General features: G+C 40.9%; 6 protein-coding genes and 1 long non-coding RNA gene across 7 annotated transcripts; 6 read left to right on the top strand and 1 right to left on the bottom strand.

Moving 5' to 3' along the window:
* Positions 1-2,462: 2,462 nt before the first annotated feature.
* Positions 2,463-3,383, top strand: LOC115800626 (olfactory receptor 5F1-like). The gene has a single exon (XM_030758107.1). The coding sequence runs from the start codon at positions 2,463-2,465 to the stop codon at positions 3,381-3,383; it is 921 nt and encodes a 306-aa protein (XP_030613967.1).
* Positions 3,384-4,820: 1,437 nt separating this feature from the next.
* LOC115801007 (uncharacterized) lies at positions 4,821-19,966 on the bottom strand. The gene is made up of 3 exons (XR_004021707.1): positions 19,942-19,966; positions 19,573-19,707; positions 4,821-5,071 (listed from the first exon to the last, which is right to left on the bottom strand). It is a non-coding gene; the product is annotated as an uncharacterized LOC115801007 (long non-coding RNA).
* LOC115801006 (olfactory receptor 5F1-like) lies at positions 16,663-17,607 on the top strand. The gene has a single exon (XM_030758687.1). It carries the CDS (start codon positions 16,681-16,683, stop codon positions 17,605-17,607), a length of 927 nt encoding a protein of 308 aa, XP_030614547.1. The 5' UTR covers positions 16,663-16,680.
* Positions 19,967-24,208: 4,242 nt separating the features above from the next.
* LOC115801047 (olfactory receptor 1D2-like) lies at positions 24,209-25,129 on the top strand. Its single transcript, XM_030758747.1, has one exon. It carries the CDS (start codon positions 24,209-24,211, stop codon positions 25,127-25,129), a length of 921 nt encoding a protein of 306 aa, XP_030614607.1.
* A 3,121-nt stretch (positions 25,130-28,250) lies between these two features.
* On the top strand, positions 28,251-29,177 carry LOC115801063 (olfactory receptor 1D2-like). Its single transcript, XM_030758766.1, has one exon. The coding sequence runs from the start codon at positions 28,251-28,253 to the stop codon at positions 29,175-29,177; it is 927 nt and encodes a 308-aa protein (XP_030614626.1).
* Positions 29,178-46,764: 17,587 nt separating this feature from the next.
* Positions 46,765-47,688, top strand: LOC115800322 (olfactory receptor 2AT4-like). Its single transcript, XM_030757601.1, has one exon. It carries the CDS (start codon positions 46,765-46,767, stop codon positions 47,686-47,688), a length of 924 nt encoding a protein of 307 aa, XP_030613461.1.
* A 5,628-nt stretch (positions 47,689-53,316) lies between these two features.
* adarb1b (adenosine deaminase RNA specific B1b) lies at positions 53,317-191,604 on the top strand. Its single transcript, XM_030757600.1, has 12 exons — positions 53,317-53,532; positions 110,980-111,016; positions 141,681-141,714; positions 165,591-165,665; positions 168,678-169,603; positions 171,636-171,750; positions 174,373-174,541; positions 174,707-174,858; positions 177,224-177,392; positions 182,175-182,356; positions 184,331-184,509; positions 188,611-191,604. The coding sequence occupies exons 4-12, from the start codon at positions 165,638-165,640 to the stop codon at positions 188,785-188,787; spliced, it is 2,097 nt and encodes a 698-aa protein (XP_030613460.1). The 5' UTR covers positions 53,317-53,532; positions 110,980-111,016; positions 141,681-141,714; positions 165,591-165,637; the 3' UTR covers positions 188,788-191,604.
* The last annotated feature ends 13,396 nt before the right edge of the window (positions 191,605-205,000 follow it).

Below are 205,000 nucleotides of genomic sequence, written 5' to 3'. Positions count from 1 at the left end.
GCCAGGCTAAAACAAAAAACAAAAAAATAGTGAGCTGTGTTACCACCATGGAGGTTGTACGATTTTGCGGTGAACCACTGTCTCAGCTGATTTTAAACATGCCAAGCCTTGATCTGTCTGATGAGCCACAGGTGCACCTCATGGCCAGCCTCTGAAGGGTGGCTGCCATCTCCCTTAGAGATAGCATGAGGAGTGCAGTCATTTGGGAGGGGTTCAAAGTAGAGCTGCTGCTCCTCCAAATCGAAAGGAGCCAGCTGAGGTTGTTTGGGCTAAGATTCCTCCTGGGCGTCTCTTGGGTGAGGTGTTCTGGGCATGTTTTACGGAGAGGAGGCCCTGGGGGAGACCCAGGAAATGCTGGAGAAATTATATCTCTCGGCCAGAACATACTCCCGCACATCACTTTGGCCACCAAAAAGATAGTCTAAGCAGGTTCAGCCAAAACAAAGCAGGGAGCAGCAGAGTACAAAAGAAAAGTTCAGGAGGCCACCCAGGCCAAGGGGCAAGACAACAGAGTCCAAACAGGAGGCTGCTTAGGCCACGGGGCTAGCCATAAGGGCTGAGGTCCATCATGGAGGTGAAGCAGATCAGGGGTCCAACAGGACAAAAGCACAACTGGAGGCCGGCCGTGGGGCCAGCGGTAGAAATGAATGATCTCGGGAGGCCGGCCACGGTGCCAGCGATCGAGACGAGGTAGATCAAGAGGCCGGCCGCAGGGCCAGTGGTGAAGAAAATCCAGATCCTTAACAGGTAACCAATTGGATGAGTCTGGTGGACTTACTGGCAGACTGGCTGGTGTCCAACAATCAAAAAAAAAAAGGGCAAAACCACTCAAAAAAGTAATTAAAACTAACTGAGTTAGAGAAAATAGTTAAAACAAAATAAAACGGAACTATAATATAAAATCCAAAGCAATGGACAGTGCAGCCCAGGTGGAGTAAGTGGAGATGAGTGTTGGGATGATTTTTGAAAGAACGATAGCAGCAAGAGTGAAAGACAAGGTTTACAAGTGAAACCTGCTAGAATATATGGTTTGGATATGGTGGCACACACAAAAAGGCAGGAGGAGGTGGCAGAGCTGATGATGGTCAGATTTTCATTGGGAATGAACAGGATGGGCTGGATTAGAAATGAATATACCACAAGGAAAGCTCCGATTGAGCAGGCTGGAGACAAAGATTGAGAGGCAAGGCTGAGATGGTTTTAACGTGCAGAGGAGGGATAGTGGATATATTGGACAAAGGATGTTGACTATAGGGGGCGCTAGTGAGTACCAAATGGACTAGACGTGCTTTCTCCAAGCTCCTCTCCTTACATTGAAATATTCGGTCAAAAACTTTATTTTGAGCAGTTTTTGTTGCCTTAAGTGCCTTTGTGTCGTTGTACAAAACTTCCAAGATGCCAAAATATCCAAAACTACCAACGCCGCTAAGGCATAGCATGATAAACAGCCAGAGAAGGATCCACCAGAGGTGGAGGCGCAGCTAACAACTCGCAACACTCTCTGACATGGCTGATAATGGAGATGACCTGTCAAACATCCTTCTGGCAATCCAACAAATGAACAAAACGATGACTGAACGATTTGACACGCTAGAGGCAACTCTGGCATCTACACAGACAACCATATAAAGCCTGGGAAATTGGATGAGTGAACTTGAAGATGCTAACGCTACCTTTGACCAACGACTCACAAATCTTGAGCGGACATACATGAAGGTGCGTTACGAAAACGAAGCGCTGCGCTCCAAGTTGACCGACCTCTAAGCTCCAGCAAGGAGGGTGAACATCAGAATTGTGGGCCTACCTGAGAAGATTGAGGGTGGACGACCAAAGCAGTTACTCAGATATGATATGATGAACAAACCCAAATCTTTTCTAAATATTTGGCAGCCATTTCTGGACCTACTTTCTCAGCAAGACCACTTGACACCGGACACATGATTTTACAACCTGCCATTGGTAAAACTGATGCACCAGTGCTTTGAATCAAAGACAAGCTCTTCTGTTTTTTGTTTTTTCTTTTATCTTTTTCTTATTTTTTTCTTTTATTGAGTCTTTTAGGTGTTTATTTGCTTGATTGCTTCCTTTTTGTGTTATTTCATGTTCATTTGTTGGTATTATTTTGGTTATGTGTATAAAATTGAAAAACCTAAATAAATTTTTTAAAAAGGATGTTGAATATAGAGCTTTCAAACAGGAGGAAAAGAGCAGAAGACCACAGAGAAGATTGATAGATGTAGTGAAGGAGATTATGACGAGGGTTGGCGTGAAACAGAGTGCTAAGGAAAGGTTGAGATGGAGGCAGGTGATGCTCGGTGACCTTTAATGAGTCTTCATTCCAGATCAGCGATTGGCTGGTTTGAAATCCCATGTTGCTGTAGTCTACACAAGATAGAGAAGAGAGGAGGAGAGAGACACAGACACAGTCAGGGACTGGGCAACACTTAAGTCTCTCAACCATTATGAACATTTCTGCAATATCAATGTTTTTTCTTTCAGGTTTCAATGAAACAGTGAACTACAGGTTTATTCTGTTCTTTCTCAGTTTGCTGTGTTACTGCATCATTTGCCTGGTGAATATTTCTCTAATTGTAACCATCATCTTGGACAGCAACCTCCATGAACCTATGTATATTCTGCTCTGTGCTTTTTGCATGAATGGATTTTATGGGACGACAGGTTTGTACCCCAAATTTCTCTGGGATCTCCTCTCTGATGTTCATGTTATCTCATATTACGGTTGCCTTATTCAGATTCAGATGGTTTACTCTTTTGCCTGTGGTGAACTGTCGATTCTTGCACTCATGGCATATGACAGGTATATGGCTATATGTCAACCACTTAAGTACCACTCTGTCATGTCAAAGCAAAGAGTCATTAGGTTAGTGTGTTTTTCTTGGTTAACAACTTTCTGCATTATGGCCATAAATACTTTTCTGACATCTAGATTGACGTTATGCAGCCCATATATTCCCAGACTCTTCTGTGTGAACTGGAGTATTGTGCAACTTGCTTGTTTTCCAGAACAAACTGCAATTAATGGCATAGTTGCAAACATTACAATAATTATTTATTTCCTTCATGGTGCTTTTATATTTTGGTCCTACATGTATATCATTAAAACATGTGTCAATTCTATTGAAAACAGAGCAAAGTTCACGCAAACATGTGTCCCACATCTAGTCTCATTATTTACTTTTGTTGTGACTATACTCTTGGATATTATAAATATGCGCCTTGGTTCAAAAGAGTTACCTCAAACCCTTCAAAACATTGTGTCAATAGAGTTTCTTGTGATACCTCCTATTATGAATCCTCTCATGTATGGTTTCAAACTGAGCAAAATTCGGAAACGAATTTGTGTTATTTTAAAAACTAAGTGACTTTTATTCAGTAAGCACACTCATTGTCTTAAAATCACAGACAGACCAGTTCTTTGATATGTACTGAAACAAAAGTCCAGGAAAAGGTTTCATTTTATAAATTTTAATGTGTTTTATTACAAGTTGTAGTCTGAAAAAGTGTGTAATAATGTAAGCAGATGTAAAGTTTTAATATTCATCTGCATATCTGAGGTGGTTTCCATTTCCAAAATATCTTGATTATCTTGTAATAACATAAATGTACATTCACAGCCTCTCTTCTCATTACTGTTTCATATGTTAACAGACTCCTGTTACTTTCGTTGAGATTTCACATGCGAAAAGGATCAAAAGACAAACTGCTTTAGATGTGGTAGAGCTATCAGAGTGCCATTCTACTTTAATATTATTATAAGCAGTTTTATCCACAATTCAGCATTATTTTCCTGCAAGGTTGTTGGCAAACTCATGTATAGCCAGGTGAAAGATTTTAGTTTATGTGTGTTCACTCTCACATTTATCTTTCTTAAAATTTTGTATTGTTTGTATTTAACAAATAATGACAAAAGACAGACTATTTCAGTTGTCACAAAATATAAATGTATTCTATACAACCAAAAGAATATAGCAAATTTTAACCACAGCTCAGCAATATTTCCTGGACATTTGAAGGCAAAGTCTTGTCTGTTTTGTTGAAAGATTTTATATTTTTCACTTCATCGCTGTTACTTTTTTTGTGTTCTCTGGCCTTTTTCTTGTTTGTATTTCACAGTTATTGACAAAAGAGCTTTTTTTTCACTCCTCTGTTCTTCGCTGTTGTCTTTGAGCAAAACCAGTAAACGATTTAATGACTTTGTTTTAGAGTTATTACATAAGTAAAATGATATTCATAAGTAAACGCCTTTATAATAGAGATACTGAAACACACTGTTTACCCCTTTGTAGAAATTAGTGTAAATGTTTGCTTGAAATCTCTAACCAAAACTATGAATCTATGCTTCCATTTTTAAGTTTCTTGGAAGCAATTAATCTGAGTGGCGCTATGAATGTGTGATGTTCATGTTATTCAACATACTATCTTTTCAGAAATGCCGCAACGTACTTAGTGATCCTGAATAAAATATCAAATTTGATATAATAAATTTCATATTAAGACAAAACAGAGAGCAATAGAGTCCAAAACAGGCCCGGGAACGGAACAAAATGTGAACAAAAAACATGGGGGCCAGAACAAAAGGCTTCAGCACAAGGCTGGAAAAGTCAAAATCCAAAAACACTGAGGATGAGGCAGAGCAGGGCTCAAAACAGTTCAGGAGGCGGCACGGCCCAAGGGCCCAAAAAACAAAGTCCAAATAGTTCAGGAGGCCCAAGCCAAGGGACCAGATCTAACGGCCAGGGGGTGAAACAGATCAGGGGGCGGACTGCGATCCCAGCGGCGATGATGAGGCAAGACAGGAGGCTAGCCACGGTGCCAGCAGTGCACATGACTCAGTGCAGGGGGCCTGCCACATGGCCAATGGCAAACACGATAAAGCAGTTGAGGGGGACAGCCGCGTGTCCAAGCGGTGGGGACTAGACAGAACAGGAGGCCAGCTATGATCCCAGCAGCGGCAACAGGGCAGAACAGGAGGCTGGCTGCAATGGAGGACGGCCGCATGCCCAGCAGTGAAGGGAGAGGAGGCCTTGAAGTTGGTGCTGGTGGTGACGACCTTCAGAAAGCATGGCAGAAATCAGATACCAGGTTATGCACTGCAAAAACTGACAAAGTCTCACAATCTTACATTCTGCCAAGCAGTATTTTTGATCTTGTTTTGAGAGTGATAATCAAGAGCTAACTATGTATGATTAACTTTTGTCTAAAGGCTAGATATTTTGTCTTATTTTTTTCCAGAAATCTTACCAAGTGTAATTGTCTTACTGCTCTGGCAGATTTTTTCACTTGAATATAGTCTGAATCTTTCCAAAGTAAGTGACATAATCTGCTCTCTTCTCGGGCTAGTCAACCTTCCCCAAGGCACAGCTATGGGTGCAGAGACAGTCCCCGCCACCCCCATCTGAAGAACAGGTTCGAGTTGAGCTTGGTACCCTTTCACCCAAAGAATAGAAATGGGTGCAGGGTGAATGTTGTAGGTTTTTGTTCCTGTTAAAAGGTTTTCCTTCCCACCATCATCAAATGCTTGCTGATAGGGGGTTGTTTTGACTGTTGGTTTTTTTGTAAAATTATTAATCCTTTTTCTTACATACAAAGTTTTGAATAGTCAGGCACCACCTTATCTTAAAGAACTCATACTACCATATCACCTCAGTGGAACACTTTGGTCTCAGGATGCTGGTTTACTTGTGGCTCGTAGGATACTTAAGAGTAGAATGGGAGGCGGAGCCTTCAGCTTTCAGGCCCCTCTTCTGCGGGACCAGCTCCCAATCTGGATTTGGGAGACATCCCAAATCCAAATTTAAATAAATTAATTAATTATACCTAATCCTCTGTTTTTAGGATTAGGTTTAAAACCTTCCTTTTTGATCATACTTATAGTTAGGGCTGGATCAGGTGACCTTGAACCCTCCCTTAATTATGCTGCAATAGCTAGGCTGCCGGGGAGCAAGCAAGTTGAACAATATTCCATGTTTTTTTTCCCCAGTGTTTTCTTTTTTTCCATTCACCTCTTTTCACTCCCTATGTGTTTAAACACCACTCTGTATTTAATAATTAGTTATTTTTTATCCTTTTTTCCTTTTTCTTACTGTTAAAGAGAGTTTTTCCTTCCTACCGTTGCTAAGGGCTTGCTCATAGGGGGTCATTTTGACTGTTAGATATTCCCTGCAATTATTGTATGGTTTTACTTAGTGGTAACCCCTAAACTAGATGGTTGATGCTGGAGGTGAATGGAGCCATGAAGCTGAGGAAGGAGTCCTATCATTCTTGGTTAGCTGGTGGGACTCTGGAGATAGCTGACAGGTAGAGGCCAACATGGTTCGGGTGGTGGCCAAAGCAAAAACTCTGATGTGGAAGGATTTTGGTGTGGCCATGAAAAAAGACTTTTGGATAGCTTTGAGGCAATTCTGGCAAACTGTCAGGGGATTCAGGAGGTGTTTAGTGTAGGAGGGCGCTGCTGACTTCAACTGAGGCTATAGTTGGGCGGTGGAAGGAATACTTCCAGGACCTCCTTAATTCAACTGAAACACCTTCTGTAGCAGAAGCAGAGTCTGGTTGATTGATACCAAGATGGCGCCGCGAATGGATGCCCTGGTACTTCGGTGCGCTCTGTTTTGTTTGTTTTTGTGCGTTATTTCTGTGTCTGGACACTCTTCTGGGTATTCTTACACCAGAGAAGAGCTTTTCAACATTAGGTCCACAACACCTTCGGATTTATTTCCTGTTTTTGTCGCATCTGCGGCGGATTTATTACACACTCTGGCCCAGAAAGTGAGACGCCGAAAGAGAGGGAAGCGCGCTGGCGTCCTTGTGAGGCTAAGGAGACGTGGATTACGCACAGCCTTACCTGGGATTTTCCTCTCCAACGTGCGTTCACTTAGGAACAAAATGGACGAACTGACACTGATGAGGAGCATGAATAGAGACTTTTCCATATCCTGTGTGTTATGCTTCACGGAGTCATGGCTGTGTGAGGAGATACCGGACTGCGCGCTCCAGTTGGAGGGATTTCATCTCCTCCGCGCAGACCGGCAAGCTGCGCTTTCCGGCAAGGCTACAGGTGGAGGAGTCTGCTTCTACATAAACAGTGGCTGGTGTACGGATGTGACAGAGATTGCTAAGCACTGCTCTCCCTCACTGGAATATCTTTTCATTCACTGTAAACCGTTCTACTCTCCGCGGGAGTTCGCTTCATTCATACTGGCTGCTGTTTACATCCCGCCGGACGCGGACGTGCACGAGGCCCAGTGCGCGCTCACAGAGCAGATTCTGTGCATGGAGCGGACATACCCGGACTCTCTTATCATCGTACTTGGGGACTTTAATAAAGCCAGCCTGAGACAGGAACTTCCCAAATATAAACAATATATCACATGTCCGACCAGAGAGGAGAAGACATTAGACCACTGCTACAGCACGATAAGCGGGGCTTATCACGCAGTGCCCCGCGCTGCACTCGGCCTCTCTGACCACGACATGATCCACCTGATCCCCGCGTACAGACAGAGGCTGAAGCTCTCAAAACCTGTGGTGAGGACAACAAAGCAGTGGACCCGTGAGGCTGTGGAGGAGCTCCGCACATGCTTCGAAACTACAGACTGGGACTCGATGAGGGCTGCCTGTGACAGTCTGGATGACTACACGGACACTGTAACCTCGTATATCCACTTCTGCGAGGACAGCATTGTGCCATCACGCACCAGGGTGAGTTATAACAGTGACAAACCCTGGTTTACTCCCAAACTGAAGCAGCTGTGGATAGAGAAGAGGGAGGCTTTTAAAAGTGGGGACAAAGACTGCTACAAAGAGGCCAAGTACAGGTTTAGCAAGGAAGTGGCCACTGCTAGATCACATCACTCTGAGAATATACAGCAGCAGATCTCAGAGAACGACGCGGCCTCTGTATGGAAAAGCTTTAGGCAGATTACCAACTACAAGCCTAAAACCCCCCACTCCACAGACGACCTACAAACTGCAAATAGACTGAACGAGTTCTATTGTCGTTTTGATGGTCAGTTCAGCAGCCTTCACACCTCCACCAGTCCCAACTACAATACAGCCAACACAAATATTCACCCCCCAACCTCCCCCACTCCCCACACCTCAGAGAAGCCCACATCATCAAGGACTCCCACCCCAGAGTCCCCCTCCTCCCCCACCCCCACAGTCTTTTGTATTCAGGAGGACCAGGTGCTAAAGCAGTTCAGGAGTGTCAAAGCTCGCAAAGCTCCAGGGCCAGATGGTGTCTCACCTGCCACACTGAGACACTGTGCTAACGAGCTTGCCCCATTGTTCACGAACATCTTCAACTCCTCACTGGAGGCTTGCCACGTGCCTGTCTGCTTTAAAACCGCTACCATTGTTCCTGTCCCCAAGAAGCCAAGGATCACTGGACTAAATGACTACAGACCTGTGGCACTGACTTCTGTGGTCATGAAGTCATTTGAGCGTCTGGTGCTGTCCCACCTCAAGTCCCTCACAGCCCCCCTTCTGGACCCCCTGCAGTTTGCCTACAGAGCCAACAGGTCTGTGGACGACGCCATCAACCTGACTCTGCACTTCATCCTACAGCATCTGGACTCCCAGGGAACCTACGCCAGGATCCTGTTTGTGGACTTCAGCTCTGCCTTCAACACCATCATCCCTGATCTCCTCCAAGACAAGCTGTCCCAGATGAACGTGCCAGATCCCATCTGCAGGTGGATCATTGACTTCCTGATGAACAGGAAGCAGCACGTGAGGCTGGGGAAGAATGTCTCGGACTCCCGGACCATCAGAACTGGCACTCCTCAGGGCTGTGTCCTCTCTCCTCTGCTCTTCTCCCTGTATACCAACTGCTGCACCTCTGACCACCAGTCTGTCAAGCTTATTAAGTTTGCAGACGACATGACTCTCATCGGACTCATCTCAGATGGGGACGAGTCGGCCTACAGGATGGAGGTCAAACGTCTGGTGTCCTGGTGCAGCCACAATAACCTGGTACTGAACGCCCAGAAGACAGTGGAGATTATAGTGGACTTTAGGAAGCACACAGCCCCTCTACCCTCCATCATCCTGACTGACACCCCCATCACCACAGTGGACTCTTTTCGCTTCCTGGGAACTACCATCACCCAGGACCTCAAGTGGGAGCCCACCATCACCTCTGTTGTCAAAAAGGCCCAGCAGAGGATGTACTTCCTGCGGCAGTTGAAGAAATTCAACTTGCCAGCAAGGACCATGGTGCAGTTCTATACTGCCATCATTGAGTCCATCCTCACCTCCTCCATCACTGTGTGGTACGCTGGAGCCACCACTAGGGACAAACAGAGACTACAGCGCGTTGTGCACTCTGCTGAGAAGGTGATTGGCTGTAACCTCCCATCTCTCCAGGACCTGTACACCTCCAGGACACTGGGGCGTGCAGGTCGGATCACAGCCGACCACTCTCACCCTGGGCACAGACTTTTTGACCCTCTCCCCTCAGGCAGGAGGCTACGGTCCATACGGACCAGAACCTCCCGCCATAAGAACAGTTTCTTCCCCTCTGCTGTTGGACTCATGAACAATTACCCTAAGACTGTTACCACCACCCTCCACAAACGCTGATGACCCTATGTCTATGCACCTGTCTGATTGCACTGATGTACATATTAGTGGAATATAGTCTATATTCTTTTATCTTTTAATTAGTCTCTGCACTGTATATTTTGTAATTTTGTAATATTGTGCTATAGTTATAGCTCTAATATCTCTGTATATTTGCAATTTGTATACTTGTATATTGTCTTATAGTTTTTATACTTATTTGTTTTTTTTCTGTAAGCACGAAGTACCACAGCAATTTCCTAATGCTGTGAACCTGTTCACCCATATGGCAATAAAACCTTCTGATTCTGATTCTGATTCTGATTCTGGGGATGAGGGGAACAACTTGACCATTACTGGGGGTGAGGTGGTTGTTGGAGTTATGGTATAAATTCCATTCTGTTTATTATAAATTATCATATCTTCTGTTTGTATATTTTCTATAAGTTGTTTTATGTGCATATGATACTGTTGTTTTTATGTTTGAAATGGGAACACGTGGTGGTATTTCTTACAAAGGAAGTTGTAGTTACCTGCAGGCTGCTCTCAGCCTGCAGAGAACACATATAGGATACGTGTCTCGTATACGCCATGTTACATGCGCACATGTCACAGTATGCTTACGACCATATATGGTAAGGAAAAAGCCAAGAATGTTGTTTATTACATGTTGTAAACTGTGTTTGATGTAACCCACGTGATCTTATTGTGAAAATCCGAATAAAAGCGCTGCGCAGGAAGCAGTTCGCCAGGACAGATAACTTCCGCTCAGCTGAGAGCTGAGTTCAAGGAACGGATCTCTCCTCCTTGCGCAAGTTCAAAAGAGTTGTGTGTTTGTTCTCTGAGTTTTTAAAATGATCTGAACCTATCAGTGGTTAAACAGCTTCTTGGTGGCAGGGCCCCTGGGGTGGACAAGATTGGCCCAGAGTTCCTGAAGGCTCTGGATGTTGTAGGGCTGTGTTGGTTGACTTGCCTCTGCAACATCGTATGGAGATTTGGGGTGGTGCAACTGGATTGGCAGACTGGAGTGGGTTGTCCCTAACTTAAAAAAAAAAAAGGTGGAGCAGAGAGCATGCTGGAACTACCAAGGGATCATGCTTCTCAGCCTCCGCAGAAAGGTCTTGCCAGGGTGCTGGAAAAGAGGGTCCATCTGCCAGTCGAACCTCATCCTGGTCACGGAACCCTGGACCAGCTCTTTATCCTCACGATGTCCTCTCGGATATTTGAGTGTGCATGGGAGTTTGCCCATCAAGTCTACATGTGTTTTGTGGACTTGAAGAAAGCATTCGACAGCATCCCTCAGGATATCCTGTGGTGGGTGCTGCCGGAGTATGGGGTGTCTGGCCCTTTGTGGTGGGCCATTCAGTCCCTGTACAATTGCAGCAAGATCTTGGTCTGTATAGCCGGCATTAATTCTGACTCATTTCTTATGTGTGTTGGACTCTACCAGAGCTGCCCTTTGTCACCAATTCTGTTCATAATTTTTATAGAGAATTTCTAGGCTTAGCAAAGTGTCAGAGGACTTCTGCCTTGGTGCCCTCAGAATCTCATCTCTGCTTTTTGCAGACGAAGCTTTCATCACCAATTAGTATAATTGCACTAATGTCTTAAAAAAATAAAGGCCTGGGTTACCCGTAATGTCCTGCTTCTAAATTCAGATAATATTGAAGTTATTGTATTTAGTCCTACAAATCTTAGAAACATGGTGTCTAACCAGATACTTAGTCTTGATGGCATTACCTTGGCCTCCAGGAACCCTGTGAGGAATCTTGGAGTCATTTTTGATCAGGATCTGTCCTTCAGTGCACATATTAAGAAAATATGTGCAACTTTTCTCTTCCATTCACCCAATATCTCTGGCTGTGCGGCAGAGGGGAAGCAGCTCAAAAGGTTGGCCACCGAGCCAGTGGCAAAGATTGACAAACTCTGGAGGACCCTTCTGGTGGCTGGAGACTGGTGTTATCAATTTGGACCCTCCAAGGGTTGACTTTGACAAAGAAGATAAGATCCCTAGGCAGAATGACAGTGTAGGGGACTTTTGGAGAGCTGACCAGAACACCAAGACACAGTCGAGTTTGGACCCTCTTTCTCAGGCTCTGGACACTCAGGTGGCTCAGGACTCTCAGGCTCTGGCAGGACCCATTACAAATCTCTGTGCCAACTATGGCTTGAACAGGCTGCAGAGACCTGGTGACAGAGACCTGCAGGTGAAGCAGTAGTCTTTGCCTAGAGCTTGTTGACACAGGAAGCTCCAGTTGCATAGGCTGGGGCTGCAGTGCAGGACGTGCAGCTGTTTCCTCCTTTAATTGAGTTGAATTGAACTGTCTGGTTGGTTGAATGAGACTTGTAGTAGAAAGTGCTTTGAGTGCTCAAATTGAGTAGGAAGCTGTACCAGTCCATTTACAATTACTCCCTCCTCACTAATCCTCTACAATTCACTAACAATTCACTAACTTTCCTCCTCTTTCCCATAATTTATTTTCTAATTTACACCACTCTGTATTTAATCATTAATTATATATTTCTTGCTGGCTTCCACAGCACGTCTTTTTTCGTGTCCCCCTCCCTTCACCACCAACCAGTTGCAGCAGATGGCTGCCCCTCCCCAAGCTGGGAGTTGTTCCTTCCCACTGTTGGCAAGTGCTTCCTCAAAGGGGGTCGTTTTCATTTTTAGGTTTTCTTTCTGTATTATTATATGGTCTTTACCTTACAATATAGAGCACCTTAAGGCAACAGTTTGTTGGGATTTGGTGCTCCATAAATAAAATTAAATTGGGAGGCAGAGCCTTCAGCATTCAATTTACTTTTAAATATCCTAGGAACCACATGTAAGCCAGCAGTCTGAGAGTGAAGTGCTTTGTTAAGGTGATATAGTACTCTAAGGTCTTTAAGATTAGATGGGCCTTTATTATCTTCAAGATGGCGCAAGTCTTCAAGATGGCGCCGGTGAGGTCAGCAGCCGTCGTACCTGCTCCTACGCTTTGTTTGTATATATTACGTTTAGCTCTAATTCTCGACTTTATAATTCCGCCTGCTCTGTGTCATATCACGTATGACAGACAGACTCTTTTTAATATCAGAATACAGCACTCTGGCTGTATTCTGACACCTTTTTCTCCCGACCCGGCTTGGCCCCAGGAGATACTGCGTTTCCAGTGGGCCAGCTCAAACAAAGGACGGCGCGGAGCACCCAGGTCACGGACAAAGCCCCGAGGGAAAAGAGCCGGCGTAAGAGAGAGACTGAGGCGCAGAGCGCACCAAACGCCACTGCCGAGCATCCTGTTGGCTAATGTCCAGTCACTGGATAACAAGCTGGACGAACTCAGGGCCAGGATACAGTTTCAGAGGGACATAAGGGACTACAACATCATCTGTCTCACGGAGACATGGCTGACCCCCCTCATACCGGACCACGCCGTACAGCCGTCGGAGTTCTTCAGTGTTCATCGCACGGACAGAACGAGTGAGTCTGGAAAATCAAGAGGAGGAGGTGTGTGCCTAATGATTAATAACAACTGGTGTGACAGTAGGAATGTTGTCCCTCTGAAACAATCATGTTCACCTAACCTGGAGCTCCTAACCCTGAAATGCCGCCCCCACTACCTGCCCCGCGAGTTCACTTCGGTCATCTTCAGCGCCGTCTATATTCCACCTCAGGCGGACACAAACACTGCACTATCCGAGCTACATGAGGCGATTTCCACCTATCAGGCTAACCAGCGTGATGCGGCTCTCATCGTAGCCTGGGACTTTAACAGTGCAAACTTGAAAAAGCTGATACCGGAGTTGATTCAACACATCGACTGCCCCACCAGAGGAGAGAGGACCCTAGACCACTGCTACTCTCCATTCAAAGAGGGCTACAAAGCAAAGCCTCTTCCGCCTTTTGGGAAGTCTGACCACACCGCTGTCCTTCTCATGCCGAAATACAAACAACGGCTCAGGCAGGAACCCCCTGCTGTGAGAGAAGTGACACGGTGGTCTGATCAAACAGAGGCTGCTCTGCAGGGTGCGTTGGATTCAACCGACTGGGACATGTTTCGCAGCAGCGCGGGCGGCGACATCGAGGAGTTTACGGAAACTGTTGTGGGATTTATTGGGAAAGTTGTTGATGACACTTCACTTAGGAGGACCATCAGGACTTTTCCCAACCAGAAGCCGTGGGTGGATAAATCTGTCCGCGACGCCCTGAGGTCCCGCACCGTTGCCTACAACTCCGGCCTCGCCTCTGGGAACATGGAGGACTACAAGGTTGCATCATACAACGTCCGCAGAGCGGTGAAAGAGGCTAAACATCGCTACGGCCGCAGACTGGAACAGAAACTACAACAGTCTGACTCCAGGGGACTGTGGCAGGGACTACGCACCATCACGGACTACAAAGCACCACACACACACCCGGTGAGTGCCGACGCTTCTCTGGCTGATGAACTCAACATCTTCTTTGCGCGCTTTGAGTCGGGAAGCCGACAGCCCGCTGCACTCCCGGCCGGAGGGGCGGAGACACTCACTGTGACGGAGCGCGACGTGAGGAGGGCGTTTAGACGTGTAAACACTAGGAAAGCGGCTGGACCAGACGGTATTAGTGGACGTGTCCTTAAGACCTGCGCTGACCAGCTGGCACCTGTGTTTACACTGATAGTCAACCTCTCACTGAAACTGTGTGTGATTCCCACCTGCTTTAAAAAGTCCATCATAGTCCCTGTCCCAAAGAAACCACACCCCAGCAGCCCCAATGACTTCAGGCCCATAGCGCTCACCTCTGTGGTGATGAAGTGTTTTGAGAGACTCATCAAGACATTCATCACCTCCTCACTGCCCACCACCCTCGACCCACTACAGTTTGCATACCGGCCAGACAGATCCACAGATGACGCCATATCCTTCCTCCTCCACAAGACCCTTTCACACATAGACACTGGTAAGGGGAACTATGTGAGAGTGCTGTTTGTAGATTACAGCTCAGCATTCAACACCATAGTTCCCTCCAGGCTGGTCTCTAAGCTGCTGGACCTGGGCCTGGGCCCATCCCTGTGCAGGTGGGTTCACAGCTTCCTGACCAGCAGACCACAGGTGGTACGAGTGGGTCACCTCACCTCATCCTCCCTCACCCTCAACACTGGATCCCCCCAAGGCTGTGTGCTCAGCCCTCTGCTGTACTCACTGTACACCCATGACTGCGAGGCCACGTCAGAGTCCAACGTCATCATCAAGTTTGCTGACGACACTGCTGTTGTGGGACTAATCTCTCACAATGAGGAGACAGCCTACAGGAGAGAGGTCTCCCGCCTGGAGAACTGGTGCCAGGAGAACCACCTCCTGCTCAACGTCAGCAAAACGAAGGAACTGATCGTGGACTTCAGCAGGAAGCAGCAGAGGGACTACTATCCACTTGTCATCAGTGGTGCTGAGGTGGAAAGAGTGGACACTTTCAAATGCCTGGGAGTGACCATCTCACAGGACCTGTCCTGGACTCATCACATAAACATCACTGTGAAGAAGGCCAGACAGCGTCTCTACCTCCTCAGGCGGCTGAGAGACTTCAAGCTCCCACTCAAGGTGCTCAGGAACTTTTACACCTGCACCATCGAGAGCATCATGCGTGGGAGCATCACCACCTGGATGGGAAACTGCACCAAGCAGGACTTCATGGCCCTAAAAAGGGTGGTTCGTTCAGCTGAACGGACCATCAGAACCACCCTCCCCAACCTGCAGGACATTTACACCAAGCAGTGCAGGCTGAGGGCCATGAAGATCCTAAAACAGCCCAGCCATCCCGGACACTCTCTCTTCTCCCTGCTCCCATCAGGCCGGCGTTACCGCTGCCTGAGGGCTAAGACTGAAAGGTTGAAGAAGAGTTTTTACCCACAAGCCATCCGTCTGCTCAACTCTGAGCCCTAACTGGACCATTATTGCACAATGTAAATATTATAATTTATAAAAGTGTGTATAGTGTAAAGTATATAGAGTATAGTGTATAGTGTGAATTACTTTTTTTTATTTTTATTCTTCTTATTTATATGTGTGTGTATATAAGGTTGCAGGTACAAAATACATTTCACTGTGCATTGTACTGTGTATAACTGTGCATGTGACAAATAAACACTATCTTAATCTTAATCTTAATCTTATTCAAGACCTTGTATGTGAGAAGAATAATTTTAAATTCAATTCTGGATTTAACAAGGAGCCAATGAAGAGAAGCCAATATGGGAGAAATACTCTTTCTAGGCCATGTCAGTACTCTCCCTGCATCATTTTGGATCAACTGAAAGTTTTTCAGTGAGCTTTTAGGACAACCTGATAGTGATGAATTACAATAGTCTACTGCTGGCAAATGTTTTTTATGATTTGGTGCTACATAAATACAAATGGATGGATGGATGGATGGATGGATGGATGGATGGATGGATGGATGGATGGATGGATGGATTTGCAAGATGGAATAGGATTGCTGGAGGGTGAATAAATGAAAATGCAATTCTTTTAACAGGAACAGACCAGCTCAGAACTGCAACTGAGGTGTTCTTCTGAGAGGGGAAAGCAGACCAGGGACTTGGAGGGCTACAGAAAGCCAACATTAAACCTTTATTTGCCATGACCCCACTGGACCATTAATGTCAAAAGTGCCACCATTCACAGACTTTCAGCAACAACTACCATATTTTTCAGCTTTCAGAAACCATTTGAATTTTTCTGATGGGGCAAACAGTCATGTAATTACAATAATTCAAAGTGCGTTTGATCAGAGGTTATCAAACATGCACAAATGCAGTGTTACTGTGGTGATTCCAGTCATTCATGGCAAATAAGGGCAGGTAAGAGGTGCATTAGAGGCAACTGTTTACTTCTTATTTTGCTACTTATTTATTACTTACGCAATTTTTTTCAGTAACCTTCAAATTTGTGTTGTGTTGTTGTATGTTGGGTACATGCAATATATAATCCTATGCGATTTTTCAAACCAATCTTCATTCCAGATCATTGATTGGCTGGTTTGAAATCCCAGCTCATATGTTGCTGCAGTCTAAACAAGATAGAGAAGAGAGGAGAAGAAGACCAGACACAGACAGACTACACTTAAGTCTCTCGACCATTATGAAAAACGTATCTGTTATAACAATGTTTTTTCTTTCAGGTTTCAATGAAACAGTGAACTACAGGTTTATTCTGTTCTTTCTCAGTTTACTGTGTTACTGCATCATTTGCCTGGTGAACATTTCTCTAATTGTGACCATCATCTTGGACAGCAACCTCCATGAACCTATGTATATTCTGCTCTGTGTTTTCTGCATGAATGGACTTTATGGGACAACAGGTTTGTACCCCAAATTTCTCTGGGATCTCCTCTCTGATGTTCGTGCTATCTCATATTATGGTTGCCTTATTCAGAGTCAGGTGGTTTATACTTTTGTCTGTGGTGAACTCTCAATTCTTGCAGTCATGGCATATGACAGGTATGTGGCGATATGTCAACCATTGAAGTACCACTCTGTCATGTCAAACCAAAGAGTCATTAGATTAGCCTTTTTTTCTTGGTTAACAACTTTCTGCATTATGGTGATAAATAATTTTCTGACATCTAGATTGATGTTATGCAGCCCATATATTTCCAGACTCTTCTGTGTGAACTGGAGTATTGTGCAACTTGCTTGTTTTCCAGAACAAACTGCAATCAATAGCATATTTGCAAACATTACAATAATTATTTATTTGCTCCATGGTGCTTTTATAATTTGGTCCTATATGTATATCATTAAAACATGTGTCAATTCTATAGAAAACAGAACAAAATTCATGCAAACATGTGTCCCACATCTAGTCTCATTATTTACTTTTGTTGTGACTATACTCTTGGATGTTATAAATATGCGACTTGGTTCAAAAGTGTTACCTCAAACCCTCCAAAACTTTCTGTCAATAGAGTTTTTTGTCATACCTCCTATTATGAATCCTCTCATGTATGGTTTCAAACTGACCAAAATTCGGAAACGAATTTGTGTTGTCATTTTAAAAATGAAGTGACTTTTGTTTTGTTTACTAAGGACACTCAGTATCTTAAAATCCCATACAGTTAAATATCAGACCAGTTCTTTGATATGCATTGAAAAAAAGTAAAGTTTCATTTTAGGCATAAATTCGGACAAGAATTTGTGTTATCTTTAAAACAAAGTGACTTTTTTATTATTTAGTAAGGCCACTTATTGTCTTTAAATCATGCAGTTAAATATCAGAGCACTAATGGTTTCGTTTTATAAATTTTAATTTGTGTTTTATTACAAGTAATTAAAGTAATTAATCAAATATATGGTTTAAATAATCCTCTACACATCTGTGGTGGTTTTCCATTTCTAAAATATCTTTGCACTAAATGTATTTTTGATGGTCTAGTAATAACACAAATGTACATTTACAGTCTCTCTTCTCATTACTGTTTCATATAATAACAGACACCTGTTCCTTTTTGTGGAGGCTGCACATGTGAAAAAGATCAAATGACAAACTGCTTTAGATGGAGCAGAGCTATCAGAGTGCCATTCTTCTTTAATATTATGCTGTCTTGAAAACTTTTAGCTCATGAGTGTTTACTTTGACTCTGGCGCTATTGACACAAAAGCTATTTTACTCCTCTATTGTCAACTTTGATTTAGAGCTATTACATACAGTAATCTAAGAAATCTAAGGTGAATTAAAACTGTAAATCTATGCTTCTATTTTGAGAGTTCCAGGAAGTAACTAATCTGAGTGGCAGTATGAATGTGTAATTTTTTTAAGCATACTAGTGTCTGAGAAATGCTACAAAATGTTTAAATGTTTGGATATTTAGGTAAAGTGGCCATATTTGGTAATTTACATGCACTTTATATATGATATCAGTCAGTCAGTTTAAGGAACATGTGGTTTTCATCCAGCCAAGATCATGCTACATCAATTTAACATTCGACCAATCAGCAGAGACCTGGAACATGTCAAAGTTCCTGTTTTCACGAATTGAAAATAAAGACGTCCATGTGGCTCGGCTTGCTGTACATTTATGATCAAAATATCAAAACTAACTATGGTATGTTGATAAACCCACACAATTTACTGTGCTAAGTGATGGCACGAGTTGCTTGTGAAGAACTTAGTGAAATGAGTGAAATTATGGCATGAAAAATGCAGGCACCGTATTTGATCAGATGCCCTGTTCATGCAAACATTAAGTATGATCATATTTGGATATATGCCAAACAAATCATACTTAGTGTATTTTTTATAGCACATAAAAATAATATAATTTTTCAGAGAGAAATTTAACCCATTTCTAGACATTTTAAAGATATAAATAGTGAAGATAAGTAATTTTTTTTGTCAGTTCATGACATTAAACTAGTTGTTTTATTGCTTGTGTATTCATTTTTAGCAAATGTCTGTTTAGATGGTTTATGGCAAGAGGAGGGAGACTGTGATCAAGCTAGTCCACCTTGCCATTAGTGATGATGATGAGAAGGAAGATGATCATGTAGTAGACCCACCCACCTAAAACCAGGACATCCCAGGCCCAAGTGGCATGAGAGCAGTGATGTTGTAATGGATCTGTTGTAATTTTCTAGAATACATGCTCCTTTCACCATATACTTGTTTTTCTTGTATATATATATATATATATATATATATATATATATATATATATATATATATATATACACTTCTTAGATTTTTTTAAACATGAAAATAAATTTTCTACATGAAAATGAAACATTTTGAAAAATGTAACAACATTAATTAAGTTTTGTTATGTCCCCAAATAACACTGTATGGTTGAAATTTTGGATTTCAAAGTAATTCAATGAGTGCCCTATAAAGGGATCAGCAAATTTCATGGCAAATACATATTCACACACTCTCTCACAGGTTCTCCATCTTTCTCTCTGTTTTACACACACACAAATTGTTGGTTTGTGCATCTGTGTTTTTTGTTTTTGAGTGCTGTTTGTTGTGTTTTCTTACAGGTGCAGCAGTTGATGATGCAGTGTTTTTCTGCTCACGGTCTGTCCTTTTATTCTTGTCTTTTCTGCTGTTTATCCCGTTTCTCTGTCATGGCTGCCGTAACAAACTGGACCCAGGCAGCAATCCAAGCAGATTCTAACAAAATAAAAAGGCTTATTTAGTAACGGAAACTCAATCAAATTAAACTCAAGCAGTCCCAAAGCACGAGTCTGACAAGCAAGGAAAGTCTGTGGAGAGAGGACAGGCAGCATTAGTGGGTTTGAAGAATTTATGGACAGACAGTACTATGCAGCTGGCTGACCTTACTTATGAATTTAGAGAATTAACTTCTGGGTGGTGGCTGTTGGAGACCAAGCTGGGCAGTGTTACCAGAACTGGGTGGTGGAGAGTGGGCAGGCAGGTGAACGTCATGGAGGTGGCTGGATGAAGCAAATGAGGTGATGGCTGAGAGGGACTGGCTCTGAAGCGTAGTGGTGAATATCCTTATAAGCTCAGGCATGTGTGTGGTGAGGAGTGGCGGACTAAATGGAAAGTGAAGGTCAGTAATTACTGGCAGCCAGGCTAAAACAAAAAACAAAAAAATAGTGAGCTGTGTTACCACCATGGAGGCTGTACAATTTTGCGGTGAACCACTGTCTCAGCCGATTTTAAACATGCCAAGCCTTGATCTGTCTGATGAGCCACAGGTGCACCGCATTGCCAGCCTCTGAAGGGTGGCTGCCATCTCCCTTAGAGATAGCATGAGGAGTGCAGTCATTTGGGAGGGGTTCAAAGTAGGGATGCGCCGATCCGATATTCAGTATCGGTATCGGGTCCGATACTGGCCTAAATTACTGGATCGGATATCGTAAAGAAAATAAAAAATGCAATCCGATCCGACCCACATTAGCTGCATTGCAGTTTTCGGTCGTCTTCTTCTTCTTGTGGGTCTGCGGTTGAACAAACCAGCTTAGAGCTGCATTACCGCCACCTACTGGAATGGAGTGGATCAGGAGTTAGAAAAAACCCTCAGATTCTATGAAGTTCTCCGTCGCTGCGACGGATTCCCTTTGACACTGAGTGGATCATCGCTGACATGTTTTTCCACGCCTCCACCGCTCTCTGCGTGTTTGTGTGTTGTGCTCGTTGTGCTGAGAATCAGCTGTTATTTCTTTCTCTACTTCAGCTCCCGGACATACTGCTAGCGAGCGCAGCTATTAGCACTGGTGACCGTCCGGTAGCGGAAGGACCTCTTCTCCGTCAAAATATTTTTTATACTTTAATCCCTGATTAGTGACTAAATATAGACCTGCAGTAGAAACGTATTTAGGAGAATGCTTGTGAATATAAAGTATTACAAGATTGCGCTCACGCAGCCCCTAGTTTTTCAACATAAACACTGATGATGCAACAGCAGCAGTCAGCTGATTTACGTCTGTCTCCACAAGCAAAAGAGGCGGAGCCGGTGAGCTCAGATGGAGTGGACTAAATGTTTTTCTAGTGTCCAAATGAAGCTTTTCCCTCTGTAACCTCCATTAAACCTTTACTGTGAAACAGCTGGAGGTCCTTCATCAACCACCTGATCAGTAATTGAAGAAAAGAGAACTTTGTAGCTGCTCCATCCACCCTGTTTGTTTCACACAGGGAAAAACTGCAGTACGGAAGTTAAAATATGCAGATGAACTGTTAATACGAAAAAAGTATTTCTTATCCAGTTACTCGGGTAATCGATGGAATAATCAATAAAATACTCGATTGCTAAAATAATCAATAGTTGCAGCCCTAATGAAATTTGCAACATACCATAAGCCAATGCATCACCTTCTCACATAGGAGCAACAGGATTCAGGTGATAGAGCAATTGTTGTAAGTAAGTAAAGTTTATTTTTATAGTGCTTTACACAGACAAAAAGTCACAAAGTGCTGTACAATAATTAAAACACAATGTCCAAAAAAACCCAAAAAACAGATAAAACACCATGTTAAAATGTAACATTACCATATTAAAAGAAAAAGAATAAAAATAAAGTCAACAGAAAGTCTGGTTAAACAGAAAAGTTTTCAGCTGTTTTTTAAAAGACTCCACAGAGTCAGCTAAATGGAGATGGAGTGGTAAACAGTTCCAGAGCTTTGGTGCCACTGCCTGAAAAGCTCTGCCCCCCGGTCCTTAGTCTTGTATGTGGGACAACTAAAAGATTTTGATTTTGTTGTGTGACAGACTGTTGACTTACCTAAAATTGGTCCAGGCATTTAAAAACAATTTTTAAAAATAATAATACAAAAAAGATCGGATTTGTATCGGTATCGGCGATAGCCAAATTTAAAATATCGGTATCGGACATAAAAAAGTGGTATCGTGCCATCCCTAGTTCAAAGTAGAGCTGCTGCTCCTCCAAATCGAAAGGAGCCAGCTGAGGTTGTTTGGGCTAAGATTCCTCCTGGGCGTCTCTTGGGTGAGGTGTTCTGGGCATATTTTATGGAGGGGAGGCCCTGGGGGAGACCCAGGAAATGCTGGAGAAATTATATCTCTCGGCCAGAACATACTCCCGCACATCACTTTGGCCACCAAAAAGATAGTCTAAGCAGGTTCGGCCAAAACAAAGCAGGGAGCAGCAGAGTACAAAAGAAAAGTTCAGGAGGCCACCCAGGCCAAGGGGCAAGACAACAGAGTCCAAACAGGAGGCTGCTTAGGCCACGGGGCTAGCCATAAGGGCTGAGGTCCATCATGGAGGTGAAGCAGATCGGGGGTCCAACAGGACAAAAGCACAACTGGAGGCCGGCCGTGGGGCCAGCGGTAGAAATGAATGATCTCGGGAGGCCGGCCACGGTGCCAGCGGTGGAGACGAGGTAGATCAAGAGGCTGGCCACATGGCCAGCAGTGGTGGTGGAGGAGCACTGAAAGCTGGCCGCAGGGCCAGTAGTGAAGAAAATCCGGATCCTTAACAGGTAACCAATTGGATGAGTCTGGTGGACTTACTGGCAGACTGGCTGGTGTCCAACAATCAAAAAAAAAGGGCAAAACCACTCAAAAAAGTAATTAAAACTAACTGAGTTAGAGAAAATAGTTAAAACAAAATAAAACGGAACTATAATATAAAATCCAAAGCAATGGACAGTGCAGCCCGGATGGAATAAGTGGAGACGAGTGTTGGGGTGATTTTTGAACGATAGCAGCAAGAGTGAAAGACAAGGTTTACACGTGAAACCTGCTAGAATATATGGTTTGGATATGGTGGCACACACAAAAAGGCAGGAGGAGGTGGCAGAGCTGATGATGGTCAGATTTTCATTGTGAATGAACAGGATGGGCTGGATTAGAAATGAATATACCACAAGGAAAGCTCCGATTGAGCAGGCTGGAGACAAAGATTGAGAGGCAAGGCTGAGATGGTTTTAACGTGCAGAGGAGGGATAGTGGATATATTGGACAAAGGATGTTGACTATAGGGGGCGCTAGTGAGTACCAAATGGACTAGACGTGCTTTCTCCAAGCTCCTCTCCTTACATTGAAATATTCGGTCAAAAACTTTATTTTGAGCAGTTTTTGTTGCCTTTGTGTCATCGTACAAAACTTCCAAGATGCCAAAAACATCCAAAACTACCAACGCCGCTAAGGCAGAGCATGGTAAACAGCCAGAGAAGGATCCACCAGAGGTGGAGGCACAGCTAACAACTCGCAACACTCTCTGACATGGCTGATAATGGAGATGACCTGTCAAACATCCTTCTGGCAATCCAACAAATGAACAAAACGATGACTGAATGATTTGACACGCTAGAGGCAACTCTGGCATCTACACAGACAACCATATAAAGCCTGGGAAATTGGATGAGTGAACTTGAAGATGCTAACGCTACCTTTGACCAACGACTCACAAATCTTGAGCAGGCATACACGAAGGTGCGTTACGAAAACGAAGTGCTGCGCTCCAAGTTGACCGACCTCTAAGCTCCAGAAAGGAGGGTGAACATCAGAATTGTGGGCCTACCTGAGAAGATGGAGGGTGGACGACCAAAGCAGTTACTCAGATATGATATGATGAACAAACCCAAATCTTTTCTAAATATTTGGCAGCCATTTCTGGACCTACTTTCTCAGCAAGACCACTTGACACCGGACACATGATTTTACAACCTGCCATTGGTAAAACTGATGCACCAGTGCTTTGAATCAAAGACAAGCTCTTCTGTTTTTTGTTTTTTCTTTTATCTTTTTCTTATTTTTTTCTTTTATTGAGTCTTTTAGGTGTTTATTTGCTTGATTGTTTCCTTTTTGTGTTATTCCATGTTCATTTGTTGGTATTATTTTGGTTATGTTTTTACATGTGTATAAAATTGAAAAACCTAAATAAATTTTTTAAAAAGGATGTTGAATATAGAGCTTTCAAACAGGAGGAAAAGAGCAGAAGACCACAGAGAAGATTGATAGATGTAGTGAAGGAGATTATGACGAGGGTTGGCGTGAAACAGAGTGCTAAGGAAAGGTTGAGATGGAGGCAGGTGATGCTCGGTGACCTTTAATGAGTCTTCATTCCAGATCAGCGATTGGCTGGTTTGAAATCCCATGTTGCTGTAGTCTACACAAGATAGAGAAGAGAGGAAAAGAGAGACACAGACACAGTCAGGGACTGGGCAACACTTAAGTCTCTCAACCATTATGAACATTTCTGTAATATCAATGTTTTTTCTTTCAGGTTTCAATGAAACAGTGAACTACAGGTTTATTCTGTTCTTTCTCAGTTTGCTGTGTTACTGCATCATTTGCCTGGTGAATATTTCTCTAATTGTGACCATCATCTTGGACAGCAACCTCCATGAACCTATGTATATTCTGCTCTGTGCTTTTTGCATGAATGGATTTTATGGGACGACAGGTTTCTATCCCAAATTTCTCTGGGATCTCCTCTCTGATGTTCGTGTTATCTCATATTACGGTTGCCTTATTCAGAGTCAGATGGTTTATTCTTTTGCCTGTGGTGAACTGTCAATTCTTGCAGTCATGGCATATGACAGGTATGTGGCTATATGTCAACCATTGAAGTACCACTCTGTCATGTCAAACCAAAGAGTCATTAAGTTAGTGTGTTTTTCTTGGTTAACAACTTTCTGCATTATAGCCATAAATCATTTTCTGACATCTAGATTGACGTTATGCAGCCCATATATTCCCAGACTCTTCTGCGTGAACTGGAGTATTGTGCAACTTGCTTGTTTTCCAGTCCAAACTACAATTAATGGTATAGTTGCAAACATTACAATAATTATTTATTTGCTCCATGGTGCATTTATAGTTTGGTCATATATTTATATCATTAAAACATGTGTCATTTCAATAGAAAATAGAGCAAAGTTCATGCAAACATGTGTTCCACATCTAGTCTCATTATTTACTTTTGTTGTGACTATACTCTTGGATATTATAAATATGCGCCTTGGTTCAAAAGAGTTACCTCAAACCCTTCAAAACATTGTGTCAATAGAGTTTTTTGTCATACCTCCTATTATGAATCCTCTCATTTATGGTTTCAAACTGACCAAAATTCGTAAAAAAATTTGTGTTATTTTAAAAATTAAGTGACTTTTGTGATATTAATTCAGGGAACTTATTGTCTTAAAATCATGTACAGTTAAATATCAGACTACTTCTTTGATATGCATTGAAAAAAGTAAAGTTTCATTTTATAGATAAAAACAAATTTATGTTTATTAGAAGTTGTAACCTGATATTGAATAATCTAAGCAGAGATAAAGTTTTAATATTCATCTGCATATCTGTGGTGGTTTCCATTTCTAAAATATCTTTGCACTACATGTATTTTTGATTATCTAGTAATAACATAAATGTACATTTACGGCCTCTCTTCTCATTACTGTTTCATATAACAAAAGACACCTGTTACTTTTTTCACTGCACATGTGAAAAGGTTCAATTGACAGACTGGTTTAGGTGGGGCAGAGCTATTAAGAGTGCCATTCTACTTTAATATTATGCTGTCTATAAAATGAATGTGCAACCACAAGTATGTGAAGCAGTTTTATCTATATTTCAGCATTATTTCCTGCAGGTTTGAAGGGAAATTCCTGTATGGCCAGGTGAAAAATTATATTTCATTTCATCCATGTTCACTTTGACTCTTATCTTTCTTCTCTGTTTTGTCCTCCTTACATTTAACATTTATTGACACACTAGAATTTTTTCATATTGCCACTAATCCTGTTTTTTTTTAAATTTCTGCTCAATCAAACATGCAAGTAATTTTGTTGTTTTTTTTTTATCAAAACACTCATACAATTTTTTGGCTTTTAAATTGCTTGATAGATTGCAAGTTGTTTGAAACTTTAGCTAATAGTCTTTCTAATAGTTAGAAACAGACCCGTCGCTATGGGCGGGCCCTAGAGGGCCGTGCCCGCCCACTGATACGCTTGGGCCCGCCCTGGCCCACCCACCCAAGCCATATCACTAATCAAGCTAATAATAGTGGTGCCCCCCCCGCTGGATTTCATAAACCCCCTTAAGACTGAGATCTGGCGACAGAAAGTTATGTTAGTCTTCAAATCAGAGTTTTTTAGATGGTGAAAATAAATATAAACCTACAAGTCTTGTCTCATTCCTTTTAGCTAGCTAGCTAGCTAGATAGATTATTCATCCTGAAAGAAATGATGGCATCCAGCAGCTTAGCACGCACAATATATAGAATCCAAACAATGAAGGTAGCTGTATAAATTATACAAACTATACTAAGAATACACACTAACAAACTATACTATTGTACGAACTATACTAAGCTGTAACAGGGGCTTAGTGGTCTGATGGCATGCAAGGTCAAAATAACCAGACTCTCTGACCTCTACAATAATGCGGAGCAGGTGTTCTTTTTCTATCAGCAATGCAGCGGGTTTATAAAAGAAACCTTTTACTTGAATAAAAAAAAGACAAACATTAACAAGAGTAGCCTTTAGAGAACTTATAGAGCTCTTCTTGTAAAAGCAAATATGTTTGGTACAACAATGCATTTGGATTATGATTCTGTTTGCGAAATCCAACAGACATAATAGGCAAAAAAAAAAAAAAAGAAAAGCAATGCAGCAGATTTTCTCAGCTGTCCGCAGGAGCACTTCCTTGGTTTGTCATCACATCCGCCAATAGCAGCACAGATGGTCCTGCACCAACGGGATGATGAGGGGAACAAAGGTGGCTGATAGCCTAACGCTGCCTCAAGTAGTGCTGTGTTATGTGTATATTCTATCCACGGGGGATATTTGGGGCCTGAGCATGCGATGCAGTGCAGGGCTACTTCCAGCTCTTAATTTGCATGTTCCAAACATGCAAACTAAGTTTGGTTTGCCACCATCCCCAAACCAGAGAGCAAGGCTTGGGGATGGTGGCTGAGGACAGCCTCACTGTGGAACCTTGGGCCTCACAAAATGATTTCCACACCTAAGAAGTGAATTGCGGGGCCCTGGTCCAAAACTGTACTTGTAGATATGCCATGTAGACTGATTAAACAGTAATTTGGCGGTCTCAAAAGCAAATGATATTTTATACAAGGGAATGAAATGCTATCACTTTCCTCTAGTGAGCCGCCTGACAGTTTGCCAGAATCACTTTGAGGCTGTCTGAACGTCTTTTTCCATTCTCTCACCAAATTCTTCCCACATTCAAGTTTTTTGCTTTGGCCACTGCCCAACCCACATTTCGCTTGGCCAGTCGGTACCTTGCCTCAAAGCGATTCTAGCAAACCATCAGGCGACTCAGGAGAGTAAAGCATTGCTCTACTCACATGATATATAGTGCGGGTGGAGCGCTGCTGACTTAAACTGAAGTTATGCTTGGGCGGTCAAAGGAGCATTTTGAGGACTTTCTCAATCCCACTGACACCCCTTCTGTAGTGGAACCAGAGGGGGACGACTCGCCCATCACTGGGGGTGAGGTCAATGATGTGGTTAAACAGCTCTTTGGTTCCTTCACCAGTTATGATCATAATTTTTGTGAACAGAATTTCTAGGTATAGCCAGGTAGCGGAATGTGTCCACCATGGTGGACTCAGAATTTCATCTCAGCTATTTGTGGATGATGCAGTCCTGTTCAATTCAATTCAGTTTAATTTTATTTTATTTATATAGCACAAAATCACAACAAACAGTGACCTCAAGGCGCGTTGTATTGTGGGTAAAGACCCTACAAGCTCTGTTGGCTTCATCAGGTGGTGGCCTCCACCTCCTCACCTCCTAGACAAAGTCTGGAGCAATGTGTGACTAGGGGTGGCCCAGCAAAGGCAATGGGAGGATGTGATCTGCAGCTGGCTGAGTTCTGGATATACTGCTAGTGCAGGCCATAAATACACAATAGGCATAAATATACAATCAAGTAAAATAATAACTAAGTAAAAATGAATTGAAGTCAATTACAGTACAACATTTTAAATCCCCTGTGATTATCCAAAGTATATATTTTAGGCACTGAAAATGTTTGGACATGGAAGCACTTTTTAAAAAAAAATTATTTATTTGAATTTTTTTGTGTTGTTTTATTGTATGTTTAGTTGACACAACACTCTAAATCACCAAAGTACCAAGTCTTCATTCCAGATCATTGATTGGCTGGTTTGAAATCCCAGCTCACATGTTGCTGTAGTCTACGCAAGATAGAGAAGAGAGGAGAAGAGAGAGCAGACACAGTCAGGGATCTCTCGACCATTATGAATAACGTCTCTATAACAACAATGTTTTTTCTTTCAGGTTTCAATGAAACAGTGAACCACAGGTTTATTCTGTTCTTTCTCAGTTTGCTGTGTTATTGCATTATTTGCCTGGTGAATATTTCTCTAATTATGACCATCATCTTGGACAGCAACCTCCATGAACCTATGTATATTCTGCTCTGTGCTTTTTCCATGAATGAACTTTATGCAACGACAGGTTTCTACCCCAAATTTCTCTGGGATCTCCTCGCTGATGTTCGTGTTATCTCATATTACGGTTGCCTTATTCAGGCTCAGGTAGTTTATTCTCTTGCCTGTGGTGAACTCTCAATCCTTGCAGTCATGGCATATGACAGGTATATGGCTATATGTCAACCTCTGAAGTACCACTCTATCATGTCAAAGCAAAGAGTCATTAAGTTAGTGTGTTTTTCTTGGTTGACAACTTTCTGGATTATGGCCATAAATCATTTTCTTACTTCTAGATTGACGTTATGCAGCCCATATATTTCCAGACTCTTCTGTGTGAACTGGAGTATTGTGCAACTTGCTTGTTTTCCTGCACAAACTACAATCAATAGCATAATTGCAAACATTACAGTATTTATTTATTTCCTCCATAGTGTTTTTATAGTTTGGTCCTATATGTATATCATTAAAACATGTGTCAATTCTATCGAAAACAGAGCAAAGTTCATGCAAACATGTGTCCCACATCTAGTCTCATTATTTACTTTTGCTGTGACTATACTCTTGGATGTTACAAATATGCGACTTGGTTCAAAAGAGTTACCTCAAACCCTTCAAAACATTGTGTCAATAGAGTTTCTTGTGATACCTCCTATTATGAATCCTCTCATTTATGGTTTCAAACTGACCAAAATTCGGAAACGAATTTGTGTTGTCATTTTAAAAATTAAGTGACTTTTGTTTTGTTTACTAAGGATACTCAGTGTCTTAAAATCACATATTAGACCAGTTCTTTGATATGCATTGAAAAAAGTCTAGTAAAATATTTCATAAATTCAAATTTGTGTTTTATTACAAGTTGTATTCTAAAAAAGTGTGTAAGAAGTTTTAATATTCATCTGCATATCTGCAGTGGTTTCCATTTCTAAAATATCTTTGCACTAAATGTATTTTCGATGGTCCAGTAATAACACAAATGTACATTTACACCCTCACTTCTCAATACTGTTTCATATAATAACAGACACCTATTGTTTTTTGTTTGTTTGTTTGTTTTGTGGCGAGAGCACATGTGAAAAGGTTCAGTTGACAGCTGGTTTAGATCAGAGTGCCATTCTACATTATGCTGTCTTATAAAACGAATACACAACCATTTGTTTGTGAAGCAGTTTTCTCCACAGTTCAGCGTTATTTCCTACAGGTTTGAAGGCAAACTCTTGTAGTTTACAGTAAGTAAAATGATATTTATAAGTAAATGACTTTATAATAGAGATACTGAAACACACTGTTTACCCCCTCAAGGGAATTAGTGTAAATGTCTGCCAGAAAGTTAAGGTGATCTAAAACTGTAAATCTATGCTTCTATTTTGAGGTTTTCAGGAAGTAACTAATCTGATTGGGGGCATGAATGTGTAATGTTTATGTTGCTCAGCATACTAGTTTCTGGGAAATGCTGCTGAAAAGCTTAAATGGTTGGATAAATGTCAAAAATGATATAATAAAAAAAGTTTTTAAATAATTGGATTCATACAAGTGAAGTCAAACAAATGAACATCATTTAATGCTGCTCTGTAGTCAATGGCTGTCTGGCGTACTTGACTCACAGTGTTGGGAATTTTTATCATTTATTAAATGTATTATTAAAGTATTAAAGTATATTAGTCATACACAGACTGGATTAATGAACACTGTACGCTTTAAGGTTACTGGGGTAAAGGTAAGGCCTGCTATATCTATAACTCATATATGCTTGAAGCCTTAGTGAAATGCAGGAGCATCTCTGGTTCTCATGAGTTTTGTCAGCTCATGTTGTATTTTAAGAAGTCATATGACAAGTTAGGCTCCAAAAGTGGAGCTCTGCAGACCTTTTTTTTTTTTTTTTTTTTTTTTAACATAGATCAGCAGGGGATAAATTCTAGCTAAATGGGGATTGTCAAAGAGGTGTTTTCATGACAGGGATTTTAAGTGAAAGAAGATCCTTCATTATGACACCTGTCAGAGCTGTTGTAAACCATTGAGGTACCCTGGTGATGTTTGTTTCTTTAGCCCATGTGGGATAAGAGTTGGCAGAGCCTCAACAGGTGATTGGTTGGGGTTCAAGTTTCAGGGGTTGAGACTTTATGTAAATTGTCTAATAAACAGCCTGCACCGGAACCTGCTCATCCCAGTGATTTTTTGCAAACTTTGGTTTTAATTGGGTTTGAATTTTCGGCCAATAGGAACATGGGGACCCCTAAAATTATGATCCAACAACAGACATCATCATCTCTAATCTGGTGATGTTCATCTGGACTTCACTGCATCTTCCATGGCTTTTGTGGGACCTGTTCACCGACTTTGCCAGTTGAGTATATTGCAACAAAAGTGCTGCGAGTTACTGCCACAGTTTTTAAGATTCACATTAAATTTGATTTAAATCACTTGAACATTTCTGGTCAGTTGTGCAAATCAGATGTGATTTTAAAGTGGTCTGGAGCACACCAGTGCATTTCACTGGAACTAATATGTCTTTTCTGGAACCAGTTCTGCCTTGGTGCCTTAAAAGAACTGGAGCACATTTCCATATGTCTAAGTGTTATCTAACAGTACACGGTAGAAGTTGGGCTTATTTCAGTGGGAAGAAAGTAATTGTGAATAGGATCTGTTTTTAAGCTCCAGAGATCTGTTAGCTAATGTCAGTGGTGGGGGTGTCAGATATGTATTGTATAGGATAATATCTTAATTAATGATGCACAAGCTGACGTTATCAAGTATGCTACTGACTGGGAAAAAACAACAATCAAAAAGCTTCAAATCCACGCGTTCACTACTTCATGCTTTAGGACTGCTGCGAGTGCACATTGAGAGTGCCCATACTGTGTGCTAGCAAAGCTGCCTAAACAATACACTTAAAGATGGAAATGTAAAATGAGTGAACACACTGCACCGGGGGAAGAAATTTAGACATCGCCAGCCTCGCAGTTTACCGCCATAGATTTAATTCCTATAAGCGAGGATCATCTTCACTCACAGCAAGAAGATCCAGGTTCGATTCTGTGTGGCGTTTGCATGTTCTCCCCGTGCTTGTGTGGGTTTATTCCGAGTACTCCGGTTTCCTCCCACAGTCCAAAGACATGCATGTTAGGTTGATCGGTCACTCTAAATTGCCCATAGGTGTGAATGTGTGGATGAGTGTGTGCTGGCCATGCTATGAACTGATGACCTTTGCTCACAATCAAATCTTAGAATTAGGAAGATGAAATGATGTTCTTTAAAAAAAGAAGAATCAATCTATGAAAAGGTTTGGGCCTCTTTATTTGTTTATATGAAGATTTCTATCCTATTTGGACTTCTAACCTGATTAGAATCAGAATGTTAGGGTCATACTATAGAGCCACTGCTGCAAGTGAAAGAGGAGTGGTTAAAATGGATAATGTGATCAACAGGCAGATCAGTGCAGTGCCAGCAGTAATGCTGCAGATGACCGTTGGGTAATATTTAAAACAATTGCAGTTATGAGGCTGAAAATCACTTTTCTTTCACTGGTCCCCTGGTCATTGCTCTCCCTTCTCCATTGTGAATGTTTTTCTTTTTAATGTTTTTATAGGCTAATTAGTATGTGCAAGTCTGTCATAAGGATTGCAGTCTGCACAGTTTGATTTATTTCTACTTAACTTTCACAGGAAAAGTTGTATCAGCTCAAGGCACTTCATATTGTAAGGTTATAAAGGTTACTTTATATTGCTTTTCTAAATCTCTGTACCCCTAAATTATCAAAAATTTTGTTTAAAATTGATGATCAAATTTTCCTACCTACTGCAAAATGGGAGCAAGGTATTTCCATTTACGCAGACCAAAATGTATGTACATAAATATGTTTAAACATCTTCAAAATAACTAAAAGCCCCAACTAATACAATACAAAACTACCATGACTCACAGCAGAGGACTCAAAAGCAGGACACTAGTCTTGTCAGAATTTATTCACAAGGAAAGTTAAAATCCCAAGTCTGAGGATGATCAATGGGCGGCTTGAGGCCGTCGGATGTCTGTGGGCATCTCACACACACATTCACAAAACACCAATTACAGAAGGGATTCCTAATACATAAGGCTGCACCAGAGCAGGGTTAATCCATGCATGAGAAAAGGTAGCAAAGTGAAAACAGAAGTCAACCACAGTACCTGGCTGATGCAACAATCAGTCAACGATTGAAGGCTTCCACCAGCTTATAAACCCACTGCATAAGTGCACATGAAAAAAAGGTGAGTAACAGAAACCTGTAACAGGTGAGCACTGGGCCAGCTGGTGGAATCACCAGGAACAACAGGACAATAAAGTTTTATTCTATTCTATTCTATTCTAAAATCTCTCCATGGAGCACATTATACAAGACAAAGTATATAATTTTCTTCTAGATCACATTAGTCTGGAGAGAATGTCTGTGTCAATTTGATTCTCTCTGGTCCCGACTGATCAATTCAGTTACTTAGTGGGAGTGGTCAGCTGTAGTCTCATCTCGACTTGGGACTGCAGGCATCTGATGGTTTCTTGGGGCTGGAGGGCTGTGGCTCCCATTTTGTGGTGTCTCTTGGTTGGTGATGGTGGGGACTGGGGTGTGGGGACCAGTGATGTCAGTCAGACTAGAGTAACCAGGGGTGAAAGTAGTTTTAAATTCTTGCCGGTATTATGACAAAAACACACACACACACACATCATATATATATATACACATATATATATGTGCCTAGATATATTTTTGTTGTTAAGGAACTGAGATGTTTGCACACAATGCACACTTTACACAACTGATGACCACCTCCATGCATTCTGGCTCTGTCCACCAATACAAAACTTCCGGACAGAAATAACCACCAAACTTTCTCTAACCTCAGTCCTCTTGGCATCCACTGTGTTTTAGAGCTGAATGCGTTCTCATGTAGCATAAATGAAATCTCCGGTCATAAGCAGTGTTTTTGAGCTGTGCTGTTGTTGAAATTGAGCAGAACAACATGAAACACAATTAGTTAATCTCTATTTGCTTTTAACTGAGATAGTTTGTAACAAGCAGACCGACATTAAACGTAGCGGTGAACGTTTTAACCTGTTAACTGGCCGAACCAAAATCACCTGAAAAAACTACGCCCTCTGGTTATTATTTTTTATTTTTTTAAGCTTTATTTATCGTCAAGGTGTCACAGTAACAGTAGTCATGAAAGAACAGTGTACAATAATAAACAAGGACATAAAATGAAAGAGGAATATAGTCATAAAATATAGAGATAGAAAACTGTCAAAACGGAACAGAAGGGGAAAAAAAAATAAATAAAAAATAAATAAAAAGAAATTACACAAATAAATGCGAGTTACAACAATAAGTTATAGTCTTTCCAAATACTTATTGTTTTTATAGCCTTTTTGTTAACTGAGTTTGAGATTGAGTCAAGATACAATTTTACATCTTGTCATGGCCGGGGAGGAAACGGACGAGGAAGGACAAACATGCAGGACTCCGGAGATGGGCATAACTCAAAGGCATTTATTAATGAAGGGAAAAAACAATACAAAAACCGTTCAGAAGGGAGACGAAGGGGAACCACAGGGAGCACAGGAACACACGGGCACACAACATCAACGACGCGACAACAGGCATAGAAAACGCAGGACTTAAATACACAGAAGGGCTGATGAGGGAAGAGGAAACAGGTGGGAACACAGGTGACACAGATAACTAAGACGAGACCAGAGGGAAGCAAAACTGAATACAACAGACAGGGGCTGGACGAATATCAAAATAAAACAGGAAGTATGACAAGGGAACAGAGACGCAAACCTGACACAGAATACAGAGAGACACGAGGGACTAGAAATAACTGAGGGCAACTCTAACAGATAACAAAACAACCTGAGAAAACGGAAACCATACCAAGAAAACATAAAACACTGGGCCACCGGCCCAGGACATGACAGTACCCCCCCCTCAAAGGCCGGCCCCCGACGGCCAAAACAAGAAAACAAAACCAGACCAGGGCGGGAGGCGGGGGGACCAGGAAGGAGGGCCTGAAACAAAAAACAAAAACCAGGCAGGGAGCAACAAGGAAGAAGGCCCAGGGACAAAACCAAAACACTGGGGAAACACAGGGGCAAGACCTAGAACACGAGGGCAAAAAGACAATAAGCAGAATAAACAGAATAAACAAAAGCAATGGCGCAAGGCTGGAGAGCTCCAAAGTCCAATACAAGGGTCAAAGTTCACGAACAGAGCAGGAGCCAAAACAAAACAAAAAACAGCAAACTGCAGGGGAGAAACAGGCCACAGTTCAGGGGAGTCAGTGGGAAATCCAAAAACAAAAAACACACAGTTCAGGAGGCCGCAGAGGCCAAGGGGCCACAAAGCAAAATCCCAACGAGGGAGGCCGACCGCGCTCCCAGCGGCGGCGGCGAAGAGGACGAGAAGGAATCACTGGAGGCCGACCGCGCTCCCAGCGGCGGCGGCGACGAGGACGAGAAGGAATCACTGGAGGCCGACCGCGCTCCCAGCGGCGGCGGCGACGAGGACGAGAAGGAATCACTGGAGGCCGACCGCGCACCCAGCGGCGGCGGCGACGACGAGGGGGAGTCACTGGAGGCCGACCGCGCTCCCAGCGGCGGCGGCGACGACGAGGAGGAGGAGTCACTGGAGGCCGACCGCGCTCCCAGCGGCGGCGGCGACGACGAGGAGGACGAGTCACTGGAGGCCGACCGCGCTCCCAGCGGCGGCGGCGACGGGGAGCAGGCACCGGAGGCTGACCGTGCTTCCAGCGGCGGCGGCGGAGACGCGGAGAAGACACTGGAGGCCGACCGCGCGCCCAGCGGCGGCGGAGAAGGGCGACCCCGGGCTCTGGTGGGGAACCCTCGGGTGACGTGGAGCGCTCGGACTGAGCAGAGACCCCCACCGGCTCGGACTGAGCGGGACCCCCTGGCTCGGAGCGCTCGGACTGAGCGGAGACGCCCATCGGCTCGGACTGAGCGGAACCCTCGTGCGCGGAGCGCTCGGACTGAGCGGAGACCCCCATCGGCTCGGACTGAGCGGGACCCTCTGGCGCGGAGCGCTCGGACTGAGCGGAGACCCCCATCGGCTCGGACTGAACGGGGCCTACATAGTGAGGCACCGGATGCGTAGGCTGGGACCGCGGAACAGGGCACACTGCTGCTTTATTGAGCAGCAGGGGCTGCTCGGGGAATAGCCGAGGTGCAGGGGACTGCGTGGAAGCAGGCCGGGAGACGACTGGCTGCGTGGAAGCAGGCCGGGAGACGACTGGCTGCGTGGAAGCAGGCCGGGAGACGACTGGCTGCGTGGAAGCAGGCCGGGAGACGACTGGCTGCGTGGAAGCAGGCCGGGAGACGACTGGCTGCGTGGAAGCAGGCCGGGAGACGACTGGCTGCGTGGAAGCAGGCCGGGAGACGACTGGCTGCGTGGAAGCAGGCCGGGAGACGACTGGCTGCGTGGAAGCAGGCCGGGAGACGACTGGCTGCGTGGAAGCAGGCCGGGAGACGACTGGCTGCGTGGAAGCAGGCCGGGAGACGACTGGCTGCGTGGAAGCAGGCCGGGAGCCAGCGAGAGCGGGCTGTGAGCTAGGGAGATCTGGCTGCGTGGACACAAACCGCGAGCGAGAGAGATCTGGCTGCGTGGAAACAGACCGAGAGCTAGGGAGATCTGGCTGCGTGGAAACAGACCGAGAGCTAGGGAGATCTGGCTGCGTGGAAACAGACCGAGAGCTAGCTGACACTGGGGCCTGGGAGGGAGCTGACACTACTGGAGCTACAGAAGGAGCAGGAGCTGAGGGAACTGGGACCAAAACCGAAGGAACTAAGACAGGGGCTGAGGGAACTGACTGAGAGGGCACTGAAACAGCTGACACTGGGGACCGAGGAAGAGTTACTGGAGCTGACTGAAGGCGAGGGAGAGCGACTGGAGCTAGAGCTGACTGAGACCCTGCTGCTGCAGCTAACACAGAAAACCGATGCGAAGGCTTGGACCTGGTTGCCCCCACCCGCGGAACAGGAACGGGTGCAGAGGTCAGCCCGTCCGTGGCTGCCCCCACCCGCGGAACAGGTACGGGTGCAGAGGTCAGCCCGTCCGTGGCTGCCCCCACCCGCGGAACAGGTACGGGTGCAGAGGTCAGCCCGTCCGTGGCTGCCCCCACCCGCGGAACAGGTACGGGTGCAGAGGTCAGCCCGTCCGTGGCTGCCCCCACCCGCGGAACAGGTACGGGTGCAGAGGTCAGCCCGTCCGTGGCTGCCCCCACCCGCGGAACAGGTACGGGTGCAGAGGTCAGCCCGTCCGTGGCTGCCCCCACCCGCGGAACAGGTACGGGTGCAGAGGTCAGCCCGTCCGTGGCTGCCCCCACCCGCGGAACAGGTACGGGTGCAGAGGTCAGCCCGTCCGTGGCTGCCCCCACCCGCGGAACAGGTACGGGTGCAGAGGTCAGCCCGTCCGTGGCTGCCCCCACCCGCGGAACAGGTACGGGTGCAGAGGTCAGCCCGTCCGTGGCTGCCCCCACCCGCGGAACAGGTACGGGTGCAGAGGTCAGCCCGTCCGTGGCTGCCCCCACCCGCGGAACAGGTACGGGTGCAGAGGTCAGCCCGTCCGTGGCTGCCCCCACCCGCGGAACAGGTACGGGTGCAGAGGTCAGCCCGTCCGTGGCTGCCCCCACCCGCGGAACAGGTACGGGTGCAGGGGGAGCTGGAGCCAAGGGAGCGGGAGCAGGGTGAGCAGAGGGAGCTGGAGCTAACTGAGGGGTCTGAGACTGCGACTGAGGAGGAGCTGGAGCTACAGCTGACTGGGAACACTGCGACTGAGGAGGAGCTGGAGCTACAGCTGACTGGGAACACTGCGACTGAGGAGGAGCTGGAGCTACAGCTGACTGGGAACACTGCGACTGAGGAGGAGCTGGAGCTACAGCTGACTGGGAACACTGCGACTGAGGAGGAGCTGACACTGGAGGAACTGACACTGGAGGAACTGACAGAGTGCTAGGGTGAACAGACATTGGGGAAACCGCCTGAAGGCTAGAGGGGCCTGAGTACGTCAAAACTGGCCGCGTGGAAGCAGGCCGGGAAACAGAAAGAGCAGACTGCGAGCTAGAGAGAGCAGGAGCTAAGGGCGTTAGAGCTGACTGCGAGCTAGGGGAGACTGACTGCGAGGAGACTGACTGCGAGGAGACTGACTGCGAGGAGACTGACTGCGAGGAGACTGACTGCGAGGAGACTGATTGCGAGCTAGGGAGAGGAGCTGACTGCGTGGAAGCAGCCTGAGGCACAGCTGACTGGGGAGACTGAGACTGAGCCACAGCTGACACCGGGCACTGAGAATGCGCTGACACTGGGGACTGAGAATGAGCTGACACTGGGGACTGCTGTAGGTGAAGGGTGGAGGTTAAGAAATCCTGCACTAACCCATGCAGAGAGCCAAATAACCAAGGGTAATCATCGACTAGCCCTTGCAGCTGGGCCGTAAGCTGTTGCTGTTCCTGCTCACATGGGTCAGCCAGAAGGTCCATAACCAGTGAATCCACCCAACAGATAATGGTCTGCTTAGCCACCTCAGGGAGGGGAAAGGCAGGGGGGTGACGGGAATAATTGTCCGCAGGCATAGTAGCGTTGAAGCCAGTGTTACTCACGGAAACGGAGGATTGGGTGTGAAGTGGTAAAGCGGTCCGCGGCGTTATACCGCTCGGGTCTCGGGGTGCCTTCCGCCGTTGCTGCCGGGAACTCCCTCTCCTCCGCGGCTGCCGAGGAAGGGAGGGATCAGCGAAAGGGGAGGCAGGTGAGTGACGATGACGGGGACTGTTCAAAGACGTCGGGCCCCCCAGCGCTAGACGAGTGCCGTCGAAAAAATTGGAGCCGGAGGGGGTTTTGTAATGGTCGCGTCGTTCTGTCATGGCCGGGGAGGAAACGGACGAGGAAGGACAAACATGCAGGACTCCGGAGATGGGCATAACTCAAAGGCATTTATTAATGAAGGGAAAAAAAACAATACAAAAACCGTTCAGAAGGGAGACGAAGGGGAACCACAGGGAGCACAGGAACACACGGGCACACAACATCAACGACGCGACAACAGGCGTAGAAAACGCAGGACTTAAATACACAGAAGGGCTGATGAGGGAAGAGGAAACAGGTGGGAACACAGGTGACACAGATAACTAAGACGAGACCAGAGGGAAGCAAAACTGAATACAACAGACAGGGGCTGGACGAATATCAAAATAAAACAGGAAGTATGACAAGGGAACAGAGACGCAAACCTGACACAGAATACAGAGAGACACGAGGGACTAGAAATAACTGAGGGCAACTCTAACAGATAACAAAACAACCTGAGAAAACGGAAACCATACCAAGAAAACATAAAACACTGGGCCACCGGCCCAGGACATGACACATCTGTTACGAAGAGGTCAAAAAGTGGTTTCCTGTGCATTATTTTACTTTTATGAATATGAAATTTAGCAAGCAACAATATTAGATTGATAAGGTATGTGGGAGAGGAATTTTTCGCCTTGAAATCTGTGATACCAAGCAAAACATTTTCAAAAAAAAGAAGGAAATCTGGTTGAATATAGTTGGATATCAGAGTGACAATGTCTTTCCAAAACTTCTTCGAGCATGTACAGTTCCAAAACAGATGAACAGAAGTTTCTGGGTAGAGCTTACAAAAAGAGCAGGAAATATCAATATCAGCTTTGTATTTCTGAAGAAAGTGCTTAGTTGGATAAAATTTATGAATTAATTTAAAAGAAACTTCTTTGATTTTATTAGTGAGAAAAAACTTGTGTGGGAGAGACCAAACGTTTTTCCAATTAACATTCTGCACAAAGGAGTTCCAATAAGATACACAAGATGGGGATGAAACCAGATTTTCTTGGAATAAAGAAAGGATTTTGGAATTAACAGCTTTTAACTGAGTTGAGAAACAGAGCTTACCGACAGCGGTCTGTTTAGGGTCAAGAGGGCTCATAGGCTGGATGGAAGAAAAGTCAACATCTCTGAACAACATAAGCAAGCCAGATGGGATAGCATCAAAAACAATACTATATTCTCTTGGAGTGACAGGAATCTTATACTGAGTAAGAAATTCCTCATAGCGATAAAGAAGGCCTTTATTATTAAATAGCTGATTAACTTGAATAATGCCATAATTAAACCACCTCTGAAAAAATAATGACCTGTTTTTGTATAGTATGTTAGAGTTGTTCCAGATGTAACATCTCTGTGGAGAAAAATTATGTTTATAAATATGGGACCAGGCTAAAAGTACCTGTTGGTGAAAACTGGATAGCTTAGTGGGTATTTTTGGAATACTATAATTACAGAGGAGAACAAACTCTAGGCCCCCTAAATGTGAAAAGACATGTTGTGAAATGAAGTTCCAAATGGAGTTTGGGTTTTTAAGATAATTTTTGATCCATTTTATTTTAAAGGTGTTATTAAAGGAGTCAAAATCAATAAAATTTAGACCGCCAAACATATCGCTGTTAAGGACAACAGATTTGCGTAAATAATGCGTTTTGTTTTTCTATAAAAAGCTGGAAAGCATTCTGTCAGCAGATTTACAAACTGATTTCTCAACATAAAGAGACTGGGCAGTAAAGGCTAGCCGGGATAATCCTTCTGCTTTAGTGAGCAGAACTCTACCTCTCAAGGACAGGTCCCTTTGTAGCCAACTATTAAAAATCTTTTTTGACTTTTCAAGAATGGGAATGAAATTGGTAATACTTCTGTTTTTACTATTCTTAGTGATACTGATACCCAGGTATGTTACATTATCTTTAACAGGGATGCCACAAATAGAGGAGTGTAAGCAGTTTTTCACTGACAACAGTTCACATTTATTAATATTAAGGGACAGGCCAGAGGCCTTAGTGAAGCTTTCAACTGTACTAATTGCCAGAGACACCTGTGACACATCCTTTAAAAATAAAGCTGTATCATCAGCCAGCTGGCTAATGAAAATAGTTTGACCTGCGATACTGATCCCCTGTATAGGACTGTTTCTGACATGAACATTTAGAAACTCAGCTGCTAACAGAAACAGATATACAGATAATGGGCATCCCTGCCGAACCCCTCTGTGGAGGCTAAACCTAGGAGAAGTACCATAAGGAAGTTTAATGCTGCTATTACCTTCTGCATACAAAGTCTGTACACATCTGGTGAAAAACTCACCAAAACCAAATCTTTTAAATGTAATGAGCATGAATTCGTGTTCTATGGTGTCAAATGCTTTGTGAAAGTCCAAAAAAAGAATTAAACTATTGTCCTGTATAAGTTCAGAATAATCCAGAATATCTAAAATTAGTCTAAGATTATTAGAGATGTGACGGTTTTTCATGAAACCAGACTGGCATTCATCAATGACAGAATCTATAACTAATTTAATTCTATTGGCTAAGATTATTGCTAAAACTTTGTAATCGTTGTTTAATAAAGAGATTGGGCGCCTATTGTCTAGGAGGAGGGGGTCTTTCCGTGGTTTAGGGACTAAAGTAATTACACCTTGACGCAATATAGGGGGTAACAGGCCTTTACGGATGCTCTCCATGAAAACTTCTAATAAGAATGGAGCTAGACTAACAGAGAATTTCCTATAGAATTCTGATGTAAGCCCATCTGAGCCTGGTGATTTGTTTAACTTTAACTGACCTAAAGCTTTGATAACTTCATTTAAAGTTATTGGTCTGTCACAGAATTCAGCATCATCTTCTACCAATTTTTTGTTACCAAAAAGAGAATCAAAGAAATTGGTTATTGACTGCTCACAGGATCTGGATGTGTAAAGATTGCTGTAAAATTCTGTGCAGAATTTAGCTATTTCTTTCGGGTCTTCTACAACTGAACCATTAATTCTTAACTGTCTTATAGAGTTATTTTTTGACTGCTGTCTCTCGAGTCTGAAAAAATATGCAGAGTTCTGCTCACCTTCCTCAAGCCATTGTCTACGTGATCTAACATACGCTCCCTCAGCTTTCCTTTTATATATCTCATCTAGCCTAAGCTGCAACTCATCAAGTTCAGCTTTTTCATTGGTATCCAGGGAATCAACAGCTTTTGAAGACAGAAAAGTGATTTTTTTAACTACTTCGTTCTCCTCTGAAGTTCTCTTTTTAGCTAAATCACTGGAGTATTTCCTGAGAAATTTTGAAATATCATATTTTAACAGTTCCCAGTTAAGAATGAAGGCATTTTCCTTTGAGGCTTTGTTCCAGAAATAAGGCTTTCTAATTTTAAGCAAACCTCTTTGTATTTAAGAATGCTGCTATAGAGTTTTTACCCACAAGCCATCCGTCTGCTCAACTCTGAGCCCTAACTGGACCATTATTGCACAATGTAAATATTATAATTTATAAAAGTGTGTATAGTGTATAGTATATAGAGTATAGTGTATAGTGTGAATTACTTTTTTTATTTTTATTCTTCTTATTTATATGTGTGTGTATATATGGTTGCAGGTACAAAATACATTTCACTGCATTGTACTGTGTATAACTGTGCATGTGACAAATAAACACTATCTTAATCTTAATCTTAATCTTAATCTTAATTAAGCTTCCAGTAAGAAGACCTAAAATGATTAGAGCCATGTGTTAAAGGAATACAGATACAAATGGCTTTAAGGTCAGATAGAGGTGAAGGGAGAATGTTTACAACCCCATTACATAACTCTTTAGAAATGAGCCAATAATCAATCCTTGATTGGCTTGAAAAAGATTTATTGGACCAAGTATATTCTTTTTGAAATGGATGGGTTTCCCTCCAGATGTCAATTAAACCATGTCTTTCAATGAAAAGGATTAGATAATTATCATGAGAGCTGTTGTCTTTTCTTGGAGGCCACCTATCATTAAGATTGCTCAGAACCATATTAAAATCTCCTCCAATCATAACATAAGAATTTGGATATTTAGGTAAATACTGTAATAAGCGGTCCTCAATTTTGTCTATAAGAACAGAGTTCTCCTGGCTATTATTGAAACCATAAATATTTACCAAAATTAGCATACGATTTGCTGTTTCCACCACAAGTATTGCATAGTGGCCCTCTTTATGACATTCTGAGATTATTACATTACCATTAAAACGGTTTTTGAGAATACACACACCAGCTGAGCGCTCAGTACCATGGGACATCCAGACATCTGATCCCCACTAAGACCTCCAGAAATTAGTATCTTGAGAAGTGGAATGGGTTTCTTGAAGAAAGCAAAAGTCTGTGTTTTGTTGTTTACAGTAAAGAAATATGGCTTTGCGTTTTAAATGATTTCTAAGACCTCTCGCATTTAAAGAAATAATGCCCTCTGGTTATTATTGGCTCTGGAAAACCAATATCATTGCCCGTTAGCTGGCCGTGTCCTGTCCTCCGGGATGTAGTGCATTTTATATGAAAGGCTAGACCCTCCCATTTTGATTGACACCTCATTCTGCCAATCATATTAAGAAATGGGTTTTCCAGAGCCAATAATAACCAGGGGGTATCACGTAGCTTTTCGGTTGATTTTGGTGCAGCCAGTTACATGATTGGCCGAACGAGGTGTCAATCAAAATAGGAGGATCTAGTCTGCCATATAAAGTGCACCGCATCCGTGCCGCTTACGGGACGAGGTTGTCCGTTGCCGAAATCCTCCATCTCTGAGGGGAGAGAAGGTAGAGACTTAAGGCTGCAGCATAGCACGAACAGTTCAGAAACAATTTGAAATGAGAGAAAAAAAAAAGCAATTTATTAATTGATTAAGTTGTGTTTTAGACTGCTTATTGCTAGCGGATCTATTCAGACCCAAAGTACAGCCGTGACCGGTTCTGAATGAGGGCTTTACAGCAGACAGCCGCTCCAACTTTTGCCGGTACTGCGCAGAATCTTTTAGTGGTAGGCAGTACCGGACTGTACCGGCTAACTTTCACCCCTGAGAGTAACACATTACTCTAGTCTGACTACTTTTTTCGTTAACGAGTAATCTAATGCGTTAATCAGATTACATTTACTCATCCAAGTCACTGTGCATTACTATTTCAGTCATTTTCCTTAGTAAAAACATATATTTTCTTCTTGGGTCTCGGGGAGTGGCGTCTGGCCGACAATTCAGTCCCGTTTTCAGCATGAGGACAACAATAGCACACAGCCACACAAATGTAACAATGGAGGGAGGAGCAAGATGCGTGTTTATTAGCTAGGAAACTAGGAAACTAAGATAAATAATGAAAACCAAAACAAACTAGGACACAACAAAATTCAGTGTAAACAGAACTATACACAAAATGCTGGGCACACACCCCAGGACCATGACGCTGTTTGTTTTTGTGTTTTTTTTGCAGGTGGAGTAGTTGATGACCAGAGTGTGTTTTTCTGCTTATGACCTGTCCTTTTATTCTTGCCTTTTCTCCTATTTTCCCCTGTTTTCTTTTTCTCTCTGTATCTTTTTTTTTTCTTTCTCTCTCTTCCTGCCTATCAGCTCTGGTATTGCTGTATTGCACATGTACTCCTGAGTAATAATAAAATAAAATCAAATAAAGCCTGTAGCTATAGAGAGTTTATAGAGGTCATCTTGGAAAAGCAAATGCTTTTGGCACAACAGTACATTCAGATCATGATTCTGATTGCAAAAGCTGCTGGAAAGGACGGGTTATTAAAAAATGTTGCTGAATTTCAAACATTATCTCCTATAATAATGAACTTGGAATGATCAGATTTAGTGAAAAAAAAGAGAAGACAGTTTCATAGAAAACGGAACATGACTGCTCCCTTTATTTCTTCATGATTATGTGGTTATTAACAGATATATAGCACTCCCTGCTGGCAAACTGAGTCAGTATTGACTAGACACAATATTGAAATTGTTTCAAGTCAATACTTGGCATTTCCTCTTTGTCTTCTTTGTTATTTATTTCATTTTAACATAAATCTTTGCTACATTAGCACATGTCAAAAAGTCTTTTTCAACTTTTCAAATGATTCTCATGCTTAAATGACTGCTCCCACCTCAATTTACGTCAACATTAACACAGTTTTACATGAAATAAAGTATATCTTTTGATCCGTCAGTATTGTTTCTTTTTTTTAATTATAGAATAAATTAGTTTATTTTTTTTAAAGAATCTTGACACAGTGTCCACATCATTTTTGTCCTATTTGTGCTCTGATGTTAATCTCCATCTAGTCATTCTGATAACTGGATATTTCAGTTGCATACTACATGATCTGGTTTAATCTCAGCAAGAGACCTTGCTGCTCGCTGAATCACTGTCTTCTTCTGATTCGAGTCTGTCCTTGTACGGTCCATTGAGGGTACTGACTAAAGAATAATATACTTGAATTCAAAGAGGCAAGACAATATATTCCCATCCCTGTTATACTACCCTGGATACCTTTTAGATGAAGAAGAGATTGAACTATTAGGAATTAAATTTTTTAAATCCTTACAGGGTCTCAGTTATTCTGTCTTGTTACAAAAGACAAACTGTTGAGTTTAGCAAGCGCCGGTATCTATTTTTAAATCACTCTTCAAAACTTTCTTTCTTTCTTTTCTGTTTTTTTCCCTCTACCATTTATTACGCCAGCCAAGGAACTGATGTTTATCGTAGCATTTGGATGCATTTTAATCTGATTGTAAACATAATAGCTCAAAATGTTATTAATGAATTCTGGCAAAATTTTGCAGGGGTGTAGAATGGGGTCATATTAGCAACATTTAGGAATTGATACTGGTATTTGGGGATTCTAAATATCAATTTTAGCTGTGTTCCGCTTGCGCTCCAGTCAGCTGCCTCCAGAGTCCCACAGGCCTACCAAGTCCAATAAGACTCCTTCTTCAGCTTGATGGCTCCCTTCACCACCAGTGACCACCATCTGGTTTGGGGATTACCACCATGACACGCACCAATCACCTTGCAGCCACAGCCATGAGCAGCAGCCTCAGCAATGGAGTTGTCCATTTGGACTCAGTTTCCTCAGCCTCCCTCAGAATGCTGTCAAAGTTCTGCTGGAGGTGGGAGCTGAAGATCTCACGGACTGGGGCCTCTCCAGCGCACCCTCACAATACGTTTAGATGCGCCAGGTCTGCCCACCATCCTCCCCCACCACCTAAACCAACTCACCACCGTGTGGTGATCAGTTGACAGCTCAGCTCCTCTCTTCACCTGAGTGTCCAGAACATACGGCTGCAGATCTGGTGATAAAATTACAAAATCCATCATCGACCTGTCACCTAGGGTGTCCTGGTGCCACATGGACTTATGGACATGCTTATGTTCGAACATGGTGTTTGTTATGGACAAACTGTGGTTTGCACAGAAGTCCAATAACAAAACATCATTCAGGTGCAGACCAGGCAGGCCATTCCTCCCAATCACACGCCTCCAGGTCTCACTGTCATTGTCCACGTGAGCATGGAAGTCTCCCAGTAGGATGATGGAGTCACTGGATGGAGAACCCTCAAGCACCCTGCTCAGCGACTCCAAGAAGGGTGGGTACTCTGAACTGTCATTTGGTGCAAACAGCAGTCAGGACCCATTCCCTGGCCCAAGGGTGCAGGGAAGCAACACTCTCGTCCACTGGTGAAAACTCACCAGTGGACGAGGGCAAGCCGAGGGGATGCAAGAACACCCACCCCACCTTTTTAAACTTATCAAAAATATTTAGTTTCAAACACTGCAACTTGCATTAAATTCTTAAAAAGAAACTTATAACCAACAGAAAAGTCAAATGAAAATGGTTTCTATAAGGAGATTTAAGCAATAACCAACCACCAGGGACAGATTTTCTTTAATTGGTGTAAACAATCAAATGGTATCATAAAGAAAACATATTGTTCAAGTGCTGAAAATATTTGGACATAAAAGGCCTGGGGGGGATTTGTTATATTTTATGTTTTATATTAGTACTCTAATATTCTAGGGTGTTTACCTTACAATATAAAGTGCCTTGAGGTGACTGTTGTGAATTGGTGCTATATGAGTAAAAGTGACTTGAAATGAATTGAATTACACTGCAACATACTAAATCCCCTGTGATTATGCAAGGCATTTATTTGAAGTACTGAACATGTCTGAACATGAAAGCGCTTTTTAAAAATTGTTTGATATTTATTTGAATTTTTCAAGTCCCTGTGAGATTTGTGTTGCTATGTTATATATTTAGTACATGCAACATATATAATCCCCTGTGATTTTCCAAAGCAGTGAGTCTACATTCCAGATCATTGATTGGCTGGTTTGAAATCCCAGCTCACATGTTACTGTAGTCTACACAAGATAGAGAAGAGGGGCCAGACACAGTCAGGGACTGACTACACTTAAGTCTCAACCATTATGAATAACATTTCTGCAATATCAATGTTTTTTCTATCAGGTTTCAATGAAACAGTGAACTACAGGTTTATTCTGTTTTTTCTCAGTTTTCTGTGTTACTGCATCATTTGCCTGGTGAATATTTCTCTAATTGTGACCATCATCTTGGACAGCAACCTCCATGAACCTATGTATATTCTGCTCTGTGCTTTTTGCATGAATGGACTTTATGGGACAACAGGTTTCTACCCCAGATTTCTCTGGGATCTCCTCTCTGATATTTGTGTTATCTCATATTACAGTTGCCTTATTCAGGCTCAGGTAGTTTATTCTTTTGCCTGTGGTGAACTGTCAATTCTTGCACTCATGGCATATGACAGGTATGTGGCTATATGTCAACCTCTGAAGTACCACTTTATTATGTCAAAGCAAAGAGTCATTAAGTTAGTGTGTTTTTCTTGGTTGACAACTTTCTGGATTATGGCCATAAATCATTTTCTGACATCTAGATTGATGTTATGCAGCCCATATATTTCCAGACTCTTCTGTTTGAACTGGAGTATTGTGCAACTTGCTTGTTTTCCAGCAGAAACTACAATTAATGGCATATTTGCGAACATTACAATAATTATTTATTTCCTCCATAGTGTTTTTATAGTTTGGTCCTATATGTATATCATTAAAACATGTGTCAATTCTATCGAAAACAGAGCAAAGTTCATGCAAACATGTGTCCCACATCTAGTCTCATTATTTACTTTTGCTGTGACTATACTCTTGGATGTCATAAGTATGCGACTTGGTTCAAAAGAGTTACCTCAAACCCTTCAAAACTTTGTGTCAATAGAGTTTCTTGTGATACCTCCTATTATGAATCCTCTTATGTATGGCTTCAAACTGACCAAAATTCGGAAAAGAATTCGTGTTATTTTAAAAATGAAGTGACTTTTGTGTTACTTGGTGAGGACACTCCATCACTCCATTCATTTTCTTCTACTTATGCACAGTTAAACATTGGAATATTTCCCATATTGAAAAAACGCTTATAAATTCAAATCTGTGTTTTATTCTAAGTTGTAGTCTGAAATGCTGTCTTATAAAATTAATACACAACCACAAACATGTGAAGCCATTTTCCATAATTCTGCATTATTTCCTGTAGTTTTGAAGGCACACTCCTATATGGACAGATATTATATGATCTTATATGAAAGATTTCAGTTCATCAGTGTTCACTCTGACTTTGACATTTCTTCTGTTTTGTCTTATTTAACAGTTATTTACACATTTGAAGAGTTTTTTCTTCATATTGAAATAGCCACTAAACCTGTTTTTTGTTTTTTTTTTACTTCTGCGCAGTCAAACGTGCAAGTGATTTTATTGTCTCCTTAACAAACACTCATACAGTTGCATGACTTTTAGATGATATAGCAAGTTTTAGCCACAGCTCATCGTTATGTCTTACAGGTTTGAAGGCAAACTATTGTCTGGTTGGTTGAAATGTTTTATATTTTTCACTTTATCGCTGTTCAAAGTTTTTTTATCTTTCTTCTCTGGCCTTTTTCTTGTTTGTATTTAACAGTTATTGACTCAAGAGCTTTTTTACTCTTCTATTGCCCACAGTTACTGCTACATATTTAAATTGATATTCATAAGTAAGTAACATTATAATAGAAATACTGAAACACACTGTTTACCACTTCAAGGAAACTGGTTTAAATCTGTGCCAGAAATCTAAGGTGAACATTGTGTCACGTCTGTGCTTTTATTTTGAAGTTTTCAGGAAGTAACTAATCTGAGTGACGGTATGAATGTGTAATGATTTTTTTGGTCATTTTTCTGAGAATTTAATTGATTAAATTACATAATAAAGCCAGCTATAAGTTTCACTTCGGTATACATCAGTACAGAAAAAACTGTGTAAAACCATTGAACACAGTTTTAACAATAATCATGGGTTAAAAAGTAATTGGACTCATACAATTCATACATAAAATTCATGGACTCATACAATTAGCCCCACCATACTCTGGTGGGGCTGTGTAGCTAGACTGCTCTTGCACAGCTCTGTATACATTCATGCTGCGGTTTCACACACACTTAAGCTGCTGTCATTTACACAGGTCACTGCTGTGGCACCACGGGTCTCAACCATCACTCCACATCCTAAACTGTAATGCTATTTTTATTATTTATTAGTGGTTAATAGTGTTTATGTTTTTATATATATATTTTTTTCTTTATATTATTGTTACATATATTTATAATTTTTTTTAATTACTTGAATGTAATAACTATTACATGGGCAACACTGGGACCTGAGAACAGAATTTCAATAAAGAATAAAGAATCCTTGAATCCCTTGAATCCTTGAACAAGGGAAGTCAAACAAATGAACATATTTCATTGCTCTGTAGTTGATTGTTGTCTGGTGTACTTGGCCCACAGACATCACCAGACTCTTCATCTCTAATCTGGTGACGCTCATCTGGCTTTTGTGGGATCTGTTTTCCTTTAGACCCCATAAGACCCCTTTAGTCCATTCCCCACAAACTTTGCCAGTCAACAATAATTACCATTCATTTTAAATCATTTGAGGATTTCAGGTCAGCTGTGTGAATCAGATGTGATTTTAATGTGGTCTGGTGCACACCACTGCATTTCCATCCATCCATTTTCTTCCGCTTATCCTTTTCAGGGTCACGGGGCGGCTGGAGCCTATCCCAGCTGCCATAGCAGGGCTAACACAGAGAGAGACAGACAGCCATTCACACATGGGCAATTTAGAATTACAAATTAACCTAACTAAACCTAAAACAATGAACCCAAATGAAAATCCTTATTTTACCCCTCTGTGTGTAAGATTAGCAGATGAACCATTTTCTGCAGCATGAATCTCTTTTCTGCAGCAATGTTGCATTTTACTGTCAAATTCTTTGATGTTCTTTGTAGACTTTTAGCACCACTGCATCATCATCATCATCATCATCATCATCATCTGATCAGAGGAGCCTGCACTCTTGTGCAGAAGACTCATACGACCCATCCCCATTTATGTGAGCGCGCACAGAGCCTGAAGCAGAGAGCCCGGCTTAACAGACAAAGGTGGTGACCAATTTTATGATAGAGCAATCCAGTTAAATGATATGATGTTCTTTAAAAAGAATTGAATCAGTCTATGAAAAGGTTTGAAACACTCCCCTACAACAGACTGAAATTTCATTTGCTGGTGCAGCATCAGCAGTAAGGCTGCAGATGACTTTTGGGTAATATTTAAAACAATTGCAGTTATGGAGCTGAAAATTGCTTTTCTTTCACTGCTCCCTTGGTCATTACACTCCCTTCTCCATTGTGGGAGCTTTTCTTCTTTTGAGTGCTTTTATATGCTAATTAGTAGGTGCAAGCCCCTCTTATGTAACATTCACAAGAAGAGTAATCTCAAGAGACTTTATATTATAAGATAAAGAACAAACAGTATCACATAGAAATCTCCTATGAGCAAACACTTGGTGGCATTCCAGCAGCACCAGGCCCAGGGATGGGGTGTGGCAGGAAAAACAGATATATATATATAGCCTTTATTTGTCCAGTTAAAAGTCTCACTGAGGTTAAAAAGAGACCTGGCCAGTCTACTACTTATGTGGTTTCCCACATTCTGTGCTCCAGTCATCAGCTGCATCAGTGAACACTGCATCTGCTTTCAATATGTCATTCACAGTGGCTGTAATTTAATGTGAGTGCTTTACCTCAGTGTGCCATCCTTGTGTAATTCTGCATTGCAGGTTGTTTGGAGTTTGGTGCTTTGTTTGCTTTATGTTAAATGCTCGCAAGTGGTTCAGGTGCTGTAACCTAATTTATTGTTAATGTTTTTGAAAGTTAGAGACTCTCTTTTCTCCCTGGAGACTGGCCAGGTGTTAGATTAATACTCCCCGCTAAAATAACATTTACCACACTGAAGGAGTTGCATTTAGTAGAAATTAAGTTTAGTTGTGCTATTCTCTGCTGTACCTCTGAGTTTCTATATGTATTTTTTTTTTTTTTTTTGCTATTTTGAATTTAAATTAAAAAAATATAAAGTTGGGGGCTTCTGACTAGAACTCCCTATTTTTGTTTTATTTCTTTGAGGCGAGTTGCATTCACCATCCCTTGTTTTCTTCAGTGTGAACGGAGCTTATTGTTTGAAATGCTGCCAGTTATAAACACTGGATCAGTAATATTCCTTGCCTTTTCTCCCAGTGAATTAGGTGTGAACACTTTGCTTGGCAAAGCCTGAGGCTGATGAGCTGTCAAAAGTCCTGTGTTACTTTTCTGGACATTATTTGATGGTCCTGGGCAATAGCTCTCAAAGCTTTCTGAAGGTCTTTCAAAGTTTTTCTTTGGACATCAGCTGCTTTTTCACTCGTTTTCAGTAGAGGTCCTTGTACCTGAACATTTTCAAAGAATTGTTTTTTGATTGTTAACACTGACCTATGAATCATTCAAACATTAAAAAAAGGCACCCAGCACGTAACACAGTGGTGTGTCTGCACATAACAGGCAGTTTAGCAAAGAACCAATTTTAAATGTACTTTGTTACTAGCAGCCTGTTTCAAAACACAACATACTTTGTTCCCATTTCGTTAGCTGAATCTATGAAAAATGCCAAAGATAACACAGTTTGACAAGCAAATTGTATTTTTGCACTAACAACAAGATTCTCAAAGAGCTATTAGCCAAAAACAGCATATCTTAAAGATTTTGAGGAAACTGGACAAGGGTCTCAGTGGAAGGGTGGCTGTCAGAAAGCTATTCTTAAGGAACAGAAACAGAGAGAAGAGGCTGAGGTATGCCACATTACAGAAGAACTGGACTAAAAATCAGTGGCAACGGGTCTTATGGAGTGATGAGTCCAAATTTGACATTTTTGGTTCAAATCCTTGTCAATATGTATGGAGGAGGTCAGGAGAGAGGTACAACAGAGTATCATATAGGAACAAACTCAAAAAACAGGGTTAAAGCTGCACTCAAACAACCACGAGGGATGAGGGAGGACACGACAATGAACTAAGGCAAACTAAGGGAATAAATACACAAGGTGATGAGGGCAAACAGGAGACACCTGGCAGTACAGCTGAACCAAACTGAAAAACCAAGACAAAGGGTGTAAAACTAAATATAAAGCACAAGAGACAAAAGACTAGCAAAGTAAAACAGGAAGTGACTAAAAACAAGAACCAAAACAATGACTTGATGCTGAGAACACAATGGAAAATAAACTCAGGGAATTAAGTATAATATACCAAAGAAAATGGAACCAAGACTGAGAATAAAATTATAAAGAGAAAAATAAGCTAAAACTCAAAATGGCCAGAACTCATAACAGACTAGGCAGAAAGATACAAAAGTAGAAATCTAAACCATAAGCAAACTAAGAAGCAAACTGAAGATATTTAACAATCTGTAAAATATGGTGGAGCCTCTGTCCTGGTTTGGGGCTACATTTCAGCCTATGGGGTTGGGGGTCTTGTCAAAATTGATGGAATTATGAATGCCGAAAAATACCATCAGATTTTGATCCACCATGCAATACAATCTGGAAAGATCTGATTGGTTTCAGCATCATTTTTCAGCATGACAGTGATCCCATTTAAAAACTCACCACTTGGAGGCAGTGTTTTACTAGTGGGTGTTATTGAGATGATTTTGGATGCAGGTTGGTGTTCTTTAACTACCTTCATTTTTAGCCCTACCACATGTACTCAAGAAGCTTTCTTTGCCTTTTGCAGGACAACATTGTAAATAAGAATGAGTACATGTGTTTTAATGGCTTGCTGGTAAAAAATATAGGTTACACTGCCTTGCTGCACCTTCTTGTGGTACAAAGTGGTATTACATAAAATGCAGTCCAGCCCTAGCGTTCAGCTTCACTTGCTATGCCTTCGACACCATACATAGACTTTTTGGGAAATCAAGTCAAAGCGGTTGCTTGTTCTCATTCTGTTGGTAGCTTTAGTTCATTTTGTAAGGTTATAAATTATTTTTAAAACACTTGAAATTATATGAAAAAGCTCCTTTCAAAGTGAACCTAAAAGTTGACCTTTTAAAATGGACTTTTTAAATATTCTGGCATTTCTTAGATAAATAACAGGAATATTGCCTAAATGCTTCAACACCTTCATTATTTATCTATTTATATTTCTTGTATTGTTTTAGATTTGGAAGGGGGGGGGGGTGATATTTTGAATTTGAAAACATGCAAAGAGTCCAAGAATAAAAATATGAATTTGGAAATTTGCACTATAAGTCCCATTTAAGTGCTTTATGTATACTAGGTGTCAGACTAAATCACTAAATTTTAAATGCCTTCAAAATCAGCAATTACTGAAAGCGACGTCTGTGACCGCCCTACATTATTAGTTTTCACCATGTTTACTCTAGATGGGTTTTGTGGGACTTCATATTTTATTTTGAAAACACCGAGCGGAAGCTAATTATGGTAAAGGTAACTTCACGGACCTCTGAGGGGGGTAGGACATCCCTGACCGACCTGCACCGACTCCGCACCGCTCAGCGGCAGTAATGCAGCATTTCCTTCCCCAGCCACGGCAAAACATGAAGCAGAAGAAGGAGGCCGACGGCAGGCTGTGAACACTGCAGTACATGCGACCGTACAACCGCTCTCAGCCTGTGCTCGTTTTTCTTCCACAGCGGCGACGACGCGGAGGAGAACGAGGCATCTGTGTTTGGGTTCGGAGTGGCGGACAAGATTTAAACGTATCCTGAATTCACAACTTTACGTTCAGGCCATCAGTAAGTAGCCCTTTACGTGCCATTTGGGGTCTGCAGTGGATGAAACATGCTAATGTGATTTGGGTTCCGGTTGTGTTTATATAATATTAGGCTGGTAATCCTCCGGAGCGGCGCAGACGTCAGGACTCACCGGTCAGAATTACATGAATAATTACCCTGAATATGCACCTTTTAAATAAACGTGTAAGCGTTTTAAATTCACCTTGCTGTCACGGCTGTTATCATGCCTCAGCTTTACCCTGTCAGCGGTGCCTGTGAAGGTCTGCTCAGGGGACTGCATCATGCACAATTAACAGTGATACCGTACTACAAAGCCTGTGCCTGCTGCAGCACGCTGAACTGTTACGTTATGCAGGTGTGTTTTTAAATTCGCTCCTGTCCAGAAGGAAAACATGCAATGCGATGTGCTCACAGCGCAAGGTGGAAGCGCTTCTTTTCAGCCTTGCTGCCTTGTAGAAGTCATTTATGAGTGAAAGTGTACTAACTGTATCAGAGGCGAAGCGTAACAAGGATTCAGGCCGGGAATTTGACTTAATCTGAGGCCACTGCCCCTCACCACCACCCCCCCCCCCCCACCCCCCCCCCAACAGACTAATGCACTTTGTACATTAGTCTGCTTTTGTCAGTTTTTTGTCAAATAATTTACTTAAAGTATGACTGAAGGAATGTGCAGAGAAGGTGTGTAACCATAAGTTATGAGAAGCCTGCAAATACAACGTTTGCACAATAATTAATCATATTATTGGTGTTATTAACCTGACATTAATAATTTATTTTTCTTAAATATCATGCATTTACACGTGACAATTTACTAGCCTTTTGTTTGTTTACTTTCAGTTTATGTGAGAGGAAAATGCCCAGATTACAAAAACAAAAAAACCTGAATCTGAATATTGCACATGGCTACAATGGCAAAACTCAGCAGGAGCACACCGGTCATAAATATGTGGTTGTACAAGGTCACAGACACAAAACAGTTGGCCATTTGCTCTTAAAAGTAGCTCAGAAATGCAAATTGTTATGTTACATTCAAGCAAAAGTATACAAAAATCTCCAAAACTGAACATAAGCTATAATAATTTAAATGTGAAAAAGACAGTTTCCACAGGACTCTGTGATTCAGTAGCTTGTAGAACCACCTTTAGCAGCAGTAACTTTTAAGTAATCCTTTTCTGTATGACTTTATCAGTCTCTCGCATCATTGTGGAGGAATTTTGGTCCGCTCTTCTTTACAGCGTTGCTTTAGTTCATGCGGTCATTCGTTTATGCACAGCTCTCTAAAGGTCCTGCCTCAGCATTTCAGTCGGTTTGAGGTCTGGACTTTGTCTGGGGCCATTGCAACACGTCGATCCCTTTCTTTCTCAGCCATAGATTTTTCTGATGTGTTTGGGATCGTTATGGTGTTTGACGACCCAGTTTGGGCCAAGCTTTATCTGTCGGACAGATGGCCTCACATTTGACTCTAGAATACTTCGGTATACAGAGGAGTTGATGGTCCACTCAGCAAGCTGCTCAGGGTCTGTGGCTGCAAAAGCACAAATCATGACCCCTCCACCACAATGCTTGTCAGTTGGTATGAGGTGTTTGGTTTTCACTAAATGTAGTGCTGTGCATTAAGACCACACATCTCCACTTTGGGCTCATCTGTCCAAAGGATGTTGTTCCAGAAATCTTGTTGTTTGTTCAGATGCAGCTTTGCAAACCTAAGCCGCACTGCCATGTGCTTTTTAGAGAGAACAGGCATCGCCCTGGCAACCGTTATAAATAAGCCACACTCATTCGATGTTTTTCTAATTTTACTGTCATGAACTTTAACATTTAACACGCTAACTGAGGCTTGTAGAGTCTGAAACATAGCTTTGTCTGACCTTGGATTGAATTTGCTGGGACATCCACTCATCTTCTGCTTTTACAGAGGTGCTCACATTTGGTGATTATCAGTTAATCAAGTCCATTTGATTAGCAGACCTCACTGCTTCTCACCCTCTTAATTGAAAGCAGTAAAGGGTGCACTTAGTTTTAACGTGACTGCACAGAGTCTTATGTAAACTTTCTTTTTCACACAGCTGCGTGCGTTTCTGCAGGTTTCAGCTGACTTCTTTGACTGACCTGTCCCTGCACTGCAACTCAAGCTGCATTTTCCTCTTTTATCGTCTCTCCTCCACCTATCCCTGTCTTCTTACTATGCATTCCATCAGGCCACTTAATTGTTATTGACAGAGGAGCAGTTAGACATGTGCCTTGCTGAGAGACACTGCACGAGTGCGCTGCGCACTTGATCGGCAGTGCATTAGCTGTTGCAAAAGTATGGTGGAGCATATACTCTTACAGGCTCGAGCACGAGAGTCACACCTGATGTGTCCATGAAACGTGAATTTAGAAGTCTTTTCATTACATTGTGATGACTACAGCAATGATACATGGCTGCCTCAGTGCCTTATGTGTGATTTTTTTTTTTTTTTTAATTTGCGCTCTTATGCTGCAGTTTGAGTTGTGTTATATACGTGACACTACTATTTAATGTCGATTAAAGCCAGATGGGTGATTAAAAGATTGCAGATTTTGATGTTATTATACCAGCATAAACTTTTATTTTCTATAAACATCGCTCTGCTGTTTGAAAGTAAGTTAGTCCTGCTGTTCTGTGAGTTTGCCTTTAAGGCATCATTTTCATGCACAGTTTAAGTGGACTCTGTTGTAACTGTCATCTGTCAGCAAAGGCAGAAGAGGCTACTCAGACATGTAGAGAGACAAGAGTACCCCTCAACAGTTGTTTGTGTACGTGCTTGTTTTCATATGTCACCACGGCAATCGAAGACAGTCTGGGTAGGTGTATGGTTTGCGGCCATGTTCATTCATATAAAACAAACATGTTTTCCATTCCTAAATGCATATTAGTGGTGTATTGTGAGATTTGTCTTGAATGACGCACAGTTTCCTTTTCAACAGTGCAGCACAAGTGGGATTATTTCAGAGAGCAGTAATGCAGTAGAAGCATGTTGCTGACAAACACTTGTTTTCAATTAAATGAACTACATGGCATCTGTTTGCAGCTCCGTGAGACGAGCAACTTTGCTGATTTGCTGAGTTAAAGTGAGTAAGTGAGGTTTTTGCAAAATCCGGCTGCAGTAGTCAGCTAAAACAGAACGCTGTCAGGGCAACCTTAGCAAATACTCACAGCTTTGCTATACTAAGCCTTACTCTATATTTTATTTAAAAAAAAAAAAAAAAGGGCTGCAGTATTGCTCCACTTGCTGAGGTGACAAGTTTTGAGTAAAAAAAAAACCAAAACAGCTTAGACCAGGCACTGAGGCTGTTGTATCAAACTGACCGCATGGCTAAGTGTGTGTGAGTGTTAGTTGTGCTGCAGGAAAACAGCATGTTGCTGTATGAGTGAACCCACGGAGCAGCAGCAGGAGAACGGAGGCTGCTGCTACTCACGCTAATAATTTGTCGCTGGCTGTCAGCGTGCTCTCCTTTCATGCTCCTGTAATGTAAACCCAGAGGCAACAGAAAGGGTACCCATCACCTTCACACAGCCCCGTGTGGACATAGCGAGCTTCTGTCAGCGATGCATATGTTCCCTGCCCTTTGAAGGCTTACGTGTGAGCCCTGATGAATGCACCAGTGCCCATCATTTGGATGAGGCTCGAAAAAAGAAAAGACAAAGCAGTTCCTCAGGAATTGCAGACTAATGGGCACTGACGAGAATACGCATTTGAAGAAAACCGCAGGGACCCAGTGCAGAGTTACTGAGAAAGTGCTGAATGCAGGCTTACATTCAAGCTGTTTTGGTGTTTTAGTTACTGCCACACTGTCAGGAATTCTGATGTTTGAAGACCAAATGAGCCAAACACCAAACTTGGCCAAATTGTCCCACTGCTTGAATAATGAGCGGCTATTTTGAAGCGAAGCATTTTAATACACGGGAATAGAAATAGAACTGCTCTGCATGCCTTCCTGAATATGTTTGCTTTCCCCAGCAGGACAGTGTTATTACTGCAAAAACACGTCTCACCCCAGATTTGTTGTAAGAATGGTGAGCAGGGACATCATCTGTTCTCCAGATAACTGTTGTAATTACAAAGGGGGTGGGGGTGGGGTTCATGGTGCGATTAAATATCGGTTCACATATTTTTGGTATAAAAGCATTTCGAAAGGTTTGAAATGAGCACATTTATCGATGGAGTGGAACGCTCCAGACTTCCCTGGTACTGCTTATCAGGCTTCTGGTAAACTATGCATCCTTTGTCCTGTGCACTTTTCCTGAAAAACACCAGGCATCCTGTTTTCTTCTGCCTCACTTAGTTATTGATTTAAGTAAACAGCAGCTACTATTTCGTGGTGTTGCGTCAGCCTGTCAGTCTTGTCAGCCTGTCAGTCTCTTGTGCAACACTTTTGCAGCCTCACCACCTTTGTCCTTCTCCTGTTTTGACCAAATATGAGGATAATTCTTCTTCACATTGTTAGTTTTAAGAGAAAGGCATGCACTTGAGGTGAGATTAAAGATGTTTACCTCTGAATGAAAGTTATGATATTATCATCCAACTATATTTACAGAGCTCCAAGTACTGCTGGGAAAGAACTATTCTGGACAAGCCACGGCTGGACATGGTGAAACTATTTAGATCCAGCTTAAACAAAGCAACTTTTTGGGGGAAAAAAAAAAAGGAATTTTTCAGGACTACAATCTGGAAAGTGGAACTGAGTGCAACAATTAAACTGTACTGTAATTATGGCATGCACACTTGCAGGATAGTCTGTGTAATAACTTCTTCACAGACATTCACTCGATACACTTCATAAACTTGAAAATGATAATAGTTTGCGTGCAGTATTGTACTCACATTTATATCCTGCTTTTTTAGGCTTACCAACCACTCATTACTGCTCTTAAATTTTTATCTTCTATGTTAAGTGCATTGAGTTTACATGCAAGGAAATGTGCTATATAAATACAATTGCCACTACTGTTGCCACTCAAAGTCACATAAAAGCGATAAAAGTTCAGATTTCTCTCTTTTTGTCTTCATCTTATTAAATTTATGTCTTCAAGGTGATCAGAGTTGAATTATTTGTAAAAAAAAAAAAAGAAAAACAAGTTTACAACCACATCTCCAAAATATGCTGGGAGACTGTTAAATGTAAATGCAAACTCTGTAATGCATTGAAAATGTATTAGTCTTTTTGCTGTGACATGTCATTATCAGACAGGGGCACTGGCCAGCACGGAAACTAAAGCAGTGTACTGCTTTGGGGTCAGCAGCAAAATTGATTTTAGTCTATTAAAAGAAATCAATAGAATAATGTGTTTAAACATGAAAGTCGCATGAAGATAAACCAGCAACTCCAGTTTTCTGTGAGGTAGACGTTACTGTTTGTGTTTTAGGTTTGGTATGAAAAGTGCGATTTCTTCCTTAAAATGTTGTTTGCACACTTCCAGCGGGGCAAGAGGAGCACTGTCAAGACTGGAACGACTTTACAGACGCGTTATGTAACGGAACTTCAGACCATACCAGTATAAATTATTTTATCTCATCCCGTGTCACTTAAGTAATAATAAGCAAGATTTCTATTGAATTTGTGTCTAATGTGGTTAAAAACTACCCGAGTTTTTAAGCCAGGTTGTCAGAAGCTTTACATAATAGGGTCATGGTGCGGTGCAGTGGTTCTTATTGTAAAACTATTTGACCAGCTGTCACGCACCCCGATGTTTCTCCTGTGTAGTAGGGCAGAAAATCAGTAATAATTCTACTCTGGTCATGTGTTGATCTGTTGTTGCTTTGTGTGAATTCTGCAGTGACAGTAATGTCTGTAGATGTGTGGGTGATTGAAAGGCTTTGTAAAGCGCTTTGTCCTCTTCGGCTTGAAAATCACAAGCATGAGCACAGCCCGTGTGCCATGCAGTCCATGTCAGTTTCACATCTTTGCTACAAAATAATGAGGCCACCGATGACCTTGCTGTTTCATGTTTCACTGCAGCTGTCAGAAATGCATTTGTTCCCCGCCCAGTTCAAATTAGAATTGGAATTGATTTTGACTTAATTGCACGCGAGGGGAGAGTTCGATCAATTAATCAGCCTGTGTAAAACATGCTTCTATTTGATAATGTCTGCTAAGGGCTGCTGTTCTATGAGGTTACGGCAGCAAAGAGACTCCTGAGAAGGTGCAATCTGGCTGATATTTGTATAAAAGTCTTCTCTAGACTGTTAGCTAGTTGTGGTTGTTGTTAATAATTTGAATTACAAACTGAAATACTGGAAATGACAGGTTCATGGGTATAAATTTATCTATGGTATGTTGCACAGATATAATGATGGTTTAACAATGCAGTCTTTAAGGCTTTCTGCTCTTGTTACACCATACAACTTCTAGCCCTAGCTACACTTAGGACCAGATACCGTTTTAAATTTTTACATAATAGCGCCAATGCATACGGATAGTTTTAGCACAAATGCCAAAAGCCTTTTTTGAAGCCTTGTTGGATTTGCAAAAACAACACATTTCATGTTCTGTCCTGCAATTTGTCACTACAAAGTGTAGGTTTTGCAGTTTTCCTTGATGTGCAAGGCACGCCACGCAAAGTGCACTTTGCATAAAAAAGAAAAACAAACCCGCAGGTGTAGATGCTTTCACCCGTGTCAGCCTGTAGTGTAATGCGCTTTCAGCATTTCTTGATCACTTGGGAATATGGGTCATTGTATGGTCTCTTTTTAGAACTAGTTCTTAGAACATGCTGACCCAACCACATTACAAATTAGATGCTTATAGTAGTTTCATATGGAAAGTCCTCTGTCATGGCAGAGAAAAGGAAGAAGAAGGTACACAAACACGTTGAAAAATGGGGATAATTGAACATATTTTCAGATCTCTCTATTGAGATGTTGATAATCTTGCATTATGTTGTACACATCAATAACACAATACTTAGTTAACAAATGATGAAAGGGAGTGAGAAAGAAGTAAAATGCATTGCTCCTCACGCTTCACACGACTGGCTAATTACACTGTAAAAAGAGTGAATGGAAAGTTTCACAAGGCACTCCTATCTGATTTTGGAATAATGTGCTGGGGCAGGGTATGGATGCTGGGTGAGGGACTGTTTTTTTTTTGTTTTTTCTTTTTCTGTTTTTTTTTTTAAATCCACCTTCAGGCCATGTCCACACTAGTGTGTTTTAAAATGCATAACTTCTACCACGTTTAGCATCCACACTGCTCTGGCATTTTAGAACTCCAAAAACTGGGATTTGGAAATGCTGATAACCTTGTTTTGAAAACTCCAGGGCCTTCTGGATGAATAGTCTCCAAGTGTTTCCAGAGAAATAGAGACTTTTGGAAGCAATGGCACACCTAGCAGTGTTTGCCTCCTGATTGGGGTAATATCAGCCACTCTGAATTTCCTTCCCTTGAGTCATCTCAATCCTGTCAAGTGTCGTGTTCCCAGAAGAGGAGTTCAGCCCTGACTGCTAATTTGAGTTAATTCAGCATACTGGAATACTACCATTGTACACCTTGTTGTCTATGCTAGCTGTAGAGTTAAATTATGATGATTGTCCTACTACTGCCTCCATGTCAGGAGCCAGGTCCTGTGCAAATGAATGTTCAGTTCAGACTGAGACATTTTCTGACCTGGTGCTAAAAACGTTAGTCTGGGCCTCAGCGATACACAGCTAGAAACTGGTTTGTGACCCTCTGGGAAAACTCTGTATTTCCCATCTGGCTGGTGAGTGGCTAATATGTGTCACTGGGTGAAACTGGTTGTAAGGATGGTATTATACCAAGACTCCTTGGGATCACTAGCAGATTGCCATGGTCTCCCATAGTTTGCATGGACGATGCCAGCTTGTCTGCAAACACTCACTAACCAACCACTGAGTGGTAGTGAAACTTGATAAAGTTTGATACAAACTGGAAATGGAGACCATTTGCCTTCAAAGTAAAAGTCAAATCTTCTGAAACTTATTGATTTTAGTGGTAAGGCACAGTTTTTACTTTGAAGACAAATGTTTTCTGTTTCTGGTTTGCATCGCACTCTTCATAGTTTTGCAGCTACAGTGTATCACAAAAGTGAGTACACCCCTCACATGTCTACATATATTTAAGTATATCTTTTCATGGGACACCACTGACAAAATGACACTTTGACACAATGAAAAGTAGTCTGTGTGCAGCTTATATAACAGTCTTCATGCAGCGCAACAATTCGTCTTTTAAGATCCTTAAAGGCAAGATCCTCAGAGAGTTCTTTGCCATGAGGTGCCATGTTGGAACTTTCAGTGACCAGTATGAGAGAGTGTGAGAGCTGTACTACAAAATTGAACACACCTGCTCCCTATGCACACCTGAGACCTAGTAACACTAACGAGTCACATGACATTTTGGAAGGGAAATGACAAGCAGTGCTCAATTTGGACATTTACGGGTGTAGTCTCTTAGGGGTGTACTTACTTTTGATGCCGCTGGTTTAGACATTAATGGCTGTATATTGAGTTATTTTTAGGGAAGAATAAATTTACACTGTTATATAAGCTGCACACAGACTACTTTTCATTGTGTCAAAGTGTCATTTTGTTAGTGTTGTCCCATGAAAAGATATACTTAAATATCTGCAGAAATGTGAGGGGTTTACTCACTTTTGTGATGCACTGTACATAGCGAGTAGTTGGCAAGTGTTTGTGGACAAGCCGGCATCTTCCATCCAAACTATAGGTGACCTCAGCTATCTGCTGCCGACCAAAGGAATAGCAAGGAGGTTTTTAGCATAGCACCATATATTTTTGTGACTAATTTCACCTAGCAACAGTAAGTAACCTCCTGCAGCTACTTGCCAATCAGTTGGGTAGTACACATTTTTCCCTAGTGACTGGTGGTTATCAGTGGATCACTGACCGGTCTTCAGGCCTGCATGACCGGGGCTCAACAATCCATGAAAGAAAACAGCATAGTCAATTATCAGTGGACTATCCACTTTATCTTGTTTTGAAAATTCAGTCCCTGCTTACCAGCCAGCTGTGGCCCTTATCATTTAAGGTAGAGCTTGAGCCACTTAATAAAAAACCTTTGCTGGATAGGAGGAGAAGAAGGCATAACTGGAAACAAAGAAATCAGAGTTTTTATTTTGGAAGTTTTTTTTTCCAGAAAGTCTCATTTTTTAAAATAACTGTTTACTTCTAACCCATTTTATTCTGATTTAACTTGATTTTGTATTTATTTATTTATTTTTTTGTATTTGCATGATGGCACCTACATGGCATAATAAAAGCATTTTCTATTATGCTTTTATTTATTTTACTCTATTTTGTTGTATAGTGCTTTGGGAATACTTGTCTGTGAAAGGCACGTTATAAATAAACTTTACTTACTTATTTCAAAGTCTTGCAACATTTCCTTCTGTGAATCTCTGAGCTTCTACACTGATATATCATTAAAATGGCAGTAAAAACTGATATGATTGTACACTCGTGTCTTGCACCTGGCAGCACTGGCTGCCACACCCGTGCTAGGTTACAAAATTTCAGGCGTGCATGACTGGTTGAAATGACACCAAAGTGCAGCTTACACCAGTGGATCACGTTTAGTGTGAGGCACAGGTGAGAATGGTGAGTATAATGGTCACATTGGTGTTTCCCTACATGCCTGCAGTCAGGTTTCTTTTGTGGCAGGCATCAGTGTTGTTTAGCTATTTAGTCTCCTGTTTGATGGTCAGACAGTTGTTAATGTCTTGAATTATTGCTGACGACAGTAGTACTTGTTCTGCTTTGGAGAGCTCTGGGCACTCTAACCAGAACCCACTGCAGGTAGAGAGCTACAGAGGCTGCAGAGCACAACAAGGACTACTGTCAATAGGATGAGGAACTTACTGGAGAGGCAACCTATTATTGTCCTTTCATGTTGTCCCAGAGAATGTGGTTTTATTACCCCTCAGTCTGAGTGGCTTGGGGTATTGTCGTCACCCCGCTGATCGGGCAGGCATCGGGAGCGTGGATGCCCAACTTTTTGAACACGATAAGTCAAGAGCGAGGCAATGTAGGATTTTCAATTGATACCATAGGTGCATCTACTGTACTAAAAATCTCAGATGAGTTGAATATCGGTGACAACACAATAACTTAAGAAAGAGGTCATGTAGGATTTATTTATTTATTTATTTTAAAACCATACCGTAGGTGTATTTACTCAGGAAGAAAATCATCTAGTCTTCTCATACTGATAGCTTTGCTCCATCTACTGACAATCTGACACTTTTGGAATTTAGCAACCTTTATGCAATTCATTCATTTTTTATTTTGCAGGTTTCCCAATGGTGCAGCATAATGTGTAACTACACCAGCGCCACTGTTTCAGGCTTTTGACATAATGACATTCAAAGCTTTTTCCCAATTTGCATTCAGTGAATTTTCATAACGGTAATAACCCTTCTGCTGTCATATCGCTGTAACTGTATGGATTTTCAGGCCAGGGCAAAGTGTCAAAAGATGTTCCACGCTTATTGTTTAAACATTATACAATAAGCGTGGAACATCTTTTAACCTAGTAAAAGATGACCTGGTAATTATGTGTTCTATAACTTGTACTTCCAGGGGATTCGTTCCACCTAAAGATTCTACTGTTAGGAGGCTGAGGGGTTGCACTGGCAGCTGACAGTATTTTTAATTTAAGTAAAGAAAATAAAGCACAGGTGCACCTCCTTTCACATGCATGCTCATACATACCCATTTGTCTCGATACAGTCCCATATACAGTGTAATACTGTGGAGGAAACACTGGTTCTTTTTCAATTTCAGTTCAACACTTTCAAAAAGTAAACGCATTTCTGGGGATGCCATAGACTCTTTTTTTCCTCCCTCCATGCCTTAATCCAGTATGGACCTACATCAAACTAGGCCAAGCAAATACAGAACTTGTGCCAAAGTAATCTTAGACATTTCAGTAGGAAACAGAAGCCTAAATGAAGGATTTGTTTGTGTCAGATTCTTGAGCCCAGGGATGATCATATTCAGGGAAATGGCAACAAGCTGTCATTTTGGAGAATGGCATAATAGTGATACTTGGTAGGGGGTTATGCAAGGATTTGTATACCTGAGACATAGTTTACTGGCCTGAAGGACACAGCATCAGTGCCGCTCCATCAGCCGTGTCACCACATTGTGAAGAAAGAAAGTCACAGGTTATTCATATAGCATTACATTAAACAAGACACTTGTGTATGCATGATATAAAATACTCTTTACTTTAGGGGAAACAATAACCTTTAAAGGTGAGGTGTTGGGATTTGTTGTGAGTGTGCACAGACAGCTACAGTTAAACACGAGGACAGTCTGCACCTTTTCAAAGGTGTTTTCTATCCTCTTTTTGCTGTCACTGGAGATGAGTCCTCAGTGAAAAAAGAAGAAAGGGCTAATGCACATGCCAGACATGATTAATATCAGAGCGTAAATGTGATATTACAGTCAGTGATGTACATGCACATGCATGTTAGCACTAAAAAAGGGGCAGCCCATGCAAGACCTCCGGGTTTCGTTAAGGGGATCACTCATCTGCAGAAATGCTACACAGGCTAGCTTACAGATTATTGACAGGTATTAGGTTCAGTAGTATTCATGTGAAATTTATTTTTGTTGTTTATCCTTTAATTTAAAAAAGGAATTGTCGAGTCAAGCTGAAAATAATTTTATGAGTTGAGCTGTTGCTTGTAGAAGTAGTTGTTTATAACAGAGATTATTTATCCATTTTTTTTGAGAACGGTGTTCCTGCAGGATTAACTTTGTTGGCTTAATGTTGTCCAGCACTGTGCCAGATTTCCTGCATGGGGCCATTTAAATGAGCAATAGATAGAACATTTCACATAAGCATAAAACTTACTTTTTCTTTTTTTTTGAGATCTACCTAATAATTTACTTAAAAATCTGGCTTTGAATGCCAGTTACAGACAGAAGATTACTAGGCTACAGTTTTCTGTATGAAAATTAAAGAGTTATTAATTTATTTTTCTTCCATTGGACCTTTCAGGTTAGCATGAGCATTTACATTTTGTTACAAAAGGGTCGCAGTTTGCACCACAGCCGTCATCCATCTGGATCATAACACACAGTGCTAGGTAATGACTTTAGCATCGCATACCAACAAAGTAGTGGAGTAGTTAAAACATGTGCATTATCCCTGATTTAAAAAACATGAAGGACTTGATTAATTTTGAAGAACTGCTATAACATCACAGATGCAACAATACCTCAGACAGGGGTGGGTCTTCTTTTCTTAGAATATGAATATGAGCTATGACCTAATACAGTCACTGAAACTTTTATGGCAAATGTAGTTACCCCTCATACACACGCACACTGTATCTGGAATCCCATAGTAAGAACTGTATCCTCAATATGTGAACTGTCGGTCAGCAGAGTAGTATGCGTCTTTATGGAAACAGTACGCTGCTCGTAGCGCCAGTTAGGGACAACTTTTTATGGAAGCCTGACTTCAAGTGCTCATAAATGAATGAATAAATATGTTACACCTGACAAAGTGAGAACTTTAAGCACTTAAACTGAAGTGTTATTGGCGTTTCATTTCATTTATTCTTCAAACTACTGCATTACATATTAATGCAGATATTAATGCTGTGGCAGAAAGATATATTTTAGCATCCTAAGTATTAATTTTCATTCAATTAGCAGAAGCTGCATTTCCAGATCGTAGCAGGCAGTTTGATAAATATGAAGCCACATGGGAGAAGACTTTTTTTTTTCTTCAAAATTAAGAAAGTTGTAATTCACTAGGTGATGTTTTTCATTTAGAATAATTATTTGATAATTTGTCATTTATCATAAGGTTGCCTTTCCTTTTGAAAGTTTTAATTCATCAGCAAGAGAACACATTAATAAATGAAGTATATGACACTGTAGGGAAACTGCTGTATTTCTCATTTATGGTTGCACTCATTCATAGGTGCATCTTCCCACTTTATCATCAACTTCGTGTGTGCAAATTTCATTAACTATTTGTAAAAGGATCAGATATGATTCATAATTAGGTAGGGATTATCCACAGACTCATACATTATGCTTCTATTTTTACTAAATCATAAATATTTGTTTATAGTATCAAATTAATCATTCTTTATTTTGTTACAAAGAAGCTTCGCTCTCCACAATCATTTGTTTTTTTTTTACAGCCTGACTCATTAATCTGGCTAATGTACTTAAGCGTTCCCAGCATCACTGTGAGCATAAAAAGAATGGAAAAAAGTCGCTGTTATTTTAAGTCATTACCATCAATAGCACTTTAGTAATTTGATGAATTAAAGTTAAAACTAATAAGGGCTAGCATGTGTGAAAGATGAAGCCTGACTTCTGTAAATTCAAGAGCTGCAGAGATTAGTTGGTGTTGATATTTAGTATATTCCCCTTTTCCTGTTTTGAACTTCTCAGAGGATTCTTTGATACACATGGTGCTTAACAAATTTATTAGACCACCTGTCATAAAAACAAGAAAACACAAAAACTGATTTAAATTAAAAAAAAAAAATCAAGTTTTTATACCCAAATTTGAGACAGTACACTGGATTTCTCAGGGAAGTTAGAAAATAGTCAAGGATACCATTGAACCAGTAAAATTATTTTTCTGTTAAGGAATGCAAGTAAATAACTGTAGTCTGGCATCTTAATCCAAAAAAAAAAAAAAAAAAGATAATAGGATGATTTACCTTTTATTTTCTTCTTTTTTTGTAAAATTGTAAATTTGAAAATTAATGGATAGGAATGATAATTATGTTTTAGCATTAAAAATATTCCAGCTGAAGAGCTTATTATATTATACTGGTGGATTAAGCATTACAGAAACATAAAAAATTATTTTGGACATTGTAAGTACTATTAATTTAGGGGAGCTATGGCATAAACCTTACATTTCGTGGTGGTCTATGGCTACATTCACACTGCAGCCTGAAGTGACCCAGTATTGATTTTTAATAATTTTTTTTTTGTGTGGTTGCTCACTTTTCCAAATATATGCACCTTGTATGTGATCTGTGTGTGAACTGCAAACGAACCTACAAGTGTCCCGCATGCGCAGTAGAGGACGCCACACGTAGCAAGCTTGCTCAGTGTTTGCAGAAGTTTCTGCGTAGCAGGACGCAGAATAGTGACGTTTGTCGAGTATCAATGACGTGCAGGTCGGATAAATGCGACCTGGCTGTACAGACACAGGTCACATTTGAAAAGATTGGATATGTATTGGATTTAGGACCACATATCCAAGTGGCCTGGGTCGCATTTGAAAAAAATCAGATCTTTGTTGTTCAGACTGTCATGAAAAGATCAGATACAGATCGCATAAAGGCAAAAAACTTCAGGCTGCAGTGTGAACGTAGCCTCATAAATTTGTCTTCTGTCTTTCGAGGTTATAGTTATGACAATAATAAAGCATGAACTTTTTGTGTTATAAGCAAATGGCATGTACCATAATGAGTTTTTCTTATAAGAAATATTTTATATTTTTATTTTTTATCATTGTCAGTCAGTCCGTGTGAACTTTTATCACATAGACATCTCTAGTGTACTAGGGGGAAAAAAACATGTTGCCATGATAAGTATAGTGTGTTACACTGTTTTTTTTCTGCACCATCTTGGGCAGGCTTTTAACATTTGCATGTAGGTTCACGTCATAGCAGTCCGCTGTGTGTGTATCACCCCAGAAAACATGGATTGTGTCATAATGTGGCTCTACGTGTATTCACCGTGGATTAGTCGAGGCCTATTAATAATGCATGCCACATGGAATAGCTGTGAAAACCCATATTTTTCTACATTTATAAGCGCCACTCTTCCCCTTGGACTTTCACTTTTATAAAAGGCAAAATCAGAGTAAATCCGCTGCCCACGGACAATGAATTCTTTAAACGTCTCTGCAGCTGGATAAGTGAATGAATGAGGTACCCCTCTCTTCCCTGTGCCTGTCCTTTTCATATTCATCAACCTTCTCCTTTTCCTTCTTGTTCTTCATATTCTGTGGGGCTCTGCAGAGCCCTTGGTGATATGTCTATATATAGAAAAAAGGAGGAGCATTATTAAGAAAAATGGAGTGCCTTTTAGTGCACTATCCCAGGGACCTTGCTTGAGTGCTCTGTTTTTGAAAGGGTTAATGATGCACACGTACAACCAGTGGATTGTTTTTGTCTGCGTTGGGCTGACTCAGGGTGACGAGACCTTGGCAGACTGAGACAGACTTCCTCGATTAACCACGGCACCTTCTGGCTAAATGCCCTTTGTGAAAGGACAGACTTTCTAGCATCTTGCTTGCTTCTTTGTTTAAGAACTGGGCAAAAAGTGAAGAATTTAGAGTGGAAATGTCTGTTGTCCCGTTCCTGCCCCCAAATGGCCAAACATATAAAGATATGGGCCAATCTTGTCATTGCATTGTAACGTCTGGGTTGTGTTCGGTGGTGAAGAGGAGGCGGCGGGCAGCCAAAAAAACGCACAAGCACACTGGCACTGAGAATTTCAGTATTGCCCTTTTAATAAATGTAATCTTCACAACCTTATGAAGCCCGGTTGAACGGCTGCTACATAAACACACATGAAAACGAGCAGTGTTCATACAACCTGTAACGGTACAAAAAATAAGGAAAAGGAAAAGGTCCGCCTCAAGCCAAAAATGTCCGTCTGCAAAACACATCTCCCGCGCTCTCTACTGAGGAGCGGTGGGTGCACACTGGTGACATCATCAACACAAAAAGACCAGACTGTCGTAAAGAGACATCACAATTACGACTGTTACATATTCCCCCCCGGTTAACAAAAGGCTGTCCTCAGCCGAACACAGCAAAGGCACAGTACATACTTAATGAGCCTCCATACATGGATAAGCCAGGATAAGATGTTGAAACCAAACAGGAAATCTACAGTGTAATATTGAAAAGCTGGCAAACATGACAGTTTCCAACAAGGTGAATGTCAACTTGGACAGATATTGCATAATAAAAATACACTTCGGATGTTCAGGACAATTACAAAATGAAGTTCCCTTTTTTTTTTTTTTTTTTTTTCCCCACAAAATTTTTTTCAAATTCTGGAACAGTCAACACAATATGTAAAAACTTATAAACATGAGCTGTATATTAACTCACATAACAGTCATGAAACACCAGTGAACAACAAGAAACACATAACAAATGCAAATAAGGTCACTTCAGGTCAAACCTGTCAGTATGAAAAGGGTTGGTCCACCTATTGACAGACCAATCAGTGGTGACTCTAGGAACACGCCTCGGTCTGAAGTTATAGGAAACCCCAGCAGCGTGCCCATTGTCAGCAGGAGGTGGACTGTTCACATCTGTTCTCAGGGCAGCGTCCGCGGTCTCATGAACAGAGTTTTGGTTCAACAAAGGAGGAACAGTATCGGCATAGTTGAAATCAGTCTCAGTTGGGATATCACCAGAGACCATAGCAGTGTTTGTATCAGCAACATCACAGTCACTAGGTTCTGGTTCCAAAAGAGCAGAGGGCAAGCTGCTGCCTGGCAAACTGCGAGTCAAACCTGCAGAACTCTTTTGTTTTGAGTGTTTGTCAGATAAAGCTGTGGCCCAGGTGTAAAATGGTTGCAGGTTTGCAACATGAAAAACTCCAGCTTTCTCTCCAGTGTCCACTTTTGTTAGACAGTAATTCACATCAGACATCCTCTTGGAGACACGGTAGGGACCTGTGTAAAGGGATGCCAGCTTTGCTGAAAAGTTGGATGCTGCATCTGATTTTGGGTGCGATTTCACTCTAACCAGGTCCCCAACTTCGTAAGAGACTGGGCGACGTCTTAGATCATAGTAATGCTTTCGCCGTTTATGACTCTCTGTGAGAACCATACGAGCATGCTCATGAGCCTCTTGAAGTGAAGCTCTCAGATTCTCCGAGTAGGATGTTTCAGGTTCGCCCACTCCTTCCCAGGAGGGTTGAGTGATGAGGTCCAAGGGAGTGTCCAACTCTCGTCCATAGAGCATCATAGACGGGCTCAGGCCTGTGCTCTCGTGAGGCGCAGTACGCAGGGCAAAACAAATTTGGGGAAGATATTTGTCCCAGGAAGTGTGTTTGTCGTCGACATATGCTCGGATGGCTGTTTTCAAGGTGCGGTTTACACGTTCAGTTGCATTCGTTTGAGGATGGTAGGCAGTTGTCAGTCTGTGTTCAGTTCCAAGTGTCGACAGAACATGCTCAAACAGGTCGCTGATGAAAGGTGTTCCCCTATCAGAAATAAGGTAGGAGGGAGAACCATGTCGGGCAAATATTTCAGTGATGAACTTATCAGCAGCGACTTGAGCTGTGGCTTCTCTCACAGCACTCACCTCAATCCATTTGGAGAAATAGTCCACAAAAACAAGAATATATGCATTTCCCCTTTGTGTGCGGGGTAGTGGGCCAACATAGTCCACACCTGTGTACTCCCATGGTCTTTGTGGTTGGATGGGAACCATAAGACCTGCTGTTTTCCTTTGGGTTGGCTTAGTGGCTTGACACAGACAGCATGAGATGACATACTTTTTCACATCGGTGGTCATGTTTGGCCAGAAGAACCTGAGACGCAGGCGTGCCAGAGTTTTTGCAATGCCCAGATGTCCTGCTGTAGGGTGATCATGGTAATACTTGAGCAGATAACCATGGAGCGCAGTGGGAGCAAAAAGTTTAATCTGCTTGAGTGGGTGAAGACCACATTTTGTTTTTGGGTCGAGGAAATATAGGAGTCCATCTTGTATAATGAACTTCTCAAGATCTTTATTATCTGTCTCACTTCGTTGGTCGCTCTCCAGATGACGAAGCAGTGCGCCTGTGACTGGGTCCTCTAGCTGTAGTTGGCGAACATGTAGACGGTCCGACACAATTACAGAAGGCAGAGCGCGAAGGTCCATACTTCCCATCACGGCATAGGGAGGGAGGATATCGATAGGCGCATCCACATCTGGGAGGGGATTACGTGAAAGGGCATCAGGCACCTTATTACGTTCTCTAGGTTTGTGGATGATGCTGAAATCAAAATCTTGAAGGCGAAGAGACCCTCTGGCAGGCTTGCCAGAGGGATTGGGGCGAGACATCAGCCACTTGAGGCTGCTGTGGTCAGTGTAAATAGTCACATGCAGACCTTCGACATAAGGCCGGAAATGCTCCAAGGCCCAGATGACAGCGAGGCACTCTTTTTCTGGAGTCGAGTAAGGTTTTTCTGATTTATGCAGAGCACGGCTAGCAAAAGCCACAGCAACATCTCTGTCATCCTCATCTTTCTGCATTAACGCTGCTCCGAGTCCAGCATCGCACGCATCCGTGTGGATGAAGAATGGACGTGTGAACTCTGGAAACTTGAGGATTGGTGCAGACGTTATGGAACGTTTTAGAAAGTCCACAGCTGTTTGGCACCTATCATTCCAGTTAAACTGCACATCCTTTTTAGTGAGGGCGAAGAGTGGCTCTGCGTGACGGGCATAATCTGGTACAAAGCGGCGGTAGTAACCCGTTAAACCAAGGAACTGTCGCACCTGCTTTGTTGTGGTTGGTACTTTAAACTCAGTCACAGCTCTCACCTTGTCAGGGTCAGGATGAATGCCAGATGGTGTGACACGATAGCCAAGGAAGGTAAGTTCTGTGAGACAAAATTGGCATTTGCTCAGTTTCAATGAGAGGCCAGCAGATTTGAGCCTACTAAGGACCTCCTCAAGGTCGATCAGATGTTGCTCAAAGGTTGGTGATGCGACAACAATGTCATCCAGATACACTGCACACGACTTATAAATCAGTCCGGCTAAAACATTGTTCATAAGCCGTTGAAAAGTCGCAGGGGCATTACACAGGCCAAAAGGAAGGACTCTGAACTGAAACAGGCCGCAATGCGTGATAAAGGCAGTCTTTGGTCTAGCCTCTTCAGCAATGGGGACCTGCCAGTAACCTCGAGCGAGGTCTAGTGTTGTGAGAAACTTCCCTTTGGCTAAAAAGTCCAATGATTCATCCACTCGTGGGAGTGGGTAAGAGTCTTTCACAGTTAACTGGTTTAGACCTCGGAAGTCAACACAGAACCGTGGTTCACGGGGGGGTCTGATCACAATGACCACAGGTGCTGCCCATGGTCCTGACGCAGGTTCGATGATGTTATCCTGTAACATTTTTTGTACTTGGTCTTCAATGATTTGCTTTTTAGCTGGGGAGGTGCGGTATGGTGGCAAGTTAATTGGTTTCGCATCCCCAGTGACAATGACATGTTCTGCCAAATCAGTGCGGCCAAGGTGACCGTCAAACAGATCACCGTAATTTTTTAGCAGTCTTAACAGCCCTTCCTTTTCCACAGAACTTAAGTTAGCGTCATCAACTTTTTCATGGAGTGAGAGCTGTGGAGTGTTCTGCAGAGTCATTGTTCCGCATTCAAGATCAGCTTCCACAAAGCCACTGTCACAGAGTTCATCGAGACATGGGGCATTATTGTCCATAATTACGGTTCTGGTTGGGACATGAATTGTTAGAGAAGTGCGAGTCATAAAGTCCATCCCGAGAATGAAGGGGGATGACAAGTTCTGCACTATTACAAACCTTTGATAGACTGACTTGCCCATAAATCCAATGGTCAACCAGGTTGTTCCTAATGGATTGCAGTTCGTGCCGTTAGCCAGTCTTATGGGTGGAGAATTCCACTGAGTCTTTAATGAGGTATTTTTGGACTTTTCAGCTACCAGGTCTGCCTTCACTGCTGAAAGCGATGCCCCTGTGTCTAGTGTGGCTTCCAGAGCTGCTCCTTTGAAGTTTACCTTAACTCTGAAAGGGGTGTTCCATGAAGATTGTGAAGATCCATCTTCGACGTGATTGAGCATAGGTGGTGAGACTGGGTTTGACATAGGTAGTGAGGGCGGAGTTATTGACTGGGGGGAGGGTTGGCCCTGTGAAACACTCTCCCCCCCCCGGAAGTTTCCCTGCCTCCGACCTGCTGGTTGTGTCTGTCTTGCTGTCCCAGCACCGTCTGGTTCTGGAGTCTGTGTTACCGGATGATAATCTGCAGGCGACACTTGAGGAAGCTCTCTGACGTGTCCGGGAGACTGTCGAGCTCCCTGAAATTCAGTGGAACAGTTAGGGCAGGTGCGGGATGTGACCCCTGGCATTGAACATTTAAAACAGTAGGGTCCACCAACATCTCTACTTTTCACCTGGACTCTTGGTGGCTGCAAAATGTTGGTGCCGAGAACAGAATGCAGCTCGTGGGCACGCAGCACTAGATCAATTACTGACCTGACAGGTGTCCCATACAATGCCACCCTGTATTTTTCCACTGCATGTTTACAGATGAGGTCAATTTGCTCCTGCTCAGGTGGTGGATTCCTCAATCTTCTGAACTCACTGAGCATGTGGGCTGCAAATGTTGGCAGAGGCTCTTCGGGGTGCTGGAAACGGTCCAAGATGCCTCTCATGATGTTCTCCTGGTTGTCAGCAGGCAAGAACACAGTTCTGAAAAATTCACAAAATTTGGCCCAAGTAGATACATGAGGACTGAGAACACTAAACCACTTCCTTGGTTCCTTAGCTAGAAAATGTGGTAGTTCCCTCAGGATCTGGGCATCTGTTAGGTCCAATGAGGTTTTATAAGCATTAACAGACTGTAGCCATTCTTCTGGGTGGAGACCACCATCATTAGTAAACACAGTGGGTTCTAATTTAGCCTGGTGCAATGCCGCAGCGAGGACTCTGGTTGTATTGATTAACTCCAGTGAATCTGACTGCGACTGAGACAGGGCCCTATCAGATTGAGTGGGGCCAGGTGCTGGGTTGGGATGCTCTTTTTTCCTGTTATGTTGGCTTTGAACAAATGGGGTGGATGAAGCCTGAGGAAAAGGGTGAGTAATCCGGGCGGCTGGAACTGTAGGGGCTGTTTTAGTGTGTTGAGTCCAGCTCTCCAAAATATTTCTCTGGAGATCCAAAGAGTCATGCAGGCATCGCTGAAGCATGTCCACCTCTGCTTCTAAACTTTGTACTTTATGTTCAAGGTTAGGGGAATTTTGTTTGGTAGCAATTTGACTTGGGAGCAACATAAAGTCTATACCATCACATATATCATTCAAGTCAGGGTGAGTAGCCATAATGCACACTTATCAGAACCCAAATCTGTATAATGTAAGTTGTACTGGAATGAACTTCACGTCTGGTCACACATAAAAACCTGAGGCACATAAGTTCTTAACCATAGCAATTATTTGTCTGGCCCCCCCCCTTTTTTTTTTTTTTTTTTTTTTGTTGAGGCACCAATTTAAGTGATGATTAACTGTAAAATAGACAGAAACTTATAACTTTGTATGGGCAGAAAATTTTCGAGTCAAACGATCTTAAAACAGCTTTCAACTAGGAACCGTCAAACCAGTGAAAACCAAGAAACCGTATTTAGAAACACTTTAACTGTCCTTATATTATTCCTCCAAAAAGAAAAAAACATCCCACTGCTGAGTCCAATGGATAGCTCACTTTTTTTTTTTTTTTTTTTCAATCCATTCACAGTCAAAAGTCAAGACTTCTTTTGTTCTCTCTTTATTTATTTTTTATACTCACGGCGTCGGTTCGGTATCTCTCAGAAGAACTGAAAGCCTCGCAGTCCTGATTCTGCACAGAGCTCAGTCCCGTGATAAAGTTCCGACGTGGAGAGACTAATCAGATGAAGCAGCTTGCAGCGTGTGCTCCGCCGATGAGGGGGTTTCCGGTGAGTTCGCTGTGCATGCGTGCATATTCAGGAACTATGGAAAGTTGGGTCCGTCTCACATCCAGGTAATGCAGGTCTGCTGTCATCCGACGATTTCACGGCGCAGGGCTTCAGCAGGGAACCAGATTATATCCCGAAAACGGCGCTGCAGCGGCTCCGCTCGTTGCAATGTAAACTCGTCGAGACTCTTTGATCCACCCGACGTCCGTGTCTGGGCCGGCCTGGCCTGTTCCCACGAAGTATGGCGGACGATCGCTGCACTTCGACTACCGTTCTGATGTATCAGGCATCTGCTGCTCGAAGATACTGCATTCAGAGGTCCAAGATAAGATGTTCGGGCGCCAATTTGTAACGTCTGGGTTGTGTTCGGTGGTGAAGAGGAGGCGGCGGGCAGCCAAAAAAACGCACAAGCACACTGGCACTGAGAATTTCAGTATTGCCCTTTTAATAAATGTAATCTTCACAACCTTATGAAGCCCGGTTGAACGGCTGCTACATAAACACACATGAAAACGAGCAGTGTTCACACAACCTGTAACGGTACAAAAAATAAGGAAAAAGGAAAAGGTCCGCCTCAAGCCAAAAATGTCCGTCTGCAAAACACATCTCCCGCGCTCTCTACTGAGGAGCGGTGGGTGCACACTGGTGACATCATCAACACAAAAAGACCAGACTGTCGTAAAGAGACATCACAATTACGACTGTTACAGCATGGATGCAACTTTGCAGTTTAGGTTCAAAACAGTTTTAACTGTGGCAGGAGGTATATCTGTGTTTATAGTAGTGAATATGATTTTTGAATATTTGATTTGTCATTCCCCCCTTTTATTTAATGGTGAGATCTAACATGCCCCTAGACACTGTATGCCAGCCCCCATTATACGCTGCTCAAAAAAATGCTAAAGGATACTTAAACGTCAACTCAGTTAAATTTTTAGAATATTGATCTGGTCATTTAAGTAGCAGAGAGGGTTGTTGATCAGTTTCAGCTGCTTTGATGTTTATGAAATTAACAGCAGGTTTACAGGAATGCGTATCCATGGACTGGTATTAGGTATTGGAATGAAATCCTTGACACTGGTGCAGGGGGTCCTGGGTTCCTCCTGGTCCACAACAATGCTCAGCCTCATGTGGCGAGAGTATGCAGGCAGTTCCTGGAGGATGAAGGAATTGATACCACTGACTGGCCCCCATGCTCTTCTGTTCTTAATCCAATAAAACACCCCTGGGATATCATGTTTCGGCCCATATGATGCCACCAGCTTGCACCTCAGACTGTCTGGGAGCTCAGTGATACCCTGGTGTAGATCTGGGAAGAGATCCCCTAGGACACCATCCGTCGTTTCATTAGAAGCATACCCCAATGTTGTCAGGATGCATACAAGCACGTGGGGGCCATACACACATTTGAACCATGTATATAGCAAGAATGCACTACTTGCTACCAGGTATAGGACCAACAAAGCATGGGGGTTGTTTTCCGAGTAGTTTTGAATAATCAGATATTTCCCAGTAAATATTGAATAGTGTTTCTGCTTAAAATGCCATCCCTCATATTTGTCATTATTTCAGTACACATGTAGGTCAGTGTACTTATTTATTTTTTTCGCAGTATGATTCAGCATGGCATTTGTTTAAGTCCTGGCTGGCTTTTCAAACTTATCTAAGGATTTAAATACTAAGAACAAAACACGAAAACAGTTGCATTAACTAATTGCAAAGAGACAGTTTAGCAGATGGCAGAGATGGGCTTTTTCTTTTTGTCTGCAGGTAAGAGGAAGGCTCTCACATTGGATCATTAAGAGGTGACAGAAGTGTCACTGTAATGCAAATGATGTGCGTCAGTTTTCTGACAGGACCCAGCAACAATGAATTCACTTTTTTTTTGTTTGTTTGTTATTTTAAATTTTATTTATTTTTTAATGAATTCATTAAAATTTCAAATTTACTTTTCGTATAAAAACATTAGAAGTGCGGTTAAATAATTGTTTTGTGTTTTCATGTTTAGAAACATTAGTCACCAACAACCATTGAGTGCAAGCATCACTTTCTGTCTTCTGTTTTTGCTTGTTCGGTGTGCACAATCTCTACTGTATTTGTTGTGAGCAAATAGCCATATCAATGTTTTAAAGAAAATGATTCTGTTATAATTATAGAACCCCTGAGCAAATTTAAAATGCATAAATATACAGTGTAGCAAGCTGTAAATGAATAGGATTCTATTATCACTGCTCCCCTGGTGGATACACAAGACATTACCACCAGGGTTCCTAACTACTGCTTCGGGGCATTGTACATGTCACAGGTGGGGGATCTCATTATGGTCAATGACCAGCTGAGGACCCACCAGGGATCAGCCAAGGATCCACCAGGGTCCCATCAAGATGGGCTGGCCACTTTAAGTGACTGTAAGTCACCAAGCTTTTTGACTGGGGATTCTGTTAGTGCAGTTGTTATGCCTGTTAGCCTGAATTAACTTCCTGGAGTGGTTACCCAAATTGCTGCCCAGTGGTGTTTGCCTGTAAGGACTTTAGTAACAATTATGACTAATACAGAAATTAAACTAATTAGACTCACATGTTAATGATTACACCATGACGAGAGCACTGTTTTCTTGGATTTTTGGTTTTGGGTTTTGCTTTGGTATTTATTAACGATCAGAAGGCAGCTTTTTTTTTTTTTTTTTTTTAGGTCGAGCAAACCGTCTCTTGGTGGCTCTTCTTGAAATCTGCAAGCCATGCTGATCTGTAGATCTGAATGTTGGTGTCTTTCTGCGGTCAGCTGTTTGTAGAACTGATAGAGATACTACAGTGGAGCTTAACGTGATTTAGAGGGAAGGGGGGGGTTGCTGGGAGCAGAGCATAGCAGGTGCTGCCAGTCCATGGGGGCATATTTGTGTACTCTGCTCACTCAGTGGGAACATTTTAATTTGATCCCTTTGTTTCTATAAAACAGGTCAGGATTTGTTCTGCCCCTGGGCAATTTGTGTCAGTGCTTGTAAAGAAACTGTTGAACTGATGCTGGAGTGGTGTGTTGTCAGAATCAGTCATCAAGCTGTGCTCTGTGAATTTGGTTAGGAGGTGTTGTAAGTTTTTGTTTTGAATTCATTTGCACCACATCACATTCTTTGGGGCAGTGTAAACACTCAAGAAATAACACTGCTTTGGGCTCCATGACATTAATCTAATGCACATTCTTTCATTCTGAGGATAGCAGTGACAGGTCTTTCAGTTGGTGGAAGTTTATTCAGCATGCAGCCTGTGCTTGCCACAGATAACGACAGTATTGTTTTTTTTTTCACAGTGGAAAATCTCCGCACGTCACAGTGGAATGTTCTCCATTCTGACTTTACATGCCTAAAGTTGCAAGTCAATTGCTCTCCCAAACCAGTTTTATTCCTAAATAGCACTTTATGGATCAATTCTGAAGAAAAAAATAGAAATTAAAGTTTGTGTCTAAGTAAAAGTAAGCAGATGGATTGACAGATCATGTTGGAATATGTCTTGTTTTCCTTTAAGAAATATTTTTGATTGTATAGACTGATCCATTTCTATTCCTCTCACTCCTTAGAGTGAGAGGTTTCCCTCTAATTAACGGTCCAGAGCAGTATCAGTGCTCGCAGACCATCTTTATACAAGAACTGTGACTCATGGGTGATTTTAAAGTCTTTACAACCAGCACATCCTGTACTGATTATGGATTTAGTTTTTGTTTTGGAGAGTCCTAGCAAAAACATTAAGGCAACTCTGCAAAAGCCTCTTTTCTCTCAGCATTTTCACTGTCACTTGCATAGCTCAGCTCTAACATATTCATGCTCTCCTCAGAAAAATGTCCTTTTTATTAACTGTCCTTTTTAATTTTCAGTTTTTCTTATTTTCATACTTCCCGTAACCCTCTGTGAATAATCAGCACACTGTGGAAGGTTAATTGGCTAAACAGACCCTTTTATATATTCTCTGTGTTAGCTGACCAGCGTATTACTTTGGTCTGCACTGAAATATCTGTCAAAACTTTATATTGGAATTCTTACTTAATTCTCACTGTAAAATTCAGAGATTTTGTCCCTATTGTTTACTGTTTTGTTCCTTTGCACATCTCCTGTGTAAAATCTGCAGAATGTGTGTGTAATCATTGTGAGAGTCTTTGTTTTTATAGTTTCTCTCAGTTTTGGTTGAGGCTGTGTGACTGTGACTTCTGCCTCACTGTCATTCATTCAGTTTGGTGCAGAACTGGCAAGAGCAGCTCTCCTGTTGCCTGTCAGTTTCACACTCAAAACATTCCCATTACCCACATGTAGCTGGTTGTTTTGGTGAAAATGCATGAAAAATATGGTACAAAATATGGTACCCAGTGCCTGAGTCATGCTTGTTGTCTAAAGGACTACTGCTATCATTCACACAATAATCTTTCTCTCTTTCCCCGGATGGCTAAAAATGCAGCTGAGGAGTGAGACTTGGGGATGTGGGGACTCACTGACTGTTGCTCACAGTAGCATGAACAGCACGGCGGAAATGTTGGTGTCAGAGTTGTGATCACGCTGAAGGAGAGGTGAAGAGTCCGGTGGGGCCATGACAGTCATAAAAATCCTTTTGAGAGAGAAATTTTGTGTAGTGCTTCCCATAGAACAAAATTTTATTTTTTGCATGTATGGGCAGAGAAATAGGTTCACCCATGTTTTATTATGTTAAATATAAATTTAATTCTGTTTATACTTTGTGACAATAAATGACAGCAATTGTGCTGTGGGTGGACTCCAACTGTTCGAGTCATGTTCCAGCTGATGATGGTAGTCCTTGTCGTGCAGTGCTGCCACAGTGAGTGTAGTTTTGTCATTTAGTGAAATGCAGCAGAGACAAAATCCCTTCTGAAGAGGCTGCTGGCTGATATCAAGGAAAGCCACAAGAGCGATCTTCTTAGCCCACCGTTATGGACAGCACCGCAGGTTTGTTCATTAGTAAGTCTGTCCTCGAATGTTCTCTTGGACAGATTCAAAAAAGTTCAAACAAGTTTCAGTATACCTGGCTGTTAATAGGATGGTGACTTACTTGCAGGTTTCCTGTTAACTTACACAAATACCAAAAAAATAAAAAGTATGTTGTTATCACATTTTTTAAAAAGTATTTTGAAGTTAAAAATACATTTTTGCTATGAAAAAAACATTAAGCCGGGACAAGGGGATGCGCAGTCGCAGTGTCGGCATAATCAACAAAACGTGAAGTCAAGTCCATTCTCAGCAAATTTCAGTAACCTCTCCCATGCATTTTAGAATGACAGAAGAGAGGAGAAAATCAAGCAGGTTTATCTTGCAAATTCAATCTAACTTCCTAAATGACAATAAACACTTGTAAAATGAGAAGTAATAACTGATTAGTAACTGAATTGAAGTGATTGCCAGCATTGATTTGACCTTGACCCTGTATGCCTTATGAATGAACTCACTTGAGCTTGATTTTTGGTTGTAATTTTTGAAAAAGGGGAGAAAAGAGGGATAAGGTTAAAAAAATGTATTTATTTTACTAGAATGTGGTTCAGTGATGGGATATGATATTAAATTATCAATCAGTGAACCACATGCAACTCTGTCAGCTCTCATTCAGGATTGTTTGATTTCCCACTAGGCCTTACTGTGAAATGAAGCAAAGGATGGAGGGCTGCCCTCACTATTTTTAGAGGCATGAGGCTCTCAGACACTCCCCAAGTTTGTCTGTCATAGTCTGCACACATCTGATGCTCTCCCCTCCTTCTATCAATGATTTACTGTTGGGTGGGTTGCCTCAGCTATATGTGCACATGAAAACTAAATGAGGACCATTAACACCAAAAGCAAGAGGATATTAAGTCTCTGGGTGGACAGTAGGTTAGAGCACTACCTGTGGAGGGAGATGTAAAGCATGCAGGTTGCTGTGAAGTCTACAGCATCTAAACCTAGTGAGTGGCAGGCAGGCTGGTTTACAGCCCACCAAGAAATGAGAAGTTGGTTTTAATATTAAAACCTTTAACTTTTCTTCAATTCATCAAGCAAGAGACTTTTCTTAAGTCATTTCTAAAGTAGATTAATTAAAATTTGCAAGAAATTTAAATGAAAATTACTTTTAAGAAAGCTAGGTTTCACAGGCTAGTAGGAACCCTGTACTTGCGACTAGGAAATATCGGTGGTTGCACCGATTTGCTGTCCGCGACCAATAACAAGTAGTTGGTGACCAGCGGGTCTCCCAGAGGTTGAGTGTGTAACACCCTGACCATTTTTGATTGCAAGATGATTGCACAGGTTATGTTTGTTTCAAATCTATAAGGTTCTGGCTGGAATCTGAATATAAGTTGTTAATGTGAATTTCTGTTTCATGTGAATTTCTGTGTGTGTGGACAGCAACAGATTTGCAATTGTTGCTGATTTATCACAATCGCTGTATTATCACAGATTGCTTGTATTTACCAACTTGACTCCATTCAGTCACAAACTCATAGCAGACTGTCTCCATCTTAGCTGCATGCATGTGCTAACTAGAGGCACAAACTGGGCTCACAGTCATTGTTTTGACTGACTTTTTGTCACAGAGAAGAAGGCCTCCGAGGAATCAGCTGAGTTAAATTTGTTAAGGGAAAAGCATACTTTTTTACAAGTGAAGGAAAACTTGTTGAAGAAAATACTGTTTTTAACATGATAATAAAATTTTAACTAGGGATTGCAGTTGTGTGTCACTACTAGATTCACAGCCAGCTGTGATGAAAGGTGAAAGGTACTACAGTGTAAGACCAGGGTGCCCTTGGAGTTGAGTAGTTTTGGGTGAAGGCCTGCTATGCTGTCATTTTAGCTCTGGCTCTCATCCCTTTGACTCCTTATCTTGGCAAGCGTCAGTAGGAAAATCATCACTTGCCGTCAGATGAGACCCTTTCACACTGAGAGACCCTTTCATATCTCACCGTGATGCTTGTTTATGGAAGCTGATCATTAAAAAAATCGGCATTTATTGTGAATCATTAGTGTTTTATTTTTTAGTTCAGAGGCTCGTCTTGTGCCACTTTGGCTTCTTCTTTCTGTCAGTTTTTCATCTGCGTGTTTGCGTAAGAGAAACCCCGCTGTGGGCCGATGCATGCACAGCAACAGACACACACACACACACCTCCCCCTTTTTATTCCCAGGGTTGAGAAGTTCTCTCTCAAGGCAACATGCTTTCTCACTCAGACTGAGTGGTGATGAAAGATGTGCCTAAATTAGGATGTCTTGCTTTAGCAGTGCAGGTGTAAGTTTTTAGCACCTCTTCCAAATCTTACACTTTTCAAACGTGCGCTGCACGGTGCTGAACTTTTCATTATCAGGTTTTCTTTTTCTCACAGAAAGAGTCTTGCACGTTCATCAACACCTTATATTGCAATATGTGATTAAACCTCCCAGTGTGTCCTTTGAGGACATTTTTACATAGCTTTTGTTTTTCTTAAGTGAAAATCTTTAAAAGTTTCCTCAAGAGTATTAGTGAGTATTAAATTAAACCCACCAGTTGAGAATGGAGTCAATGGAGTGCTTATTAATGTCACGCAATGGTAAAAAAAAAATGCTTCCCTTCAAGCCTGACAGCCATTGGATACTTAATAATTGTGTCTTTAATGTTAAAGTGGCTCTTAACTTTTACTTTTAACTCAGATGAATCTGGACAAATTAAAGCATATTAAAAACCAACTATCTGATAATATCACCTACTTCCATTGAACTCCAAGTCTAACAGTGCTTTTTTGCAGACAAAGTGAATTTACAAGGATGCCACTTGAGTGAAAGCTGTGTTGTAACCCAACCCGATGACCTAAATGGACAGAGTGGAGTGCTTTGAGGCGGTGACAATGACCTACACGCATGCCTAAGAAGTGCTGCCTTTAAATGGCAGTGTAAATGGTAGTGAAAGTCTGGGAACAACACTTTCAGTAACACTGGTTTGTTTGGGATTAGTGGGCCAGATGGCTGCTTCTCTGTGCACTTCCATTTAAATGTTTGCAGTTGGCTGATTTGTTTGTCTGAAGACTCTTACAATGAGTACAGTAGTAAAATAAACAAAGCATTACTCAAGTGAGCAATGGTCAAAGCCACAGCGGGCGATTGCGGTTACAAATATTACTGTGTTGCTTATAGAGCTTTGCGAGAAATGACAAAAGCGAGAGCAGAGAAAAGAATTAGAGCTAGGGAGTGTGTAGCCTTCAAACATGGCATGATTACACAAAGACCTCACTAATGAGAGATCCATGCTTCAGAGGGGAGTGCCTAGTTTTAAGGAAAAGGAATGTATGCCACTTGCTTTTTTTTAGAGGGGGGGGGGGGGTCTGTTTGTGATGCATTGAGCAGCTTTTGTTGCACCTGGTTTCCTTTCTTTGGTCAACACAAAGGTTTTTGTTTGGTTTTGATGACCAGCCATCACACAGTTCCTGTCCACAGTAATATGAGTGTCTGTAAACCTTTTAGAAATAAAGGCTTATTTTATCTTTCAAACTGAACCCATTGTTCAGTCATTACATTTTCCATTCTATTTGCAAATGGACTAAAAAAAAAAATCACAGCACAAATAAAAAACACAGTATTGTCTCAGAAAAAAATTGGCAGTTTTCTGGCCTTTTGTATGAAGTACGAATTAGAAGACTTTTAATGAGAATTTTTCAAAGATCCTGTATACACTGTCTTGCATTTGAGGATTTGATTCTCTATTTTGTCTTGGGTTGGGTTTTTGAGTGTTAGCTGAAAGGAGACGCAGAAATTATAATACATGACTTCATAAAGAGAATTTAAAAAATAATAATTTGCCAATTTAAAGTGAAGATGCTCAGTTCATTATGATAAGAACTATAAGTTGCAGCACTGCTAAGAATGATCAGCATGATGTGCTGTTTTTGAGTAGACAGGAAAAAGTAGGACCAGCCCCAAAATATTTGGTTAATGTTGAACCCCCCCCCTCCCCATATCAGTTCGTTCTAGTCTCCCTTTCCCATAAAAAGAAATTTAAAAGTATCCAAGTACTGATAATAATATAATCATTTAAATTATTCGAAAAAATGCCAAAAAGCCATGCTTTAGTTTTTCAGTGATTATGTGCAATTTATTTTGGAAACTGGGATTTAGCTTGTTGATAGGAGTAAAAAATTAAATAAAAAATAGAGCAGAACAATAAATGTTTTCATTGGGAGTTACACTCCTGCACACTTCTGAAATAGTTCAGATATTACAGGAGCAAGTTGGCTCTAAAATTCCCAGAGAGCTCATGTTATATAGTCTTAAGTGGGTATCAACAAAGTAATGACAGATGGATGACCTTCTTGAGTTGTATTATAGCCTAGATTCCAAGTCATACTCCTCCCCATGCTCATTTGCATCATTAGATGTTGTATTATGTGTTATTCTGTAAACTCTCTAACATCATTTCTGACCTGATGCTATGATCACGGATTGTTAGGTAAGACCTCTTAATCATCGAAAGCGTGTCACATTAAGACAGGCTGCTTCATTCACCAGCTCATAGAAAGGAGGTGTTTGTATCCCACAGAGGAGCTTTGCATCCTCACGATTTCCAGACTGCAGAGCAGAGTGCTGCAGACTCCAGTGGAATGTGTCAGCAGGCAGGCAGCACTAGTGGTTTTTGGAAGGAAGATGTAGCAGTCCTATTACTCACCTCTGTAGCAGGGATAGTGCTGTGTTGTGCCTCCCAGGGGTTCGGTTCAATCATTGGTGCACACTTTATTACCTTGTTCTGTGGAGGTGTGCGTGTGCATTTGCTGCAGAGTCCTTTGCTCTTAACTTCTGTATTGCACAGATTTATTTATTTTTTTGTTGTATTCCCAGAAGGGTTTATGCTGTTCAATATATAGTTTTTGTATCAACCTCTAAAAATTGCCTCTGTGTGTTTTAAATAAATATGTGCTCTTCCCACGGGTTGTATATGCATATCAGGCTTGATCCTTCTCTTCTTCTTCTTGGGCACCAGCGCTGTGATGATTATACTGCTGCACTTTCTTGCTGCATTGGCCACAGATGTTGTTATGACCCCAGTGGATAAAACAGGTTTTCCCTTAATTATTTGAGCAACATCTGGGTACAAGGCAGAGAGGCAGCAGAGGAGGACGTCTGTCCTGGAGGGCGGTCGTCCGTAATCGAACCGTAAATAAGACATGGCTCAGGGGATGTGGGAAGCTTGTGCAAGCAAGCGTGGGTTTGTATGTGGGCGAGAGGCCATTTCAATAGAGTGCTCAGCAGGGCAGGGGGAGGGGAAGAGGTGGAATCTGCCATATGGATGAGAGAGAAAGACAAAAGGAAAAATAGACGGGATGAGAGGAGGAAGGAGAAACGGAGGGAGACTCAGCGGCCTACGTCAACTCGCTTAATGCTCCCTGCTGGCCCCAGGGATGCTGACAGCACAGTTTTGTTGATTCATCCCCCTTCTCCAACTAGTTGCCCTGTCTTTCACAGTCAGTCTCTATTCCTATTGCCCTTGTACTGCTCTGTTTGTAACGCTCCAATCTGTCTCCTCGTCCTCTAGTATGACCTTGTGAAACTGGAGCCTTCCCTGTCATATCGTCAGGTCTGCTGATGCATATGCCTTGTGCCACAGAGCATCTTTGTCTTCACAGTCAAAACTGTGCATGTTATGTAATGTTCCCCACAGGGCAGGAGGTGAAGGGTAAAGGCAGTGTGCCACAGGGATGGGTTACAAAAAGCTGATGGATGGATGTGATTGCTGTAAGTAGGAAGTGTCCTTTCTTGTAGGCTGTGCTCCCACATTTAACACTGGAACTGCCTGGATTAATATATTCAAATGCTGCCACAGGCCCACTTGACACCCATGGACCTTAGTTGGGTTGTAGTCATCTTGGTTGACTGAAACTATACTTAGGTTTATACAAATGGATCTGACTGGGACTGAATGTGCCTGCTGTTATGCAATTGTTATCAGACCAAACATGTTGAAATAAAGTATTGTTTAAAAGTCTCAAACCGCATCTTATTACTTTATATTTTTCTTCCAGTGAACCAGACTTTCTTGCAGTTTTTTCCAGGTTGGCTGCTTTTTCAGACTAATCCTTGTACCTGACGAATATTCAGAGGAATATTTTTTTATTTTGTTAAGCCAGTTAACGCAGGCCTATGAATCATACAAGCAGAAAAAGACACATAACTCAAGAGATGAACCAGTTTTGTGTCTAAATGTAAAAGACAACTTAGCAAAGAACCCATTTTAAATGATGTTTTTAGGCACTTTACTAGCAGCCTGTCGCAAAAACACATTTCTGTTTTTTATTTCTTTAGTTGAATCTGTGAGAAATTCGAACGATAACACTGTTTGAGAGGCATTAAACAGGATTTTTGCACCAACAAAATGATTCACTTTGAGCCACGATGCAGATATGCCATGTGTCCTTAATAAAATTGAGGAACCTAGGCAAGTAGAGGATAAACAATAAGAAGTGGCAGGCCTAAAAAAACTTTCTACAGCAGATAAACAATATCTGAAATAAATATCCTTAAGACATAGGGAAACATCCATCAAAAACTTGACACAGGACCTGAGAGATCCATGTGGTCCTTCAGTTGATTTGATCCGTCTGCTGTTTGCAGCCTCATCAGAAATGGTCTCAGTGGAAGTGTGTCTGTCAAGAAGCCATTCCTAAGGAAGGGGAGAAGAGAGAAAAGGCTGACGTATGCTAAATTACACAAGGACTGGACTGAAAATGGGAGACAGCGGGTCTTATGGAGCAATGAGTGAGAATGCAAATTTGACATTTTTGGTTCAAATTCGTGGCTATGTATGGAGGAGGTCAGGAGAGAGGTATAACACTGAGTGTATACAGCCATCTGTAAAACATGGTGGAGGCTCTGTCATCGTTTGAGACTGCATTTCAGTCGGTGGTGTTGGGGATCTTGTCAAAATTGATGAAATTATGAACACAGAAAAGTATCCTCAGATTTTGATCTACCATTCAATACGGCAACTAGAAGCAACAGCTTCATTTTTCAGCATGACAATGATCCTGGACCTCACTATTATTGAGGCAGTGTGGGATCATCTTGACAGAAAACAGAACAAAAGGCAGCAACATCCAAAGAAGCACTTTGGAATGTCCTTCACGAAGCCTTGAGAACTATTCCTGAAGACTATTCAAAGAAATTCCAAGAAAACTGCCTGAGAGAGTTCAGGCTGTATTGAAGAATAAAAGTGGTCATGCCAAATATTGACTTTGAAGCTCATTAAATTTGTACAAACTGTTTTTGCTCTATATAATGTATTTCCATTGATGTTTAATTTAATTTAATTTTTTAAATCACTGCACTATTTTCTATCAAAACATTAAAAAAAAGAGGGGTGACTCAAGACTTTTGCACAGTACTGCATTAATAACACATAAATCATGTGTTCAGTTTTTGACTTCTGTTAATAAATAATTTTCCCTTCAAAATTCAAAAAGCAGAAATAAACAGAAACAGTACTTGTTTAATGCTCCTTTAATCTGCTTTAGTTCAAAGTAGCAAACGACAAAGCTCATCAGCAGTCAGGCAGCATGCGCGCGCACACACACACACACACACACACACACACACACACACACACACACACACACACACACACACACATAATTGAAAAGGTGACATTATATTTGCCATAGTGGTGAGATTAGCAGGGATTGTAAGGTGCATGTTTTAAGAAAGCCCCTGATTTTAACTAATCTGTTAAATGGGTACCAGCCTGTCAGTCATTGAAGGCCTCTTGCATTTTAAGGTCTGTGAAAAAAATGGAGACTTTTTGTGATTATCAAGTATTGTTGCTGCAGCAGCATCTTTCAGGGCTTTAAGAACTGCAAATTATGGCTCTGGCTACAAGTAAGTCAAAGCTGGCTTTGGTACTTTGAATCTGCACGAGGCAAAGAAGCTCTTAAGATGTTTTCAAACACTGGCTTGGATTTACTGCCATGCAGTGATTAGAAAAATCAAACTTTGATGTCTGTCTTTTACTGATTAGGCAGTAAAAAGAGTTAATACTGGATAGCTGCTCCAGTGTGGAGAACAGTGTGCAGCAGAGGACATTGTACAGTCTTATTTTATTTTGCAGTAGTTATTTAAAAGGGTGGTAATAAAATTGAAGACTTGAGATTGTTCTGTTGTCAAATCCATACCAAAAGGGCCATATATCAAAGGTATACATTGCTCTCATGAGCCTATTTAAGAGTGTTGAAGAGTGTTGCCATGATACTAGAATTTCAAGCTTGAAATACTCAACATTTGATACCATTTTCATTACCACAGGGGCAAAAAGGTGAAAATAAAGAGGCATTTTAAAAAATAAAGATTAGAACAGTACAAACAATAACACCACCACTGTTTTTAAGTTAATTGATGCAGTTAGTTAATTGGTAGTGCCAAAAAAACATATTTTAGGTTGTCTGAGGTAGTGCTGCTCCTGGTGACTTGGCTCCAGTAGTTACGGTAGACTGCTGTTGTTGTTGTCTTTAAGAGAAACATAACCTTGTTAAATAAACACTGTCTATTATAATGGTAGAGATGGGCAGGTTTAGTAACATTTTCTATCTCCCACATTAATGTTATCGTTTTATTATTAGCCATAGCTTCTAGCCACTATATTAATAATAGCTTAGCCACATTAGCTGTCAGTAATTTGGGCTGGCCCCTTATTTCCACATATGTTGCCACAGCAGATGGATCCTCATGCTTGATTTGGCAAAAATTTTATGTCAGATGTACTTCCTGACACCAACATTAAAAGTACACATGCTCGTGACCCCCTGAGTCTGGATTTATGATAGCTGTTCAGCATTTCAGTTGTTGAAATGGGAGTTTTACTGACCCCTCGAAATTCAGCATCAAGTGTTGTTCAGTGAATGTCAACTACTTAAGCTGTTAGTGAGGGGAGGGGCTGTGTGCCTACCTGTCTGCAGGTGCTGTGTGAAGTTGTGTCAATGATAAAAAGCAGTGGTAAATAAGCAGATTATTTGACTATCTTAAAGGTTGGTGGTATTGCCAAAAGTAAAAGAAAAGTAGTTTTGAGTTTATTTTGACAGGTTTACATTCTTGATGCTCTCACTGGTCTGTACTTTGCTGTGCTCAGAATTAGACATTTGATCTGCTGAGGAAGCAGAGGATATGGTCCTGTTCAGTTCCTCCCAGCCCGAATGTCCTGAGTTGACTGGGTGGATGCCAGGTAATCCCTCCTGAATTTTGGAGCCAGTCTGAAGCTCACATCCAGCCCATACATGGCTCATAGAGTGAGTCAAGAGCTTCACTGTTAGCTACCATAACGTGGCTGATGAATTTCAGAGTTTATATTGTCACTAGATGTTAAAATGACAAAGACATACTAAATGGAAAACTATTTTTAGAACTGTCTGTGCTTTTTGAAGGTTTAATTGAACAAACATTTCACTTGACTTTATTGATTTGGTCTGCCATCATGCTTGATATTTTGACTAATGCTATATTAATTTAAAGGCTAAATATCAAACTAGCCTTTTGACTTGCCCACAATTTCAGTTAGTTTTTAGATTTAAAGATTAAAAAAAGTGAACTTTATGAGTAAAAAGTCCAAATCCTTTCAGTTCAATTCTACTTGGAAGTCAAAGCTGATCTCCATAGCTCGGAGATTAGATCAAATTGATATGAGTTAAGCTGGGATTATACTCCCTTGCACATCCGGATATGGACAGCTGTACACACTGTGGACAAGTGGATGTTGTCATTGCCCGTTTTTCTACATGTTTGAAGTCTGCTTGAAGGATGGGTGCATCATTGGTGCTCTTGTAGTGTGGTGTATATGCTGATATCATTACATATTGTCGTGTATGTTCTCTGATGCTGACACTTGGACTCTTGTGAACACTAACTAACATACAAAATGTAACACTGTTACTGCAAAGCCATCTAATCCAAATTGTGTGTTCTGCTACCAGCCTTTAGATTCATGTTGTGTCGTTATTGCCCCTGTAAGATTATTTAAATCAAAAATAGCCCAAAGACAAAAGGACCAACTTAAATCTGTAGTCTCACAGAGTTTTGAAACATTTCAAGTTAATTTAAAGTAGGGCTGCAACGATTCCTCAAATAGCTCCATTAACAAAAAAATTCTCTGTGCAATTTTTTTGCTTTGTTACTTTTAATCCACAAGTCTGTAGCGCTCACGTGTCACCATGTAAGTGTGAGTGTTTCTCCCACATTTGTGACCTGCAATAGAAACATCTTTAGGAGCATGTGTGTGAATCAAAAGTATTACAACATTAAGCCCATGTAGCCCCCCAGTTTTTCAACAAAAAGACTGATAATACAACAGCAGTAGTGACAATGATGCTGTCACAGTTTAACATGGAACCGGAGTCTGTCTGCGTGCGTGCACACACACACGCATGGTGAAGTGCAACGAGGCGTACAGTAGGCGTTACAGTTGAAGGTGAGCTCAGGTGGAGTGAAAGAAAACATTTTTCTAGCATCCAAAACAGCAGCGCTCGTTCATGTAATCACCATTAAAACCTTTATTGGGAAAAAGCTGTCGGGAGTCCTTCATCAGACCACCTGAACAACAAGCGCCAGCGTGAAGAAAAGGGAACTTTGTAGCTGCTTCCATTCACCACTGTTTTTTTTTTTTTTTCTGTAGCCCACTAAAAACATGAAGCCAGTAAACCTCAGAGCCACTGACCTGGGGCTGTTGGGTTGGACACTGAATTATTATTAACATTAATTAACCCTGGGAACCTCCCGGGTGAGGTGTTCGGGATGACCATTTGCTAGTTGGGGTAATTACAAACATTTCTGATAGCAACCTGGTGAAATTTTCACCCCTGCGCAGCGCTGAGCGATCAACTGCTGGCTAGAACCCTGACTGCATCAGAGCACAGAGCAGACCCCAGTCCTGAGACTGCTGTTTTGGTGTTTTTTTTTTTTTTGTTTTTTTTTTCTTCATGCTCCTTTAAAGGCCTACAGACACAGATACCGACTCATTCACTAACACACCAAATTTACCTCATCCAGGAGGTACAACACTGTCAGAATGCTTTTTTTTTTTTTTCGTAAGAAAGCCTTCCAAGAGGACAGAGTAAATGCTATTTTATTTTATGCCTTAGTGTAGTTTGTATAATATTTCACATTGCTGTACTTTCTAATTTTAGTACTTGATTTTAATGTGGCATGTAAATAAATTGAAAGGGTTTAGTTTTTTGACAGATGTATGCAGTTAAACTATTAAAAACACTACAATTTCTTAAATGGAAACCAAGGAGCAGTTTATTTTAAAAGACCTGTATATTTCTATTTTGAATATTTATTATTCTACATTAATAAGACAAAAGTTTGTTATCTGATTACTCCATTAATCGATGGACTAATCAATAGAATTCTCGATTACTAAAATAATCGATAGCTACATATAGGACGTCTAAAGTATACATTGTATAGGACGATATAGTGAAGACATTCAGTTTTGTTTTCTTGTTTAATAATGATTAACTGATGGAATTAAAATGATCTGTGATCCAGGCTTTGGATAGTGAAAGCCAAACACATTGTTTGTGTTGTCAAACAATGTGAGGAGAGATCCATTTTTGTGACAGAATCTCCATCATTTCAGTTATTTGTGCAGTTCAGCTCTGTGGAGATTGAGGAAAAAAATATGGAAATCAGCTGGATATGAATATGGATATGACACCATTTACTTTGACTGCTGTGCTAACTGAGAAGCCAGTAAAAGACAAAAAATGTGGACCGTCATCAAATGTGCTTTTTTTGCTGTCAGTCGTGGCTGATGGGAGGGCATCCTCAGCTTTTCTGTATCTGATTTTCTGTGCAGTAAGCTGGGGAATTCCCTAGAGATACCTCTTATACTTTGGTTGCTGGATTCTTTTAGCTACAGCACCTATAATAACACAGTACTGTGTTCCTATCAAATGTTAACTGAAAACATTTTCATCTGCACATGATTATTTATTCTTTTTTTAAAGGGAAACACTGTGGTTGCCCAACAAGCCCGAGCACACACCTTCCCCACCTACAAAATTAAGACATTACTGCAGAATTTCTTAACATTCATCAAGTTTGGTGCTGACTCAGCGTACAGTGAAAAAAAATTACTCTTGAGGCCTCAGAGAGTTGCATCTATAAGTCATTTCAACTCAGTTTTTACGTACAATTGGACTGAAGCCATTATCAGTCCATTTGTCCCTGTCTTCATTGCTCAACTTGAATCAAGTGAGGAGTAAGAGACCTTTTCACATGCAGGATGACTCCTAATATAGATGACAAGGGCATGTCTTTCTAGCTTAACCTGTGCCTGCAGCAGGCCTTAATCATCTTGTGCTTTCCATCTCCTCCGTGTGTTTCTGCTTCACTAATTTAACATCAGCGCTTCATGCAGTTGGGGAAGACAGACGTTGCTGGTCAATGCCAAACACACATTTGTAATAAAAATGCTTTTGTTAGATTGTCACATTGTTTATGTTTCAAAAATGAACTTTCTTTAAGATACATTATGACCCATATTGTTTTATTTAGCTGATGTAATGTAGTTTGTTTGCTATTTGTGAACTAAATCTGTGGGAACTTTAAAATTAGGCTGTCAGAGATGTTGGCTGTGTGGCAGGCAGGCTTTGGACCCAAATGAAGGATGCGTGAGACAGAGCTGAACTCAAAAACAGCTTTAATGCTGAGTCTTTGTATAAAGTTCCAAAACATGAAAAAACATAAAATCCCAAAGCCAAAGTAGGCAATAATCCACAATACAAAAACCTTGGTGAACGAAAGGGAAAGTCAGGAGGAATACACACACAGCTGGCGGGAGACATAGACGACGACGCAACAAAGGGCAAGGGAAAATGCAGGCAGTATATACACATGAGGAAACAGCTGGGAAGGACAGGTGGATTGAATGACAGGGGAACAAAACTGGACACAACACAAAGGGAAAAGGAGACTGTCAAAATAAAACAGGAAGAGACCAAACATGATACAAAAACAAAGGAGCAGCAGAGTCCAAAACCAAAACAGATCAGTGGATTGCTCAGGCCATGGAACCAGAACAGAAGCAAAAACAGAGGAAGCCCAAACAAAAAGTGGTAGCACAAGGCTGGAGAAAAAAAATAATCCAAGGCAGGATGCTGGGGATGAGACCAGAAACCTGGGTGAACCAGTTCTGGGGTGAAGATGGAGATACTTAGGAAATTGGCCCCCGGACCAGCGGCAGAGACGGATGAACCTTGGAGGCTGGCTGTGTGGCCAGCGATAAAGACAAACAAACTCTGGAGACTGGCCACATGGCCAGCTGTGAAGACTTCAACAAGGCTTGGTTGGTGGCCAACGATGGAGGCGATGGGGCACCTCTGGTGGCTCGGCAAGTGGCTGACGAAGGAGGCAATGGGACACTACTGGCACAAGTGACCTCGAACTCCAGGACTCAGGCTCAGGACACTCAGAAGGCTCGGACTGAGCGGGACCTGTTGTACCCTTAGGCTCTGCACAATTAGGTCGAGTGGGACCCATCGGCTCCAGACACTCAGGAAACTCAAAACCCTCAGGTTGAGCAGGGCACGCAGCCATCTCCTTTGATGACTGGGGCTGCAGCAGCTTACACTCGGGATACGCAGGACACTCAGGATACTGGAAACAGTCAGGATACTTAGCAGGACGTGCAGCCTCCTCCTCAGATGACTGGGGCTGCTTCTGCAGACCCGGCCCAGGACACTTGAAAAACTCAGAAGAATCAGGACACTTAGGATGCTCTGGTGGTGCAGGTTGCTCAAAAAGCTCTGGCAGAGATTCTGAAGACTGAAGCAGGGCTGGAGATGGAGCTGCAGCTGAAGACTCTGAAGATGGACCAGCCGTTGGGTCCATACCGGTCATGTCGTACTGCCAGAGATGTTGGCTGTGTGGCAGGCAGGGTTGGACCATGACAGAGGCTTCTGTTAGAGTCAAGTTAAGAGCAGAGCACATCATCAACTACAAAAAAATCAGAGAAACAAACAAAAAAAACATTAAATGTTAAAAACTCATGACAGTACAATTGTACCAAAAAAAAAAGGACTAAACAAGTATGGCTTGTTGCCAGGAGAAAGTCTCTTCTCTCTATTCTGAACAGTTCTGAACAGACTGCAAGACTTCTAGAACAATGTCTTTGGATAGACACGACCAGAGTAGAGATGTTTGGCCATAATGCACAGTGTCACATTTGGCTAAAACCAAACACAGCACAACACCTCATTCCAACTGTCAAGCATAGTGGTGGACAGGTGATGATTTAGGCTTGTTTTGCAGCCACAGGACCTGGACACCTTGCAGTTATTGAGTTGTCTACGAACTCCTCTAGAGTCAAATGTGAGGCCGTCTGTCTGACAGCTAAAGCTTGGCCCACATTGGATCATGCAGCAGGAGAATGATCCCAAGCACAGCAGTAAATCTACAGCAGAATGGCTGGGGAAAAGAAAAAAAAAAAAAAGTGGAGGTGTTGCAACCGCCCAGTCAAAGACCAGAACTCAACCCGATTCAAATGCTGGGGTGAGACGTTTAGAGAGCTGTGCATGAATGAAAGCTCAAAAATACCTGAGATAGATGTTCACACATAAAAAAGATTGTTACCTAAGATTAAGTTAATGCTGCTAAAGGTGGCTCTACAAGCAACTGAATCATGGCGCATACTTAGTTTTTCATCCACTGATTCTTCATTTTGGCTTCGTTTTGTTAAATAATGACAGTGTAATATGTCATGTTGTTGTTCACACGAGGTTGTATTTAAATTATTTTAGAATCTGGTAAGAGCCACATTGTGTCTCGAAATCCTTCAATTGAAAGATGGTCTACTTTCTTTTTCATGTGACTGCATGTTATTGTGTGTGCAAACATGGAAAGCAATACTATGTTTCAGCTTTGGATGACAGTAAGTTAGACAGAGCCACAATGAAAAATGTCAGATCTTCTCAGCTTTTAGTGGTTAGACAGGCCCAGAGAAATGGATTCTGGCAGCACAGTTGCTTTACTGCAGGTTTCTTGTCAGTACATAATATGTTGACTAATTATTTTATTTATAAGTCTACTTCACAGTAACATACCAGAAAACTATGGAAAGTATGTATCATTTTTCTAAGGCAAAGTCAATTCAGTTTTTGATAATGTAACGTAACCTTTGTCATGTTAACATACCTCTGACGCATGTCTGCACGGTGGATCGTGTAAAGAGCATGAAATATTTATCTCAGTGTTGCTGGCCGAGGCCTGATTCATGCTCACAGTGACTGACTCTTATAATATTAATTTTCCCTCCATTTGTTTACAGTCTATGGACAGCTAACAGGAGCAGAGACTATGATGACAGCTTTTATGATTTATGAGGCCGGTGTTTGATTGCTGTGTTGCTGAGATAAATGGGACTGCGGTTAGTCATCCAATGAACTGTGCCTGCACTCCTGCACCCCACCACCACTGTCAGGCATGAACCTTTCAGTGGAGTCATCATAAACTCCCAAGACAAAAGCTTTTGATTGATTGCTCAGCAACAGTTATATGTCTTTAGTCATCAGTGAGCTGGTTACTCCCTGTAAATTGATTACATTTATGCCAGCCAGTGAATCAGAGAGTTGTGGCCTAGCATCTCTGGTCAAGAGAGTGCCATTATTTGTGCGTCCTTGAAGCAGCTTTTAGAGTAAGCAGAGTGTCATTATATTGGCAGTTTTACCACTGCTAGGACAGGAAAAGCATTTTGTGCCTTTATGTCTCCCAGGAGCCACACATGTGGTGTATAATGCTTTCCCTCCTTGAGGGGAGTTTTGAACTTACTGCTCATTTGATCTTGCCTGAATCACTCAACACGTGTTCCCTTTTACCCTTGGTTTGATTTCTTTTTACACAGAAAAAAAAGTCAAGCAAAACAGATGCATCACTAAAACCAATTTGAGAACTTTCAGGGCTGATTGGTTAGACGTGTCTGTGGTGGGACTGAGAATGCAAATATAGGACGATGATCCTGAAGAAGACCCACTTAGATATGAAGAACACCTGTTTTATTTTAAGCCCAGGTTAGACCATCAATCACTTGGCAAGCTGCTGGCAGCTTCTGATGCTGCTCATCTGGATCCCAGTATATGAAGAGCATGCAGAATGGGCACTCTTTGGGCCCCATTTTATGCATCTATCTGTTAACACACATCACAGTTTATCTTGCAGTGTAAGTAAATTCTCAACCTTTGGGACATTATGCATTCATTGCAAAGATTGCAGCTGGCAACAGTGGCTTTTGTTTTAGAGCATCTGTTACCCAAGTTCCTGGTCACTTTCTTTAAAGAACCGAACCTAACCCTTGAAAAACTTATGTATGTATGCATTTAATCATTTAAATATACCCACGCAACCAATGTAAAAAGTAAGTTCACAGCCTTTTATATTCATGTGACTTATTCTGGGCTATATTCTTAGTGAGATGTGCTGGATAAATATCCAGTTTTGTCCTGTAGTGTGGATAAAATTTTTCAGTGATGTGGTGACCTCCTGTGAATACGGTAACAACCGAAAGAAGCTTTAGTTGTCGTTTAGTTTGTTTTATTTTTTTGGGGGGGGGGGGGGGGGGGGGGGTGCTCAGAAAGGAGTAAATGTCTAATCATATGCTTTTATTTAGCTATTATTTAAAAATATTTTAAAACTTTGCATTTTCGCTGCAGGCTAAGTTTAGTCTGATATTTTTCTTTGCATTTTCCTCTGAGCTTGGCATGACTCTTGTAATGGCTCAGGTAGAAAGGATGGAAAGGCATGGTGGTTTTATTTCAGTTGTCACCCAGGGATCTCATTTACCAGAACACTGACTGATCTCGTGAACGCCTGTGGTTTGATCCAAATATCTTCAGCTCGGTGATATCCTTAAAGACCGCATTATTGATGTTCTTTTAATGAATATGACAACAGAAATGCTGCTTTGAGGTACAAATCAAAGTTCTGTGTGTGACTTGTCTCTTAGCCAAGGGTGTACAGTGTATTTCACTAATTGATATTAATTGACTTAATTATTATGTATGTGTTTACACTCAAGGCACTACACTTTGGTGGAGTGTACTTCCAGATGAATGGTTGTCCCTGTCACAGTCGCACAGCTGGGGAGTATGCCTTGAGTGTGCCTGCTGGACATAAGTGACAAGTAATGTGTTGTGTTGCAGTGGTCTATTTCCCCCTCTGAGGGATTAGTCATTTGCCGCTGTTCTCATTCTCTCTTCTGTGCCACAACTTTTACCTTCCCCTTTCCACTAATTTGTAATGTTTTTCAAAATTTATCAGAACTTTTAAAGCTAAATTTGTTATGACTCATGACATCTTATTGATGAAGTTTAAATCGAGCCTGTGTTTAAACGGATTTGTTTATTTTTTACATCTCTGTCCTGGCATTTTCACAATTACACCAATTGGCCTGAGGGTATTCTCCATTGTTTGTCTGCGTGTCACAAGTAATATCTCAGACATGGCTGAGTGGACTTCAGAGGCTCTTGGAGGAGTGATGTGTTTTATCATTGCATGTTAGGATTTATAAAAGCCTGTGGCCATAATAGGAAAGGAGTCTGAAACATTCGTGCACCACAGGAAAGCTCTATCTCAGCATTTCTGTTTATCCTATGATGTACATTTCCTGCATAAGGGCAGAGTAACGGAGTAAAGTTAAGGATTGTGTTCCCTTCTTTTAAAGGCTTCCCCGTAGCAGTTTGAAGTGTTTTATTCTAGTAGAATAGAAAAATTACTAATTGACCTCTCTGATTTAAACTTTCCCTGGTAGTCTTAAGATTTAACAAGTGATTACATGTCTGCTTTTCTTCATTTATTCTATCAGTTCGCAAGCAGCTCATGTATCTTTGATCCAATATATCTTCTTCATGTCATAATCAAACATATAGGTGCCAAAATAAACTGAGATCTCGAGCTTCTCCAGATGACAAAAAACATCTGTTTTTTGTTTTGTTTTTTTAAAAAAAAAGCTAGTGCATTTTCACAAAAATCCACCAATTTTAAAGTATACTTCATGTTGGGAGATGAAAATAAGTGAACATATGGTGCGTCAACCAAAACAACGACAACAAACAAACAAAAAAAAAAAATGTGGCAGCTAGGGAATGACAAAATGCTCAGGAATCACACAGAAGGGGCTTTGTTTCACACATTTCGCAGCTCAGACATTATGAGGATGCAGAATTTGGAATAAACAATCTAAAAATAAACGTTACATCGGTGATGGGAAGGGTTTGTCTTTGTGCACACAGTATAGAAGTGAAATACCTGTTAAAGAGAGCATCAGTGCAACTTTAAAAGACCTTAAAAAAAAAAAGAAGTAGGTATCATTTAGCTTCTTGGGACAGAGACCTTCAAATAAGGCATCAGTTTCCCTTTATTTTTCCAAATGTCATGTCTTTGAATGATTTTGCACTGAAATTGGAGCATGACACATGAGGTAAGAAATTATTGGACATGCTCCAAAAAAGCCTGGCAGTTCCTAGAGGAGCTGCAGGAAACATATTTTGCCATCCAAAATGGGTGACATTCTCCTTTAAGCTACTGAATCACCAGCACTCGTTGCTGAATCACTGAGTTCCCATTCATGGGTAACAAAATAAAGCTGAGTAGAGTATGGCACTTGGTTGCAGAATTGTAATTCAGTACACAGCGGATTGGATGTTGAAATTTTTCCCTGTGCAGCTGGTGACTCTGATATCACGCAGCAAATTAAACTGTTAAAAAATGCACACATACACACACGTGGAGACAGAGGCGAACACTTAAGCACGCTGAGCAAGAAAAGCTTTTTTGCTGCGTGAATGAGAAGCTATGGCTGAATGATTGAGTGTGTCCTCTGTGTCTCTGTGAGGTCGACAGCCCTGGGAAGATTACAAGGAAGCACATCAAATGAATGAGAAAAGAAGAAAGAAGAGATGAGAGGAGGAGAAAAACGACTGGATCGAGAAAACCCGCAGGATTACCCTTGCTTTAAAAGAATTATCTTGGCAAGGTCTGAAATTTGACATGAACACACACACAAAATATCTCCCAACTTAAATCCGTTATTAAATCAGAGTTGATCGAATCAGCTTCATCTCTGTGCAGATTCATAGTTTCATTTTGGGTTAATATACAGTACTCTGCCAGTCTTGAGCCACCCCAGCCAGACTTTCTTACAATTATTCAGTGGTCTTGAGCAGGAGGTTTACGGGCTTTTTGGAGGTCTTTTCCTTGGACATTGGCTGCTTTTTCACCCATTTTCAGTCAAGTCCTTGTACCTGACAATTTTTAAAAAAAATATTATTTATTTATTTTTTGTTGTTGTTTGTTAAGCCACTTAAACCGGACCTATGAATCATTTAAACATAAAAAAGAGACCAAACTGAAGGGATGAACCATTGTTGTATCCACACATAACCAACAACTTGGCAAACAAAAACACATAATTTGTTTAGTTGAATCCATGAAAAATACCAAAGAACAACCCGGTTTCAGAGGCATAACAGAGTAAGTGGAGGGCAAAAAATTAAATGGTGGGCCTAAAAAATTATGTAGAGCAGTTGAGGAATATCTGAAAGTCATGTCCTTAGTCTTAAGGATATGACTTTCAGATATTCCTCTGAAACAGATTCTGTGTCAGCAAAGAACTGACACAGAATCTGAGAAACGCATCTGGCCCTTCATTTGATCTATCTACCCTTTGCCGAACCTTCATCAGAAATGGTCGCTGTGGGGCGCCAGGGTGGCTCAGTGTTGGAGCAGGCAACTATATATATGCCGCATTGTGGTGCGGGTGGCACTGGTTCGAGTTCTGATAGGTCTCCATTTACTGCGTGTCTTCCCCGTCTCTCTCATCCCGCTTTCCTGTCTCTCTACACTGCAATCTGTCCAATAAAGCCATAAAAAGGCCAAAAAAATTATTAATAAAACAAAAACAAAGAAATGGGCGCAGTGGAAGGGTTAGCTGTCAAGAAGCCGTTCTTAAAGAATAGAAACAGGAAAAAAAGGCTGTGTTGTGCCAGATCACACCAAAACTAAACTGAAAGTCAGTGGCAATGATGAATCCCCAAAACAGCCATCTGTAAAACATGGTGGAGGCTCTGTCATAGTTTTGGGGCTGCATTTCAGCCATGTTGGAGGATCTTGACAAAAGTTATGGAATAATGAAAGCAGAACAGTATCAGATTTTGATCCACCATGCAATAACATCTGGAAAGCAACTAAATGGCAGGGGCTTCATTTTTTAGCACGACAATGATCCCAAACACACTGTCAATGCAATAAAAGCACACCTGGATAGAAAGACACACAATGGAACATTATCAGTCATGGACCGGGCTCTCCAGAGCCTGAACCTCAACGTTATTGAAGCAGTGTAGGACAGTCAGTGGGACAAAAGGCAGCCGCCATCCAAAGAAAAGCTTTGAATATCCTTCAAGAAGCTGGGAGAGCCATGCCTGAAGACTACTTAAAGAAATTTCAAGACTGCTTAACTAATAGAGTTCAATCTGATTTGCAGAACAAAGGTGGTTGTACCACACATTGACTTTGAAGCTCTTTAGAATTGTACAAACTATTTTTGCCTCATATACTGCATTTCCATCTATGTTTTTTTACATTTCAATAAATTGCTGGACCTATTTCAGATTTTCCTAACAAAACATAAAGAAATCTGTGGTGACTTTTGCACAGTAGCGTACATCTGCATATTTAAACGCTATCACATTTGGCATACCTCATGGATGGCTTATATACACATTATAATCTGACTTTCTCACATGGAAAATGTTCAGTCCTTTTTATATTTTTGTCCTGACACATTGGAGCAGTTGTGAGATCACTGTAAGCTGCGAATACAAAGACTCTGTTGTTGACTGGGTGCAGGACCCCAGTTAAGAGACTCTGTGACACTAACGGGTGGCCTGTGTGGTTGGCAGGAAAGGCAAGGGTGGGGTTAAGTTGTAAATGGAAGCTGTTTCAAAATAGTCTCCCAGACATGCGTCACTATAGCCAGGCTACAACACATCTCCCTGTTCTTTCCCTCTTACTAGTTTCCATATGTTCAGTTGGCACCATTCTCCACGCTGTAAAGCTGTGCAGATGATTAAATTTCCTCTCAATTGCTCAAATATCTGAACAAATGTTTAATAATCAAAATAATCATTCCGTTGACAATCAGACAGTAAGGTTTTAAATCAACAAAGATTTAATTAGAGTTGCCTTAAAGCAGCTATAATCAGCTCCATGCCAACACTGTCCACTGTATATACCTACTGAAATGGTAGGTAGCAATGTAGGTGGAGTAGGTGGAGACTGAAAACACAGCTAAAATGCCATTATCCAATAACAAGTTTATATCTAAATCCAGGTTTTCAAAATCCTTAATAGCATTGCATGTGTCTGAATGGTCTTTCTTTATGAACCATCTCCACCCATCATGTGTGTGTCCCCCTTCAACGGCTGTGCATCCCCTCAGGGAGAGCCATACCCCAGTTCGAGAACCACTAATTTACACTCTGTTGTGAATGTGTCGGACTAGTGTTGACTGGAATTTTCCAAATGAGCGTCATTGATGTGGTGAATGGTTTGCCGCTGTTGTACTGTTTCACTGAACATGTTTTGCTTTAGCTTTTCCTTGAATTTTCTCACATCTGTACTCAGATCTGGTTTGGGGAATAGTTTCCATCATGAAAATGTTACATCTGTGCTGTCCGATAACTTTAGTAAACCTTTTAATTCCAACTGCTTTAAGCAGCCACTCAGAGTTAAACATTTAGAAAGACGTTGGCGATAAAAGTAACTTGCTGTGCATTTGTGATTTTGTACAATGAAGGTAACTTCCTGTCTCATTCAAGTGGATGTGTGTGGGGGGGAAAAGTAAAAATAGAATTGTTGAGGTTGTGTTCACAGCAATAGATGCACTCAGATCTTCACACTGTGTGACATCAATAATTCTTGCACGCAGTTGCTTAAATACATTCCCCATTTCATGGAGTTGTGTAGAATTGTGGAAAAAGAGACAATAGGTGTACTCAGAGAGAAAGTTTTGCAGAAAGAAATGAAAGACAGCCTCAGAGGAATCACCTAATTACTTTTACAGCTTGAATGCATTATGCAAGCATTATTTACCACACTCTCCTGCACTGAACACTTAGTGCTTACCATAAGTCTCTCCTCATACCACTTCTTCTTCTGAAAAATCAGAACTGTTTCCATCCCCACTTTGGATAGCATCTTGCTGACTTTGGTTTTTTTGGGGTTAGCTCACCTGTTCTGCACAGAGTGTGCTCAGCAAACATCCACCCCGAGGTAGTCAGTCCGCTGCTGCCACCCGTCATTATAAATACATTTTGATGGGCTGTCAAACTCCGAAAGAAAATGTGTTCAAATAAGTCAGCCCTTGAACATTTGACATGTTGGTATTGTGTACACTTCAAAAAAAAAAAGATTAAACTAATTCAGTAAGTCATTCTAAATATTAGATAAATATTACGTTTTTGACCTGCAGACTTAACAGATTACCAGATGGATTCATAATTCCATAAGGTTTTCAACCTGACTGGTATGCTTTACACTTGATGTAGGTCAGGAGCTTGTTTGTCTGTGTTTACATATGGCACAAGTACAGGAAGAGTGAGTGCTAAACCCTGCAGGCCACAGAGGATGCTGGCTAACTGAACCCATCTGTTGTGTATGCCAGGTGTACACCATGCTAATCAGAAACTTGCCGACTTCCAGTCAGAACAAATTTCAGTTAAATTTCACAGTGAAAGTTTTAAACAAACAGCGAGTATAATGGCATATCGCTGTGAGTATTTAGCTCAAAAACAGTTAATGGGAAGAGCTCCAGTCGGCCGGAGCCAATGAGATTCCAGCTCAACCTTGACATCACAGAAGCTGTTGATTTTGTGGCAGAAAGGCATAAACAGACTGTTTCAGGATATTTCGATCTTCGGCTTCACCGCTGACCGGCTGTGTATGCCTGTTGTCTCTCATCAGGTTAACTGCATCGTGGACTGATGTGGGTTTTACGCCCCAGAAGGTTGTAGGTCAAGCAAAGCTGTCTGTTCACAGCCCTGGCACACCAGCCAAGCTATGCCAGGGGTAGTCTTCAATGTCCTTGCACTTTTATGGAAATTATTCATTATTATTATTATTATGTACTCAGGACAAAACTCTGTATTACCAAGCACCTAAATGTAACTACTTGGCCTGAGTTAAAAAAAAAAAAAAGAAAAGAGAAAAGTTAGTGTTGGGTCTCTAGGTAACATCTTTTTGTATTTTGATGTGCAGTAAGTAGTCAGCCAGAAGCCATTCCATCAACTTATATTTCACTTTTGTAATCCCTGAACAGCCCAATGTGGTGGAACAGTTTTAGGCATGTTTCCCTGCTACTCCTTTCTGCTGACCGTAGAGCTCGTGTATTTCCCACTGTGCATATCTTGTCCTTCCTTCTGAGTCCATACCAGAAGCACCCTTCTTTTGCCTCATCTTCCACAGTTTTAAGCACCTTCCTGAGCCTGCAGCCAGGGATTCCAAGGTACTTTAGGAAACGGTCTCCTGAAGCCTTTAAACTGACTTCCATATGAAGGATCATTGCCCTTACTGTCCTTCAATGCGTTTGCTAGCTTTGTGTAAGATTCCTTCTTCACACAGGCAGCCTCCTTCCCCTCCTCACACAGAACAGTCAGTGATTGCAATCTTAGCAGAGGTGGATCTGAGGATGATGTCTAGCTGAAAAAGTTGTTGCCCTCTCCTTTGGGAACTTTTCGGAATGATCCAGGGCTTTCCCTTCTCATCCTGCATCGGTTCCTACAGTGTTAGCGTCACGTTGCTGCCCCTGTTTGTTTTGCTGTGTATGTGTTTCAAAGGCCTTTGTATCTTTTGTGGACCTGGTCATCTTGCCATCTGTGAGAGCACTGTGTCATTGTTGTGTTGAAGCCAGGAAAAAAAAAAAAAAAAGTGCTGTGACCAGAAGTTCTGGTGATCACTGAATTGGCAAGCCTCTTCTGAGCCTAACCAAATTATAATGAAAATATTGATTTTATGTCTTTAACAGTGTTGTCATTATATTAACGTGACTGATCTGACAGCAGCACCTAAAGCAATAAAAATCTTTTAGACCAAATTTCTGATCAATCTTCTTAAAACAATCTGGGAAGCCGTCCTCTAGTCTGCTGACTTAGCTTTTGGGGACAGTGCTTTTGGGTTTCCAGTAAAGTCAGCAGATATCCAGGCCAGGACTTCCTGTTGCATCTGGAGATCACTGCAAATGCAGATAAATTTGAATAAACCAAATAAAAGCTAAATCACTGTTAGACAGTAGCTGATGTGAGACTGCATTTCTGCAAATGCAATCCCTCTCTTCCTGTGTTCAACATGGATGATTTACCTGCATGCAACCAAAGCCAGCCCAGATGTGACTGCCAACACGGAATAAAATGAAAACCAGAAATCTTGCCCCTTGCCTGTAGATGCTGTACATTCACATTCATAGAGATAGCTTCAAATTAATTTGGATGTATTACACCATGACATACTGCAGAACTCACTTTTTTAATTGAGTTACTAGTGTAAAAGTGTTACGGCTTAAAGACTCTGAAATTACCACAGGGCTAAAGTCACTGCGCATAACTATCTGCTGATGTCCAGATGAAGGGCAAAGAGCAAAATGCATATGTCTTGCTAATGCCTTGAGCAACTAATAATATGTATAAAAAATATATATACACACAAACGTGCACAGTTACTTTTGCTGTTGGTGACACCGTAGGTCAAAATGTATGTAATGTGCTCAGTCAAACAAGACCAACCTCTGTTAGTGCAGCAGCACATTAATTCCACTCTAATGTGTGTCTCTGAATAATTTACAGTATAAGCCAAAGGGTTAATCAGACTGATGGTGTGTCTACACATTGTTATGGTACGATGTGCGTAAGCCGTGCCACGCTGGCTTATGTAAAGTGGCTCCCGGGCATAATTTCTCTTGATGAGGTGACTATTATTTATGAAGTATTTGTATTTTTGTCCTTTGTAGAAATGTCAAGAGTGTCTCATTTATTTTGTGGTATATCCCTTGGTGAAATGGTTGAGTCACACATGGTGAAATGCAGTGGTCAGATCAGTTAGTTGTGCTGGATTATGTTGACAGATTGCTTGTTTTATTTTGATGAAATGAAATGAGATTCAGTTATGGTATTCATTTGATTGGAATATTTCCCTTTAAGATTAGGAATTGTTTAACTTCCTTATCAGTGAATGAAATGGTTTATGTGATGTTCAGGTGCTGACTTTATTTGCATTAGGAATATTTAAAGTATTTTTTTATTCTGACACATTTGACTTTTGGGCTTAATTATTGTTTGTCTTCTTTTGCTGAGGATCAGTTGAAACTGAACCCAGTGTGGTGTCTTGTGGGGTTTGAGTTGAGACTGTTTTGGCGCTTTGAGGGCTGGCAGAATGCACAAAGCTGTCAGGGGTGTCAAAAAAGCCTTTTTTTTTTTTCTGAGGAAGCAAGAAAAACAGATGGGTTGGGGAAAAGAAAGGATGTGGGCAGAGAGTTGGGCGGGAGAAGGAAATAAGATAGGCACCGGGGAGCTTTGGACACACACACTGGGTCTGTGTTTAGGAAAACATGCATTTGAGTGAAGTTCATTTTTGTAAAAAAAAAACTTGACTTAAAGCTTTGTTGTTATTTAAGTACTTCATTGTGACACTTGGCATGTCAAATATGAAACCCTGTGTTGCATCAGTATTACCTACATGTCATATTTTGACATTAGCAGGGCAGCTTTGATCACATCTTTAATTCAAAGGGAGGAAAGGTTTAACCTACTGCAAGTAGCACACCATGCTGACCATGTATATCCACCTTCATATGCACTCAGCAACTAACATTTAAAACCATCTGCTGTGGTCCACTGAGCAGCTCCATTGGAGAGACAAGATGTTAATTCCCCAAAGATACCTTTGCAGCAGCATTTGGAGTAAGTGAGAGTGAGTCATTCACTCCTCCCTCACACACTTCCCTCGTATGTGACTTTCATCCTAATCCCTGACTTCAGCTTTCAAAAGTGAAGGCTTTTTGGCAGCAAACAGCCTCAAAAAGCCATCAGCTGTCATACCATCTGCATAATGATGGTAAAGTGCGCTGAAGTTTGCCGCAGTCATCTATCACCTACATGGCATCATCCGGTTTGCCACTTTGACCTGCTTTTACCCGGTGGTAACTCTTACAGATACTTCTAAATCATCACAAATAAATGTCACACAGAGGTCACTGGAAGAGGTTATGCAATTAAAAGATGCGCCTCCCAACTTCCTCTGTTACTCATCAATAATTGTAACTAAAGGCTGTTGTTTGGCTGTGTGTAGTCCACAGCTCACTCAATAACACTGCCGGGAAAGGATTACACTGTTTTAAAGAAGGGCACTGGGGTGTTTTCCATAGTTTGTTTACGTAATGGAGTGTGAGTGCAATGGAATACCATAAACAAGTCATCTTAAACCTCAATGGCCCTTATGTATTTAGGTTGTAAGACAGCCATGTCATGCTGTTAGTATTTGGTAACAGCTGGAATTTTCTGGAATAGCAATAACTCCACATGGCTAATAAGCATAAGAATATAATCACCAAGCTATTTTGATGCAGCATGTATTTATACCAATCCAAAATATATTCATATTTAAAAAAAAAAAAAAAAGGCTCAACAAGTGATCAGTTAAACTGTAAATTTCACTGCAAAGCATCCCCTCAGTTAGATCCAACCAAAGCACTTTTTGTACCAGTCTGCAAACATGTTTATTTCTGCTGTCAAGTCGGGGAGTTTAACTTGGGTCTCCGTGGGGATTGACTCGCTTCGAGGAGCTGCAGTTTCTGGCACTTAATCTTTGGCTTCATTTTTCTGCCCCAGAGGTTGCAATTTGGTCTGAAGTGAGAATGCAAATGTTTTTAGAATGACTGCTGAAGCCACTGATGAATTAATATTATATTATTGGAGTTTGCTTGTGCACAGCAGAATCTCTCTTTTCTAGCTAAAGAATAAACAGATCACTGAACACTGATGTGCGCGTCTTTGCCTTCTGGTAAATGTGATGTTAAAATGCAAGTGAACTTTTTCTCAGTGTGGAAACGGGGTTAATTGGACTGTGTTCAAAGTTTGGATTAGCTTACGGAAGGCTTCATTAACAGCAGTTGACATTTGTGTTTGTTTCACAAATTAAGCCGTATGATATGTAAAACGCCTTTAAGAATCAGCAACCTAAGGATGTTGTTTGTGATTCATTAATATTAAATAGCTTACCACTTTCTGTTTTCGGTTTATCTAGATTGACATCTGCCAGTATTTTTGTCTGCTCATGTGAAAAGTACAGCTGTAATTACTAAGACTGCAGAGTCTGTGCAAAAAAAAAAAAAAAAAACACAAAAAAACCCCAACTGTGAATCAGAAGCTGTTTCCACCATGAAGTGTTTGTTGGAGTCTTAGCAACACATTGAAAATAACACAAAATGCAGCTTCTTTGCTGCTGCCAGTGGGGAGAAAGGGTCATTTCAAGTTATCGCCTTCCATTTCACTGAGATTTCACTTTCTTAAAGCATTGTTTCATTTCAGAGATTCTCATAGTTCAAGAGCCAGCAGCGTTCTCTGTGCTGTCACCACGAGCTTCATATCTTTTTTTTTTTTTTTTCTCCCTCCTCTGCTCATGATAGTTAGCGGAGGAGGCAAAACAGAATCCCCAGAGCAGAGAGTAGCAGTAGCTGAATATTCTTAAACTCAAATTGATGCATTCTCTACTGCTAAATTAGCAGTAGCAAACACTCGCCCCCTTAGAGACTAAGGGCCTAGTGTAGCCTCTGCTCCTCCTCTGTTGCGTTACTTGGTCATAAGACACAAGAGGGAGGAAACGCAAGGTGACTCACAGCTGACTTATGTAACAAATCTTACATTGTATTAACAAAAATAAATAAAGCAGCCAAAGCTGTTACACTTACATTGCATAGATTCTTCAGTTTGATTGCTGACTTCTTTGTGTTTTTTTTTTTTTACTGAACATCGCTCTTCGATTTGTATCACATGAAGCCACTGAAAGATAAAAATGATGGTTAAAAAAAAATCCAGTAATCTTAAGGCTGGTACAGGGTGCAACATCATATTCGTCAATGTAAGACGACTGTGTCCTGGACATTACTTATGTATTGATGTTTTCAGGGTCACTGAATTCTGCCAAGGCCATTCATTTGTTAAAGTCAGCTTTATTTACATTAAATCGATGCTGGGACCTGAGGATCGGATGGAGATTAGACATATTTTTGCAAATGTGGAGAGGATAAGTGTGTATTGAATAGGCATCTTAGAGGGCTCCTTACTGCTTTGGTATTTAAATTCATGATAGATAAGAATGTATTTTACTGGCCGTCAAGCACTTAAGTGTTAACCTGATGATAATTCATGAAATGTGTCAAGTGGCTATTTGAATATGTAGGACATAGTTACTGCTGTTCAGTTTCTGAACAGTTTTTTCTTTTTCTTAGAAAGTCACACAGTAAATGGAGGGAAACGGCTCATGATTCGAAGCGTGCCACATTATCTGTCAAACATGGTGGAGGCACGGGCACGTGTGGCTGCCAGTGAAACCGGGTCGCTGGTGTTTATTGATGATGCGACGGCTGGTAGAAGTAGCAAGATGAATTCTGAAGTGTACAGGGCTTTAGTCTCTGCTCAGATTCAGCCGGATGCTGCAAAATTTATCAGAGTCAAAGCATGCTGTTTCTCAGGGGATATTCTTCAATGATCAAGTCGTTCACCTGATCTCAACCCAATTCAGCTTGCTTTCCAGTTACTGAAGACAAATCTGAGTGCAAAGAGACCTACAAGCAAGCAACAACTAAAAGCGGCCGCAGTCAAGGCATGGCAGAGCGTCTCAGGGGAGGAAGTACTTGGTGATGTTCACGGGTCTGCAAAGAATTTTTAAAAGCAGACATTACATTTAAAATCATGCTAGTTTGTCCAATTGCTTTTAAACCACTAAAAATGGGGTAAAATGTATAAAAATGCTGTAATTCCATAACAGCTAATACAATATTTTTTGTTAAACCCCTTGAATTAAAGCTGAAAATCTACACTTTAATCACATACTGACTGCTTGATTTAACATCCTCTGTACTGGTGTGTGTACAAGGCAAAATTTAAAAAAAAAATGGTGTAACTGTCCAAATACTTATGGACCTAGCTAAGGAAATTGAGTGTAACTTTGGGGAAGATGGCTCCTTGAGGAAGCTCAGAGAGATTTAATGCAGCTTGGTGGATGTCTTGATGATGTTGTAGGAAACCGTAAGCTGGAGAACTTTTGACCACCTATGGACAGTGCATAAATGTCTTAATGGACAGTTAACAATTTTGTCACAGTGTGGCTGGTTTGTTGGTTGGTATAGGTTTGAAAGATTTCAGTACATATTGATTTGACAGGGAGTAAGCGTAGTTCCTGGTCGTGAAAGCAAATGCGATTTAATACGACAGGTCACAGAAATCTGGGGATACCAGAACAATCTGCTGTTTATTATGAAGTCAGAAAATAATTGGTCTGTCCCATCATTCTCTGAGCAACCGTTATCTGGTCCTGCCTGTGGCATGAGTCTGCAAACGGTGTACAGGCCACAGAGAAAGTGAAAGTTGTTTAGGCTAATGAGATGTTGGAGACGTGCAGATGGTCACTTACAGCTCTTAATCTAATAGCTGTGGCTGCTCCTTCTATTTCCATTACTTGTACAATATTTCAAACTATCTGCTGTCAGAAAATTGTCTTATTTTGTAGACACACCGATGATGAACAACAGCAGGAAGTCTTGAAGTGAGTGACAAACATTTTGCATTTCCTGCAACAACTCTGTTAATAAATTCATGCACTATTCAAATGCTTATATTGTGAAGCTCCAGCTGTAGAAAAATGTTGGTTTGCATTTGGAAGCAGAACTTTTGACACTGATAGAGTTCATAATACTGAAAGTATATAAATACTGCAGTGATTTTGTAAGTGAGTTTTTGGATTAATTGCTGCTGTGTTACTTCATTTTACATTAATGACTCAATATATGCATTTAATTAAAATCTATGCAATTGTTATGACATTTGAGGAAGAGAATCGTGAGGTTTTACATTTTGCTTCCCAGTGTCAGCATTAAATGGGTTACTGACTCCTGAACTCGATGTTGAAGGACAGGTTTGGAGGGAAGTGTGAGACAAGTGAGCTAAATTTAATTTATTTAGAAGCGTGCCATTCCGTTTCAGTCCATGCTAACCTTTGTAGTGTCACCTCTGTTTGTGGTTTTCGGGACACCCCTCTGTCCCTAACAGTGGAATCACAGTTACTAATGTGATTGGACAGTGGCTCTGCATCTGCTCCCTATTTCCAAGTCTCCTTGGATGTCTTGCATGTTTATTGCCACTGTTTGCTCATCGCTGCTGTGTTGCGGTCTCGCTGTGGTTTGCTGCTGGTTAGAGTCGAGCTGCCTGGGGCAGGGTCGGGGGATGGTGGCCGGGCAGTTTCTTCACATGCCATGGTGATCCGTGACTTTCTGCTGGATGCCTAGAGAGATTCTTGACCTTGATTTGTTTCATTTATGCTTCAGGTTGATTTTCCAGCATCTCTTCAAAAAAAAAAGTCACATCAGCTCTCTTTAAGAAATAGTACACTCTGTGTGTGACACTATATTCCTGTTAACTGGGCACAAGATCACTGATATCTCAGACTCCTAATAACAGTCTTCTTTTTTCTCCTTTAGGTGCAGCGTGTTGCAAAGGACTGCTGTCCGCACAACGGTAAGTTCAGTCCTGTGACGTTTAACATGAATTAAAAGTCCAAATGCAGGATTTAGAGATAACCAAGATTTCTCTGTAATTTGTGTGGATAGGCGGATCTCTTCAAACAATTAGAAAACAATGACGAACCCCCGAATAACGTGACAGGTTTAAGAAGCTTTTTAGTAGCTTTGTTGAAGATATGCACTACTACAGTCTGTTGTCATCTATGATGGACACAATATAGTCAACAAAAAAGCCGTCTGTTTCTCACATGCGAGACACATTTGGTATTAAATATAAGTTGGTATCTGCTGACTGCAGGACTCTTTCAAAGCTGGAGTCACTCCAGCGATGGTGGCCAAATGAGGGGTAACATTACCTGTCACTGAGAAATGAAGAGGCGTCATGTTCAGTACGAGACAGAGTTCATAAACAGTGGTGTCATTTATATCAGCACATGATGCCAACACACATCACTCTTAGTGTTCAGCTTTACAATAGAGTGGATTTACACAGTTTCTGTTCCCTGTTTCTTGCTTTTTTTCTCATTCACTGTATCTGCGCGAGCATTTCTATTTTTAGACTTGCTCAAATACCAGGGGATCCTGCACTCTTCCCCCATCCCCTTCCTACATCTCCTCAATTTACCCCCATTTCAGCTGAATGTCACAACCTCTGCTCTTCTGTGTCAGGTTGATTTATTTTGAGTCTTGCAAATACATGTATGTGTTATCCATAATGGCTAATGATTTAGTAAAAAAAAATTTAAAAAAGAAAAAAAGCAGTTCAATCTCCCAATACAGCAGCATTGACTGATACCCGCCTTGTTGACTGCTAGTGGCCTGTACGCACGATAACATTTACTGATGTCAGTTGTCAGTTTTTATCTGTTGTCACATTAATTTTGCACTCGTGAGATGGAAAAAAAATGTTTTCACCCCCCCCAAAAAAAAAAAAAAAATTATTAGAAAAACAAACAGTGGAATTTCCATCCATCTATTTTATTAACTGGAGCCTGTCCCAGCTTTCACAGGGCGAGAGGCAGAATACAACAACAGAATAGAAGAAATGATCGTGCATGTCTGTAGACAGCGGGAGGGCCCATAGAGAACCCATGCAAGCTTAATGAGAACATGTAAACTCCACACAGGTGGATTTGAACCCAGAACCTTCTTGCTGTGAGGCGACAGTGCTAATCACTCTTCCACCCAATACTGGAATCTTTGATTTATAGCGTATTCAGACGCTTAATACATTATAGCAACCTCTTTGCCAGCCAACAGCATGTGTAGGTCCCTACTGCCTTTTTCCATACCTGGGCAGGACATTAACTAGACCTCTATACTCTTGGTTTACTTTTGCTGCAGGACAATTCATCCCCTGCTGGCCATTAGGAAGAATGCAGGTTTTTGGCACTTTTGCGTTCACTTTTCAGACCCAGAGGTTACATCTATCTTTTATATACAGTACAGTCTGTAATTTTGATTCCACCTAGCACCTGAAGGTTTGGATATATCAGCCTCTGCTGCCCCAGTTTTGGTCAATATAGGTCCCTTGCTGGTCCCCATTTTAAGGTTGGGTACCTCTTTAAAGCAAGATATCTTAAGTTGAATAGATATGTTATCGCTTAGAGCCAGGGACAGCTCAGATGCAGGCTGTGTTATTGACAAGAGGAGACATTTACCATCCTCCTTGCACACCTCCTAAATAGTCGTTATTTTTGTGCTGGGTCCTTGGGGGCAGGAACTGTCAGGTAGAGAAGAGGGCCATCTTGAATAGATTCTGATCACTGCAGCTCACAGCATGAGGTCTGCCCCAGTGGTGCTCAGGTGAAGGCACCCTGCAGAGAACTTCGTAAGGACTCTTTCATTTATCCCAGGGTGAATTTAGTGAGGGAAAAAAGTATATAAAATCATAAAACATCATCGCCAGCTCTGTCTGGCTTCATCGTCTTCTGCTCCCGCAGCGCAGACACTCTCACACCACAAACATCCACCTCGTAGTTCGACAAGGATTAGCTTCTGAATCAGCCCCAAACACACACACACACACACACACACACACACACACACACACACACACACACACACACACACACACACACACACACACACACACACACACAGTGCATATTTGGCGACATGAGCACATATTTGTTTGCTTACATCTTCTAATTAAAAAACAGCCCCTTTCCATACAGACACACAAGCCAGACCTGCTGTTAATTTCCATTATTTGTAATGCTAAATTTTAAGCCAATGCCGTGTGTGTGTTTGTGTGTGTGTGTGTGTGTGTGGCAGTAACATTCCCGTAGCCTGTGTGATTGGAAACACAGCCAGCAGTATTGTGCCTCACCGTCATTATTGTAATGAATATTTAGTGCGGTGCTGGCAAGATAGCTGACACTGACCCAACTACAATGTGATGTGATGCTGCAGGGTGAATAAAATGAGCATTTGACAGCATTTCTGTATTTTTAAGAATTATTCAGCGAGCTGGTGATGTGCATATTGACCGAAGCACAAGATTTAAGAAGAAAAGGTAGATCAATTGCAGACTTTGTGGTGGTGCTGCTGAGGTTACTCCCTCAGATGATTTAATCTTTATGACAAAAAGAACTAGGCTAGACATATTTCATAGGTGTCATAAGTACACAGCTTTTATATTTGTGTAAGCAATACACCAGTGGACATTTGGAGGGCTAGATGACCCATGTTCCAGGAAGGGAATTGGGAACAGGCTGGTAAGTCACCTTGGATCTAAAAATAGGTGTATCATTTCTGTTTACTCAGATTTGACTGAGTAATGACTCCAAGTGTGGGTATCTGTATTAGTGGAAATGAGTGCTAAATGTTTTAAAGTAACTTATTCCCCCATAGCCTGTGCGTCACAGCTACTGCTGCAGCTCCATTTGCTGGCCGTGTTGTAAGTGACCCAAATCACATGGCCAAACTCCAGAAGCTATTGTTTTCAGAAGACCAGCGTCCACCTGTTGATTTCAGATCACATGACATCTTTGCGTCAACATCTCTTCCTTTGCATCCCCCTGCAGCGTTCTCTCTCACCTCATACTTTGAAAAAAAGCCTCCGTCCGAAGCGTTTCTGACCATTCTAATGCTGACCAGATGTAAAAGATCAGATGACCACGTTTTTATCTTAAAAGCAGATGTGATCAAGATTGCCTACAAAATAGGTAGAGGTTTCCCCGAGGAAGCAAAGCAAGGTTAGATGTTTTCAAAATAAATATTTTAATATATTACTGTGCAGAAGTCTTGAGCGACCCCTGATTTCTTTATATTTTGCTAGAAAAAAATGTTCATTGAAACATTCGCAGACATACATATGTTTGGCACAAACAGTTGTAATGAGTTTGAAAGTCAGTATTTTGTTATGACCACCTTCTTCAACACAGCCTGAACTCTTAGGCAAGCTTGTGATTTCTTTATGTAGTCTTCAGGTCTTCTTGAATGACATTCACAGCTGTTCTTTGGATGTTGGCTGCCTTTTGTTCCGTTTTCTGTCAAGATGACAAGATCCCACCCTGCTTCAGTAATGTTGAGGTTTAGGCTCTGGGGAGATCAATCCATGGCTGATAGTGTTTAATTGTGTGTTTTTTCTGTCCGGGTGTGCTTTTACTGCATTGGCAGTGTGGGATTATTGTCATGCTTAAAAATGAAGCTGTTGCTTTCCAGACGGCACTTTTCTGTGTTCATAGTTCCATTAATTTTACCAAGATCTCCAACACCACTGGCTGAAATGCAGCCCCAAACCATGACAGAGCCTCCACTGTGTTTTACAGATCACTGTATGTATTCACTGTAATATCTCTCTTGATTCCTCCATATATATAGACAACAATTTAAACCAACATTTGAAACTTGGCTTCTTTACTCCATAAGACCTGTTGCGACTCCTTTTGTCCTCTGCTTGTCCACTTTCCTCAGATCTTTTAAGGACACACTGCACACCATGCAAAGACTTTCAGAAAGTCTGGAAACTCCTGTGAAGTAAAATATAAAGCAATGAGGGGTGGCTCAAGACATTTGCACAGTACTGTACTGTGGGCTGGTAGCCTTTTTCGTAGCAGCTTGTCAAGTGTGTGTCTACCTAAAAAATCAAATCCAGAGAAACACAAGGAACAAGTTATTTGGTCAAAGTGAAAGCCTAGCTGGAACAGTATTAGTTTTCTTGGTAGAGCTGAGACGTAATTGTGTAAAATTGGCTTCTGCCTCAAAGTTCCTTCCATCATCTATCCTCTAATCTCAGATTCTCATCCTCATAAATCATTTCCCTCTGATGTTGCTTTTGGAAAATAGCTGATTAAGATGCTTTGCTGTTGAGCACAGTGTTCTGTGTGAAAATCAACATCAACATCATAAAGTATTGTAAAATAAACATGGCCTTATTTCTTAATAGAGTTATGTTACAGTGTTTTGGCTTCTCTCCTGTCAAATACTTAAACAACATATGTTCTGTGTGATCAGCAGCCAGAGCAGTTCAAAACACAGTATCACACTGATTAACATGTATTTATATGTGAAGAGCCCATCTGGAGAGTACCTGCTTTCTTTCACACTTTGCACCCACACCCTGTTGATCTGTTTCTCATTTTCTTTTTTTCCCACCATATACCAGAATATTGAACTCGTCTGCCGCTCCATCCTTGCCTTTGACCACACAGGAGATAGAAGGGTCCGGTATCAAAGCCCACATTTGTTTTGGAAGCCGGAAAGCAGTGACCAGATGCGAAAACAGTGTAGTCATTCGGGCAGATCTGCAATAAGCAGCTGCTGTCACTGATAGTGTAGATTCAATCCTGCAGACTCAGTCTGCTTAGTGTTTCAGTGACATCTGTTTTAAACTGCACACTGCTAGATAGAGCTTTATACGGGGATTGAACTTTTTATCACTACAATGCTGGGATTGTGTTTACGTATCTTCAGTTTAACACCAGCTCTGTATACCTCTTGGTTAAATTATAAGGTAGGTATTATTATTTGGTGCTGACATATTGTGTAAATAGACAGTGTAGGTATGATCCTACCCCTGCGGCATTTTGATTATGTGGCTGTGTATCTAATAGAACCTCACTGAGAGCTGATATCTGAAGCCCACAGGGTTAATATTCTTTTACTTTGTTTTGTTTTGATATGTTACAAAGTGTAAAGCAGTGGTGAACTATGCTGCATTATTTTGGAGGCTATTTGTTAGAAAAAGAAAAAAAATGGTTATAGATTTTAAAAGTCATGCTCTGTTACGTAAGAGCAAATCTAAGGCAATGTTGGATATATTTGATCATAATGGAACAGGCTAACATGATTAACTATAATCCGGTCATTCATGTCAGAGGGATGCTGTATTATGTCCTGTACTGTACTTCATTTGTTTTTTATCCTCCTGCACAAAATAAAGCGGGAGGATATTTGTTGTCATACCGTCCATCTGTCCGTCCACCCGTCTGCCTGTCCGTCCACCCGTCTGTCTGTGCGTCCACCCGTCTGCCTGTCCGTCCACCCGTCTGTCTGTCCGTCCACCCGTCTGTCTGTCCGTCCACCCGTCTGTCTGTGCGCCCTGTCCGGGTGTCTGTGAGGTTTTACTTTTCTGGTCTGTAGACTCCAAAACCACAAAGAGTTGAACCATAAAATTTGGCATATGTGTTCTTTACTCTTCAAAGATGTGCAACACTATATTCATGTTCCTTGATGTTTAGTACACTTTGGCTGTATTTTTCTGAAGTGGAGCATAAACAACATGGAGGATTTCGGGCTGCTAATGCTAAGATAATATATGCTAATATGTGATGCCAAATTCTGATTGGCTGAGCACTGCCTAGCATGTTGGTCAGGGATGATTTCCTACCATAAATAGTACAGACTAGGACTTATCATTGAGGAATATTAAAGTCATACCTACTGCTCGAGTATATTGCTCAAATGGTTGCATTTTGTTTGTACATGGTTGAGTTATGATTATAGTGATGTTATACATAATGCATTGATATCAGCAGAATATGTAATGTGAGCATATCATGTAATAATATTACCTTATAAGTGTGCATTATATCTGGCTTATTGTTGTATTATTACACACACACACACACACACACGCACACACACATATGTGTGTGTGTGTAAATGGAAAGACATTATGTGGTATACACCCTTGTACAAGAGTGCAGTATGTACTTTCTTTAGTTTGTTTACCATAGAAATTTTTTGTGTCCTAGGATATGGTTACCAAAAAGTCTTGTTTTGGTCTTGTTTCCTGCTGCTTTTTACTCTCTGTTCCACTTACTGGTTAGGTTGGGTAATAAAAACTCCTTGGTCATTATTAGGAAAAGATTGTATTTTGGATTAAAAGAGAGTATAAAAGATCAACAAGGACCCTAGGAAAAATAAATATGCTAGCAGCCAAAGCAATCACAAAGAGTTTTTCGCCAGCCTGTTGTGGAATACGTTTTTCCGGTGGGCTGGAATAATCAAAACAAATTAGTAAACAAACAATCAAAAAACATTTGTATCGTACAAGAAATTTAGAAAACGATGCATCCCCAGTGACCTGTAACTATATGGACTCTTTGTACCTTCTCTATATTGAGCTGTTTTAGATTGCGTACGTATACGTTGACATGCATTCACAAATCAACTTGCTGCAAACAACACCAGCTTGGCAAGCATCATACATTAGTGTACCTCAGATCAGCCCACTTGATCAGACAGACAATTAACACAATAATTACCGACCGTGTCACAGATAAAACTGTACAATGTTACTAATGGAAGCACCCCACAGGAATAAAAATCCATAAAACCGATGATGATTTTCATCACTAGCCTGGTGTTTCCCTCCACTGTGACATTGTGAGATGGATTATAAACAATTTACCCTGCAAAACATAATCAGAAACACATCACTTAACATGTAAACAGCAAGCTTTGTGTTTTAGAGAACATCTGCTGGAGTTTTTTTTTATTTTTTCGTCTTTTTGTATCAACCCTTGCTTTAGCAGAAATGAGACGCTAATTGGCAGCAAAGCTTAGACTAAAATATGAACTGAAATATGCTTGCCAATACATGTCTCCTTTTTAACAAACACCTTGATTACTTGTTGTTAAGGCGAACAGAAAAATACACAAAACACAAATTCACGCAAAGCCCAGCCAAACATGAGGAGCTGGCTACCTCATTTCCATTGTAGTCACTGCGGTGCGGTAGGTAGACAACTATTCTTCGTCCTTTGTGTTCAGTTCTTGAAAACATGCATTGTTAAATTAATGAGGGTAATTTAGGTGCCACAATGGCCTGCAGCCAGCAGAGATAGTTATTTGCACGCTGCGCCCCACTAATCAGCGACCATACCAAGTAAAATCAGTTTGGCAGCTTATCAGATCAGATGGTTTTGTTTTCAACCAATTTTCACTCAATTCTCCTGCTGCTGTTTTTGCTGAAATTTCCCGAGGATGTCCAGCAGGAGAGAGAACCTGCTGTTTGATCCTCCTCACCTTGATGAGATTATACATTGAAATTAGTATGATTACAGCTGTCAGGGATTAATTAGTACTATGGGTATAAAGAGACTGTGTGTTTAAGGGTTGTGCATTGGTTGTAGGACTCTGAGTGTATATTTTTGTGTTTGTGTGTATGTACTGACTTAGAACTAGAAATTAACTTTGGAGGTGTGGCTGTGTTTCTATACTCGTGATCATGATTGTTCCTGTACAGTAAAGGCAGTGAGACTCTGTTACCTTATACGCATAAAAACACGACTTTTTCCTGCTATTTTTGGCCATTTTTATAAGCAGAAGTGTTTTGTGTGCTTAATGTAATGAAACCCTCATTGATTCAAAAAAAATTTTTTATCACAATGCTGCTGGTTTTGTTTTTTTTTGTTTTTTTTTGGGCCTCTGGCTAAAATCTCTAATAAAAAAGCTGTAAAATCCCTCTGTGCGGGAAAAACCCTGTACTCGACTCATTATCCCTGAAATCCCCAGAGTATCAGTACGTGAGTTCAAACACTAATGAACATCAGAAGAAACAGTGGCGTAAATATCAGAGCAGGGAAAGCAGGGAAGTCCAGCTTTAAGACATCAAAATGTAATCTATTAACAACCTTTCACTGTTTGATGTGTTTTTGATTGGCGTGTAGTAGGGACCGGGTGTGCGCTTCACTGTTAAAGTACACATTTTCTACATGTTCTCCTAAATGCCAGCTTTATTGTTGGTTGCTGGACTGCCATTTGAGTTTGAGAACTCACTAACTGATGAATGCTACCATCATCAGTTCACTAACCATTTGCTGCAAACCTACTTTGTACCCAAATGGCAACAGTTGCGTTCATTATACAGACAGTAGCCTGGGATATTTTTATGCTGGATGAAATTCATGAACTCTGTGAATATAAATTCTGCCTCAGTTGCACTTCATAAAGCATTTTGCAACCAGATTCAGAGATTTCCAGTCTGTGCTTAAAATGAATCAAAGAGTACCCCCCCACACCCCCCTGCCTCACTGAGGCTGTAGTCAGTACAAACCAGATGGATTGTATGAAGCCGCTCTAAGGGTAGCAGAGGTAGGGGAGAAGCGGAGCGATAAGAGATGGAGCTGCGGGGTTTCAAATATTAATAGAGATGGAGTGTACACCAGACATCGTGCATGCATGAGCTGTTTTTGTGCACTCCAGGTTTTCAACAAGCTACGCACCCCCTGCCACCGCATAGCAAACCTCTCAGTCGGTGAACAGTGGTAGCCAGGCATAATGGAAGCGCAGATAAATGGACAGGAGGTCTGAGATAGATTACGGTGATGCTAGAGCTACTTGGTGACATACTTACAGTCATCTGTGCTATATCTCAGTTGTCCTGTAGTGGGACCACAAGAGCTGTGCCATATGAAGAGGTGGCCCTGTACGTAAGTATCCGGTGTGGTCTTTATTATAGCATAACATTTGAAATGAAGAGGAAAAAGTGTTTCTAACATTACGACTGCAAATATTCCTGTATATTAAACTGCAAGTCTTAGTATTAAAATCACGGATTTACATTGCTCTGATATAACTAGTATCAGATAAAATAATGCAGTTGCTTGTTTTTGAGGTCCTCCCACAGTTCTGCTTAAAATCTACAGAGGGTGAGAAGAATAGGCAGGAAACAGCCAACTTTTCTTTTTTTGTTGTTTGCCAGATGAGAGAAATAACACTCACCCACCACTGAGTAAATTTACTGGCCATTTTCTGTGCAGCCTGTGAAATAAATAGCTGCTGGCTTTAACACTGCGACTCTGTTCTATAGCTTTTCAAGACACTGTTGAATATTTAAGTCAGAGATAGAGTTGTGGCTCTTGGGATTTAAAAATCACCCCCTGTAGGAATGCGTAAATTGTGGAGTTTACATTTAAGTCATATTCATTAATTAAAACCGCAAGCGGTGATATCGGGCCCTCGCACCAGTGGCGCACGTCGACCTGTGGCGCGTTCGTAGTCAGGCAAACTCGGTGACCCATGCCGCACTTGAAGCATACCTTTACTTGATCAGAATGATGTCCAAAATATCTGTACCCATTTTCCTCCATTTAGCGGAAACTGCATCTTAAGCTCTCCATATAAACCCAATGTAATGTTTGAGGGGTGCTGACGGCTGCAGTGTGCGAAATAGGGCATAGGTCTCATTGACTTTTTTGATTGTGACTGTGTATAGAATGTATATACCCAAGTTTATACAATTCTGTGAAACTAAGACTTTTGCTCTCCATATAACCCCAATGCAGTATTTCGGGTGTTATCGCGGCTGTATCGTGCAAAATAGAGCATGGGTCTCATTGACTTTTATGTTCAGGATGATATCAAGAATGTTGACACAAATTTTCATGCATTTTAGAGGAACTAATTTTGTGGACCCCATACAAATATTCATTTGCTTCTGTAGGGGGCGGTCTTGCATCTATAGCCTTGAGTCCGCAGTTATGGCTTCAGCCTGTGTGTGTACATGAGTGATTACATTTTTAGCTTGATCGGGCAAAGCATGTGTTATAGAGTGCACAAACAAGTCTGTGGCAAGAGAAAAACGAAGGTTAAATTCAAAGTGCCTGGTGTGACAAGGGCGTTTAATATTTTGTAAATCTTTCCACAATATTTGATGGACTACTTGTCCAGATGATCTGGAGCCATTTTGGTCTCACTGGGTGAAATGCCTTAGGAGGAGTTCATTCAAATAGCAGGTGTGGAAATGGCAAAAATTGACACCTTCAATTGAAGATGGCCGACTTCCTGTAGGGTTTTGGATATGGGTCCAAGAGACTTTTTTGTATGTCTTAGGATGTTACATGAGTCTGCAAAATTTCAGAGCTGTAGATTAAATGTAGCTCTGGGCCTACGCAAAAAAACATGCTATTTTATGATATTTCAAGCTTTGATATTTCAATGTACGTGAAACACAGCGGTGGGGCTCAACTTTAGGGGGCGCTACTGAGGCATTTTGGCGGGCCCTTGCCCGATGCCATTAAAATAATTTTCACCAGGTGTGATGCATGTTCAAAATTTGATGAGTTTTTGAATATGATAAAGCCCCCAAAAAGCAGATTCACTTGCCTGAATAATAATAAGAACAGAGCAATTACAATAGGGCCTTCGCACATTTCGTGCTCTGGCCCTAAAAAGTTAAAGCACAGCAAATATAGAATAAAGAAGAGCCTTATGACATGACTCGCAACTGCTAACAACTTTTTGTTAATATAACACATTATATTATATACTTATTTGTCTATAAACCAGGGATCCTCAAATCCAGGCCTCGAGGGCCGGTGTCCTGCAGCTTTTAGATGTGTCCCTGATCCAACACACCTGAATCAAATGGCTGAATTACCTCCTCAGTATGCAATCAAGTTCTCCAGTCCTGCTAATGACTTCTATATTTGACTCAGGTGTATTGAAGCAGAGAGACATCTAAAAGTTGCAGGACACCGGCCCTCGAGGCCTGGATTTGAGGATCCCTGCTATAAACCAAGCTTCATCACCCAAAGACTTTTTGACTAGGACAGGCCCTCAGTAGCACCATTGCCAGATGCCTGTAAATGTAAAAATGCAGTGTAACAGTAACCTACAGAGAGAAGACTCCTAAACGTCACAAACCGACTTCAGAAATGTCAGTCACACAACTAAAAATATCTCATGTTTTGCTGACATTTAGCTAATTTTAGACACCAACCAAGCTTATGAGTATAGCTTTTCTTTTGTAAGGATGCATTGCTTCAGTTTTCAAAATCGACATTGTTTGAAGCAAAATCATCAAATATTGATGATTTTGGTTTCAGTTGGTGGTTTTAGGTGATTTGAAACTATTAAAAATGGAAGAGAACTTTTATTTTACTCTTATTTTATTCAGATTTAGCCAACTAAGATTTGTTCTGGCAGAGAAAACCCCGTCCTTACGCCATAGCAGATTGCTCTCGGTGGGTGATGTTGACACCATGCCTCAAACCACATGATTCACTGTCCCTTACTGTCGTTCTCTCCTTTTCTCACACACATACACAACAAGGCGTACTTCAGTAATGTGATTGAAAACACGAGCTTTCCCCGTGCAATTAAGTTATTTGTTGATTTTCTTTTCTTTTTTTTTTCTTTTAATCAACTAGCTTGAATGCCAGGTTGTGACATTTCATTTTTTGGAACATTTACAGTGTCTTTGTTGGAAAAAAAATCTGAAAAGAGCGAATGTCAAACTTATAACACATTGAAATATAGTTCCGATAAAGCAAATGCAGTTGAGTCAATTCAGATCCCTTTGGATACAAAAACAGGATAGTCACAAATCGCGTGCTTTGATTAAAAACAAGCACATGTGTGTATTACAGGTCAAAAGGTGCTTTAGATGCAGTCATTTCCAAAGATTTGTTTGATGTTTCAGCAGTCTTACAGTGTGTGTGTGTGTGTGTGTGTGTGTGTGTGTGTGTGCGTGCACGCGCGCTTTATAAGCTCCACTGAGTGAATAACATTTGTGATGTGTAGTGATGTTGTTTTCTGCCTGCGGCAGTGGGCCCTTTCAACATGACTGCGTCATGCCGTGAGTTGGCTGTCACATTTTTCTGGAATGATCTGCATTATATAAGCACTAAAGTACGAGGAATAGCTATGCCAAATTGATATACTGCTACACATGTGTATTTACTGTCGCGCACACACACACACACACACACACACACACACACACACACATTTTCAAATGCTCCAGGTGGTTGCCATACACTCCACTGAGAGCCATACTGCTTGAACAAGTCAGTCAATCAGTATGTCATTTTATTATTTTGAGATTAATGTTCATAGAAGAAATAAACTAGGCAGGTGAGCTTAACAGTCACATTTTCTTTTATATAAAAAAATGCACTTATAATGTTTATTTCACAAATGGTATAAAAGATGGGTGTAGCCAACATAATGTCACCTGTTGTTTTGCACTTTCAAATTTGTGCTGCTGTCATGAAGTTACCATATAGTGATGAAAGAGTGTAAGCTGCACTTGTAAACTCCATGGGTGCAACACACATATCAGCTAATTAGTGCAAAGTAATGCACTGAGAAAATACAATAAGGTCCCTCACCAAAACTGAAGCACAAAATGTCTTGAGTCATAATATTAGTCAGGTAATCCAACATTACCTGGCCGTGTCCAGACACCTGTCAGTCAATGTGGCCACGCCCCTGACTCAGTTATCGAGGTGGATGAGCTATTAAAAAAAATTCATGTCACTCAGAGTTTTTGGAACAGGTTGTAAACACACATTTAAATTTTGAAAAGTTGAGCATTTAACATGGGAGTCTATGGGGAGTCGTGTCCTTGGGAGCCACATCTATGCTGACTTAATTTTTCAGCTCTGGTTGTTGCCCCATAGTTTCTTTTACAGCTTCATAATTTTATTTTGTGGGTGTACTAGAATAGTATATATGGTTTGTTTTTTTTGGTTTTTTTTGCATAATGTATGTTGGTGTGGCCACTTATCACCACGAGTCTGAAACTTTTCATTTTATCTTTTGTCTTTTTAAACCCCTCTTCCCCCAAAAACCCAGCCTGCTCTGAGGAAGAAGCAAAGCAATGTTGGTTATGGGCGTAGCCCATAAAGAACGATTGCTGACCGGAAGCTTCATGAGCCAAATGACCTACTATGTGATTGACCTTCTGGTTTTGAGAGGGCATCGTGGTTCACGTTAGTCTATATTTGTGTCACTGTTTCAGGGTGGCTCAACAGAAACGGAAAATGTACGACTTTGTGAACATTCAGTATATTTGAGCTTTAAGAGAGTAAGAGAAGCATTCATATTCTAGCTGCATTACCTGTGCAGGTAAAATAGCCATGTTGGTGTTTCCCTTTTGCTGTGAGGACATCGATGTTAGTTGCAGGACGTTTATGAAGAGTCTTTTGTTTGTGCCTGTTGTCACCAACAGGGCATTTGGTCTGCTTTTGGTAGAAGACATTTTAGAGTTGGGTGAAGCAGCTCTAGTCATGAAATAATGGTAGACTGTAATCTGATAGCTGCATCTGGACTAAGTTGAGGCAGATGCTTGGGGGGGGGCTATCCACTAGGTATGTCAGTGTGTTACATACTGATGTAGATACATAACACAAGAAAAGCCTTAGCAATGAACAAGGTGTTTGAGGATGTTCAGCAGCAAAGTTTGGCAGGATTCAGCCTTCAGCCTTTACAAACATTTTAGATGCACAAAATTTTTATACAACACTGAACTAAATTAAAAACCTCAAAAGTGCCTTTAAAGATCCTCAGAGTCGAATGGCATTTATTACTTTAGAGATAACGGCAGTTCTTTTTGACACCGCTACCTTGCTTGTGTAACGCATCAAGCTGTTCAGCCATTCTGCCATAGCAAGGTTCCTTCAAGCCTGTGAAGTTTGCTGATAAAATTAGCACAGCAAATTAGCAATGATGAGTCACTCATTATCATCCTTGTGTATGTTGGCAGGAGGTGGGTTGTTGTGGGCTGCTACGCCTGTGCAGGTCTTCTATTTACAGGAAAGCAAGCGTGCTAAACAAATAAAATATATGTGGAAAAAAATCAATTTGTTTTCATGATAAACAGAAGGTTTGCGGTCATAATTATTTTTCACAGCTTTCAACATCTAGATTTGCAGCCTACAGCTGACTAAAGCCAGTTTTGCTGTTATGGTTTCCTGTGGTGTTTTGTGGAGAGAGGAGTGTCATTCTGGAGGTGGTGTTCCATGAAAGTTTTGGCAGGATTTCAAACAAGAGCACTACTTGAGGTAAGCTCCCTGAAACGGAGACAAATGCAGTAGAACAGCTATTTTGTTACTCGGAGCGGCTCTGCTCATTTTGCAGGCTTATCTTTAATTGAAACTGCCTCCTGCTGTTTGTTTGTGACACTCTGCTCTCGGAGTGCTGCACATTAGGGAAACATTTGAGGGTTCTTAACAGAGCTGACAACTGTTTTACCTTGAATCCAGCAGGCTTTTTAAAAAAAAGAGTAATGCTGTTTAGACAATACATAGCTTTTGCTACTTAATTAAAATATGCCTATTTCAGCCCTTTGCCACTCATGAACCATTACCAGAATGTTATTAATATCAACATTTGGGGAAAATAAGGCACTGAAGAACAAGCCCCTCGTTTGCCTGTTCATATTCCCTAAAAACATACGGCCAGTCACGCCACCTCTGCCTTTTTTTGGCTTGATCTAAAACAGACACTCAGTTGTGACGTTGTCAAATGCCAGTCCATTTGTTCCTGCTCAGTCAATATATGAAAAATTGATGTGACAGAATGAAAAATGGCCACTTCTTGAATGTTGCATGTGGAAAATCACAGAAATTTGCTGGCATGTTTAAGTGCACCTCTAAGCAGTCAGATGGTATTATGTATCGTTGGTTGGCTTGAGATAAACACCGCCATACTACCAGAGCAGAATTGACTCTATTTTTGTGGACAAGGTGTCTTGCTTCAGTGGTGGGAACACCTTCCCTTTCCTTCTCCTAAACACTGTTGCTGAGCGAATCTTCTCCTGCGCACCCATATTATTATTATTTTTTAAAACTGTCTCATCTGGGTCAGTGCTGGTGTGTTTTTGTCTGCTACACTGGAGTGAGCATCATTACCTTAGTCTCTCCTTGGGTGATAGGGGAATGGATAGAGAAAGGGTGAAGGCATTCTGAGCAGACCTAGGTGGTATCAAAGTGCACACTACCAAACGGCCTGGGGAGCGCCATCATCAATGAAGCTGAAGCTATGCTCCGGTTGGGTGCTGTCAGAGGTCCAGGGTGAGCACTAACAAGACCTAAAACAACAAAAAACAGCCTTGGCAGCCTATGACCTCATTGTCTGTTCGTGTCAAAAATGTTGCTGTTTGTGTCTGTTTACCTCTGCTTGTTTCTGCCACTGCCGGCCTTTTAGATATTAGTTTGGCCCATTATGTCATTTCCTTTCAGCTCTGCTCTGTGTTGCTTTCTCTCATTCTGCTGTAATAACAAGCATCAGCTGTACAGCTTTATTTCACCAGTGTATCATGAATACACTCTTGAACTGGGGGCATTTATGCAATAAATCACAGCTTCACTTTTTTTGTGCCTGCTCCGTCTCTTTACCATTGTGTCATCATTGCAGTGTGGCTGTAACCCAGTTCATGTTAGGAAACTAGTTATATAAACATGACCCGGGGCATTTTACCACACCAGTGCCAGCCTGCTACAAGCCCTACACAGTACGCAGAGTGCAACCTGTGCACCGATTTCCATTCAGAATTTGGGATTAAGAGTGAAAGTAAAAACCCATGAAAACAACAGAAAGCATGTGAAACAAAGCTTTCTCTCCGGCCTCAGTGAAGTTGAATCTCTCCAGCCCACAAAATGTGACCTAGAAGGTCGCGGCTAGCTAAAAAAGAAACATACGCGTGTGAGTGCGGGTGTATCAGTAGAAAAGGAACACTGTGTCATTGAAGTCCACTCAAGTTCAATGATGGCAAATCTACCCATAATGCTTTGTAATACACCAGAGAGAGAGTCTCTCAGGGCTGCAAATTACCTCTCACATCTGCTGCTACTCTGTTCTACCCAAAATAACACACACACACACACACACACACACATGAGCACCAAATGCCAAGAGAGCGGCGATTTGAATTGATTACGCTGTCATAAGTGAAGTGATGATGTGCTTAAACGGAGATGATTGAGGAAGTTACTCTAATTGATTGTTCTGTCAATCCAGCAAATATGGCTTGCATGTAGATTTTTATATAAAATCATTGCATATTGTGGACACAATGAGAAGTGACGGATGAAGAGAGACAAGTTATTTCATAAATATACAGCATTGTTTTCCTGTTCAGAAGCACATTTTGATTGTAGCGACTCGATCCCTTCTTTCAAACACGCCGAGTTGATGCAGCGCTCAGCACATGCTGGTGGCTCAAATGTCAACCACACAGAGGTGAAATATCGAAATATCAGCATCCAGAAGTCATGTAGTGTGGTGCCATGCCAGACCAGATCTTCAAAGCGGACCCGAGAGGAGACAGAAAACAAAAAGTTAGCCGAGGTGAGTCTAGGAGGCATTTCCCTCTCAAGTTCTAATTTGTTGTTTTCCTGCTGGCAGTGAAGCATCTGTGCCTGACAGGAGAATTTGAAGCAAATGGGGCGGATCTCCAGAGCCACACTTCAGAAGGGGAAATTTCTCCATTGCAAATCTAATGTTGTTTTTGAGGCAGATATTTGGAGAGGGTTTCAGCGTGGATTTGTGGAAGTGTTACCAGCAACCTGGTGCAGTTTAAGAGAAGGTCAATTATAGTACCTGGTAACTAAAGTGGTCACAAGATCAGATAAGGTACCAGCTGTCTGTTTCAGCTCAGAAGCTGTTAGTAATAGTTAATTAATGGATCACATTTGTGTTATTTTGTGATGTTTTTTCAGGAAATGGTAAAGAAAAACTCACCAAACTGAAGTGTTTGGATGAGGCTCTGCTCACACACAGAACAGTAATATTTAAGCTACTGTCACTAGTTACACCACAGAGCAATGTTTTTATGAGCAAATCCCTATTTTGTTTGCACATCACATAGTATGGTGTCTGCAGGATGGCAAACAAGGATGTAAACAATGCTCAGTTTAAAAAAAAAAGTTCAGTCTTGCAAATAAGTAAAAATAAATGCTTTCAGCACATTTCCCTGAATGGAAGAATAGATTGTGTGTATATAACTTTATTTATAAGACTAGTACATGCCCGTGCTACAGCATTGCTTGGCCTGTTCTTGTTGGCAAATTGATATACTTAGTTACATTGTTAAAAAAAAATAAATAGGGGTGGTAGATGTTCGAAAATGGGTCATTCTAGCATGTTGCTAGGTGGTTTCTAGGCAACAGGGTAAAATCGTAATATCTGTTATGCTGTAGGTCAGAACCTCCACGGGATCAAGATGTATGTATGTGCCAAGTTTGGTTGCTCGGCTCCTGATGGTCTAGAAGAAGCAAACACAGATGGAGATTTCGTGTATTGTAGTACTTTTTTATAACCCTTGTGCCAATATTATAACATAGTGGCATGTCCTCTTAAAACCCAGTGGTGACATTTCCCATTTATAGCACAGACCTTTTTTTTATTTAGGTCTTCAACCTCAGTTGCCACTCAGTGTGATCCTGATGGACACATGCTTTAGGTCTTACTTTCAAGGGCTCCATTCAGTTTTTGGTACCTATTGAGCCGAAGCTTTTAAGTTCCATTTCATTCACACTTAAAGAAAGAAACAGTCTGGATAGCAGTGAAATTGTTTTTCAGTTCTTGACCTTTCTCTCTCTCTGCATCCATAAAACACTCAGTTTTACATTTGCATTTGCTCCTCGCACCGGTTTCTCTCTGCCATCAGTTCTCTGCCTTCCTCACTGTCTCCTCTTTATATCTGCCTCCTCTCACTGTCACGGCCTCTGGTTTACCTTCAATGACCAAATGGGCAAATGACATTGAAACCATGCTTAGTCAGCATTTTGCCATCACATTGAGTCATTAGTCCTTCAGCCCACTGTATAGCTGTCCACCAAAGCAGATGACAATGACTTACAGTGAAGGCTGTTTCTTTTTCAAAAGTACAGCACACTTAATAAAATGTGAAATAATAAGAAATCTGATAATAAAAAGAAACATTTTATACATTGGTAAATGCTTTATACCTATTGCCTGTAACACCAGGGCTAAAAAAATATATTTTAAAACTCGATTACAAAGATATTTGGTTTATAAAACTGTTGTTTCCCAGCAGTTTCTTTTTTCTTTTTTTGTGGGTGTGTTTAAAAAGTACCCATTAGCGATGCAGCACTGACTGGAGTCTTTTGGTCCTTCCATCAGAGGCATGTTGGCTGGCAAACTAAAATAGTAACCCTTATGTAACCGTGGCCTTTACCCGGTGAAAAGAGATGTCAGATGCAGTTCTGCAGCATAATGACTTTATACTTTCTCGGAGTGCAACTACTAAGCAAAAAAGAAATGATAATGAGAGAAAAAATAGCAGTGGATTATAAATATCTGTATGTTTATCCTCCAGAAGTGTTGAAATTGTGTTACGTTGTATTCCAAGAACTGATTTTAATTTGGAATATTTTGGATTGCTGGATGAAATAATGGCATTCTACCAAAATAATATGTGTCTTTGAGTTCTGGCAGTTCTTTGTTTGAATGTCTCCTGTAAAAGAAACCTGAAGCCTCTCAGGATTTTGCAAATTGCTTTTTTTAAAAAAAAGAAAGTCTCAGTTTTTGGAATTGCCATGGTGTTTGACATGGCAGACAAACACCCTCCTCTGGGACCTCAGCATTCAGTCATTCAGGACTTACAAGCACTGAAACTGTGTTTGAATAGCATTTATCTGGCTGACAGAAGACTTTCATAAAGAGAGGAAAAAACAATGAGTGGAAACCAAAGAAGCTGGGGGGAGGGATGCCTGGCAGAGGGAAGGGGGCACATCTGCCTGTGACTCACTTGCCCTCTGTGGTTTCTGGCCTGGCATATTGACCAACAGCAAAGCTGCATTACACTTCTTTGCATTTACAGTAGTGCTGTTGCTTTTGGACAGCTGATAAAAAAGAAAGATAAAAGTTAAACACGAATCCCTCTAATTTTTCATTTTGTTTCCTTGTTCTGCTTCAGATATACATGCAGCACTTGGGGGCTTAATAAACTCAGTTACTACTCAAGTTACATTTTAATTCAGGGAGGACGACAGTTAATTCTTGAAATTGACCACAAAGCTCTGACTGTTAGATTTGCTACACTTCATTTATTCTCTGGAGTGTAAAACGCTCGTGTGCACTACTTTCCCTTTCTAGGAAAAGCTCCTACCAGTCAAATAAAGCATCTGTGCAGAAAAATATATTCTTACGCAATCTTCAGTCTTGTGTAGCGACACGTCCCTGAGGTAAATTGTCAAAGATTAATCTGCCATTGTGAAATTTGAGTGTCCATTCAATTGAGTTTACAGATAAACAGATGAAGCCTATGAAAGAAACTTTTAAATGTCTAAAGACCGCTCATTTCCTGTGGAAACTGAATGTTGCATTGTTTGCATCTAAAGTGTGTGTTATCCTCCCAAAGACAGCGAAGTCTTCCCACAGATAGTTCTCTTTTTACCAGGTGAAAACCATAACCTATTTTACTAGGTACACAGATTTTATAATATCATCCCATGCAATGTAGGACTCACACACTCACAAGTGTGAACACAACATGCCGTGGCCTACTTTTTGAGTACCTCTGTTGTAATCCTATCTGCGACCAGTGAATAGAAGCGTTGTGGGAAAGCCTTAACTACCATTGTACAACTGAATGGCTGAAAGAAAAAGAGGTTGGAGAGGCTCTGCAGGATGGATTTAGTCGCCATCTTGGAAGTGGTTAATTAGCTCGTACTCCGCATTCCTATCCAGTGAGATTAAACCGTGTCGCCGTATCATGCAAGTGTATGCAAACATACACAAACAACCATTTAGGCATTCCCCGATAATTACACCGACCAATTCTCAAGCATTTTGTCCTGAAGTAGGCGCATGCATGTAAAGTTCTGTCTCTCACGTCTTCGGTTCCAGAGAATGTAATGAGGGATCAGGTGGCAGTACTGGATACTTGCTCTGGGCGGTGGCAGTGCAGATGTTACCTGGTGGCTCTACACTTCCCTCTGTGTGTGTGTGTGTGTGTGTGCGCCTGTGTGCGTTTGAGATTGTGAACCAGCTGTGATGGCCAGCTGCCCACTTCGCCAAGGCCTTGGCAACTCCCCAGATGGCTGACCCAGATAGACACTCAAAGAGAGGAGAAGAACACACACAAGCACTCTCTATGGTGCACAAACACACACTCATTTGTACACCTGCGTAGGAACCCATCACACAGAGATGTTTGTGCAGTCCCACCAGAGCAGGTGATGAAGGATAGTATGAGAGTTTTTATGGCATATTTTTGGGGTGTTCTCAAACTTTCCTGATGCAGCAATGTTTCACGGCGTTTTTTAAAAGTTCTTGTATGAGGCAGTACTTACGAGTTTAGCGAGTTCTTGCAACAGTTTGCACATTAGATAAAAATAACAGAGTGACTGTCAGCAAAGATTTTTCCTCATTTCCCATGATGATATCCAGTCCATAGGCAAAAAGATGGAAATAATTCAGCATCAATAAAAAGCAGCATCTTTTAAAAGATGCTGCTCACATCACTAGAAAAGTTCAAAGTGAGAGTATTGAGCTGAGTCAATACAAAAGGTCACAGAGTCATTTAATAAGTCAGATGCCTGACAGATTGTGTCAGTTCGTTCAAACCCTAAAAATAACAGCGTTCCCAGACAAGTGGCTTTTTTTTTTTGCTTGTGCAGCTAATGACTGTGTTGTTGATGTTCTGTAGTATACCTTCTTAGGGTTGGAGGCTGGGTTTATCTTCTTTTGATCTTAACCTTATTGGCACCCTGAACCTAAAGTAGCTTGATGTCATATAGCTGCTCTCCAGAGTGTCCTTCATCCTAAAGTTGGATAAACTCCAACTCCATCAATAGAAGTTCTTCTTCTGCCCTTAAAACCTGCTGCTACCTAGATGGAGCTAATATTTTTGTTTTTCAGTTTGCAGCTCCACTTTGGTCAAACTCATTTTCAAAAGCAACAGGCTGCGATGTACCAAACCTTTTAGAAAAACTTTGGCAAGGTCATTAAAAGAAAGTTTTGTTTTTTTAAATTATATTTTAAGGCAAGTACTGTTGTTACAACTTGTCAAGATTAAATCCATAAAAACAAATCAAAGCTGCTTTAACCGCAAGGGGTGTAAGATCAGAAAATCAAAGTACTAAACAGCACGTATAACAAAAGACCTGTCAAAGCTTTTCTTCTGGGTAGTGACTAAAAATTCCTTGAAAACTGTGGGTGACCGTGGCTGCCCACCTTGGCTTTTCTTTGTGTAATTGTAGGTGTTTTTCTGCAGGGATGTGTGTGTGCATGTGTGAATGTGAGTGCAGTCATTATCTTCAATGTCACACTGCATTGCGGTGCTGTAAAAACCCTTTCAGTGAGTGAGTGTGCGAGTGTGTGTTATATAGTCAGCCCAGGAGTTTCAGGGCTGGCTGATGCGATGGTCTTACTGGAATTTAGATTAGGGTGACAATTAAATATCTTTTTTTTTTCCTGTGACCTCCAGTTTTTTTCCCTTAAGACAGGAAAGGGAAGTTTATGTTGTCAACATGGGCCCGCAGCAGGGTAGAGAGCTAAATAGGCTGAGAAATTAGACTCATTCATCATAGGAGAAAATGCTGATGTCTCTTCTGTATCATATAATAATGAAAAGGACCATCAAATGAGAAACATTTATATATTGCGGTTGACCAAGACGGGAAGCAGGCTAGATGTTGTGTTGGAGTTTATGAGAAACAAACTTGTGTGTTTTTGTGTTTGCGGGGGCAGACAGTGTGCGCGGATAGTCTCGAGTGCACTGTTTATCATCACATCAATTTACTGCTAAATCATCCTTGAGCGTCCTTTAAAGGATCCACTGCTCATTGTCAGAGTTTCTGAACTGCACTGTCGGATTATTCGTGTTGACATCTCGTGGCTCAAGTACGCGTGAGGTTCACGCAGGGGTATCTGAGCTGTGATCTGACCTATCAGTACATTGATCTGAATATTCCAAAAACACCTTCACGAGCAGCCTACCTGCAAGTGGAACTCTGAACACCCAACCTGGAATTGTGTGTGTGTGTGTCTGTGCATGTGTGTGTTTCTGTTACAGTGTGTAAATCTTTTTAGGACTTCCCTGAGATTGCTGTCAAAATGTTGCCTGTAGCAACTCAGCTGAGCCAGAGTTGACACGAGAAACAACATGACAACTGTGGAACGAAATCAAAATAGCTCAGCTTTATTGGTATTCGGTGGGGCACCTTTTTTAAGCCGGAGAAGCGTAGGACTTAGAGGAGACGTGATGCATTTTGTCACAGGTTCTCTGATATGTGTGTAATGACATCTGCCTCAGTGTGTATTTGCTTGAAATATATATAGACTCTAGAAAATGGAGTATAGCACCTAATAAACAGTCATCTCAGCTTGCCCTTTGAAAGCAGCCTTTGTGGCTTGCAGTCTGCTGCCCTTCTCCCACTCTTGTTGGTTTTGCCCTTCAGGTATATTTCTTGCCAGAAGGGCAAACACAGAGCTGCCCATTGTTCTCATTGTGCTAACTTTGACCACGTACACACACAAACACATGCAACTGCTGGTCAAGCTCCAGACAAAAAAACCCAAAGCCACAAGCAGTGGAGCGGATGCGTCCCAGGCAAAGAGATTGAGGGCCGCTTAAGTAAAGGACCACACCCAGTAGTGGGAGCTGATGGTAGGCTTGGGAACTAGAGGAAACTCCCATAGGAAGAATTAAGTCATTCCTATTTACAGGGCTTCTTATTTAAAAAAAAAAAGAAAGGGGGAAAAAAAAAAAGCATCAGACTCCTGTTCTGTGAGCTGAGCAATAAAATATAGGAGCTGATAAGTGATTTTAAAAAAGCCAGTGAGTAATCAGAGTTTTGGAAGCTGCTTGAAGTCAGAAGATTATTTTAGCTTTCTGTTTTGTTTATAGAAAATTCATGTGCTGTTGTGTGGTACTTAGATGTGTGTGTTCCTTTATGTGTATTCCCTCACATTAGGGTCTAATTTTAGAGAAGGCAACCACCTTCTCATTTGGCTTCTCGTTCTCGCTTATCTCTGCCTGCATCCTGCCAGTATTTTCGTCTTTCAGTGACGCCACACTAATTTCACTGAAGCTTGGTGCTATTTGGCTAATGTGATGTGGTTTGCTGCATTGTGTTATTTATTTATTCTTCCACCTGAATTTGGTATTTTCCCACACAATGCAGTTTTTGTCATTATGACTCTCACTGTTGGTGAAGGTGAAGAGGCTATTTGGCTTCTCTGATGCACATGGAGCTACCAGCTGCTGTGTCATCTGCTTCAGCAGAGGCTCATCAAAAGGGCACAACAAACATGAAAGTTTAGGCAATCCCCTGCAGATTTGACATCCATGTTCTCAGTGCTAGCAAACTGATACCCTTTATCAAATTGCTGTAAAAATGCAGGCAATTCTGTACAGTAATGTGCCCAATATTGTAAATGTGATGGATTTAATAAAGAAATAAGCCTTGGGATAGACAGGCAACCTGTCAAGTGGGATGGATGGATGGATCGATATTTCTGGCAAGCTGCTGCACAGTGTTGCATTATACAGCAGTACTTTATAGTATTAGTCTGTCTCTGTTGCTTGAGTGGAAAACATGGGCATATCTTCTGATTCTGAAAAATGAAGCCAATGCCCAAGTGCCTAAACTGGCATTCTATCTTAAGACCACCAGATGGCGATAGCTGTGGTTACAAAGAGACTTGTGGTCCTATAGAAGTCTGTGGGGAAAACGGCTTTCTGGCTTGAACATTGTAAACACTTTCCCGAAGAGTTTATTGGCTCAGTCACTCCTTTTGGGTCACATTGAATAAAAAAATTAAGTCTGTTCTCTAAATCGTGGTCATACTATGTTTCAAAATAAAGGATTTCCCGTGATATGCCCATTGGCTATCGACATGTGATTGACAAGGCATCGACCAATGAGTGAGCTTTTTTCACACTCAAACCCGCCCCTCCTTGTCACATCTGTTTTTTGTTTTTGTTTTTAAATCAAGATGAAAACAGTAATCTCAATGAATGACATCACAATAAATCATCTGAGCAATTATTGAGGTGTAAAACTTTATAGGAATATAAGGGAAAATGTGCAGTTTAGCACTGCCGAGCACAAAGACTCATGGCAATTTAAATGTTTGTGTCTAAATCAATATTTTAGCAGTGTTTGTTCTGTGTTAGTTGTGGGTTTTTTTCAGCGTTTGTTTTGCTGAAAACTGTGTTCAGGTTTAACTAGCAAAGGGCCGCCACCATAAGCGAGACTCCCAAATTAATTAATCACCTCCAGCCAGCGTTCATCTTCTAGTTATTAAAGTGTCGAGTGCATTCCCGTATTCAGACGGTGCAAGAAGGGGTGGAAACAAAAGCCAACATCCTGTAATTGTTTTGGAAGGACAAAAAAGCTGAATTCAGGGTGCATAGACTGTGGGCCACGCAGCTTAAGTACCTGCTCAGCATCAGAAGTGGTGTTATAGACCAAACTCCACGGGACTTCAGTGCAGTTTGCAGTTATAAACTGTGATAGAGATTACAGTGGGAACACTAAAATAACTGCATGATGGCAGCAAAACCATGTATTAAAGTGTACTGTATTTCTCACAGTAAGAAACTGTTATGATTACAGTAACTGTACTGTAAACAGTATTGTGCTGCTAGTACTTTAGTGTAGTTTTACAGGGAACATGGTCGCAGTGTAGGTATGAGTGTAAGCTCAGTTACATGATCCATTACTGCTTCCTCATGCCACCAGCTGTTTGATGGAGTGCTGATAGTGTCTATATGACGGCCCAAATACATTACTTGGTAATATTAATATAAATTCTAGTCTTTGAAATGTATTATTTTTTTATTTAACAAAGCAGTGGAGCTGATAAACCATGGCACACCATCCTTGAAGCCTTGCATCAGCAAATATACATGTATAGCAACTTTATATTCTTGCATTGTGAATTCTGGCTGAGCATTCACAGCCCTGACACGTGGTCCCTTGAGGCGTCTTTTATTGAGCATCACAGAATCCTTCCCATAAAACAGTGCTCAGAATATGAATCTGAATACAGAACAACAGAAATCAGAGCCGTGCACGACTTTTTTTTTAACTAAAATGCTGATTTAAAAAAAAAAAAACTCTTCAGCCAGGTTTTGACGACTTTTCACAGCAAATGTTAAAAATGTTCCCTGCATTAAGCATGTGGGCAGGCTGCTGCCTTCGCATTTGTGTAACTTTTTTTAAAGTGCTGGCAGTCATCGGTGCATGTGTCATTTGTGTGTTGTCAGTGCCTTCTGCTCCAGCCTGTGCTTTTTAACTCAGACTGTCATTGTTCTTACACTTCCACACACTGACACCTGGGACAGGGCGGCCCCCATGTTAGTCGATGGAGGAGAGGCACTCTCATTGGTTCAGAGATTTGACTTTTCTTTTAGTTCAAGCAGAAAATGTGAGGGGATTTTTAACGCAGCATACTCATCAAAGCAAAAAAAGAAAAATAAATCAATCAATTATTCCCTCTGTGCATGTTCCCTGTGTACATACAGCAGAACAATAATCTTGTAGCAGTGCTACCCTCTGCTGGACAAATAGAAGTAAAACAAAAACATTTCCAGGCTGTCATCGTGGAGAAAAACTGCGCACGGTGATCCGGCTTTTATCTCCCATGAATTTTTTACAGACAGGCGCACAATCAATCTCAATACGACAACACATTCAATTAAAGGCATTAATTAAAACGTGGCTGCGTGTGTGCATGTGTAGCAGAAGGAAAAGGTAGGTCAAAAGGAGGGGTAGCTGCTTAATGGCTTATCAGGACCCTGGCTAGACTGTGTGTGTGTGTGAGTATGCGTGTGTGTGTGTGTGGCCAGCGGTTACTGAGCCATTGACCTAATTTTTGGCTGAAGACCGAGAGTTGAGGTTTACAGTCACGCACTCCTCATATCACGCACGGTCGACTGATTTTCTGTTTCTCTTTCATAAACCTTTTTTTTTCCCACAATGAACCTCTCAGACTTAATTATTGCCCAGTCTAGCATCTAAACGATTTTTACTTTTTTGCCATTTTTCTGAGCACACCTGTCAAGCCTATCGAACCGCACGTGTTATTCTCCATGCACCTTCTGATCCTGACTCCACTGATCAAAGGGCTGCAGTAAGAGCCCCCCCCCCCAAAAAAGGAAAAAAAAAACTGTCTAAAACTAATCTCTCACACACAATCTCTCCCTCTCTCTCTCTTTCTTGGCAAACTCTGTTCACAAGCTGGAGTGTTACTTTAGGAACGTGACTTCCTCACAAGGCAATGAAAGTCCGCTCCTCCTGCCTGGACATTTTTCATCTGCCTTCACATTCAGGTATTCAGGCGCCGCAGAACACGCTTTAATCTCCGTGTTAGCTTTTCACTTGGTCCTCCACAGTGATGTGAGATGACTTGCTTCAGCGCAAAGATTAAACACGCTGGCAAAGTTTCGTTTTTCAAATAGCAAAAAAAAAAAGAAAAAAAAGAGAGAGAGAGAGGCAGGGCTTTTCTAGAAAACTCATCAGCATCTGAGGGCACACTCTGAGGTTTGTGTTTTCTGTTTTTCTCCGGATGTTGATTACTGTAGTTGGGTGGCTCATTTGTTTCCTTTTGCTTTGAACTAGCTTGTTAGCTTGATGGGTTTTGGTTTGGTTCCACTTTTTAATGAGGCATGCTGATGAATGCCAGTGAGCATACAGTATACATGTAGGATGTCGACATACTATTTCACCCCCCTTTTTTGTGGTGTCCACCTTAGTTGGTGTTTGTATAACACTGCACAGTGTAAATCTGTGTATAGTAATTTTTTTTAGTGTACTTGTTATGTCTAATTATGGAATAATTAAAGTAATAATAGTACAAGTTGGCTAGTGAAATCCCCAAAGCCACTGCTAGTCATAGTCAAGCAGCTACACTCGCGCTGAACTCTGCATCCCTGGAACTGTCTCTTACATTTAGATGAACAGCTTCAGAATGACTTGGGGAAAACAAAATAAAAAAAAAAGGTTCACATTGAGTCTATTTTTAGAGCTTTGTGCTTTGTAGTGTTCTGTGAGTACATGCATGAACCGACAGATGGGCTCACCACAGTAGCTTGGATTTTATCCCTGTAAAACTGTTTAAGAGGTTGTTTTTGTCAATGATCGTGTTTTTCTGTCAAACCACGGCAAAGGCCACCAGGAGTTCGGCTGTTATTTGAGTTTGGAATGCCTTTAAATTCAACCGCAAAGTACTGGCTGCCTAACCGCAGCCTCTTTCCCCCTGTCCATTCAGTACGCGCTGCAAATGCCAAGACAGAGAGCGAGGGAGAGCAGTGGGTAAAGTCTCTGCCTGTGGAACAACATGTGCCTCTGCGGAGCGTGCACCGAGTCTCTTCTAGCCCGTCTGCAGCTCTTTGCAGAGTCTCTGTAAACTGAAAATACTGAAGGAAGTGGACTGACTAGTCTCCTGTTCAAAAACACCCAGCAGAACAGAAAACAGTCACGCAGCCGGGGTAGTTGTGGTGAAACTTGGCCAGCTGTAGTTATGGTTGGCTTGTACACAGAAGCATGAATGAAATTGCGTCTGGAGTATATTTATGCTCACCATCTTTCTCATTCTTTCCCCCACAGCCCTCATCCTCACTCTGTTGTCTGACTTTCTGCTTGTTGGTCGGAATTTTATTTGTTTTTCTTTTCTTCATATTCCTGACAGGCAAGCATCTACCCATCCAACCATCCATCCATTTTTTTTTAAAGCCATTTTTTACAGCCGGGGTCATAGAGAGGCTTTTTGCTTTGACACTACAAACCACTGCTGCACCAAAATGTCCAGAATCTGTTTGAAGGTTTTATATTGAGCAGTGAGGAGCACGAACCTCCCCAACTGTAATCAGCCTCCCATGTTAAAAGAGCTTACTTTGGGATTACATTTTCACTTATGTGGTTTATATGGGAGGATTTTTCTTGTCTCCTCACCTTTCCTCTCTCACTCTGGCCTCCTTTGCTTTATATCTTTATCTTATGTGCTCACTCACTTTCTCTAGATCTTTTTTTTTTTTTCCATTACCCTTCTTCAGTTTTTATGGGTCCAATACTAGTAGCTGATATTGGCCAATCAGATTATATAGATTCACACATATATCAGGTAATGTGGTGTTTGATATTTGCTGATAAAAACCTCAAACGTTTACAATGCTCTCAGCACTCTCAGCATATCACACAGACTTAAAATTAACCTTGTTTTTGATTTTTTTTTTAAATCCTCACTGATTTACCTAAGCCTAACTTTTAAACACTTGAGTGCTTACATTACATGTTGATAAATGTCATTAATGGTGAAAGCAATATTGCAGAATATGTTCACACACAGCTTTATCATTAGAGCATATGTAGAACCTTACAGTGAGATTTATATCTAATGCAAGGAGTGCACCATAGACACTGATTTAAAATTTTTCCCTTTCATATACTTCATACTTACTGGGTTACTAGGTGCACCTTGCTCATACTGGGTCAGACCCCTTCTTCTTCTGCTGTTATCTGTAATTTTATGTAATTTTAGCCTCAGTTTCCTGTTCTTAGCTGACAGGAGTGGCACCCAGTGTGGTCTTCTGCTGCTGTAGCCCATCTGTTTCAATGTTTCAATGTGTTGTGCGTTCAGAGACGGTCTTCTGCATACGTTGGTTGTAACCAGTGGTTATTTGAGTTACTTTTACCTTCCTGTTACCTTGAAGCCTGGCCATCCTCCTTTGATAACTGGCATCAACAACGTATTGTTGCTCAGAGAATTGCCGCACACTGGATATTTTCTCTTTTTTGGATCATCTTCTGTAAACCCTAGAAATGGTTGTGTGGGAAAATTCCAGTAGATCAGCTGTTTCTGAAGTGCTCAGAGCAGCACATCTGGGACCAACAACCATTCAAAATCACTTAAATCACCTTTCTTCTCCATTCTGATGCTTGGTTTGAACTCCAGCAGGTCATCTTTACTTTAATATATATATATATATATATATATATATATATATATATATATATATATATATATATATATATATATATATATATATATATATATTAGGGGTGGGACTCGATTAAAAAAATTAATCTAATTAATTAGGAGCTTTGTAATTAATTAATCGAAATTAATCAAATTTTAATCACATTTAACATGATAAATTTTAATTTAAGTTTGGGTGATGAATATGCATGAGCTTAAACTTCAAAATTTTGTTTATTTTCCCACCAGTCTACTACACAGACCAACGAAGGGTGGAAGTGCTCCTGTGATAAGCAAACTCCTGAAATTAAAGTTAAGCATCGTAACTGGATAGTTTTAGTCAACATTAATGTCTCACTTAATATAGTTGGAAATTAATCATTCGCTCAGCCGTATTTCTTGTTGAAATGTGTTATGCTTGTTTTAACAGCTTATTTTGAATTAAAGACTTAAAATTAAACCACAAAAAGGAGCAAAAGTTCGTTCTCCGTTTAACCAGCTGCTTTTGTTGCTAGCCGACATGAGCTACGCAGAGGTGAGGGCAGGTGACGCTGATATGAAGGCTAGCCGCTCACTTCCAGCCTTTGCGGTCTTCGTGGGCTGCGAAGGACGTGGTCCGGGTCCTTCGAAAGGTGCGGCCCCTGAATTTTTGACATCGTGTGTCGATATAATCTGTATGCCTGGAACTCGTGCACTGAGAAACGTTCCACGGTGCAAAGTGCGATTAAAATGCGTTAAAATTTTTAATTCGTTATTTTCGCCGTAATTAATTAATCGAAATTAACGCGTAAAAAAAAAAAAAAAAAAAAAATATATATATATATATATATATATATATATGCATGCCTAGTTGCTCCCATGTGATTGGCTGATGAGCGTTAATGAGGAACATAATGGGGTGATTGCTTATTAACTTTCCAGTCAATAAAAGTAGTTATTAATTATTAAAAAAATTACAACTTGAACAACAGATATGCCATTACCTATTTATCTGAAGGCCATTATCAGCGATTATATTGGCTGACAGATTTACCAGTTTGGCTCTAGCATTGATGTGATCGGGCTTCAAAATTTTACATCAGCTTAAGAAACTTATTAAAATGAAACATGCAGCTGAGGCTGACCACTTACAGTTTGTGCAATTTAAGATCAGTGATTTAAGTACCAATTACAGAGATCACATTTCCATGTAAGGATGTAGTTTTTTGCCAAATAAAATGTCAGGAAGCTGTGAAACAGTCCAGTGACTGACAAAATTGAGTCTTTTAGCTAGACGAATAGTCACCTAAGCCCATGTTCCATCCAGAATGTGGGTCTAGGTAACCATCCAGGAACTTTTTGGAACAGTTGAGGGAAGACGAGCTGATGTGGAAACAGCTAATTTGAGAGAATGAGTCCAGCATATGTATCTTTTCTCGTTCTCTGCCACTAACTTGGTTGCACTGTTTGCACATCCTTGGCAGAGAATCCACGGTCAGCAAAATTACTGTCATTTAGTAAGCTATTCTCTTTCTCTCCACCAGATTTTTCCAGTCACAGACAACACGACGGCCAAAGGTAAGCGTTTCTGCCATTCCCATTCCTTCCATTCTTTGTCTGCCTCTGTACACGGTGCATTTTGTGGCCTAATATAGACTTGTATAAATTTGTCAACAAACCTAACATAGCTTTAAACTCCCATCATAAGTAAGTCAGAGTCAGTATAGTTTTAGGCATTAGTGGCTGTTCTGTGGCTTAAAGTGGTTTTTGGACCATCACACGTGCAATTACAGGAGATGGGCACTAGAGGGGGATAGCGTATTTCTTCTTTCACAGTTACATCTCATCCTTTCACCTGGTGAGCTTCCCTGTTATTGGGGAAATACAAGAAAATGTAAATCTTAAAGAAGGAGCCAGGTGGGTAAGGTGTCAAGTGGCAAATGATTTTAACATTGCAGAGGTAACTTTATTAATATTAGCTTATTTTAATGTTATGTGTGCACACATGTTTGCGTTATATAGTTAAACAGAGCACAGAAAAAGTATGATGAACTGTTAAGTAAATGGAGGAAGTCGGTGGATGACATCGCTGCTTGTTGGAGATGTCAGTTACTTTGAGCTGGAATTACACAGGTAGAGAGTTTGCTTGCTTCTGGTTTATGTGTTAAGTCTTATCCATCTGAAAACACGAGTCTCTCTCCTCAGCTTGTCCCCTCCTCCTTTTTTTTTTTTACACTCTACTCCATCGCCTCCCTCCTCCGACTACTGATAGGGTAGACATGGAGTCAACAGAGGAGAGAAGCGGCAAGGAGGAAAGGGAGGGAGGGATGGAGAGAGAGAGAGTTTGGATATGAGGGAAGGACTAAAGTAGAAACAAAGAAACACTGCAGGTGTGTGGAGTTGAGCATTCTTCATGTCATTAGCTTGAAAACACTGGGCCACAGCTTGTGAACTGGACGAGGGTGAAGGTGAAGGACAGGTAGACCACGTGTATGAGTTCCCAGCCGAAGTTTAATTTGATCCTGTTTTAACGAAGAGCTCGGTCAGAGTTAGGCAGCTGTTTAGTGGAATTTATAGCAGCGTGTATCAAGTCATGGCCCTTCTCACCAACGGCGCACAGAGTCTGGGCTCCTATTACTGCCTGATCCGACGCAGGTTCAAGAGGAGGCGCAAGAAACGCTCCGAACGCAAAGGTAACCCACAGAGTGGAAGTTCCCAGACTGGCACTGATGCTGAGCTGGCTTGTTGTAGCTCAGGCAGCAAGAGAAAATTGTGCACTTGATGTAATAAATCATTTACTTTAAGTTTTCTGTCAAATGTTAAATTAATAACATCACCAGACTGCTGTGAAATCTCTTCTTCTCTCTGTGTGCAAACGGGGCACAACAAGCTTTTTGGCTTCTTTCTGTTTCTATGCATGTCTGTAGAGTAAGTCTGCATATTTTAAACTTCAAATGCCTTAAGTTTTTTTTTTTTCCCCTGGAGTTTAATTTTAAAATCAAGTATTTGTCTATAAATGCGCCTCCTTATCAACACGTGCATTTGGTCACAACTTGATGATTTAAAATGTGGCTTTAGAGAGGTTACTCTTCCTTTTCATTTTTGTGTTATGTCAGAAACACCTTTAAATTTCTTTAGATATTTCGGTGCTATATTTGTTGCAGAAATAAAAATATCCTTGCACAAAGTATAAGTGAGCATATAAGATATTTGAGCTATTGATTATTGACATTCACATATATAATTGGACAGTAAAAAATAGTCCTGTTTTCATCTTGTGTTTACAAACATATGTTGCAAGCCAGAAGCACAATTCTCCTTCTTCTCCTTCTTCTTCTTCTCATTATTATTGTTAGTTATTTTTCCAGCTTTTTAGCTTTTATTGACAGGCAACAAGATAGACAGGAAAGAGCAAGATTTATAGAGAGTGCATTAGAAATCCATCTTCTGCAGTTTTATAATGTGACTGTCCTCTTGTTTTATTTATTTATTCTCTTTTTTTTTTTTTTAGCATAATCTAAATGTGAAATTGGAGATTTTCCTCCCTGCATAGTTCATAGAACATTTTTGAGGAATTATTTAAATGCATTAAAAGTAGATAGGTGGTTTCTTCTTTGCCCTGGATCTCATCCTTCCCCTCTCCCTTTTTCTGGGCGAGACAGGTCCGTGTCTCTGTGTAATTGAAGTCGAGTGACGGGAGCCCCGGAGGCTCTAAAGCTTTTCTCTCCTGAGTTTGCTGCTCTGCTCTGGGGATTAGCCTAACAGCAAAGGTAGTAATTACTTAGGTGGCCACAGCTCACTGGCAGTATTAGCCATGTCTCAGCCACTTGCTTTGACACCCACCATCCTCCGTTACCCCCACCCCGCACCCTTCACCGAGTCAAGTCCATTCATCCAAGTAAATCCACCACTGCTGATGCTGCATTTTTAGCCTCCGATTTGCTCACTCGGGGCCCTGCTCACTCAGAGTGACTCCGTCCATCAGTATTACACAGGTCTGTTTTCTGCCTTTCACTCTCTCTTATCACCATGGGAATGAAAGTGGCACTTTTTTCGCCAGACTGAGGAAAGCGATGACTAAGCAGGACTTTGGCCCAATGTTGCCCCGCTTGCTCTCTTAGTCAGCTCTAATGCCCCGAACTGGAAGCCTCCCGATAAGTTGCTTAGTACTTGAGTTCCTCAGTGTCCCAAGGGTTAGCAGCTAATGCTAGCTGAGATGATGAGCTCACACACTTAGTCGCGACAATCATCAGTAGAAAAATTGACACTGAGTCAAGAAAATCTCTTTGCTCGGTTTGACAGAAGGACACTTCCTTACTCCCACTGATTAGGTCAGCCCGATGAGTGTCCACATCTCTGTAACAGTAATCCACACTAACACTGCAGCCCTGGAGAAAATGTATTATCTAAACTTATTTAGTTTCAGTAAAAATTTAATTAAAAAAAAAAAAAGTGCATTAGCTTATTTGGAGATTTTTTTTTGCATTAGTGTAACAAGAGACTGTAGTTAAATATTTAATTTCAACAAGAAAACAGTTTAAAAGACGCCTGTATCAGACCTGCGTGTACTGACTCCTTAGCTGACATTGCACAGTTCATGTCTACTTCTTGTCCAGCAATTTTTATACACCCTCAAACCTTTTCACAGCAGAAGTTTGGACTTGTCACAGTAGGAGGAACAGAGGAACTTAATGGCTGTTGACCGGAACACTGGCTCTGTTCAGTTCCACTGTCGATGTAAAACATGATAGTGTGACAGACAGCTTATACTCTGAAGCTGAAACTCTTAAATTGAACTGAGCCAGCTTTAATTTTATTGTATATCTGTGACGTGCACAAATGCGAAAATGCCCGACTGAGGAGTACTTATACGGGTCCTTTCAGTTTATGACTGGCATGATTTCCACTTGTGGGTGGAGGGTAGGGAATCACATGAGATGACTGGACTCAGTAACACAATAAGACGGATAAACTGGTGATTTTCCCCCACAGGTGCAACAAAGCTAACTGAAGACTGAAATTATGTGTTTGTCTGTTTGCACACACTTAAGCTGTTCTGAGAAAAGTCATAACTGAAAACACCTTCGTGGTTGTCTTTTGTTACCTACGTTAATGATCCACCTATGGCTCAGTTTTAAACTGTGCATCCCAAACACATGTTTTACTTATGTGAGTCTGTAGTTCTGGCTTTGTAATTATCAAACGGTGCTACCTATATCTTCTTGTTGAGAGTAGGTTTAGAACAAGAAATAACAGTAATTTGTGATCTAATGATGCCTCGTGCAGTTTTTTGCTGTGATTAATGAATTTTTAGAGAGTATTACAGATTAAAAAAAAATAATAAGCAAGTGAGTAATAAGTATGAAGTGAAAGTATGCATTGTGCGGAATATCTGGTGTGCTAGCAGATTTGTAATCTAGTACCTAGTTGAGATGAAGCTTTTTGTTAACTACATTTGCTATGCAATAGCAGTAATTTAGTCTGAGTCTGATGCTGCAAACTGATCGAGTCAGAAGCTCAAAAATATGCAGACGTTTTGTGTTCTGAGATATTTACCCTGCAAAAAAAAAGAAGAAAAATAGCAGACCAGTACACCAGGATCACCACCTTCTATGACTTTAATAAAATGTAAAAGAGGTCCTACAAAATCACTGTTCAGTATGTTGGTAGATGTTTTTTAATCTACATTTTTTCTCAATAAATCTACAAGATACAGTCAGAAAATTTTAAAGGTATGAAGCTGAGATCTAAATAAAGTCTGTGTTTGGATCTGAGTGTGAGCCAGCTTATTTGTAATAAGTCAGTAATGACCACCGAGGAGTGCTCTTGGGTATGAATTATGGGTATTTGAGCTGATACTGGTAATTCTGCAGCAAGATGGGCTTTAATGAATGTTAATAGAAACACCTGTGCTTTTCCTACAGTGACAACTCAAAACGTCTGCAATGGAAATAAATCTGCTGAAGAGATTAACGGTGTAGTCTTTGCTCTTTATAACTCACTCATGCGTTTTATGGTCATTTTTATCCAGATATTTTGTCACTTTTTCTTTAAAGTGATCCTCTTGGTTTTTGCAGTTGTTGTATTTGTACTGTGTAATTCTAAAAAATGCATTATTTTTCATGCAAACAGCAACTGCAAATATATGGGAGGACTTATATTTATTGATGGCATTACCGCTCACCATGTAAATGTGCCTTTGCTTTGTAAGTGAATACAGTGCACAGTGACTTTCAAAATGCTGAACTTAAGCATATCTTCCAAGTGATAAGTTCTTCAATGCATCTCTCATAAATGTGCCAAGCCATGACACTTGCAGACGATGCTTTCCAATGGGCCGTATATGAAATATGGAAAATGGGGAACAGAGGCCTTTTCTGCCGTGCCAGCAAAATCTCCAAAATGAGCTTTTGCAACTTGAATAGGGGGGCAGAGAGGGGGGTATCAGCACTGCCTGATGCTTACTATCCATCGCAGTGGAAGAGATTTTGCATGCAATGGGACTTCTTTCCTCTTGGATAACCTTACAGTCTTATTTTCTCCCTGTTCTATTATTTTTATGCTTTTATTTACTTCAATCATTTATCCATACATTTTTTACATTAGATATGTTAAAAGTTCTCATTGCTATTTTTAAAAGTCAGTATCCTAATACTGAACACAGTTTCTTAATGTTTTCCTTTGATATTTATCTAAGCTGCATGTGCACAAAAAAAAAAAAAAAAATTGATTTGCAGCCTCTGAAAGAGCTCTGACAAACTGATTATTATTTGACAACGGTACCAAAGGAATTCAAATAGAAAGCACGGTTGCATCCATTTACCACACAATAAAAAAAACCAAAAAACTGTTGATTATGAGCAGTGCTTCATTTAGCACCACAAACACAGCAGCACTCTGTCATGATAAGAAATGAGTTGTGTCTGCCTGTCTCAGTGTAATTAGCGTTGATTAGCATGCCACTAATGACTGTAACGGAATGACAGAGGGGGGGAAAAAAAACATTGTTGTGAGCCTGCACAAGCCGCCAAGGTGTGTTTAACACGCGTAGAGACACATCACAACCCCAGAGACGTATGCAAGGATTTGTGTCGGCTCCCTTCATCACGTACAGAAAAACTCCATTAGTATAGATTCAGCTTCGCCCTGGACACAAATGATATGGATAGTGAAATGTTGCTTTTGCAGCTGGTTATTCTGCTGCGTTCACGTTACAGGTGTAGAGGAATTTCTTTTGAAGTAATAGAACAAGACATAGTGATGAAAATGTGATTTTGCCAACAAATGTGTTATAGGGGAATCTTTGCCAGGAATGCTGCAGGATGCTTAATTTTAAATATTAGATTCGTACCACACGTAGAGCTAAATCACAGTTCATATTGCTTTTTTTGTAAAAGCCCTTGGACTGCACATCTGTCCTCCCCCATTCTCTTTTCTCCCACCTCTCTCATCCTCTTAGGCTGTATAAACACTTTCTCCCTCCCTCTGTCAGCTGTCAGGACCTTTTTCATTCAGCAGAGGTTTACAACCTTGTCCTCTCCCAAGTGTCCATCAGTGCTACCTCCCTGCGCGACGATACCAAGAGAGTGAGGTGTGAAATTCAACGCGTAGCTAACAGAGGAGCAGGAAAATCTACATGTATTCTACATTGATTTTTCAGGTCTCCTCTCCCTCATATAAACACACAAACACATTCAAGCATCTGCACACAGCTCTCTCTCTCCAGGAACCCGCTGCACCTAACCTGGCCTTGAATGTGACAAACAGTGTTAGGTTTGAACACCCTGGGCGTCCAGGCGAGGAGAGCAGAAGGACAGTGGAGAGGATTGTGTGAGGGGGGGGGGGGGGGTAGATGGAGAGATGGAAGCAGGGGGAAAAGAAGTGATAAATTTCTGAAGCAAACAGCTGCAGAGACAAAGAAAAAGAAATCATTGGTGCATCCACGGGATCGTACTGCTCAGTGGGATGTTCTTGAACTCTTGTTAAAACTTTTGTTTTCCTTGTCTTTGGATCTTTTCTAGCTTTCTGTATGGTTAGAACATTGTTTTGGGAAACAAATATCAGGTGTTATCACAGGTAAAATATGATGTTTTAAAGTCTTAGTGCAGTCATTTAATTCTCACCGTGATTTATCTGTGGTCTCAGCACTTTTTTCTGTTGATGTCAGTGTGTCTGTGCAAACACAGGTATATGACAGATATACAACAGATTTGTGTCTGCATGTGAGTTTTCAGGAGTCCCCTACCTGTGTGCTCTGTTGGGTGCTTGAGCATTGAGCACAGCAGCGGTGGTCCTGTGTGCCGGGCATGCTCACACGCCCACGCATTTGCACACTTCCAGACACACTCAAACATACACTCTTTTCCCCACAGGCGCTCGGTGCCTATGCTGTGTCATAAATCAGAGCTGTCAAATAGATTTTACAGCTCCTAGTGAAAAGAGGAGAGGCAGCCACCCAACAACCTTGAAAAGATGGAAGAAAGCAAAAGTAGAGAAGTTTTATTAATATGAAACCTGATACCTGGACCTAAGGAATCTATAAAGAATGACAGCACAGTCTTTCACTGAGTTCACATACGAAACAAACCGAAAGTTTCTTGGTGGTGTGAGCATGATGTGTTACTGTGCTGACCACACCATCTATAAAAGCCCTGTGTGCAATGAGTCCATATGAGGGTATTTACGGTTATTGTGTCTTTGGCGGACTTTGGCTTCCAGAGTTGCTGCCAGAAAAGTTGTTTAGAGCTGGCAACAAGCCTGATGTGTGTCTGTGATTTAATATTGCACTCCAATAATGTACCCACCATACCACATACTGGGGTTGCAGCTCTCACTACTTTTGCTTTCACTGTGCTGCTGATGAGAAGAGAGAGAGAAACACCCGAGAGTTGAACTGTGACTTGTAGCATGAACAGAAAGCGCATAACATTAAATCTTTAAATAGAACATGAATGATATTGTCGATAATCAGTCAATATAAGTAGGTATTACTCCTCCATTACACAAGCCTAGAGACCACTGTGTTTTCCCCATCTGACTAGTGAGTGGCAGTCAACCAAAATCCTCACCCGGAGTTTGCATGGAAGATGCCGACTTGTCTGCAAACATCGATGAACAAAGCAGTCACAAGGAGGTTTGTGGTGCAGCAGCCTCTTTGCAACCAGTTTCACCTACTGACAGCCAGTAACCTCCAGCAACCACTCACCAACTGGTTGGGGAATACACAGTAGTTGTGAAGGGGTCACGGACCAGTCTCTAGGCCTGTGTGACTGAGGCCAAACAACTAAAGGTAAAGCAGTATTAAATCATAGCATTTACTTCCATTAATACTTTCTACTTCTGGGGGATCAATTTGACAGGTTTGCTTCACATGCCAGTTGGTGCAATTCATGATTTTGTTTGTTAATTAAATATTATACTGTTACTTAGATGTGTAAAGGTTAACACAGACATGTTAGAAAACAAAACACGAGATACCAACCTAGGAACTGAGATCAGAAAATTGCAGAAGGGGTGGTTTTGCCAAAGAAAATAAAAGATATTCAGTGTTTACTGACCATGCTTATGACTAGTGCTGTAAAATGTGGGAATGTAATTGAGGAAATAGGCACTGAATGAATATTGATGGTTTGCTGCAGTCTGTAAAACACTTGAAAGGAGTCCTGTTAATGGAATAATAATCGTCAAAAGTCACAAAGAGTTTATTGTGGAGCTGCTCATTCATAAAATAACTATCAGTGTAATAACAGCAATAATAAAGCGTGCCGGGGCAGCGATTTGTTGTGCTAATGATCTGAAGGAGCGGTAGTTGTTGCTTTGAGTTAAGTTTTATTTTTGCAGTGCTGTTTATTGTGAGACTAATGCAGTTTTATGATCATATGACCTCAGAGATCTGTACTTGTGTTGTGTCAGTTGTGCCAGACAGTATTACTCATTCATGAAGTGGGTATTTGATTCTTATCTAAAATCTGAAGCCCATTTTTATTATGCTCATTTAAGTGCATAAATTCACTGATTTGGATGAGGCTCATAGGATGGCAGTGTCTGAATGGCTGCCTCTTAATATGCAGAGCAGAGGAAAACATGTACATCCAACAGCAGGGCTCAGAAGGTAAATCACTTCTGGCAGCCTAATTCACTGGTCATTAGAACGACCAAATTGAATAATGGACTCTGATGTAAGGTGTGTATATGTGTGTGTTCATGTCTAAGTCTGTCTGATAAGGCAGGAAGGGCCATGTTGGGTGGCCGTACTCTGCGGCCCCTTTACCTTGGCCCATCAGTTTCAATCAAGCAGCTTGACAGGCACTCCTTTTTCTGGCACGACCCCTCTCTATTAGGCCTCCGGCAGCCACACGTGTACTCCATTACGCTGCATTACCTGGTCAGTGCCTGGAGACATAACCTCGGGAAGTGGGAGAGGGATCGGGCTGTACAGAAAAGAGCTGATCCTATTTCTATTAAGATTCTTCCTCATTCTTTAGGTAATCACTAGCCTGCCATAGTCTTATTTGGGAGAGTAATGGGATTTTGGGATGGCGACAGTAGCACTCACTTATCTAACTGCATACATGGACAGTTAAAGATGATCCCTTCGTCCTTATCCTGCTTCTAACTCTCATTTCTGCATCTATTCATTTAAATCTTCTCAACCTCCTACATTTCCTCCAATGCATGAGTAAAGATCTTATAGGTAGTTAACATGCAATTTAAATTTTCTGAACCATCTTCACAAAGATGAAATTATCAAATGCAAGTTATAAAGAAGTAGCAAATTAGTTTTTCAGTCTCTTTCTTTCGGCTGCTCCCTTTAGGGAATCATCTGCCTCCATCTCGACCTATCCCGATTATCCTCTTCTGTCACACCAACCTTCCACATGTCCTGCTTCACTTTATCCATGAATCTTCATTGGTGTCGTCATCTTGTCCTCCTGCCTGGCAGCTCCATATTCAACAGTGTATCCTCTGTCCTTCTCAGCCTTACTTCTCTAACTTTGTCTCCAAATTGCTCACCCTGAGCTGTCGCTCTGATATACTCATTTCCAACCTTGTCCATCCTGGTCACTTCCAATTGTAATCTTCAACTCTGCCATCTCCAGCTCCACCTCCTGTCTATTTGTTACTGCCACATACATCTTAGCAGGTCTCACTACCATCTTCCAAACCTTGCCATGTTTTGGAATATATGATTAGATATAATATATCTTATCATGAGTCATGAAGGACGTGGCCGTGGAACAGGTCACAAGAGAAAATAGAGAAGAACTGTTTAATGTTTATGTTGAAGTCACTGATGGCACAACAGTGAAAACCAACTATTTTCATGTTTCTAGTATCTACAAATCAGAAAAGTACAGGAAAACAAGACTTTTTAATGATTTTCTAATTCCTTAAACTCTTTCCCCAAATGAGCTTTTCACATTTTCTTAAAATAAAGGCCTCGGAATTGCTGGCAGCATTCCCATTCTAATACCACATTATGGTGGGTTGGGTCAGCCTGAAGTGGCCTGAAATGTGATTTCAGAATAACAGGAGAATCAGACACAAATGGAATGGATAAGGGTGGTGTTGCTGCCTGGTGGGCCGATCAGTCAGCGTTAAGGCTGCCGAGAGGGGCCGTCTCATAGGCAGGCTCTCCTGCACCAGCCATTTCCCGTGGCCATTTGTCTCTGTCCACTTTCTTCCCTATCCTTGCCCCCTTTTTTCCCCCTCTTTCATCTCCTCCACCTCCTCATCTTCGATTGCTCATTTTGGACTCTTAGTCTTGTTCGATCTGCTGTTTTTTTCTGGTTCTCTGCTTTTTCCACGACCGCAATGCTCTTGTTTTTCTCTTTTCCAAGTATTCCCCCTGGCCAACAAGTTGTTTTGGCAATCGAAACTAGTAACTGGAGTAGACCTCATAATATTTTGTGTGTCCATATTGTAAGTAATGATTTCTGCAATCTGATATAATTTTTATATACCCACGTGTTGCTTTCTATACATTTTCAGCTCTCCAGAAATATTTCAGATCAGATTTTTGAGTAAAGAAAAGAAAATATGAATCTGTGCACTGTTGTGTTTGCTGTTATACAGGTTGAGTTCAGAGCAGTTTGCCTGTTGGCTATTTAATGACTTTACAGTTACTGATAGCAGTGTCTTTGTGGCACAGTTCAACAAAGCATATTATTTTTGTTAAGTATAAACTTATAATACTGCCGATAACTGCTAAATCTCATTGTACATTCTGTATAATGACAATAAAGGCATTCTATTCTATTCTATTTTAAAACACCCTTCAGTCATGTGGGGGATTAGAATGAACCTGCCTTTTTTCCTTCATTCATTCATCTTTACTTCAGCTTCTTTTCACTTTAGGGGATTACTTTCTTTCATTTTGCCTTCAACGATCAGTAGGTAAATTGATATCCTTCTAACACATGATTACTGATAAAGCTGACTAAATAATATGTCCACCTACATGTACTTTAAGTTTGTTTCAGAGCAACAACAGTACCTCACATATCAGATATGTTCTTAATTAAGATTTACTAAGATAGCTTTGAATTCCCATGGCACTCTTATGCCAGACTGCAACACACTTCTCTAATCTTTCTGGCATTCATTTTATTGTGTGTCAAACTCAACACTATGTGCCACCACACAGCTGTAAACAGACCATATAAAGTCATTATAAGCAGATGTTTATTTCTGGTTTCCTTGGAGTTGGGAACTATTGGTGCCTCAACCTCCACCTTATCTGGTGCTGGCTCTGTGCAGTTACATCTGTGGTTTGAACAACTATTTATGTCCTTACTTATCATTTTAAACAGAGTGGCATAAAGCATAAAAAGTATTTAGTCAAAATGTGACCAAATGAAAAGCTTAAACCATAAAACAAAGTAAGACTAAAATGTGTAAAAGATGCAGACTCTCTTTATATTTTAATATATGCAACCCCAATTCCAAAAAGGTTGGAAATTTAAATAAAAACAGAATGCAATCATTTGCAAATCTGATAAACCCATGTTTTATTCACAATAGAACATAGAAAACATCAAATATTTAAACCGAGACATTTTACTGTTTCATAACAACACACAAAAAAGTTGGGATGGGGGGAAAAAGGCTGGAAACATAAGTGTTAGTAAAAAAAAACAAAACAAAGAAAAACAACTGGATGAGCATTGTGCAACTAACTAGGTTAATTGGAAACAAGTCGGTAATGTGATTGAGTATTAAAAAAAAGCATCTTAGAGGGGCAGTTTCTCAGAAGTAAAGATGGGCAGAAGTTTATCAATCTGCACAAACATCATCTGCAGTGTGTAATATCATCAAAAGATTCAGACAATCTGGAGGAATCTCTGTGCGCAAGGGACAAAGCTAAAATTCAATATTGAATGCCTGTAATCATCAGGCCCTCAGGAAGCACTGCATAAAAAACAGGAAAAACAGAAATCCTGCATGGGCTCAGGAATTCATCCAGAAATCATTTTCTGTCAACACAGTTCACTGTTCCACCCGCAACTTGTCACCCTCATATCCTCATTGTATTGTGTTTATCTTTTTTCTGGGTTTCTTTTGTTGTGGGTTTTGATTTCTAGGTTCCTTGTGTTCCCCCGGTGTTCAGTGTCTAGTCTGCATCTTTGTTTTCTTGTCTGACTTCCTGTTTTATTTTGATAGTCTCCTGGTCCAGGTGTGTGATGTTCTGTTTTGCTCCCCCCCCTTGTCATTAGTGTTATTTGGTTCACCTGTGTTCCCAGCTGTTTCCACTCCCCTCATCAGCCCTCTTGTGTATTTAAGTCCTGTGTTTCCTCTACTTGTTGTCGCATCCTCGTCAGTGCTCCCATCAGTGTTCACATCATTGATTTCCCCGCTGTGTGCCTCTCTGTCCGAGCCCTGTGTGTCTTCTAGTTTATGCTGCTGGCCCCGTCCAGTTCAGTCTTGTGTTTCAGCGATAAAGCTGAGTTATTTGAGTTTACGTCCGTGTCCAGTGTCCTGCATTGGGGTCCTCTATCCTGCCTGCCACAGCAGTTCATGACACTTTCATGCATATGTGAACATGATCCAGAAACACTGCCATCTTCTCTGGGCCTAGACTCATTTAAAAATGGATGGAGGCAAAGTGGAAAACTGATCTGTGGTCAGATGAATCAAAGTTTGAAATTCTTTATGGAAAACGCTGCATCCTCTGGACTAAAGAGGGGAGGAGCCATCCAGCTTAAAATCAGCACTCAGAAGCCTGCATCTGTCATGCTATGAGGGTGCATTGGTAACTTGAACATCTGGAAAGGCAAAATCAATGCTGAAAGTTATATACATATATATGCTCCCATCCAGACAATGTCTTTTTGAGGGCAGGCCTTGCATATTTCAGCACAACAGTTCTAATACACATGCTGCATCTATTACAGCAGCATGGTAGAAGAGTACAGGTGCTGAACTGGCCTGCCTGCTGTCCAGACATTTCACCAATGGAAAAATTTGACACATCATAAAATGAAAACTATGACAAAGATGACCCAGCAGCTAGAATCCTCTATCAGACAAGAATAGGAAAATATTCCTTCCACAAAAGTCCAGCAGCTACTCTCATCAATTCCCAGATGTTTACAGACTGTTTAAACAAGTTGAAAAAAATCTGATGTGCAACCTTCTTTGTAGTAATTTAGCCTTAGCGAGTTATGCTTTCTTCTCATCTGGCTATGGGTTTATGTGAGCGTGTATTTGCTGATCCAGAAGTGTTTATTGTGGTTCTGTGTAACTGATGTCAGCAGTCCACAATGAGTTGGCACCCAGAGGCTGAGCAGTGGGTCCTTCTGGCCTTGATGGACACAGGAAATAAGTGCAGCCATTTAACTGCAGCCTTCTCTCTGGCCCACCAGCCCTGCTCGCTGGTGCTGAGGGGAATCATAGCCACTCACTCTGATGATTTATGACCACACCTGAAGCTAGCCTCAAAGGTTTGCATGTGTGTTTGTGCGTGTACAGTAAAAAAAAAAAAAAAGAAAGAAAAAACAGAGAAAAAAAGACAAGAAGGATGAGTCTGTAGTGTGTTTGTGTGTGTGTGTGTGTGTGTGTGTGTGTGTGTGTGTGTGTGTGTGTGTGTGTGTGTGTGTGTGTGTGTGAGCGAGAGGGAAAAATAAGGAAGGCATAAAGGTATGTGTAGGTTTAAAGAAACAAAAGACTGAAAATGAACGGGAGAGTTTTGTCGATTCAAGCAGAATGCTAAAATTTGAGGTCCTTTGTTTTTGGATTACAGCTTCTTATGCACATGCTGTAGTGGAGAATAGATTACAGTATGCTGCAAACAGAAGTCTGTGAGCTTTTCGGGTGCAGGGATACCATTATCTCTTGCCTGCCCTTTTTGACTTGGCCTTTCTTTCAATCCTCTCATTCTTCCATGAACCTTCACTCTGACTGTATTCTGAAATGCAGTTCCTCATAAAATCCATCAAATAAAAAATTCATATTGATACTCTCTCCCTCTGTTTTCTCCACCTTTCTCCACTCCCACTATCGGCACTTCATACTGATAAATGACAGACTGTCAGATATTAAAGTCTGAAACACAATAAAAGGTTGATTCTCTCCCTTTTTCTCTCTAACATTTTTTTAATGTTTTAGGGAAAAAGAAGTCCTATTATATTTGCACAGTAGGCATTCAGCTGATCTTCTTTAGTCACAGTGAGGTATTACCAGTGTAAAGATAATAATCTTATAAAACCAGCAGGCTTTATGTTTAACATCCATTCTTTCATTTACAAAACATTATCAGCGACTGTTTTCATCACAGAGTGGGCAAAGGTGCAGAAATTTCTTTGGTTCCACTTTCTCAAATGTGAGCATTAGCTGCTTTTTTTTCATTTGAAATTACATTTTTAAAGGAAATATTATAACAGTTTGTTTTTTTTACTGCTTTGTAGTACTGTAAAGTGCCACTGAAGACATCTTTAGTTGCAGCCATACTTCCAATTCATTGAGGTCAAAGCCAAGAGACCATCTTTTGATGGGATCACACCATCATGTACACATGAGTACACAGTCATAACTGTATTCACTTTGTCTGACTCTGACTCTAAAGGTTATGGGTGGATTTGCATAAAATTGTTGCCTAAGTTGGAGTATATATGGCTACAAGGATTCCACATCACATTAACAAATATATATCAAATTGAAATATGATATTTATTTGACAAACACCTATAAAATAATCAAAACTGCCACACTAGACACCTCCAAGACTATATTTTTGCCACGTTGACACACCCAAACACAGACTTGCAAGTCACATAGTGCATCTGGAATATATACCAGCTAAACTAACGAAGCTAGTAAAAAGTTATCACTCCCTGGAGTTTCTTTTGTAAGGTAACACACCATAATCAGATTGGAGTGGTGCGTCTTTGCATTAGCTATGCTACAGGGGCTCCTTTCATAGTGAGTGTGTAAGGGCAGTGCCCATTTTCCCCTCTTCTCTCACAGCTGAGCTTCAGTATTGGTCCATTACCCAGCAACTCCTGGCAGTCCACTCCAACAACAGTACCACAGAGAGCCTGTCAGATGACGGCAGTCACAAAGCTGTTTGCTGTCATGGTGTCAGTAAAATAACCAACTTTTAAAATGTGTTAGTGCAGCTTTCTACAGCTTTTATTCTAATAGTTTTGAGAAAACAGTGGACTTAAGGTAATGGTAAAACAATCAGTTTTACAGTGATTAGTTCTAAATTGCTCAATGTAAGGATACTAATCTCAGGTAGAGTTGTACACAATGGAATACTACAGTTTCATATTGTTTTAAAAAATATATATTGTTAGTCATTATTTGTGTGTACACCAGGCTTTGCTTCTGGATTCCTGCTGCCCATTGAGGGAGTTTTAATTGTAGACAAAATGTCCTTTGAGACCAAACAGTTCTAGTGACTGTCTGAGGATAACCACCCACTGGGCTCCTCTGCTGAGAACTACTTACCTGAACGGGTTTTTCTTCTTCTCTTTGGATTTGCACTACCAGCAGAGACGTTACTGTAACATGTAAGCCTGCTGACAGTGTGGTTGTTGTGTGTCACGGCTTTCATGCTCACAGTGATGTTAGAAGGGAAACGTGGTCGAAAGCACCCATTTTGTGCTTTTTTAAATAACAGTACAAGTGGCTGTTTTCTTTTTATGTTATTGAGAATGCACTGCAGCTTGTGGAGATTACAACCTCCAAACTAACCAGTCTTTTATGCCTGCATTACCAGCATATACCAGTCTGTGGACAAGCATCGTGTCTAGTAAACCATACCAATTTAGATTGATTACTAAAATCCTAAAATTCACCTTAATAATTTACTCTTTGTTGTGTTTAAATGCCCAATATAGCAATGCTGGCAAAGTCAAAATCCCTGTGTTTCCTCCATATTGGAAAAATTAAGCGTAGATTTTAATGTTGGTCGATTTCTCCATATTCTTTTGTTTTTTTACATTTTAAGCACCGAATATTATTTGGATTCTAATAATCAATTGCATCTATAATGTTTCCATCAATGTTTGTGTGTGTTTTGCCTGGCTGTGACAGGTGCCATCCACTTGTGTACACTGTATAGTATGTCACTATATATATACTCCGGTATATTAAAGTAATTGACAATTTACCTGTCTTCTTGTCTGCTGTAAACCATAATAAATGTGCTGATGTTGTTGGTTCTGTTTAATGACTCGCCAAAGCTTTAGGAATTGCAGACTTTGAGAAGAGGACCTAGCATACATTTATAACTCTGCAGTAAATACCTTTATAAAATTATTAAATAATGCTTAAAAGGCATTTTTTAGTATTGTAAAATGTAAAGTTTTTCACAAACTTTACAATGAAAAGTAGATGTAATTTTTTCATTTTGTAATATTGTGTGAATTTTTCTCTCTGAACATTTTCTTATACCTTCTTTGCTTATTTATTTCCAAGGTCTTTTTCTAAAACTTTCTATTACGACTCAGAAAAACTAAATTCAATGCAACAGAAAATCTCCACCATGCTTTTCAGCTTGTTGAACTGCTTTTTTTTATAGGGTCGCATCGAGTCTAGTCAGCCCGCAACATTAAAAATAATGAGATTGACCTACTCTTTTTATTTTTGACCACAAATACTGCAAGAATTAGGCTTTCAATTTTAAAAAGCATCACAGGATACATTTTGCAAGTTCTCCAGTACTGCAATATTTTCACACTCTGCAGACCTGCATTTAGCTTTCAGAGATGTAATTTTAGAAAGGGAGGCAAAGGGAGGCAAAGAATAATATTTTGACAATAGTAGAACCTGTGAGAGCGATAGATTTATATCAGCTTTTTCAAGCAAAAGATTTAGGCTTGGATACCAATTACTGTGCATTCAGGTGATAAAATAATCAGACATATTTCTCTGAAAAGATGGCACACATTCCAGCATGCGTTAAATTGTGAACCAATTTTTAAAAAGCTAAAAAATAGTAAGAAAATCATTAAGGCTAAGAATTAATCTAGCATCCATGTGATTCTGGGGATTAAGGACTATTTTTTGGTCTGGGTTGCCTTCAGCAGTGTGGAGATAAGTTGGTTTGTTGCTGTATTTTTTGAAAAGATGCTTTTCTTCTGTCTGTAGGTGACAGGAGCTAAGTGAGGGGTTGTTTTTAGAGCCTGTCTTGGTCCTGTCAACACAGCAGCATGTCAGGCTGTTGAAAGTTTGAAGGAAAAGGCTTTTGTCTTTTAATATGCTGTTAATGTAGTCTGGCTGACAGTAGTAGATTCTCTCACTGGGCCAAAGCACTAGGTGGTGTCATTGATGCTTTCTGCCAACACTACAGACAGAAAAATTATGGGCGGCATGCGGTGCTGAATGAATTGCTTCTAAGTAATTTCATCTATCAAAAAAGCAAGATGCAGCGTTATTTTTTTGTGACAATTTTGAATTTTCCGGTTTTGACTGCATTTAAAGCTTTTCGAGCTACTTCTCGATACTGTCAGATAACATTCAAAGCCAGAGATGATGAGAACTCGTAGCCTTTTCTTAAAAGCAGTTTATTTTCAATTACAACTCACCTACATAGGTCAAGTGAAAGGGGAAGGACTCAAATAAAAGGAGATATGGGCTTTGAAAATCCAAGTACTTTCCCCATCGTCTGTATGATTACATGAAAGATCAAGCCTTTTATGTGAGGCGACAGTAGAAACCTGCATTTACACTCAGCCATATCAGAGGCTATCATCTTGTCATGGGACCAATTACAAACCATCATTCCATCAGTGGGGCAGCTGCCACGCATGTAACATTTGTCCTTTTTTTTTTTTTTTGCATTTAAACAGCCCCGTGTCTGCAATTGAACTGGATTCTTGATCATTTTGAAAAATAATAAGTAATCATGAGGTTGCTTTCCTCTGAAGTATGCACAAGTTTAGATAAGAAACTGAGGAATGTATATAGTGCACATGTTACTAAGTGATATAGAGGCAGTGATGTAGATAAGGGCCATGCTGAACAGAATACAGTGATGATAGGCATAGGACTCACTGATGCCCTTTAAAGTTGTCAGACCAGTTTAGAAACCACATGCAAGAGTGGACAGTACAACATACAAGGAGGCCGGAAAATGACTCTTAGATAATAATGAGGCAGCTTAAAGCTATTTAATGTTCTGAATGGCGTACCAACGACAGTGGTATAGGGTGATGTACCCACATGGAATGGATAGCACTGGCCTCCAAAATTCAAACTGACTGACCACCAAATAAAGATATCACATACAGGGACTTAAATCTAAAGAGACTGGAAAGAGGCATTCAGAGCTCTTGTATGCACTCTCTAAAAGCTACCCTCCTCATAAGTCAGAGCTGTGTCCCAGGCATTTTAAAAGCCCTGGCTCACCATTTGCAGTGAAAGGTCAGGTATATAAGGCACTGCAGAGACTAGAAAAGGCAGGCATTATTTGATGAGTAAAACATACTGAACATACCAGATAATCCCATTCTGCCACTGACACAGAACACTAAGGTCATGTGTAAACAAAGTGCATCGCACACTTTGGGCATGTGTTTACGACAAGATTAAGCATTATCTGATTAAAGACCTTCACAATGATATTTACTTGGAGAGAGTTGCCATCAGAAAGGATTCTGTGTGAATTCAGCAAAATCACTGCTCCAGTGCTCCGGATATGTGCTGGCTAAAGCTACACTGCATTCTTGTACTGGAGATAATTTATCTGAACCTCGGAACTGGACCACAGCCCAAACACTCCCCTTCCCGTAATACATCTAGAAATGCCTACTTGCCCCCACACACTCATTTGTTCTTGTTTTCATGCCCCATCCTCTCTCCCCTTTTTTTCTCTGTTTGTCATCCTCTCTCGGAAATATCAGGCTGGTCTGCCAGGCCTGGAGACTGCTGCCAAAAATTGCAGCTTCTGGCCTACTTCATTGCTTCATTATCAATAAACGTTTTTCATTCGCATTTGGGGTTGGGGTCCTTGCTAGTGAAGTGCTAATACCTGCACCTTTGCACCAATAGAGCTTTGAGCTCAGTGTGTTTCTGTTTTGTGCCCAGTTTTGTTGCATAAAATCATAGAGATCCATCTTCAGATGGTACTTTTTTTTTCTTAATTATGAAACGTTAGCTTTTCATGTAGGCAAGATGGTCAGAAATAATTTTGATGAAAAATCTTCCTATACAGGCCGTCATAGACAGTTTGTTTTAAATGGTATGAACTCCACGGCCTGCCAAGGGCAGACCTTTCCATCTCCTTCTGTTTTGAAGGAGATAATGATTCTCTTTTACTTGGAATAGGATTGCATTTTCTATCTCTCATCCTCCGTTCCTCACTCACCTTTACCTTTCCATCGTCCTGCTCCACTCCCCCTCACCCCACCTCCCCCCATCAGTCGGCCACTGCGGGTACTCCCTCCACGGTGGCGATGCTCTATCGCTCCGTCACAGTGCAAGCGAGGGATGAGAGACAAATCAAAACCACCTTATTTCCCCTTAGTCCCTCTCACCATGCCAGATTGAATTTGAGGCTTTTCATCTTCTTTCTCATCTTTCTCTTTTCCCTGCCTCCCTTGGTGTCCACTCAGAATTACCTGGAACCAAACAGTCTCACAACTTGATGACGCACAATCATTTATGCGTTTGAGGCCAGATAGTTGGCAGCCCTCGGCTCCGATTCTTTTGACTCACTTTAAATTCTGTACTTCAGTCATGCGTGTTCAAAAACGGCCAATACCAAAATCCATGTCACCTTGTGTATTCCAGTGTCTTGTAAATCCTCATGCATGCAAATGTCCAAATTAGTTTTGCTGGCTTTAATGTCCAAAAATGTCTGATCTTTAAAAAAAGAAATGCTGAAATCCCATAAAAATGTCTGTTTTTATGTTCTCCCTGTCTTGCTGGCTTTTTCTAAATGTGTTTTAAAGCCCACTGGTACCAAAATATGATGTATAGAAATCAATTTCTGTTTTATGATAAAACATATTCTTGGCTACATTTCAGTGTTAAGCATTAATTTGCTGTCAGTCATATTCAAATCATATACAAAGTGCATAGTTACAATTTGGCAAAAAGCAGTACATGAAGTATTTATCATGTACTGTCAGTTATGGAGTATATCATGCTAGATAGCATCTACATTTCTTAACAAGACTGTTTTGTTTTTTGGGTTTTTTTTGACCACCCAGGTCATGATTTCTACTGAAAAGACATGCTAATATATTTTTTTTTCAAATGGAATGGACTTCCATTTATATAACTCGTAGTACTTTAAACTAAAAGCCACCGTTTACCTTTTTTACATATTTACCAGCCACATTATTAGGTTTACCAGGTTGGAAAATGTTTGCCTTCAGAATTGTCTTAATTCTTTGTGGCACAGATGCAATGCTGATGTGAATCTCCCATTTTACCACATCCCAAAGGTGGATTTAGGTTGGATTGAGATCTGGTGACTGTGGAGGTCATTGGGCTACAGTGACTTCATTGTCATGTTCGAGAAACCAATTTGAGTGTGTTCAAAAACACATGGCACGTTATCCTGCTGGAAGCCGCCATCAAAAGATGAATACACTGTGGCCATAAAGGGATGGACATGGTCAGAAATAATACTCATGTAGGCTGTGGTGTGTAAATGATGCTCAGTTTGTAGTATGCCCAAATAATGTCCCCCAAACATTATACCAGCACCAGCTGCCTGAACCACTGATATAAGGCAGAATGGATCGTGCTTCCATGTTGTTTAGGCCAAATTCAGATCCTACCATCCAAATGATGCAGAAGAAATCAAGACTCATCAAACCAAGAAACGTTTTTCCAATCTTCTGCTGTTTAATTTTAGTGAGCTATGTGAACTCTGGCCTCAGTTTCCCATTCTCACTTGACAGGAATTGTGGTCTTCTGCTGCTGTAGCCCGTCTGCATCAACCTTCCACGTGTTGTGCAAAGTATGCAGAAGAGATGTTCTTCTGCATACTTTGTTGTTCTTTGAGTGTTGCCTTCTATCAGCTCAAAGTATTCTGGCCAGAGAATTGCCACTCACTGGATACTTTCTCTTTTTCAGACCATTCTTTGTAAACCCTAGAGATGGTTGTGTGGGAAAATTTTACCACCAGCCATGCCACGTTCAAAATCACTTAACCCCCCCCAATTCTGACGCTCAGTTTGAACTTCACCAGTTTGTCTTGATGATGTTTACATGTCTAAATATATTGGGTTGCTGCCATGTGATTGGCTGATTAGTTATTTAATAGGTATACTTAATGAAGTGGTTGGTGAGCACAGCACTCTGTCTTATGTTTATAACTGAGGCTAATTTAGAATAACCTGTTAATCTAATATGCATGCTTCTCAATGAGACCTTCTGTGGTCTATGGTATTTCTGTGATACTTTATATTATATAAGCAAAATATTTCTACAGTGAATATCTTTGAAATTGGGAAACAATCTATAAATATAACTATAAACAAGATGAGAAATATGTAAATTTGATTTTGGGTTGAACCATACCCTTAGACCAGCCACACTTTTCCATTTGAAATCATTTAGGCAGTAAGCATTAACAAATCAATGTTATTTTTGATGACTATAGTTGAATCTTACTTTATGAATTCTTTTTTGAAGCACTCATTACTGATTAGGCCTGAGCACAGACATTTTTAGAAGATTTATGACCAAGCTGGTCTCTTCTGAAAATCAGAACTGACGGACACATTAGCACTGCCTGCTAATTAGACTACACAGCAGTGTGTGTTGGAGGAATATGACTGAAAAGGTATATTGACTTGAAATTGCCTCGAATTCATTTACCACAATCACTCAGTCCCCAAAATTAAAACTCTGCAATCGTAAAATCATATAGCTTCATGCAGTGCAGAAGGAAAAACTTGTAACTGACTAACTAACTTGTGTGTAGATGTGATTCTGACTTCCTAGATGAGCATGTGGGGGCCATGGCACCTGGCTTCTGCTACCTGATAAAAATTACTCTCATCTCCCTCTCTGTTGGACCTACTCCCACCCATCCTCCCTTCACCCCACCTTTTCATTTTCAATTATGGGTTGGAATATGAATCTTTAATAGGGTGATAATTGTGCTAGCATATTTGCTGTCACCCACCATTAGGCCAGATTAATTAGCCCATTTAGTTTAGCTTAAGAAAGTGTCTAGCTGAGGAATGGGGGCACTGATGGAAGACGAGTAGAGAGTAGAATCAGCACAATCTGTTCCATATCATAGTGCTATCTTTTTCCTGCTTTCTCTCTGTGCTTCTGTGCCTCTTCCTCCCCATGATGCTTTAACTCTTTTCTCATCTAACAAAGTCTATTAGTGTGTTTCATCAGCCTGCACTTGTCTGCCCTGCTCTCAGCAATATTTTCTGTCGCTCTGTGAGTTTTCAAGTGGTTGGTGGTGAAATTGATGGCGGATTCGAGTGACACAGTTGAAACTTTCTCACAACTATTAATTCTGTAATTACCAGTATAGCCAGTGGTGTATTTTTTTTTTTCAACTGAGCTAGTTTTCTAAAATTACATTTCCAGAGATGAAAAATATGTGAAACAGGCTGAAATAGTTCTGAAATTGAATTTCTCTGTTTGATACAATTAAATTCAATTGATAGCTAATTTCCACCTGTCCAGGGTATTACCCACTTCTCAAAAGCTGGAATAAGCTCTCTGCTCTGTTCTATTTCCATTCATTTTATACACAGAAATGCATTTTATGCTTAAGTAAATGAGCCTTCACTTAAACAAACTGATGCAAATGTTGCTTTATTACAGTCAGGATGATTTTTGGTTGGGCCAAAACCTTTTTTTTTGTATGCATGAAAATTCCAGCAGCAGTCAGTATACCAAACTACCTTTGTAACAAAGCTGATGAACAATGGCATAGTGAATGATTTCACCAGTGGAGACCACAAAAAGAGCTAAAAGGTGAATATTCGCTAGAAACCACTATTACAAAGTTGGGGTGGTTTGGGCATCTGGTCCCATTGGTCCCTTTGGAGGTCTTCCATTCATGCCCAACTGGATGGAGATCCTAGAGTGAACCTAGAACCCACAGGAGAGATTATATATTGCATCAGGTTTGGCAGTAACTCAGAAAGAACTGAAGTCTTGCTGGGGAGACGGATGTTTGGCATACTCTGGTTAGCCTGCTGCCACCTCAACCCGACTTTGGATAAGCAGAAGATGAAGGATGGCTTGATGAAGTAGCTGGAAGGAAAAGTCAGACTAATTGGTAGCATTACTCCATATCTGTTGCATTAGTATATCGACAACCCATTGTTAACACAAATGCACAAAAACATCCATTCTTTTGCGGCTTAAGCTTCCTGATATTTCACACGTGAAGTGAAATGGCAGTTCCAAATGTCCAGTCGTTATTGGTCCGCAATTTATGGCTTTGCAAGGAATCAGCTGCTCACGGATCACAGCAAACTAAAAATTCCAGAAAGTATTTTTTTTTAAAAACAGGCAAAGACACAACAGTTGGTTGTACATTGTCAGTATGAGCCAACATTTCAGTTGCATGAAATCATTTGATTCAATGTTTCAAATGTGAAAGTACTGCTTAATGGAGCTTTAATCGCGCTCTCCACCTTGGGATAAGTTGCGGGTGTATATGTGGCAGCAGAGTGACTTGGCCATGTCACTAGCTGTATATCTCTCAGCAGGCAGTAGGAAATGAGGTCTAATCGGAGGGATATTAAAGTCACAATAGACTGCTCCTGCTATTAAGGCCTGTCAGCCCTGGCCTCCTCTCTCACCTTGATGTCGCTCCGTCTCTGAATATTTATATGTCTACATCAGGGGCTACTTACACAGTGAAATGTGTGCATGGTTCTTTGTGTGTGTGCTGAAGCATCAAGCTAAGAATTTATCATCGCCATAGCTGCCCGACCTCTTTGAATATGTTTATGAGCACGTGTATCATTCTGTCTGTGCTTATGCAGTCCACCTTTCTGTCCTCCAATCCCCAGGTGCAGTGGGTGCAAAGCTGCTCTCGGGTCAGAGCAAACCCATAGCCATGGATGTGGATGAGGAAGAGAATATGAGTGAGTCAACATAGAATTTTCTCATTTGTCTGTCTGTCTGTGTTCCTGTCTATCCAGTACATTTAAATGTCTGCTTGTACTTTTGTTTTCCTTCTTTCTGTCTGCCTGCGTGTCCTCCCCTTTATGTCCTTTTGTCTTTCTCTGCTGTGTAATCAGTGTGAACAGTTTGGTTGCTCATAATAATGCGAGTGTTTTTCTAGTGTCTAGCCCACCTTTAAAAAAAAATAAATAAATAATAATCTGACAGGCGGGAGAAACCAAAACTGATGGAAATTAAAATTGATTAAAAAAGTGCTCTTCATACCTGTGTTGTGAATTATATTCTAATTTATTGGCATGAGGAATCGATCATTTGTCCTGATCAACAGACAAAACAACACATTCACACACAAATAAACATCACTAATGCCACCGAAACTTTTTCAAGGACAGCTAATCATTAAATCTGAGGTGCTTCAGGCCATATTTCAGATTCTCTCTACCTCCATTTCGCTCTCTTTAGAAAATCCTTTTCACTCCAGCTTATTGAACTTTAATTAGACATTTTGGTTTGAACTCAGCAGCTGAGGCTCAGAAGACACGAAGACACTTGACAGAGTGTGTTTCCCCACACCCACAACCATTTTGAGCTCACATTCAAAGGCTGTCATCCCCGTAGAGCCCTAACTTGCAATTCAAATGAACAATAGTGTTATACGTGGTGTTTCTGCGCTGCAGAGAAGTATGTTATGTTGTTCTATTAAGTCAAGTAAGCAGTTGCAAAACAGTCTTTGTTGTCTTCCAAAGCCTCTGAAGCTCCTTTCGTACATTTTTACTGCCAGTCAAAAGATGTATTTGAAGATAAAACAGCCCGAGCTCACACGGCCCTGTTTCTTTAATACCGAGGGAACACCAGAGGAAAACATGAAAGAATTCGTAACTTTTATGTGACAACCTTAGCAGCGCTTGAAATTCTTTAATCACATGAATCATCCCAAATCAAAACCCCAACAAACAACTTACTTAAAATGAAGTTGCGATAACAGACTGCAGTATTTGGTTCACGCGGCCCTCGCTGGGGATTTTAGCTCTGAACGAATCGAGCATATGGGATTTTTTTTTTTCATTGGATGCTGATTACACAAACGCTGGCATGATGATGACCACAACTGCATGTGTGTGCCATTTTTCAGTGCATGGCATCAAGGCTGTTGCTCCATGGCTTCTTGGGTACTAGTGCATATCCATCCAATTTATTATACTATAAAAAGAATAGTATAAATTTTACTTTTCAGAAAGGTAAACTTGGGGAAAGGGACCTCTAGATTTTTCTATATAAGTGTGCAGCATGCCATAGACTTCATTTTGGGTTTCCATTTGTTATTAGTTTTTTTGGTCAGGTATCCCAGAAATATACCTAATGGGACAGAGTATTACTACATTTTGTAGTAATACAAAATGTTTCTATTTGTATGTTTAATGCAATAACTTGAATTGAAAACATCAATTTTTACAGTGGCACGCTGTATATTTTAAAATTATGTTTAGGTTATGTCCTGGTTCATCTAGTCCCATTTTCTGCTAAAACCACTCAGCTAATGCAGCAGTATCTGTGGTAGTTAAAGATCAGTGGCACAGACTGTGTCCCACAGATGTCAGCTATCACCATTCTGGTAGGTTATAATTATTTTTGGCTACAACTGTGCAGACTTACATTGCCCCTCTTTACTTTCTCATTAAGTTCATTTGCCAAACATGAATACCTGTTTGCAGAATGCATGAACAAACCAAAAAATATTGCATGTTTTCAGCTCATAAACTGAGGGATGTGCAGTTTGTGTTCATGATCTTAGGATTTTTTTTTTTTCTTGCCTTGAGACATGTCAGTTGCACTATGCAGATGGTAACGGCATGTCAGTACTTTTTGCAATTTAAAACACTGTGTTCTCTGACAAGCTCCATGGGGGGGATCTCAGAGGCGCAGGGTCTTATGAATGGCACCTCATTAGAAGCAGTTTTTTTGTTCAATTCAGATTGTACTCATTTTGAATATGACAGTCATTCTTTTAAAAATGGCATCTAAAAGGAGTAAACTGCATTTTAACCTCCCACCGTGTCACCAGTCGAGCCTTTAGGATCCTGCAGTAGGTGGAGTCTTCTCCTTCTGCCTCTTTGATGTACTCTCCTGTTTGCCTGGTCCTCAGCTCCTCCCCCTGCACTACTCCCCTGCACTCCCTCAACCCAACCTACTATCCCACTCATGCACACTGCGGCCTCTCTTTCTCCTGAGTACCGCAAGGAGTAACCTATCAAGCCTTTGCTGAAGGATGTTATAAATGAAAATTTTTGCCAATATTCCATCCACTTTGTTAACTGGATTCAGTGATATGTGTTCCCCATAACAGAGTATTTCACACCTGTGGTTTTAAAGCTGAACACTGAAAGCACCAATTTTTTTTTTTCTCTCTCTACGTGAATTCAGTCTCTTAAAAATTAGGTCTGTTGGTGTGTGAATGTGTTTATGTTGAGTATTGATATGTGTGCTTGTATGTGTGTCTTTATGTTTGAGACCCACAACACTGTGCAACCAGAGACCCACAACACTGCGCAAAACAGAAAAATAGATGCTTTTCTTAGTATAACAAGTCTTTTTATGTCTTAAAATTTTAATTGTAAAAAAAAAATGAAGTAACAGTTTGACTTCCAATTTAAAGACTCCTTGATCAAACAAACCTCAACAATAGTTTTGTTGAGAAATTTGGCAAAGATACAGTTTTGAGAATTCATTGATTTTTTTTTTTTTTTTTTTTTTTTTTAAGGGCAAAACATGTATTGATGTTCTGCCATTTCTAGTAATATTCTAGACTGGAGGTTAATTTTTTTGGAGGTAGATAAAATTCAGCTTCTCTTGCAATGACACAGGAACACAAATCATTGGTTCAGTTCCAAAGAGTGATAAAGGAATCTATAAATTTTGCATTTACAAGATCCTGCAACGAAGGCGTTGTAAGTTACTCTTTCTGGGCACCGCAGGTTCAAGCAGCACCGACGTAAAGGAAAACCGAAACCTGGACAACGTGTCCTGCAAAGACGGGGTGGGAGTGGCTGAACAGCTCCCCAATGGCAGTGGCCTAGGCAGTCGAAAGCGACCTCTAGAAGAAGGAAACAATGGCCACACACATTCCAAGTTCCGGGCAAAGAAGCGAAAGAAAACGCCAGGGCCAGTCCTACCCAAGAATGCTCTGATGCAGCTGAATGAAATCAAACCAGGTCTACAGTACAAACTGCTGTCTCAGACAGGTCCGGTCCATGCGCCGGTTTTTGTCATGACCGTGGAGGTCAATGGACAGATGTTTGAAGGCATGGGCCCAACAAAGAAGAAGGCTAAACTAAATGCAGCTGAGAAAGCACTGCGTTCCTTCGTCCAGTTCCCCAATGCTTCTGAAGCGCATCTGGCCATGGGCCGAACACTGACAGTGAACACAGACTTTACATCTGACCAAGCTGACTTCCCAGACATGCTCTTCAATGGATTTGAGACACCAGCTGCTCCTGAAGAATCCTTCTATCTGGGCTCCAATGGTAGCAGCTCCCTAAATTCACTAGGGGAGTATCCACTGCCCACACCAACTGGCAGTAACCTTGTCCAGCCCCCATTGCCCCCTCCATCTGCATTCAGCTCCCCTTCCAGTGGCAAAAACCCAGTCATGATCCTCAATGAGCTTAGGCCAGGTCTCAAATATGACTTTGTCTCAGAGAGCGGTGAGAGTCATGCCAAGAATTTTGTGATGTCAGTAACAGTGGATTCACAGACATTTGAAGGATCGGGGCGCAACAAGAAACTGGCTAAAGCCCGGGCAGCACAAGCCGCCCTGTCTGCTCTGTTCAACATGCAGCTAGACCAGACACCATCTCGACAACCGATACCAAGAGAGGGATTGCAGCTTCACCTACCCCAGGTAAGATGTTTCTTTTTATAAATTCAAATAGCCAAAGAAACATGTCTTCTAAGTATTTTCTAATGACCTCATTCCTTTAAGGTCTTCATTATACATTTATGTCTGCAAAGACTTGTTATTAATACGTTTATTGTTAAAAGAAACCTCATCATAAACATATCAGATGCACCAGTGGGTATCTTGAAAGGCAGCTGAGTAGGACTGGTTTATAATACATGGTGGGCTTGCGCTTCCTCACGTACTGTTTAGTTAAATCCTGACGTAGGTCATGAGTTACTGGATCTGCAGATACGTTGTGGGGCGATTTAATTTGAAAGCATTCACTACTCATTATGGGATGCATCAGTATATCAACTGATATCAATGTCTTGATTTTGAGAAATTGTATCCAAGAACATGTTTATTGCTAGAAGAGATTCTCAAAATTATGCACTGTTTTTATTCCAGGGAGTGATAGCTGATCCTATTTTTTTTTTTCCATTACTTGTTTTTGAAGGAATCCAGTGCTATAACAGGCCAAATTAGTCTTTATTAAAATATTTATCAGATGTCATATGTGACTTTGTCAACCATAAGTAGCTTTGAAACCGTAATTAAATTGCAAAAGTAAGAATGACAGAAGTTAAATCACTTAATTAAAAACTGAGATTGCTTTTATAAGCAGATGGAGCTGTAAATTTTTTTTATTTATTTATTTTTTTTAAATCAACTATGCTTTGGACCCAGATGCTAGAGTTAAAGGCTGTTAATAAAATAACTTTACAAGTAAACAAATTTCTCTGTAGCCGTTTGTTTTGCTGCAGAGGTCGAATCCAAATCAATCCATCTGTCAAACTCTGCTGTTCTACTGGGTTATCATTAAAATCTCAATCACATCAGGTTAGCAGAGACTAAAGGAAGGTGGTACCTTTAGATGCCGATGTAGAAGTGACTGGCAAAGTGTGAAGAGAGATAACACAGCCAGCAAAGCTAATCAGCACGACACACTGTCAACACTCCCCTCCCCAAACCCTCCTCCTCTTTCTTTACGCCTCTTTTCTCCACTTGTCAACTGTTTTATTCAGCAAGCACCCCGTTTTAACGATAGCGCCCCCACTAATTGCTCTATTAATTCTCTGTCGCTTCATATTTAATTTCTGCAGCCTGTTTCCATCTGGCATGGTATAATGGGGGAAAACGGGTCATCTGCTGCAGCACAGAAACTTAAACCAAACCAAAAAATAATAATAATAATTAAAATTTTCATAAATGTTTCATTATGCAACAAAGAAAATATTAGAGAATATCTTATTCTGAAACCATTCGGGGCATGTTGTGCTGCAAAATAAAAGAAAGTTCTGTATTTTATTTAATTTTTTTTACACCCTTAGAGAATAAAAGTCAGAGATGACCTTGGCATTCGAAAGTCAAATGATCTGGCTATGAGTGGGTGACTCAGAAGTAGCAGGGAAGTAATATTGGACTAATCTTCTTAATTTGTGATCATCCAGCCGTCATCTCTCCTCATGGTTGTTGTCATTTTCCATCACATTAGCAATGGATAAAGAGTCAGCTATGGGAGCCGTGTCCATGAACAAAAGACGTGTGAAGTTCACATTAGGTTTTCACATAATTTGGACTAGATTTTTAAACCTTGTGGAATGTCACTGAGCATCTGTTGCTCATGTTTGTTTGATTTTTTTTTTTTTTCTTTGCTGTGTGATTCACTGTCACAAGGGAGATGGTAAATCATAGCTGTCAGACAGAACTCAAACAGCGTTGCTTGAAAGATGGTTAGATATACCTCGGGGGGGTCAGCCTAGTTTCACTTGTTGCTGTTTCAACGCTCTGAGTGTTGTTTGAAGCTGAATGCTAACACTGTGACAGGTACATACTGCCCTAGGGGAGGATAACATCAGACATGCTTTGTAAGCTCACATATCTGACACAAGCTCATGTTTGTGTGGCTATATGTGTGTGTGTGTGTGTCTTCCTGTTGTGCTGTCTGCCTGTGCGTGCATGTGTGTGCGTGTGTGTGTGTGTGTAATTCCAGGTTCTGGCTGATGCGGTCTCTCGCCTGGTTGTGGATAAGTTCAGTGAGCTGACAGACAACTTTACCTCCCCGCACGCACGACGAAAAGTCCTGGCAGGCGTCGTCATGACAACAGGTAGAAGTGGAGGAAGAGATTATTGGCGCGTTTATGCGCGGCAAAGGCTGCTTCAACGTATTATCAGGAGGAATATTACGGTTATAAGCCAAGAAAAGGCAGCTGACAACAGATACAGTTACTCTGTATCTGTGGCGGATGCTCGTAATAAAAGTGTCCAGTGTTTCAAATAATGATGTCAGCATATGTACAAGCAACCCCTGTGAGCAGAAATGTGCAGGCTTCAACCTGCACTAAATGCTCAGCTCCAGCTTTTCTACTCTTGGCTCTGTGTATCAGGGAGAGCCCTAATATGGCCATCTCAAGCACACACCTCTAGCTGTGGGAACAGAAACCCCTTCCACCTGCTGTTCAAAACCTATATTTACAAGATGAAAGTTAGCTTAAAGGGAGGAAGACGGAGTCAATACGCCTTCTTTATAATATAAAACAGGAGTATTTTGAACTTTGATTCATACAAAGCTGCTCCAGTAGAGTTAGTTTAGAATTAGTAGAATTAGTTTAATAGGTCCTGTTTAACAATTTATATATACAGTCTAATGATGCATCTTTGGTTATGTATTTTTAAACATATGTGACAACTTTAACGAGTTTTGTATCAGCCCTCAACCAACTACACAGTAAAATGTACTCACTCATTAAAATATTAATATTAATAATCTAATAATATCACAGTAATACCATTATCATCCACTTGCTACTATTTTAATGTTGAAAGCGTGTTTCCACAAAGGCAGGCAACACCATGAATAATTCTTATCGTCTGAGCACACACAATGCGAGACGATGCAGCGCGCTTTCTCCCGTTCCCTTGCCTTATGACAGAAATCACAAATGCAACATCATGTCTCTTACAGTAAAGCAGGATGTTGCATTTGTGATTTCTGTCATAAGGCAAGGGAACGGGAGAAAGTAACCAGCCCTTGATACCAGCTCCCTGGCTGCTAGCGTTTCTTACAGACAGCACTCTCCCAGCTGCACACAGAGTGTAGAGAGGCAGCTGGACAGCTGTGTCACGACCACACTGGATATGTGCTCAAGTCTGATCCATACTGTATCTGAGCCTCACTGACCCCTGCACTTCTTCTAAATAATTATTTATTTATTTGTTGCCTTGGAGCATGAGCGGATCACGGTTGAGTGAATATGTCACGTTTATTTATGTTTTCCTTTGTTTGCATTTGGAAGGCTTTTGAATTTTTGTACTGAGCATATGAGCAGAATGTCTTTTGTTTATTTGATTCCCAACTATTTAAAACATTTGAATCTATACCAAAAAAAAAGCCATCCAGAATTATTCCTTTATTGTATATGCATACATGAATGAATGGATGGGCATATGTTAAATGACAGTGGAAAAACAATGTGACGTTCTAAACTGAGTGATTCACAGTGATAAACTGACGGTCAGCTATTACCCAAATCTGTAGTTGCCCTCATAATTTAGCTGTCTGGCCCGCACCTTTACTGTTTTATCTCTCGCTGCGTTGTCAGATACAGGAGGGAGCTGTTTTCAGCAGGAAATAAAACTGTGACTGTGAGTTATTCAGTACCAAGACCATAGCAGACACAGTCCCTGAAAACCTGTAAACCACTGTGGAACGTTAGCAGCTGTATTAGCTAGATAATTCACTCAAGGTGATAGAAGGCAGCAGCGGTGCTAAACGAGGTTGAATGTTGGTAGCCTTGACTCAAAACTAATGGTAATCCATAGTGTTTGCATCTTAACTAACCATGAGAATATATATATATATATATATATATATATATATATATATATATGACAGAGCATCCAAAAATCAGGTTAAAGTCCAAAATTTTAACTTTAAACAGATTTTGTTGATTTTCTGGGAACTTTTTCCTCTAAGAAGTCAAACTGTGTCCCTTCTTTGAATTATTGTGATTTAGTAATGTAGAGGATTCATGATTGATTAAACGTCTGATGAAAACTCCTCTAAGTTTACAAGAAACCGTTGATCAAAGCTAATTCACGCAGCGTTATCACCACAGGCTAAAGTCAGAAAAGTTGCCTCCATCACCCCCAGGTGTGTGTGGCTGCACCGAGTGGAGGTTTTCTCCTCATTGCAGAGAGGTTTACCAGACAAGGATTTGAGAAAAAAAAAGTGCACTTTTTATTTGCAGTTCATGCATCAGAAACCATTTTTCATTGTTTTGAGAAATATTTGCGGACAGAGAAGTTAAGATGGCAAACACTGGAAGTATTGGAAAGTCAGGTTGTTCTTGATTGCATCATTGCCCGGCCGTTTTTGTGCACAGCCGGGATTCTCAGTCGGCGTCTTCGACTGGCTTTTCGCCTGCTGCATCACATTGATGTGTTATACCAACTGCAGGAACCTGGCTGGCACACTCTCAAACTAGAATTTCCAAACAGTTACTGTTTAAGTTACGCATCTTTCTACGCTGTCACTTTGCCTGTAGCATTAACACAGGGACAAGGACATTAAACCTAATTAAGTTCATCATGTGGTTCCTATATTAACAACTTTAAAGCTACGACTACATGTAAATTGCTGTAGTGTGATTTCTTAAAGGCATAGGAACACAATTTATAGTATTTACATTAAGTGTAAAAGTCCTAATACGGCTTTATTCTCCAAACAGGGACAGATGTGAAGGAAGCACAGGTCATTTGTGTCTCCACGGGAACCAAATGCATCAACGGTGAGTACATGAGCGACCGCGGCCTGGCACTCAATGACTGCCACGCTGAGATAATTGCCCGACGCTCGCTCATCAGGTACCTCTACACTCAGCTGGAGTTCTTCCTCAGGTCAGTGGACGGCGTAAATTTATTTAATTTTTTTGCTAATCTATTTAAATCCAATGCTGCTACTGCTCTTTCTCGTTTTTCTAAATATTAAATGTCCAACGTAAATACACATTTTGTGCCGGTTATCTGCCTCTATTTAAATTTTTCATTTGTCTGCTGTAATAGCAACATCAAGGAGGACCATCAGAAATCAATATTTGTGCCGTGTGACAAGGGAGGCTACAGGTTAGAGGATAACGTTCAGTTCCACCTCTACATCAGCACCTCGCCCTGTGGAGATGCCCGGATTTTCTCTCCACATGAGGCCGGAGTGGAAGGTACACCACCATCGTAGTAAATTCACCTCATGCTTCACACCAGCCCTCACGTCTCCTCCCAGCTCAGCTCTGACGTGTTTTTAGTCTCGTCTAGCTTAGCATTCAGTGTTGACAACAGGTTTTTTTTATTTAATTAAATTTGTATGTTTTCCTCTAATGCTTCATTTCAATTAATTAGAATTTTACTCCACTGTCCAAATACGCGTTACAGACACATTTAAACAAGGCACTAGTAATTAGAGCTTTTTGTCATTCTCTGTCTGCCGCTATCAGTCTTTCTGCCGCCCAGCACACCCACACTGTCTGTCTGATTAACCTCCCTCTTACTCCTGTCAGAGAGCTTTCCGTTGCACATGGCAGACTGAATAAAAAACAGCCACATTCAATTAGTCACTGAATAGATGGCGCCTGCTGGTGGAACAGCAGAAAACTTTGATAACATAATAATAAATAATAGGTCACGCTGGGTGGGAGACATTTTTACTGCTGGTAGAATTACTCACTGTGTCCAAAATTTCTCCTGTTTACTATATAGTCCATTATGTACTTACCCTTCACAATTTTATGTGTCAGAATACTCAACGTGAAAATCTGTCCACCATTAAATGCTCGCAAAGACTCAGCGAGAGATTAAAAAAGTAATGTTTGCCAAGGATGCAGCTTTTTTAAGCTACAATGCAAAACGCTGAATTGTATCCATGCAAACTGGCTGTTGTGTGATTGTCTGAGAGGTTTCAGCCACAGTTTCTGTTTCCTCATGTTGAGGAGGTAGATCTTTGTATATATTAGCATAGTAATGGGGGGAGACTTGTTATTGTTAAATAATTTTATAACACTCATGTGTTTATCTTGACGTTGGGGAGCTAGTCAGTGAGCTGATGTGAAATTTTATGTTTTGATATTTCCTCCTCACATAAACAGAACCACATCAGAAAAAAACTTTACAATTTCAGACAATATCACCAACAATCACAAATAAAGAAAATGCTGGTGACACTGCCTCATGATAACCAGATTTTCTTAACCGAGCTTTACTGAAAAATATGAAGTCTCACTGGGATCAAACCCTTTATCCCTAACCTGATGGTGAGAACTCATATTCACCATCTGCCAGCTGTGATACATCTGTCCACTCTTTTCCCACCACATAGGACTCACAAGGCAGTGTTGTGCAGATTTTGGGATTTTTGTTTTGCTGTTGACTCACACTTTAGGAGCGTGAAAATAAGGCAAAGGTAGATGAGAAATACTTACTTCATCCTAAAAGTTGGGAAATTTCTGCATTACAGCAAGCAAAACATGAAAAACAACTAAGCTCTATAAAATAAATAGAATATATCACAGAAAAGTTAAATATGACACTAAAGAAAGAGCTCACTTAAATAGCAGAAATAAAAAAGTAAAAAATGGTAATTCAGTGAATCAAAGTCTAAAAATTGTGGTATGAGGTGGTAAAGATTTTCTTTATCTGACCTTGTGGGAGTGGAGCTCACTGATGTTAGATAAAGTATTTGCCTGTCTGGATCCATTAATTATCCACATCGAGTCACCACAGCCACAGTCATTTGGATAATCTCTGAATCAGCTGATCGAGGAAACACTGTGTTGATTCAAACAGCAACAGCACTGACAAATCCCCTCATTCCAACAGCCAGCAGCTCAATATTCAGGCCACCACGTTGCAGTCACAACTGGTGCTATCCCTCTGCATTTCTTCTTTACGGCTCAGATTAATGTCACTGTCCTCACCAAAAGTCTTGGAGCCAGGTGTGGTAATACAGTGGTCCAGGAAGTGTGAGTGCGACATCTCACTACAGCACTCCACGAAGCACATCAGACTACACTCACGGGGTTCTCTGTGGGTCTTCTCACCGAGCTCGTCCATCGTGTCATCCAAATGCATCACATTCCCCATGAGAAACGCTGGAACTGCTGGCTGTCAGAGCTGGCACCCAGTTCCTCCGTAGCTCCTCTGGGATTTCGGGCCTTGCCGTGGGCATTAGAACTGTCAAGATTTTATATTATCAAAAGTGTAATGTGAGGGGAAAAAAACCCAACTAGGCTTGTAAAATTTGACTTTACAGGACTTGATAGTCATTAAAATAAAACTAAATCAAAATAAACAGGAGTTACTGGGACAGCTTTTCCTTAGTTTTCTTGGTTTTTAACTAAAAGTAACTAGAATGACACCGAGAAACAAACTCACCCACACGTTCACTTTATTTAATCTTTCCTGATCAAACCAACATTCACAGGATCACCAACAAATTTAACCTTCAAAACATCAAATGAGTGCCACATAAATTTGTAGAAAAGAGCAAATAAAACTCTTCCTTTCTGTGCTTTGGCTGTGATGTGCCATCAGACCAAGGAGACAGACATCCTAACCGGAAGGCACGGGGCCAGCTAAGGACCAAAATTGAGTCTGGGGAGGGCACCATCCCCGTGAGGTCCAGCAACACCATCCAGACCTGGGACGGTGTTCTTCAAGGAGAGCGATTACTCACCATGTCCTGCAGTGACAAGATTGCAAGGTATGCTGGGATAAATTGCATTCAGTTACATCTCCTTATATATACTGTAAATCATGCAAATATTAGATAATATTTCACAAATTATATTTTGCTCAATAGCTCTGCATTTTTCTGAAATAATTTGTCTTCTTTAGAAATGTTCAAAAACACTGTTTGCTAAATACAAAACCCGGAGCTGCTTAGCTTAGTTACACATCTGCTGTATCTCATTTTAGATCACTTCAGCTGATGAATTATATTAATAGACATAATTCTATTTTGGACATGTTGACAAAAATGTCAACAATGTCATGTTCTTGTAGGCTTTATATTACCCATTGGTTTTCTCCCAATCTTAGGCAAGTATGGTCTAAAAAAGATCTTATAAACATTTAACTTAGTGAAGATTACAGGAAACCAGCACTTCATTGCTTCAGCTCTGATTGTGTTTCTTAAGACTCTTTTTGTGTGTTTTATTTTCCGCCACTACAATCGGCTGTGAGTGTTTTATCTTCACATTGTCCATCCACTATGTCATATCAAGCCTTCAGGGAGTGTCAGGGACAGCTAAATTGATAAACTGTCCCTGGGGGCATTTTTGCAGACAGATCATGGCGTCTTTAGTCTGTGTCCATGTTCAAGGCAACACCCTGCCTCTCTTGTGATGAACGGTGAAACTTCTCCATAACTCCTCTCGGGAGCCCCTCCTCGTCTTCCTTCTTGCCTTCTGTGCCCAGGATCATAATATTTTGCCTGAATGGACCGAGTGATTGAATGCTGAGTGTGTATTTGATGAGGGACATGTCTACTGACTGGCAAATGCTCTTTGCACTATGTGAGTTAGAGGCAGTGTTGCCCTTTCACTGTGTGATTTAGATTTTATGTGGTCCATCGTGGAGGGATCCAAGTCAGTAGAGGGCAAAATAAGGTGGAAGACTGTGCATATAACCATGTTTTTTTGTTTTTTTTTTAAAGTCTGACTAAATAAGAGGGAAGAACATGAAATATTTTAAGGTTGACACCAGTTACAGATCAGGGCTGACATAAAGAAACAGAAAAAAGCTCACTGCATTTAAGAATTTAAGGTACAAGTATCTCTCTTCCACTTTGAGAAATCATTATGCACGACTTCCCGCGCTGCCTTCTCATGACACAGCTATTAGCCATGTCAGAAATCCTCCACCCACCTGCTTCTGTCCCTGTGTGAGTGATAGTTAGCAACAGGGCTGCTGTTCAGTACAACTACTGACTGACACGCTTTGCCCCATGCCCTCACTGCTCCCTCGTACACATTATTTTCACTCCTCTCCTTTTCCTCTGATTACACGGCCAGCCCCGCGGCTTCATTATCAACAAGCCATTCTCTGCCTCGTGTCTGTTCTTTCAATGAGTTCATTAGCATAAAGGCAAATTGTTCCTATGGATTCTTTCTCTCTGTTTTTCCTCTTTTCTTTTGTTATTCCTGTAACAGCTCGTCACGTGTGCTTTCTGACTTATTCTGACCCTGTTCTCATTTGAGTGTTTATAATTTATGTGCGTGTAGACGCGAAAAGCACGGTATTGGGGGAAAAGGTACGACAAAGAAATACAGTGATGTTTGACAGGAATGAAATTGAATGCCTCTCAGAACATAACTCAAAAGGTGTGTGCTTCCTTGACTGTGGCTTTTTTACACACTGTGTGCGTCCTTCAGAGGGTGTACAGGTGTGTATGTGTCACCATGTTGCTGTGATGCAACAATGTGTGTGTGTGTGTGTGTGTATTACTGCAGTTTGTGCATGACACAGAATATTATGAAGCTATTTGACTGGGCTGAATGTGTGCTTTACTGCTCGCAGCTACAGTTGAATTCAGATATTTTATTTTTCCCCTCCCGCAGTCTCACTCACGTTTTCTCACAAACACACACACACACACACACACACACAATATTGCATATGGAAACAATGGACCCTCTGCATAGCCTGCGGTCTTTTGCATGTGTGCATATTATTGCTGATTGTTTTGGGTTCACGTTGGTAATTTCAAAGACTCTCAAACAGTCTGCCTGAAGTAAAAGGGAGATGAGGAGAGCTAGTCAACACTCATTTTCTAATGTTCTCATAAAGAAGGCAGCTAGTGATAGATATTTTTCTCTTGACATCAACAAATACAACTAAAAGACCATCATCAACAGTGAATTTGTCCATTTGTGTAACCAGCAGTTCATTTAGACTGTTGGTGGTTTTTTTTTGTTTGTTTGTTTGTTTGGTTGTTTGTTGGTTTTTTTTGGGGGGGGGCTGGTAGCTGTGTTGTCCAAAGCCTCTTCAGTGTCTTCAGTCATACTATTGTAATTGATGTAACTGCTGAGATCATGAGGATGCCATGACAGTGTTTTGAGTATATAGATACTTTATTAATCCCACACATATCCTGTGTTATATACCCCTTTTCTGCTCTACTTGAGCACTCAAACATGCCTCATTCACCCATTCACACCAGCACTTTTTTCTGTGCCTAAGTGCTTTCTGTCTAACACTCGCACACATTCACACTCCAATTAATTGAGAGCAATTTGGGGTTCAGTATGTTGCCCAAGGATGCTTCAGCATGCAGCCAGGGATTGAACCACCAACCATCCGATTGATGACCTGCTCTACCTTCTGAGCTACAGCCGCTGGTGTAGCTCAGGAGGAGTAACTGTTCAGAAGCCACAGCCATCTGAACAGTTACATTAAAGATGTCCTTTGATGCTGCTGCTGTGACGCACCAGGTGATCATGGGTCTTGTTTCCACGATAATACTTATGCTACAGCCACATTAGGGAAAACGGTGTTTGGAGACCACGACACAAACAAAATTATCGTAACCGTGTGCACTGAACTTTCAATCTCGCCTTTGAAGACGAGGATCAGGTCTCAGTCATCTTCAGAGCGACTTTGCTGCATCAAGATGGCAGTAAAACAGTTATAAGACGGCGTCAGTGTGCTATCAGTTTGGGATTGAATGTGGTCAAATTGGCAATTACAGCAATTAACTGTGACAAAATAGGTATAAATTACAACTCTGTTGCCCTTTGTTGCAAATCTACATACACAGAAATTCACATTAAGTGCTTATATACAGAGTTCAGCCAGAACCTCATAGATTTGAAAGAGAAATTCAGAAATTTCTCCACACGCAGTGATGTAGTTGCTGCAGGATTGCAGCAACTGTAAAGTAACGCAGGTGCTTGGCAATCTTGCTTTTATATAGGATTAAGCAGGATGCATTCGGTTGACAACCAGTTGAGTTGAATCCCTTCTTGCACAGAGAGGCTGTGCCGATCACTGCAGACTCAGATTCAGTGTGTTGGAAGTCTGTCTGCATTTAAAAATGAAAGGTCAGTTATGTGCAAACCTTTTCCAGTGTATCTGAGAGTGATTACAGTCATTGTGAGTTGGGTTGCAGTTGTTTGGAGACAGGTTGCCTCCCTCCAAACGACTTGTGCAATCACCTTGCACTGTGAAGTCGAGTCCAGAGGTTGAGGGTGTTGCACACAACTATTTGCAAATGGTCATTGTACACGAAAGAAGTCAATGAAATCACCAGGCAACCATTGAGTTTTCCTAGCAGCAAGAAGGTTGACTTCCTGTTTTTACTCTAATGTGACTCAGACATTATGGACACTTGTGTTCTATAATGTTTAGCATGATATTTAAACTTTTTATACCTTAACCACAAGTAGTAAACCTAAGTAGTTTGGGTGCCTAAATATAAAGAAGAATGTTTTGGGGCCAAAATCCAACTAAGTGTTTTTTGTTTTCTTTTCTTTTCTTTTCTTTTCTTTTCTTTTCGCCTAAACCTGATCAAGTACTTTTGGAAGACTAGACCTAATCAGGTAGTTTTGGTGCCAAATCTAACTAAGCAGTGAGTAAAAGCAGAAGTCAGTGAAAAGAAAGCAAAAACACTGGGCTTACATTTCTGTTTTTGTTGTTGTTGTTTTTTTTACTTTTAAAGATCTAAATCTTTGAATTCAGTGGGACTGCAGCTGAATCTGGCATGCATGGTCTGGGAAGGTTGAGGTTGTTTTTTGTTTTTTTTTAGCTTTCAATGGAATTTGTTGACTGTATAAATTATATAAGATGCTAACAACCTTAGCCTTCAGCACCGCCTCTTTCTAACATTTCCGTCCTTGTTTCCATTATTTCTCTTCATTCGTCTCTCTCCTATTTTCTCAGCCTGCACAGTCAAACTAACTCCTTCTCCCTATCTGCCTCTTCTCTTCATTTCTCTAACTCCCCCCTTCTCTCTCTCCCTCTCTCTCTCTGTGTTTGTCTCTCTGTAAGGTGGGCAGGCACTGCTTCACAGAGCATGTCAATGGGAAAATGACTGGGGAAAGATGGCTAATGACACAGCATGAAAATAAACAGAAGTTTGGGAAAAAATAAAATTGGATACCTCAGAGTGTACACAGCTGTAGGATTATGTGTGGGTGCATGTCAGATAGGACTGAATGTTTATGTACTAATATACAGTATTAACTTTGTGCTCGTGTGTGTGTGTGTGTGTGTGTGTGTGTGTGTGTGTGTGTGTGTGTGTGTGTGTGTGTGTGTGTGTTCCCACATCAGACAGCTACAGTATCATATTCTAATAAGCCCGTGAACTTTCCAGTGATTAAGAAAGTGCTGTTTGTACACTTCAGCTGCATATCATAATACTGCCTCAGTGATATGTTCAAGTTGTTGTGAAGTATACTGTCATGGTGAAGATGACAAAATTTTGGGTTTCTGGCAGACTGAAAGTGTGAAAAGCATGAAAGCATGTGTGTTTTTCTCTCTGCAGGTGGAACGTGGTGGGCATCCAGGGCTCCTTGATGAGCTACTTCACAGAACCAATCTACTTCTCCAGCATCATCCTTGGCAGCCTTTACCATGCTGACCACCTCTCCAGGGCCATGTACCAGCGCATCGCCGATATCGAAGACCTGCCCCAGCAGTTCACCCTCAACAGGCCTCTTCTCAGCGGTAAGAGCTGTCTTTGATGTAGGTTAGAATGGAAAAGAAGAAAAGTGCATCATATAAGTTTCCTTTTGCAGATTTCTGATTATAGATTGGTCATCATGTTCACATTTTCATGATTTGAGAGGATCACTTTGTTAATCTTTGCCAATCAAACTCCAGCTGTCTAAATATCACGGAGGAAGAAGCAGTAAACACATTAAATCACCTCGCTGGTCAGTGAGTCCCACAGGAACAGGAAGACAGTTATTGCTTTTCTCCCTTTGTTGGATCTCGGCTGACATTTACCTAGGTCCTGTGGAATTTGAATAGCTTTATCATTTTGTGTAAATTTTCAGCATTGGCTTGACCTTTTAAAAAGGCAGTATAGACCGGGACTCCTGTAGTGTTTTCATCTCTCTCTTTGTTTTTTTGGATTTCTATTTTTAGATGTAGAACATGCCGTCTTTGTCTTTGTAAGTTGATCCAGCGTTTGAGGAAAGATGGGTTTGTTTTTCTTTTTAATTTATGCTCCACCTTTTCCTCTTCCTTTTGTTTTTCCATTGGAAATATTATAAACAATATATATATATATATATATATCTCCAGCTAGGGGCACATTTATTCAGAGAGATTTACAAGTTTAAAAATGAATCTATTACTTATCACCTGATTTCAACATTTTTTATTTTGGACAGAGAAAAAATTCCAGTTTTTGCACCAGCTTGAAAACAAAACAAAAAACATTCAAACCAATAAAATTAACTTTCATGTCAGAAAGGAGGTAGTGATGCAGTAATATAACATCTCTTTCAAAAAAATAACAAACAACAGCAGAGTTTGAACTAAACAGTTTGATATGTTTAGAGGTGTGAGGGATTATTCTGCACCAAACTCCTGATGGATGGAATTGAACAGCACAATAAAAAAATACATTAATTAATTTATAAAGAAATAAAGAGTCATTTTCTGACTTCCCTCCTTGAGCTTCATTAAACACAGGAAAGTGTTTAATTAATATTAAATTTTTATAGCATTTTAAGCACTACTGTAATGTTGCTGTATTTTCCACCAAAACAGTCAGCTGGTTGTCTCCCTCTCTTCCCAGCTGTGCACTAACCATGGGGCACCAAAATGCCACACAAACGAGCAAAGGTCGAGGAAATACCAAGCTGTTAAAGCACTGCTTGCACTGGTCATTGTACCACCATGAATATAGGGTAGTCCATATCAAACTTGTGGAGAGAGTGGCACTGTGGTCATTTTGTTTAGATCCTGGGGGGTGACACGGGGCTTCATATCACACAGCCAGGATATACATTTAGCTCCCCTTGCTCCTTCTCTCTAAATGGCAAGTAAAGGAGATAATGGTAGAAGGTTATTAACCTTTTCCGCTTTAGAGAGTTTTTAGCGGTGAAAGTGCTGTGGCGTTAGAGCACTGAGGATTTCATCCCCTTTAAATCATCTTCTGCCACAAGTGCTGCCAAATGGAACCAAGGAGCTTAACACACACACACACACCTACACACACACACACACACACACACACACACACACACACACACACACACACACACAAAGAGGAAGACATGGGGATTTATGACATCCATATATCTCCCATTTATGCTTGAGATACAGTGGAGGCCAAAGCCCTGAAGTGTGCTAGAAGAGAGCACGCTCTGTCCTTATAGTCCCCCCCCCCAGGTGGATTCTACTGTTTGTCTCTACTGAGTTAGACAAAATGAAATGAGAAGAATAAAAAATGCCCTGTTTAGAAATATTGTAGCTGTGGGAGCCGCTGTCATTTGGAAGGATGCACTGCCACATTTGGGTACCTCGTTCATTGTTTAATACATCCACACATGAGTTGATAGAAGGTTTGGTTGCTGTGGGAAAGAGTAAACAGCGTTTTAGAATCTGTAGAGTTCCTGTAACTAAAAACCTTTGTGTTTTAATATGCACTCTCGCTCATTCATTAACTCTGGGTGTTTCTGATGCCAGGTATAAGTAATGCTGAAGCCAGGCAGCCAGGCAAGGCACCGAACTTTAGTGTCAACTGGACGGTGGGTGACCAGGCTCTGGAGGTAATCAACGCAACCACAGGCAAGGACGACATGGGCCGCGCCTCACGCCTCTGCAAACAGGCGCTCTACAGCCGCTGGGTGCGCCTACACTCCAAGGTACGGAGAGGCCAGAGCGCACATTCGCACACAGCCATGCGTCTATACAGACTGCACCTCGCTGTATTACTGGCACAGTCATCTTAGAAGATTTGCAATTGCTAGTTGGGGCAGTTTCAGTGTAGTCTCCTTGTGCATCTCAGGAATACTTTTAGCTAAACTGCTACTTTCACATCAGACCCTGGAAGTCCTGCTCTGATCTGCGATTTCACTACTGACCTTAAACTTGTACAAAGGTCAAATGTCAACTTTTGTGTCAAATGGACTCAACTTATATGTTGAGAATAATCATTTCACACGAGAGCTGGGTCTGTGGCTACAACCCAGAAAGATCCAGTAGTCTTCAGTAAAAAAGTCTGTGATGTCCAAGCCCGAAAGCAGCAGATCAGGTCAAAGAGCTGTTTTTTTTTTTTTCTTCTTCTTCTGACATTAACACAGTTGTACAGTGCAACAGGGTTATTATAGTTAACGAAAACGAACGAAATAACGAAAACTGAAATTGAAAAAATATTGTCGTTAACTGAAATAAATAAAAACTATAATTAAAAGGAAAAAACGATAACTAACTAAAACTGAATTGTGAGTTTACAAAACTAACTAAAACTAACTGAAATTATCGATAAACTGACTTTCATTTACTTGTTTTTTTTGTTTTTTTTTTAAGCCTTGTAGATTGATATGAAATCATTTTTTCCGCTCTCCGAGTTTAAGCTGGGAGCGCCATCGGACAACTGTGTGAGTGTGTGCGCATGTGCGTGCGCTCACCGCGCTGGTCCGCCAAGTAATGGCTGCGGTCTGCCGAGAAAGCGGCAGAGTCCCGTATGGAGGTTCTTTGAGTACAAGAGCACAGATAGAATCGAAAGTCTTGTTGTGGATGATGAAAAATGTGCGGAACATTTCTCAGTCAGGAAAAACCAGCAACATCAAAGTCCACCTGAGAAGCGCGCAACGGCTACAGAAACCGCTCTGATCCTACCAGGTAACCTGGCCTGCGCCTCTGGAGAAACGGGACTACTTGTCGGGTCCACGCAGCCCAGAAAGTTGTGACTAAACTGTTTAGTCCTTGTGCGTTTCCGGCTACTTTATCAGTGAGAGAGTAACAATCAGGAATAATAATCAAAGCATCAATATAAGGACTCACAACTGTCAGCAAATTCCTGGTAGGAGACTGCTGAAACTATCAGGATGGACGTGAAGGAATGAAGAAAGTGAAAAAAAAAGGGGACAAATATGTTTGCAGCCAAAAAACTGAGCACAAAGAGCGAGGACCAAAAAAGAAGTCCCAGCCTGCACCGCATATAAAACACCTGCACACGACCACAAGGTAATTAACACACACAATCCAGCTACACAAGCATAAATGTGGACATGAGGTCTGCAACTTCCGTAGGTTGTGTACAGAGGCCGCAACGACCCTGCAAGTTTAATTAGCGAGCATCTAACCAAGCTAGCTCCAAAACAGAAGCAGCTTCAGGTGGTGAGAACATCAGGATGCAGCTGGATTTGAGCTTTGACTCCTTCAAAGAGTTTGTTTTTGTCAAACACCACATGTATGTAACACTTCCACCTTTAACCCTCATGAGACAGGGATGACAGAGTGCTTCTCTCAACTTGGACCAGATCAGAAAAATTAGGTTCTCTCTCGGAGGACAAATGAACGTGGACAGAGATTTGGAAAAGGTAACACATAGAAGAAAAATTTATTAGCACTGTAACAAGTTGAAAAAAACAAGGCTTCAGTAACGACTGAATTTCTCACTGTATAAAAAAATACTACCAATTGGTGAACTTCTTGAAAAGAAACTGGGCCCAAAAAAAAATAATTAAATAAAACAAACAGTCAAAAGTCGGGTCAATGTCAAATGTCTCTGTGTAAAATGTTCACAGGTCTCTCTCTCTCTCTACCCGGGTAGTTTGATTTCCTTTTTGTCTTATCTGGAATATTGCGATGGGCGTCCCCTTTCCTCAGACGAACAGCACAACAGGCCGCTGGCGTCACACCCTCCATGCGTGCAACCCCACGTCCCGCCTCTCCACTCGCCGATTCTCCCTCTGGCTCGCCATCGGAGCTTTTCCACTTGACAATATACCGATCTGACGAGGCGATGTCCGTCAAAGCGGCTCACTTTCAAAATGAAAATCTTCAAACACTCGAAACACCATTCAAAAGAAAGTATAGTTCCACTGTTTATCCTGGACTTAACAGGCAGTAGAGCGAACGACACCCTTCCTCTCCGCCGTGTGTGCTCTGATCAGCCTAATTACCAGAAAAAAAGTAAACACGGAAAAGAAAAAAACGGGAGAACACAACGTTGCTGTCAGCATAGATGTGGGTGTATGCGCACCCTGCTGGCAAAAAATAAGAATTGCCTGAGGTTTTCACTAAACACTTAGGAACAGGAAAAATCCGGAGGTTTTCCTTATTAGTGCAACTAATGGGCGTTACATGTAGGTGTTGTTAATCTGCTGCACTGATGCTGAAGTTTATTGTGGAGTTTATTGTAGAATTTATTGAGTTTGGGAGTTCATGTTTTTCTTTGTTTCTCCCTGCTGATGTTCATGTGTGTCTTTAATATTACACACATTTAGCATGTCTTGTGAACAGCTGGTTGTTGAATATATTTCTTTAAACAGTATCTTTTGTCAAGTTTTCATTACACAATAGTCACTTTTGCGCCTTGAATCTTGCACCTGATTAGGTATGAAAATACTAAAACTAATACTGAAACTAACTAAAACTAAGCATGAAACCAAAAATAAAAACTAATAAAAACGAGAAAAACCACTCTGAAAACTAATTAAAACTAACTGAATTAAAGAAAAAAAAGTAAAAACTAACTAAAACTAAACTATAATGTAAAATCCAAAACTATTATAACCCTGGTGAGGACCAAAAAAAGTCCCAGCTGGCACCGCAGCACACGACCACAAGGTAATTAACACACACAACACGCACAGCTACACAAACATAAATGCGGACATGAGGTCGGTTGTGTACAGAGGCTGCAAAAACCCTGCAAGTCTAATCAGCGAGCATCTAACCAAGCTAGCTCCAAAACAGAAGCAGCTTCGGGTGTTGGAGAACATCAGGATGCAGCTGGATTTGACCTTTGACTCCTTCAAAGAGTTTGTTTTTGTCAAACACCACATGTAGGTGTTGTTAATCTACTGCACTGATGCTGAACTTTATTGGGAGTTTATTGTAGAATTTATTGAGTTTGGGAGTTCATATTTTTCTTTGTTTCTCCCTGTTGATGTTCAGGTGTGTCCTAATTATTACACATTTAGCATGTAGTGCTGCTGTCTTGTGAACTGTTGGTTGTTCTTTATTTCTTTATGGTATCTTTTGTTGAGCTTTTATTACACAATAGTCACTTTTGCGCATTGAATCTTGCACCTGACAAAGTATGAAAATACTAAAACTAATACTGAAACTAACGAAACTAAAACTAAGTATTAAACCAAAAATAAAAACTAATAAAAACGAGCAAAACCACTCTGAAAACTAATTAAAACTAACTGAATTAGAGAAAAAAAAGTAAAAACTAACTAAAACTAAACGATAATGTAAAATCCAAAACTATAACCCTGCAGTGCAACTGTCTATGTGGAGTTCTCCTACACTGTCCTGAAGCATCTGAGGGAGAACATCTACCACAGACAGCCTCAACTGTGGTCCCGCCATCATGCACCCTTTGACAAGGCATAAAAAATGCGGGACTTTTTTGGCCAAACCAGCGCAATTGTAGCTTATCACCCTCCCTGCTCATCAGATTTGACCCTCTGTGACTTTGTCCCAGTTGAAGGATCACCATTTTGACAGAGTGGGAGAGTTCCAGCATGTAGTAGCAGTCAGATCAGGACTTTCACAGAGTTTTAAAATGCCAGCAGCACTGAAAGCTGTCAAGAGATGCACAAGGAGAGACAACCACAAAGTGGAGATTGGCCAAATTGAAATCAGATATGGTTTTTGTTTTGTGTAGGAGTTGAAGAATTTGAGCAGCTCATATGGCTTAAAATGTCTTCATTTTAAATGAATGGGTCATTGTTTTGTTTTTTCTTATTTCCTTTTCTCTGTATCGTTCTTCTCTTCCTGCCCAGCTTTCATCCATTTTGCGGATCAAGATGTCGAAGCCCAGCTCCTACCATGAAGCAAAGCAGGCAGCCACAGAGTACCACTCTGCCAAGCAGGCACTCATCAAGGCCTTCCACAAGGCCGGCTTGGGGGCTTGGGTCAAAAAGCCCATCGAGCAAGACCAGTTCACCCTCAGCTCCTGAGGGAGCCGAGGGATTCCGTAACCACCCACTCCTCTTTCCCTGACCCAGGCCTGAAAGCAAGAGAGCCACTTATTAACAACCAGACACTTTCTTCCATCCCATGTGTCAGCACGCACGTGCACTTTGTATTTGTGGAGATGAACGTGCGCAGTTTCACAAACCATCCACAGGTCGTCATTCTCATTCCTCAGAGGACCTCAGCCTCGTGTTTTTTTTTTCTTGTCATGTTGATTTAACCTTTTATTTTGATTTTATTGGATGGTCTGTTCCATTTACTTATTTTCTGCGTAAAACTGGAACCCATGTTTTGTTTTGTTTTAGTTTTCTTTTAACAAATTCCCATTTGTTTCCCAGAGAAATCGTGTTTTTATGCCATAGATGTGAAAGTTGAAATTATACAGTCCTGTCTTGTTGATCAATGAGTGTAGCTAATTTAGGTTGGAATGTAGCCTAGATATGGGATCTTTGTTGACTAAAACCAATGTATATGGACCTAAAACAATATATCTTTGCTAAAAATTAATGACTATGACAAATTTTAATTTAATTATGCATAAATCTTCAGGATGTAAATCTAGTGCTGAAAAAAGAGAAAACATAGGAGTTGTAATGTTTAATGTAAAGTGTTATTTGGTCCGTTCCTTAGCCGAGACTACATGTTCTTGTCCTCTGGATTAAAGATGAAAATGTTACAAAATATTGTCGCCCTGTTTGAGTCACTGACTGGAAAGAATATATAAAGCAGGTGTGACAGCATTTAAGCACTCTTTTTGTTTGTTTTTATGTCTTGTGCATTCATTCGTGCATATGATTTTTAAGTTATTTTATGTCACTCTCATTTCATACTTGAACAGTTTAGGGGGGAGGGTCATGTTGACTCCCCCTCTCGCCTGGGTCTTGGGAGAAGCTCTGGGAGGTGCTGCACGTTGTATTTTTTTTTTTTTTTTCCTTGATCTAAGCCATGGCTTTGCATGGAAACTGAACTTAGAAGCCTGCAGAGCAGAAAACATAGGATGGGGAGCCCCGTGCGTCCGTCAGTGAATGATGTTGAATGAATGCCAGCATCTTCCTCCACAGGCAGCTTTGAATCTTTGTCTCTATTTTCTAGATTTCTTGTGATTGTTTGATTTTTGAAGGGGGGGGGTGGGGACAGGGTTTTTTGTTTTTTTTTTTTCGTCCTTATGTTCAGGCATTTACGGATTGGGGGTAATACTACCGGGAACGTGGTGATAGTATAACAGACCTCTCAGATCTTGTAATAATGTCATTTTGTTGCAGGGAAACATGATAGCAGATAAACTCATAGATGACATGGTATATGTACTGTAGCAGCACATACAGTATATGAAGTTATATTCACTAGATGCGATCCCTCCACATTATTGTGTATGGAAACACCTAGATGAACAGTAAAGTAAAATGCAACCCCTGCATGAGAAGACTCTTGTATGACGTTGTATGCTAATATCTGATCAACTCTGCCAGTAGATCACAACCAAATGTGTCACAGTGTGATGTCATGTTCATCCTCCTCTCTGCACCCAATTAAGAAACATGTTATTTGCATATTCCATGAGGAGCTTTATGAATTGGTTTGACTCCTGTACATCCTGAGTGCATAAATGTCCTCGTGTTTTAAATTTGTAAATGAGGACGAGTTCCTGTTTCCAGCTGTGGGAAATATGTATGTGTGTTAGTGGGTGTGCGTGCAATTAATGTGTGTGCTCAGGTGTCTTTAAGCATATTCTTGTCAAATTTTCACCAAAGATGATGATGTCCATGTGTGTTTCTGCCCCAGTATTTTCCTTTTTTTAAAAAAAGAAAAAAATCTAACATTGTGGCATCAACCCTTTACCGTCTCGATTTTGTATACCCACACAACAATGTCCTACTTTTTGCTTTGTACAAAAACTGTGTGTTCAATTCAATATGGGGGGGAAATACAAATGTCAGGCTTCTTTAGTGCATCTGTAGCTGTCAATCAGTGATCATGTGTATATTGTGAGCTGCGATCATTATTGCTGCAAGATAGTAGTTCTGTGTAAATAAGGAACAACAAAAGGCAACACATTCTCCTCCCTGTACAATCGATTCATCCTTAAAAAGAAACAACACAAAAAAACCCAGTTTTGATCCCTCTGTTGCTGAGATTGTGAAGATGTTAATGTTCCTAAGTATTCGTGATTCTGTGTCACTCACTGGGCACCATAAAGCATGGCACTAACACTGCCGGGGTTAACATGCTTCATCCCCATTGTAGCCATCCATGTTTTAAAAAAAATAAATTAAAAAATATGCACTGTAAAGTGCCTAAGCTAAAAGTGGCATCCACCAGCTGGCACGTGTGATGTCATGTATGTACCTTTCACTTATATTTGGTTGTTTTGGGGGATTTTTTTGTTTGTTTGTTTGAGTCAGAATTAGAAAAGCAGGGAAGGGGGGATCTCCCAGAGTAGAGTTAAAGATTTAAAAGAAAAAAAGAAGTAATAGATAGCATCCAGTGTCCCCTGACAAACAGACCCAGACCAAAGTCTCGAGCAATACTCCTGATAATGTCTCCTGTAATGTCAGGCCGATACCAACAAGAGTCTGCGGTTTTCCTCCCCCCCTCTCTCCTCCTCTGGTTTTCTTTCAGTGTTCTTCGTTTATTCTTTAACTACAAAGCTGTCTGAGATTGTTTTTTATATATATATATATATATTTCCCCCTAAAGACTGCCTGCTTGTAGACTTTTGTTTTAAATTCTGACTGCACTAAAGATGTCAACAGATGATGTCATGATCTATATACATTAAAAAAAAAAAAAAAGAGTCCCCATTTATGGATTAGATGGATTGAACTATCTGCAAGAACTGAAATGCTTCTGCTTAACCCTTTGTGAATCCTCAATGATGGTCAGTGCACCCCTCCACTCCCTCCCCTGCTGCAGCTGCACCTATTGGTGGGGTTCCTTTTATTTATTTATTTTTTTTGTTTTGTTTGGTGACTCCTGATTGGTCAGTGTTTGTCAACTCTGATTTCCAGAGCCACTGCTCTCTGTTCTTCTCCTCTCCAGTTGTCCAATGTGTGAAATCCTCTCCTGACGAAAACTACAACTTTGCATGTACTACCAACACTGAAGCTGCACCTAGCATGATGACAAACTTTTAAAGGACTCGTGTAGAAAAAAAAAGTTATCATAGATATATAAAATGAACAAAAAAGAATAAAAGAGTTCTTAGTTTACTTTTGCACATGGTCGGGATTCTTTCTTATCACAGTTCTGAGTGTTGCTTTGTGTGTGTGTGTGACTTTGTGTGTGTAATAATATAATAACATCACTACAGAATCACTGATTTGAAACAGTGTTTCTTGTCCATATTTTTAAATATTTATCATGTACATTGGGTGAAGAATGCATGGGATATCTAACATCTTGTGCCAATCAGATTGCTTTGCTGAGGCACCTTAACTAACACTTTACATTATATGTAAAAGCCTTGAATTCAGAGCTGCAATTAGTCAAACAGAGAAACTATTAAATTATTATACTGTGAATATAAAAAAATAAAATGCTGCTGCGGTGCAGCATTTTACAGCTACAGTCCCCTCCAAAAGTATTGGAGCAATGAGGCCAATCCCTTTATTTTTGCTGTAGACTGAAAACATTTGGGTTTCATATCAAAAAATCAATATGAGACAAAAAAAAAAATCTCAGCTTTTATTTCCAGGTATTTGCATCTGGATCCGAAACACAGTTCAGGCGATGGCACCTTTTGTCTGAACCCATCCATTTTTCTTGTGAGCAAAAGTATTGGAACATGTGATTAACAGGTGTGTTTAGTTGCCCAGGTGTGTCCTGTTACACTGAGTATTCAAACAGTAAATAGCGCTGAATGTCTCCACTCACTTTCAGATTTGGGTTTTGCCTGTGCAGACTGCGCATTTATAGTTGGAGGAGTAACTGTAGCTGTCTGTGGGTGAAAAACAAGCAACTGTGAGGCTGAGAGAAGATGGAAAATCAGTGAGTGCCATTGCACAAACATTGGCCATAGCCAGTACACCTGCTTTGAATGTCCTGAAGACAAAAGTCATCACTGGTGTACTGAGTAACAGATGTGGAACAGGAACAAAAGCAGATAACGAGAGAAACACTGTAAGTACGGTTAAAAAAAAAAAAAAAAAAAAAAAAAGACCCTAAAACAACTGTTAGTGACATCAGGAACAACTTCCAGAGGGCAAGAATGAAGATATCACAATCTACTGTTCAAAGAAGACTTCATGAAGTACAGAGGCCTCACCAGAAGATTCCAACCACTAACTAGCAAGAAGAACTGGAAGGCCAGGCTGGAATTTACCAAGAAGTACAAAGACAAGCTTCAGGAATTCTGGGACAAAGTTTTATGGACTGATGAGACAAAGATGAAATGATGAAACCTTTACCAAGGTGATGGAGAGCCTGAAGTTTGGAGAAAGAAAGGATCTACTCGTGATCCCAAATATACAAGCTCATCTGTGAAACATAGGGAAGTAATATCATGGCCTGGGCTTCCATGGCTTCTTCTGGGATGGGGTCATTAATCTTCATTGATGATGTCATGCACGATGGCAGCAATACAACAAACTCAGAAGTCTACAGAAACATTTTGGCTGTCAGTTTAAAGTAAGATGCAACTGAACTGATTGGGACATCTTTCATCATGCTTCAAGATGATGGAAGAAGACACACTGTCAAAACTACAAAGGAGTTCATCAGGGGCAGGAAGTGGAAGGTTTTGGACTGGCCTAGTCAATCTCCAGACTTAAACCCGATGGGGCATTTTACCTGTTAAACAGGCGACTGAAGAGAGTAACAAACAACAGCTGAAAGAGGCTGCAGTGAAAGCCTGGAAAAGCATCATGAAAGAAGAATGCAAAAGTTTAGTGATGTCAGTGGGTCTCGGGCTTGATGCAGTTATTGCAAGCAACTAAATATTAAGTCTTATTCACTCTTAATCTATTTCAACTTTATCTGTTCCAACACTTTTGCTCATTAGAAAAATGGGTGGGTTCAGACAAGAGGTGCTTTCTTCTAAACTGTGTATCAGATCCAGATGTAGATTTTTTTTTTATGTCAAACCCAAATGTTTTCAGTCTACAGCAAAAATAAAGGGATGGGCCTCACTGTTCCAATACTTTTGGAGAGGAGTGTACAATCCTTCAAAGACTACCAAGGTAGATTTGAATGGTGAGGCGATACACAGGGAATGACAGTGGAAAGAAGTTTTTCATTTTTCAATCAGTTGGGTCCACATTGCCATGATAACATTAGGTAGTTGCTGCAGATTTTGTTCTAGTTCTTATTGACATGATGGCATCACATAGTTGCCACAGATCTGTCAGCTAACTAAGTGTGCCAAGAAAATATTCCCCACGCCATTACAAGATTGCACCACCACTAGCAGACTGAACCATTGATACAAAGCAGAGTGGATCCATGCTTCCATGTTGCTTATATCAAATTCTGATCCTACCATCCATGTTGCAGCAGCAATTGAGACTCATTCAGCCAGGAAGCTTTTTTCCAGTCTTCTGTTGTCTAATTTTGGTGATTGTGGGTGAATTGCAGCCTCGGTTTCCTGTTATTAGCTTGTAGGAGTGCATACTGTGGTTGTAATGAGTGCTTATTTCTGTTACTTTTGCCCCCCTTTCAGCTCAAAGAAGTCTGGCCATCAAACCATTCTCTGTAAACCCTAGAGATGGTTGTGCAGTAAATCCCAATAGATCCACAGTTCCTGAAACACTCAGAGCAACTTGTGTGGCAGCAACAACCATTACACATTCAAAATATTCTTTCTTCCTCATTCTGATGCTCAGTTTGATCTTCAGCAGGTAATCTTGACCATGTCGACATACCTAAATGCAATGAATTGCTTCCCTGCAATTGGCTTATTAGATATTTGTGTTAATACACACAAACCAGCAAATGACCACGTGGATTGAGGAGCACAAATCTTGTTACGAATGGAAAGTCTTTTTCATGGTAATGAAAACCACAATCAATTAGCAAGGAATGTTCCACAGGATGGTCAGGAAAAGACGATCCAGGGGATTCGTCACAAGCCTCAGCCTCAGAAACAGAGCCATCAGGCTGCATTCTGCAAAAACACGCAAAACTAAAGCCTGTAGAGTTGCATAACAAAGTTTTGTGGGCTACTGAAACAAAAATCAGCCTCTATCAAAATGATGGAAGAAAGGAAGTAAGGAGGAAAAAAAGAAAGCATGCTCTGTTATGGTTTGGGCATGTATCGCTGCCAGTGGAACTGGCATTTTGACATTTAGTAATAATTTTGCTTTTGACAGGAGCAACAGGGTGAATGCAGAGTTACACAGAAACATTTTGTGTGCTCAGATTCAGCCAAATACATCAAATTCCCACATTCGGTGATCCTAAACATGTGACAAATGCAAGCAATGAGCTTTTCAGGCGAGAGAGGTGGAACATCTTTGAATGGCACAGTCAGTTACCTGATCTTTGTCTGAGTGAGCTGCAACCCACTTACTATGAACCAAAACAAAAGTAGAAAGACTCCACAACTAGCAAGAGCTTTCTGATATCTACAGTAGGGGAGACTTCAGTCAAATACTTCAAAGTTTTTTCCACAAATGTTTTATTAGACCAATCTTAATTTCTATCTGTCCACTGACTTTTGAACATCTGAAGAGTGGGTTTGTTTACTAATCGGAAGGTTGGTGGATTGATCCCTGACTCCTCCAGTTCTGCAACATACAGAGCCCTGATTTGCCCCTGATGCATCCATCGGAGTGTGAGTGTGTGTGTGTGTGTGAATGTTAGAGAGCATTTAGTTATAGTTAAAAGTGCTGTATGTGTGTGATTGGGTATTTGACTCTCAAGACTCAGACTTGTGCTTTAAGTGCCGAACTGAGTATAAAGCTGCCAGTCCATTTACCATGCTCATGTAAACCTCAATTAATTATTGCTGAGACATTAACTTTCAACAGAGCTTCAGTTATGTACAGTCAAGTTTGAAATTATATTATTATAATTTTATTTTATTATGTATTATATATATTCTTATTATATATAATTTTATTATATATTTTATTTCGGACAGTGTATAAGTGTATCCCCTAAAAGAGAGCGATTAAAAAGTAAAGTACACACATATTATGTGGTCAGTACAAATGAATGTGCCAAAGCACCGAGCCTGCAGGTGTGTAACTGTGTAACAAATACTCAGGGTCTGGACTGTATATTGGTTGCATACTTGCAGAACAGAATGAACTTACCAGGACAACTCACAGTACCATTCATCTAAAATCAACTGATGCAACAGGGTGGCCAGTGTGTTTTATACATAAAAGTACTAAATCTGTGCATACTGTACCTGAAAGCCTCAAGCATACCTTGGCTATGCTCTATAAGCATTGTTCAGAATGGGTATGCTGTAATGCATGTTTGACCTGTCAACTCTGAAGCATCATTATCGAAATGCACTCTTGTCATCTATAAAGTCACCGCAGGATCCTGCATGCTTTAGGTAAAACATTTGTTTCTTAATCATTTCAAATATGTAAAGTATTTGAAATATATTTCCAGTATTCCCTTATTTTATGAATAGCAGCCTGGTTTTCTTGCTAAAAGGAAAATTTTAACAACCCAAATTACCAAATGTGTTTGGTATCAATTAGACAAAGAACTGTTTCACAGTTCATGTCAGTTTAAAGAGTAAAAAATAGATGTGAACACAAAGGCCTTCACATAGGCATGTTGTTTTTTCAGTTTTAATCTTTGTTTTTAATGATCCTGCTATGACTGTACAGCGCACTGAAAAGTAATTGTAAAGCGATCCTCAAACTCTTTAAATAAACGAAGAGCTCAGAAAAATGTGAAATTGTGAGCAGGAAGATATCATGGCGTGCACGCAGTCGACAGAGAACACTTTTTAAATGCGTTTCAAGTTGATGTTTCTGTCTGTGTGTCTGATCAGCATCCCAGAAGATACCACCATTGGATCAATAATAAATCACACATGGCTGCTTTAAACACCGAGCCCCTCTGTGCTCGGAACTCCACCGATATGATGAAAGCTCAAAAAACAGATTCAAACAGTCGTGACAGGTGAATTCAATAATGCAAAAATCCATCTGCTGAGTCTCGACTACCATGTTGCTCTTTGCATAAATGTTGATATCAGGACATTTATCTATCAGAAATACAAGTACACAGTTTCCTTGCACTGTAGCCAGCAGCTATATGGTGACGTGTTAGTGCCAGATATTGTTGTAAGTTAAAATTAGGCTAATATAATATAAAACCAGGGCATCACAGGTAAACAACCCTCTCAGCAACAACAAAGAGCACAAATCTGGAAATAAAATGAAACATGACTACATACAGTAGAGGCTGGTGAGGCAGCTCAGCCCCCTGGTGCCGTATGAGTGCGAGAGCGAGGGCAGCAGCTTGTGCCCCTGAGAGAAATGACAAATCATTAGCTCTGGTCCAGGGGTAAATGGGAGCCACACTCTTCCAAGGCCCACATTTCCATTTCAATTTTCTGCTCAACAGAGTTGATGTATGTGGCGAATCACATGGCAAGACCAGTCTCCACCTCGGCCGGCTCGAGCCTGCTGTTATTCACTGGTTGGAGTGCGTCTGTGACCTTGTGTCTTCGTGTGTGTGTGTGTTTCATCAAGTGATAGCACTAACTCATTGTCACTGAAACCAAAGCAAAGAGACAAGTGAAGAGAGTCTCTAGACCGAAGTATGTTTATAAAAGAAAAATTAAATCAAAGGGTAGCATGTTTGATGATGTAAGCTGACACTGATGAATTAATTCTGTAGATGATAAACTTCCCCTAACTGCCAAACCAGACAGTACACCTGAGCAGACACAGTGAGCGCTGTACCATTAAACAAGAAAATTATAAACTAATCCCTGTGTACTGCACTGCCAGAGCTGCTGACAAAAATGTCATGACAGGTACAATAACAAAGAAGTAGTAAGAAACCTGGAGACTTGTCTATTTTCCCAGCAGCTTCTTTTTAAGTATGAACTTTCTTTGACAGTTTGAGAAGAAAAAAAAAATGACAAAAATACTTAATAAAACAGGAAAGTGCCAAATAATGCATTTTGAGCACATGGATGCTGTCTGCATCTCACAAAGAGTGAGAGGGGCATAATGAGCTGCAGTGGGACCACCGACTGCAGAAAATTTAGGCCTCAAGTTCGTACAATAATAATCACGAACCATTAATAAAACAGCTGAAAGTATGCTTTTCTTACAGCAGGTCAATACTGTGATTATGAAACATTTTATTACAAAAAGATGTTAAACCAGTGGTTACAGCTCATGTGAGTTTTGATTGGTTTGGTCTAATTAATGGGAATACTTTTTTTTTAAAAAAAGATAGCATTTTACAGTAGAAGATATTTCAAAAGAAAATTTGAGAAATTGTTTGTTTTTTTTTTTGTTTGCTTGTTTGTTTCAAATTTTGGCCAAGGTCATAATACCTTCGAAGACAGAGTCTGTCAGTTACCACAGAGTATCCTGCTTGTTGCAGTCATACACTCATACTAAAAAGAAAGCACACCCTATTTCACTTTGAAGGTTTTACATATCAAAATATAATAAAAAATAACCTCAAAATTAGGTACAGTACTCTGCATCATTACTCTTTTAACAAAAAAAATCAGCCAAAATGCAGAACTAATGTATGAAAAACCAAGTACACTCTCACTGCTTCCATAGGAACGAAGAGGCTAAATAGCAGCTGTGTGCTGCTCGAATGCATTTGATTAATTGATCATCAGAAATCTTCACTGTGAAAGCAGAGGTTTTGGCAAATTGGTGGTCTGGAGCATTCAGGTGTGTGTTACCACATTGCTGAGGAGGAACGAGATCAGCAGTGATCTTAGAGAAGCAACTCCAATCTCCAATCTCAATGACAAATAAAAGCATTCTATTCTATTCTTCAATTAATGCTGCTAATCACTCTGGGAAGGGTTATCAGGCCATTTCCAAACAATGTGAAGTCCATTGTTCTACAGTGAGAAAGATTTTTCACATGTGAAAAATATTCAAGACTGTTGCCAATCTTCCTAGGAGAGGACATCCCAACAAATTCACCCACAGGTCAGACCACACAATGCTCAGAGAAACTGGGAAAAAAACCCCCAAGAGTTACATGTCAGACTCTACAGACCTCAGTCAGAATGTTAAATGTTAAAGCTCATGACAGTAAAGTTAGAAAAAGACTGAGCAAGTTTGGCTTGTTTAGAAGGGCTGCCAGGAGAAACCTCTTCTCTCTAAAAAGAAAATGGCAGCATGGCTTAGGTTTGGAAAGACTTCTGGAACAATGTCGTTCAGACAGACAAGCCCAAAGTGGAGATGTTTGGCAATAATGCACAGCACAAATGTCAAGGGTGGTCACAGAATGTTGATGAGTGTTGGGGATGATTTGGGGTTTGTTTTGCAGCCACAAACTCCTCTCTATACCAAAATATTCAAGAGTCAGATGTGAGGCCATCTGTGCAACAGCTAAAGCCTGACCCACACTGGATCATGCGACAGGACAATGATCCCAAACACAGCAGCAAATCTACAACAGAATGACAAAAGTCCAGACCTCAGCCTGACTGAAATGCTGTGGTGGGAGTTTTCAAGTGCATAAACAAACGCTCACAAAACTCAAAGAACTAAAGATGTGAAAAAAAAAGAGTGGGACAAAACTTCGACATAACAATGTCCGAGACTGATAAAGTCATACAGAAAATAATTACTTCAAGCTATTGCTGCTAATGGTGGTTCTACAAGCTATTGAATCAAGGAGTTTGCATACATTTTCACTCACTGCTGCTGCATTCTGGCTGATCTTTCTTTGATAATGTCATGATACTAGGTAATTGGACCCAGTTTTGGACTTTCTAGTTCTGTTTATTTAATTATTACATGAAATTCCAGGGTTGTGTAATGTGTAGATTATTTCTTATTGTTTAGTCTTGATCTCTGTTCTAAGTGGCTTTAGAGTTTAATTCCTCCCTCGATGTTCCTTCCTCATGTGTCAAGTTTTTTTTTTTTTTACTTTATTCAAGTGTCTCTGTTTCCTTCTGTAGTTTTGCTTCCTGTGCCTCATCTCCTGTGATTCATTTCACCCTTTGTCTCATCCTCCCCAGCTGTTTCCACTTTGACTGTTTGGGCTTCTCAGCCTGTACCCACACCCGTTCTGTGGCTAGGGCCCACTCTCTCCCTGCACCCGTTCCACTTCCCTAGGTGAGGCTCGCCAGGCCCCAGCCGAGGAACTGTCTGTGAGCCCCAGTTGTCTAAGGAGTTAGTTCTGAGTCCTACGCAGTCCCAGTCTGTGCATCCTGAGTATCCTGTGCAACTTGTGATTCCTGAGAATCCTGTGCATTCTGAGGCTGAGCTAAACCTGCCGCTACCCCAGCTGTCAGAGGAGACTGAGTGCCCTGTTAGCAGCCCCCAGTCATGGTCCCCAGAACTGTTTTGTCTTCCTTGTGCTGCCCCATGGCCAGGTAGACTCCTGAACTGTCTCCTTGTTGAACTCTTGCGCGCCCTGTTTTTCTTTTCTTTGGTTCCAGTCTCTTCCTGGCCCCCTCCACCCACCCCAGTCAAGTTAACTCTGTTTATGTAATTATTACATGTGATTCCAGGGTTGTATAATGTTTATATTATTTCTTGTATTCCTTCTCTTATTATAGTTAGTTTTGATCTCTGTTCTAAGTTGCTTTAGAGCTTAATTCCTCTCTGTGTTCCTTCCTCATGTGTCATGTTCCTTGTATTAAGTTAGTTCATGCATCTGTGTTTCCCTGTGTTATTCTGAGTAGTGTTCTTTGTACTTTGCTTTTGGTTTTGCTTCCTGTGGCTGATCTCCTGTGATTTATTTCACCTGTGTCTTGTCCTCCGCAGCTGTTGTCACTTCCCCTAATTACCCTCCTGTGTGTAGATATTGTTTCCGTCTCCCTTTTTCTGCCTGTGCCCCTGATTGTGTTATAGTTTGTGATCATCCTCCTAGTGTTCCCTAGCTCCAGTGTCTTCTAGCCTTAGGTTTCTGTAAGTTTGCAGTTTCTCTTTGTATTTTTTGCTTCTCCTTTTGAACCCTGGACATTCGGCTAAAATAAACCGCTCATTTTTCGTTAACTCTGCCTGCCTTTGTGTCCTGTACTTGGGTCCTCATTTCTACAACACACCATCCCATGACATAATGACGCGGTGAAATCTGTTGTGTTGTTTTCCACCTGAGATTAGATTTAATTAACTGTAGAAGCTGCCAGTAGAAGATTCATTCTTATTATGGTCCTGATATGTAAAATCCTAGAACTCACACAGGGTGTACTTTCCTTTTACCACAGCTGTGTGTGCAGAAGTGGATCTATAAGTTGTTAGCACCTGGCTATCAGAACCAAAAGTGGACACTTTATCGTGTATCAACTGAGTTTTTACAAAATCAGCTAACTAGAAGAGTAGCAGAACAAATTAATTGACTTCACATCCACAGTTGGCTGGTAATTGCTAAGCCGTCCCTTTGGCACCCTGCTCTCTGTGATACATTGTAATTTACTCTGAGGTAATTCTAAGTGTCGCTGTGTGTGAGAGGAGAGTAGATAGGCTAAGTATAGAGAAGAAAGTGTCAAGAGGAGACACAGATTGAGCTTATCTGTGAGCTCAGGCCTTCCTTTGTCAGGTGCGGCTCCTTTCTGATGGAGACTCTTTGAACTTGACAGAATAATTAAAACGAAGGCGAAAAAGCTGACATTTGCAATTTGACCTTTTTGACTTACGCGGCAAAACTGGCACCATTTCCTCCAGATCACATTATCATTCTGCCCTTGCGTTTGAGGCGTGTGTGTATGTTTAAGTATGTGTTTAAAAGTGCATATGCGTAGGTGTACATAGTGGCCCTGTGTGCACACAGGGAGTGTGTATCTATGAGCGTGTGGGGAAAGAATAAAAGAATAGTTTTATGGCATATTACTGGTCCATCTCTTCATTAAGGAGCTGTTTTCCAGTAAGCGGGCTCTATTTGAGTAGCTAAATTGTCCAAGCAGTGTGCAAACGAGGACTAATAGCCCAGTGCCCTTGTCACTGCCAAAGTCAAAAGGAAGATCTTAGACCTGAGTGTGTGTCTCTGTGTGTTTGACAGCACAGTCAGTAGCAATACTTCTGTAAATTCAAGGATTCTTGCTTTATTTTTTAGCGTCTCCCATGTAGTGTGACTGTAAAAGTACTGTTTGTAACCACAGTGTATTTTTATGCTGCTCCAAACGCCATGAATTGTGGGGATGACTTCTAGTCATCCTTGGCATAAGTGAGGCTTGGTTGTGTACTGCAGGTGTACTTTCCTTTCATCAAGCTTGTTTGATAGGAGGTTGATCTCAAAAGTGGCCATAGGTAGCTGTAACTAGGACATAATCCACATGAACAAAGTGTGTCATATTACATACACTGATGGGAAACCCACATCCTAATACTGAGTGAGTTGCCTTCTGTCACCAAAGCAGCCGTGACCAGTGAACCTCTGCAGGTGTTTTGTGACGTTTGGCACTGGGGATGTTAGCAGTGCATTCTTTGGGTGCCATAGGTTTTGGGTGGGGCCTCCATGGACCTGACCTCCTGGATGCTCGCTTTAAGTGAGGAGGGTCGACTCATTGTTGTTCTGTCAAATCATTTCTGAGCAGTTTTTGCACTGTTGTTGGGTGCATTAGGTTGGGTTGAGAGGCTACAGGGAGCGTGCTTGGTCTTCATCAGTGTTAGGGGGTAAGTGATCAAAGTAACATCCTGGTAACATCATGGATAAAAAAAAAAAAAAACCCTAACCAACAAAGCATTACTTCTCAAGATAGTCATGGCGATACCAGAGGGTTGCTTCAGGGCTATTCTACTATTGTGACTACAGCTGGGATGCTTTTCACATCACCTTTCACTGGTTTGATTGTTGTGGCAGCAACACAGGGCTGGAAACAACTTAGTCTGGCAAATACTTCTTATAGTAGTTTCACATTTTGAGACGTATGCTTACTTTGCCCTCATAACAGTTGAGTTTTACACACTTTAACAAAATGAATTCAGCTCTATAATATGTTGGTAGTGGGTGGAAATTACAGAGCTAACCTGCTGATGATGTTGGTGCAAATGTGATGCAAATAACTCTTTCAACAGGATCGTGAAAATTAGATTTTCTTATATTTTAAAGGTAATGACTTTTATCATTTTAAATCACCACACTGCCGTGTTTCATAGATTTTAATTATCTAAAGGTTTATTTTGCTGCTGCTGCTGTGTTAAACCAGACTTTTCTAACCTTTCATTTGATGACTTAAATTTGCAACTATTATTTTTTTTTTGGTTTATTTATCAAATACAGTTACAGTAACAAAGAAATGTCACAGTTTCTGAAATGCTTTACAAATTTCTGAACTAATCACCCATAATAACGACTTGAGATCAATTCTGTATGGGCAATTGTTGATTCATTTATCTTTACAATCAGTATAATACATGTAATAAAAGTAGCGATGGGGACCAACAGAGTCTGAGTGCTTTACAGTGATAGTTCCTCAACTTGTGCTTAAATATATAAATGAAGACCATGTATTTTTGTTTTGTTTTGTTTTGGGGATTTTTTTTGGCTAGATACTGGCTGGATGAATTTTTTTATTTTTTATTTTAGTCACACTGTCCTTCAGAATGAGCATGTCTCGAATGAAATAATTTGCTATCCCACGCAGTGTCACCCTGAGTCATTTTTGCAAGGTTAGGACTGAAAACACCAGATTGGAGAGTATTTTGTAGTAAAATGAGACCTTCAGACTTGGAGTTGGTGTGGAATAACTTTGTGTTTGAGAAGTAACCTCGAGAAAGTTTGGGCATGGGGGCAAATCTGCCTGTTTATGAACTGTGTGCAGTGCCAGCTGTGTGTTTACACTTACTTATACCCACATCCACATAGTTTCCAATTTTTTTTTTTACACATGCCTGTTTATTGAGTGTGTGTGTGTGTGTGTGTGTGTGTGTGTGTGTGTGTGTGTGTGTGTGTGTGTGTGTGTGTGTGTGTGTGTGTGTGTGTGTGTGTGCAAGTACAGCATCCATACAGCCATTAAGCATCTTCAATTTAGGAGCTTGTTTCCAAAGTTTGTTTTGACAATTATCTGTAAATTGAACATTAAACAACTTTAAATAATTCTTCCTTTCTGTCAAGTAATGTTGGAGTTATTTTCCTACAGCAGTATGACAGTTTCTTGGAAATGCTGGAAGGGATTTTTTTTTTCCTTCACAGTGCACTGCACTCATCCAAAGACTGAATTGTCAAGCCAAGGATACAGGAAAGCCTTGGTAGGAAACACATTTGTTATGAACCCAAGAGTGTACACTGCTGAAATTATTTCTTAAGGAAAAAGAGGGAAAATATGTGGAAAATCTCATGAGTTCCTGATCAATCATCATGGGTCCTTCTGAAGGCAGAAAAACTGAAAAACATGAAGGAAAAGGAGACACACAATTGCTTCAGACATCTGCGTTGACTGTGGAAACAGGAGAGAAAATGCAAGAGAGGTGTGAATAATTTAATCATTTCTCAGTGATCAGTTCTTTTAAGTAGATGTTAATATTGAGGAACGGGACTTACTGACCCATTTAAGTGTTTTCCTGTTTTCTGCTTTTCTCTGAATTCAAAGAAATGCAAAGTGAAAATGTCTTTAGGATGGAGCTTAATAGGTGCAGCAGAGTTTTGAGAGCTGACATTAATGCGAGCTCGGGAAGCATTAACATGCTGGTGCCTCTCTGCTTTAAAAAGGTATAGGCACCATGGTGGGGCCATAACAATTAAAAGCAGCTCATTAATCCAAACTATGACAGTGGAAAACTGCATGGTTGCTATTTGTGGCAGTGCAGCATGGTCCCATTCTGTCTAGATCTCAGTTATTTAATTTTTTTTTTTTTTTACTTTGCAATTGTCTTTGCTGTTTACAGGGAGGATCATTTAACAAGAGAAGCAGAGATGTAGCCTGAGACCAAATGCAAGCACTGCCTGGGAAATAAACCATACATCAAACTGTATTTGCAACAATATGAAGCCTGCTGAGCTTCAAGCAGACATATTTCCTATACAGTGATTAACAAAAGGATAATAAGCCTCCTCCACAATACAGTGGGGCTATTTAATTTTGATTATTTGACATCTGTAGTAAAAAAAAAAAAAAAAAAGTATTATAACTTT

Source organism: Archocentrus centrarchus, chromosome 21 (genome assembly GCF_007364275.1).
Source record: "Archocentrus centrarchus isolate MPI-CPG fArcCen1 chromosome 21, fArcCen1, whole genome shotgun sequence".
NCBI lineage: Eukaryota > Metazoa > Chordata > Actinopteri > Cichliformes > Cichlidae > Archocentrus > Archocentrus centrarchus.
The sequence above is the reverse complement of the archived record's forward strand: the minus strand, read 5'-3'. Positions and strand labels throughout refer to the sequence as shown.

Bases quoted from the DNA above. Each gene is read 5' to 3' on its own strand.
- LOC115800626 (XM_030758107.1), top strand. From the start codon at position 2,463: ATGAACATTTCTGCAATATCAATGTTTTTTCTTTCAGGTTTCAATGAA.
- LOC115801047 (XM_030758747.1), top strand. From the start codon at position 24,209: ATGAACATTTCTGTAATATCAATGTTTTTTCTTTCAGGTTTCAATGAA.
- adarb1b (XM_030757600.1), top strand. From the start codon at position 165,638: ATGGATGTGGATGAGGAAGAGAATATGA. The intron at 174,542-174,706 runs GTCAGTGGACGG...CTGCTGTAATAG, and splicing joins CAGCTGGAGTTCTTCCTCAG to CAACATCAAGGAGGACCATC. The intron at 174,859-177,223 runs GTACACCACCAT...ATGTGCCATCAG, and splicing joins ACATGAGGCCGGAGTGGAAG to ACCAAGGAGACAGACATCCT.
- LOC115801006 (XM_030758687.1), top strand. From the start codon at position 16,681: ATGAAAAACGTATCTGTTATAACAATGTTTTTTCTTTCAGGTTTCAAT.
- LOC115801063 (XM_030758766.1), top strand. From the start codon at position 28,251: ATGAATAACGTCTCTATAACAACAATGTTTTTTCTTTCAGGTTTCAAT.
- LOC115800322 (XM_030757601.1), top strand. From the start codon at position 46,765: ATGAATAACATTTCTGCAATATCAATGTTTTTTCTATCAGGTTTCAAT.